This window comes from Homo sapiens, chromosome 1 (genome assembly GCF_000001405.40).
Source record: "Homo sapiens chromosome 1, GRCh38.p14 Primary Assembly".
NCBI lineage: Eukaryota > Metazoa > Chordata > Mammalia > Primates > Hominidae > Homo > Homo sapiens.
The window spans coordinates 114,306,433-114,555,493 of NC_000001.11; the positions used below are offsets into that span (position 1 = coordinate 114,306,433).

Sequence of the window (249,061 nt, forward strand, 5' to 3'; positions counted from 1 at the left end):
TATATATGCACCCAATATAGGAGTACCCAGATTCATAAAGCAAGTCCTGAGTGACCTACGAAGAGACTTAGACTCCCACACAATAATAATGGGAGACTTTGACAGATCAACGAGACAGAAAGTTAACAAGGATATCCAGGAATTGAACTCAGCTCTGCACCAAGCAGACCTAATAGACATCTACAGAACTCTCCACCCCAAATCAACAGAATATACATTCTTCTCAGCACCACACTGCACCTATTCCAGAAATGACGACATAGTTGGAAGTAAAGCACTCCTCAGCAAATGTAAAAGAAGAGAAATTATAACAAACTGTCTCTCAGACCACAGTGCAATCAAACTAGAACTCAGGATTAAGAAACTCACTCAAAACCACACAACTACATGGAAACTGAACAACCTGCTCCTGAATGACTACTGGGTGCATAACAAAATGAAGGCAGAAATAAAGATGTTCTTTGAAACCAACGAGAACAAAGACACAACACACCAGAATCTCTGGGACACATTCAAAGCAGTGTGTAGAGGGAAATTTATAGCACTAAATGCCTGCAAGAGAAAGCAGGAAAGTTCTAAAATTGACATCCTAACATCACAATCAAAAGAACTAGAGAAGCAAGAGCAAACACATTCAAAAGCTAGCAGAAGGCAAGAAATAACTAAGATCAGAGCAGAACTGAAGGAGATAGAGACACAAAAAATCCTTCAAAAAATCAATGAACCCAGGAGCTGGTTTTTGGAAAAGATCAACAAAATTGATAGACTGCTAGCAAGACTAATAAAGAAGAAAAGAGAGAAGAATCAAATAGATGCAATAAAAAATGATAAAGGGGATGTCACCACCGATTCCACAGAAATACAAACTACCATCAGAGAATACTATAAACACCTCTATGCAAATAAACTAGAAAATCTAGAAGAAATGGATAAATTCCTCGACACATACACCCGCCCAAGACTAAACCAGGAAGAAGTTGAATCTCTGAATAGACCAATAACAGGATCTGAAATTGAGGCAATAATTAATAGCTTACCAACCAAAAAAAGTCCAGGACCAGATGGATTCACAGCCGAATTCTACCAGAGGTACAAGGAGGAGCTGGTACCATTCCTTCTGAAACTATTCTAATCAACAGAAAAAGAGGGAATCCTCCCTAACTCATTTTATGAGGCCAGCATCATCCTGATAACAAAGCCTGGCAGAGACACAACAAAAAAAAGAGAATTTTAGACCAATATCCCTGATGAACATCAATGCAAAACTCCTCAATAAAATATTGGCAAACCAAATCCAGCAGGACATCAAAAAGCTTATCCACCATGATCAAGCGGGCTTCATCCCTGGGATGCAAGGCTGGTTCAACATAAGCAAATCAATAAATGTAATCCAGCATATAAACAGAACCAACAGCAAAAACCACATGATTATCTCAATAGATGCAGAAATGGCCTTTGACAAAATTTAACAACGCTTCATGCTAAAAACTCTCAATAAATTAGGTATTGATGGGACGTATCTCAAAATAATAAGAGCTATCTATGACAAGCCCACAGCCAATATCATACTGAATGGGCAAAAACTGGAAGCATTCCCTTTGAAAACTGGCACAAGACAGGGATGCCCTCTCTCACCACTCCTATTCAACATAGTGTTGGAAGTTCTGGCCAGGGCGATCAGGCAGGAAAAAAGAAGTAAAGGGTATTCAATTAGGAAAAGAGGAAGTCAAATTGTCCCTGTTTGCAGATGACATGATTGTATATTTAGAAAACCCCATCATCTCAGCCCAAAATCTCCTTAAGCTGATAGGCAACTTCAGCAAAGTCTCAGGATACAAAATCAATGTACAAAAATCACAAGCATTCCTGTACACCAATAACAGAGAAACAGAGAGCCAAATCATGAGTGAACTCCCATTCACAACTGCTTCAAAGAGAATAAAATACCTAGGAATCCAACTTACCAGGGATGTGAAGGAGCTCTTCAAGGAGAACTACAAACCACTGCTCAATGAAATAAAAGAGGATACAAACAAATGGAAGAACATTCCATGCTCATGGGTAGGAAGAATCAATATCGTGAAAATCGCCATACTGCCCAAGGTAATTTGTATATTCAATGCCATCCCCATCAAGCTACCAATGACTTTCTTCACAGAATTGGAAAAAACTACTTTGAAGTTCATACGGAACCAAAAAAGAGCCCGCATTGCCAAGTCAATCCTAAGCCAAAAGAACAAAGCCGGAGACGTCACGCTACCTGACTTCAAACTATACTACAAGGCTACAGTAACCAAAACAGTATGGTACTGGTACCAAAACAGAGATATAGACCAATGGAACAGAACAGAGCCCTCAGAAATAATACTGCATATCTACAACTAACTGATATTTGACAAACCTGACAAAAACAAGAAATGGGGAAAGGATTCCCTGTTTAATAAACGGTGCTGGGAAAACTGGCTAGCCATATGTAAAAAGCTGAAACTGGATCCCTTCCTTACACCTTATACAAAAATTAATCCAAGATGGATTAAAGACTTAAATGTTAGACCTAAAACCATAAAAACCCTAGAAGAAAACCTAGGCAATACCATTCAGGGCATAGGCATGGGCAAGGACTTCATGTCTAAAACACCAAAAGCAATGACAACAAAAGCCAAAATTGACAAATGGGATCTAATTAAACTAAAGAGCTTCTGCACAGCAAAAGAAACTACCATCAGAGTGAACAGGCAACCTACAGAATGGGAGAAAATTTTCGCAACCTACTCATCTGACACAGGGCTAATATCCAGAATCTACAATGAACTCAAACAAATTTATGAGAAAAAAACAAACAACCCCATCAAAAAGTGGCCAAAGGGTATGAACAGACCCTTCTCAAAAGAAGACATTTATGCAGCCAAAAACACATGAAAAAATGCTCATCATCACTGGCCATCAGAGAAATGCAAATCAAAACCACAATGAGATACCATCTCACACCAGTTAGAATGGCAATCATTAAAAAGTCGGGAAACTACAGGTGCTGGAGAGGATGTGGAGAAATAGGAACACTTTTACACTGTTGGTGGGACTGTAAACTAGTTCAACCATTGTGGAAGTCAGTGTGGTGATTCCTTGGGGATCTAGAACTAGAAATACCATTTGACCCAGCCATCCCATTACTGGGTATATAACCAAAGGATTATAAATCATGCTGCTATAAAGACACATGCACAGGTATGTTTATTGCGGCACTATTCACAGTAGCAAAGAATTGGAACCAACCCAAATGTCCAACAATGATGACTGGATTAAGAAAATGTGGCATGTATACAACCATGGAATACTATGCAGCCATAAAAAATGATGAGTTCATGTCCTTTGTAGGGACATGGATGAAATTGGAAATCATCATTCTCAGTAAACTATAGCAAGGACAAAAAACCAAACACCGCATGTTCTCACTCATAGGTGGGAATTGAACAATGAGAACACATGGACACAGGAAGGGGAACATCACACTCTGGGGACTGTTGTGGGGTGCGGGGAGGGGAGAGGGATAGCATTAGGAGATATACCTAATGCTAAATGATGAGTTAATGGGTGCAGCACACCAGCATGGCACATGTATACATATGTAACTAACCTGCACATTGTGCACATGTACCCTAAAACTTAAAGTATAATAATAATAAAAGAAAAAAAAAGAAAAAAAAAAAAGAAAATGTGGCACATATACACCATGGAATACTATGCAGCCATAAAAAATGATGACTTCATGTCGTTTGTAGAGACATGGATGAAGCTGGAAACCATCATTCTCAGCAAACTATTGCAAGGACAAAAAACCAAACACCACATGTTCTCACTCATAGGTGAGAATTGAACAATGAGGACACATGGACACAGGTAGGGGAACATCACACACCGGGGCCTGTTGTGGGGTGCGGGGAGGGGAGAGGGATAGCATTAGGAGATATACCTAATGCTAAATGACGAGTTAATGGGTGCAGCACACCAACATGGCACATGTATTCATATGTAACAAGCCTGCATGTTGTGCACATGTACCCTAAAACTTAAAGTATAATTTAAAAAAAGAAAATGTTACATATATCATAGAACAAGTAACATTTAAATATGTCAAAAATTAAGTTTGTGATACATGAATCCATGGCCTTTAGGAAAAACTGTTCTTTATCTTGTTAAAGCATCTGGACTCTGGCCTCCTTTTTTGAGATTTTGTTTAAAATCTCTACCACACCTGCAGTCCACCCAGCTGGTGGATCTTATCACTGGTTGGGGGAATCCTAGAGCCTATACTTCCATGTCAACCCCAAATTACTCACTTCCCCAGTTCACTCTCTTATCTTCCCAAACATCTCTTTCCACCCCCTGCCAAGTGAGAAGACAAGAGGGGAAGGAGGTAAGGGTGTCTGTGTGGTCACCCTGTTGTTAATAGTTGACACATTAGGGAGAGGAATTTGGCCTTAGTTTCCCAGTGCCTCTTCTGTCTGGCTTCCTGATCCCCTGGGCATCTTGTCTTATTTATTTTATCTTTTGCCCTGAGTAATGTTAAGTTCCTGTTCCTTGCTGGGGAGAACTAGCTGTCCGTGGTTATGATTGTCCTGACTTCTCTCTCCATTTTTCTCTCAGGCTGCAAAGATCACATGGCTAAACTTGGCAGTCGCTCTGCCTCCACTGAGTTCTGTTCTTCACTCCCTAAGTCGACTTTTGTCCAGAGGGAATTGTCTAATGAGAAAACTGAGTCAAAACATGTGAGAGATATCTAAAGCCTTTGATTTGGTGCCATTCCAAGTCAGGAGTGACTGATCCTGCTGCAGCTAGTCAGCTTCAGTGAATTCCTATGATTTTATGTTGCCAAGGAATCCATTTTGAATGTGAGTTGGACTTTCTCACACCAGAAACAGGGCTTAGTTATCCTTGACAGTTTCCAGTTCTCCACCTATTCCCAGTTCCTCAATGTAGTTGACGATTTATCTGCTTTATAGAACCTCCTCCTGGTGATCAACCCCTTTTGGCACAGTTAGTTACAACCTGCTTGATGCACCCCACTGATCCCCACACCCCACAAGGATTGCACAGATGTGCCACAGTGGCCACTCTCAGTCAGAGCATGGTGCAGGGAACTCATGCCTCCTTGCTCTAAACCCATCAATTAGAACTTCTCACGGGAAACCTGCTTGGGTAGTGTTGTGGACTCCAATAAAGTCTTTGGCCTTCGGGTCCTTTGTGTCCTTTCTCTTGCTTCCTGCCCACTGGTTGAGTGTGTGTGTCCTGGTCAGCTCCCTTCCTGTTGGCCCTGTGAAGGGTGCTCCCCTCTTCTCTCTGGGACCTGTAAGTAATAAACTGCTTGTGATATTTTATGTGTTTTGTTGTGTCACCTCTTCTGTTTCTCACCAGATTGACACACCTGAACCTAATTTCTTTCCTGGTCAGGGCTTGCCTAGAGAGTGGCTATCTTGGTTACGAGCAAAGTAGACACAAGTCAGACAAGAACCACAAGGGTATCTGCCAGTATAGACAAGTTTCCTGTGTGGGGGACACCTGGTCAAAAATTGGACCGTGCACCAAGATAAAGGAGTGTCCTGTGAAAGGTCAGTTGTAAGCATCCATGACCAAGTCCTGTGGAGCCCTATCAGGACAGGGGTAGAGTTTATAGGAAATCTCCTGAGACAGACCTCAAGACCAAATAAGAAAAAAAAAAAAAGCTCTTTATTTTTAAGTTCTCTAAGAAAAACACACACATATTCTTACACATATAAGCCCTCACACACATACACTCAAACATACACATAAACGTTCACACTCACTTTCACAAGTGTGCAGACACACAAGCATATCTACACACATTCTCCCAAACATACACACATTTGCACATGTACACATATATTCACATACATACTCATCAGAGGCACATCCTTCTACCTGTACATTGTGGAGATAAAAATGACTCCATCTTGGATGCCAATCCAGCATGTTACCTTCTGATTACCACAGTCCCATGGATGCCTCCTGATTCCTGCTTTATTTACTGTCCCTAGTGTAAGAACAAGTCAACCTTGTTGTTATTACACAAATCATAGGCTATGACGCATGGGGCCTTCTTGCCTGTTCTGGAGGGTTGCCTTTGATTGTCTTGCTGGAGCAGCAACACCTTTCCCTGTGGTACGTAAGTCTTGGGTCTGGGGAGTAACAGTGCAGAGATCTACCTGTCTTACTGCTCCCCAGGACCACACTTCCATCCTATTCTCACAAACTGGATTTATCTGCCTTGCTCTTTGGTTTCTTGGCTCCTTCTGTGTTTGGGGGTTGTTTTGCATATACAGCCCTTTCATGTAACATACATGCATGCACCCACACACATGCATACTCTCACTAACTCATACACACAATCCTGTTAAACTCTTCTCTTTATTAAAAGAAAAAAATTATTCCCATTCTTTGGCATCAAGAAATGATATCTCCAAGGCTGGGCATGGTGGCTTACACCTGTAATCCCAGCACTTTGGGAGGCCAAGGAGGGCAAATCACTTGAGGTCAGGAGTTCAAGACCAGCCTGGCCAACATGGTGAAACCCTGTCTCTACTTAAAAATACAAAAATTAGCCTGGCATGGCTAATTTTACAGGTGGTGGGCGCCTGTAATCTCAGATACTCAGGAGGCTGAGACAGGAGAATCGCTTGAACCCAGGAGGCAGAGGTTGCAGTGAGCCAAGATCATGCCACTGCACTCCAGCCTGGGAGACAGAGTGAGACACTGTCTAAAAAAAAAAAAAAGAAAGAAAGAAAGAAAGAAAGAAAGAAAGAAAGAAAGAAAGAAAGGAATGGTATGTCCAGAGCCATAAAAATACTCTGCAATGTCATCTTATTTGTTATAACAGTGGCCTGCAAAGTAGCCAATCAAATTTAAATGCAGGGACAGCCAACTCCAGAGGTCAAAAGAAACCAGTCTGGGTGAGAAGACGAGAGTAACCGCATTCATCCTTTCTTACCAAAGTAACTAAAACTACAGTCTACTGAAAATATTTGAATAAGTACAAAGCCAAATCCCAAATTTTTTATTTCAGCTTTGCAAATCTCAAAAATTATCTTTTTCTCAGCTAGTGGAAGCTAAGTTCACTAAAAATGCTTGTTAACCTAATTAGGTGACTGAGCTAAGTACACATTCTAAGTTGGAGTACTGTGAGTGAGCACACAGGTGGGGTAGGTGGCTTATTTCCCTGAGATCTGCCGCTGGTGGTGATTTATTTTAGAAAGCTGCATCTTTAATTAAGTATGAGTAGCATATGATTTATTATGTGTGCATAACATGTTGTAACCAAGTATCACCATGTTCAAAGAGCCCTTAAATTCTGTGAACTACATGAACAATGAGTCCATGTCACTTGGCAGACACAGTATGTGTCGCCTTCTTACTCCATGTATTAGTCCATTTTCATGCTGCTGATAAAGACATACCTGAGACTGGGTCATTTATAAAGAAAAAGAGGTTTAATGGCCTCACAGTTCCATGTGGCTGGGGAGGCCTTACAATCATGGTGGAAGGCAAAAGGCACGTCTTACATGGCAGCTGGCAAGAGAGAATGAAAGCCTGTGCAAGGACACTCCCGTTTATAAAAACATTAGATCTCATGAGACTTATTCACTTCACAAGAACAGCAAGGGAAAGACCCACCCCCATGATTCAATTACCTCCCACTGCATCCCTCACACAATACATGGGAATTGTAATTCAAGATGAGATTTGGGTGGGGACACAGCCAAACCATATCACTCCATAATGTCTTCCACTTCATTTAGTTGCTTTTTAGAGTGGTGCCTGTGCTGTGTGACCACATGCTCTTGGAATTTCAGGAGGGATGCTGCTTAAGCTAGTAGATATGTAGCAATCCTGGCTGAGCCCAGTTGGGTTGCTATTGCAGACTTGTGGGCTGATGGCCCTGTGGGTGTCTTTCGCACAAGCTGATATGCATGGTGGGGTGGGGGTTCCTGGGGGCCAGAGGTACTAATAGAGCAGAGAAAAGGAAGGTAAGGGGCAGTTTCTGTCCCTGCCACAGTCACCTCTCCTTGGCTGGCTCTGCCCACTGTGCAGGCTAATTGATTACATTTGACCTCCTATGGATAGGGGATTGGAAAGAAAGCCAAAGGAGCAGCTTTCATGAAAGTCCAAGGGAGATTCTGGGTACCACTGTGACTGAGGCAACCAAGCAAAGCCAAGTTGGAGGAGAGGGGTCATTGCTCTTATTTTGGTGCCACAACATAGCAGCAGGGTCCGACAGGGTCTGAAAAACCACAAAGAGCAGCTGAAGTATGACTGGTATGATTTTCGTGGAATAGTGACAGAGGACCTTGTCTCATGAAGGTCACCAGCAGCAGCAGCAGAGGTCAGTGGCCTCCCTCAAGGGCTTGTGTGCCGTGGATTTCCACAAGAATATCAAGCAAAAGAACTTGAGGAGGCTCATTCCTGAGTACCTAGGGGTCCCTGGAGACTCACAGAAATACTGCAAGGAGACTTTGAATAGCTGGTGGTTGAAATCCTACCTTCTCCATGAGAGGGTTCAATGTCAGTGTCAATGGTATCTCTTTTGTTCCATCAGACTAGTGAAATGGAGACATTCAGATACACACACTCCATAATCAGTATGTAAATTATCACTATGCACACACACACACACACACAAACACCTCTATGCTGAGATAGGCTCGCTGGCTCCTGGGAACACTACATGTCCCTGGGATTACATGCCCCAGCCTCCCTTGCAGCCAGGTGTGTCTGTGTGACCGAGCCCTGGCAAATGGAATGTAAAAGCAGGAAGAATATATGCCTCTTTCAAGGCAGGTTCATAATAATCTCCCACTTGTTACCACCTATCCCTGTTTTCATCCCTCAGCTGAATAGAGAGGACTCCAAGGAACTTAAGGAGGTCAGAGCCAAAAGACTCTGGAAGTAGCCTAGCACCTGAATTTTCTATTATTATTATTATTATTATTAAACCCTATCCTCCCACCTCTGCCTCCCTTAGTGCTGGGATTATAGGCATGAGCCACCACACCCGGCCTAGCACCTGAATTTTCTACGTGGAAAATGACCAGACCAAAAATACCCACATTGGTGGAATGAAAGCAAACAAATTTCACTCAGATTGTGGAATTGTTTATTATAAAAGTTAGTGTTGCTACTCTTCCCTATTATATCATTAATCCCTAGAAAAGCATTATTATCCCCAAATTACAAATGTGGAAATTAAAGTTCACAGGGGTTTAGTCAGTGATTCTCACCAGGATAAATTTTACTCCCCAGGGGACATTTGGCAATGTTTGGAGACATTTTTAGTTTTCACAACCAGAGGGGAAGGATTGCTGCTGGCATCTGGTATGTAGAGGCCAGAAATGCTGCTAAATCCTCCAGTGTACAGGACCAGATCCTACAACAAAGAATTTTCCAACCTAAAACATTAACATTACTGAAGTTGAGAAACACAGTGGGGTTGAGGGTTAAGAGATTTGTCTAAAGCCACTGAACTAGAACTGGTAAGTGGCTCATAACTTTAGTCCTTTCTTTCTATCAGGTTCTCTTTATCTGGAAACTTGTGAATAAGCTGCCATGTGATAGTGCTCATACCCCCATGTCACTTCCGGTGGGGGAAGCCCCCTTCTGGGGCCAAAAGAATCAAGCTGAGAAATAATAAATGCACATATGTACTAATTATAATAAGTTTCAGAGAAGAATGACTGATATGGTTAGGCTTTGTGCCCCCATCCAAATCTCATCTTCAATTGTAATCCCCGTAATTCCCATAATCCCCATGTGTCAAAGGAGAGACCAAGTGGAGGTAACTGGATCATGGGTTGGCTTCCCCAATGCTGTTCTTGTGATCATGAGAGAGTTGTCACAAGATCTAATGGTTTTATAAGCTTCTGACATTTTCCCTGCTTGCACTTCTCTCTCCTGCCACCACATGAAGAATGCGCCTTGCTTCCCCTCTACCTTCCACCATGATTGTAAGTTTCCTGAGGCCTCCCCAGCCGTGTGGAACTGAGAGTCAATTAAACCTCTTTTCTTTATAAATTATCCAGTCTTGAGCTAGTTATTTACAGCAATGTGAAAACTGACCCTGATTTTTCCTACCTATTTGACAGACAGAGACAAGAATATTGTTTGAAAATCAGTAAACATGTTTGCAGTTCCAACAAGACGTCAGGCCTTAGAAACCTCATTTAGGGAGAAAGTATTTTCATCTCACTGCTAAGGTCCTTGTAGCCTTTTACATGAGCAAAACAAAAAGCTAGCAATATTTTCTGCTTCCAAAAGTAATATATTTGTTATTTTTTAAGACATTAATAAAAAATAGAAAATAGGCTGGGTGCGGTGGCTTACGCCTGTAATCCCAACACTTTGGGAGGCCGAGACAAGCGGATCACTTGAGGTCAGGCATTCAAGACCAGCCCAGCCAACATGGTGAAACCCTGTCTCCACTAAAAATACAAAAATTAGCCAGGCATAGTGGCATGCGCCTCTAGTTCCAGCTACTCGGGAGGCTGAGGCACGAGAATCGCTTGAGCCCAGGAGGTGGTGGTTGCAGTGAGCCGAGATCACGCCATTATACTCCAGCCTGGGTGACAGAGCGAGACTTAGTTTAAAAAAAAAAAAAGAAAAGGAAAGAAAGTGTTTTCTATATTCCATCTTCCTGAGAAAGTCATGATAAGTAATTTTGTTTATATTCTTCCACATTTGTTTCTATGCATATGCTAGCATTTCAATTTCTAATTGACATATATACACACCAATATGTGTGTGTATATATATTAGAGACTGCTAGAGTAAAATTTGTGTCCTCTTCCTCCTGAGAACACATCCAGAATATATTTCCCAGCCTGCCTTGCTGTTTAGTTGTGGTCATGTGGCTAAGTCTAGCCCATGGAGCATGAATAGAAGTGATATACATTTCTTCTAGACCTGGCTATGAAAACTTCCTATACATGCTACTCTAAGCTCTTTTCTCTTTCTAGCTCATCGGGATGAAGACAGCCACATGTCAAAGATGACAGAGCTTCCTTCAGCTTGAGCTCTGCAGGATCACTTGGAGGAAAGTAGCCCCAAGAACCTGTTTACTGTCTCTAGATTGTTATATGAACAACAAATGTACTTCTACTGTGTACATTTGTGTACAAGCTAGCAATATTGCTCTGCAACTTGTTTCTTTCACTTAAAAATATATCTGGAATGGACCGGGTGTGGTGGCTCACGCCTGTAATCCCAGCACTTTGGGAGGCTGAGGCAGGTGGATCATAAGGTCAAGAGTTCGAGACCAGACTGACCAACATGGTGAAACCCCGTCTCTACTAAAAATATAAAAATTAGCCTGGCGTGGTGATGCGCGCCTGTAATCCCAGCTACTCAGGAGACCGAAGCAGGAGAATCGCTTGAACCCGGGAGGCAGAGGTTGCAATGAGCCAAGATCGTGCCATCGCACTCCAGCCTGGGTGACAAAGCATGTATGTGTGTATATATGTGTGTGTGTGTGTGTGTATATATATATATATATATATATATATATATGTATGGAACTTTTTCTATGTCAGTAGCTATCCTGTATTTCTCATAAGATATAGTTTTCCCCCACAATTTAACTTTTCTGAAATTAGGAGATATATTTGAGAAGTATGGTTGCCAAAAAGTTTCCATTAAATGATTGAGGTAGCTTAGAATCAAGAAAATACCACAAATATTATTTTTAGGGCCTTAAAAAATAATATGAATTTATCATTGCTGTTAAAAATCAAAATAGTACCACCAGATTTTAAAGGAAAAGGAAAGCTCTGCAGTATGGCATAAATGTTCTAAAGACAGAACAGCGCTTCACTTGAAATACAAGCCGAAATAATTTTGCTAATAAAGGAGCAGAATACTCACAATTCAAAGTGCTGAGGCTAAAGAAGTCTCTGAGATCCTTAAACTAAATAAGCATTGGTAAATAAGGAAAGCATTGGTACAGACATGGGCTGATTGCATCCAGGTTTAATCTTGTAAACTATTTAGAATATATTCAACAATTATAATAAATACTGAAAAATATTATTATATCAAGAGTACTATCAAAACAAAATTAACTTGAAAAATATCAGAAAGCTGTTCTAAGAAGCAGTTAAGTGCTAGGCATGAGACAGAGATGAGAAATCAACCAACTGGGTGTACCATCTCCAAAAAGATTGAGAATGCCTATTTTTAATGCCATATTTCATTCATGTTTAAGAAGAGCTATCATATTCTTACCTTCTTATCTGCTGTCAAACTTTCCACGTTCAATAAACTTTTTAAAATTATGAGCACATGTAGTATCATTTGAGAAATGGAATGTTGGACCTAGATTCGTGAGTTAGAAACGACTTACCTCTCTCCTTGAAGGTTTTAGAAATATTATGCACTTAAGAAAAGCTTTTTTTTTTTTTTTTTTGCAGAATGAGCTCCAAAAAACATTAAACATGAAAAAATAAGCAAGATGTGCTGAGGGAAAACTTGACATCTTAAAATTAATTTTCCTTATAAAATGCATTTACTGTTTTCTCTCTAAAGCAATGAGGAATTTTGTGGCCACTATACAACTCTGTTTTGCCTCTTTTGATGGTTTCTGAGGTCCCTGGACTCCCTAAATTATTCTTTCTGAAATATGTTCTCTTTGGCAGAGTGGAATTTTTTTCTCACGGAAAGAGTTGGTGGTTTAAAAATACCTTTTTTGGGCACAGAATAAAATATTCATCAAACCCCGCCTCCTGATTTCCCAGCATCTATTTATGAAAACCTGCCACTAAACATCTTATGGTGACCAAAAATGTTCCCAGGTGACAGCAAAAATAACTGATTTATATTATGATTTTATATTCCCAGTCCAGCTTTTAGACATTCCACAAATCTTTATGTTTGTATAGAAAATGACCTCTGGAGTTTTCTTCCTTCTCAATTACTATTTATGCCATAAGCACACAATTATTCGAGAACTGATGAGTCTTGGACTAGAATTCACTGCAGAGAGTAGTTTAGGATATAGCTTGCAAGATTTCATAGAGTAAATCCCAGAAGCTCTCCACCCAATGTCATTCCTGACAAATGAAGAAAATATAGGTTCTTTGGAAGAAAAAGATGTGATTTGTAAAGCTAGCTGAGCCAACATCTTCAAAGTAAGAGAGACAGCCAGCAACTCACTATTCATAGACATATTTTATACCCTCGAATCGTGTGGTTTCTCTGCTGGTGAGTAATGAAAGCCATTTGGTTTTTCTGTCCAAGTAATAACAAGTCTTGTTCAAGGAAACTAGTTTTATTTAAAGCTTTGAGATTGTTTTTCTTGTTTTCTTGGCTTAAAAAGAGTCAGCATTGAAAGACTCTTACTTCTTTCTTTACTATAAAAAGGAGAAAACTGCTTATTCTTTCTGAGTCCTCTGTGGAATTTGTATTCACGTAGGAAGAAATTTGTATCCCTACACCAATGTCTAGCTAGTTTTTAAATTTTTATTTAGCAGACATTTATATATACTGTCTGCACCAAGCATTTTACACTTATGAACTCCATTAATCCTTAGAATACTCAGATAAGATTTTCTTGATAATTTCTTCTTTTCCTTAAAATTCAAGGTAGCAGTATTTTTTGCTGTGGATAGGACTGCGATTCATTTTAAGCTTTTTTGTCTTTTAGAATCATCCCAAGCAGATAGAAATGGAGAAAGGAAGAGTAAACCTCTAAAATATTATTTGGGGATCAATGTCAGTAGAGAAATAACAGACCAAAGCATCCAAAAAGGAAATATTTAACTTTGATAGAGCTTGTAGTTTGAGAAATTTATATAAAAACAGACTAACTCCCAACCATATAAGCTAACCAGCTGGTATTTATTTTATCAAAACTTCAGAAACTTTTGCCACAAATATACCATGAAAGGCAATGCTACAGATTATATACTAGAGTTAATAGAGTGGTGTTAATACTGTTTTCACAATGCTCATTAAAGCATTTAGAGAAAATATCACCATGTCATACAACACTGCCCTACATGATAGAAGACCAAGATCTTAATTTGGTCTTTCAGTTCTTATATGTGTCTTTTTAATACATATCTAAAAACGTGTCTTTTAAATACATGTGTCTTTTAAATACATATTTTTAAGATGTGTCATTTAACTACAGAAATGGAGATAATAACACCTCCCTTAATGAAAATTTGGGGCAGGGCAGAAGAATCCCTGAAGTCTCTACAGTATGATCTAACATCTTATCACTCATCCCATGCATCAGTGTAACCTCATCTACCACAGCATTCCCCAAAGTGTGATTCATGGAATGCTAGATTTACATGAAAATAAAGCATTCCAAGATACACATGTTTCAGAAATGCTTCATATTATGTGGTCCTCTTGGAGATGCACAATGCAGTTAGGCTATGAGAAGCCCTGCAATAAATGACCTTGCATGATTTATTTAACCTAACCTAGCCTTAGTGTTCTGAGAATGTGGCTGGACCACTGGTTTATCTAATGAACTCTGGACAATCTGCTTCAAGATATGAGGACAAGACATTGCAGAGAATAGATTAGAGCCTGCATTCAGGAGCAGGCAGGGATGGTTTCTGTAGTGAAGTTGTTCTAGTTTGGTTCTTAGGTGCAGAGATTGGGTTTCTCGTCCTTCTCAGTTCATGACCGATTTTCACAATGGTCAAAGCAACACTCCTCTCTGCTTTTTTTTTTAATTCAGCCCTGTTCTAAATGTACCTAAATTTGTCTTAATCAGATATGGTAAGACATACAGACACAGAAATGACCATTATAAGGAGGGAGGTCTTACTCTCACAAATCCAGGGCCACATGGGGAGGCACAGGGCTAGTGGGGAGGCAGAGAGAGTAGGGGTGGGGGAATGTGGGCGAAAGGCTTTATTGTGGTTCTTGCAGGAAGGAAAGGCAAGACAAGGTAAGTGGGCTTAAGATTGGCCAGTTTGAGTAATTTCAATTGGCTCCGGGGCTTAGAGGCTATAGATGGCCCTGGGGTGATTAGGGCAGGTGGATAGTGGCCCAAGGAGTAAGTTCCCTATGAGTGCCCAAGAAAGGAGGTGGTTTGGACTATGGGCTTCGAATTACTTGGCTTACATATGAAAGGTGCACTCTCTGGCAAGTTATTTGCTATGTCTGGGAGTTAGCCAGCCCTGGCAGAGGCAATCTCTCTGGGGTCAGCAAGGCCTCAGATGTCAAAATCTACAAGAATCAAAAGATATGCTTAATACAATCCCTAATTTCCACTCTCATGCTCCTCACCACAATACAAACCCATTCTAAGGTATTTGATATATATCCAAGGGAGATATATATACATATGAAAATGTAAATATATATCCTTGGAAATAGAAACATATTTGCAAAATATGAAGTGAGTTTTATGAATGTATGTGATTTCAATTTGCATAAGTAGTATTATGCTATATATATCATTCTATTTCTTACTTTTTTCATTCAACACTTTTGAAGATCCAGCCACCTTGCAGTATAACAACTACCTAGTTTTGGCATGTAGCATCTAGGTGCAGTATAATTTTTTTAGGCTGTATTTGATCTATCCATCCCTTAATAGAAGACTCTTGGTTGCTTCCAACTCCTTACCAGGAGCAATGCTTTAATGTTCCCTTACATGATAACTTATCTGGATTGTAACTACTGTGTCAAAGGGCAGATGCACACTTAATATGCACACATACTGCAACTTTGCTCTCCAGAATGGCCAAGCCAATTTATACCCAAACCAGTCATCCCTAAGGGTCCTCATTTCCCCATGTGCCCTGACATGGCTGATCTCATGTTATCATGAGATTCTAGCTTTAAATCGTTGTACCAGGCATAGGCAACACAAGATCGGCCATCCTGCATTGGGTTCCCCTCTTAGATTGTCTCAAGTTGCCCTCAGTGCCACGAGACTGAATTGTGAAAGCAGCAAACTTAACTTCTTGTGGCTTCACCACAGGCTCAAAAGGCTCAATGTGATCTCAAGTTTGGTCTGCTTTCTTGATGACATTAAACTCCAACTATGGCTTGGGATTTCAGAGAACAAAACTATGGTTTCACCCTTAGAAGCATGATAGAATTTATTAAGGAAGGAACTAAGAGGAATGGGAAGCCATATTTTAAAGATAATAAAGCATCTTCTTCGGTTAGGTTAAAAAAATTAGTGAAATTATTACAAACCCCCCAAATAGAAAGGTAATTTAAGGCCTACGCATGGAATAGTCTGACTTTAGGAATCGTATTCACTCAGGAAATCAAGAAAAACTGGAGTAGTTTGAAAAATATGACTCATTCTTACACTTAGGATGTGAGCAGTTAAAGAATATAAAGAAAAGTGAAAATCAATTAATCTGTAGAAGGAGACAGATTTCCTTCCAAGGAAAATTGAGGTCTCAGATGACAAGATGGGCTGATTTAGAAAGATGATGATGGAACGGAGGGAATATTTTGCACATTACTACATCACAAAGAATGAATTGGGCCTAGTGAAATATAACAGAAAAAGCAAGGCAAGATTGGAGAGAAATGGCTGGAAAGACTTCCCAGAAATTGCTGCAATCCAGGAAGTGCTTGAGAAGTCCCTTCTTAACCCTGTAGATAAAACGTCTGTAGTAAAGACAGTAGGGGGAACTACCCTTGCAGACTGGAACCACTGGACCAAGGAGCCAGACAAATCTGGATCGATATAAGAGTGGAAGACTATGAATTCGTGTAAAGTACTGAGTTTCAGGATGATGCAGTCATTATGGGGTGAGATGCGATAGGGCCCGTGTCCTGAGAGAGAGCATATATCAATTTATGGAATTGCTATTTATGGGACTCTATGGGAAGATGCTGCAAAGATGAGACCAACAACAGGAGCGTGACAGAGGTCAATAATAGATTGAGACCAGCCCTGCATTGGATGCTGGTCTGATGGGAGACATCTTCCAGTTGGGATGATCTGACACAGGAAACTGGGGATGGTGATGATTGGTGTACAATGGGTGCTTTGGGGACACTCAGACCTCGTTGATTTCCTCTAAGAGACAAAATCAAGAGGAATAAGTACTTTTAAATGTCTGTGACAGAAATCAAAGAAAAAGGAAAAAGGAAGAAAACATTTAACTGCAGCAGTAAGTGTAAGCCCTACATGGTTAGAGAAGGAAATAGATGCTTAAGGTTAAACTGTTAGAAACTCACTGAGCCTTCCTGAGAGGAGTAGGTGAAGAGGAAAGCAAATGAGACACCAACAGCAGATTGCACCTCTATTTAAAAATGTGGAGCAGAAAGAAATGCTATAACACACAAACTCTGGGGAAAGATGGAGCTGAAGACGAGGCACTTTCGTGGCCAAGGCAGCCGAGGCCCTTTGTGGCCCAGAGCACTGAGATGTCCAGGTGTGGACTCACTGGGCCAGACTTACGTGGTCATGGGCCCTCAGTGGGCCCTGGGACACTGACTTAAGAAAATCAACCATAGCTTCAGTTGATCAATCGGTTAAAGGCTGAAACAAATGTGGATATGAAGAGAAAATCTTCCCTAGCAATGTGCTCTGGCACTCAAATGTTTACCAACTCCAACACCCACGAGAGGGCCCGAGAGCGCCCAAGAGCACTCCTCAACACCCACAGCCTCATCGTCACGGTGCCCAGCAGGACACAGCCCACCAAGCCCCAACCCCGCTTCAGCCACCACACAAGGTCAAAACCCCAGGTCACCCTAAGCACCCAGCTCTCATCCCCGCGTGGTGCATGAAACACTCTTTGATTCCCTTCCCTCACTCGCCATCTCAGTCTCCCTTCAGCAAACGACCCTAGCTCCTTACCCTCTTCCCTGAACAGCCTCCTCACCTTCCCACTGTGGTGGGTACCTGGCTTTCCCTTAAGGACCTGGCCTCCCCAGCAGTCCTCCCACTGGGCATAGGGGAGGGACAGGAGTCTCACTCCTCGCCAAAATTTCCAGATCATTGTTCCCCAACCCCTCCCTAAAACTCCCAGTTCCTGTGACTCTCCTGCGGGATAAATCATCCAGTGACTCCTCCCACTCGGACCTCCCAGTGGCTCCGTTCTTTGAAGAGCTCAGCACTGGGCTTGTTGCCTTTCTCTGCACCCACTCCTCCCATCATTATTCTTAGAGATTCCCTTCTAAACCCCAGCCTCTCAGCTCCTTGGCCTCCTCTCCTGCACTGACCATCTCCTCTGCAAACTTCAGCCGCCCATGCCCATGGCTGAAGTCCTTGTCGTCACCGATGATTGCACCCCTCCGTGCTCATGATTGCAAGCATTCTCATCCTTTGCCTTAGGATTTTCCATGAACATAAACATGTCATCTGTGAATAAAAATAATTTATTTCTTCCTTTCCAATCTGTATGTCTCCTAGTTATTTTTCTTTCTTTATTGCCCTGATTTGGAACTCCAGTACAATGTTGAACACTTTATGTCGAACAGTACACTTTATGCTTCCTGTGTTCCCAGATCATCCACTCTAATAATGCAGGCAGAGGGAGAGAGAGGGAGAAGGAGGATGACCATTATCAGGAATGAAAGAGGTGACATCACTATAGATCTGAAAGGCCTTAAAAGAGAATAAGGAAATATTATGAACAACTTTTGCCAATAAATTTGATTACTTAGATAAAATGGAAAAAATTCTTGAGAGATAAGAATTATCAAAATGGCACAAGGAAAATTAGAAAATGTGAAAATATCTATATCAACTAAATGTAATTCATAATTTAAAATCTTCCTGCAATAAAGGTCCAGATGGTGAATTATTTCAAATATTTGAGGAAGAAATAATGCCTCTACACACAAGAAAAGGGGATAGCAGCAGTTCTTATTTTTTGAAGCCAATATTACCTTGATATATCAGAAACAGAAAAGACAATAAATAAAACTATACTCCAATATCCATCATGAACATAAAGGTAAAAATTCTTAATAAAATCCAATCTAATCCAACAGTAAAAAAGGATAATACACCATGACCAAATGGAGCTTATCCCAGGAATCCAAAATTGGTTTAACATTCAAAAATCAAATTACGTAATTTACCACATTGACAAAGTTAGAGAAAACCCATATGATCATCTTAATAGATGCAGAAAAAGCATTTGGCAAAATTCAATACCCACACATAAAATTTTTAAAAAAGTTCTCAGCAAACTAGGAATAGAAGAAAATTTCTACCTGATAAAGGACACCTATGAAAAACTTACGCTAACATCATACTCAGTAGTGAAGGACTAAATGCTTTCTCAAATACCTGAAATAAGACAAAGAAATCCACTCTTGTCCAACATTGTACTGGAATTCCAAATCAGAACAATAAAGAAAGAAAAATAATTAACAGGCTTATAGATTGGAAAAAAGGAAATAAATTATTTTTATTCACAGATGACATGTTCATGTACATGGAAAATCCTAAGAAATCTACCAAAACGTTTCCCAGAGCTAATAAGTGAGTTTAGCAATGTCCCAGCATATGAGATAAATATTCAAAAATTAACTGTACAGTATTCCTATAAATAGCAATGAACAACTAGAAATTGGAATTTTAAATTTACCATTTGCAGTAGCATCAAAAGTATAAAATATTAAGAGATAAATTTCACAAAATATGTGTAAGACCTGTATACTGAAAACTACAAAACACAACTGGGAGAAATTTTAAAAGATCTAAATAAATGGAGAGAAATACCATGTCCATGGATGAGAAGACTCAATATTAAGATGTCACATCTCCACAAATTGAGCTATAGATTCAATGCAATCAGAATTTTTTAAAGCAGGATTTTTTTATAAAAAAGGACAAGTTGATTCTAAAATTTATATGGAAATGCAAAGATCTGTAATAGCCAAAGAAATTCTGAAAAAAAGGAACAAAGTTGGAGGACATGCACTATTTGATTTCAAGACTCACAGTAATCAAGACAATGTGCTATTGGCACAGGATAGAATGATAAAACATGATAGAATCTAGAAATAGAATTTCAACGAAGTTAGTAAGGTCATTTAATGGGGAAAGGACAGTGTTTTCAACAAAGGGTGCTAGAACTAACGGATATCCATATGAGATTTATATAATCTTGTACTCTCAGCACTTAGAGCAGAACAAGGCACAGTGCAGGCTGCTTGCTGAGTAAATGAATAAAAGAACAAATAGCTATATGAAGACTAGTTTAGGCTGTGTGTGTGCAATGCAGCCCTCTCTCCAGGCAGAGGGGCAATGGGCACCCAGTACCATGCAGTGCAGGAAAGTCATGTGGCATATGCTACGCAACTAACATGCAGAAGAGTACATTGGTGAGTGGTATTTCTTTATATACCTGGCAGCAGAGAGGGCCCCTCTACACTTAAAGCTACTTCTACCTTAGGGGAACTTCCATGAGGCCTAGGAACAGGGGACCACCGGGAGCATCAGTAGTGATATGCGCTACAGAAAAAATATTCACTGGCTGCAAATTCCTCTAAGAACTTCAAAATATACCCACTTTTCTCTTGGCTCACAATTATACAAGTACCCCCAGATACCTTGGGGCCTAAATTAGCTGATCTCTCTACCTCACACAGTTGAGTGAACTTGAACATTTAAAGTGACTTACTCTAAGGCAGGGGTCCCCAACCCTCGAGCCACCATGGCCTGTTAGGAACTGGGCCACACAGCAGGAGGTGAGCTGTGGGCAAGCAAGCAAAGCTTCATCTGTATTTACAGCTGCTCCCCATCACTCACATTACTGCCTGAGCTCTGCCTCCTGTCACATCAGTGGTGGCATTAGATTCTCATAGGAGAATGAACAGTATTGTAACTACACATGTGCAGGATCTAAGTTGCATGCTCCTTATGAAAATCTAATGCCTAATGATCTGTCACTGTAACCCCCAGACGGGACTGTCTAGTTGCAGGAAAACAAATTCAGGGCTCTCACTTATTCTATATTATTGTGAGTTGTTTAATTCTTTCATTATGTATTATAATGTAATAATAATAGAAATAAAGTTCACAATAAATGTAATGTGCTTGAATCATCCCAAAAGTATCCTCCCTACCCAGGTCCATGGAAAAATTGTCTTCCAAGAAACCAGTCCCTGGTGCCAAAAAGGTTGGGGGACCGATGCTCTAAGATACTATGACTCTGACTCCCAAAGTCACACTCAATATCATTTGGAAAATTCCTGCAAAAGTTGTTTGGTAACCAATGTGGAAATGAGAGGAGAAATGGTCATTTCAGCTGAAGAGAACAGGAGTTGGAGACACTCTAATCATCCCAGATAATTTCTATTGTATGTTTATAAATTTGTCTTTTCTATAATTAGATTTGTTCAGTAACAGCAATGAAGTCCCCGGTTCTTCAATTAGTTAGTACTTTTAACCCCCATGGATATTAAGATATCAAAAAGCTAAATTTGAAATGCAGATCTGAGCTGTAATGTATTCATCCCAGCATGCTGTGCAATTTTGCATTTATGTCTTTGTTGTGTGGATGATGTTGTGTGGGTAACAATGAAGATGAAATCTTAGTGCCAACTACCTTGTATATATAACAATCTTTCCCTCTCTCTTTAAATTAATCATGGAAGTGCTAAAGCCAACTTTTTCTGCATTTCTCAAAAGAGACTGATGATCCTCAACACAGGCACACAGAAGATACAAACACACACATAAATACATCCACATTTAGAGACAATTTGCAAAAACAAACTGAGGGTCATTTTTTTTTTTTTTTTTTTTTTTGCTTTGGCAAAAGGAATGCTTTCTGGAGAATTCCTTAAAATAACATTAAAAATTGCACTGATTTTGTATTAAAGTAACAAAAGTTCAATTTATATGTAATGTCTTAAGGATACATCGACTTGTAAAGACAGATACGCTAGTAAAGATTTGACAATTACTCCTATATATGGCATCATAATTTTTGCCATAATAACAGTATAATTTCTAGGAAGAGTCCGTTCAGAGGGCCACCTGAGCCCAGTCTCCTTTCCAATTCTGCAATGAGCCCGTACGTTTGCTGATTACCCCGCAGGTCTTGGATCCAATTTAACATTTGGTTGGTGGCAGTTGTAGAGGAAAACGTGGGACAGCAGATTGGAAATTTGCAAACCTCCTGGAAAAGCTATTTGCTAAGCTTGTGTCAAATATGCCTGAGTAGGCTGTGGCAGCTGCAAAATCTAGGCGCCCAGGGTGCAGATGGTGTTCCTGTCACGTGGCCAAGGGTTGGCTGGATCCTTCACATCACAGATCCCCTCAGCCAGTGGGGCTGGGTCCTTCCTGTAGGGCACCTGCATCCCACTCCAACCACTGCCACTGACACTGCCACCCAAGGCTGTGGTGTTGACACAGGCATGGTGGCAGAGAAGGGTACAAAAGGTCAGGCTTCTTGTGCCCCAGCATTTACTGCAACAAGCTATGACATGGGCTGGGAAGGAGCATGCTCTCCCAGCAGCATCTAGAATACTTAGAAAACTCTTAGTTACTACCCAAAATAGACATTTCCCTCCAGCAGTGCAAATCCTTCCCCATCCCACTCAAAAGGTATCAACTGTCTAATCTGGCACCTCTGACTCCTGCAAATCTGGATTTTCTGCCTTCCTAATCCTGCACAGAACTTCAGCTTCTAGCTAGCCTTTCTGGCTTCTCCACGCAGCTCATAATATTCTTCTACATTGTGGCTTGTCAGTACTCACAGACTCTTTGATTTATTCAATCAGCCATTGATTCACATATTCATTCCATAAATATTTACTGAGCATCTACTATATGCCAGGTGCTGGGGAGGCAATTGTGAGAAAGCCCTACAATGGTAAATAAGATAAACAAGGTCCTGCATTTAAAACTTTCCATCTAATGAGGAAGATCAGTAAACAGGCACATAAAGGGAAAGATAAAGAAACGAAGATGTTACAGGGATGCACAGTAAAATTCTTTAGCAGACTTGTAAGTCAGAGAGGCTTCATGGAAGAGCTAATGTCTAAACTGAAGCCTAAGAGGTGAGTGGGCCTTAGGCAGGTCCAGAGTAGCATGGTGAGGATGGGTTTGAGGAGGGAGTGACCCTCAGGGAGGCCAGGGGCTCCAGAGACCGTATCCTAGCAAACTAGAATAAGCACCAGAGAGGAGGTGGGGCTCTACTCGTGTGGGTCTCTTTTCATATTGTTTTGTGTGTGCTTTTGAATTTACGTCTGCATTCTATCTCATATATTGTTTTATCCTCCCTATAAGAGCCAATTCTTAACACAGAGCTTAGTAAGCACAGGTGATGCTCCATGACATGTTGGTGAATAGATTATAGCTATTTGCTAATTTGTTGAGGCAGAACGATCTTCCTATAGCTCACCATGTGCAGTCTGTCAGGCTGCCTGGAAGCAAAGGACTCAGCCTGGGCCCCTGGTTGCAGAAGGGACTGCCTTGTGCTTAGAGAATGATGTCCAAATGGTGGCCTCATCCTTTGTTCTGGAATAACTCTGTCTTGAATAAAGGATATTCCCATCTCCCCTGACTTTTTGGGAAGTAACAATAATTCACACTCCAGTGCAATAGAGAAGAAATGGGAAGGAGTTGATTGGTGGGCATTTGATAATTCATTAATGGACATTTCTCAGATCTCAGCTTTCTGGGTCTCTGGGCAGGATTCAACACCGAAAATACTCCTTCCTCCTCAAAGCACCCTTCCCTCTTGGCTTCTGAAATACAACACCCTTCTGCACCTCCTCTTGCTGCTCCTTCTCAGTCATCTTTGAAGGTTCATCTTCTTCCACTCAGCCTTTAAATGCTAGGAGGTCTCAAGGCTCATTCCCAGATCACCTTATTGTCTCACTCAATGTTTTCTTCCTTGGAATTTTCTTAAACCCCGTTTTTCCAGTGATCAGCTCATGGGTGATTACTACCAAATGTGTAGCTCCAGCTGAAGAAGGCTCAGGCAGTTGTCATGTTTTGGCTGCTTAGCATCCAAACCTCTTTCCTTCTCACGGAGAATTCCTCTTCTTGCAAGTCTTCATAGGGAGCAGGGTTTCATTCCACGATAGGAGCTGGAGGTGTTGTATAATAATAGCTTCCCCAGCATACAGCACAGCTAGGACATAAGTAAGAAACCCAGGCTCAGCCAATCAAAGGTTCACTTAGAGACTCAGTCTAAATCTGTCCAGGAGACAAAGTGAGGATGACAGCTGGGACAACAGCCTCCACAGACCAGCGCTGGGGTGTCTGTGATGTAAGATGCCACATCCTGTGTTCAACAGCAGCTGCAGAGGAAAATAGCAGTACATTCCTGTCACCTGACTGCTTCCAAGGTGGGATATTGGCCCAGGTTCTGGACATATAGCCTCCTTTTGGTTCTTCCTGCCCATTTTATAAGCGTGGCTCTTTAGGACCCCTGGTGATTCAGTGGGCTACCCAGTATCTGTTCAGTAAATCCCTATTCTGCTTAAATAAGCCAAAATCCGCATCCATTCTGGTGATGGTGGCCCAACTCAGAGAAAAGTTTCCAACTGGCTCTGTTCTGTTCCATCTTCACACCCAGTTACCCTACATCAGCTGTTTTCAAGATGTAGTCCTGTCTTAGTCCATTTTTTACTGCTTAAACAGAGTACCACAGACTGGGTATAAAGAAAAAGAAAAAAATCTCTGGGTATAAAGAGATTTCTTTTATATAGAAGAGAGATTTTCTTGACTCAAGGTTCTGGAGGCTGGCAAGTCCAAGATCAAGGGGCCACATCTGGTGAGGACCTTCATGTTTCATCACAACATGGAAGAAGACAACCCGTGATGAGAAAAAGCAAGGGACGGCAAAAACGCATGACACACTCTGTGAGAGGGAGAAATAGGAGCAGACCTCATCCTTTTATTAGGGGCCCACTCCTGCAATAACTAACCCGCTCCCATGGTAATGGCATTAATTTATGCGTGAGGGCAGAGCCCTCATGACCCAATCACCTCTTAAAGTCCCCACCTTCTAATATTATTACATTGGCAATTAAATTTCTACACAAGTTTTGCAAGGAACATTTAAATAGCAGGTCCCTAGGCACCTGGGGGTTGCTGAGGCACTTTCAGGAGGTCTGCAAAGTCAAAATGATTTTCATTAATTCATAAAATTACTAAGACATTGTTTGTCTTTGTCACAGTGTTGACATTTCCAGCAAGGATACAAACAGTAGTGTGAGGCTGTGGCATGGAGCTGTAACCGTGGCATCATGTTCTTCACCATTGTGCCCTTGGAGAAAAAAAAAAAAAAGCCAGTTTTGTTTAGGAATATCCTTTTTGAAACAGTAAGGAATATTAATTTTATGAAATCTTGACTCTTCATACACAAAAAGTGTAAGTGCTGCTGCCTCACATTCTGACCAAAAGACCCCCACCATCTGTTCATAGAGCTTACGAGTCCCCATTACTATGGGCTGTGGGTAGTGCCCTAGCTCAGTGAGGGCCCACACCGTAGACAGTTCTGTGTTTTCAGTCCCTGGTCCTTGCAAGCCAAGAGAAGAGCCTTTTCCCTCTTACAAAGACCCTAAGTCCTTCCACTCTTTCCTCTCCTAACCAAGTTGCCTTTCACCTTTTGCTCACCCTTCCTAACACTGGTCCTAACTAGTTCTTGAAAGCAGAAAACCTCACTCTGCAGGCACTCAACAGACATCCTTATCTGGCCTTGAGTTTTGCTGCATCTTTGAGTTATTGTTTCTATTTGGGGTGGCCTAGAGGAAGAGAAACCACTACATGGGACCCAAAAGCAGAGGGGTCAGAAAATGCACAGAAAGTACATGAATATTTCACATAACACTTAGCTGCACTTGCAATTCAGAACCCTGACTGTTCAGATGGTCTGTGGATGCTCCTCTCAGCCCCTGACCCACATCCAGCCTACCCTGGATCCACCTCCTTCTACCTGGAACATCCCCCTCACTTGTTGCTCAGCTATCTCCTGCTTTCAACTCAAATCCCACTGAGCTTAAAAGCCACTTTCTCAAAGAGGTTTTCTTCCAGGTTTCACTCTAAATTAGGTCACCTCCTCTGCTACAGTACCCTGTCCTTTCCCTTCATAGATAGCATTCATCACAATTTTAATTTTATATTTATCTGTGTGTGTTTCTTTATTATTTGTCTCTCTCAGTAGATCATGGCCACCAGGAGGGCAGGACCTTGTCTGTTCTGCTCAGTACTATATACCCAACAAGGAAGTGCTCAATATTAATTTATTTTAAAAATTAAGGAGAATAGGGCTATAACTAGTACTCTTTTTAGACCTTTCTTTTTTCTAATGTATGCATTTAAAGCCACAAGTTTCCCTCTAAGCCCTGCTTTAGCTGCATTCTATAAACATTGACAGGTTCATAAATTGTATTTGCATTATCATTTCAGCTTAAATACTTTCTAACTTCACTCTTGATTTCTTCAGTGATACATAGATTATTTAGAAGTATATGGTTTAATTTCAATATCTTGAGTTCCTAAATTGTATAGCATTGTTATTGATTTCTAATATAATTACATGGTGGTCAGAGAACATACTCTATATAATTTCAATTATTTGACATTTATTGAGACTTGTTTTATGTTTTGTGGCCCAGCATATGGGCTATATGGGTGAACACAGCTTACACACCTGAAAAGAATATAGATTCTGCAGTTGTAAGATGTAATATTCTATATCAATTAGGTCAAGGTGGTTGATTGTGTTGTTCAGATCATTTACAACTTTATTGCTTTTCTGTCTAATTGTTCTATCAATTGCTGAGAGAGGGGTTTATACTTATATTTTGAAGCTCTGTTATTAGGCACATACACATTTACATTTGCTGTGTCTTCCTGGTGAATCCATCCGATCATTATGAAATGTCTCTTTTATATCTCTGGTAATACCTTTTGTCTTAAAGTCTGTTTTGTCTGCATGTTCCTCTCTCTTAAGCTGATGTAAAATAGCACCATTTAAACTCCCACTTTTCTACATTCTCCCTCAATTTTTATCTCTGTCTTGTTCTCTAATCTCAGTGCAGGGCTGAAACAAATTAGAAAAGTGATATGAACCAAAAAGATTATTTTCTCTAATGCTGAAAGGAGAGGTATAACCAAGAGGCTGGTCCAGCTCCCATTTTCATCTCTGATGCAGCCATCACTCACCAAAGAGATAAGCTGCACAGCCTCCCTGTTCCCCAGGCTTTCCTCTGAAAGTTTTTCCCCCGATCATGAAAAGCAACTCTACCCATTTCTAACATCTTTATGTGTTTGACTTTATTAAACTTGGGGCTTTCAATAATGCATGAAAAGGAAATCATTTCATGGCTAATAAAGCAGTTGGAAGACAAACTTTGACTAGAGCATCTAACTGTGAACACAATCGATGCAACTTTAACAAGCATTTCAGTCTGCTATAGATTCAGGGGAGACTTTCATAGCACTCTGAGGAAATCAGGTGCAAGGTTAACCATGATTTTTCTTCTGTTTGAACTTTTCAGAACATCTATTCCTGTTACGGGAAACAGCTGGCAATATAGATTTTTAGACGATAACACAGAAGACCCACAGAAGTTCCTCTAAACATTCTAGTTAATGAAAATTTGGGATTTTTATTTTTTTCACTAAATTGCTGTAGTTTGATTGCTGAAGGAACCTATTGCTAGTCTTAGATTGTTTTCAGTCTTCTTGAAAATCTCCAATGCCAATACTGGATGCCTAATGTCATTAAAAATAAATCCAAACCAATTTCCACATGGGATGGACTTTAAATATCATATCTTATTATCATAGGCACCTTCATGAATGTTTGTGACAGGCAGCTACCTAGATGATGGGATTTGAGAGGGTCACAAAAGCCCTAACAGTATCAAACTGTCCCTCATCAGTTACTCTCTTGAATGAGACATTTTCTTCAGAAGGCTCCTGTTAGAGCTCACCTGCCACCTCTGCACAAGTAATATTAAAATGTACCAACATATTGAATGTTTGTTTATCTGATCAGTTAGTGGTTCACTATGCATGGGTCCCCATCACACTGCAAAGAATTTTTGCTGTAAACCCCTCTGTTTAGTGCTTTGCTCTTCTCTCTAGGTAGCTCTGTGGTTTCCACTCTCACCACAAAACAGAAAATGTGAAAATGCATAATATACATCTCCAGCTCTGGCCTCTTTTTCTAAATAATGCATTCTCATCTCTGGCTTCCAAATGGTCATTCTCACTAGGCTACAATTAGCTGAAACCTAACTGCAATGGCTAATTTTGTGTCAACTTGACTGGGCTAAAAGATGCCCAGATATCTGGTGAAACATTATTTCTGGGTGTGTTTCTAGGGGTGTTTCTAGAGAATATTTGCATTTGAATTGGCAGACTGAGTAAAGAAGGTGGCCCTCACCAATGTGGGTGGACACCACCCAATTCATGGAGGGCCTTAATGGTACAAAAACAGGAAGGAAGGGTGAATTCTCTCTCTCTCTCTCTCTCTTTAGTTAGGACATCCATCTCCTTCTACTGCCAGATATCAGAGCTCCTGGTTCTCAGGCCTTCAGATTTTGGGATTTACACTAATGGTCCCCCTGGGTTCTCAGGTCTTCAGCTTTGGACTGAATTACACTACCGGCTTTCCTGGTTCTGCAGCTTGCAGATTACATATCTTGGAACCTCTTGGCTGCCGTAATCACATAAACCATAATAAATCTCCTCTCTATCTATCTATCATCTATCTATCTATCTATCTATCTATCTATCTATCTATCTACCTATCATCTCTCGCTCTATCCATCCATCCATCTATCCCATTGGTTGTGTTTATCTAGATAACTCTGATTAACTAACTTTCCAAAACAAAATTCATTATCACTTCCACACTAATAAGCCCTAATTTATTCAGTGAATTATCATTTTTTCAGCCACAATAGGACTCCCCTCCTCCTCTCTCATTGAGGAAGCCACAAAGCTCCATTTCTTCCTTTCCAGGTCTAGTATCCCCCAACAATAAGAAAGCAGGAGTTCTGAGGGACAGGTGGTGAGTGGACAAGAAGTCAGTAAGTGTGAGAAATGCCCTCTATGGGCCAGACATCATATCAGGTATGAAGACCCAAAAGGCTTATGGCCTTAGAGAATGACCAGTAAATCCACAAAAATATCTGGGGTGCCACTGTGGGGCCCAGCAACTGGATTACAGAGAAAGCATCCTGAAGGAAGTGATGTTTCCATTAAGGGCTGAAGGCAGAATAGGAATTAGCCTGCTGAATGGAGGCATAAAGGCACCTTAGACAAAGGAATAGCATGAGCAAAGGCATGAAGGTAAAATCATGATAGCAGCATATTTCTGAATCTTTTTTTTTTTTTTTTTTTTAGACAGTCTCTGTCTGTCACCATGCTGGAGTACAGTGGTGCAATCTTGGCTCACTGCAACCTCCATCTCCCAGGTTCAAGCCATTCTCCTGCCTCAGCCTCCTGAGTAGCTGGGACTACAGGCATGCACCACTATGACCAGCTAATTTTGGAATTTTTAGTAGAGATGGGGTTTCACCATGTTGGCCAGAATTGTCTCGATCTCTTGACCTCGTGATCCACCCACCTCGGCCTCCCAAAGTGCTGGGATTACAGGCCTGAGCCACCACACCAGGCCATTTCTGAATCTTAAAGATCAAGTTGCAGAGTGGACGACGTGGGGATGTGGAGGTGGCAGGAATTGAGACTGAGGAAGCAGCCAGTGGTCAAATTATGAAGGACCTATTGACACACCTTCGCAATTTTCTTATAAAAACCAAAGTTTTAAGCAATAAGATTATAAATTCATATTGGCATTTTGGATAGATACCACTGGAAGCAGTGTGAAGCAGAGAGAGGGGAACAAGACTGGAGGCAGGGAAACCATGTGTGATAGATTGAATTATTAGTCCTAATTCTTCACTTCACTATAGTAACATTACACATCCACACCTCTTCCATGTCCTCATGGTGGGTGCCATTCATTTCCCACATGTTGTCTTTGGACTCAGTTTGGCCAGTAGGATATTAACAGGCATGGCACAAGTAGAGATTTGAAATGTGCCTGCATGTTTGAGTTAATGCACTTGTGCTCCTGCCTTCCACGATGAGAAGAACATGTCGCTGCATGCCTCTGGTGTCAATAATCCCAGAAGGATGACAGACAAATGGGGCAAACTTAAACCCAACATGCAGTTGGGACTTGAGGCAGGTCCAGCCAAGCCCAATCCAAGGTTATTGAACCACAGCCAACTTGTAGGCACTCAGATGAGGAAGAAATGCTTGTCATTGTAAATCCCTGGGTTTGGGGGTGGTTAGTTTCAAGAATTATTGCTTCAGTAACTAATTTACATACCAGTTAAGAAGGTATTGAAAGAGGAACAAAAAGAAAAAAGAAAAAAAAAATAAGAGGATGATAAGGACTTAAAATAGGGTAATGGCAATAAAGATAAGAAAGAAGTAAATCGATGAAACACCTAAAAGGTAGAATCTAAAAGACAGGGTAAGTGGGGCACGGGGCTCATGCCTATAATCCCAACACTTTGGGAGGCCGAGGAGGGCAGATCATAATGTCAGGAGTTCGAGACCAGCCTGGCCAATATGGTAAAACCCTGTCTCCACTAAAAATACAAAAATTAGCCAGGCAAGGTGGCACGCACCTGTCATCCAGCTTCTTGAGAGACTGAAGCAGAATTGCTTGAACCCGGGAGGCGGAGGTTGCAGTGAGCCGAGATTGTGCCACTGCATTCCAGCCTGCATGACACAGCGAGACTCTATCTTGGGAAAAATAAATAAATAAATAATAAAAGACACGGTAACTGATTGGATATGGAAAGTAAGTCAAGGAAGCCTCTTGGGATCCTAGCTGAGACAACTGAATGAATGGAGACAAATGTCACCAACTGAGTTGAGGGATGTAAGAGGGATGAAGAAGAAGCATATTCGGTTAGATGACGACTCTAGTTTTGATATGGGGAGCTTGAGCAGCCTGTCGGGTATCCAAGTGGAAATGACTGGAAATCTATTAGAAAAGAGGGAGAGGGATGTAATGAACTTGGTTTGGTTTTGTTCGGTTTCTGCTCTGCATCTTATGAACCTACTTTATATGCCAGAGGCTCTCCCATTGTATGGATTTGGTCGGAGACATCACACCCACTAATTCTCCAAAAGTCCAAAAGGCCAGATACTTACTCTCCATGACATCTGAGGTCATGAGTCACATGACCCAAGTATTGCCAATCAGCTAATTCTGCTCAATGCTTTGTTCATTAGTGAAACAAAAAAGCAGGGGATAGCTGAAATTTCATTCAAATGACGCCAGTGGTAACATCCAGCGTCCTGTGTTGGTCCAAGCAGGAGTATCTGCATCCTGTGGGGGTGGCCATAGTATACCCCACCCCATCCTACCCTGGCTCCTGCTCATTTTCTAAACCTGGTTCTCCAGCCCCACTGCAGTCTCTGTGAGCTATCCAATATCCTCCCTAAATCATTTCCTTTTCTGATTAAGTCATCCAAAGTGGGTTACTGTTGTTTGCACTGAAGAACCCCAACTAGTAAAGAAATTTACAACAAGACAGAGCCACAAGGAAATGGAGAGTTTGCCGGAAGATTGGTTATAAGTCTAGTCAGAATACTAAAATCCAGTTGATATTCAGGGAATCTGGCAGTCAGTGGCTCACAGTGGTAAATTGCTCAAATTAAATGCTCACTTATAGTCACCTGGAATGAAGAATTCATTAAGGCAAAACTTTGAAGACCATATCGCTACTTGCATAGAATGAAATGAAGAGCTTGAGTCATACAGACTGTTGTAAATGTAGCTTTTCCCAAGAGAACAAGAGAGTTAAAAAAAAAAAAAAAAGAAGACAAGCTTAAATCTCTAAATGTCCAACTCAAAGACTTTCCAGTAATGTGCTAAAATGATATCTTATTTACAGTCTTTTAAGGCTAGCATAGCTGAAAGCCAAGCACAGAAGTGCATTGCCAAATTTCAACATCTGCTGAGGTGACATACTGAAGCAGCTACATGGTCCAGGGTATATACCCTGGGGTTCGTCATCTCGCGCCGGGAAAATTTAGGACAGGGAGACACACGAGGAGTTTAGGAGCAGAGATTTAATAGAGAGAAGAGAAGAGAAATAGAAACAGCTCTCTCTCTAGAGAGGGGTCTCCCAACAGAAAATGACCAGCTGGTGGAGGAGGCACTGGGTTTTATAGTCCAGCTTGAGGAGATGTCGCCTGATTTACGTAGGGCTCACAGATTGGTTGGATCAGGTATGATGTTTACACAGCCCCGGGGAAGGCTGGCTACCCTGCCCTAATCTTATTATGTAAATGAACTCTCCTGCTGACCCGTGCCACCTTGTCTCCTTTTTACTGTACACGTGGCTGATAAAGAGAAGGGAAGATGGGGCCACCATTTTGAACATGATTGGCACAACTGCCGGTATCTATCAGCTCAATTTTACAGGCTGCTCTTTGTTAGAAGGGAAAATGATTTGGGGCTGCTTTTCATTAAAAGGAAAATCTTACTGAGGACTTCCCTACCCTCACTATCTGCCTAAGTAATTTCTTAACTTCTATATCAAAACTCCCTAGGTATGTTATATAAAGGATAGGGCATTGTTCAGAAAGGACTGTGGCCCCTACATGGGGCACGATGGCTCACGCCTATAATCCTACACTTTGGGAAGTCAAGGCAGGAGGATCACTTGAGCTCAGGAGTTTAAGACTAGCCTGGACAATATACTGAGACCTCATCTCTACAAAAAAAATTAACTGAGCATGGTGTTGCATACCTGTAGTCTCAGCTATTCAGAAAGCTGAAGTGGGAAGATCACTTAGCCTGGGAGGTTGAGGCTGCAGTGAGCCAAGACTGCACCACTGCACTCCATCCTGGACGACAGAGAAAAACCATGTCCCCGCCCCAAAAAAAGACAGCGACCCCCAAAATTGTAATAAGGACATTTGGGAAGATCTCGGAGACTCATAGAACACCAAACATGGAACCCTCCGGGTCTCTCTTGCCAGCTAAAAGGCATGTCCCTCCCTTGTCTGATGAGGCTGCTCCTGCGTAGTTTGAAGATGCTCTAACTCTGTGCACAGACTTCCTCACAGAAAGAAGCCAGCTCTGCTCATGCCTCTTTCCTCCACGCCGTCACTCATGGCTCATAAGTCTGTAAATAGAGTCAGACTCTCGCATGACCTGGAAGCAGGAAGTGGAGCTTTTGATTACTTAAAAAGTTAAATCCCCACCAAAAGACTCAGATAAGCAGATTCTAAGGTGGAGATTAGCAAGCAAGACCTTTATCAGGAAGTGAGCTTGAGACCACCCCTGTGGAGCAGAAGGGACAGAAGCAGCCTTGGGCAAGGAAGCAGTTGTGCTGTGCGCACAATTAGCATAGCTCTGGAGCTAGATGGTCATTTAGAGCTCTTCTGAGTTGGAACCAAGGAGCCAGCCTTTGTTAACCCAACTTTGACCAGTCGTTGGATGTGGCTGCTTCATGATGGGGACATGACCTTGGGCTAGGGACATTTCTTCACTCAAGGCATCCCCAGAGTGAGCTGCTGGCTGAGGGCCCACTCCCAGCAGCTGGGAGAGTAAGTCCTTCATTTCTGAGAGGGGATACAGTGGTGCACCACAGTGTCCAGCACCGTGCATTATTTTAAATCAGCCTGAAATTAATCAGGAGTATGCTCACCAGAAATCAGGAGACAGTGTGCTATCTCCAGCCATTGCAAGTGGCCCTAATTGCTGCCTGTCAGTTGTTTTGAAATGTGGGCTCAACAGTGGCTCATGTGAAATGAAATTCCATGAAACAATGGAAGAAATAATCCAAAAATTTCGGAATATAGAAGTGCTGGAGAGGATTTATCATGTGTCACCTACCCATTCATCTGCTAATTCTCTCTCAAGAGGGCCCAGAAGAGGGCCCAGATTGGTGAGGGAGCACCTCTATCTCTGAGAAGCAGTCTTGTGACTGATTTCCGTAAACTAAAGATGCAATTGTAAGCAGTTGAAATGGGATCCCTGATTTTAATGGAAAAGGAAAGATACCAGAATAGCAGAAGCTGATTTCAGGCACTTAACTACAAAAGACAAGATAATCATGGTAGTTATAATAGACAAGAGGGCTGGAATGGTAATAAAAATGATCCAACCTGACTTGATGGGGGCTAACTGATGAAGTCTGGGGTAGAAATTGAAGTTCTCCATCAATATCCACTCTCTTGTTCTCTCTAACCCAGCCTCCTTTCAGCTGATATGGTTATATAACCAGCTCTGGCCAATGAAGTGAAAGAAGAAAGGTGGGCTATCTTCATCCATTGTGCTGCTATAACAAAATACCTGAGACCGGGTAACTTGTGAAGAACAGGAATTTATTTATCACAGTTCTGGAGGCTGGGAAGTTCAAGATCAAGGCACCAGTAGGTTTGCTGTCAGTGAGGGCTGCTCTCTGCTTCCAAGATGGTGCCTTGTTGCAGCATCCTCCAGAGGTGAAAAATGCTATGTCCTCACATGACAGAAGGGCAAAAAAGGGCCAGACTCTCTGTGAAGGCTCTTTTATGAAGGCTTTATTCCTATTCACAAGGGAGAAGCCCTCATGATCTAAGCATCTCCCAAAAGGCCCCACCTCTTAATACTGCCACTATGAGGATTAAGTTTCAATATGTAAATGTTGGAGGGGACACCATCACTCAAACCACAGCATGGGTCATCTCCAGGACATGCCCTTAAAGGAGGTGGGGAGGATACCATCTTCACTCCCTTCCTCCATCCTACTGTGTGGAAGGAACATGGGGGCAAGTTGTCTTTGGTTGGGGGGTCACCTGAGGGATGGTGGAGCAACCAGAGAGAGTCTGGGACAATTTTGGAATGCGGAGCTGCCATACCAGCCTTAGGCTGTTTATCTTCAGACCATTACATGAAAGCTGGGTCTCTTCTGTCTAAGTCATTGTTGTTTGAGGTCTTCGTTACACCCAGCAAAATCTATGTTATCTAGAAGTTGGTAGCTAAAAGTGTGGCATTGAGTTAGCAGGTGGCAGGAAACAATCATTGTGGGCTAGGAAATGGTGATGCTGGTTGGTTTCCCACGGCAAAATATTTGGTCACAGTGTCACCTATAATACATTGGGAGGTATGAACCAAGCTTATGGTTGTGCAGGAAATGATTAAGACAAAAATAAGAACATTGGTATATTTTGGGTGCTCTTTGCTCCCTTTAGAATAACCCAATGAGCTGAATGTGGTGGTGTGTACCTGTAATCCCAGCTACTTGGGAGGCCGAGGCAGGAGGATTGCTTGAGCCCAGGAGTTCAAGACCAGCCTGGGAACAGAGTGAGACCCCATTTCAATAAACGATGATAATAATTGTCATCATTATTCTTGAATAACCCCAGGGAGAGAAGATGCTGGGGAGAGCAGCCAGTCTGCAAGGGTGGGTGGAAGAGGGAACAACTCTGCTGAGACGTTCCTTTCTCTGTCTGCACCCCACAATCTAAGTTGCCTAAGAGTCAAAGATGGGGCTTTGTGGGTCAAAAAACTAAGCTAACTGCTTCTAGTCACTAAACTAAGCATTTGTAAGTTAAGAGCCACCCTTGTAGCAGGAAATAAGTATGTGGCTCTGGTGCTAAACCTTTCTCAACCGTTCCCAGCAGCCAAGAATGGATTAAGGGTGTTGACTTCCCTTCCAAGCCTGTTGTTTCAGCTGGCCTCGAGGTAACCACCGTTAAATTGGGAGTGGGGTGAGGAACGAGTTGAGCACAAAGGTCAGTGAGCAAATGGCCAGAGCCTTCAGGCTTAAAAATCTATGTTTAGACAAGATGGTTCGCTGTTGTTACTAGCACTTTGAACCAACCAGAAGCAAAAAAAAAAGGAAAAGAAAAAAAGAAAAAAAAACTTTTTAATAAACAGATGGCCAAAGATACACAGCCTGGCCTGAAAAATCTTGTAACTGGTCAACCTTCAAGTCTGTGGCCATTCAACCTTTTTACTTAAAAGGGGGTGGGACAGCACTGATGAAAGGGCCAGGCGGTAAATATCTTGGGCTTTGTGGGTCCCATGCCTCTGAACCCACTTCCTATGTTTGCAGAACCTGTCACTGTGTGAATCATGGTGAGAAGAAGGCCCCTTCCTCCACTAAGACAAATACTTCCTTCCCCTCCCCCTGGCAGCCACAGCATGGGCAGGGGACCTACATGTGGCCCAGCTCTTGGGCAAGTGATACCAAGAAGCAAGGAAGTTAGAATTCCCTCAGGCAGCTCAGTGGTGTGGCCTTTGCCCAGCGCCAGTGGTGCCAGCAGCAGTGTCTGTGCCCTCAGAGCGTACAGTAGGTCTCAGTCAGGTTGCCCTGTGGTGTGACCCTGGAGGGGGTCCTGGCCATGGTTCCCCCACACTCCTGCCCGATTTCTAAGCCTAGTCTCTTCAGCTTTCTTGTCCACTCATGAGAAACCTAGTATCTTTCCAATAATTTCTGTTTCCTGCTTAAGTTAATCAGTCTTCTGTCATTCTTCTTGCTGTTATTTGAAGCCAAGAATTGTAACTGTTACAGTTACAGATAACTATTTTGTGGCCACAGCACAAATGTAGTAGCTAAATCTATGAGGTGGTTTGAAGTTGCTCTCAATGAGAGAGAGAGAAATAAGCTGGAGGTGGAATCTCTGGAACAGAAACATTTAAGGGAAGGAGAGAAAGTGATGTATAAAAGGGGAGTGATAGAGAATGGAACAAGTACAAAGTGAAGAGACATGTACAGAGATGGAGCTCCAAGTTCAGTATTTGGAGCTGGAATTGTTCTATGTGTAAATAAGATACAAAGTGGGTTGGTGACATTCACAGATGCCACGAAGGGCTATAAGCCAGTAAAGGGTCATTGACATGAACATGGAGGTCACGTTTTTCAGAGTGAACTCCTTTAATCCAATTTAAGTAATTTATTAATTTGTTTGAGACAGAGTCTCATTCTGTTGCCCAGCTGGAGTGCAGTGGTGCAAACTTGGCTCACTGCAACCTCCACCTCCCAGGCTCAAGCGATTCTCCTGCCTGAGCCTCCTGAGTAGCTGGGATTACAGGTGCATGCCACCACACCCAGCTAATTTTTGTATTTTTCATAGAATCGGGTTTTTGCCATGTTGCCCAGGCTAGTCTCAAACTCCTGGCCTCAAGTGATTCCTCCACCTTGGCTTCCCAAAGTACTGGGATTACAGGCATGAGCCACTGCTCCTGAGCCTATTTATATGTTATTTTTTTAGAGACAGGGTCTCACTCTTCACTCAGGCTGGTGTGCAGTGGCACAATCATGGCTCACTGCAGCCTCCAACTCCCGGGCTCAAGGGATCCTCCAGCCTCAGCTCCCAAAGTGCTGGGATTATAGGCATAAGCCACTGTGCCTGGCCCAATTTCATTACTTTATTTTTAAAAAATTTTTACTTATTTTTATTTTTTAAAAATTTTATTTATCTTATTTATTTATTTATTATTTTTTATTTTTTTTGAGACGGAGTCTTACTCTGTCACCCAGGCTGGAGTGCAATGGCATGATCTCGGCTCACTGCAACCTCCGTCCCCTGGATTCAAGCAATTCTCCTGCCTCAGCCTCCCTAGTAGCTGGGATTACAGGCGTGTGCTACCACATCTGGCTAATTTTTGTATTTTTAGTAGAGACGGGATTTCACCATGTTGGCCAGGCAGGTCTCGAACTCCTGACCTCAAGTGATCTGCCTGCCTGGGCCTCCCAAAGTGCTGGGATTATAGGCATGAGCCACCACACCTGGCCCCAATTTAATTTCTTAATCCATTTTCCATTCTGTGCAGTTAAACAGTTTCCAATTTTCTCCATTTTTTCATTTTCACATTATTGAAATTATTCTCATTGGCAATAATTTTTTTCATTTAAATTCTAAGATGCTTCATCATCAGCTTTTGGCCCATGGATTCTACCAGTTACAGCATCTGCAACTGGGAATTTTCGTAACCATTTTTTCTCCAATCAAATTTTGTAAATTTGGTCAAGTAGATTTATTCTGTTTTACTCAGTGACAAATTTTATCCAGTGTAGTTTCCATCACTGACAGTTTCATTTAGTGATATTTAGAATGAATTGAATACACCCTGAGAACTTGCATCTATTTGTATTTCTCATGGGTTAACCCATGAGAAAACTGTGAATGGTTTTATGATATAGAGAGAAGCAGAGATGGGAGAGACATGGGCGGGAAGGGGAAGGGAGGAAAGGAGAAGGGAGGGGAAGTCGAGTGAGACCCAGAGGTAGGGAGGGGAAGCCACCCTCTGTCCCGTCTTTAATCACCAAGGATTTAACCACCAGCATCAGGGGGTCTCTGCTTGGACACTTAGTAGAGTTGCATCTCTGGGTTCCCATGAGGCTGAAAGGGTAGAGAATCTTGTTCAGGCAGGGAGTTGTGAGCCAAGCCCACCTGCCCCTTGGGCCAGAGCCTGCAGTTGCTGATGGGACCCGCCAGAGCTCTCTGGTCTCTGACCCAGCACCCAGCAATGTCCCACAACTGGCGGCCCCATTAGTCTGGGCCTCCAAGCAAGCACAGCACAGAGCAGAGTGAGGCACATGGAATGTTTATAGGAAATAAACCACGACTGGTTTAACATGAGCCACTGGAATATGGGGGCTATTTATTAAGGCAGCATAACCTACCTATTTCAACTGACATCGAGAGCTGTGTAGTTTTGCACAAGTCTTTAACCTCTCTGATTACCAGTTTTCTCATGTAGAAAACAGAGAAAACAGTACTTAACTTGCTTGTTGTGAGAATTTATTAAATTTAGGCTGGGCGTGGTGGCTCACACCGTAATCCCAGCACTTTGGGAGGCCAAGGGGGGTGGATCACTTGAGGTCAGGAGTTAGAGACCAGCCTGGGCAACATGGCGAAACCCCATCTCTACAAAAAATACAAAAAAAAAAAAAATAGCCATGGGGCATGGGGGCACGTGCTTATAATCTCAGTTACTCAGGAGGCTGAGGCAAGAAAATCGCTTGAACCCAGGAGGTGGAGGCTGAGTGAGCCGAGATCGCGCCACTGCACTCCAGCCTGGGCAACAGAGTGAGACTCCGACTCAAAAACAAAAACAAAAACAAAAACAAAAAAGAGAGAGAGATAATTTATTGAATTTAAAGTGCCCAGTGTCTAGTAGACCGTAAATAAGAGCTTTTTAAATTAATAGTACAGCTTAGTATGAATTTTAATCCGGCTTAATTCAGAAATCAGCTGTCTTGTTTTCTTTTCTTTAATGTCTTAGGATTCCGCCTACTCTAAGGCAGGAAGGCACACGTGTATGCCCCTCACCTCCAGGGTGTTTAAAGACCCAGCTCTCCCCTGCCTGTAGTAATGGGGAACACATTTTTGGATGCCATAGAGTTGCGCTCGGGTTTTCTGGGCCATCAAGACCTATTGTGAAAGCAATAGGAGACCAGCGTTCTTGGTGGGAGGTTCTGGGGAAAGGACAGGGAGAGGGAATGGAGACAGATGTTGAGCTACTGGATGAGGCCTGTACAGGATGAGCCTGGGCCTCAGAGCAAGCACAACACAAAGCAGAGTGATGGACTGAGACGCTTGTGGGGAGTAAACCAGGGCTGGCGTACTGTGATTCTGACCCCTGGAAAGTTGCCTGCGAAGGGCACCGCATTGCCAGAAGAGCCAAGTGAGCCGATCAAGGGAAAGGCCTCTGCCAGGAGCCTTCCCCCGAGAGACCGCTTTTCCTCCCACCGCAGGGTCGGCTTGCATGACAGGCCTGCGCTCCGCTGGCTCCAGCGCCTCCGAAGTCACCTGCCCTGCAGTGGGGGCGCGCACCCAGACCCTCCCCTGGGATCCCATCCTCCCCTCCATCCCCCTTCCCTCCTGGCCCAGGGCCCCCGGGAGTGACGGCGAGAGGGGGAAAAGCTCTGGGAAAGGAGGGCCGGGCCAGCCCAGGGGAACACAGGGCCGTCTTCACCCTCCACGCCCTTCCTTCCTTCTCCACCTCCTTCTTCCAGATTCCTCTCCAGGCACTGATAGAATAGACCGAAAGAACGACGGGTTTGACTTGTTTAGCAAATGCTTTTGATACCCCTGAAACACAGAGAAACGTGTGCCTTGGCAGTAAGGGATTATTGCACGTTTTAACTTAGCAGGACTGAATCAGGCAGAAAGAAACCTAATCACCGGTCTCCAAAATCGGCCCAAACCTCTGGCGGCCGCGTCACTCGGCTCCACCAGTCTGTGCCGCCTGCAAGCGCCCCTAGCGGCCTCGCAGCCATCGCGCCTCAGCAGCGCCGTGGCGTCCTGTTCGGCAGTGTCCATTAGAGGGCGCCAGCGCGCCTCAGAAGAGGGACCGTGACGCTAGCCCTCGCGGGTGCAGCCCGGAATTGCAAGAAGGCTGCGGAAGGCTGTGCCAGCAACTTGCACGACAGCACCTTGCTTCTAGAGCATGAGTTTACCTGAACATGCAGCTCAGGGATTGTTTTCAGATTGAAACCATCGCACATTCCCTGTGGCAGGCAGCCCCTCTCCGAGGATAACAATCATGACGGTAATCATGGTCATGATCGTCTTTGCAATGGCCCCTTGCCCTGAGGGTCTTCTGGCCCAGGACCCTCCGGTCCTGGCTGCTCAGGACAGGTGATTACCTTTTGAGGGCCTGAGCTAGTATTCTCCCTCAGGTATTTGCAAAACTTTAATTCCAGTGTCTTGTAATTGTCTAGCTTTTGAAGATTCTCAGAACCATCTCATTAAGATCTCACAGAAATTGAGCTCTCCAACTCCAATCCCACAGCTTTTTGCCTCCCGAAATTTGCTGTGTGTGTGTGTGTGTGTGTGTGTGTGTGTGTGTGTGTGTCAGAGAGAGAGAGAGCACGCACCTCCCAAGTTCTTTGCTTACTGGCTCGCTGATACCTCGCAGACCAATATTCACACTGCCTTTCTTTGACACTTTCCTTACTAAACTGTACCAGCCACACAACATTTACACGCGGATGGGTATGGACAGCACCAGATCTCTTCCGGACAGCACCAGATCCCTTCCCCACAGCACCAGATCCCTTCCCCACAGCACCAGATCCCTTCCCCACAGCACTGGGGTCCCAGCAGATGTAGGACTAGGCTTGATGGCAAGCACTTCAGACCAGCGTCTGGAGATGTATGTTCTGGGCCTGGGCCTGCCACCACCTATGAAACCCTAGGCAGGGCACTAGCCCTGGGTGCCTCCCCTGAGGAGGCGACTGACCATATCTCTGAGGTTTCGTGAAGCTCTAATGCTTCTGGACTGTGATTGTACAGAAAGCAGAAGGGCCATTGCCAAGAAGAAGGCATCATGTGCTGTGTTGGGTGTGAGCATTGCCGTGGACGGGCAACCCCTGGGCACTGAGCTTCCACCCAAACCAGCCCTGAGCTCCATCCCACTCCTCTCCCCATCATGACCTGCAGACCCCATCTCAGGAGCTGCATTCTCCAAGCCCCAAACTGAGAGGTGTGGTCTGATGATTTCTTAAGGGAATGTCATCTTTGAATGACCTGCCTTAGGAACCCCAAAGCAGCGTCTGCAGGCAGCCACTCAGCCTCAGGCCCTGAATACGTTCCCGATTCTGCCCTGCTCTGCCAGTTCTATTAATATTACATTAGCCTCCTCTCTCCACAGGGCCTCATACCGTGGGGGAGCTCCCAGCTTCCTTTGTTTGACTTCTCCCCAGATGCCACACCTGATGACTTGGAAATATAATAAATGAATCCATTGTAATTATCAAATAATTACAAAATGGTGTTTTTACTAAAGAACTAGAGAAGACCCTATGGAATTTCTGGGAAGCTCTACCTAATAATAGACTCCCCACTAAAGGAAAGAGTACGTATTTCAAGATCCAATATTATTTGTATTTTACTGGTATATGTGGTGTGGTTCAAAGACTTTAGTCAGTTGGCTTTCAAATTTGCTCATTTATTATTTTTTTCTGACAACCATAACCACTCTAATGTGTTGCATTCACATAACATCTTTCATCTGCCATCTCAAATGTTTTTCCTCTCAGCTTCCTGAGTGCTCTTTGTCAAAACTGCTTTGGTTCTCTTTGTCCTTCAGGGATGGTTCCCCTGTGCCTACACCTGAGACGTGTCTCTCCTGAAAACTCAGGATGAAGGCGGACTTGAAGGAGGAGGCTCAGAGCCTGAAGGGCTGGGGGCTGGGCAGAGGCAGACACATGGCAAGGTGGGAGGATGGGTTGAGCAGACACGAGGCCTGTTGGCCAGTCTTCAGCAGGCTCCCAGGCTCCTGAGGGAAACGTTCGGGTGTCCTCAGGCCATGCCTAACTGCCCTGAGTGGGAGGCCCATCTTGTGGGCTGGGCACCGAGTGTCCCCACCAGGCTGAACAAAGACAGCCTGAGCACAGGAATCCTGGCCAAACAGGGATCTTCGTGGCCACCATTCCACAGGTGTTGCCAACTGTAGGAACAGTGCCTGCTCTCTGCCCCTGGGTCCAACCATTCTGAAGCTGCCCGGTCCTGACTTGCAACAACCTAAGATTTTTGGTGGCACAGGAGAGGTGATAGGTTTCAGTTAAGCTACTTGGGTTGCAAGGAGCATAGAGAGTTACAGACTAACCCAGGACCATAACGTTCCAAGCCCTGGAGCTGGGATGGGAGGAGTGGCTCTTGGGACCAGCCAAGCACTCCACCGTGCTCAGCGGCCGGCCTCAGCCCTGAATGTCTACTCCGTTCCTCAAACTAAGACTCGCTGCTGCTTCTTTTACTCTCCCTTATTTACCTTTTCTCTGTCCTATAGCTTCTGCCTCTAGATAGTTTCTACCTCCTTGTAACTTTAGCCTTCCAAGACCCTCACTCAACTTCTTGGTCTTGCCCTACAGCAGGATCCTTCAGCTGAAGTCCCCATGCTGCGTGATTTTCTCCATATTCACAAATTCCAATGCCCATCTTAGACCAAACAGCCTCAGGCCCCCAGGGACAAATGTGGGGTGACCTGACAAAGCCAGGTTTATTGACTTGTTGCAGTGAAAGAGCCACACACCAGAGGAACCATGAGGCATCTCACCAAATGTAGGAGATTGATTATTATACATTGTTGGGGAAGGTGGTGTTTACGTGACATTTAAATGATCAGTGTCTTACTAGGCTCACAGCAAGGCAAAGCTGAATGTGAAGGGGCAATGTCAGGTCTGGAATGCAAAGTGAATCCAAGGACCTCTGACCTTGGAATCTAAAGTTGGGATATATGTAAAATGTTGTGTCCAGAAACCCCTTACCTGAGGCTCTGCACATGGACTGTAAATTAAGGCTACTTCCCTGTGTCAATGACTGAGATCCTCTAAGCAACAGAGAGGTGTTTTATTCTTACTGATGTAATTTCAAACAGTGAAATTTCTGATAGTCTATATTTTAGAGGACAAAGTTTCTCAGTGAGTGAGAAAACAGTAGTCACTCAAAGAAGACAGTTACGACATTTTACAGCTGCACTGTGTCCTTGAGGAAAATAATGTTTTCTGTGAACTTTGCAGCTCACTTTATCCATGTCATTATTCCGGCACGATAGTCGGCCGGCAGATTCTTTCTTTCTTATGTTCAAAAAGAGCATCTGCTTGGCCCAGCCTATCTTTGCAGGCTGCTTCCCAGCTCAGGCACAGGGTGTCCTCGGGTTCCGCTTTCCCCCAGCCCAGGTCTCATCAGTGATACTAGGAAGAAGGCTGTCCTTCAGGCCACTCTCCTGAAGGGGCTGCGGACATAGCCGGTGTCCTGCTGAATGAATTCCACATGAAAATGGGAGCTCCAGCTCCAGAGCTGGGTAAAGTCCCTCATTCAGTCTACTTGGTCAGGATGGAAGCATCCTGCAATGCCCACCCACCACTCCTTGCTCCACTCTGCCTTTCCACGTGGAAGCACGTGTCCTCCGGCAAAGGATAAACTGCTTAAACAAGAAAGAAGTTTCTCTCCAGGTGACAGTCCGGAGGTAGGCAAGTGGTCCAGGGCTGGTGTGTGGCTCTGCCATCCTCAGGCATGGCTTCCGTTTGCAGCTGCAAATGGCTAGTACAGTCCTTGCCAATGCCTAGCCAGCAGGCCAGGAAAGACATGGGAACACACACTCAGTCCTCTTAAGTGCAAGAATATAACATTCTGGGAACTAAGGTGTATGATTTCAGCTCATTTGTCATTCGCAGGACTTGCTCAGGTAAGGGAGGCTGGGAAAGAGACTTGACTTGGTGGCCACGTGCAGGAGCTGTCAACCCTCTCCTAACCCACCACTTAGAGACAGTGCCCTTCTTGTTGGCTAGCCTCTTCCATCCACAGGCAAATGCGTCCTTTCCTCTTTTGTCCTGTCCTAGTCTCTAAAAGAACCAGAGATGTTAACATCTGAGCCTCCCCTGAGTGCAGACCAATGGGGACAGGGCTGCAGATCCTGGGCAGGGATCTCCGTGCTGATGGTGAGGAGACATTGTCAGTGGCCCTTGCTCCACCAGAGTCCTCCCTGCAGCGCCCTTCACCGCCCAGCCCCCTTGCCCACCCCTGTCATTTGGTGCTCAATTTCAGATGCCTGCCCATCCCCTGCCTTGCTCCAAAGAACTTTGGTAGGTAGAGGAGGCACTGCTCCAGGGCCCCAGGAGCATGGGAGTATCCTGAGGCCAGTCGGTGCCTCCAGGGCTCTTCCCGGCCTCCTCCAAACAGCATGTTCTCTTCTCCCTTCCTTGGGGCTAAAAGGAGTCGGACCATGTGAGAGTGGAGGGTACTGAGGTTGTGCTGGCCTTTGTGCTCAGCACCCTCCATCCACTGCCACCCACCTATGCCACTCTCTTGGCTTGTTGACTGGCCAGGCTGGGGACGCAGTTTTCTTACATGTCCAGAGCAAAGCAGTAGAAGACAGGCCAGCACTGCAAGCTTGAGCCTACGTGCTCCAGCATCTCCGAGCTCCCAGGCATCCACCCACCCCACACCTCAGCCACTGGCTCCTGGGCCCTGGCAAGTGCCACATTCCTGATGTGGTGGACGCTGTCCCAACTCATGTCAGGCCAGGCCCAGAGGCAATGGGAACTGATGGACAAGATGGATCACCACCTCCCCACCTACACAATTATTGTAGACATCCCACCCGAAAGCTTGTTCTATAGTTGCCATGGAGGAATGCCCCAGAGGAATGAATTGGTACCAAGGTCATAGTGACTTCATGCACCAAACGCAGGGAGGTATAGCAGTGAAGTGCATAGACTTGAAGTCAGGTTAGCTGCGTTTAAATCTGAGGTCTACCACTTCCCAGCAACTGGGATCTTGAGCAATTATTTAACTCCTCTAAACCTCAGTTTCTTCATTTCTAAAATGAGACTAATAATGGTAGCACACTTCATAATCATCAAGGAAGACTAAAACAATTGTTACACCAAAAGTGCTTAAAACAGGGCCTAGAACAAAATGAGCATTTCATAAATGTTGGCTATTGTTACTTTTCTAGAGGTCTTTGGATTCAATGAATCAATATGACAATACATGACCTTGTGGAAAGACACTAATGGTGGTCTCCCACACATCAAGTCACAGAAGTGGGGGACATAGTTTTAGGGCATTGGGAAAGCTGGTGTTGCTCACAGGGAACTGTCTGATGTAGAAAAGGGCTTCCCGGGAACTGTGAAGTCAGAAAAATTGGTCAAAATCATACTGATTGCTGTTAACATGTCGGAGGCAGGCAGGCTGCAGAGACAAAGCCTCTGGGGTCTCCTGATCACCACTGCGTAAAACCCAGGTTATTCTCCAGCACCCCTAGGACAATCTCACCCCACAAGCAAAAAGGATGGTTGTGTGAACCCTGCTGTTGTAAACCTGGGGCTGGGAAAAGTGAGACCAATTTGTTGGATAAAGATGTGAGGACATTTAAGCCCTTGCCATGCATGAAGTTAGGAAGATGGCAATCATTTTTGCTTATAGCAATGCCTTAAAACTTATCCTATATCAGCAGCTGTGACTGGGAAGAGCCCTGTGCTGGGAGTGCAAACGAGACCATGAGCTTCTTGAGGTAGGTGTGGATCTAATCAATTGCCTGGCACACAGATGATGCTCAGTAAATATTGGCTGGATGAAGTCAGGAAACCTGTGTTCCAGTCTCTGCTCTGTAGGGAGCCAACAGTGTCACCCCGGTCAATATGCCTCTCCTCCAGGGTTGCTGTTCCCCATCTGCCTCTAGACTTGATATCTGAGATTCCATTGAGCAGTAAGATTCTGTCCGTTCCCAGCCTAGGAGCTTGCTGCCCACCTAAGGAGACCTGTCTTGCTGTAAGACCCTCAGGCCTTGCCCTCCTCAACCTCAGCAGGGAGACTGCCTGCCTGAGTTGGAGGTGGTGTGTGTGGTGGAAAGGCAAGGCTCCATGTTTTTTTCCTTTTGACTGCTCGATAGTGGAGCCTCAGACCCCTTGCAGGAGGAATGAGTCGGTGTGGGGAGGGTAATTGAGCCGAAACTGGCAGGAGGAGGAGAATAGGTGCAAAGGAAGTCAGGGCAACCAGCTCCCTGGGGAGAAGCTGAGAGGCAGCAAGTAGAGGCCGAGCCAGAGATGATAGGAGAGGGCCCAGCAGCAGCAGCGAACAGCAGTGTGGCTGGGGAAGAGCAGATGGGGCTGGCAGATGGGAGCTGACAGGCTGCACGGGCTGGCAGGCAGCTCAGCATTTCTCAAGAGGCAGCTCCGCTGAGCAGCCAAGGGGAGATGGGGAAGGCTGAGCTATCAAACCCTTTCTGCTTCCCAATCATGTCTTTCTCTAGGAGACCTACAGGAGAGGATTGGGCCTAAGAAGTCAGGGTTGCCTCCCACAATTAATGATAAAATTTCAATTCGAAATCAATAACTTAATGGAATGAGATTTCTTTTCATCTGAATTGGGAAGCATTCATTAAATACCTACTCCGTGGCAGGCCCTCAGTAGGATGCTAGGTGAGAAGGACCTCTCTGCCGTGCAGGGGAAGCTCAGTCAGGAAGTAGAGCAGGCAAGACCTCAGACTCCAGGCAGACAGTACCACAGTACAGGTGGGCAGTGGGCCAGCTGTGGGGGAGGAGGGAGGGCCACTGGAACTGGGAGGGGACGTAAGACAGGAAGGCTTGGCAAAGGCAGCAGCATGCAAATTAACTCTCCGTTTTCACATGGAGGAGGTAGGGCCTTCTGACTGTGTGAGTCAGCTTGCAGGAAAGTGCAAAAGCCAGTCTGAAACATAAAGAAATATTAAGACATGCAAGGCCATCCTTGGTTTCCCTTTAGTCTGGTTTGCTTAAGGGAAGCTTTCTTCATCCAAAATAGAACGTGGTTAGGGGGTGGGGGAAGTAAGAAGCAAATCCTACCATCGTGCTCTGGATCCCATCTCCCACACATCTCCTTGCTGATCCCACCCTGGGACACTTACTCAATTGATTATCCCAGCTCTCTTCAGTCTCGAACTTCTCCTCTGTTGGTCCCTCATACCATCTTTGAACTTGATCCACTATCTCATTAATAAACAAACTATCCCCTTTCATGCTTACTTCTTCTCTGTCTCTTTCTCACTGTAGCTAAATATCTTTAAAACATGGTCTATATTGTCTTAGAGTTAGTCCTGCTGCTGCCTTAGTCTTGCTGAAGAATGGGAACAGAAGATGGAGATTCTGAATGGCCAGAAAGAAGGGCCTGGCCACAGACAGCTTTGCCTTTCTCTGCACCGACCAGGTAGGGATCACAGGCCTCAGTAGTGCCGATCCCTTCCAGGTTTTGTGCCAGAAAAATTCCAAGTCAAGCCCCTCAAAGGATCACAAACTGCACCATTGGCAATGGCTTGTTTAACCGAACTTGAGAACTGTTCTTGACCCCGCAACCTGGTATTGTCTCTAAAGGTTTTACCCAATCACCTGGGGATGCTGTCTTTCAACTCTCAGATTTGGAAGAGGATGAAGAGGAGGTACCACTCTATACTTCAGCAGCCACTTCAGTGGAACAGAAACATTCAATATCCAAGCAACAGTAGGCATCCTCCCACTACCCAGACTTCAGGATAGGGACTGGCTACTATTGCTGTCTCAAACCCAGGAAAGCGTCTGTCATAGACAAACCGAGCATTTTCCCTCCTCACCACCTATGAGATATTGCATGTCTCTGAAATCACTCAGGTTGCCCCAAGCTCAGTCTCCCTTTATAATTCCAGGAGAAGCAGTGATAGCAGTTCGCTTATCACAATTATAAATTCTCCTGCCAGCTACTACAATTCAGCATTGATGAATCCACAAAATGTATGGTTTAAGACTTTCATTAAATCCTCCTAATGTGGGCCAGTTGAAGAGGAGTTTAGTAGACAGCTGAAGAGATTAGAGATAGCTAGAGTGATAGAGTCCTGATGCCCAGGAGAATGGAAGCTGCCAAGATGTGGTGGCTTACATCTGTAATCCCAGCACTTTGGGAGGTCAAGTTGGATAATCACTTAAGCCCAGGAGTTTGATACTAGCCTAGGCAACATAGTGACACCCCATCTCTACAAAAAACTAAAAAATTACCCAGGAGTGGTGATGTATGCTTGTGGTCCCAGCTACTAGGGAGTCTGAGGTGGGAGGATGCATTGAGCCCATGAGGTTGAGGCTGCAGTGAGCCATGATCACGCCACTGCACTCCAGCCTGGGCAACAGAGTGAGAACTTGTCTCAATATAAAAAAATAAATAAATAAATGCAGTTTGTTGGTGAATTGAAAAGGAATCAGCCTTTCAGTCATGATGGGTAGCCTCTGACCTCCACTATGTACATCCCCACTAAAATTGGGTAGGTGTCCTGTAGGACTGAGACTCAGCAGTTAGCTGACCTCTTGTACAAATTTGGATGCGAATAGTTATGCGCTGACTGAAACATCTGGTCTGGTTTGATTTGAGAGAAAAGAAACATGGCAAAAAGGTTATGAATATGGAAGTGGAAGAATGGGAACAGAATGTGATGAGGCAATAAAGGATGAGGTCTGATGAATGGAGAGATTGTGTATGAAAAGTCCATGAGTCTATGGAACCAGCAAAGCATGAAAGGTTTAAGACACTTCATCAGTTGGGTTTTCTTGCCTTGAAAAAGGGGGAATAGAAAATGATTTGGTAAGTACTCCCTCTTTCACTTCCTTTGGAAGGGATTGGGCAAAATAAGTATTATTTCCTCCTCATATACGTAGAATTAGTTTTTTTGGTTTTTTGTTTGTTTGTTTTTGAGACAGAGTTTTTGAGACTCTGTCACCCAGGTGGGAGTGCAAGGGCGCGATCTCTGCTCACTGCAAACTCTGCCTCCCAGGTTCAAGCGATTCTCCTGTCTCAGCCTCCTGAGTAGCTAGGATGATAGGTGCCTGCCACCACGCCTGGCTAATTTTTGCATTTTTAGTAGAGATGGGGTTTCACCATGTTGGCCAGGCCAGTCTCAAACCCCCGATCTCAGGTGATCTGCCCACCTCGGCCTCCCAAAGTGCTGGGATTGCAGGCGTAAGCCACCATGTCTGGCCTAGAATTAGTTTAGAAAGCCATTTATCTGTGGAGTTTTCTTTAATGAAAGGTTAACTATAGATGCATTTCTCAAACGTTATAAAAATTTGCATCAGTTTTAATTTTTCTAGAAATTTGTTGATTTCGTCTAAATTTTCCAATTTACTGGCATAAAGTTGTCCATAAAATCTTGTTTTAGGCCCGGTGCAGTGGCTCACGCCTGTAATCGCAGCACTTAGGAGGCTGAGACGGGTGGATCACTTGAGGCCAGGAGTTTGAGACCAGCCTGGCCAACATGGTGAAACCCTGTCTCTACTAAAAATACAAATATTAGCTGGGCGTGGTAGCTGCGTGTACTCCCAGCTACTTGGGAGGCTGAGGCAGGAGAATCACTTGAACCCGGGAGGCAGAGGTTGCAGTGAGCCTAGATCGTGCCACTGCACTCCAGCCTGGGTGACAGAGTGAGACCGTCTCAACAAATTAAAAAAAAAAAAAAAGAGAGAAAGAAAGAAAGAAAGAAAAGAAGAGAAAAATCTTTTTTAAAAAATTCATTTTAGGGCCAGGTGCGGTGGCTCATGCCTGTAATCCCAGCACTTTGGGAGGCCGAGGCAGGTAGATCACGAGGTCAGGAGATCGAGACCATCCTGGCTAACATGGTGAAACCCCGTCTCTACTAAAAATACAAAAAATTAGCCAGGCGTGGTGGTGTGCACCTGTAGTCACAGCTACTTGGGAGGCTGAGGCAGGAAAATGGTGTGAATCTGGGAGGCGGAGATTGCAGTGAGCTGAGATCGTGCCACTGCACTCCAGCCTGGGCGACAGAGCGAGACTCCATCTCAAAAAAAAAAAAAAATTCATTTTAGGCCAGGCACGTGGCTCACGCCTGCAATCCCAGCACTTTGGGAGACTGAAGTGGGCAGATCACCTGGGTCAGGAGTTCAAGACCACCATGGCCAACATGGCAAAAATCCATCTCTATCAAAATATGTAAAAATTAGCTGGGCATGGTGGTGTGCACCTGTAATCTCAGCTACTGGGGAGGCTGAGGTTTGAGGATCACTTGAACCTGGGAGGTGGAGGTTGCAGTGAGCTGAGATCATGCCACTGCACTCCAGTCTGGATGACAGAGTAAGACTCTGTCTCAAAATAAAAATAAAAACAAAAATTCATTTTAAACTTTTAATTGTAAAATAAAGTGCAGATACAGAAAAATCATACAAATGTAGTTGTGTGAATTTTGATTGGGTTGACACCCACATAACTATTAATTGGACCAAGAAATAAAACTCTGCTGGCCACCCCAGAAGTCCCACCTTCTGACATGTTCCTATCACAGCCCACTCCCTTCCTCCAAAAGTAACCACCATTGTGACTTAATCGGTTCTTTGTGTTTCTTTAAGATTTTATAACCTGAATGCATTCTATTCAGGTATTCTGAACAGAATTTATAACCTGAATGCATTCTATTCAGTATTTTTTTAAGGCATGCCTTTTTTTTTTTTTTTTTTTTTTTGAGACGAAGTCTCCCTCTGTCATCCAGGCTGGAGTGCAGTGGTGCGATCTCAGCTCACTGCAACCTCTGTCTCCCAGGTTCAAGCAATTCTTCTGCCTCAGCCTCCCAAGTAGCTGGGATTACAGGCACACAATACCAGGCCCGGCTAATTTTTGTATTTTTAGTAGAGACGGGGGTCTCACCATGTAGGCCAGGCTGGTCTCGAACTCCTGACCTCAAGTGATCCGCCCACTTCAGCCTCCCAAAGTGCTGGGATTACAGGTGTGAGCCACCACGCCCAGCCTAACAGCATGTCTTTTAAGCCTCTTTTAATGCACAGGTTTCCCTCCTCCATCCCTTTTATTGCCTTGCAATTTTTCTGCTGATTATGAAGAATACAGGGCATTTTACCTGTAGAGTTTTGCACAACCTGAGTTCTGAAATTTGTTGACTGCATAATTATGGTGCATTTCAATATGTTTCTCTGTGTTCTGTCATTTCTACAGATTGGTAGTGGGATGTAAAGGCTTTAGACTCAAAGTAATGCTTTGCCAAGACTGTAGATAGGTTGGGTTGCATTCTTTAATCAGGAAGTGACTTCTGAACAGCCAGCAAAATTTGGAAGTGGATGAGTAAGTGCAACCAATCACCCTCTGCCACTTTTGGGGTGTGACTGGGGTCCTGCCCTACTTGGCTAATAGTGCCACCATTTGACATTTTATGCGTTTGTATTTGTTTGTATTTGTGGCACCATGAGAGTTTGCTTAGATTGGACTCACTGGCCCATGGAGCCATTTGGAATGGGGGAGAAGAATTCAGGACCTCACCCAGCCCCCTTCACGGGGGACTCATTTGGAAGCACACTGTTTGCATATATGAATGTATGACTTTGTGTATGAGCCCTGATTCCTTTGCTATGGAAGATAAGCGAGAATGGTGGGGGGTACTCCCTGCACTGTGTAATGGCTGGAAGGCTCTGGAATTTCCTTTCAATCATGTTACCTTTTTTTCTTCCCCTCCTTTCTTCCTCACACCCTGCTTGTAAGACTTGGCTCCTACACAAAGGCTGGCCAGGCTCTATCTTCCTCTGTTTTCTCTTCTGCCTGCTTTATATGAGTATGTAAGTGTGTGTTTATAGGTACATTTATATATTTTGTTATGTGTTGTGGCCACAAGGTACCAAATTGGCTTAAAGGAGTACTCATAAATTAATAAGCCCAAATGCTTTCCAAGTTCATGTGACTTAAGTAAAATCTTTAATAAATAAGATGGCTCTAAAATTAGTAGTAAAATAATATTAGAAATGCCTTTAGAATTGTCAATATATATTTTTGCTTGGATTTACTGATCAAGCGGTTTCATATTTATCTCTGCCAGATGTTATTAGGTGTCAACATTTGACATAAGAACTATAAAACTATAAACCCAGGCCAAACCAGAATGATTTTGTTTGTGTAATTTTTTATAAACAAGACATTTAATATTGTTTAAAGAAAACAACTAAATCTTCTGAGTTATTGAAAAAATGCCCATATGTTTAAGTTTCTTATCTCGATAGACATCTGATGTTCACAAAGCTTTAAAAATGCTTAGCAGGGAAATAACTTTAAATGATGACCACCTTTGTACGGTATCTCAGTTTTCATAAATAGTCTAAATAAACAGTGAAAAATGGAAAGAATGGGTACATATAAATGAGATAAATGTTTGTAAGTAAGCTTTTTTATAAAATTTAAAATCTTAAAATCATTTTGGATGCTTATGGGATGTCTGGGTCATTTGCAATTTTATAAAAAGGGTTATGGCCAGGCACAGTGGCTCATGCCTGTAATCTCAGCACTTTTGGAGGCCAAGGCTGGTGGATCGCTTGAGCTCAGGAGTTTGAGACCAGCCTGGAAAACATGGTGAAATCCTGTCTCTATATTATATTATATTATATTATATTATATTATATTATATTATATTATATTATATTATATATTTTATATCAAAATTACACTATAAAAATATATTATATCTTTATATTTTATATCAAAAATATAACAATTAGCCAGGCACCCAAGAGGCTGAGGTGGGAGGACTACTGGAGCCCAGGAAGTTGAGGCTGCAGTGAGTTGTGATCATGCCAATGTACTCCAGCCTGGGTGACAGAGTGAGACATGGTCTCAAAAAAAATCAATTAATTTAAAAAGCATTATTAGATGGAAAATATGTTCCAAAAATTGTGGAATGGTTCTCATCTATAAAATGCTAACATCTGACAGGCAGTTGAACATTTCTTACTTCCTAGGTTCATATAAAATATGCCAAAGGAGATGTGTTCTTACTGAGAAACAGAATAGTTTTGTCTAATTCAAAGGTTATCAAAAAGTTAATTCAAATTACGGACTTGAAAAGGTTATTCCATCCATGTAACTTTCTGTATTGCTTTTAAAGTCCTTGTGATGTTAAATTTACAGGGCTTTGACTCTTCAGTCTAAAAAGGGCACATGATAATGTCATGTCTAGACTTAATTCTCTTGAATACTTAAAATCTTTTGCAAGCTCAAAAATAACTGCTCTAGACTCGTTCTGGGAAAAGCAATAGCAGTCACTGTGTGCTATAGTTCAGTAGCTAAGGTTTTGCACTTTCACACTGGTGGCCTAGGTTTAGTTCCTGGCTTTGGGAATAAGCCCTTTCTGTGTTGATAGTTGTGGGACTTTTGCCATTTATTGATTCTTTCTCCCTTCATGGACAGCTTCTGATTTTCTGTCTGGAATTGCTTACATACTGGATCTTTTACCAAAAATAAGAGTTGCTAAGAGTTAACATTGTAACATGTACTTGAGATTACTGGAGAAAGTTTTACATGCAAGATGTATAAGGAAAGTAGAATGTGCTTTTGGCAAAAGGCTATAAGAAAGCATGAAAATATGGTTTTTGTTGTAGGAATGTAATTTTTTCTAGTTCAGAGGTTTTAAAGGATTGTCCTAACCTAAAAGGGTAATAGGACAAAACTAAAGGTTTAAACAAGTTGTAAAAGATTTGTGAAAGATTGATCTTATAAAGAAAATTCTGTGGGTATGAGTAAGTTGGCTAAGATTTGAAGGAGATTACTTAGTTTTTCCATAATTTAAACATAAAAGCACACTGATGTAGGGCCAGAACCTGGGCCCATGTGTTTAAATAATAATGTGTATTTGAGAATTGGCCTATTGTTTAACAGAAAATCGAAAAGGATTATAGAAGGTTATGAAAATCTTACCTTATGGTCAAACTAATTAAGATTAAATAGATTTATTTATAAAGTTTTATTAAGAATTGGGTTTAACATTAACAGGATACTAATGCAAAGGTGAAATTTGGCTTTCTCTCTCTCTCTCTCTCTCTAAGACAGGGTCTCACAAGCCCAGGCTAGAGTGCAGGCTGGTGTGATCTCAGTTCACTGCAACCTCCACCTCCTGGATTCAAGTGGTTCTCATGCCTCAGTCACCCAAGTAGTTGGGATTACAGGCATGCGCCACCACACCTGGCTAATTTTTGTATTTTTAGTAAAGATGGGTGTCAAAGGAAAATAAATCTTGGGGCCCCCAAATCGCTAAGCTAAAGGGAAAAGTCAAGCTGGGATCTGCTTAAGGGAAACCTTCCTCCCATTTTATTTAGTATTCAAAGTCCTCCCTCTGCTCATTGAGATAAATGCATATCTGATTGCCTCCTTCGGAAAGGCTAATCAGAAACTCAGAATAATGCAACCGTTTGTCTCTTACCTACCTGTGACCTGGAAGCCCCTTCCCTGCTTGAGTTGTCCCATCTTTCTGGATGGAACCAATGTACATCTTACATATATTGATTGATGTCTCATATCTCACTAAAATGTATAAAACCAAGCTGTGCCCCGACCACCTTGGGCAAACGTAGTCAGGACCTCCTGAGGCTGTCATGGATGCATGTCCTCAACCTTGGCAAAATAAACTTTCTAAATTAACTGAAACGTGTCTCAGGTATTCGGGGTTCAGATTTTGGCAACCATAAAGGGATTCTAAGTGGAGGTGCTCCTGACCTTTGACAAGTCTCCTATCAGTATTTGGTAGCAGCTTGAGCTATCTTTTTCTTTGTTTGTTTTTTGGTTTTGAGACAGAGTCTCACCCCGTCACCCAAGTTGGAGTGCAATGGCGCGATCTCAGCTCACTGCAACCTTCGCCTCCCGGGTTCAAATGATTCTCCTGCCTCAGCCTCCAGAGTAGCTGGGATTACAGGTGCCCGCTACCAGGCCCAGCTAATTTTTGTATTTTTAGTAGAGACGGGGTTTCACCATGTTGGCCAGGCTGGTCTCGAACTCCTGACCTCGTGATCTGCCAGCCTTGGCCTCCCAAAGTGCTGGGATTACAGGCATGAGGCGCTGTGCCTAGCCACCTTGAGCTATCTTTATGGACAAACCAATAGGACAATTTGCTGAGGCCCAGAAGCATCCCTTCCAGAGAATCCCAGATGTCCCCAAATCTAAACTTTATTTTGCTGTACAATTCCTTTTTTTTTTTTTTTTTGGAGTTTTACTTGATTCCAACAAAAGGAAGGCAAATTTTTCCTGTTTCCATGACAATGGAAGGCAAGTAACTCCTTCCTGGAGTTTGAACTCATTTCCAGCAGGGAAGACTAATTTGAGTTTTTTTTCCTGCTTCTCAGAAACTCAAAAGAATGCCTCTTTGGAGGCAGTCTTCAGCCTGAGACCCATCTCTAGTTAAGTAACTGAACTGGAGTTTGTCTTGGCTAAAGTTAAGATTAACAAGCAGCTGGTCTTAATTTCTCCCTACCATTAGAGCACTCAGTGATCATGTAAGTTGTGCCATCATGGGCCAGTCACAGTGGCTCACGACTGTAATCCTAGCACTTTGGGATGCTGAGACAGGCAGATCACAAGGTCAGGAGTTCGAGACCAGCCTGGCCAGCATGGTGAAACCCTGTCTCTGCTAAAAATACAAAAATTAACTGGGCATGGTGGCAGGTGCCTGTAATCTCAGCTACTTAGGAGGCTGAGGCAGGAGAATCGTTTGAACCCAGGAGGTGGAGGTTGCAGTGAGCCAAGGTGGCACCATTGCACTCCAGCCTGGGTGACAGGGTGAGACTCCATCTCAAAAACTATATAAAAAATAAAACAACAACAATAATAATAAATTGTGCCATCATTTGTTTTGCTTAACTTTTTTGTTGTTGCTGTTGTTTGTTTGTTTCTGTTTTTGTTGTTGTTTCCATCTTTTTCCCATTGGGTTTGATCAACTCTATTTGACTTGATCAAATCCAAAGGAAAGTTCCAAATTACAAGGAACAAGGCCTCTGAAGTGGCTAAACTCCCCCCCAACCCCAACACACACACACACAAAAAGGTGGTGTGGTGGGGGAGAAAAACAGCCAGCAAAAGGAAAAAAAAAAGAAATATTTTTGCTTTTGACTACTTAACGGGCTTTATTTACATAATGAGGCCACCCTTTTGTTAGCCAGGCTGAACAGAAAGAGCAATGGCTGTTGCACCATGCTGAAGTTCCATAGCTAAGCGTTCTGCCTTCTTTTTTCCCGCCATGACAACCTGGGTTTGGATCCTAAATCAAGCCCTTTCTAGTTTGATACTTGGTATATCATAAATATTAATAGTGTAGCAGGACGAACCGCAGACAAAACCCCTCAGACACCAAGTTGAGGAAGGAAAGGGCTTTATTTGGCCAGAAGTGTCAGCAGACTTATGTCTCAAAAAACCAAGCTCCCTGACTGAGCAATTCCTGTCCCTTTTAAGGGCTTACAACTCTAAGGGGGTCTGCATGAGAGGGTCATGATCGATTGAGCAAGCAGGGGGTACATGACTGGGGGCTACATGCACTGGTAATCAGAATGGAACAGAACAGGACAGGGATTTTCATGATGCTTTTCCATACAATGTCTGGAATCTATAGATAACACAAGCAGTTAAGTCAGGGGTTGCTTTTAACTACCAGGCCCAGGGCGCAGTGCTGGGCTGTCTGCCTGTGGATTTCATTTGTGTCTTTTAGTTTTTACTTCTTTTTTCTTTGGAAGCAGAAATTGGGCATAAGACTATATGAGGGGTGGTCTCCTTCCTTATTCCCCCCTTTGAGAACTTTACTCATTAGTAGGAGTTCTCATTTTCATCCTCACTACCCATGTCTTCTTGCAAGACAGATTGATAGTGATTCATATAGTACACTTGTGCTGAAGCATTTTAGTGAACTAAGGTAGTGATGAAGCTTTTTAATCATTTGAAGGCGTACAGGTAGCAAACAAGGGAGTAGTAAGCAGGTTCCTATTACTATTATAATTCCTATTATAAGGGTTTTAAATCCTCCTAGCGCTGGGAACCATTTTCCAAACATGGCCCCAAGATCAAATCCATGCCACACTTGCACAGGCACATGTGCTAGTTTTGTCATATCTCTATGTCTTCAGCTACTTGCCTTTGATCATCTATGTGTAGACAGCAATTGGTAAGGTTAAATTTCCCACAAACTCCTCTTTCAGCTGCTAGCAAGTAGTCTAGGGCTAATCTATTCTGATAAATAGCATTTCTCATCAGGGTTTCTTGCCGGGCTAAAACAGTCAAAGCTCTGCCAGTCTCATTAGTGATTATTCTAAGACAGCTTGTTAACCGTATAATCTAGTTGAGCATGTAGATGGGGGTTCAGTATCCCTACGAGCTGTCTTGTGCCCATGTGGCAGGCCCATAGTACTGTATGATTCTTTCAGGGGGCCACTCATCATTTTTCCAATCACCTATGGCTATGCTTCTCTTTTCTCGGGAAGCATAGACAGGGAAGCCTAGGAGCTCACCTGTTTTTACAAGCAGTAGGAAAAAGGATGGCTTAATGGTGCTAATGACACAACGACCTGCCCATTGGTCAGGTAGCTTGGTGTAGGCTCTATGCCTGCATATCCAGTATAGTCCAGCTGGAGCTGGCCAGTCCCAGTGAGACTCTGGATGGGCCCAAACAGTTTGCAACTTAGGAAACTTACTAAATGGATGCTTCTTAGTATGGTTTAGACCCCACCAGGTGACCGTTCTTAATCTTATTTCAAAAACTGTTACCATAGAGGGCTCAGATGGGTTACAACACACATCAGGCTGGTCACTTTTTGGGCTACATACCTTGTACTGGGTGACATTATACAAACAAGTCCCTTTTAGAGTTCCAGCACATTTATAATAACTATAGAACAAAAAGACAGTTTTAACTTTTTGCCATACCTCAGTGAGCTGATGTATACACTGGGAACAGTCCCCAGTTTGAGGAAGGTCAGTTGAAGTCCTTACTGTACAAGTCCAAAATTTAAGGAAAATAAGTCCCACTGTGAGTTTCCTCATACTTCAGCTGTGCGTGGACCAGTCAGCTTCCAGGTGTGACTGGAGCAGGGCTTGTTGTCTTCTTCAGAGTCACTTTGCAAGGATTGTCTGGGCTTGGTCTCGCCTCCCAGGTCTCAGGTGCTGCGGGTTTCACATGGCTGTGGTGGATCCAGGCTGGGATTCCTTCTACTTTCACAGCTGTGGGAGTGGTCAATACAACGGTCTGGGGTCCTTTCCACCATGGCTGCAAGGGGGGCTACATTCCAATCCTTGATCCACACCCAATCACCTTTGCTGTCTTCTGTACCAGGTCAGCCACAAATGCTGACCTGTTGTCCAAGCCGATTTGTAAGGGCAGTCCAAACCTAGGGATGAGATCTCCACAGTTGGGCATCTCAGTGAAGTCTACTTGGGGATCTTCAAAGGGGGCTGCTCCATAAGCCTATATGCCAGGTGGGACGGTTGGACCTTGCCTAGCATTGTGCTGCTGGCAGGTGACACACTGCTGCACCACTGTTTTGGCAAGGGCTGACAGATGTGAGATGTAGAAGTACCGGCCTAACAACTTTTTAAGAGACTCTTGGCCTAGATGGGTGGTCTCATGCACAGCTAGTACGACTGCGGCTCCTAGCAGTTGTGGCATTGCTATTCTTCCATCCGATAACCAGATCCACCCTTTTTCTATCACCTGCCCTCCCTCTGGTTGATGAAATGCCAGGGTGAAAGGGATAGCCAATTGGACTAAAGCACAAGTGCCACTCCAGTTATTCGGCAGAGTGTCCAGTAAATGTCCACCACAATACCACCACACATCCGCTCGGGGATGAACAAGGGCTGACTTATTGGTGAGCTCTTGAAAGTTCTTAAGTTCACTGCATCCTTTCAGGTCTCCAAGGAATGCTAAGTTTCCTCCCTGTCATGAGAGACATGAAGTGAACTTAGTGTTGGGAGACGGAAGCTGGATGGCCCTTGGGGGCTGACCCGCAGGGTGCTGAACTTCAGGATATAGCAGAGAGAGAGCTTGGCATGACTTATTACTCCAGGCTATAGAATCCTGGAAAAGAGCTACCATGCAGCCCATGTCTGGTCAACTGGAGGACCACATTAGTGGAAAGCAGACAATCTGGGCCTCTGGCCTGCCACGTGCACAAGCATAACAATTGCTTTTGTTTAATGTGCAGACGGAATATTTGATCCATTCCAACCAGGCATTTGCATCTTGGTATCCTGTCTTAATTGCCAAAGTTTGTTTTAAGTCTTTAACTTCTATGATCCTCTAGTAAAATGAATGTATGGTTTTAGGAAATTACAAAAACCGGTTGGGGCAGTCCATCCTTGCTTTTTAGTGGTCCACAGAACGTTGGACCAACTACGGCATAAAAGCTCTACATCAGGGGGCAAGACTCCTGGTTGACACTGGGGTCTTTATCAAAATCTCCTCAGATTAAATGGTCCCAATTTACTAATGCCCAGTCTGAGGAGAGTCAGGAGGGACAGAGGTACTTTTCTGAAGTAGAGAGCTGTCTTTGACTTGGCAAGTCCCCACAGGGTATAACAAGGCAAGCATTAAATGCAATAGTTTGAGGCAAAATTGACTTGGTTGTGTTAATAACTAGATGGTCAGCAATAGAGCGAGGAAAGAAGAAAGTATAATATAATAGATGAAAGAGTTAAATTTTTCTTAGCTTTAGTTTGGTTGGGTTTTCTCCTGGGACTATGGCCCACGACTCTGGAGGGGGTGGCACTTTCTTGACTCAGGTGTGATGAGTCCATCCCCTTTCTGCTGTATGAACAGCAGTCTCAGTGGTTAGCAGCACAAGGTAGGGTCCTTCCCAGGCTGGCTTGAGTTTTTCTTCTTTCTACCCTTTGATGAGAATGTAATCTTCAGGCTGGTGCTGGTTTACCGGAAATTCTAGGGGTGGTACATGTGCTAAAAGACTTTTAGTTTTGAGGGAAAGGAAAGTGGAAGATAAACCAAGTATATAATTTCTAAGAAATTGACCTTTTGTTTTAAATGTGGGGACATCAGCAGCAGACTTTATAGTTCTTGGTGCCTTCTTACTGGGAAATTTCCTTTAGCACCTATTTTTATTAGTTTTTAGACCAAAGAAAGCCAAACAACATTTTATATTTGACAATGCTTTCTGTATGATTTTCAAACCAGATAAGCTAAATTTCACCTTTATATTAGTGTGTTATTAATGTTAAACTTAGTTTTAATAAAACTTTGTAGACATATTTATTCAATTTTTAATGTCTGACCATAAGGTAAGATTTTTATAGACTCTTTTTAACCTTTTATAATTTTTGTTAAAGAGCAGGTTAGTGCTTTAAGAAAAACACATTTTGTTTTTACTTTAATGTCCAGTTCACAGAAAAACTGGATGATGCCCCTTTAACTTTAGCCAATATGTTTACACACAGAATTTCCTTTACAATTAACATTTTAAAACTTGCTTAAACCTTCAAAACAAAAAAATTTTTTTAACCTTTTAATGTAGGTAAAAATCCACATTTTTATGCCTCCTTATAATCCTTTTACTAAAAGTATATTTTACTTTTCTTATACACCTTGCACATAAAGTGTTTCTTCAATAGTTTTACATTCAGGAGGCCTAATTACTTTTCAATTATACAACACTTCTTGCAAAAATTCCTTTTTTATAACACACTTTTTTTTTCTTCTTTCACTACTTTCACAGACAATTCTTCAACATGTCTCAACTTTCTGACTTATTGCAAACATCCCTTTCTTTAAACAACCAGTTAATTTATTTTAGGACAAGAGTTTACTATATAACATTCTTTTTACATAAATTCTCCCCCACCTTTTTCTCTCTCTCTTTTTTTTTTTTTTTTTTTAACTTAGGATAGTTCTGAACTGGTTAGGTGTGCTTACAGTGAGGTTTCCTTTAAAAGTTATTTTTCTACTTTTTTCTATTAGCAAATCCATTGCCGCTACAGATTGAATGTGTTTGGGCCATCTGCAGGTTACCGGGTTAAGGAATTTTGATAGGAAGGCTACAGGTTGTCAGTGGCCTCAGTGCTTCCACGCTACGCCCTTGTTTACACTGACAACAAAGTGGTATTGGAGTGTTATATGGTCACAGAGAAGACCTTTAGTTATCAATTATAGGTTCTAAATTTACCTTGGCTTTTAAAGGAATCAGGTACACTGTTTTTTTCTTAACTACTTGTATATCTCTCTCTCTCTTTCTTTCTTTCTCTCTTTGACTTTCTGTCTCTCTCTCTTTTTCTTTTTGTCTCTGTCTCTTCCTCTCTCTCTGCCTCTCTCTTTCTCTCTGACTCCCTCTTTGCCTGTCTCTTTCTCTCTCTCTTCTTTTCTCTCTTTGCATCTTTTCCTCTCTCTTTCCTCTCTCTCTCTTTTCGCTCTCTCTCTCTTCCCCTCTCTTTCTCTCCTCTCTGTCTGTCTGTCTCTCTCTCTCTCTTTTTCTCTCTGCTGGTCTTTCCTTGCCTTTGCCAGCTGCTTATGCTGCTGTTCTCCTCTCTCCTTCCTCTTCCTCTAGGGGAGGGACCAGCGGGAGTGGAGGTACTCTTTCTTCTTGGCTGTCTGTCCCTTTGCCACTAGCACTGCTGCTGCCTGTCCTCTTAAGCACTGTGGGGGGTCTAAAACCAGCTGCAACCAAGTATCTATGTGTGGAAACTGATCTGGTCCTGATTTACCAGTTACTTTGGGCCATACCTTTGAAACTAGGGACCTGTCTAGGCTTCCTTCTGATGGTGATCCCACCTCTAATGCCAGCCAGTCTATCTCACACAAAGCCTTAAGCTTTCCAGGTGTCATAGCAATTCCATAGTCCCCATTGAATCCTTTCTTGAAATTCTTTAACATCGTTTCTAATGGGGTAGGCTTACTTTGTGTTTTACACATTTTCCTCTCTCAGGAGACAGAATAACGCTCTTACCACAAAGAGGGAAGGGAAAAAGGGGCAAAAAGTCACTCACTCCACTCACTCACCAAGCAATTCACACTAAAACCAAAGCATGGATAAGGAGTTACTCATTCATCAAGCAATTTGAGCCAAGTCAGAACTGAAATCAAAGCCAAAACAGTTCAAATCCAAAAGCCAGTACCAAAATCTAAACCAAAGCAGTGTGAATCTAGTCAAAATCAAAACCAAAACCAAGTCGCTGATAAAGGCACGCCATGGGTGATCAGGCCATGTTTCCAAGTGGGCAAGTTCCAAGACCAGTCTTACCGTGTTCCAGATGTCTGGAGTCCAAGCGCCAATTCCTTCTGGGTGTTCAGCCACTGCGTTGATCCTCCATGGGGGCCTACCGTGCACTGCTCTGGCAAGGCATTCCACCAGGGCAATTGCCTACCCGGGAGTGCTCTCAGGATTTGTGTCGCTAAAGCTGGCCAGAGTGCCCCACAGGGATGCTCCACAGGGCAGGCCTAAGCCACCTAAGGGGTTGCCTCAACCGTCCGCTAATCACCTCACTTCCTGGTCGGGGCACCAAGAAATGTAGCAGGACGAGCCGCAGACAAAACCCTCAGACACCAAGTTGAGGAAGGAAAGTGCTTTATTTGGCCGGAAGCATCAGCAGACTTATGTCTCAAAAAACTGAGCTCCTCCAGTGAGCAATTCCTGTCCATTTTAAGGGCTTACAACTCTAAGGGGGTCCATATGAGAGGGTCGTGATCAATTGAGCAAGCAGGGGGTACATGACTGGGGGCTGCATGCACTGGTAATCAGAATGGAGCAGAACAGGACAGGGATTTTCACGATGCTTTTCCATACAATGTCTGGAATCTATAGATAACACAAGCAGTTAAGTCAGGGGTTGATTTTTAACTACCAGGCCCAGGGCGCAGCGCTGGGCTGTCTGCCTTTTAGTTTTTACTTCTTTTTTATTTGGAGGCAGAAATTGGGCATAAGACAATATGAGGGGTGGTCTCCTCCCTTAATAGCAGCAATTTGTCCTAGCTGAAATATGGTAATGAGATTTAAAAAGGTTCTTTTAAAGGAGCTCAATGGTAAAAAGTCAGCTGAATTAAAAGCTAACATCCAAGATGTGTGTGTATATGTGTGCATGTGTGTGTGTTTGTATTTAAAAGGTCTTCATGTTTTTGCTTTGTTTTTTTCTCCTAGGGCCTTGTCTTTTTTTCTTCTAGGACCTTGTCTTTTCTTCTTTTTTGAAAAAAAGTTTTTCTTAGTTGACTGAATTCCGTTTTCTTCATTTACTTCTGCTGTCTCTCCTTTCTCTTGCACCCTCTGCTGCATGAGGGATGTAAAATAGTTTATAATAGCCTGGGGTTCCCTAAAGAAAATGGAGAAGGCACCAGGCTCCCTTTGAGGGAGAAACATGTTTTTCCTTTTTCCTTGTGGAACCCCAAGAGTGTAAACAGACAAGTTTGTCTCAGCTCTTAAACTGCTTGCTTTTGTATTGTGTCACCTGACTTACTGACTAAAATAGTTATTGCAACAGAGACTACTCTTGGACTTTTAAGGAAGAGTGTAGTTTAGACACTTAGAAATGTCTATGTTTAAAAAAAATTTTAAGTGCACTGTAAAAACATCACGTGGTCTAGCCTCATAATAATTCTCCCTTTTTGGAGACAAAGAATTCAGTGTGGACTCTGCCTAGAGCTCAGAGATCCATTTAAAAGATAGGTAATCCCTATCTAAATAAAATTGGGCTTCTCATACAATCTTATGATAGATTTCTATAATTTTATGTTTGATTTGACATCCATCTTTAATCTCCCTCTAGCACCACCAGACTTTATCTCTCTGTACCTTGAGATGTAAATTTTGCTATCTGATTTTTCATCTAAGAGTTGTTTCCTTCAATATGCAGATTTACAGCTATTTAGCTGACAACTGCCAGGATAATGAAACAGGTTATCAAGAGTTTGCAAGTCTAAGATAGGAAAAAAAAAAAAAAAGGAGATCTTAGGAATCTTTAAGATGTACTTCCATCAGTATGCCTAATACAGCTATGTATTTATGTATTGTGTACACAATGTTTCACTTCTAAAAATATAGAAAAGAAGTCTAATTAATTGGCTTAAAGAAAAATAAAAGCACTTAAATCAAATACTTTCTCAGAAAAAAGGAAAGACTAGTCAAATACTCTTTCAAGTTTATGTAACTTAAGTAAAATCTTTAATAAATAAGCTAGCTTTAAAAGTATTGGTAAAGTAATATTAGAACTGTCTTAAGAATTGCCAGCAAACATTTTTGTTTGCATTTATTGATCAAGCAATATCATACTTTTCCCTGGCAAATACCATAAGGTGTCAAAATTTAACACAGGGGTTATGAAACTATAAATCCAGCCCAAAACAGAATGATCTTTGCTTGTGTAATTTTTTTTTTTTTTTGAGACAGAGTTTCACTCTTGTTGCCCAGGCTGGAGTGCAATGGTGTGATCTTGGCTCACCACAAACTCCGCCTCCCAGGTTCAAGCAATTCTCCTGCCTCAGACTCCTGAGTAGCTGGGATTACAGGCATGCGCCACCATGCATGGCTAATTTTGTATTTTTAGTAGAGACAGGGTTTCTCCATGTTGGTCAGGCTGGTCTCAAGTTCCCAACCTCAGGTGATCCATCCGCTTCGGCCTCCCAAAGTGCTGGGATTACAGGCATGAGCCACTGCACCTAGCCACTTGTGTAATTTTTAATAAATAAGATATTGATACTGGTTTAATGAAAACAGCTACATCTTGAATTATTTAGTAAAATTATCATAACTTCTAATCTTATGGTTTTAGGCAATGTAGTCCACAGGCAGTAAGGTGGTTTGTTTGGGAAAAGACTTTTATCATCTTTGTTTCAAAGCTTAACTATAAACTCTCTTTCTCTCAAAGTGAATTTGACTTATGTCCAGGAATGAACAAGGACAGGTTGGAGGTTAGAAGCAAGATGGACTCAGGTCATGTCTTTTTTCACTATCTCAGTTATAATTTTGCAATGGCAAATTTCATAAGTTTAAATGATGACTATCACAGTTTTCATAAATAATCTAGATAAACAATTAAAATAAAATAATTAGGTAAACATAATGGGATAAATACTTGTAGACAAACTTCTCATAATTTAGAATCTAAAGGTATATTAAATTAAATAATAGATATCTCAATAAAAATATATATTGTAGGAAAACATCCTTTCTTAAAAAAAAAAGTGTCCTTTTGGCTGGGCACAGTGGCTCACGCCTGTAATCCCAGCACTTTGAGAGACTGAGACAGGTGGATCATGAGATCAGGAGTTTGAGACCAGCCTGGCCAACATAGTGAAACCCCGTCTCTACTAAAAATACAAAAATTAGCCAGGTGTGGTGGCATGTGCCTGTAGTCCCAGCTACTCAAGAGGCTGAGGCGGGAGAATGGATTGAACTCGGGAGCGGAGGTTGCAGTGAGCAGAGACCACGTCATTGCACTCCAGCCTGGGTGACAGACTGAGACTCCATCTCAAAAAAAACAAAAGTGTCCTTTTTAAAAAGGTGAACAATTCGTGTCTAATTCAAAGCTTATTTAAAGGTTATGTATAAAACAATGTAAAGGGAACAAGGAAATAACAGAGATGTAAAGAAAGTTATAGAAATAAAGAGGTATTTTTTGGTAAGAAAGCTTAGTTTTCTCTCCCCTTTTAAAAGGCATGAAATAGAAATGCTCTCCTTCAACTTATTTTCAGCTCACATAAATTTTTTTTCCCTCGAGTTATGTTTGTTGTGGCCTGATACTAACAATGTTTTCTTAAAGGTCTAAAGGAAATGTTTTCTTTCAACATAATATTCTGTACACTGCAGAAGGTCTTTTCTTTTGCTTTTTGGTAACTGGCCTAACACATTTTACATTCTATCAAAATATTTTCTATGCCATTATTATGAAGTTTTGGCTTGCTTAGAAAAAAACTGTGATAAACATTTTTAAAATTAAGATTATTGCATCTGTGTATCTTTCTGTATGTACTTTTAAAGTCATTGTGACATTCAGTTACAGGGCTTTGACTCCTGGGTCTAAAAAGGACACCAAGTCCTGCTAAATTTTAAACCCTGACAGTAATTAAAGTCTCATCTTCAGGCCTGGTAGAAGACGCCAATCAAAATAAACTGCATTCCTGAGACACAGGGCCAGAAATTAAAGCTATTCAACTCCTCAGGGCCCAGAGACTATTGCAGAAGAGATGGGTGTGTGAGATTGTCAGGGCCAATTTGACAGATAAAATAAGTTCAGTTTTTCTATAAATTAATGATTAATGTCAAAGGCACACTGATGCAAGACACTGATGCAAGCATATGGGCCCCTGTGTCAGATTGACAAAGTTTTCTTGAAGCATTAACCAACTCCTTAATAAATGTTATAAAGTTTATAAAAGGCTTATGGAAGTTATATCTTGTAGTCAATATAAAAATTTTAGAGATTGTTTATAAAATTTTGGAAAGCAAATTTAATTGGCTTCATTCTGTTTTCATTAGGGCTTATTGTTTGGAAAATTAAGTCTCCTCTCTCAAAGAATGAAGGTTTTTGTCTTTTGTTGAAATCCTTATCACTTTTATTAAATGAATGACTTATTTTACAATGATCTGTGATCCTATTTTGTGATATCAAGTGTTTTAAACCTTTGATATTTGACAAACTTTCCAAAATCAAATTATAAATTATGTGTTTTTCTGATCTAATTAATATTTTAAGATATTAGGTTCCCTAAAGCCCAAAAATGATATATTTGGCTTATTTGGTATAAAAATTTTACAGAAAGCATTGTCAAATATAAAATGGTATTTGGTTTTCTTTGGGCTGTATTTGTATAAATATGTTATTGGTATGTGTTCCAAAATTGTGGAGAAACTCCTATAATTCTGATATGACTTACTGTACATTAACAGTAATAATTATAATTGTTATGTTAAATTATTGTGTGCCACAGAAGCAACAAATTTCCTTGTGAATTGTGTCTTTGACTATGGCTGCCCTAAAACTCTTTGTCATCCACAAACAATTATTGTCTTGTTTGGGTCCTCTTTAGAAAGTGGTTTGATAATCAGCTATAAAACTCAAACAGGTACTTTTGAATGCAGGTTTCTGATAACTTTGAAGATTGTGACATCAGAATAGAGGAAAAACTTTCAGGACTCATGGAGAGCTGAAATGCTCATGAATATCAAGCAGAATAGGAATTAACTGCATGGACTGAAGTAAAAGAAGACTGAAGTAATCTTTTTGACGTTTTGCTGAAAACGTTGCTGATCCTTTTGTTTTTCAGAGTCAAGGAAATTTTGTTTTGAGCTACTGACAGATTTTTTTTTTTTTGACACAATTTTGCTCCTTTTTCCCAGGCTGCAGTGCAATGGCACAATCTTGGCTCACCACAACCTCTGCCCCCTCAGTTCAAGCGATTCTCCTGCCTCAGTCTCCCAAATAGCTGGGATTATGGCATGCACTACCATGCCTAACTTTGTATTTTTAGTAGAGACAGGGTTTCTCCATGTTGGTCAGGCTGGTCTCAAACTCCTAACCTTAAGTGATCCGCCTGCCTCATCCTCCCAAAGTGCTGGGATTACAGGTGTGAGCCACCATGCTCAGCCTACTGACAGCTTTTAACAATTAAATATACTCCTATGAAAAAAATTTGGAGCATATTTGTTTCTCTCTACCTGATTTCTCCAGAATTTAGAAACTATTTGTGAACATTCTTAACTTATGACAATATTGTTATTTGCATAAGTGCAATAAGAATCTGTTTTCATTTGTAAATGAAATAGGACACCATTGGGGAAACTGGTTATTTCACCAAGGCTTTGACTGGAATGGTGTGCATTCCTGTAAGGAATCAAACTTGACTTACAGAGCCAATAAAAGTGCCTTGGGAAAGCTGGCCTCATACTTTGTACATAGTCCCTGTAGAGAGTTCCTGACCTGTGGTAAGTAAGGAATGTCACTTTCTGACAGGCCCAGGAGCCCCAAGTTATCTTGGGACATCAAGAGGAGAAAAATTCACCCAACTTACAGGTATTTGATGGTACAAATCCATGGCTGGGCTTGGTTTTAAAAAGTCTTATCTGAGATTCCTTCTATGGAACAAAGTTCCATCAAAGCCAATTTTAAAAGCCTATGTAAAAAATAATTATTCTTAGATGGGCATGGTGGCTTACACCTGTAATCTCAGCAATTTGGGAGGCCAAGGTGGGCAGATCACAAGGTTAGGAATTCGAGACCAGCCTGGCCAACATAGTGAAACCCCACCTCTACTAAAAATACAAAAAAAATTAGCCAGGCATGGTGGCATGTGCCTTTAGTCCCAGCTAATCGGGAGGCTGAGGCAGAAGAATCACTTGAACCTGGGAAGTGGAGGTTGCAGTGAGCTGAGACCATGCCATTGCACTCCAGCCTAGGTGACAAAGCGAGATTCCATCTCAAAAAAAAAATTATTTTTGCTGCATTTTTTTTGAGACAGTCTCATTCTGTTACCCAGGCTGGAGTGCAGTGGTGCAATCTCAGCTCACTGCAACCTCTGCATCCCGGGTTCAAGCAATTCTCCTACCTCAGCCTCCCAAGTAGCTGGGACTATAGGCACGTGTCCCCACGCCTGGCTAATTTTTTGTATTTTCAGTAGAGATGGGGTTTCACTGTGTTAGCCAGGCTGGTCTCGATCTCATGACCTTGTGATCTGCCCGCCTCGGCCCCCCAAAGTGTGGGGATTACAGCTCTGAGCCACCGCACCTGGCCTTTCTTGCTGCATTTTATACAAATAATCTGGCCAAGTATAATAAAGCAAATTGGTCCTACCATGATTTCTCTTTAGTAAAAATGGGAAACTAGAGAGAGAAAAATTATGTTTCAAAAAGTATAGTATACCTGTTGTTAGATTCTAGTCTTGCCTAATGTTTTTCAATTTTTATTATTTTCTACAGTATGGTCTGAATTCTAATTTTTCCTGGATGCAAGTCTCCAAAACAATGTTTACAATTTTTTTCTCCTTTCTTTTGCTTCACCCCCCATTTTTCCCAATTTTAAATCTCTGAAAACTAGGCTATGTTTTCTTAAATCCCTGTGAACTGAATCTAGACAACTTAAACTTAGGTAGAAAATAACAGCCATCTATTTGCATACATAAGCCACTTTCATAACTGCCTAATGATGTATGGACTTCAGAGTAATGTGGCCTATATTGATTTTCCAGGATTGTTCTTTTGTTTGTTGTTGTCTTTCTCCCTTCCTCCCCTTATTTTCTCTTCATAGGACATGAGACTTCTCAACCTGCTAAAAATGAGCTTTCCTAATAACTCTAAGAATAAACCATCCTAGCCATGAGAGATCAGAAAAAACCTGAGACCAGAGGCTCATTTTCTTATAAAATGCTTTCTCCAAAAGATTTTTTTAAAGGGGGGAGATGTGAAAGGAAAATAAATTTTGGGGCCCCCAAATCACTAAGCTAAAGGGAAAAGTCAAGCTGGGAACTGCTTAGTGCAAACCTGCCTTCCATTTTGTTTAATATTCAAAGCCATCCATCTGCTCATTGAGATGAATGCATATCTGATTGCCTCCTTCGGAAAGGCTAATCAGAAACTCAAAAGAATGCAACCATTTGTCTCTTACCTACCTGTGACCTGGAAGACTCCTCCCTGCTTGAGTTGTCCCACCTTTCTGGATGGAACCAATGTACATCCTACATATATTGATTGATGTCTCATGTATTCCTAAAATGTATAAAACCAGCCTGTTCCCTGACCACCTTGGGCACCTGTCATCAGGACCCTCAGGCTGTGTCACGGGTGTGCATCCCCAACCTTGGCAAAATAAACTTTCTAAATTAACTAAGACCTGTCTCAGGTATTTGGAGTTCACACGAGGTTTTGCCATATTGGCCAGGCTGGTCTTGAACTCCTGGCCTCAAGTGATCTTCCCTCTTCCACCACCCAAAGTGCTGGGATTACAGGTGTGAGCCACTGCACCTGGCCAGCTTTCTGTTTTGAACAGAATTTTCATGTAATATTAAAAGATAACAAAAGCTTTTTGTTTGCCTTTTGAACAAGTGACAGAAGAAAAAAAGGGAAGAGAATAGAGACAGATTTAGTTGGCCTCATGCTGTCTTTATTGGGTTTTTTGGAAAGCTGAGTCTACCCTCTATCAATGAGCAGAGATTTTTCCCTTTTTCTTATAATGACCTGGAATTCTATTTTGTAATCTCAAGTGTTTAAACATTTGATATTTAACAAACTTTCCAAAGTTAATTTCTAAATTAAGCCTTTTTTTTGCTCTGATTATTCCTTTTAGATATTCAGTACCCTAAAGTCCAAAAGAGGCATATTTGATTTGGCATATTAAAATCATACAGAAAGCACTGTGAAATATGAAATGGTGTTTAACCTTCTTTAGATTACATTTATATAAATGTTTTATCAGTATGTGTTCCAAACTTGCATGAGATTCTTATGATCCTGATATATCTTAATATGTTATCAGTAGTGATTATTATGTAAAATTGTTGTATGCCATAAAAGTAGCCAAAATTTCTAGTCACTTATGTCTTTAACCATGGCCATTCTAAGACTTTTGTCTTCCACGATGGTTGTTTTACTTTGATCCTTTCATAGGGCAGTTTATAATCAGCTATAGAACTCTGAGGAGTACTCTTAAATATAGGTTTCTGATAACTTTAGAGATTGTGCCATTGGACTGAATAGAGAGAAAAGCTTCCAGGACTCTCATGGAAAGCTGATATATTCATGAGGATTGCTGATTCCATATTGAGCAGCACAGGAGTTAATTGCATGGAATGAAATAACAAAAGATTGAAGTAATCTTTTACTACTTTTTGTTTAAAGCATTTGATTATTCTTTTTGTTTTTCAGAGTTGAGAAAACCCTTCTTTGAAGCTATGTGCAGCTTTTAACAGTTGGATAAAGTAAACTCTTAGAAATTGGAGTGTATTTCTTTCTCTCTACCTGATTTCCCCAGAATTTGAAAACTATTTGTAAGTATACTTAATTTATGGGAGTACACTTATTTGCATAAGTTCAATAAGAATCTGTTTTCTTTTGTGACAGGACACCATTGGAGAAACTGGTTATTTTACCAAGGCTCTGACTGGAATGGCATACTTTCAGATGGAAACAGACTAAGGAATCAAAGTTGACTTATACAGCCAATAAAAAGCCCCTTGGGAAAACTGGCTTCACACCTTGTCTACATAGTCTCTATACAGGGTTTCCTGATCTGTGTAACAAATGTCATTTTCCGACAGGCCCAGGGACTCAAAGCTATTTTGGCACCTCAAGAGGATAGGAATTCACTCAAATCCATATAAGTATTTCCGGGCACAGATAAATATGTGGCTGAGCTTAAGGCTTAAAAAAAAAATCTAATCTAAAATTCCTTATGGATCAAAGTTCCAGCAAAGTAAATTTTAATTTTAAAAACAGCCTATATGGCAAATAATTGTTCTTGCTGCACTTTATGCAAATACTCAGACCAAGTATAACAAGACTAAAACTTAATTTTGCACATACATTTGTCCTACTACGACTTATCTTTAGTAAACATGGACACTGGAGAAAAATTGTGTCAGAAAAAGATCATAGTACCCCTCCTGTTAGATTCCAGTCTTGTCCATTGTTTTTGAGTTTTTATTATCTTTTTGAAATTTGGACTAAATCCTGAATTCTTTCCAGGCTACAAGTCCCAAGTTAATGCTTTCAATTTTTTCTTCCGTTTTTCTAATATGGACTCAATGAAATTACTACTACATTATTCATTATTCCTTGTAGTACAGTAAGACATGTCAGACTGCCACTGTCTCCTCTATAACTTAAAGATGCTTTTAGTCTAACATCTGGATAGATTGTTTCCAACGTTAAGATTTGTTTTTCTTCTGTTTCCATAGGAATGCCTCTTACTAAAAATCTGTTTGCCTTCATTACATGCAGAGGCCTAGCCTATCTGCAATGCCACCTCCTGGATGAGGCACAGCTATTCACCTAAACTGGTCCATTCTCAAGAACTAGACATGGCTTGGGACTACCTTCATGGGTACTCATACTTTCTGTAGCCTGCTAAATATATATTTAGCTAACCTGTCATCATATCTGGTTACAATTGGCAGTGGGGACCCTGCATGATAATTAAGACCAACTGCTATATATACATCCCACATAATTTGGGAAATGTCTCAGATAGCCCTGCAAGATGTGCACCAACAAATCAAAGCTATATCTGACCCCACATTGTCCCTAGACCAGTGGTTACTATCCAAATCTGGGTCAGGACCATCCTGGTGGCAAAAGCTGCTTGTAACACTGGCCTTAATTGCAGGGATAGGCATATCCCTCTCTTGCGGTGTTTACTGCTATTGCACCCTCTGTGTGGGAATGCAAGACACGCTTTCCCAGGGACTCTGGAGACCTTGCACCATATTGCTCCAACATAATCTGTAAGTCTGGGTACTCGTGAATATTTCCAACTCCAAGTAGACCTCTTCCGTTCTGATTCCCAATGACTATGCCCCATTTTAGCAGGAAGTAGCCAGAATGAATATGGTGTCCAAATCCCATAAAAATGGAATTGAACTTGGCAGTGGAGATTCGTAACTGAGTAGTCCCATTTTTCTAAGATATACTTTAATTATTTTTTTTATGTGTTCTTATCTTTTCTTATCCTTTTTTAATCTGGTTCTCCACTTCCTACTTAGCCCTTTAGAAATGCAAATATAGAGCTGGGCACAGTGGCTCACAGCTGTAATCACAACACTTTGGGAGGCCAAGGCAGAAGGAGCAACTTTTTATTTTTCGTAGGGAAAGGGTCTTATTATGTTGCCCAGGATGGTCTCCTGGGCAACATAATGAGACCCTTTCCCTATAAAAAATTAAAAAAAAAATAGCAACACAAGGTTGCGCAAGCCTGTGGTCCCAGCTACTCAAGAGGCTGAGGTGGGAGTATTATTGAGTCTGGGAAGTCAAGGTCACAGTGAGCTGTGATCATACCACCATGCTCCAGAATGGGTGATAGAGAGACCCTGTGTCAAAAAAAAAAAAAAAAAAAGGCTTGGCATGGTGGCTTACATCTATAATGCCAGCACTTTGGGAGGCCAAGGCAGGTGGATCACCTGAGGTCAGGAGTTCAAAACCAGCCTGGCCAATGTAGTGAAACCCCATCTTTACTAAAAATATAAAAATTAAAATTAGCCAGGCTTGGTGGTGGGTGCCTGTAATCCCAGCTACTTGGGAGGCTGAGGCAGGAGAATCACTTGAACCTGGGTGGCGGAGGTTGCAGTGAGCTGAGATCATGCCATTGCACTCCAGCCTGGGCGACAAGAGTGAAACTCCATCTCCAAAAAATAAAAATAAAAAAAGAAATACAAATAAAGCCTTTTACCATTTACCTCCCCATTCACCAGATACTCTCTACATGGCAAGTTCAACTATGTGCTCCAAGACAGAACTCTCAAGAGTTAACAGTCAATTTACAAACCAAAGCATGCCCTCTGTGGAACTCCCACTCACCAGGAGGTTATCTGGAGAGGTAACAGTCAAAAGCATACACCCACTACTCTCTCACTACCTAGTTACAACTTATCTCTGCCCACAGATGTCAACCCAACTGCTCAGAAGATAAGACACCAAGCTAGCTAACAGACACCCACCTTGCTCACTTCCTCCTCTGCCTTTTACAAGTGTCTGCTTTCTGCTCCAAAAGTAAAGATAGCTTTGGAATAAATCACTTTCATTATACTAGAACTTACTCTTGTTAATTGAACTTTGTGCAGCTAGCAACTGACCGGTGTTTCAGTCACAAGACCATATTATAACCTAAGAATTGGTAATAGCTTGCTTGTAGTTTCTAGCCCTCTGTAATGGACCAAGTTAGGGAGATAAAATAAATATTATTTTAAAATCAACTTTATAAGATATAATTTATAAAAAATAAAATGTATCCATTTAAAGTGGATAGTTAGGCTGGGTGAGGTAATCCCAGCACTTTGGGAGGCCGAGGTGGGAGGACTGTTTGAGCTCAGGAGTTTGAGACTAGCCTGGACAACACAGGGGGACCTCATTTCTATAAAAAAAAAATTTTTTTTTAATTTAGCCAGGTGTGGTGGTGCATGCCTGTAGTTCCAACTACAGCAGTTCAGGGCTGCAGTGAGCCATGTTCACAGCACTGCACTCCAGCCTAGGTGACAGTGTGGGACCCTACAAACTGACTTCTACAAAGTCAGTTGGGATTTGGATAGGGATTATACTGAATCTGTATATCAGTTTGAGTATTGATCCATGAACACCAGATATTTTTCCAAATATTCAGATTTTCTTTTTTCAGTAATGCTCTGTAGTTTTCAGAGTACAAATTTTATACCTGTTTTGTTAAACTATTTCTATCCTAATCTTTCTGATGGTATTGTAAATGAAATTATTTTCCTAATTCCATTTTCAGTTGGTTTATTGCAAGTGTGTAGAAATACAATTGATTTTTGTATATTGATCTTGTATCCTGCAATCTCAAACTCATTTATTAGTTCTAATAGTTTTTAGTGGATTCTTTGGGATTTTCTAGATATAAGACCATGTCTGCCAAAACATAGTTTGACATCTTCTTCTTTTTTTGAGACAGAGTCTTGCTCTGTCACTCAAGCTGGAGTGCAGTGGTGCAATCTTGGCTCACTGCAACCTCTGCCTCCCAGGTTCAAGCGATTCTCACACCTCAGCCACTCAGCAGCTGGGATTATGGGAACGTGCCACCACACCTGGCTTTTTGTATTTTTAGTAGAGATGGGGGTCTCACCATGTTGCCCAGGCTGGTCTTGAACTCTTGTCCTCAAGTGATCTGCCTGCCTCTACCTCTCAAAGTGCTGGGATTACAGGCATGAGCCATTGCGCCCAGCCTGTTTTATCTTCTTTACTTGTTTTAAGTCAATTCAGATTGTCTGTTTCCTCAAGTCACTTTCAGTAGTTCATGTGTTTCTAAGAATTTATACATGTCATCTAGGTTATCTAATACAGTGTCATACAATTGTTCATTTTATTCTCATACTTTCATTTCTGTAATGTCTTAATCATTTCTGATTATAGTAATTTGAGTCTTCTTTTTCTTGGTCAGTCTAGCTAAATGTTTGTCACATTTGTTGATCTTTTCAAAGAACCAGCTTTGGTTTTCTTGGTTTTCTCTATTTTCTATTTCATTAACTTCAGCTCTGATTTAGATTTCCTTCCTTCTGCTTGCTTTAGGTTTAATTTGCTCTTCTTTTTCCATTATCTTCAGATGGAATGTTAAGTTATTTTAACTCTTTCCTAACATAAGTATTTACGGCTATAAATTTCTCCGTAAGCTGGGCTTTAGCTGAAGTTCTGTTACGTTGTGTCTTCATTTTCATTCCTCTCAAAGTATTTTCTGATTTTCCTTCATTTATTCTCTGACCCACTACTTAACTTAGGAGTATTTTGTTTAATAATCCACGTATTTCCAAGTTTCCCAAACTTCTTCCTGCTATTGATTTCTCATTTCATTCCATTGTGCTGGAGTACATACTTTGTATCATTTCTTTTTTTTTTTTTTGAGTCGGAGTCTCCTTCTGTCGCCCAGGCTGGATGTGCAGTGGCGCAATCTTGGCTCACTGCAAGCTCCTCCTCCCAGGTTCACGCCATTCTCCTGCCTCAGCCTCCGGAGTAGCTGGGACTACAGGCGCCCGCCACCACGCCCGGCTAATTTTTTTGTATTTTTAGTAGAGACGGGGTTTCACTGTGTTAGCCAGGATGGTCTCGATCTCCTGACCTCGTGATCTGCCCACCTCGGCCTCCCAAAGTGCTGGGATTACAGGCGTGAGCCACCGTGCCCAGCCGTATCGTTTCTATCTTTTTAAACTTATTGAGGTTTCACAGATTAACATATAAGCCTATCCTAGAGAATGTTTCATTAGCACTTGAAAAGAATGTATATCCTCTTGTTTGTTGACAGTATTCCACAGATGTCTGTTAGGTAGTTGGTTTATTGTGTGGTTTAAGTCTTCTGTTTCCTTACTGATCTTCTGTCCGGTGGTTCTATCCATTATTGAAAGTGGGGTACTGAAGTCTCCAGCAATTATTATTGAAGTGTCAATTTCTCTGTTTCTGTCAGTGTTTGTGTCATGTATTTTGGTGCTCCATTATTAGGTGCATATATTTATAATTATTATATCTCTCTGAGGGATTAATCTTATAAAATGTCCCTTCATATAATTTTTTGTTCTAAAATCCATTTTCTCTTAAAGTATATCCACTCTAATTTTCTATAGGTGCTATTTGCATATTTTATTCTATCCTTTTACTTTCATCAATCTGTTTCTATTTTGAATCTAAACTGTGTCTCTTGTACATAGTATACAGTTGGATCAGGTTTTCAACATCACTAATGATCAGGGAAATGCAAATCAAAACCACAATGCGATACCACCTTACTCCTGCAAGAATGGCTACAATCAAAACAAAAAATAATAGATGTTGGCATGGATGCAGTGAAAAGGGAACATTTCTACACTGCTGGTGGGAATGTAAACTAATACAATCATTATGGAAAACAGTGTGGAGATTCCTTAAAGAACTAAAAGTAGAACTACCATTTGATCCAGCAATCCCACTACTGGGTATCTACCCAAAGGAAAAGAAGTCATTATATGTAAAGATAGTTGCACATGCATGTTTACAGCAGCACAATTCTCAACAGCAAAATACAGAACCAGCCCAAATTCCCATCAATCAACAAGTGGTTAAAGAAATTGTGATATACATATAATGGAATACTACTCAGCCATAAAAAGGTATGAATTAATGGCATTTGCAGCAGCAACCTGAATGGAACTGGAAACTATTATTCTAAGTGAAATAATTCAGAATGGAAAACCAAACATCGTATATTCTCACTCATAAGTGGGAGCTAAGCTATGAGGATGCAAAGGCATAAGAACAATACAATGAACTTTGGGGGCTTGGGGAAAGGGTGGGAGGGCGGTGAGAGATAAAAGACTACAAACTGGGTTCAGTGTATACTGCTTGGTGATGGGTGCACCAAAATCTCACAAATCACCACTAAAGGACTTACTCATGTTACCAAATACCACCTGTTCCCTGATAATCTATGGAAATAAAAAATTTTAAAAAAAAGTTTTCAGAAAATTCAGTCAGTCTTTTGATTGGATTGTTCAACCTATTCATATTTAACATTACTGATTTGTTGGATTTATGTCCTTTTTTGTTTTCCATGTCTTACCAAGTTTTTTTGGTGACTATTTTCTAATGTAGTATTTTCATTTATTTTTTTTTATTTTTTGAGACAGAGTCTCACTCTGCCGCCCAGGCTGGAGTGCAATGGCGCGATCTCGGCTGACAACCTCTGCCTCCTGGGTTCAAGTGATTCTTCTGCCTCAGCCTCTCAAGTAGCTGGGACTACAGGTGCGCGCCACCACACCTGGCTAATTTTTGTAATTTTAGTACAGAGGGGGTGTCACTATATTGGCCAGGCTGGTCTCGAACTCCTGACCTAGTGATCTGCCCATCCATCTTGGCCTCCCAAAGTGCTGGGATTACAGACGTGAGCCATCGCACCTGGTCGTATTTTCATTTCTTTAATAGTTTCTCATTACAAGAGAAACTTTGTTGATTTTTTTTTTTTTTTTTTTTTGAGAGAGAGGGTCTTACTCTCTTGCCCAGGCTAGAGTGCAGTGGCATAATTATAGCTCACTGTAACCTCTAACTCACAGGCTCAGGTGATCCTCCTGCCTCAGCCTCTCAAGTAGTTGGGACTACAAGCACTCACCACCACATCTGGCTAATTTTTACATTTTTGTAGAGACAAGTTCTCACTATGTTGCCCAGGCTGGTTGTGAACTCCTGGCCTCAAGTGATCCTCTCATCTCAGCCTCCCAAAGTGCTGAGGTTACAGGCATATAATCTCAGCCACTGCACAGTCCTGAATTTTTAGGTCAGTCTAGGCTTTACCATATGCATCTTTCAGAACTAGGCTAATTACATGCAAACATTGCTCTTATATATCTCTATTTTCATTTTCTCCTTTTTGTGATAGTTATACATATTAATATTACAAACTCAACAACACATTGCTATTATTACTTTACCAACTGCAGTTTCTCTAGCTCCGTACACCTTTGCTCTTTCCTGCTCATTTCCTTTGTACCATTATCAGAAAATTTCATAAACATTACATTTTCATATTTATAGGGCCACTATTATATATAGTGTTTATATAATTTGTTTCTTCTTAAAATCAAGAGGAGATATTCATTTGTACTGTCCTATATAATTACACAATTACCTTTACTGGTATGTATTCAAATTACTATCTGGAGTCCCTTGCTTTCAACCTGGAGTCCTCTTTTAGTATTTCTTGCAAGGCAAGTCTCCCAGCAACAAATTCTCTTTTTATCTGAGAAAGTCTGTGTTTCACCTTCAGTTTTGAAAGTAGTTTGCTGGATATAGAATTATTGGTTGACATTTTTTTTTTATTTTGAGCATTTTGAAAGTGATCTGCTACTTTCTGGCTTTGTTGTTTCTCCTAAAATGGTCAGCTGTTGATATTTCCTTGCGAGTAACAAGTTGCTTTTCTCTTGCTACTTTCAAGCTTTTCTCCTGTCTTTTAGCTTTTTTGTTTTTGTTAGGACATGTCTGTTTTTTAAACTCTTTGTGTTTATGCTACTTGGAATTCATATAGGTTCCTGAATATGTAAGTTATTGTTTTACAAAAAATTTGGGAAAATTTTTAGCTGTCATTTCTTTGAATGTATTTTCAGCTCCCTTCTCTCTCCTCTTCTACTGAAACTCCTATGATGTGTATGTTGGTGTCCTTAAAGGTCACACATATTTCTCTGAGGCCATGTTCACTTTTAAAAAATTCTTTTTCCTCTAATCTCTATCAATCTTTCTTCAAGTTCATTTACTATTTCTTCTGCCAATTCTACTACTGAGCTTCTGTAATGAATTTTTTATTGCAGTTACTGTTCAACTCCAGAATTTCTACTTAGTTCGGTATCTCTTTGATATTTGATATAATGTCATTGCACCTTCCTTTTCTTCTTCAATTATTGTTTCCTTTAATTCTGGGAATGTTTTTAATGGCAACTTTCAAGTTTTTTCTCATAACTTGACATCCTGTCACTCTCAATTTTTTTTTTTTTTTTTTGAGAGTCTCGCTCTGTTGCCCAGGTTGGAGTGCAGTTGTGTGAACTTGGCTCGTTGCAACCCCTACCTCCTGGATTCAAGTGATTCTCTGCCTCAGCCTCTCAAGTAGCTGAGACTACAGGTGTGCACCACCACGCTAATTTTTGTATTTTTAGTAGAAATGGGGTTTCCCCATGTTGGCCAGGCTGGTCTCAAACTCCTATCCTCAAGGGATCCACCCACCTTGGCTTCCCAAAGTGCTGGGATTACAGGCATGGGCCCCACACCTGGCCTCATAGTCACTGTTTTGTTCCTTGCTTTATTTCTAGTGTATAAGTTGTACTTTCCTGTCTCTGCATGCTTTTGTATTTGTTACAGACTGGATATTTTAAATATGTTGTAGCAACTCTGGATACCAGTCGTTCCCTTCTCATATCCCTGGGGTTTGTCACTGCTTAGTGACTGGCTATTTTAGTGTAGCCCCTCCCATCCACCAGTATTAAGCCTCTGTTGTTGCTCCTCAGGTTGTCATGACTGGGTATGCCCAGTCTCCTTGGGATGACAGTGTTTTTTTCTAGGCCCAGCTTACTCTATTCACGACCATGTCTAGCTGTTGATCTCCAGTAATTGCCAGCTCTACTGTTTTCAACAATGTTCTGAGTCATAAATTGCTCTACAAGCTAATTCTATCATATTGTGACTCCTTTGAAGAAAAGGTTTCACATTTGTTCTAATCCCAGGAGAGGTCCTGTGAGCTGTCTTATTCCCTGGTTCTCCTGCAAACTAGCTGGTCTACAGTTTATACAGATGTTGAATCTCTTCAGTTGCTTTTTACCACAACCTCTAGTGGTATGTCCTGAGATTTGAAATTATCTGTGCTGTGTTACAAATGAAGTCCCTTTGTTTTGGAAGACATTAGGGGTTATTTCATCTGGTTCAGTTCCCAGGTAAAATCTCTAAACCAGGGCATTGGAACTGTAACAATGGCAAGCTTCTGTGTGACACACCACCACCTCTATCTCCACCCTAGAAACTGAGTGCTTAGTGGAGGGGGTTGGGCAGCAGCCTGAAGCCTTCTCAGCTTAACTCTTCTGGCACAGAACTATCACCTCATGAGCCAGGGGAAAGATCATCTGTGTCCCAGTATTCTAAACATGCCACACCCAACGTAAAGCCTCTGGTGGCAAAGTGGGAGCTGAGTGGAAGATGTGAACCCATAATGTTCAACTGCACTCCCCTGGGTTTTAACCTCAGCAAAAGCAGCTGGGGGCAGACCAAGAATTGTTAACATCCTGCTTTTCCCAAGAAGAGGGTTCTCCAACTGGGAGGTGAGGAAAAGGGAGCCCTGTGTTCTTGGCTGCAGCAGTCTGGAGTCTCCACATTAATAAGCATAGAGGAAGCAAGGAAGCAATCTAGGTTTAAATATCACAAACTCCCATTTCCTACACAATTTTCGCATTTCCTTGAATAGCTGTTTTTCTCATCTGCTGTTTGCTCACAGGATCATTTACAGAGGCTTTACATAAATAAATAGCTTTATTTTACATGGTTATATTTTATTTTACATATATTTTGTTTTACATAAATAACTGGTGAAAATAATTATCACCAGTTTCCCTGAGGAGGGGGTAAGCACAGCTCTTCACACTATCACGCCAGTCATTCAGTTTTCTTTTTTTTTTGACACAGTCTGGCTCTGTTGCCCAGGCTGGAGTGCAGTGGCGCCATCTCAGCTCACTGCAACCTCTGCCTCCTGAGTTTTCAAGCAATTCTCCTGCCTCAACCTCCCGAGTAGCTGGGACTACAGGCACCCACCACTACACCCGGTTAATTTTTGTATTTTTAGTAGACACAGGGATTCACCATGTTGACTAGGCTGGTGTTGAACTCCTGACCTCAAGTGATCCGCCCGCCTCAGCCTCTCAAAGTGCTGGGATTACAGGCATGAGCCACTGTGCCCGGCCCAGTTTTCTTTTAACTCATAAAAATCAGTATCGTCATTTTTACATTTTTGTTTTTTAGAGATGGGATCTCACTATGTTGCCCAGACTGGTCTTGAACTCCTAGCCTCAAGCGATCCTCCCACCTTGACACTACCAAAGTGATGGGATTACAGGCATGAGTTGCCACACCCAGCCTCATTATTAATTTACCCTCATTTACCATATATATATATATATATATATATATATATTTTTTTTTTTTTTTTTTTTTTTTTGAGACGGAGTTTTGCTCTTGTTGCCCAGGCTCTGGAGTGCAGTGGCGCAATTTCAGCTCACTGCAACTTCTGCCTCCTGGGTTCAAGCGATTCTACTGCTTTAGCCTCCCAAGTAGCCAGGATTACAAGCAAGCACCACTACGCCTGGCTAAATTTTGTACTTTTAGTAGAGATGAGGTTTCGCCATCTTGGCCAGGCTGGCCTCGAACTCCTGACCTCAGTTGATCCGCCCGCCTTGGCCTCCCAAAGTGCTGGAATTACAGGTGTGAGCCACTGTGCCTGGCCTCATTTACCACTTTCTTTGCTCACCATCTCTTCTTACGTCTTACATGTTCTTTCTGATCTTAATTCTGATTCCTGGAATAAACTTTCCTAAGTTCATTTAATGAGGACATGTTGGTAGTAAACTCTTTTTATCCAAAATGTCTTTGGCCCATTTTCCTGATAGTTTTGTTTGCTACAGAATTCTAGATTGACACTTCTCAGCACATAAAATATACCACTCTCCTCTGTTTTTCATTGTTATCAAGTAGCTGTCACACTAACTGCTGTTACTTTGTAGATAATGCTTTCTTTCTCTTGCTCTTTTAGAGACTATTTTTAGTGGTTTGCTTATCAAGAGTTTCACCACTCTGGTTTCCCACGTTGTCTGTCATCTACAAATTAGCTCAATGGGTCTACAGATTATTTTCTTGATTCCTCAAATGCAAGGATGACTTTCATCAAATTGGAAAATTTCTCAGCTAAAATACCCTCAAATATCATCCCAAACCATTCTATCATCTCTTTCTGGTAGTCTATTAGATGTTCATTGACCTTTCAAAATGTCCCTGGTGTTGAGTTTTCATACATTCTACATAATTTCTTCATCTTGGTCTTCTGGCTCATTTTATCTGTTTTGCTTTTCATGTCTAGATGTTTCACTGTTTCCAAATCTTATTTTTCTTGTCATATGCTCTTGCTTATCCTCCACCCCCACCATTTTTTGTCTTGTTCCTTCTCAATCTTTGGATATTCTTTCATTCCTTACACATACTGTATTTCAATAAATCTAAGCCATCAAGTACTGAAAAACACATCATTTTGTGTCAATTTAATGCTGCACTGTCATCCGAATTTTAGAGTTGTTAAAAAAAATTTTGTGTGTCTTTGAATACTCTAATCCAGTAATTCCAAAATCTGCAGTCTTTGCAGGTCAGATTCTGTTATTTCTCTTAATGTATTCACAATGACTTTTCAAAACTTTGTGAATTTGAGTATGAGTCCAAAATTATCAGAATACTACCTATGGAAGTTTTTTGAGATTGTTTAAAATGTTTCAAGAGTGTACTAACATTTGTTTTTGTTAAGTGCCCAGAATACTTCAAACCTGACCACTTTAACTTCTTAGCATTTTTTTTTTTTTTTGAGACAGGGTCTTGCTCTGTTGCCCAGGCTGGAGTGCAATGGTGTGATCATTGCTCACTGCAGCATTGACTTGCCAGGCTCAAGCAATCCTCCCACCTCAGCATCTCAAGTAGCTGGGGCTACAGGTATGCACCTAATATTTTTGTTAAAAATGGCATGCCTGGCTTAATTTTTAAAATTTTTTTGTACAGACATGGTCTATGTTGCCCAGGCTAGTACCCAACTCCTAGGCTCAAGCAATCCTCTCATGTTGGCCTCCTAAAGTTCTTAGCTTAATTTTTCTAACCACATTGGTAGTATGAGTTTGGCTCTAAATTGATTTGTCAGCTTGTGGATACAAATTATCAGGTGTTTTTTTCCTTCTCTCAATCCAGTTTTCTTACTTTCCACTCTGAGGTAGCATATTCTGGTGCATTCTTTCACTGAGTGTATCATCTTTTGAGGTTCCAGGTTTTGGAAGACTGTCTCACTCTGAGTTCATATTACTGTTGGCCACTAGGCTTTGTTTCTCTTCTAGAGCTTAGCCCATTCCAAAGTCGTCACAAACAAAAAGACTGGGATAACTGTCAGGGAAAATGTCCCCTTTAATATTGTTATTTCTCTGGATTCATGCTTTTTTGTTCAATTCCACACTAAGCCTTTTATTTTTAAATTTCTCATCTACCAAGATGTTGAAACAACATCAAAATACAGTTATCTACTTTACATTAAGATTCACTGGCTGTTATTCTGCTGCATTTGCACTATCTCACATATGCTTTATACACCCACAACAGTTTTGCCTACTGGAAAACAGCAAAAAGAATGACACTTCAGCTCTCATTATTCCAGCATACATCTCTGAAGAAAAGGGACATTCTTCTATTCAGGCACAAAACCACTGTCACACCTAAGAAAACTATTCCATGTAAGAATTCATATATGAATTTTCTGAAATGTTCCTAAAATATGTTTAATGGCTGGGTTTAATTCAAAATGAAATCAAAGTTCATGTAGTACATTTGATTATACTGTATTTCATTGCATATTGATTATATTGCATTTTTATATAGAACAGCCTCCCCACTTGTTTTGTACTTTTTAAGAATCCAAACCAGTGGTCCTGTAAATGTCCTACATTCCGATTTTGTTCAATTATTCCACGTGATTAGATTCAGGTCAAATGTTCTTGGCAAAAACACTACACAGGTGGTGAAGTGGAGCTTTAGAGTATCTTCTTTGTTAGCTCTACGATGAGTTTAAAGATTTTCGCTTTTTAAAGAAATCTCACCCAGCATTTCAGGTATTTTGTACCATCAGGAGGGTTCTTCAGGGCATGCAGTCTGTCATACTGCCAGAAATGCATGCCCCTATGTAGTATTGCCTTTCCAGATCACTAACGGTAACATGTTCACAAATGAAAGACTGCTGATACATTTACCACCAACTGAGGTAAGGTAATAAGAAAAGGGGATGCTTGAGACAAAATCTTCCATAAGATGTTCTATCCTACTAATTCATGTTTACATTTATTGTTCCCTAAAAGTCCGGAGCCTAATATGGGTGGTTGTTGAGTTTTGCAGTCTAAGGATCAATTAATATAGGATTACATTAATATTTAGGGCTGAGGATAGACCTGAAAGACTTGAGTTCCAGTATGAAAGCCTTTTCTTAGGTAGAAATTACATTTTGAACCTACCCTTTCATGACACAGAAGATATGAAAAAAGAAACAATATCTGTTGAGAATTTATTGTGTGTCAACCTTGTGCTATAAATGATCTCAATTCATCTCCATATTAATTTCATGAGCTGGATATGACTATCCTCATTTCACAAATAAGCCAAGTAAAACTGAGAAAAGTCATATTGGTAACACAAGGGTTCAACCCCAAATCTGGACAATGGCAGAACTTGTATTTTTTTCCACTATATAAAATCCTTCTAGAAGGGTAACAATTATGAATTCCCATTCTGATGTTTTACTTGGTTATTCAAGGCCTTAAGCTCTGTATAATTTTTTTAAAAACCATTTCTTGAAAAAATAGTCTATATTCAATCATTCCTTCTATGTCTCATTCACCTAACCCACTGTACACTTGTTGCTGCTCAAACTGGAACAGCTTTTATCAAGATCATCTATAACTTCTATATTGTTAAATTCAATGGCCACTTCATCTTTACTTCAACACTTGACATCAGCAACACCCCCAACACCCCAACTTGAAATCTCTTTTTCATCTTCTATCATCACTCTCCTGGCTTTCCTAATCCACAGGAATCCTTTGTGTTTTCTTTTCCTAGTTCTTAAATATTGTTTCCTCTGCTGTTGTAACTATTCTGCTCTTCCCATTCTATAAATTTCCTAGACAGTATCATATTCTTATACTGCTTTAGTTACCACTTATACTAGTAGCTAAACTTAGATGTTTATGGCCACCATGCACTAGACATATTCAGTGATGAATAAAAACAAATATGATACCTAACTGATGGATCTCACAGGCTCTATCTCCAGCCCAAGGGTTTCTCATGAGCACCAGAACCATAGAAACCTGCACCTTAATTTTCCATTAGTAGGTCACACTCAATACATCCCAAACTGAACTCACTCCCCTGCTTCCCTCATAACCTATTCCCTTCTCCTCCTCTTCCTAATTTTAATAGGTGCTAGCAACTCCATGGCTTCAATTACTGGTCCATTTTACTAAGTCTCTCAAGTTTGACTGCTATTCTCCCATTCTACTGCCAGATAGCTAATTAAGGGCTCACCTGAATTACTTAGAGCATACAATTGGGTCTCTACCTCTAATATTCTGCAGAACTCATTCTTCACTGCAACAATGATCTTTCAAAAAGGCAAATCTGATTATTTCACCCCTCCAGTCCCCACCTTGCTTAAAATTCTTCAAGGACTCCTTGTTGGCCTCAGCGTAATTCCCAAACCCTTTAATATAACTTACAAGACTCTCTGCTTGAAGAGGACTCTGCTCAATTTTTGAGTGTAGTATTTTACCACTCCAACTTACACTGTTTCAGATTAACTTTCAGTTAATTAACTTTTCAGTTCCTGGAATACATACATGTTCTCTCTCACTCAGTCTTCTACATGTTGTATTCTCTTTTCACTCTCTCTTTTCCTTGTCCACTGTCCTTTTATGAGTGAAAGAAATTGCTTTCCTGGCAACAAAGTTTGGGTTAGATCCTTTCCTACGCATTACAATTATATTCTGTTAATCCCTATCATAACATTGATTACTCTAACACAGAGTCTAAAGTCTGTGAAGGCAACGACTATATCTTCTTGTTCACTACTGTATCTTTGGTGCCTGGCACACAGTGTAAATTTTTAAAATGATTTAAAACTATGATTAAGTTTCAACTCACAGAAGAAGAAAAAAAGAAATTCATTTGAAAACTTTTTCAATTTTCTAATTTAATAGAAATAACCAAAACAATGTGGCTTTCAAACAAGGGTTTAAAACTAATCTAATACAACTTCTACAACACATTCCAGAGCATTATAACAAGAATTATTTACAGGCAGCTAATGTATTAAATAACCATGAAAAGAAAAAACTTGCTTTTATTACACACCAGCAAAAACACAGGAACGAAACAATTAGAAACTGCAACCTTGTTTTAAAAAATTAAATATGATTATTTAGAGAATACGATACCACAGAAACAGCACTTTTTAAGAATCATATTGAAGGGCAGTTAACTATGTGCAAAAATAATAGTACTAGTAGTAATAATAATAATGAGGGGAGGAGACCAATTGAAATACTGGAAGCAAGGAACTAGTAAGGCTGTGAATTTAACCCTTTCGTGTGTAGGTATGTCTACATAAAAAATTAACAGGCTTTCAAATTGCACAAATCTTTTTTTATAGGCTTATGTATATGTTTCACTGTGTTTTAAAATGTAGTAGATGCCTACATTTTTCAGAACAAGGAGCAGACATGCATTCCATCCTTAAGATTGAAATTTAGGCCACACTTGAAAGGGAATATTGCAGTGGCACTTACAAAATCATTTTGGTGCCTTCCCACACATAAATTTGGTGAATTTAAAAGAGGAGCATTTTTAATTTTAAAGATCACTTTCTAGAAAAGGGCTAAACTTAACTTTGTACACTTTGTAGTTTGATATGACAAATATATCCAAATTAACTTATTTTTGAAGATAGTTTTGTTTCTTCGATACAATAAAAAATATATAAAGGACCACATAGGCAAACACAAGGAACTAAGATGAAAGAAATGCTATACATGCATTTTGACCAAGTAAAAGAAACCATTATATTCAAGAGTACGTGTTGAATCTGAAATGTCTATGTAAACTGTGGCATATAAATTTTTTTCCTTAAAAAAGTACCTTCAATTTTTTTACTCAAACACTTACTTTTAAAAAAATATGCAACTTTCCCCAATTTTTAAAATAAAATGCCACAATATAGTGTCATTACTTCCAGCATACATTTAAATTTCTTAATTTTTAAAAGATAGACTGGGTGATATGCATACAAACTTTCCTATAAAATCACCATCCAGGAGAGGATTCTGACATGCTATTAGGCAACAGACTCAAAGCAGTGTTATTGCTTTATCAAGGAGGAGATTAACTGTGAGGGAAAAAAAATTAAATATCCAGGTCCGGTACATGATCAAACTGTATTACACCTTGAAAATCTTGAGTCACCTTCAGCAGATCATTAACATAGATGGTACAGAAATTAAGAATTCATGGTATGAATTAAGAATCTGTTTTAACTAAGGGAGTTGGGTGCGTGGATTTTTTATAAAACTACTCACTGATCCGATGCTGAGTATGCAAATAAGCAGTGCTGATTTTGACAAGAAATGAGATTTTTATATTTCACATGTTGTACATGAATGGGGGTGGATATGGGACGTAAAAGCCAAGGGAGACGGGGCCACAGCATCTACTCCCATTTTGGATAGTAAGAGACCATTTAATAACATACAGTAGGCCACAATCCAAGGGCATAGTTGGAAGACCTGAATCTATTATCTTATTAACACTAATCACTAATAATTACATGGCAGGATACCTGCTGAGGTAATTGATAAATCTACAATTTGCACACTTATAAACCTTTTACTTCTATTTAAAAGCATTATTTATTTCAATTAACTAAAAATTCCAAAACTTATCACAAAAAATGAGACAACTGACTTAGCATTACCTAAAATTCCCTTATGTTAAGATACAGAAGTCAGAAAGTACCAACTTGTTGATCCAAAAATAATAATTTCAATAGTGGATCCAATGCCTTATCATTTCTCTGTAGTAATGGTTTGATGTTTCCATATAGAGCACGACCTACAATCTAACCATACTTTAGAACTTTCACATGCTTTGCCTCATAAAGCAATTCCTTCACTCAGTGAATTGGCTGAGCCAAGTGCTGAAAACACAAATTTAGGTCAGCGGAACAGACTGAGCAACACTTTGTTCTTAGTTTTCTGATGGAAGAAGTAAATTGAAGTACAGCAAAAACTTTAAAAGCTTTTAAGAAAACATTATTATGTGGACTTTTCTCCAAATCTTCTAAAATACTGCCATTTAAAAAACAAATACAAATGTGAGAGAGTATAAAAACAAACTGCCTTCAGGGACTGACAGATACAATTTTGTCTTTTTAAAACATAAACTAATAGGAAAACATATATCTAAATATCAATTTAAGTTTTTATACTTTTTAACCATAGGTATATTAGAGCTGAAAAAATCAGCTTAGAAACACAACGATCAGTGTGCAAGAAAAAAGCTTTAATAAAAAATCTAAAGTGAATACCTTAATTTAATGGTGGTATGTTGATAGCTATTAATAGTAATTCCTCAGCAGTATACATTATCTTAACAGAAGTGGAGGCTATTAAATGTTGACAAAAAAGTGGCTTTTAAATTGCTTTAACCAATCTTAAAACCAAAAAAACCTAAAAACTCTATCTAACATGTAATTTTAAGGAAACACAATTATTTTTTAAGGCCCCAAATACTGAAAAATATTTACTTAAAATGTTTCTCCCCTCAGTTGGCAGAATCTATTTATGACTCATTATCTACAATTTTTTTAAAAGGATCCATTTGAAGAGCAATACAAAATATTAGAACTCAAAGGCCTGACAAAATGAAGTTATACTGCTGCTATTCCTCACTTTCCAAAAATGTGCCCTTAGATATATGTCTACTTACAAACTGAAATCATGGATTTTGTGAAAAAAGAGGGAAATTGGCATAGGCATAAGTATTTTTAAATAATTTTCTCCCTCTTATTAAAAAACATTTTTAGGAATTTAAAATTTGAGTAAAATGTTTCAACAGTTTGGTATATTTTCAACGGCTTAAATTATTTTTTAAAAATTGAAAGAAAAGTGAAAAGGAAGCCAGGAATAAAGTAAATCAATAGTAATAATAAAATCAATACTCTTTAAATACACAACCAGAAAGCCTGAATCATATTCCTGTTTACCCCCACCCCTTGTTAAGAAAAGAAAAACAACCCAAAGGAATTTGTATAATAATTTCTTTAGAGCACTTTATTTGATTCAATATGCATTAAAAAATATTGACCTCTTAGACAATTACGTGAAATAATTTTCTGAGTAGTCTACTCTCTGAACTGCTTAAATGAATTTTTAAAAAGGCAAATAAATGATTTGCCACAAATCTGCTGACTTCTGAAAAATATCTAACAGCAAATTCTTCTATTTTGGTCTCTGAATATTCTAATGTGTCCATACAAAAGTAGGACTAAAATCTTTAATCAAACAAAAGAGAAGCCTGTAACAGTGTAGAACACACATTTTGAATCTGAGCATCACAAATGAAGAAAAGAAAAATGAACCAGAGCCAAGTTGGTTTATCGGCCTCGGGTGCTGTAATTGGGGTGGTAAAGGTGGGTTTACTCCAGTAACCATTCAAGTGGGGATTGGCTCATTTTCAGGATTTACTTACAGGTCTCTTCTAAGTCCTTTAAGCCCCCAGTCCATGCAAATGTCCCACTTGGTGGACAGATGAGTAATCTAACCCCACCGGGTTTATTTCAATATTTCGATATTTCAATAATAAGCTGCTTCTGAAGATTTTTTGAGAAGTCTGTTCTCTATTAAAATAAGATAGAACCTCAAAATATGAATGTGAACATTAGAAATAGACAGCATATATTACAAATCCATTCTTGATAGGAACATTAGTAAGAATACACATTAGCTTAAAAAACAGGCTCAGCAAATGTTGCTGATCTGCCAAAAGTTTTAGTTCACTATTTACAAATAAGACAAAGTGAAATACAGAAAATTTTACACATTTGGTAGTTGACAGATACTGTTTGCCAATAGTGGTCTATCAGAAAACTGACATGAAGGAAGACTGGAAAAGAGCCAGTTGTCACCTTCTCAAATTTAAATGTACAGAAAACTAGATTAATTTTGAAACAAACATTCTGCCTTTCATGGGAATAACTGTATGATCACATGATTTGATTGGGAAGTACAATTGTGAGGAAGTGTTTTCTGGAAACAACTACTATAACTCTAAATAATCCACTAATGAAAAGTTACCATTTTTGTTTCAGTAGACCATTGAAGTTGATTAAATGATAACTAGTGGTAGTGTTTCCTAAACCCTAAGTATGAGTAGAAAATAAAACCATTGCTGAGTTCTTTATATCAATTTAAAAACTAAGACCCAACAGCATAAAAATGAGAAAAAACATAATGGCATGATTCAATGCAAATCTGCACTGACATTAAAGTAGAATCTGAGCTACTTGGGTTTTTAACTAGAAAACAACCTGATATGTATGTGTGTGAAGGGGGAGGGTTAAAAGTTGTTTTAATAACTGTGCGACCTAGTCCAAAAAGAAAATTTATCAAGTGACACGAGTCTCAAGTATTTACTCGTATACCAAGTATCCTGCACCAATCAATAGCACACAATCATCAATATTTGCCATTTCTAACAATCAGAGAATCATCTCCATTAGAACAGAAATCCTCAAATCATTTCACTTTTGCTTTTTGCTTTGAAACTTGCAAACAGACTTCTCTCCCCCTTTCTTGACAAGAATGTGTTTCTGTCCATTATTTCAATCTAATACTGTGTAAAAGCTATCAGCTTCTTCAAGGAGGTGCCCACTGTAGGCAGGATATTCCAGCAACACTTAAAAGTTTTCTGGGTTTTTTGTGTTTTTTTTTTTTTTTTCGTTTTTTTTTTTTTAAACAATTGATTTAAATCCATGTCATTTTACTTTATATGTACTGGTCTCTCATCTGACTTTAGGCGTTTTCTGCGGGGCTGTATAAAGTCTTCATCAGAGTCCTCAGTTACCTCACCATCATCCTCTTCCTGCTCAAACTCTGGCAAAGGTGCGAAGGTCCTGTCTGAGTAGATCTCTGTGAGTTTATCTTCAAAGTACAATGCAACTGCTTTCCCTGCCTGAGCTACTTCTGAATCAGCCTGCAAGCAAAAGATAGGAATATTCACCTATTGGTAATGCATATTCCTTCACCAAGTTTGCATGGTCTGAAAAGCTTACCTTCAAATTAATCTCTTGTGTGTCTGCATAAACTTGAACAACTTTCATCATCTAAAAAGGATACCAGAGTCAAAAAAAAAAAAGGGAAATTATAATCCTTTCTAAAGTTATGAGACTGCATAGGATTGGCGACGAAAAGTCAGCCATACTAGGGAGAACAAATTGCTATAACCAGATAAAGTGCTTTTCTAAAATTCTACAGAACATGGAACCATTTTCTTTACAAAGCCCTGTTACTAAAGCTACTGTGAAACCTCAGTAATTGTCTTATTTTGAATTATCAAGGTCAATCTGAATAGGAATTGGTCTGAACACATCAATCTATCCAAGAGAAAAATATTTGTGAAGCATATTATACAAGAAACGTTGCTTTAAAAAACTGACAAACTTTCAACAAACCACTTAATAAAAATTCTATCTGTATAGCAATATGTTAATCATAAACTATTTATTACTGAGGCAGGAAACATGGGTCTTCTTATCAACTATAGTTCATGAAAGCATATTTATTTGAAAATAATTTAACTGCACTGAAAAATAAGACAGAATTTGGGACTAAATATAACTTCAAACTAGTGAGATTTTACTAATATACTCTGTGCCATACTGCTATAAAGGTGACTTAGAATTTTCACCTTATGAGGATTTTGTTTTGTTTTTGATTTTAAAATGCCATCTGGATGCTTCCAGAGGCAGCTATAGGAATACGTTACAGGATCCAATGTGATTTATTTTAGTAATAATCATATGGCACCCAAATTACACCAGCAATAAAGAGACTTTAGTATTAATCTTTTAAAAGATTTTGTGGATTCTCATTAAATTCCATTTTCTTCTCCTACAATGAAACTCTTCCATAACAATAATAGAATCGATTTTATCCCTAATAAAAACAATTTCCCTGAAACAGGTATATAATACATTTCTTCTCAAGGCATGGCTAACTCAAACTTACCCTCAAAAAAAAAAAAAAAAACAAAACAAAACAAAACAAAAAACAAAAAACTCCCCAAACCAAAAAACATAACCAAAATTAATCAAAGTCACACTGCTGAAATAAGAAAACTTAGTATTATATACTCTGGGCTACTATTCAAGATGGGTCACCAGAGATTAGTTTGTTATTTTAAGGTTCTACATTCATGTTGTCAATAATAAAATGCAAGGACATGGGTACAGATAACTTTCCTAATAGTACCCAAAACGTAAGCTGTTTATAATCATATTCCACAAAATATACGTAACTACTGACAGTACTTTCCATACTTATGCCAATCCTCAACTCATTTAGAAAAGGATATTTGATAATATTCTTAATTTATTATATTTAAGTATATACTCCAAATTATACACAATAAATTTTCTTCACTGGAGCTGTTAATACAATCAGATGTTACTTTTGACAGGACTTTAGCAGAAAAAAAAATTTTAATAAAATTAAAGTCAGCAGAAAAATAAAACAAGGAAACAAACAAAAACTAACAAATCAAGACTCTATAGGTTGGAAGTTAACATACTTCATTAAACCTTTCACAGTTCTTGAAGATCAAACGGACATCGGCCACAAAGTCATCCGGGATTTGGTAGTGTTGGGAATGTTTTTTCTGAAGCTTCTTTTTCACGGTGGATAAATCCATTGGTTTCTTTATAATTTTATAGTAGTTTGGTATCTAAAATAAGCACATAATGGCAAATAAGAATTCTCCAAAAATGCCAAACTGTTTAATTTGAAAATGCATAGCATATTAATTTTAGGGAAAAAAATTATTATAGAGCCAGCTGCTTGCAAATTTTGAGTATAGACGTATGTACTTTACATCTTCATGAAAACCAAATCTTATGTGGCATATGTGCCAATCTTCATGGTTAGTCCAAGTCCCCAAAGTCCTACTTTTAATAATAAGATTTGGAAAGAAAGCAATTAGCAAGGGTAACCAACCAGTAGCCTTGAGGCAACATTTGACTTACCAGAATTTTATGACTCCTTAGGAGTTTTTCTTTTTTTTTTAAAGAAAAAAATTTACAAAATATATTAATGTTACAATTAGAATATGATGTCTTTTGGAAAACATAACAGGGAATATCATTTACATCACGAAGTCTTGACTTAGTAACAGAGGAAGTAAGACTAAGAACATAAGAAAAATTTACTAACTTTATTAACCATTTAGTGTTCACGCTAGGGAATTCTGACCCCAACTCTGGCGAAAAATTTCTACCCTTGGGATAAAAGTAAAGTTAGAGAAGCTATTTTATTGACTGATTGACTAATTGATTTTTGAGATGGAGTCTTGCTCTGTCGCCCAGGCTGGAGTGCAGTGGTGCAGTGGCGCCAACTGTGGCTCATTGCCACCTCCATCCCCTGGCAATTATCCTGCCTCAGCCTCCCTAGCAGTTGGGATTACAGGCATGCACTACCACGCCCGGCTAATTTTTATATTTTCAGTAGAGAGGGGGTTTCACCATGTTGGCCAGGCTGGTCTTGAACTCCTGAACTCAAGTGATCTGCCTGCCAGGCCTCCCAAAATGATGGGATTACAGGCATGAGCCACCATGCCCGGCCAAGAAGCTACTTTAATAGTCCATAAAAAGAAAACATTTGAAAGTCATTTTCTACTTTAAAATCCCTGCACTTAAAGATGAGACAAATTTTCCAGAAACAGATGATTACTGCTTGTACAAAACATCTTCCTTCTGTCTATACCTTTTGTGATTTAAAATTCATTTCTCAGGCTACCCAGTAAACAAGTCAACTACCATTTAATATTCTCTAACAGGCCTGGTATGTAATAATGTACTATTCAACAACTGATGGCTAGCAATAAAATGTGTGTAGAATATTCTTACCCCACTTATTAGGCACCAAACACCTCTAATCTTCCTTTTATTGCAGCATTTTAGAGCCTTTATTCCTTACAAAACTCAATGACTATAGACTATGCTAAATATTTTACATAGGTTATTTTATATAATCCTCAGAACAACCCAATGAGGTAAAAAATCGTGTCAGAAAACTTGAGTCTTAGAGAGGTTGAAGAGCTTATTCCAGAAGGCTGAGGTGTAATACAACTTAGTCTAAGGCCATACTCTTTTTTTTTTTTTTCTTTTTTTTTTTGAGACGGAGTCTCGCTCTGTCGCCCAGGCTGGAGTGCAGTGGCGCGATCTCGGCTCACTGCAAGCTCCGCCTCCCGGGTTCATGCCATTCTCCTGCCTCAGCCTCCGGAGTAGCTGGGACTACAGGTGCCCGCCACCGTGCCCGGCTAGTTTTTTGTATTTTTAGTAGACACGGGGTTTCACCGTGGTCTCTATTTCCTGACCTCGTGATCCGCCTGCCTCGGCCTCCCAAAGTGCTGGGATTACAGGCGTGAGCCACCGCGCCCGGCCGCCAGAGCCCATACTCTTAAGTATTATGAGACTTCCCCACCGAGCTACTAAGGTAGGCAACTCACCGAAGCAGGAACAGGCTCCTGGAATTCAATACTTAATTCATGGCAATAGAGGTAAAGCAGAAGACGTTCACATTTCTGGCCCAAACAAGGAAAGGAAAGCACATGAAATATTTTTCTCCTAATAAAACATTCTCGAGAATGAGAACTATATCACAACAAAGTTTGATTACAACAAACTGAACACAAGCCCCCTGTTTACTAGATACTCAACTAAACATAAACACCCAAAGAAAATTCCCTTGCTTCTCATTTTGTTTTCAGACTATCTTTTGTTCTACTTTAAGTAAGAATGGAAGATAACTAAGGTAATTTATGGAAGGGAGTCACAAAAGCAACATCTAACACTTTGTGCAAAAATTTATAAATTACTTGGTAATAAATAAATAAGTAAATAAATTATCACTGTTGCTCCTCATGGTAATTCCTTAGACAGGCAAGACAAATGTTGAAAGTTATCATCCCCTTTCTTCAAATGATTCCAGTCAGGTTCAAAATGAAAATGGCCTTCTCAGTCTAACTCCAAAAATATTTTTTTACCCAATCATGAGTAAACTGAAATGCATTTTACATTCACAGTCTTCTATTTATCTAAACTTCTTTTAATACAAGTTTGTATACCCTAAACACGTATCTTGTCTTCACAGATAGTGGATGAGGGTTTTTACCAGTATATACACCAGAGTAGAGCCAAACTTAACTCTAATGACCACACGACAATGCAAAAGAGTCTGTCTTTGGCAATCAGACTACAGGCCAGATTGGTAAAAATCTGAGTAAAGTAAGGAGAGAGTTTCCATTTTTAATATGATGAGAAGCTATTAGAGGATTTTAAGCAAGGAAATGATAGACTTGTTTACTTTTTTAAAAAGAACACTGTTTAATACAGAAAACAAACTATAAAGGTCAAGAGCAGAAGCGGGGAGAGCAGTTAAGAGATCACTACAATAGTCCAGATGAGAAATTATGATGTAAGGTAAGAAAATCATATTATAGTTATTATTATTTCATTTCTAATAGGTTTCTAACCTGAGCAACAGAAATGAATGGTGGTATCATTCAATTAAGGGGAATACTGGGGGAGGAATACAGTTTTTTATGTCGTTATTTGCTTGGTTTTGTGCTTGGAGGGAGAGGATTAGAAATTAAGATTTTAGTTGGGACATGTTAAGTTTGAGGAATCTGGATAGAAGGGTCTGTAGTTCAGGGTTAGAGGAAAAAAAGACTTCAGAAATCATCAATATACCATCAGATGACAGGATTAAAAATTAAATGTTATCAGGTTTTGTGTATGCTACACAGGAAAAAAAAAGGTGTATATATAGGCAGACAACTACTGAATCCCAGTGACAAATCAACTTATTTGACACTTACCCTTTGGTCCACGGGGCTTAACCCCTGCGCAGTTTTCCCCTTCTTACTATGTTGCAAATTATCACAATCATATTCAACTTCTGGCTTTCCAATATCTCTACAAAATGTGCATATCCAGTCCCCACTAGACAGGGAAATAGGCAATTAGTCCACGTAATTATAAGAAAGCCTGCTCTAGAGAAGCTACTTCCCTGGACTGGGGCCTGGTTTATTTTCTTAATAATTTTTTGAAAAAAGGGAGGTTTTATAGTTGTGAAATCTCGTCAGGTGAAGTCATGTGATTAAAAACTCCTCTAAATTTTCCTAGTCACGCATCAATTGATTACTTTCTGGAATGCATTATAAAAATGGCACCTCCGCATTAAAAGGGGGTCTCTTAGTAGTGATGAGCAGTACTTGCAGCATAAGGCCTAAGACCAATTCTCTCAGATCCCAGTATCACCATTATGTGGACTCAGTTATTTATGAAGAAGAAGAGCACAGGTTGCAGAGTTTCTCAGGTATCTTGTACTGTTTTGGCATGTATTAAAATGCCACAAGTAAATCAGTTCTTTTTTCGTGGTCAAAACCTAGAACACACAAACACATACCTGCAGGCACAAGCACATGTATATATACCTCCTTTTTTTTGGAGACAGAATCTCCCCCTTGCCCAGGCTGGAGGGCAGTGGCATAATCTTGGTTCACTGCAACCTCCGCCTCTCGGGTTCAAGCGATTCTTGTACCTCAGCCTCCCTAGGAGCTGGGATTACAGGCGTGCACCATCATGACCGGCAGATTTTTCTATTTTTTTTGAGACACAGTTTCACTGGGTCCTCCAGGCTGGAGTACACAGTGGCACGATCCTGGCTCACTCCAACCTCTGCCTCCCGGGTTCAAGCAATTCTCATGCCTCAGCCTCCTACGTAGCTGGGATCACAGGGGCCTGCTACCATGCCCAGCTAATTTTTGTAATATTTGTATGGGGTTTCACCATGTTGACCAGGCAACTCCTGACCTCAGGTGATCTGCCTACCTTGGCCTCCCAAAGTGCTGAGATCACAGGCACCCGCCACCATGCCTGGCCAATTTTTGTATTTTTAGTAGAGATTGGGTTTTTTCACCATGGTGGCCAGGCTGGTCTCAAACTCCTAGCCTCAAGTGATCCACCTGCCTTGGCCTCCCAAAGTGCTGGGATTACAGGTGTAAGCCACTATGCCCGGCTACCTCCTATCTTTTAACCCTGCCAAGTATATACTTTGTTTTTATCAGGATTTCTTATCAAACTATGAATTCTAAAATGATTCACTCCCTCTCTCTATATAAACAGATACATGGAGATATATAGAGAGATATATACATAGATCCTAAATCTAGGGATTGTACTAACCAATCTATTTGTTTTTCTTTTTTAGAGACGGAGTCCTGCTCTGTCACCCAGGCTAGAGTGCAGTGGTACAATCTCGGCTCATGGCAACCTCTGCTTCCCAGGTTCAAGCAATTCTCCTGGCTCAGCTCTCCGAGTAACTGGGACTACAAGGTGTGTGCCACCATGCCTGGCTAAGTTCTTTTTTTTTTTGTATTTTTAGTAGAGATGGGGTTTTGCCATGTTGGCCAGGCTGGTCTCAAACTCCTGACCTCAAGTGCTCCGCCTGCCTCAGCCTCCCAAAGTGCTGGGATTACAGGTGTGAGCTACCACACCTGGCTAATTTACGCCAACATTTTACAACCCTTTCAAAGCATTTGCTATTGAAAGAAGGCATTCAGTGGCAAAATTCTGACATTCCAGTAAATATTACTACCCAAAGAAAAGAAAATTCTTAATTTCAAGATCAAAGTGCCAATGCTTTTCTTTTCTAAATAAGAGTAAAGAAAAAGAAGGCCCTTATTACATCTCTAGCAAATAACTCTATCTCCAAAGACTTAGGTAAGAAATTACAATTCTTCAGAAAAATATTCTGGCACTGTTTAAATATCTACTAGTTTTCTAATCCAAAAGGTTAACACTTTCAAAGAGGGCACTATTATTCAATTAAAGTTACTGCTTCTCAGGAATTTGAGAAGATATATCTTTTTTTTTTTTTTTTTTCAATTTATAGCAAGAAAAAAGCTGGGTTTACCCCAAGAATACTGACTTACTTTCACCAAAAAGAAATTGGGGGACAAGAGAGGAAGGAGAAGACTGAAAAAAACAAGTATGACTCTACTATTTTATGGTCTCTGAAATCAAGAGACAAGAGGTTGCATGAACATAAAATAATAAATGGAAGGGAAGAACTACAGCTCTGCTAAACCAAAACCTACCACTTGTAGATGCAAAAACTGATCCCTGATAATTAGTGAATTGCTCAAGCTTACTACAGAATTAGAACCAGACTGCAGGTTTTGTAACCTTAGCCCCCTATTAATTTAGAGTTTTATCTATTTTCCTTATACTGAATATAAACTAAAGGCCAGGAGATGAAATCTACTCTTTAACATTAATGTACTACTTAGATCTTAGATATTTTATTGTTAGTTTCTCTGGAAGCTAATACCAAAAGAATAACAGGCTCCCTGTTTTATAGAAATACTATGCACTGGTTAGAAGGCCATCTGCCCTGAACATTCTTCTGTTATTTATTTTTAGCTTATGAAAATCAACACCAAAAATCAATTATTTCACTGGTACCTTGGAAAGCTAAGTAGTGTTGGAACATGACAAGTTAGATGAAAGACCTTTGGACATTTTTCGCAGCACAAGAGATCTCCTCCGTTTTGGCAGACAGCACACCAGTCTTCATTTGGGTCATCATCTTTATTGTTGCCATCTCCTCCAATCCTTGCCGACCTGTGCATGAGGCTTCGAATTGGGGACTTTCCATTAACAAGGCTGCTGAGCCCTGACTGTTTGCAGCTTTCATTCATATCTGCAGGTTCAATTTTCACATGGTTTTCCAGGCTTGCCAATGCATCCAATTCACTTTCTAGATGCAGGTTGGTTGAGAGAGGTGGTGTCAAGCTACTCTCAGGACTGCTCAACTAAAACAAAACGATGACAAATTCTTGAAGAATCATTTAATCTTTATTGTATGCCATATGTGTATTTAACAGTTATGTGAATATGCATATAGATATACTGACGTAACAAATTTATTTTATAGATCACAATAGTGCCATAAAGAAATGACAATAACCCCAAAATTATTCAGGCACGCTAACATATGATTTTAAGGGGTCTGCTCCTCTGATAATGTCTCACTCAAATAATAAGTAAATTAATTAAACTGTTAAGCTATTGATTGGGAAGTGAGCATAGGGTTATACTTTTCCTTGAGAGAGCTAATTATGGCACACCCCTTTTCACACCCAGAATCTTTTGCATAGCATTTTAGAAGCATTCTATAATATTCTTCTGCTCACCTATCATTCTACTATATTGTAGGAAGGCTGCAACAACATAAAAGAAATTGTTCACCAACCTTGGCACCCATTTTTTTTATGGGGGTACTTTCTAAACCAAGTTCTGGATGAAGACGTAACAATACTCCAAAACCAAGGCTGAATCTCTTGCTCTCTGAATCTATATATACTGTGTTAAATATACCAATACCTTGAGATGAATTCCCATGTGCCAACCATATAAAAAAGGAAAAAGAAGCCCGGTCAGAAAGAGAAAACAAAAATCAAAATATTTAAACCAAGAGGGGCTTGGCCTTCCTTCATTCTGTATTAGAAATTTTATAAATGTTCCACTCAAGGAACTCCAGAATGATTAGTAATACGTAAGCCAAAAGACAAACTTCCTATCACAAAACTCTGATCAATAAATTTCTTTCATGTCAGCAATCTTAATGCTGAGCTCACAGGTCCAGGAGAATCCCAAAGATCTTTTGTGGCCTGAGATTCAATGTGACTACTGAAATAATAATTTCAGGACAAGATACAATCTGATTTAGCATCATGGGAAGAATATTGACTAAATACAAATTCAAAGATAATTTCAAATGAGTACTTAATACAATTAAGTCTTTTCTGATTAATTACAGCTGACTCTTAGACAAAAAAGTTGAGTTAGAAAAAGAGATATCTGGCTTGTGCCAGGCATGAAATTTCAAAAATAAATGTTTCTAGACCCACTACTTAGTCTTAATATACTCAGAGCTGAAAGAATCAATGAAGTGATGTCCTTAAGTCCCTGTCAGACTCCAGTGGGAGCTTACCATGCAAGCACTCCTCCTGCCATCCTCTGTTTTTTCTTGTTTTACACCTCCTGAAAAGCTACATATTTCATCTTCAGTCCCAGGTTCTTGCTTGACCTTCACCTGATCAGATTTGAAACTAAGACTTGTCTTCTCAGCAGTTCTTCCTGATGACCCACAGCTAATAAGAAACAACAAATAAAGATCACATACGTTTGACTATATGGTATAAATAAAAACAATTATATGAAAAGTAATGTTCACTAAAGTGAAGACAATAGACAATTAACTTTACAGAAGATAAGGATACCTCATAATGTAGTTAAGGGGAATGTGGTATAAAGCCTAGCTTAAAACTCTTTAAAATTATGCAGCAACTTTCAGAAGACCCTAAAAACACATTTTATGGTTTGAAGCACTTTCTTCACACACACACACGCACACACACACACTCCTATTTCTTAGCTCTGTCCACTGAAAAGGCCTAAGAAACAATGAACAATTCAGTAGCAATGAGTGCTATTAGTACTAGAATATTATCCTCAAACACTATTTTCCTGCTTTCCTGCTAACACTACCAGAACTTCCTGGGAAAGTGGCTGATTCCAGGTCTGAAGCATGAAATGTACAAAATGAACCCGAAATGCTGTTTCACAGGAAACATGGAAGCTTAAAAAAGACTGCTGTGATTATAGCAAAAGGACTAAGGAGCAAGCCTGAGAAAGCTTTGACAGGACAAAGATGGAATAATGTTCAGTGTTCAATATACATACATACAGACGTAACATATATAATGGATTAAAATATATAAAGTATGTTTAAATATCTCAGTCCATAAAGGTAATAACAATAAAACTGTCACTGTTGGAGGGTGTTGGAAATCAATTCATTACCACAAAAGCAGGGAAATAAACAGAAAGAATTTATCCTATCTTTCCTATAACCCAATAGTTGATGACAGAAAGCTTCTCTTTACAGAAATATTCTAAAGAAATAAAGAATGATACAATAATTAAAATGTAATATTTCAACCAGCAGAAAAATAATAGAGCTAAACAATGATTATTAACGGTTGCCATCACAAAAACCCCCAACCAGGCATAATTCGCCCCAAAGGAAGTATATGCCACCACTACACTACCAAGTCTTCTTGCTCTCCCTTCCCCCAAATCAAACCTAAATCTGATCAACCCTCTTGACCTAAATACCAAAATAGACAGAAAAACAGGAGGCAATGTACTTAAATGACAAGATGGAGAAATCGGGAAAACACTGTAGGAGAAACTACATTTTTACAACAAATTAACTGATAGTGATGTAAACAAATAAACTGATGGCAATGTATAGAGCTTATTTGCATCTGATTCAAAGAAATCATCTGGTTTTTTTTTCAAAGGCATTTGTTGCAAAAATTGGGAACACTAAACATTAACTGGATCTCTACTGATATTAAAGAATGAGTTGTTAAATTTTTTTAGGTGTGATCATGGTTCTGTGGTTATAAATTTTTAAAGTTCCTTTCATTAAGTGATATATACTGAAACAGTCACGAGTGAAATGACTGAGATTTGTTTCAAAATAATTCAGACCAGAAAGGAATTGGCAGAAGTATAGAAGAAACAAGATTGGCCATTATTTGATCACTGTTAAAGCTGAGTGTTAAGTATAAAGGGGTTCACTGTAATATTCTACTTTTATTATACATATTTGCTATTTTTCTTAACAAAAAGGAAAAAAATAATTATCAATATACTCACCTGCCTCGACTGCCAGTACTAGAAGTACTTGGGGGTCTCACAGGTGTGTGAGAATTGGATAAACCTAAAAAGTAGTAAGTCAAAATGAATATCAATGCATATAAGAATATTTGGAATTCTACCTACCGGTCACAGAACTCAAGATTATTATAACCCAGCTAAAAAATTATTGGAAATCAGACCTAGTCACAAAGTCAGGGACGCATGTGTAACCATTAGCAGACATCAACCAGTTTCTCTCAGCTGTGTCCAGACATCACCTCAGAATCCTCCTCAGGGCACCACTATCCAGTCAACAAAACAGACCAAGAAAACGTTATCTGCCATCCCTCAACAAGTTATTTGATAAAATATTCTACTTAGGTTCCCATTAATTATTTTCAGAAGTCCTGAAATAATTCTTATTAAACCTTAAAAATTATGTGATTTAAAAATATGTTAATGTTGCATCTCATGGAAAATCCATATTTACATGTGAATTGTTCTTCCTCTAGAAAGAAGTAGGTGGTGTGTTTCAGTAAGAAAAAAATAACATTTAATTTACGTTAGAAAAATACATTCAATAACACTTCTAGACTGTTAACCTGTTTGGAGTTGCTTCAATCATGTATTCAAGAGTCCCAATTGAATCACTGAGTAATAGGGTTAATAAAACCGCTGGGATTTTGGAAGAGAGCTACATATCATGGCTATTTTAATAGTTTTCAGCAAAATGTTTATTTTAAAATTACAGTTTGAAAATTAACCTGCCCTTCTTTAGCTCTTACTTTTTAAATAATTTTTCAATGTTTCATTATTTTACTAAGTGTTTTAAAGTTGACTTGGAACCAAAGAACTCTTCAACTGACTCTGTATTGTAAAATATAAGATTAAACCCATGAAAGACTGTGAATATACTAAGGGTTGAGTAATTTGGAGTTCCAAATAGTGTAGACTACAGATATATATTAATATGGCTTCAGTTACTGAAAGAGTACCAATAGTATTTGAACAAAAATAATTACAAAGAACAATCAAGAAAAAAATATGTTATTGTGTCAACTTGGCTAGGATATGACACCCAGCAGTTTGGCCAAACATCAGTATAGATGGTACTGTGAAGGTATTTTTTTAGATGGGATTAATTAACATTTCAACAAGTTGACTTTGAGAAAAGTAGATTATATTCCATAATGCAAGTGGGCCTCATATAATCAGGTAAAGCCCTTTTAAGAGAGAAGAGAAGACGGAGCCCTGTTCTCTCCCCTACCTCCTCATGCCCCAAAGAAGAAATTTTGTCTCAAGACTGTAACAATACTCTTACCTGGGTCTCCAGCCTGCCTCACCTCCCTGCCAACACCCACAATCACATGAGCCAATTCCTTAAAATAAATCTCTCTCAATCTCCCTTTCTCTCTTCAAGTAGACCTCCTACTTATTCTGTTTTTCTGGAGAATTCTGACTAAGACAGATACTGACACTGTTTTTTTAAGGTGTTAAAAAATAAGGTAATACCCGTTTGCTTTACCTGATGATCCCGGAGAAAGGGCAGAGGGACCTGGAGAAGGATTCATGGTGCTTGTAGGCTGTGGGGGTAGGTGACTGCCTGAGATGTATCTACTTAGTAGATTATCTAAACTACTTGAGCCAGCATCTTCCAACTGAAGAGAAAGAAGATAAAGACAAATTTGCTTTGATTAAAGCAGAGAAGTTATTAATTTTATGTCACTGCTTATACTCAGTTTATTAATAAACTAACAGATTATCCAATATCAAGCTGAGCCTTATTATTGCTTCCTTAGGGTCCACTGAGGGCCCACACAGTATAAAGTTTATTTAGATAAAACTGTATTATTCAGCAAACAACTAGGTGCTCAGAGCAAAACAAATCCTATATGTTCTATTATGAAAATAGCTGACATGCTCTGACACTTCTGCTGTTTCTCAAAATTGCTGCAGGACCTATTTATCAGTATTCTTGTCCCCAGTATCCCTCCATTTCAGTGTCCACAATCATTCACTTAAATAGAAATGTAATTATGTTAGTACCCAGCTCTGAAACTCTGAAAAATTCTTATAGCCCACAGAAAGCCCTTAGCTTGACACACAAGGCCCCTTACTACAAAAAAAAAAGGGCACAGTTAACAGTACATATGAGCCCTTCCCTTACTTAGAGGCAGTACGATAAAGCCAGAAGACCCATAACTATGATTCTGGGCTGGTTCTCAACCTGAACGTCAGTTTCCTATCCTTAAAACATGCCACCTATATTGCAGAACTCCGATGATTAAATGACAAAATGTGTAAGAAAGAGTAAAAAAAATTATTTAAGTATGAATATTACCTTAAATCTTATACTATTTCATAAAAGAAATGGTCATATTCTTCTTTTATTTATTTTTGAGACAGGGTCTGGCTCTGCTGTCCAGACTGAAGAGCAGTGGCATCATCTTGACTCACTGCAACCTCCACCTCCCAGGCTCAAGCCATGCCCTCCATTTCAGCCTCCTGAATAGCTAGGACTACAGGCATGCGCCACAACGCCTGGCTAATTTTTGTGTTTTTTTTTTATAGAGATGGGATTTTGCTACATTGCCCAGATTGGTCTCCAACTCCTGAGCTCAAGCAATCTGCACACCTTAGTCTCCCAAAGTACTGGGATTACAAACAAAACAAAACCCATGCCAGAGACATGAAGGGCTGAAGGTAGGAGTAGGCAGTAGGTTAGTTGGAGGGATAATCAAAGGACAATAGCAGTTGTGTTACCCTGTGGTCATAGCTGTTGGCCAAGGATGCACTTGCAAAGCTGTGACTACAGGTGAATCCCTAGCTGCAACTCAAGTCAACAGGAAGATTTGTTATGAGGGGGGAGTACCTAATATGGGCCAGAGATGAAAATGGGGATGCATCCCACCTAAAAACAGAAGGGGGAAGATGATTCAAAACTGACATGAAAATCCCATGTTACCTATTTCCACTCCTTTTTATACTCCTCACCTGCAATTTGTATCTTTTGCTAGAAAGATAACTCTAAGGGTAGAGGATGGACAGGTCAGGAAGAGGCAAACAGGAAATACATTAAAGGACATCCCTGATGTCATTATAACCTCCAACAGATAGGTGCTAACTGAAGCATTCACCTGTGGGTTTCACTAGACATGGATAGTCACCATAAATAAAGTTAGAAGTCTAACTGGAAAGACATTAATTCATTTATTCATTAAAGCAATGTTTTTTGAGCATCCCTGAATAAGTACATGGAAATATAATTATTATATAAATAATTTTCATGATTTAAAAGTAAAAACACAGTCCAATAGGAAAATGAGCAAAGATATTTCACAAAAGACAAAGATAATTTACAGAAGAAATAAAAATAATCAACGAACATAAGAAAACCAATTTCACCAATCAAAGAAATGAAAATAAAGTTAACAATAATGTCATTTTAATCCATCACTGGAAAAGATGGAAGAATGATTAATTTACCTAGTATTGGGAAGACAATGCAAAAATGGGCATTTTCAAATATATAAGCTGGCACAATATTTTTTGTAGAGCAATTTGCCAATACCTATGTGAAATTTAAATGTGTAATTACTTTTGGCCCAGTAATTACACTTCTACCAACTTCGCTTACAGAAATATGTGTTTAAAACTATACAGTCATTGTGCCTCAATGCAGCTTTTTACAAATGACATTAAGGTATAAATGATGTACAATAAACTAAATATATTCAAAGTGTAGTACCTGATGTGAAAGTTTAACACATTTTCACATAGTCTACAACTGGGAAACCCAAATCAAGAATAGTGAACAGATCATATCTATCACCCCCAAGATTCCTCATGCCCCATGGTAATCAATCCCTCTCTCAAACAACCTGTCCTCAACCAACCACTCATCTGCTTCCTTCAGCTTTAGTTTTTTTTTCCAGAGTTTTATATAATTTGAATTATATACTGTACGCTTTTTTCATCTATTTTTTTCACTTGGTAAAACTGAGATTTATCCTTGCTGTTGGATCCAGTTCATTCCTTTTCACTGTTAGTTACTATTCTATTATATGAACACACAATTTGTTTATCCATTTATTTGCAGGTGGATATTTGGGTTGTTTCCAGTTTTTGTCTTATTACAAACAAAGCTGCTATAAACATTTGAGTACGAATCTTTGTATAGAAATATTTCCTGTTTTCTTTTGGCAAATAAAAGCAGAATGGCTGAATCATTATGACAGATACACGTTTAACTTTTAAAGAAACCGCTGAACTTTTTTCAAAGTGATTGTACCATTTTACAATCCCAACAGTGTTTGAAGGTTCTAGTTCCTCCACATTCTCACCAATACTTGCTATGGTTAATGTTAAGTCTATTTAATTTTAGCCATCCTAATAAGTATGTCGTGGTACATCTCACTGTGGTTTTAACTTGCATTTTCCTAATAACTAATGATCTTAACATCTTTTCACAAATGCAGCTTTGTTTTTAATAGTAACATGTGAGAGATAAACCAAAAGTTCACCAACAGAGGGCTAAAAAAACATCCAATGAAATGGAATACCATATGGATTAAAACACAAGAAAGCTCTAAGAACTGACATGAAAAAGTCCAAAAGTAGCTGGGCGCAGTGGCTCACGCCTGTAATCCCAGCACTTTAGGAGGCCGAGGTGAGCAGATCACCTGAGGTTGGGAGTTGGAGACCAGCCTGACCAACATGAAGAAACCCCGTCTCTATTAAAAATACAAAATTAGCTGTGCATGGTGGTGCATGCCTGTAATCCCAGCTACTCGAGAGGTTGAGACAGGAGAATCATTTGAACCTGGGAGGCAGAGGTTAAGGTGAGTCAAGATCGTGCTATTGCACATCAGCCTGGGCAACAAGAATGAAACTCCATCTCAAAAAAAAAAAAAAAGAAAAGAAAAGAAAAAGACTTTTTCTGAAAAGAAAAAGTCCAAAAGCAAAACTGTAAAAAAAAAAAAAAAAAAAAAAAAGGTAAAACTTGCAACACAGTATTTATAGCACTAGGTGTGTACATGTGGTATAATCTCATTTTCTGTTACTTAAAAAAATTACAGGATGGCCAGGTTGGCTCATATCTGTAATCACAACACTTTCGGATACCAAGGTAAGAGGATCACTTGAGACTAGGAGTTCAAAACCAGTCTAGTCAACTATTAGTAGCAAGACCCCATCTCTACAAAAGAAAAATTTAAAAATTAGCCAGGCATGGTAGCATGTGCCCGTAGTCCCAGTTACTGGGGATACTGGGACAGAAGGATCCCTTGAGCACCACTGCACTCCAGCCTCGGCAAAAGAGTGAGACCCTGTCTCAAAACAAAACAAAATAAACCAAAATAAATCACAGGCACACACACACACACACACACACACACACACACACACACACACGTTTTTAAATTCGTGTTTGCATATTCCTAGGGAAAAATCTGAAAGGATGTACACCAATTGGTTATAGTGCTGGGATTTAGTCAGGTGAAAGAATGGGGTAGACAACTATTTTTGTTTTTTTCCTTTTTCTTTTTTAAAAGCTACAATGGTTTTATATGGCTCATAAAAGCCTTTAAAAAGTAGGCAAATCTGATAGGTCATGTACACTGATCCTACCCCACCAAAACCCTTCAAAAATGCTTTCTCACTGAGTTTAGGATAAAATCCAAAATCCTTTATGCAGCTTACAAAGGCCCTACCTGATCTAGTTTCCATTTTCCTCTACAGAACTAGGCCCTTCTCTCTTTCCTGTTCTTCACTGGCCTTTTTTCTGTTCTTCAAAAGTGCCCAGTTCCTTCAGACCTTGTGGGATTTGAAATTCTGCCCTTTTTCCTAATAAAATTTACTGATGACATCTCCCTACTAACTCTTACCCCGCTTCCAGGTTTCAAAGAGGCTTTAACAATCCACTAAGTTTTATTGGGTTCTCCTGGTATATACTCACCTTAGGTTGATGCCTTACAATTTCCCCTTTGAGTAATGCTATACAATTTATTATAGGTAGGGTTTTAAAAAATCTATAAATGTCTGCATTCTCCTGGCCTGTAAACTCTATGACAGCAGGTCTCTCTTATCCCTACTGTTCCTCAAGACAAGTACAAAGTACTCAACACACTTGGATGAATGCTTATAATTTTCCTATTAAGCATAATACAAAAGCGTAATAGTGGTCCTTCCTCCCAAAGCTTACTTTTTAATAATGAGGGCTGGTGAAAAAGAAAAGGAAGAGAAAAATAATCATAACAACTAACATTTATTAAATACTTATATGTCAGGCACCAAACTTAATCTTACCAACATATCCATGAGGTAGATTCTATTTTTTTTTTTTTTTTTTTTTTTGAGACAGGGTCTCACTCTGTTGCCCAGGCTGGAGTGCAGTGGCACGATCACGGCTCACTGCAACCTTGATCCCCTGGGCTAAAGGGATCCTCCTGCCTCAGCTTCCCAAGCAGCCAGGAATACAGGTCCATGCCAAGATGCCCGGCTCATTTTTAATTGTTTTTGTAGAGACTGGGTCTTGCTATGTTGCCCAAGCTAGTCTCGAACTCCTGGCCTCAAGTGCTCTTCCTATCTTGGCCTCCTCAAAGTGCTGGGACTACAGGCAGAGCCACTGCACCCAGGTTTAAGAGAGCTTAAAATAAAACAGTGACAAAGTCAGCATAAAAAAGAAAAATCACAAAATCTGACCTCCGATTTGAAATTATCATCTACAGTATACCTAACTGCTTTGAATCTCACACTCCTTTCATGCCCTTTGTTGCTTCAGCATACATAATTCCTATCTGGAATATCTGCCTTCTAACTAACCTTGACTAGCTAACACTTGCCTACTTATCTTTCAAGTCCAAATTTAAGATTATCTCATATAAAGTTTATTCTCTGACTTCCACAGGCAGATGTAGGATCTTCTGCCTCTATTCTTTCACTGTCATCTATACACATCCATTTGTACCAATAAGCTCACTGTTTTGACCCTGTTTAGAAAACTGTCACCCGGCCAGGTGCAGTGGCTCACGCCTGTAATCCCAGCACTTTGGGAGGCTGAGGTGGGCAGGTCACCTGTGGTCAGGAGTTCGAGACCAGCCTGGCCAACATGGTGAAACCCTGTCTCTACTAAAAATCCAAAAAATTAGCCGGGCGGGGTGGTGCACGCCCATAGTCCCAGCTACTCTGGAGGCTGAGGCATAAGAATTGCTTGAGCCCAGGAGGCAGAGGCTGCAATGAGCCAAGACTGCACCACTACACTCCAGCCTGAGCAACAAAGACTCCATCTAAAAAAAAAAAAAAAAAAAGCACAACAGCAATAAAAAAGAACAAAAGAAAACTGTCTCCCTATTATATAAGAAACTCCTTGAGGTCAAGGACCATTTCCGTTTGATCCTTCTATAATCAGTACTTAGGGTCTTAATACATGGTAAGTTCTCAGATATTTGTTAAAGAAAATATACAAGTGCATTAATAGTGATCCAAGTTTCCAGAAATGTTCTAGTGTTATGCAGTATTGAAGACTTGGCCTTGAACCTAATAAAAGGATTCCATATTTAGGTGCTGTTCTACTGATTATCAGGAAAATATTACATTTTACCAACAAACAGAAATGTTCTAAAACTGATTAATGAGATACATGTACTGTACCATAAGTGAAACACTAAATATACTACAAAACATTCCCTGTTTTCCATTTACTATCTCCTATTACCTTCTTGCATAAATAAAATGTAAATGCTAAAATTCTTCATTTTAATATATTTCTTCTAGTTACCTAACTATATCACCATTAATACATCTGACTTAGTATAATCAAAAGCTATACAAATAATTCCTCATCTATTCTATTTTGTATAACAACTCACTTCTGTATTACTCCAGTTGTGCCTTCTCACTCCCTCAAGCCATTGCATATACCATACTCTATCTTGACCAACAAATATATCTCATATCTACACACTAAAGTATAATTCAGTCCTTGAGGAAGTTTTTCTTGATTAGGCAAAAGAAAATTGAGACTTCACCTCTACATTTGAGTCTTAAACTTAGCTGTCTTGGCTATTTCACCAGCTTAAACTAATGCTAATGCTAGGTTTTCTCCATGTGAATTCTTAATCTAGCCAAATTCAGTAGAAAAAGAGTTAAAAATAATCCATAAATGTGCCTGAATATGCTTCCTGTAAACCTGCAGAACAGTTACACAATTAAACCTCTTTTCTTTATAAACAGCAATGCAACAACAGCCTGGTACACTACGTTCATACTTGTATGAACTTGTAAATGAAAGCTCACAGCAGCATTATTCCTGACAGCCAGAGAAGAAAAGCAAATGTTCAATGATGAACAAATGATATATGTATACAATGAAATATTATTCAGCCATAAAAAATGAAATCCTAATACATGCTAAAACATGGATAGACCTGGAAAACATTATGCTAAGTAAAAGAAGCCAGACATCAAAGGCCAAATATAATTCCATTCACATGTGGAATGTCCACAGAGACAAAGTAGATTAGTGGTTTCCAGGGGCTGGAAGAGAAGGATATGAGTGACTGCTAATGAGTACCATTTCTTTTGAGGTGATGAAAATATTCTTGAATTAGTGGTAATGGTTGTACAATCTTGTGAATGCATTAAAAGCCACTGAACTGTACATTTTTAGAGTGGATCTCATGGTATATGAATTGTATTTCAATAAAAAAGTAGATGATACTTGCCTCTCCCTTTCTAAGTTTCTTAAGAACTAGAACCAAGTCTTGTTTATCTTATCCTCAATGCTTGAGGACTTTAGCATACAGTAAGTGCTTAGTAAAAACTGAATGACATTGTTATACTGTACATACCTCTGGCTGCCCAAAGCTGTCAATACCATGTGTTTCCAGGCCTACAATCCCACACTGCCTCCCTGGTATTGTTACAGGTAGTGTGGAGAAAGAACTGGATTTATAATTAGTAGTCTGGACTTAAAACTCCAACTTTTCTTATTATTTATTTATTTATTTATTTTTCTTGAGATAGAGTTTCACTCTTGTTACCCAGGCTGGAGTGCAATGGCGCGATCTCGGCTCACTGGAACCTCCACCTCCCAGGTTCAAGCAATTCTCCTGCCTCAGCCTCCCAAATAGCTGGGATTACAGGCATGCACCACCATGCCCGGCTAATTTTGTATTTTTAGTAGATGGGGTTTCTCCATGTTGGTCAGGCTGGTCTCAAACTCCTGACCTCAGGTGATCTGCCTGCCTCAGCCTCCCAAAGTGCTGGGATTACAGGCGTGAGCCACTGCACCCAGCCTAAAATTCCAACTTTTCTATCTATCATGTGACTCTAGGAAAGTCACCAATGAAACTGCATCAGTTCGTTTTCACACTGCTATAAAGATACTACCTGAGACTGGGTAATTTATAAACAAAAGCGGTTTAAATTGACTCACAGTTCTGCATGGCTGGGGAGGCCCCAGGAAACCTACAATCATGGCAGAAGGCAAAGGGGAAGCAGGCACCTTCACAAGGCAGTAGGAGAGAGAGTGAGTGCAGAGGAAACTGCCACTTTAAAAACCATCAGATCTTGTGAGAACAGCATGAGGGAAACCACCGCCATGATCCAATCACTTCCTAACAGGTCCTTCCCTCGACCAGTAGGGATTACAATTCGAGGTGAGATTTGGGTGAGGACACAGAGCCAAACTGTATCACTGCCTTTGCAAAAATTCTATCAGTGAAAGAGTCGGGGAGGATCTGATCTAGTCAACCTCCCTCTTCTTTGCCTTTAACCTTCATGCTGATATTAATTATTCCTGGGCTTGAGACAAGCTGACTTTGGGAGACATTTAGTTTATGGTTTACATAATAGCCCTTCCCCAAAACTCAACTGCCTTTGTAAAGTTAAAAAGAGACCACCAGGCTAGGAGGAGGAAAGGAGCCTGAATTCTGCTAAGGTGTTGACATAAAGGACTGCCAGCCATTACTCTGGAGGTCATAATATAGACAACTTCCTTAATTACTCCTGCAGATAACATCACTATTGCTGAACTTAAGATTGGCCTTTTTAGATATCTTTTGAGGTTTCTCGCATGTCTGACACTGACAATGGCTCCACCTGGACCCAACAAGCCCTCCAACAAGCCCTCCTGTGGCCCCACCCAGAAGCGATTCAGCAATTAAGGGGGATTTTCCCACACCCCTATGACTGCATTCCCCAACCAATCAGCAGCAAGCACCCATTGCCTTACTGCCCCCACCCCTTCCTCCAAACTACCTTTGAAAAACCCCTAAGCTGCCAGGCGCAGTGGCTCACACCTGTAATCCTAGTACCTTGGGAGGCCAAGGCAGAGGTCAGGAGTTCAAGACCAGCCTGGTCAACATGATGAAACTCCATCTCTACTAAAACACAAAAATTAGCCAGGCCTGGGGGCGTGTGCTTCCAGCTACTTGGGAGGCTGAGGAAGGAGAACAGCTTGAGCCTCAGAGGCAGAGGCTGCAGTGAGTCGAGATTGCGCCACTGTACTCCAGCCTGGGCAACAGAGCTAGACACCATCTCAAAAAAAAAAAAAAAAAAAAAGAAAGAAAGAATGAAAAAGAAAAAGAAAAAGAAAAACTCCTAAACTACAAGCCTGCAAAGAGACTGATTTGAGTAATAACTCCACCTCCTGCGTGGCGTGAGTGGCCTCGCGTCATTAAACTCTTTACTGCAGTGCCATGGTCTCCGTGAATTGATTTTGTTTGTGTGGTGGGCAGATAACCCGTCAGGCGGTTATACGAACCTCTCTTACTCTTATCCATAAAACAGGGATATTACATATCAGGTGATTTTAAGCATTAAACTTATATATTGCCTGTGAAAGCGCTTCACAAACTATAAGCTGTTAACTTAGAAATGTTACTTTTTAATTTATATTTAAAAAGTTTCCATTCTGTATGGTCCAGTCCTCTCATCACCAATAAAACTACCATTCCCTCAGCCAAAAAAGACTTCTCCTAGTATTAGGGAAGCAATCAGGTTAAGAGAATTCACAATATGTTAGTGATTTCTGAACAATTTTGTTAACAGTGCATTGTATTCAAAGTTTTCGTTAAATGAGTAAATTACAGCTGCTCTTACAGGAGCAGGGGGATGGGTAATTATGTGAGATGAGGGATATGTTAATTTGTTTCACCATAGTAACCAGTTTACTATGTATATGTTTAACATCATGTTGTTACCTTAAATATACACACTTACTTTAAATAAAATTTTAAAAAGTTTGAAGCTATAGAAATATCTTTTAAAACTTTTACATAAGCCCATTAAAACCCACTAAAACAAAATATTAAACTGCAGCCACAGAAAGAATCAAGGGTGCTACTGTTACAACAGTTTCATTGCTCCTTGTTCCTATGGTGACCCCGGACTCCAAGATATGAAAGTAACGCATACAATGCATAAAACTAAATTCAGTATAACGCTGGCAGATTATATTTACGTTTTAAAAGAAAATGCTTTTAACTGAAACAAATTGGTGAAATTTCAGAAGGATCCAAAGGATACTTTTCTTCGGTTGAAAGGGGCAAAAGGCCTCACTCAAAGGTCCTTCACATTCCATCTACTCCTGTTCTCCATCATTTCCCCCTCTCAGTATAAGCCTCAAAGTGTCTACTATCTTGGCCTTCTAACCCCATCCTTTTCTCAGCCCAACTGACTACCCCTTTGGATCTAACAGAAGAACAACAAAGATCTAACCACATTTTGGTCCTGGGTCTTCTCTCTGGCTCCAAACTCATACCAGGAGTGCATCATCGGAACAACGTTTGCCTGTGGCAGGTGTAGAAAGGGAGTAACTAGCCTTTTAGCAAAAGTGATATTAATCCACCATTATTGTACTTCTGTTTAGATATTCCCATAATTTGCTATTCATACGACCTTCAATTCCCCAGAACTTTAAAATATTGAGGAATGCTGGTTTTAGCTAAATAACTTTTCAAGACTCAAATATTTATACTTAACTCTTTTTTGTTTAACTGGCAAATAACAATTGTGTGTACTTGTGGTATACAATGTAATGCTCTGATCTATGTTATAGAAAGACTGAATCAAGCTAATGAACATATCTAACTCCACTAACTCATCATTTTTTTGTGGTGAGAACATTAAAAATCCATTTTTGGAATTCTGAAATATATAATACACTATCAATCAACTGTTGTCACCATGCAATGCAAGAGATCACTAAAATTTATATCCAAAAGAACTGAAATTGTTACATCAGAGAAATTATCTGCACTCCCATGTTCATTTCAGCATTATCCACAATAGCCAAGATATGTAAGCAATCTAAATGTCCATCAATGGATGAATGGATTTTTTTTAATGTGGTAGACATATACAATGGAATATACTATACAGCCTCTAAAAAGAAGGAAATTCTGTCATCTTGCAACAACATGAATGGAACCAAAGGACATTATGCTATGTATAATCAGCCAGGCACCGAAAGACAAATGCTGACTAATCTCACTTACATGTGGAATCTAAAAATGTCCATCTCATAGAAACAGAGGATAGAAAGATGGTTAACTGGAGGCTAGAGGAGAGGGTAGGCGGGGAATGCGGAAAGAGAGGATGTTGATGAAAGTTTCACTTAGACTGGAAGGAGACTTTTAGTGATTTAGACTTTACTCTTCAGAAATTTCAAGGAAATGTTGATCCTGAATTAAAAAAAAAAAACTCTGAAATAAATACTCTAACTCTGTAATTAACATTAAGTTTAATGAAGCCTCATTCAACTCAAATACAAACCTGTATGGGTGGAATATCTGGCAGCGATGGAAGGTTTTCTGGATTGGTAACTGAGGGGATTAGCTCTATTGCTGTAACAGATGGGCTGGTGGGACCTCGGTTTGCATTTGCCATAGTTGCTGTAGTAGGGCTCGTTGGGTTGATTGTGGTGTTGTGTACCGATACTACGGGAAAGGGTCCAGCATGCCCTGGGTTTGAGTGCTAATAAGAAAGAAGACATTATCATTACTTGATCTGCCAGAATCGCTGAATATAAACTATACCTTTATAATTTTTAGTTTAGGAAGGAAACAGAAGAAACAAAGAAGTGGGCCCTTTCAAACTTATTCAGGAGAAGAACAGTTCAAACTCAGCCTTTTCATTTTTCTATTCATTTTTGTATAGTATCTAGGGAAAGGCAGACTTGCCAATAATTTCCCAACACATCAGCCTGGTGATATGATCTTATTTCAGAAGAAGGAAGTATGTAATAGAGGATCTGTAAACCTCCAAATTTTCAAACACCGGGGTAAGAGAACTACCATTCGGTCATTATTCCTCTTCGACCTTTAGTCATTTTTCCAATAAAAATGATATATAATGCAGCTTGAAGTGGCAGAAAGAACAATGAATTTACAGAAAAGAAAAATGGCAGCAAGTCCTGACTCTAATACTGTGTGACCTTAGACAAATCACATAATCTCAGTCATTTAGAAATGTGGATAACAATACCTCACTTGTTTCATTGTGAGGGCTGTTATGAGGATCATTTAAGACAATATAGAAGAAAATCTTAAGAAAACGAATTCTACACATATAAATAAATCATTTGAAATATTTAAAAACTAAAAAGGCTTAATAACATCCAGTGATTTCTGTAGAGGTATACCCAAAGTCTAAGGAAAATGTTCTGAGATGATTCATTAGTCTGACTGTGTAGCTTCTGCGCTCTGACAAGGTGTACTTGGCCCCTAGAAATACTTGAAGGCCTTCCATGAACTAAGGGGTACATGATTATGTGAAAAGTGTGAAGGAAATAAATGTTCAGACCATCAATCTTTTGTATGTGCTCTTTAAAAAGAAAAAAAAAATCTGATTTGCCTGAGAATGTGCCATGCTCTGCTGGATCTCCTTTTCCACCACTTTCGCAACTGCCCTTCCTCCATCCTTGACAAAAGAACACTACACCTTTGACCATTCCTAAATCTTATTCTAGGCACACTGCACCAGGAAGGAAAAAAAAAAAAACCTGTAGAAATAATCAAAGGTACAATTGGAAATAACGATGTTGGGTGTCTGACTCCAAAACCTGGGTAACAAACCTTCAAATGGGTTCGAATATTTGATGATTAACAAAAATGAAGTTGTCACTGACAAAAAGTTTTTAAATAGTTTTGATAGATCGTTTTCTCAGCCTATAACCTAGAAAAAATTCAAAGAATTGAGGGATATTACTATAATAAAATTCTTTTAATTCCCAAATACATAATTTTGTAAATTATGTATTTTTGTAATTTGTAAATTTTGTAAACGTTTCCTAAGCATTACATAAAAACAAATCCCAAAAAACTAGTAATAAAAACCAATGTTGAATTCTGACTTATTTTAAAAATAAGTAACAGCATACAAACATACATAACCAGAAGCAGGAGGTAAAAAGTCTCCATCTAGCTCAAAGAAATGTATATCCAAAAGAGTTTTGTATCTTCTAATAGTCTTAAACCATGTAAACACACCCATTTTGTTTCAACAATTGTGGAGATATAACGATAATTTGGTCCACAGAAAAAGTTTCAAATCTTAATAATAACCCTATTGTCACTGGAAATTTAACAATTTATTATAAAAAAATTTTTTTCCTGCAGAAATTTACAATAGGCTAATCTATATCTATCAAATAAAGCTATCTTACAGTAAGATAAAACTCTGTTGAAGAAGTAGAAGTGTAATTCAAGTCCAAGGAGAGCTTGCTAGGGTATCTGGAATTCCAGCGGATTCATTTAAAATAATGCAAAGGTTTTTTTAACTTTATAGCATCAATATTTACAATATGCTATAAAGTACAGCTTTTGAAACTATTTAAACTTAAACCTATAATGGAAATTTTAAATGAAAGCCTTCAAATGTGAGCGAGTATATATTTTTTCTTTCTTTTTTTTTTGTTAAATAGAAACGGGGTCTTGCTATGTTGCCCAGGCTGGTCACAAACTCCTGGGCTCAAGCAATCCTCCTGCCTCGGCCTCCCAAAATGCTGGGATTACAGGCGTGAGCCACCACTCCCAGCCAAGAAGCGCATTATTTTAAAAAGCTCTTTCTGGGCGTACATGGACCAAAAAGTTGAAGGACCACTGTTCTAGGACAGTGTTTCTCCAACTTTAGTACGCAGATTGACCTGAGAGACTTAATACAAATTTAAATATTACTGAGTACTCCCCACCTAGAAATTCTGATTCAGTGGTTATGGCTAGGAATCCATTCTGACAAGGTTGCCCACTCCACCAAAGCTGACTGGTGATTCTGATGGTCTTTAAAACATGTTTTGAGAAACATCATTCTAAGAGTTAAAAAATAAACTCTATTATAACTAGAAATCCTATGAAAAAGTGGCCTCACTGTATACTCATATCTCCCATATAAACATAACCAGGCAAAGATTATAAAACATGTCTCTAAACACACTTATTAAAGCGTATCTACATCCTAAAAGGAAGAATATTTGAGTAGAGAAAAGGTAAAAAAAAATAATAATAATAATACATATAGTTAGCTCTGTTACTCTCAAAGCCCTTTTTATATATTAGGATCAAAAAGCCACATTAAAAGAGCAGAGCAGCATTTTCAGGAAACTAATGTTCTTGCTATTTTATCATTGCTTTTTGTGATTGTGGGTAAAATCACCAGCTCATTAGATTTTTTTCACTTCTGCAAATTGAATGGGTTAACTACATCAGGGTTTCTTAACCCACAGTATATGATGCACTTAAAGCATTTTTTAAAAGCTCTTAAAATTAAATACAAAATCTCATGTGTATGTTTATTTTTCTGGGACAAGAGGATATACAGCATTAATCAAATTCTCAAACACATCAATGACCTGCTCCCAAAAAGTGATTAAGAAAATGACGTCTTTTAATTTTAAAATTGTAGGATTCTTACAAATGTAACTCTAGGCATACTTGTCTTTGGAGGTGTGGCTGCATCATGGAATATTGAGGGCCGCTGTGCCTGGGTATCCCTGGTATTCTGGCAGCATTCTGAGCCAGTCTCATCTGATGGGCTTGAAAAGCTCCACAGTTCATGTTGCCTCTTTGCATTGTTTGCACACTGATCAATCGAGGAGGCTACAAAAAGTAGAAATTGCAATTTATGTAATAATTTTAAAATAAATTTATCTCAATTATAAAATGTAATCATAAAAATAATTCAGTCAAGATAAAAGGGTATAAAGTAAAAAGTATAAATAATTCTTATCGCTAGCCCCAATCCCCAGAGGACTGGTAATGACTAGTTTGTATATCACTCCCTAATTTCCCTTGTCTCTCTCTCTCTCTCTTACCTGTTCCCCCTCTTTTTCTCTATATGTGTGTTTAAAGCGTATCAACATTAACGTATCCCATCCTGGAGTAATAGTTTTGATTGGGATGGCAGTGGAGAGAGCAAAAGACACACAGGTATAGGAAAGATCTGAACAAATGCCTAAGGAACATATCAGATCCTAGGCAGAAACAGTCTGGTCCTTTGGTCCACAAAATTATACGTGGAAAACAAAAAAGATTTGATGTGAAAGGATGAGAACTTACATCCTTTCAGAGTATTAGTGAATTAATTTTGTTTCCCAAGACAATTTACTTACTGCCTTTCTTCACAGCTCCCTTACATCACCATCATAACCATAGCAAATATTTAAACTCTGACTTTTGAACTCTGCTCAGTCTTGCTAGTAACTTTGAAATGTGTAACTTAATTATATAGGAAAAAGTGTAGTGTTGAGGGCTTCATAATTTCTATCAATAATGTAGTAACACGATACTTACCTGTTGTTGTAACATCTGAGGGGCTGCTTGTCTAGGATGCTGTTGTGTTGTTGTTGTTGTAGTTGGTACAGGTGCTGGTGGTTGCTGCATCCTCATCTGTTGCAACTGCTGATGTTTCTGTGCATATACTTGTTGTTGCATGTGCTGGAGTCGAAGCTGTGCTAAGTTAATCTGTCCAGGGGTTTTACTAATGTGGTTTGTCCCTGGAGGAACTTGCCCAACTACAACATTAGGAGTATAACCAGGAGCTGGTTTACTCTCTATTACTAGATTACCTGAAAAATTTAAAAAATGAGAATTTGCATATAATCAACTAAATCATCTACTTTGTTGAGTAATCACCATGTTTTCCTCTTTCCTCTGACAACTATCAGCACCTCAAAGCTCCAACAGTACAGCAGGGAATGGAGTCAGTTTAAAGATGATGATGATGATCAGAAACTTAATACATTCCAAAGCTGAATAAATGACGTTTGGTTATTCAGAAAAATATACTCTCTGTCCTTATTCTTTTTTACTTAGACATACAGAAAATTAAGACAGTAAAAGAGATTATCTATTAGAAGAGGCCTATCTAATCAATCTAAATCAATTCTCCCATGACAAGACTTACTCAAGGATACTCAAGATTGCCAATACTGATTCCATCTGCCTTTGAATTGCCAAAATATGCAAGGCAGAGCATTACAATGTCACAAAATCGTCTTCTGTGGAAATACTGAATGCTTTAAACAACTTATATCCTTAGACGTGATGGTTTTCCTTGCTTTTTATGGAGCCATTGCCTTCTAGGGATAGAAGCCAAATTTTAGGAAGATGTGATTTAAGGCACAGGTTGACAGGCTTTCCCTGTAATGGGCTATAGAGTAAATATTTCATGCTTGGCAGGCCACATAAGATCTGTCTCACAGTCCTTGGTTTTTGTTTGCTTTTACAACCAGTTGAAAATGTAAAAACCATTCTTAGCTACTACGTCACACAAAAACAGCTGGCTGATGTCAGAACTAAGGCTATAGCTAAATTTGAATATAATTTTTTTTTATTATATGCAAAGATTACTTTTTTTTTTTTTTTAAAAAAAAAGGGCAACCAGCCTCTGCTTTTACAATTCCCACTGTTTAGGACTTAACTGTTCTGAAAGTGAGTTTACTCAATCTGTAAATAGCTCTCTAATTGCTAGGAAGTTTGTGTGCATGTGTTTTAACTGAGCTCTCTGTAACTTTCATCTATGGTCTTTAGGTCCATACTACGCTGTAACAAAAGGAAAATCCATTTCTCTTCCATGTGAAAAGAGCTACTCTTATCTTTCAAACATTCCTCAGGACCTAACTACTGGACACATTAGCATCCTAAAAGTCTGTTGCTAATGCACAATTTGGCTTAATTAAACAACTAAAAATCTATGAAATTATTCCAGACAATGAATCATTTGCTAAGATTTCTATATGAAACAGTCAATATAAATTTAAAAGATGGAGGGTCGGGGGACTAGAAACAGCACACATTAAAAAACAATATACAGAGTAGACGCTCAACTTTCTTAAGATGTAATAACAGCCACACAAAACCACAGCTAAAGTGAGTTTCCAATGAATAACAACATATTTTTACATAAAATGTAAAACATTAGTTTTATAAAGTTAAAAATTTTATCTAAATTTGCTTTAAGTATTTTCTCCTTCTAATTCAGTGTTCCAAGTTATATTCATAAAACTCATTATTTCTCACCTAAATTGACTACATTCTTTGCCCAGAAGGTGGGATCACAATGGAAACGTATTGCTCCATTAGCAGCAGGGACAGGATCACACCGTGCTTTCAAAATATGACGCAACTGGAAAGTAATCTTAAAGGGAAAAAAATCCACATTAGTCTCAAAATTAAATATCAATTGGGAAATCATAAGATAAAGACATTAAGAAAAAAAAGCACATATATTCCCACAGTGTCAGCCTCAGATTAGGCAGCATCAACATTTAAATTAGCAATCAAATCAAATATACATACTTGAATTTCTGCCATTTTGGGTAATAAAGTGCATTAAGATACTAGGTATCTTCAAAAGAGTACATACTATATAATTCCACTTATATGAAATTCTAAAAAATGACAGAAATCAGATTAGTGGCTGCCTAGTGGAATGAGGAAACTTTGGGGGGTGGTGGAAGTTTTCTGTATCTTGATGTGGTGGTGGTTACATTTGCCAAAATTAAAATGTATACTTTAAACAGGTGCAATTCACTGAATATATATCTTAATAAAGTCCATTAAAGAAAAATAAAAACAGTATGTGTCTCACCAGTCGCTTGCTGTATAGTAGTGCTGTGCTGCTGCCACTTGCAATTGCCCAATTTGTGAAGTTCATAACATGCTTCACCTGCCGGGAAAGGCCTGTGATGTCATTCTGCTGCTGTAGTAACTTCATCTGTCTTTCCTTTGTAACATTCTGAAACAGAACAAGAGCTTCGCTGTAGAATTCCATATGAAAAAAAATCAACCCCACATTTCTAATGCAAATGGGCACAATACCTATACTTCCTTTAAAAATGGGCTAAGTGAATAAGCTCCATGATTATTTAGCAAGCCTATCATCAGAGGAAAAGCCACTAACAAAAGTGGGACTAAAAGTCAGTTCTCTAAGCTAAAAAGGATATTCCACATATAGAAATGAATGTTAGTTAATGTCACTTTTCTATCAACATGTCTGTTAAAAATAGTGTCTTCCTATTAGATTAATCTAATATATGGTATTTATAGCATAAGGAGCTAACTTTAGAAATAAATTTATGTAATCTTAATATACTTTAAAGGCCAAAAAAATTTTGTGTCACCAGTGCCACCTCCTGGTATGGCATGAGAATGAAGTTAAAATCTCTCTTAAATATATAAGACAAAATGAAAAAGATAACTTCCAGAGTTCTAAGAGTAGAATTAGGGAAACTTTTGATATCACAGAAGTTCACAGAGAACAAAGAAGTAAGGACTGACCAAACTGCAAAAACCAATTTCAGAGAAACACTGCAAAGGAAAAATAAACTGCTTTATGGGAACTAAAATCACCCCAGGAGGGATGGGTAATGTCCTACATACTTTTGACATTCAGCATGCTGAACAACTCATCTACTACTTTCTTAAGAACTTTCTCCCAAAAATGACTCAAGTTGGTTTTTCTGGACAATATTTTTCCTAAGGAAAGAAGCTGTTCATTTTATAATGTAAATCAATGGATAAGAGTATTCAACTGAGAGAAGTATGGTTTACTACATTTCTTTTATAAAGCTTAGAAAAACGTTTCTTCTACAAAGTATAAGAACATATTACACTAGAAAACATCTATTTTAAATTTATCATCATGTTAGTAGTATGTGGCGTATTTACCATTAGGTATTTGTATACACTTTAGCCTTAAGAGGCTTTTTTTTTTTTAACAGAGTCTCACTCTGTCCCCCAGGCTGGAGTGCAGTGGTGCAATCCTGGTTCACTGCAAACTCCACTTCCCAGGCTCAAGGGATCTTAAGAAGCATCTTTTAATTCAGAAACTCTTGAAATGGTTTTACAAATACTATTTTAGACGTACAGCTCAAATGTATTACAGTAAGTTTAAGTGTATCAAAAATAGTTACTAAGTGCTCTCTATTCACATGGGTCCTTTTGGGGGGAAAAACCTATTAGGGTTAAATGCAACAGACTGGTGTACAGTAGGAAAAGGGACCCACAACTTTAACAATCTGCACAAGAGTACTTTTTTTTTTTTTTTGAGACGGAGTCTCGCTCTGTCGCCCAGGCTGGAGTGCGGAGGCGCAATCTTGCCTCACCGCAACCTCCACCTCCCGGGTTCAAGCAATTCTCCTGCCTCAGCCTCCTGAGTAGCTGGGATTACAGGCATACACCACCACGCCTGGCTAATTTTTGTTTTTTTTTTTTAGTAGAGATGGGGTTTCACCATGTTGGCCAAGCTGGTCTCGAACTCCTGACCTTGTGATCCACCCACCTCAGCCTCCCAAAGTGCTGGGATTACAGGCGTGAGCCACCGCACCCGGCCAAGAGTACTTTTAATCTCACAAATTGTGTTTCACTGGAAAGATGTATTCCATTCAGAGATAACATTCTACTGACATCATTTCATTTTTATGTAATTATTCACCTAATATTTTTAAAGGATTCTATGAAGAGATGGGACAGAAAAAAAAAAAAACTATTGACAATTTGAGGTTAATGGAAATAATCAAATAAATCATTTCATTATTACTATTCAATGGTGCAGAAAAAATAATCCCCATATCATCTGAACCTAGTTAAGAGCATGAAATCTTCAATCAGAAAATATTTCTCTTTCCAAAATTTCAACTTTCCAGAGCATGAAATTTTCAATCAGGAAACATTTCTCTTTCTGAAACTTCAATTTCCCAGAAAACTCCTATTTGAAATTTGCTAAAAATAAATCAAATCGGCAGTGGAGACTTTGATTAAAAATTTAGATTTCATGAACTGACTAGATTTTCATCTAGAAACTTACACCTACAAATAAACTTCAAAATATGCAATATAAATACCTAATATCACAAAATTTTCACTAAGTTTAAGGTTTATAAATTTCAAAAAGAGCAGCATTTTCTGCAAAACTATGGAAATATTTTTAAAATAAGGTAAAATACACAAATGACTCAAGCAGAAGCCCAACATGAATCTATATGGTAAAATTAAATTGAGGCCCCATCTTAAGGGGGTGGGGAAGAAATGTGGTGGGACTACTTTGCCTTTACGTACATCACATTTTAGTAACATTTCTTTTTTCTTTTTCTGTTTTTCATTTTGGAGACAGGGTCTCACTCTGTTGCCCAGGCTGGAGTGCAGGACACAATCACAGCTCATTGCAGCCTTGACCTCCCGGGCTCAGTCGATCCTCCCACCTCAGTTTCCTGAGTAGCTGTGACTACTGGTGCATGCCACCACCCTGGCTAATTTTTGTATTTTTTGTAGAGGCAGGTTTCGCCATGTTGCCTGGGCTGGGCTGGATCCCGGGGCTCAAGCGATCTGTCTGCCTTGGGCTCCCAAAGTGTTGGGATTACAGGTGTGAGTCACCATACCCAGTCTTAGTAACAATTATTTGATTTCTAAGAGGACATCACTATTTCCTAAGGTATACAGCTAAAGTCAGTGTTATTAAATTGGGCCGCAAAGTAACTAACTAGAAAAGGTCTCTTCCAAAAGTAAATTTTAAAAACCTTATTTTACGTTTTCCTTTATTTCCATACCCCCCAATCCATCTAAAATAGTTTTCAATAAACATTAAAAACAGCTAAAGAGCAAGAGAAGCAGTTTTTGTTTTATTTTGGCTTTGAACCATACCTCTAGCTGTTGTAAGAGAGATTTTCCTTTCTTATTAATTTCATTGATAAGGGTGAAAATGGCCACTTTAATTTCCTGTTCTACTCGTTTGTTAGTCTCATTTACTTCTTTTATCCTGAATAAGAGAAATGCATCATTAGGTTATCAACTTATCCTAGGTCTCTGAATCATCAACTGTTACAGAAATTCATCCAACTGGGCACTTAACCGAGTAATTAAAATGAAAACTTTGTCAAAATGTACAACTCATGTTTCAGCAGACCTGACCAATTTGGTCCAAACAAGTTATGTACATAGACAAATAATGAAACTAATATTTAGTAATTTTAAATTATGCTCATAAAGGACAGTTTATTAAGCTGGATGGCAATCTACTTAAGTAACTATGACATGAATGTGATGCACAAACACCAGTGACTTCTGGATAGTGTCAAATGTGGCACATTGGTTCTGTTTAACCTTGACGTTTTCCAAGAACAATGTGCAAAAGGACAATGTCACAAGCAATAATTATCTTTTGAAAGGATAATAGTTAAACATAGAAGCATTTATTTTCATTTATAACTTAGCCACTTCAAACATGGGTTCTGATACACTCCCTTCAAAATTACTCTTAATATGGTTTCCCTTTGTATACAGTAAAGGGCATAAAACATTTTCAATCCATTTTTAAGAATAGCTTTAGATGTTTTATAAGTAGGTGTAAGCACTCAAAGCAGTTATGGAAGTTTTAGGTGCAAATATGAAGTGGCTGATACTTTGGTATTTACAAAACAGGAAGTGGATAATCCCACCACTATAAATATATAAAATGTCAACGACCAACCATAAGACATAGCTTCAATTTTTATACATTCTACTTCTGTAAAAACTATAACCCATGCTTTCAGCTCCTAAACTGCCTTTCATTTGCCAAGTTCGAATTTAGTTAACTTTAATACACTCCAAGAAATAATGTAGTTTTTTTCCTTCTCTGTACATCGTTTGGCACTTACTTGAAAATTTTGAGTTTTGTCCTTATCTTACTAAGGTGAGTGGAAGATATTTTTAATATATAAAGGTACTAATAACTAGTGATAAGAAATATAGGTTTCAAATATAAAATGATTGGGCTGAAGATAGAAATCACTAAGCATGCTGAAAACAGAGAGTAGTTAGAGAGTAGTTAGTCTCAGTCAGACTCCTATTGGATTTAATTAAGTCTACTGTATGTTCAGTTTTGAAGAAAGAAAAAAATGTACATTAAAAAATAATGGAGATAGGTCAGTGAAAAATGTGTCTAAAAGGGGAAGTTATCAGAGATTTTAATACTGTTTTTTTAAAAACTTTCTACAGATGAAATCAATCTCCTCAACCCCGTGCAATCTTGTAACAGGTAAACCTCTTGCCCTACTTTTGTATACAGATTCTGGAACACGTGTACAAAATATATTTAAAAAATACTTATACAATGTACACACAAAACATCTGTATAAAAATATGGGACTGCCATATGAATCAACTCACTACATTTCCTTTGAAAGAGACATCCATCTATCATTTCTGAGAAACAGTCTTCTCCAAATCAACTGTATCACCAGTTTAACCTAAAACAACTGAACATTTCCAAAAACAAAAACCCACCAATGGAGTGTGTGTGTGTGTACAATCTACAAGCTCTAAGGAGCCTTTTATTTTCTTTTGGTGTTACTTAAGATAAAAAGTTCTGGCCGGGCACAGTGGCTCAGGCCTATAATCCCAGCACTTTGGGAGGCTGAGGCAGGCGGATCACGAGGTCAGGAGATCAAGACCATCCTGGCTAACACGGTGAAACCCCGTCTCTACTAAAAATACAAAAAATTAGCCGAGCATGGTGGTGGGCGCCTGTAGCCCCAGCTACTCGGGAGGCTGAGGCAGGAGAATGGCGTGAACCCAGAAGGTGGAGCTTGCAGTGAGCAGAGATTGTGCCACTGCACTCCAGCCTGGGCGACAGACCGAGACTCCGTCTCAAAAAAAAAAAGTTCTACCATGTGTAAAGTACTATTTTCATTCATTCATTCATTCAATTATTTAATACTTTTGAGCATCTACTATGTGTCATTTTAATCATAAATTAATGAACTTTAATATTCATTAGAAGTCCTAATATTTTTGAGTCTATAAACACATATTAACCTTATTCATACCCCGAAGAATTTTAGTTTTAATTATGCCAGCTCAAAGTGTTTGTCTTTCTGGTGTAAGAGTCATAACTTTGTTAATCTGCTCTCTTATGGAACCTACTCTCACTTATCAATAAATTTACTTAGAAATATACCAAAGTAGAATACTTTTTAAATAATAAATGGTGATGATAATTATAAATACAATAGCAACAGCTAAAATCTAACTGCTTACTATGTACCAGAAACTATATCATGTATTCATCTTATAATGCTACTCATTAAGATAAGCACTGTTTTCAATGCTTGTTTTACAAATGGGGAAATAATTGGTCCACCCGTGATACTCTCTTCTCTATACTGTATCTTCCACACAATCTCCACTTTAAATTTTATAAGTCAACTCTCTCCATATTAATTTATTTGTTTCCACATTTAAGGTTTAACACAGACCACAGTCTTATTAAAATAGACAAAGATGTGTCCTAAAAGGGTATACAAGAGTTTGGTCAATTAAATTTTGTTTAATTGACAAATATTATAATCCCAAATTCATACCATTTCCCCCTCAAAAAAATGTTTTCTTTATATGCTTAATATAGCAGAAAAACAGATTTAAACTGGACCCACTTCTTTTTAGTAATTCTTAAAATTATGGTTTTAAGGCAACAAACTTACCTATTCTGCACCTGAGTAGCTGCAAAATGAACATAATTCTTCTTCTCAAGAAGTTTCGCCAGTAGATTCTCAATTGCACCCTTCTGATTTTGAAAAGCTTCTTCCAAAAACTGATACCTTAAAACCAAAACAAAACTACATTTAAAACAAAACATTTATGATTAAGATTTTGGAAATAAAGAACAGCTAAATGAGTCAATCTTGAAACCTTAATTAAGTGATCAACTCTATGCTGGCCACTCATACCTTATCTCAACAGCAACTTTTAACTGGCAATCACCCATCTCCCTCCAACTCTGACCCTGAAAGGCCATTATGAAAGAAAAAAATTACTCAGATAATGGTTGAGTGCTCTTATATTAGAGTGTTGATTCAGGATTACATCTTTTTAAAAATTCAAATATTGGCATAAGTTGTATACATTTTAAATCATAAAGCGTAACCACATTATAGAAAATACTATAAAAGGAAGGGAAATCACCCATAGTTCCAACATCACAAAATTACTGCTACCACTGTAATATATAGTTCCTTAATCTTTTAATTATACATGTACTTATTTACTTATTTTTTAATAAAGACAAGGTCTATGTTACCCAGGCTGGTCTCAAACTCTTGGTCTCAAGCAATCCTCCTGCCTTGGCCTCTCAAAGTGCTAGGATTACAGGAGTGGGCCACTGCATGTGGCCTAACTATGCATTTTTAAATGCAATTATAATAATAATGAACATGCAAATTTACATCTGACTTTTATTCTTTATCTTGTCTTTATAATTACACTTAAAATAATTTTTCAGTTCTGGATGCCATGTACTGTCAAACTTTCCACAAGGGTTAAATCAATAAAAAACATCACATCAACACCAGTTTTACTTTGTCAGCATGAATGCTATATGTTAAAATTTTCTAATCATAATAGTGCAAATATAGACTCTAATAACATTTCTTTGGCTACTAGGAAGCTAGAATAATAGTTTTCTTTGCTACTTTTATTTCCTTTTTGTAAATTATTTATTAGGTTTTTAAGTTATTAAGTCAACAAATATTATTTAGTTTTTTTCTATGTCCTTTTTACATGGACTAAAGAATCCATTATTGTTTGTACTACTAACAAATAGTCACAAATACAAAATGATACCATACTGTGACAAGAGATATAATTCACGTATATATAATTTACAAGAAACCACTGCCTAAATCGGCCTCAATACCAAGAAAAGCACAGCAGAGAAGAACAGCATCTTATGCTAGGTACAGAGGCATGTTTGAGACATGTAAATACTTCAATATGGCCAAATAAAAATATACAAAAGTCAGAATATGAGACAACAACTGATAAAATCCACACATAAATACTTCAATATGGCCAAAGAAAAATATACAAAAGTCAGAATATGAGACAATAACTGATAAAATCCAGAGGCAAACTGTGAAGGGCCAAGTATAGCACACTATTTGTGCATTTAATTCTCTAAGTAATGGAAAACCTCTGAAGAATTCTAACCAGAATGTAATAATCACATTTACATTCTAGGAAAATCATCAAACAGAAATATAAAAGACCCAAAGAAGGGAATAGAAGGGAAAGACCAGCTAAAACTCTAAGACAGTAACTCATATCAGAGATCAGGGTACAGTACTGGTTGGTACAGCCAAACAAACAAGCTGGAACTGACTTTATCAGTGAGATCAGCAGATTTGAGAGGTTATGTGTCAGTTATGGCAAGGTCCATGGTACAACCTGAAAACTAAATGCCTAGCTAAGGCACAGTCAAGAAACAAATCATTGGAAATGAGTTCACAATTACTGTGTAATTGTCTATATGGGCACTAAAATCACAAAAGTAATAATACTATGAGCATCTAAATGTCCATTGTTTCTTCAATGAAAGTCTCAGCTAAGGCAGACAAGAGGAAAGACTATGAAATTGTTAACATAAAGGAAAGTTTGTTAAGATAAAGGGAAGTTTACTTAGTAGTGGGATACAAGAGGTACAAGAAGAATGGAGGACAGTAGGAGAGAAAATGTAGATCAATATGGGAATTTCTGTTATAGAAAACTGCTGGTGCACTGACTTTATTGTGGTAAAATATACGTAGTAAAATTTATCCGTCTGAACTTTTTTTTGAGTCAGGGTCTCACTCTATCACCCAAGCTGGAATGCACTGGAACCATCACGGCTCACTGCAGCCTCAAACTCATAAGCCCAAGCAATCCTCCTGCATCATTCTCCCGAGTAGCTGGGACTATAGACACCCGCTTTTTTTTTTTTTTTTTTTTTTTTTTTTACTTTTTTGTAGAGATGAAGTCTTGCCATGTTGCCCAAGCTGGTCTTGAACTCCTGGTCTCAAGTGATTCTCCTGCCTCGGCCAAAATGCTAGGATTACAGACACGAGCCACCACATCCAGCCCAATTTAACCATTTTTAAGGAGAACATTTTTAAAGCTCAACTGTCTACAATGTTGAGCAACATTATAACTTGTATAAGATATTAATAGCACAGGCCAGGCGTGGTGGCTCACACCTGTAATCCCAGCACTTTGGAAGGCCGAGGCAGGTGGATAACGAGGTCAGGAGATCGAGACCATCCTGGACAACATGGTGAAACCCTGTCTCTACTAAAATACAAAAAAATTAGCCCGGCATGGTGGTGTGCACCTGTAGTCCCAGCTAGTTGAGATGCGGAGGCAGGGGAATTGCTTGAACTGGGGAGGCGAAGATTGCAGTGAGCCAAGATCACACTACTGCACTCCAGCCTGGTGACAGAGTGAGACTCTGTCTCAAAAAAAAAAAAAAAAAAAAAAAAGATACTAATAGCACAAAAAAGCACGTGAATATTTTCAGAGAGTTTTTTTGTTTGTTTTTGAGACGGAGTCTCGCTCTGTCGTCCAGGCTGGAGTGCAGTGGCGCAATCTCAGCTCACTGCAACCTCCACCTCCCAGGTTCAAGCAGTTCTCCTCCTCAGCCTCCCGAGTAGCTGGGACTACAGACATACACCACCATGCCTGGCTAATTTTTGTATGTTTAGTAGAGATGGGGTTTTGCCATGTTGGCCGGGCTGATCTCAAACTCCTGACCTCAGATGATCCGCCCACCTCGACCTCCCAAAGTGCTGGGATTACAGGCGTGAGCCACCACTCCTGGCAAGAGGCTTTTAAAGAGGCTTTACTGTTAGATAGGGGACCCGAAGTTTGTTCCTTCGTGAAAGAGCAACATTTGATTTATCCCACATACTATGATTTCTCTACATCCAATAAAAACTATTACTATGTTAAATCTGAACAAATAAAGCAGAAATATGAGGATTCCATGTTAACCCTTTTGACTTAGCTTTATTTACATTGTGATGAAAAACAATCTTTTTGAAGAATTTGATGATGTCAACATATACGCATTTGATAGAAAGGTTAACTAGTATCAAAATTCACAAAATTCTAATTCATAAAATTTAACCATGTACAAATTCCCCTTATCCCAAAATAAATATTTTTCAAAGTCCTGTTTCTAAATATATCTTGTTACATTCATGTGAACAAGAAACAAGCAAACACACACTATTTTCCTAAATATGATATACCTAGGTAAACTGAATTTTCTTTAATCAAAATTACAGCTGAAATGTGGGGAAAGAATAACCAACAAATGAACTAAATGTAGTTTTGATTAATACATAAATACTTCAAAGTAATTTCTTAGATTTTAATCTTGCATTTTAAAGTAGTATTTATTTATTTATTTAGAGACGGAGTCTCGCTCTGTTGCCAGGCTGGAGTACAGTGGCACGATTTCGGCTCACTGCAACTTGTACCTCCTGGGTGCAAGCGATTCTCCTGCCTCAGCCTCCCGAGTACATAGGACTACAGGCATGAGTCACGACACCCAGCTAATTTTTGTATTTTTAGTAGAGATGGGGCGTCACCATGTTGGCCAGGATGGTCTCAGTCTCTTGACCTCATGATCCACCCACCTCGGCCTCCCAAAGTGCTGGGATTATAGGCGTGAGCCACCGCACCCAGTCTAAAGTAGTAATTCTTGTGGGCTTTCTTAGTCACAATGAACTATTCTCCATATTTCAAAATAGGTAAAATAAAGTAAAAATGATGTATGCCCAGGATTTAGTTAGGACAGACTAAGTAAAACTTTTTGTGCTTCTGGCTAGAATTATATAAACCTGGTAAAATTATCTGGTTTTGATCAGAATTAATCAGCATGCTTAGCTTTTTTAAATTATTGAGATATAAATTATATTTAATACAGTTTTGTAAGAAGTTTATGAAAATATGGTGCTCATGAGTAAAGGGTAGGAGATAAATAATAAAAGGGTGTTTTTTGCTGGGCACAGTGGCCCACACCTGTAAGTCCCAGGTATTCGGGAGGCTGAAGAGGCTGATGTAACAGGACCACTTGAGCCCAGGTCAAGGCCAGTCTGGGCAACATGCATACAAATATACATGGATGGGTGTTTTTTAAAAGGCTGAGAATCACTTAGCTAATAACTTCAAACTTCTGAATGTACATTATGGTCTTACTAAGTCCTGTGCCCTACTACTCTACTTGCCAAGTGATACAGTACTATTCTTAGTAATTGTCACTGTATATATTAAGTTTTGATTTTGGCACATCTAGGGAAAAATGCATCATAGTGCTTTATATCCAAACTGAATAAGAGAACCTTTTTAATAAAACCCAGTTTCATTTTTCTTCAGTTATTCCATTTTTTTAAATTACATTAAATTTCAAACATGTATTAGAAGTCTAATTCCACTGAATCGATCACCCATTTTCAAGAAGTATCCATTCATAGCTGATTTTATCTATACACCCACTCACTCCATCCCTTAGACTACTGTGAAGAAAACTCCAAACATCATACTTTATCTAAACATTTCTCAATCTATAGATGGCAATAGCCTATTCTGATAACTTACTACATTTTCAGGCACTGGGCTAAGTATCTTAACATGCATTCTCTCATTTAACCTTTAGAAAAACTTAATGACTTAGATACTACTACTATTTTCATAGTTAAAAGCTAGATGACTTTGACAACCCTCTGTGTCTCACTTCTTCTCCAGTAAAATACAGAACAATCATCATATATACATGCACAGGACTGTCCTAAGAATTAAACTGGTCAAAACACACAAAGCAAAGCACTTAAGGCATACTAAGGATTTAATGCTTGCTATCACTGTTATTCTTAGCAGTAATTTTAAAGGATTTATACTGTTAGAATTTATCTTGTTGCAAATGTATATTGTTCCTTATTTAAAGCTCTATATGAAGGGGAGATGATAACAACCATAAGAGTTCAGGAAAGGGACAGAGAGTAGGAAATGTGAGCAACTGTGAGGAAAATCTGAAAGGGTAGAAATTTCTATAAAGTATGAGAAAGACATTAAAATCCTCACATAAATAGAACAGGGAGCAAAAGCTAACTCTAATTAAATCTCAAAAATCACAGTGACATCACCTGATATTTCAATTACCTAAGACTTCATTAGAACAGGATGTCACTTTCTATTGCTGTCTTCAAAATCATTTATCTTTTCTCCTGTAATATCTAATCTTCTGGCTGGGCACAGTGGCTCACGCCTGTAATCCCAGCATTTTGGGAGGCCGAGGTGGGCAGATCACGAGGTCATGAGTTTGAGACCAGCCTGACCAACATGGTGAAACCCCGTCTCTACTAAAAATACAAAAATTAGCTGGGTGTGGTGGTGCATGCCTGTAATCCCAGCTACTCAGGAGGCTGAGGCAGGAGAACTTGAACTTGGGAGGTGGAGATTGCAGTGAGCCAAGATTGCGCCACGGCACTCCAGCCTGGGCGACAGAGAGAGACTCTGTATCAAAAAAAAAAAAAAAAAAAAAAAAAAAATCTAATCTCTGTTAATCCTACCCAAAATGAAGCCCTCCATCAAAAAAAAAACAGTGAGCAGTGAAAAGTCATTAGTACATTAATACATGTATAATTGGCATCCCCAAAGGAGAAAAACAGAGGAAGAGAAAAAATATTAGAAATAGTAGTTACGGATAAAAGTTTTTCAAATTTGATGATCTATAGCTCTAAGAAGCTCAACATCCCCCAAGCACAAGAAACATTCAGAAGACTACACTAAGGTATATAATTTCCAAACTGTTTAAAACCAGTGATAAAGAGAAAATATTAAAAGCAACCAGAAGAGAAAAAAGATACACTGTATACAAATGAACAAAAATAAAACAGATTTCTTGATGGAAACAATGAGAGTGGAGCAACATCTTTAAACTACTTAAAGAAAACTTTCAGCCTTGAATTATTTATCCAGAAAAGTTAACATGAAGGTGAAACTACTAGGAGTGATAAAGATGTTCACTATTTTGACTGTGATGATGGATTCACAGTCCGTCACCACAAAGCAGAGATCTAAAACCTATACCACTACAAAGCAGAGATCCAAAAGTGTTATGACCTTAACATAAGGGTATACTAAGAGTAACCTGCCCCTCTATCACCTCAAAAAGACTGAATGACAATAACAATGATTCTGTGGAAGAGGAGGGGGGAGACCCTCAGAAGTTGTATCCACAAAACACTTCACATGTGAATTTTCAGACCAAGTGCACATCATCTTGGTGGTTCAAAACTTCATTCCGGAAATTTAACTGTCGGAAACTGGTAGTGCTTCTAGGCAATAGCAACAGGAAATTCAATCCTTTATTGTGGAAAGAAAGTATCTTAATTTTAGACCAAAAAAAAAAAAATTGCATAATTTTTCAAGGAAAGAGGAAAGTTCATAGTTTTAAAAGACTACATATATAAGGAAAAACAGCACCCTAAGCAAGAATCAACAGAAATAACAGGAAGAACTGACTCACTAACAGAGGCAAAATAAATACATGTACTCTATTTAAAGAATAAAACACAGCTAAAATGTTCAGGCAACTATTTAAAATTTTAGATGAAGTATACAAAAGACCTCTTTGAACTTTTTTTGCTATCTAAAAATAAAGTTTTTAAAAGGGGGAGGAGCTGGCTGATTTAAAATATTTAAATTATAATGGATGGGTTTTAATGGCAGTTTAGACATAAAGAGAGTATTTGTGAACTGAGATTGTTCAGAGAAAAGTGTCTCCCTGTTTTGCATTTTCAATGTAAAAAAAGGGGGGGAATACAAACATTAAGAGAAATGGAGAATGGATTGAGGGGAGTCTAACATACATCTAACTGGAATTCCAGAAGAAGGACCAACAAAGAATGCAACACATGGAATATGTGAGGAGATTACTGATTGAAAGACACAATCACAACGCACATTTTTAAAGACATCTTTGTTATTCTTTACACAGTTTCTTTAGGTATACTTCTGTGTATAAATTACGTATCTTGTGACTCTTAAAAGACTTTTAAGACTCTTAAAATACAAAGGCCAGGCATGGTGGCTCACCCCGTAATCCGCAACAATTTCGGAGGCTGAAGTGGGAGGATCGCTTGCGGCCTGAAGTGCAACACCAGCCAGGGTAATAAAGCGAGACCCTGTCTGGACAAAACATTTTAAAAAATGACTGGGGGTGGTGGCACATGCCTGTGCTTCCAGCTACTTGAGAGGATCACCTTAGTCCAAGAGTTTGAGGCTGCAGTGAGCTATGACCACACCACTGCTCTCCAGCCTTGGTGACAGAGTGAGACCTCATCCCCTTAAAAATAAAAAAGTATGTAGTCATTATTTATATGAACTAAATTTGCCTATTTGCCAAGAAATATTCAAAGGGTAGGGATACCACAGTAAATAAGGTAAAATAAGGTCCTGTTCTTCCTTTCCTTACATTTTAATTAAGGAGAAAACAAAAATTTGAATAGGGTGATGTGATAGAGAGGACGTTAAGTGGCTAAACATTCTACATTGGATACATGCACAGAAGGGAACTCTTGAAGACGTGATGACAACGTACAATTATTTCAAAGATAGGAACTAGGCATGCACAGAGAGATAACAGATGAGCTGTAAATAATCAGAGGTAAAGCTGCATTTTTGCAAAGGAAAATGACCAATTGGTTTTATTCTTTGCAATAATTTTGCCATTTAATAAAATTTTCACATGGGATACTTCTCAACCCATCTGCCCTCTTTGCCAAATGGGTAACTTTTATCTGTGAAACTAACGACTCTGAATGTGTTTCTTCCTCAAGTCTTCTCTCCTGATATTCTTCTCTTTCAAGTTAACTCTTAGCCATATGGAATTATTCTCCTTCTAGCCATAAGCAATGATTCTGCTGGGTAACTGACTCATTGAACCTATGGGCTCTTCAGATAGTTTGATATCCTAATAGGATCAGAAACTATAATATGAAAATTAATGAGGCTATGTTTCAGCAATACCCAAATGAATTAATTCAAATTTTAAAGAATACTCAAGGGATGAACTATTACGGAACCAAATACTCAGTATCAGTCTCATACAGACTACACAACTCCAAGATAGCAAGGACAGAGCACATTTTTTCATTATTGTATAGCTATCACCTAGCAAGGTACCTGGTATACGATGAGTACTTGAATATCTACCGAACAAATGAGATCAATGAATACTCATTTGTTGAGTGAAGTTCAATAAACAAACCATTTTGTCTGACAATAAGTGTACCCCATGAAAAAATTATGCTTGGATAGGAAATCTTTATTTGTTGCCATAGCTCTGAATCTAGCTCCCTAAGAGGACTGACAGTAGATATGTATTTACTTATCACTTCTACAAAAAATGTATTCAGATTCTTCAACTACTTGGATTGCATCTGAAAGAATTTTTAGGGTCGGGCATGGTGGCTCACTCCTATAACCCCAGCACTTTGGGAGGCCGAGGTGGGTGGATCACCTGAGGTCAGGAGTTTGAGACCAGCCTGGCCAATATGGTGAAACTGTCTCTACTAAAAATACAAAAATTAGCCGAACGTGGTGGTGGGCGCCTGTGATCCCAGCTACTTGGGAGGCTGAGGCAGGAGAATAGCTTGAACCCAGGAAGTGGAGGTTGCAGTAAGCCAAGATCGCACCACTGCACTCCAGCCTGGGCGACAAAGCAAGACTCTGTCTCAAAAAAAAAAAAAAAAAGAAAAAAAAAGAAAAAAAAAACTCTTAGAAGAATTTACGGAAGAACTAAAAAAGTGAGTTTCAGCAAAGGTTCTTTTAAAGCTATGAATAATGCAAACTACCTGGGATGATTTACCAGTATTCTTAAAAGATTGTAAAAACAATTTTTTATATCCAGGCCATAATATAAGATTCTTATCTAACTAGCCTGGAATAGGAATGAGGCATCAATATATTTTTTTAAATCTCCCTACTTTTAATATAAATTTAGAATTGTGAATATCTGCTCTCAAGTTTATCCACACAAAATCTTAATTCAAAAGTCCAATTCTAAGAAAAGCTATTCCTTCCCTTCCTTTTCTTCTTTCCCTTCTCTCTTCCTCTCTCCCTTTTTTTTTTTTTAAATAATGGAGATGGGGGCCAGGTGCGGTGGCTCACACCTGTAATCCCAGCACTTTGGGAGGCTGAGGCAGGTAGATCACAAGGTCAGGAGTTCAAGACCAGCCTGGCCAACATAGTGAAACCCCATCACTACTAAAAATACAAAAAAATTAGCCAGGTGTGGTGGCATGCACCTGTAATCCCAGCTACTCAGGAGGCTGAGGTGGGAGAATCGCTTGAACTCAAGAGGCAGAAGTTGCAGTGAGCCGAGACCATGCCATTGCACTTCAGCCTGGGTGACAGAGTAAGACTCCATCTCAAAATGAATGAATGAATGAATGAATGAATGAATGAATGAGATGGTGTTTCACCATGTTGCCCAGGCTTGTCTCCAACTCCTGGACTCAAGCGATCCACCAGCCTCAGCCTTCCAAAGTGCTCAGATTACAGGCGTGGGCCACTGCACCCTGATGAAAAGCTATTTCTTTAAGAAAATATTTTAGAGAAACCTCACTTATATCATTCAAGTAACTACCATCATAAACTATCTTACTCTTTAATAAAAATATCTGATACTAGGTTTTAAGTAGCCACTCTCTCTTAAACAGTATCTTCAAAAACAATCTAAAATTACTCTACTCTAACTATACACAAAACTGCAATAGGGTATAAAAAATATTAAGGTGGAGCCAGGTGTGGTAGCTTATGCCTGTAATCTAAACACTTTGGGGGCCAAGGCAGGAGGATCACTTGAGGCCAGGAGTTCGAGACCAGCCTGGGCAACACAGTGAGACCCTGTTTCTTAAAAAAAAAAAAAATTAATGTATGAAGGTGGAACAAAGGTGACTTTCACTTTCAGCCAGGACACAGTGACTGGTACCAGACTAGCCCTTGTCACCAAAAACTATAAAAGAAGACAGAAATACATGAGGCAACTATATTCAGTCACTGAACCACATGCAGACAAAAATTTACATTCCTTTAAAGAGCATCATAATCATCCTACCTCTCTGTCTGTAGACAATTTTATGATAACTGGAACAGGGGGCTAGAGGCGAAGTAGAGCAGAGGCAAAAATCACGGTGTGGGCTCATGAGTGGCTGAAATCCACGGGGCAGGGCACTGGAATGGAGGGAATGATGTAGGATGAGAATGGGGAACAGAGGGTAGATAGAGGGAAGAGAAGATATTGAATATGTGTGAATTCCTCACAAGTTCTTGGTCAAAGTCTGGGCTATATATGACAGGGTGAGATTACACAAAGTTTAGCAGACTGCCGTTGCTATAAAGTTGACACTGGAAGAGAAGAACTAGAGGTCATGGATTTCTAGAAGAACTCAGCTTGAATTCTATCTTCAGAGGAGACAGACTTTGTTAATCTCCCTGGGATCTACCTGAGAAACCAGAAAGGTCACCCTTAAAGGACTATACCCTGGAGTAAGCTGTACCTTAGGCCTGTCCTAACAAAACCTAAATAAAACCAAGCCTTGACAAGATCGTCTAAGAAACAAGGTTCAGAAATTGGGTACCACCAACTTAGAAAGGCTTGGGAAATGACTTGGGCTTTCTACAGATCTTCCCTAACAAAGCATAAAACCAAGCATACACAAGCTTACAGTAATTTAAATGCCTACAAGAACAATCAAGTCTTCAGAGGAAGATAAAATTTCTAGAATTTCTACAGTGTATTGTCCACAATGTCCAAATCACAATAAAAAATTATCAGGCATTCAAAGAAATAGGAAAGCCTAACTCACAGCAAAGAAAAAAGTACTCAATACAAATTGACACCAAGATGATCTAGATGCTGTAATGAGCTAAAAGTTTAAATGGGCTATTGTATATTTATTCAAACCTTTAAATGAACATAGGTTCTTAGTGAACAAACTGACAGGAAATCTCAACAGATAGATGGAAACTACTAAAAGAAAAAAAGGAAATTCTAGAAAAGTACAATAACTGAAATGAAAAACGTCACTGGATGGACTTAGCAGCAAATGGGAGATGTCTGAAGAAAGGGTATGTGACCATCAACACACATCAATAAAAAGTATCCAGTGTGAAGAAGAGAGGGAGAGAATAAATTCAAGAAAAATGAACAATCATCAGGGACCCTTGTGACAAAATCAAATAGTCTAACATACGTGTAACTGAAGTCCTAGGAGACTTGGGGTGTTTTTTGTTTTTGGAGATAGGTCTCACTCTCTCACCCAAGCTGGAGTGAGCACAGTGGCATGATCACAGCTCACTGCAGCCTCAACCTCCTGGCCTCAAGCGATCCTCCCACCTCAGCCTCCCAAGTAGCTGGGACTACAAGCAAGCACTGCCATGCCTGGCTAATTTTAAAAAATTTTCTGGTAGAGATGGGGTCTTACTATGTTGCCCAGGCTGGTCTTGAACCCCTGGGGTAAAGTGATCCTCTCACCTCAGCATCCCAAATTCCTGGGATTACAGGCGTGAGCTACCACAACTGGCTGGAAAATCTGTTTTGAGGAATAATGGCCAATTTCCCAAATTTGATGAAAATCAGCTCAGCGAACGCCACAGAGGATAAACAGAAAGACAAACATATCTAAAAACTCCATGGTCAAAAGGGAAAGGCCAAAGAAAAAGAGGAAATCTTGAAAGCAGCCAGAGAAAAGCCATAAAACATTCAGGAAGGAACAATACGAGTGACATCCAAAACAATGGAAGCCAGAATACAAAGTAGTAATATCAATATCTTTTCAATGTTGAAAGAAAAAACTGCCCACCCAGAATTCTAGAGCAAATTATCCTTCTAAATTGAAGATTTTTTTTGTTTTTGTTTTTGAGACAGAGTCTCGCTTGATCACCCAGGCTGGAGTGCAGTGGGGTGATCTCAGCTCACTGCAACCTCCGCCTCCTGGGTTCAAGCAATTCTCCTGCCTCAGCCTCCCAGGTAGCTGGGACTACAGGCACATGTTCCCACGCCCAGCTAATTTTTTGTATTTTAGTAGACAGGGTTTCACCATGTTGCCCAGACTGGTCTCGAACTCCTGAGCTCAGGCAATCCACCTGCCTCAGCTTCCCAAAGTGCTGGGATTACAGGAGTGAGCCACTGTGCCCAGCTTAAATTGAGGATTTTCATATGACAAGAAGATGAGAGTATTCATTGTCAGCAAACCTGCAAAACAAGAAATGCTGGAGAATATTCATTAGACCAAAGGAATATAAGAGACAGAAACTCATATATACTGGAAGGAATAAAGTGAAACAGAAATGGTAATAAATTGGTAAATATGAAACACCAGCTTTTACTTTCTCTTCTCATAACTTCCTTAAAAGACAGCTTTTTTTTTTAAGTATTGTATGTTAAGGTATATAATGCATGAATAAATGATGTGGCAATAGTACAAAGGATAGTAATTGAGTAAAATGAATAATCCTTTTGTAAAGTTACTAAAACCATACAATATTTTAAGTAGACATTAAGTTAAAATTGCATATCACTATCCCCACAGCAATCGCTAAAAATAATAAAGTACAGCTTAAAAAGCCAACAGTAGATGTAAAATGGAACACCAAAAACTATTTATAAACTTAAAATAATGCAGCAAAGAGACAACAAAAGAACAAAACACAAAAAAAGAGAAATAAAAAACAAATACTAAATGGTAGATTTAACCATATCACAAGTTATATTAAATATAACAAGATTATACATTCCAATTAAAAAACAGAGAAAGGAGCCTGGCATGGTGGCTCATGCCTGTCATCCCAACACTTCGGGAGGCAGAGGCGAGAGGATCACACTTGAGCCCAGGAGTTCGAGACCAGCCCAGGCAACATGGCAAGACCCCATCTCTATAAAAATTACAAAAATTAGCTGTATGTGGTCTCAGCTACTTGGGAGGCTGAGGCAGAAGGATTGCTTAAACCCAGAAGGTTGAAATGTTTGAGAAGTAGCAAGAAAGCCAGTGTAGCTGTAGCAGAGATGGAGGGATAGGCAGAGTAGTAGCAGATAAAATGCGTGTATAAGGTCTTTAAAGCCACTATAAAGATTGACTGAAGAGTCACTGCAGGTTTTGAGCAGGGGAGTGATACAGCCCAACTTAGGATTCACTCTAGCAGTTGTATTAAGAATAAATGGAAGAGAGGTAGTATTAGAAGCATAGAGACTACTGCAGTAATCTAGGCAAGAAATGATGGTGGCAGAGACCAGGGTAGAGGCAACAGAGGTAGTACGTGGTAGGAGTTGGTGATATATTTTGAAGGTGAAGCCAAAAGGATTTCCTGATAAGTTTGGATTTGGGTATGAGAAACAAGTAGAGTCGAGGATGGTGCCAAGATTTTTGGCCTATGCAACTGAAAAAAAAAATGCAACTGCCAAACTGAGATGAGGAAAGGCTACCAGTGAAAAAAGGTTTGGAGAAAGTGATCAGTAGTTGAGTTTTGGAAGCGTTATGTTTGAAAAAGTAGACATTCAAGTGGGAGATGTCAGAGTCTGTAGGGCAGACAAATCTGAAAGTTCAGGAATAAACAATGAGCTAGAAATATAAATTTGGAAATCAATAACATATAGATGGTATTTTAAGCCCTAAGACTATACGTATAGATAATGGTGTAAACCCTCGTACATCCAACCTAGAAGAACAAACAAAATAAGCAAATGAGATTGAGAAAAAGTAATCAGTAATTAGTAGGAAGAAAATGAAAACAATGTGTTCTTCTGGTAGCCAAGTACATAAATGTGTTAAAAGGAACATTAAACATGTGAAATACTGCTGATACAATAAGGTATCAAGATGAAAACTGAGAAAACACTTCTAAATTTAGTCATGTAGTGGTTATTCATGACCTTGAAAAGAGCAATGTTGGTACAATGCTGACAGTCAAAAGCATGTAAATTTACACAGAATGGGACAGGAGGAATTAGAGACCATAATTACAAGCAATTCTTTCAAGAAGTTTTTCAGGGACAGCTCTGATGGCAAGGAAAGGAAGTTAAAGAGAAGGATTCGTGTTTCATTTTTAAAAATGGAAGAAAAACAGCAGCATACTGAAATATAGGAATAATTGTTAGAGACTGAAAAACTGACAGGTTAGCAGAAAGAAGGGCAAATTTCTGAAACAATGTCATTGGCTACATGAGAGGGGATGGAACTCAGTGTATAAGTAGAGAAATTAGCTTTCTAAAGGAAGAGAGTTCATCTAAGATAACAGAAATGTAGAAATATGGGTACAGGTGCTTGTTGGAAAAGTAGATGTGGTAGAGGGAGTCTGTAGTTCTCTTTTGATAGCTTCAATTTTCTCAGTGAAGTTGGAAGCAAATGCCAGTATTTCAGAGTGAGGATGAAGTATTTGACATTTAAAAGAGGGAAAGGTATGAATATACAATATGACTTCCAGACAACATTAACGGTCTACTTGAGGGAAGTGGTCAGGAATTGAGAATGTGACCTATTGGTATCATTATGCTAGAATGTGTTTTTCTCCTGTGATATTCAGCTGGATAAACAAAATATGATAGGAAGGAAGTCGGGTTTAATCAGGACTGTAGTTATGCCAAGTGAATTCAAAAAGTGGGATATGGGAGTCAAGGCTAAATGCAAGGGAGTGATTAAACTGATTAGCTATGACATTAAATAAGGAAGGAGTTAAATGAGATCACAAAGGGATGAGGTAAAGTGAAAGGGTAGTAGGATCAATGGATTAAAATAAAAGTCACTGTGTGGTTGAATAATTGTAGAAGTTTCGTACTAAGCAGAATGAGCTGGAGTAACAGATGTGGCCACAGAGAGGAATGCTTAAAATTGAATAGAATTATTACAAATGATAAGATCTAGTATATGACTATGCATATGAGTGGCTACAGCAGTGTAAATGACAAGAACACTGGAAAGGAGGTCAAAGAACACAAAGACTAGAGTGTCTGAAGGATCAAATCCACATATATTAAAATTGCTAGGACTTAATAGTAGCATTCTACAGTTTACCACTGAGTTAGGGAAAAAAACCTTTGAGAGATGAAGGGGAATGACCCAAGGGTTTTTAGATGACAGCAGCAATGAGAGGTTATGGGTGATGACATGAAATTAAAATCCGGATATTTCAGGGAGTAAAGAGAAAGAATGGTCTAAAAAAAACAGTAAAAAGACGTATCTCATACCTCCAGGCCCAGTCATACACGAGATGTGAAAGAAAAAAAAAGTCACCAGTCACGACAGTTGCAAGAGAAGCAGTGTCCATTATGCCAAATAAAGCAAAGAAAAGGATCAAAAAAGAGGCTGGGGATATGCAGATTCTGATGACATGCCAACAATTCCAAAGGACAAAGTGGCAGAATCAGGCACATGTAGAGCCTATGGAATTAAAGTGTGACAGATGAGGGGACGTCTGGGAGTGTGGCACTTGTGGCACTCTCTTGGGTAACAGAAAAATACAGATAAAAAATGTAACAATATTAGTCTAGTAGATACAAGGCTGATAATGATGGAGAGGCTGCAAATGGTGGTGGTAATGAAGGATGCAGTTTGGGTCTTCCTCTTGTAAAACTGTCAATGGAAAAGAAATTCTAGTTTCAGCGAGTCAACCCTATCTCCACCTCAAACGAGGATTGAAGAGTAAGAGAGTGTGGTCTTAAAAGTGACTATTCATTTCAGGAGAAATAAATACATTTCTCCAAAATATATTCTCTCCAAATTTATTCCATCTTGCCCCATGCTGCAATCGCTAATGTTTCTCATGAACTACCACATGCCAAACTTGTCAGCATTATTTTTCAAATGACCCAATATAACAAATTTAATAGACATGGTTCCATTTTTTTCCTGGAGACCTTCTTCACAGGATCCTCAGTTTTCATTCCTCATTCTAAATTATCTTACCCCATGGCTGTCATTTTAGGCATTCCCTTACCTTTTACTTTCTTGGTTTACTAACTTATTTTGGTGAATCACATTCTCTAATGGCTTTCCAAAAAGAGGTACATAAGAGGCAAAGCTTCTCAATACTTGCATGATGAAACATGTCTACATTTTATTCTCACATTGATTTATACTTTAGCTACAGAATTCTAGATCAAGGCTGGGCATGGTGGCTCACGCCTGTAACCCCAGCTACTTGGGAGGCTGAGGCAGGAGAATCGCTTGCACCCGGCAGGGGCAGAGGTTGCAGTGAGCCAAGACCGCACCATCGCACTCCAGCCTGGGCAACAAGAGCAAAATTCCGTCTCAAAAAAAGAGAATACTAGATTGAAAACCTTTGCCCTTCATCTCCCGACTTTCTTTTAACAATCCTGTTGTTTTGTTTTGTTTTGTTTTTGGAGACAAAGTCTCAATCTGTCACCCAGGCTGGAGTGCAGTGGCATGATCTCAGCTTACTGCAACGTCTACCTCCTGGGTTCAAGTGATTCTCGTGCGTCAGCCTCCCGAGTAGCTGGGACTACAAGCATGCACCACCACACCCGGACTAACGTTCCTATTTTGATTCCTATTTCATTGCTGGCTTTGGAAACTAAAAATTTACTAGAATTTTTTTGTATTTTTAGTAGAGATGGGGTTTCACCATGTTGCCCAGGCTGGTCTTGAACTCCTGAGCTCAAGTGATCTGCCTGCCTTGGCCTCCCAAAGTGCTAGGACTACAGGTATGAGCCACCATGTCTGGCCTAACGTTCCTATTTTGATTCCTATTTCATTGCTGGTTTTGGAAACTTCACTGATCTTAACCTTAATCCATAGCATACTATCATTTTATGATGTTATACACCTTGATATGGGTCTTTTTAAAAATCATTGTTCTGGGCATTAAATGGGACATTTTATCCTGGTGACTCTACATTCTTAGATGAATTTCTTGCAATAGTTATCTAATAATTTCCCAACATTTGTTTTCTTTTTTCTATAATTTATACTGGTCTGCTGGAACTCGTAATTTTTTTCTTTTAAATATTCTTCCGAGGGTGAAAAGGTCTCTAAATCCTAAAAGAGAGGTAGGAAGGGACAGTGAAATGAAAAAGCGCCATTACTAGCAATATGGAAGCAAGTCAGGGAGACTGAAGGTCCCCAGAGCTTAATGGACAGATTTATACTTAATCTCCCTGATTTCAGCCTGGTACTTCCTCCCCATGTGGACCTAATATCCCCAAGTCCAGTGCCTCTCTGATTTTATTTCTCCAGAGAATAGGTCCATTTTTTGTGACACCTATCATCTCTAGGTACTAGGTATTACAGGTTCCTGAGAAATATATTGATTGGCTTCCTTCATATCTCCTTTGCATGGCCTTAGATCATTCAATCCCATTAGGTCAAATATCAGATCCACCAAATCTTCCATTCATTACCCTGCTTTAAAAAAAAAAAAAAAAAAGGACTGAAATCCCCATTGATGTCTCTTCTCCCATTCTTAGTCTTTGTAAGTCTACAGATTTTTTAATTCCTTTAATGTGAATAGAATTTTTGGAGGGAGATGGAAAAACCCCATGGTTTATCTAGAAACCTAGTAATGTTCTCAGGTACAAAATTTCATGCAGTTCTATAGCTGCTTTCCTTTTTCAAAACAACTTCTAAAGCCATAAAGTAAATCGAAGACTTCAATTAAAAAAAAAATTTAAATAAAGAGAAAAAAATAAAACATGTGGGCTGCAACTGTAATAACAGCCAATAATAGCTAAACTGTTATTGAGTGCTTACTATGCTAAGCACTTTATAGGTACAATTCTCAGTGCTTGTAATCCTCACAACAACCTTATAAAGTTGGCAGTATATTTCACTTAAAAGATATACACACAAAACATAGCTCATCTTTTTCACTATGCAGCAATTATTTTAATTTAAACAAAAATTTTAAAAAGCAGGGAGAGGCAAGAAAAAACAAAACACAGTTTTAGACTGTATAAATGGATGATTATGGAATGAAGCTAAATTCAGAGGAAAATTTACATCTTTTTGATTAACTGAGGTTTCACATAAGATTCTAAAAAGAATACAGCAAAATCAAACTAAGCAAAAAATTAATAAAGATAAAAGAAAACTGTGAGGATCAGAACACTTCTAAAGAATAAATGAATTAAAAAACTGGGTCACTAAAATGACCAATAAAGACCACAAACTTATGGCCAATCTAATAAAGAACAGGAAATAAACTCAGCTAGAAAACATCATAAACAGGCTGGGCATGGTGGCTCATGCCTGTAATCCCAGCACTGGTGGGCGGATCACGAGGTCGAGAGATTGAGACCATCCTGGCCAACATGGTGAAACCCCGTCTCTACTAAAAATACAAAAAGTAGCTGGGCGTGGTGGTGTGCGCCTGTAGTCCAAGCTACTCAGGAGGCTGAGGCAGGAGAATCGCTTGAAACCGGGAGGCGGAGGTTGCAGTGAGCCCAGATCACGCCACTACACTCCAGCCTGGCAACAGAGTGAGACTCTGTCTCAAAAAAGTAATAATAATAATAAACAATCATAAGATATAACTACAGATCTTCATAAAATCTTAATGTTTAATTCAACATTTTTTAACCTCTACTAAATAATTTTCTAACAAAATATAAATTATCACAATTGCAAAGTTGACTCAAGAAGAGATGGGAGCTGGGTGCAGTGGCTTATAAGTGTAATCCCAACAATTTGGGAGGCCAAGGCAGGAGGACTGCTTGAGGCCAGGAGTTCAAGACCCGGGCAACATGGCAAGACCCCATCTCTTAAAAAAAAAAAAAAAAAAAAAAAAATTAGCCAGGGATGGTAGTATACACCTGTAGTCATAACAATTTGGAAGGCTGAGGCAGGAGGATCACTTGAGCCCAGGAGGTTCAAGGTTACAATGAGCTATGATCATGCCACTACACTCCAGCCTGGGTGACAGAGCAAGACACCCTGTCTCCTAAAAACAAACAACCCAGAAGAGACAGAAGACCTGACTGACTCAATAAGCGTATAAGAAATTGAGATTCTTAAAGAACTCGCCCTAAAAGTCCTTAAGTCCAGAGCGAGGAAGAGGGGGTGTTGGTAGGGAGGGAAAAGAATGGAGCAGAAAGCGTTAGTTAAGACACACAGAAGTGGATAGGCACAGTGGCTCATGCCTGTAATCGCAGCACTTTGGGAAGCCGAGGTGGGCAGATCACTTAAGGCCAGGAGTTTGAGACCAGCCTGACCAACATGGCAAAACTGCATCTCTACTAAAAATACAAAAATTAGCCAGGCGTGGTGATGTCCACCTGTAATCCCAGCTACTCGGGAAGCTGAGGCATGAGAATCACTTGAATCCAGGAGGCAGAGGTTGCAGTGAGCCGAGATCATGCCACTGCACTCCAGCCTGGGCAACAGAGAGAGTCTGTCTCAGGAAAAAAAAAAAAAAAGATACAAAGAGGTGAACTCGTTTTAAGGTTAAATGGCTCTCCTAATAAATACAGGTCTAAGAAACCGCATGTACAAAGTTGGAGGGTTAGGTAGAGGGTTCTTGCTACTAAAGTGTAAGTGGAAGATAAGAGATTGTTTAGTAAAAAAGTTAACTTTGCCCAAAGAGAGATCTAGCCTTTGCCTTCAGTCCCTGGCAGGTAATCTCTAACCCCCTGAAATGTCCTGCCTGATGAAATTATCTTTGTTTGCCTGGGGACTTGAGCCAAGCTAGATAGTCTGTGTCAACAATCTGATTTACAGTGGGAGCTCTGGGTCACACAGTCTCATATCAACCTCAGGAGGAGCTGTCCTGGAGACTGAGGTCTACCATGTGGCTGGTGAACCACATCTATGTGACAGAGACTGACCCAATAAAAATTCTGGACACCAAGGTTTAGGTGAGATTCCATGGCTGGCAATATTTTGTGCACACTGTCACACATCACTATCAGGAGGTGTTTATGATGTCCATGGCTCCACTGGGAGAAGACAACTGGAAACTTCACATTTGGAACTCTCCTGGACTCTGCCCTGTGCATCTTTCCCTTGGATGATTTTAATCTGTATCCTTTCACTGTAATAAACATAACTGTGAGTATAACAGCTTGCAGTGAGTTCTGTAAATTCTAGCAAATTATCAAACCTGAGTGTAGTTTTAGGGAATCTTGATCTTACAAGTGGTGTCAGAAGTGAAAGGAGTCTCGTGGATTACTCTCTAATTTTATAGTTAGCATCAGAAGTGGGATCAATTGAATGACCCTGGCTTACTAAAACAGGTGGTTTGCGAAGAGGGAGGATGAGAAGGTGGGAATTGATAAACCTTTAATTCTTGGATGGGTACCCAGTCATGGTATGGTTGTATAACTGCAGCTGCAGTTACTAGAGGTAAAAATTACCAATGGAATTTAGAAATGGTAGACCCAATTCCAGAGGAGTTGAACCACCAGATAAACAAGGAAATGCAAACTAATAAGAAAAAAAGTAGGCCAGGCATGGTGGCTCATGCCTATATACCAAGTACTTTGAGAGGTCCTGGAGGAAGGACTGCTTGAGCCCAGGAGTTCAAGACCAGCCTGGGCAACATAGGAAGTCTTCATCTCTACAAAAAAATAAAAAATTAGCCAGATGTGGTGGCACATGCTTGTAGTCCCAACTACTCAGGTGTCTGAAGTGAGAGAACTGCTTGAGCCCAGGAATTCAAGCCTTCAGTGAGCCACTGCACTCGAAGCCTGGGCAATAGCACAAGACTCCTCTAAAAAAAAAAAAAAAAAGTTAATGAAACAATTCCTTTGTTACTGCTACCTGTACTAGCTAAAATGAAAATACAAGAGAATGTTAGGACAGATCTTGACACTGGGCCAAGCTCAGACTTCAGCCAGTCTGGGCTGCAGTCACTAGTCTCAGGGTCACTCCAAAAGGAAAAATTATGCTGGAACATTAGATAGCATGTCTGTGACTTCCAGTTACAAGGAGGTAGTCTAGGTATGAGAAAGACAAAACCAAGAAACTACTGAAACCAGGGATTATAGTACAAATTGTCTCATTTTGTTGATCAACACTATCAGCTTCTGGAATAAAAACCTTTACTAAAATGGACTGTGACAGTGATTGACTTAGAGGCACAGGATCTTTGGTTTTTAATGCTGTAGAATGGAAGAGTGTGTCTAGGTTGAAGCGAGACCCACAGCTCACTACTGTACAACCAGAGAAGGCTATACATGATCCAGACACACCAGCAGGTTATTCCCAAGGGGACAGCTAGCCCAGTGGACTAGATATAAAAGCCACTGTAAAGTGTGTTTACCTTGAAAAGGGCAACTATCCTCCTCCTCCTATAAATGCCAAATTGAACTCCCCAGAATAAGCAGCTGATAAGCTTCTTATGCAAGCTACACTGGACTGACATGATGATGGGATAGTCAGGAGATGACTATGAGTGACATGACTATGACTCAGTATGCCTTATGGTATATGGTAAATACTGTGATTGAGGGGGCCCCTTTTGCATGGATACCCCCATGTAACCTTACTGCTGTAAAATCTAGCAATAATCTGAGAAGCCTTATCAGAAGTATTGTCTAAGCTTCCCTTTACAGGTCTTAACAGATGCTAAGAAAATCAGAGTTAAGTCATAAGAAAACAGGGAAATAGTAGAGTAGAGGTCAAGGAATTTATCCCAGGAAGATGGAAATCTACAGATGGTTGTTTTAAAATGGGATGAATAAATTGAACACAGATGGAATTGAAACAAAGGTCTTAATGCAGCATTACCATGGGACTGGATAAACCAATGAGAGCCCCAGCTAGTTCCCAACATTAAAGGGCCTTAAACTAACTATGCTGTATTTTACCCCAGTTTGGGAAGATTTAAAAAGCCAGGGAACAAAGATGACAATAAGCAACCTGACCTCAAATTGCCTGGGACAATAGTCTGGCAGATTACTCAAGATGAAGACAGAGAGGTCAACCAGCAACTGGGGAACTAAGGCAATATACACGTGTGGGTAAAAATGCCAGGGGTAGATAAGAGACCTTACTAAAACTCCTTGACAGGGAGGCCCAAGGCACCATAATTCTAAATCTTGTTGAAGTCCTAACAGGTGTTAAGGTTAAATTGAAAGGTGACAGCTAATGGGATTAAGGTAAACATTTAGATTAAAACTAGAATGTCTCAGCTGCCTTTATGTGAGGTGGTTACGTCTTCATTACCTGAATGTACTATTGGGATAGACAGTATGTTTGACTGAAAAGTACACCTGTCTAATATTGAAAACAGAAAGCACGTAAGTTCACCTTGAGGTCAATGTTGATGAGAAATGCTAATTAGGAACCACCAGAACCACCCAGGCCCTCAGAAGTTGTTAATTTTGGACAGTGTAAGGTACTGCCTGATGAAATTACCTGTTGGACAAAAAGAAATTACCATTTTAATGAAGAATTAGACAACGGAGTGCTGGTGCCAATGAATTCTTTGTACAATAATCCTGTGTGGCCTATGAAAAAAGCAGATGGCTCATGGAGACTAACAGTGAACTATGAAAGCCTGAAGTAGTTCCGCCATAGCATCAGCAGTTCCTAATATGGTCTCAACAGTACAAAAAACATATAAAATATATAGCAGGCCAAAGGAAAACAGTACTCAGGGACTAATCTTGTGAATTTCTTTTTTTATTTTACCTCCATCCTCAAAAAGAGCCAACCACAATTTGCCTTTGAGTGGGAGAGATCCCAATTTGCACTTACTCTATCACCACAGGGTTATTTCCACTCACCAGCTTACTGTCATAATTTGATTAGGAGAAATTTAGAGTTGATTCGGGTCCCCACATGTAATAATATAGTATACTGATGATGTCATGATACTATCAGAAACTGAAGACCAAGGCAGGACTAATTTAAACGCAATGGTGATAAAAAGTTTGGGGAATTAGGGGAAAAAAGCAGTGATGACATGTGACCAACAGGAGCTGTATGATAAATCCAGCAAAGGTCTAACGGCATGCCTAAATGGTGAAAAAATCCTTAGAAATAACCAGAGTAGAAGCATCCTGTGATACTCAACAGAGAAAGAAAAATATACTGCTGTAGCCACCTACCCCAGCACTAAATAAGAAGCCCAGTGTTTGGTTGGGTATATCCGTGTTTTGAAGGACACATATTCCATATCTGGGAATACTGCTTGCTCCTATCAATAAAACTCCCAAAAAGAGGCCTACATTTCAATGAGGCCTGATCAAAGACAGGCTGTATCTGAACTGCAGAAAGTAGTCTCTCTAAATACTTTCCAGCCCTATGATCCGCCATGATTTTGTCCATGTCCGGCCCTATGGACATTCCGCCATGATTTTGGGAAGTGTCAGCCACACATACTAATGCAGACTACAGCTTATGGGCAAAACCCTATGAGTGCCACCCAGCAGCAACCACTAGGATTTTTGGACCAGAAGATGTCCAGATGCCATAGTACAATGTACAACACTGTAGAAAAAAATAGCTACTACAGGCATTAACTGAGACTGAATCTATGACTGAAGGACATAAAATAATCCTGAAATTCAAAACAGCCATAATATCTTAGGTGATGTCGGAGAAACACTAATAAGGAAGGCAGTGTCCAGAAGAGTTCCCTATAAAATAGAAATAGTTTGCACAGGATTTACAACCAGGAGAATGCAAAGAGGTACTCATTATATTTATAAGCAGGTAGCTTCTTTTTCCCTAAGGCTGACTTTGAAACTACCTGAGGAGCTGCTGATCCTGTGATCGGATGGGTGCTACACTATAAACTACTTTCTATTAATCAGTAAAGAGCAGTTTGGTTTATGGACAATTCCAAGGTGAATGGACAGCATCTTGTTTGGAGGGCCACCACTGTGATTACAGAAGGTAAAAAATCAACTCAGCGGGCATGTGATTTTCCCCTATGTTTGGGTTTTCACGGAACTCTGCAGTTGGTGTCAGAAGTAATGGTGATCTTGTGGACTGTTTCGTAACTTTGAACAGACAATGAAGAAAGACACTGGTAAAATTCAATAATGTATGTTATACTTGCAACTGCCTTTGCAAAATTATAACAGTGAGAGAAATCTAACACAACTGACTCCACCTTGCTTCTAACCTCACAAGCTGTCTTTGCTCATTCCCATATGTGGGCCAACCTAACTATGGGAGGAATTTATTTTATAGTTTAAAGCAAGCATAATAGTTTCTTCCTGAAACTAATACCCTCCTTGTTCAGGGACTGAAACCACCTTTGTAAAGCTAATGAAAGGCTATAAGGTTAGAATTACAGTAGGAGCCTAAATTCTGCTAAGATTTAGGCATAAACAGCAACCATTGTTCCCTGTCTTGTTTTTTATAATTGCTTATTGCTCAGGAGTCACTAGCAAGTGGTCACAAGATTTCTAACTTCCCCTATAGATAAGATCACTATTGTGAAATCTAAGACTAGTGTTTGAGATATTTTTCAGACTCTGCATTCTGCTGGACTAACTGCTACCACCCAGGCTGGTGATCCATACCAAGAGACTAATTCAACTGGTCCTGTGACCCCTACTCAGGAAGTGACTCAGCATAACTCACTGCACAAAGACAGTTTTGACACCTCTATGATTTCATCCCTGACCCAAGCAATCAGCAGCACCCATTCCCTAGCCCCTGCCCACCAAACTATCCTTTAAAAACCCTCATCTCCAAATTCTCAAGGAGTTGGAATTTGAGAAATATTTCTCAAATATCTCCCATCCTCCTTGCTCAGCCACTCTGCAATTATTAAACTCTTTCTCTGCTACACCTCCTGCTGTCTCAGTGTATTGACTTTTTCTGGACAGGGAGAAAAGGAGAATCTGTCTGGGTGATAACATACTGAACACTTAAACTTTGGTTACTGTTAAGTATTTTTTTAATGGGGGCTCAACTATACGTTAGCAAAATAACCCTGGCAGCAATATAGACAGGATGAATTTAACAGAGTTAAACTCAAAGTAGGGAGAATAGTTGTAAATGTGTTGTAGTAATGGGAAGCTGGCTTTTAAGTCCAATGACATGGTTTCTGCAACAGTCCATCCAGAGAAAATAAAATGAAAGCATGAACAAAAGAGAAGAAATGTGTGATATTTTAGTATATATTTGTTCTGGTCTTTGTCCCTATTCCTGGCATACAATTCCTAAAACCCTCAGAATCTCTGAAATAAGTATATTTTTGTATGTTAACAAAATGACCAATGGCTGGGGACTCCCAGACCCATCAGGATGGGTGCTGGCTGCCAGGGGAACCAACCAGATAATTAAACAGTTGGAACTTTCAGCCCTACTTCCTAACCTAGGAAGGGAAGGGCTGAAGGCTGAGATGATCACAAACGATCAACAATTTAATCACGCATCCCTAAATAATGAATCTCCATAAAAACCTGAAAGAGCAAGGGTTGGAGAGCTTCCAGGTTACTGAACACGTGGAGGATAAGGCATCCACCACAGAGTGTTGTGGAAACTCTGTACCCCTTCCCACATACTTCACCCTATGCATCTCTTCATCCAGTTGTTCATTTGTATTCTTTAAAATATTGTTGAGCTGGGCATGGTGATATGCACCCGTAATCTCAGCTACTGGTGAGGCTGTGGCAGGAGGATCATTTGAGCCTAAGAGTTTAAATCCAGCCTGGGCGACATAGCAAGATCTAACCTCTTTTAAAAAATTAAATAAAATGTTGTCTAGTGGTACACATCTCTAGTCCCAGGTATGTGGGACACTGAAGTGGAAGAACCACTTGAGCCCAAGAGCTTGAGTCCAGCCTGAGCAACAGAGTGAGATCCCGTCTCTTCAAAAAATAAGAAAAATTCTCTCTCTCCATATATATATACAGTTAAACAAAAATTACAGGAGGACATTGTTCTGGACTAAGCTCCTGCACTAGGCCCCAACAGATCAGACTAAAAATCAAAATACAGATAGAACCAGAAGTAGCATATAGTTCTCTTCCCTTTTGTGGCCACTGCTGAAGCAAGAGTGGCCAAAATAAAGTTTAATCCCTTTGTAACTTCTGACTGAAGCAAGAACCACAAAAGGTGTTTCAATGCACCTTCCCACATTCATAGGAAGATTATGTCCTCCCCTCTTTCCTAAGAGCTAAGACAGAAGTACAACGTTCATTCCATGCCCATGCAAAAGGATGATAAATTTCAGATTGTGCGAGGACACTATAAAGGTCAGCAAACTGGCAATTTAGTCGAAGTTTGAAATATATCATCAACACTGAACAGGTGCCATGGGAAAAGGCTAATGGCACAACTGTCCACGTAGGCATTCACGCCAGCATAGTGGTTATCACTAGGTTAAAACTGGACAAAGACCGCAAAAAGATCCTTGAACAAAAAGTCAAATCTCACCAAGTAAGAAAGGAAAAGGCCAAAATACAAGGAAGAAACAATTGAGAAGATGCAGGAATAAAGTAATCTTATATACAAACTTTCATTGAAACTGTTGAAATAGAAAAAAAAAATCAAAATGGAGTCCTTCATGCTGAGTTCATCAAGCTGAAAATGAGTTATCAGACCATCCAAGAAATGAGGAGAGAGATAACACCCTAATTTCCCAAATAAGCCTGTTTCAATTGGCATGATAATGAGGCTCCCTGTGTTTAACACCCCCCGCCACCTTTTTTTTTTTTTTTTTTTTTTTTTTGGTAAACCTCTCCTACGGTGCTGATGTCTTTAATCCTTACAACAAAGGGTAACCTGAGGTAACCTGATGTTAGCCAATAAATTATTTCTCTATTGTTCTGCCCTTCTCCAGCCTTACTAGGAAAGTAACTTTGAAATGACCAATCCACTTTTTATTATTTGTTTTTGCTTTCCTCAGTCCCTCTCTCTCTATAAAACCAAGCTCCTCTGCTCAGTTCACTGAAACACTTGTTTTATTTTATGGAATGAAGTATTGCTCAAATCTAAAATCACAAATAAAACCAATTAAGATCTTTAAATTGTCGTAATTGCTGTAATTTGTAATAAATTGGCAGTAGTAAGTTAAATGCTTCCCTGAGTTCTGTGACCCATTCCAGCAAATGACCAAACTCAAGGAAGGGGTCGTGGGAACCGCCCCGCCCCACCCCCAATTTATAGTAAGTCAGTCAGAATACCAGAGGCCGGGGCCAAGCTCAGTGGCTCACATCTGTAATCCCAGCACTTTGGGAGGCTGAGGAGGGAGGACAGCCTCAGGCCAGGAGTTTGAGGCTGCAGTGAGCTATGATCATGCCACTGCATTCCAGCCTGGGTGACAGAGCAAGAACCTGTCTTTAAAAATATATATATATATATATATACATATATTTATATTTTATATTTTATATATATTATATATTTATTATTATTATATATTTATATATTATATTTTATATTTTATATATATATATTTTAAGTACCAGAAGGTGGGACTTAACGACTGGTATTTGAAGTGGAATGGCAGTTTGCAGGACTGAGCCCTTAACTTGTGGGACCTGACTCTAACTCCAGGTAGACGGCGACAGAACTGAACTGAATTTCTGGACACCAAGCTGGCGAGAATCAGTCAATATGAGGGGAAACTGGTCACACACATGGTCACAGAAGTGCTCTGTGTTGTGTGAGTATAGGAGGAGAAAAAAAACATTTTTTTTAAATTATACAAGAGATAATAAGGACTTAGATATAAGTGGTAAAGGAAAATGGTAAAAGAAAGGGAAGGATAATGGTTAAACTTTGAGGTGGCAATGCCGCTGAAGCTATTCTTTAATGAGGAAAAGTATGACATCTTCCTTTTCTTTTTGCCTCTCACCATCAACTTAAAAAGCTATAAGAAATCTAACACTCAAAAAAAGATCTGACTGCAGCTGTGAAAAAGGTAATCTAATGTCTTACTGAGACTGTTAGCAGACAATCTAAAATTTCAGCCAAGTTATAGGTTAAGACATTTCTGAACAAATTAAGAGCACAAAAATTTAATAAATATACTGTAAAGCTGTGAGAGATACCTTGAAAAAGAACAAAAAGCACTACACCTTTATATAGTCAAATTTGAGACATTCTGCATTCTATATTCTCTATACCCTATGGAAGAAAATGAGCATATGGGTTAAGAAGAGATCTGGAGTCTGACTACCTGTATTCAAATCCTGGTACTACCAATTACTATGAGACTTTGTACAGATTACTACAGCCTTTTGTGAGTAGGCTCTCTTACACTTAAAACCGTCATAATACTAGTACCTAAACCTCATGGATAGTTGGTGTGAATTAAATACATATTCAGCACTCAGAAAAGTACCTGGCACAAAGTAAGGCTGCAATAATGGTTGGCAATTGGGATTACTGTATCCCCTCTTTAAGAAGGCTCTAATAAACTTCAATGAATTCTAATGAATTAAAAACCCTAAGAAATCATATCGTTAAGAAACACATTTAAGTGTGGTTAACCCAAGTTCTCTTATACATTTTTGGCAATAGATTAATAAAATCTATTCCCATCCAGCCATAAAAACTGTTGTTTGAAAAACACTTTGGAAAATTCTGGACTATGGGTGACACCATCTTTTTACTTGTAATAAACAGATGCCATGGAAGCTGGAGAAATTTACTGAAGGATATTGTTACACAACTGACTAGAAATTTTTGTACAGTTTCCAAACCGTTCATATGAAACACACTCCTAGTAAATGAATACTACTGAATTCTGAGGGTACAAGGCTAAAATACAAAGGTATGTATTAGAGGGTCAGTAACTCTGCTTAGTTGTTCATAAATCCCTAGCTTTTCTACAAATTTTATATGTAACATGAAATCAGTGTATTTGTGATTTGATGTTTAAAAGAATACTGCTTTTGTAGATTACAGCCAAAAATACTATAGGACACCAAGAAAAAGCTTATTTGAATCACAGGAGTAGCAAACAAATGCATAATATAACTCCATTCTTGTAAACCCAAACCTACAAAATGATACATTTTAACAAACATTCATAAGACAATTAGATTTAAATGTGGAAATCTTTAAATAATTTACCAAAACATATATTGCTCAAGAAATTAAAATATGTAAAATACAGATTTAAAAGATTAAGACACAAACATATAATCAATATTTGCTTTAAGAAGAAGAATGACTTTACAAGCACTTTTTATAGTATTTCCTGGTAAGCAATTATGATTTCTGTACCTATGTTCTTTGTGTTCCAATAGCTGACAGTCTCTACATGTCAATCTATCACATGTTTCACAGAAAAGTTTCAACTGTTCTTGTTTGTGTACAGGGCAGAAAACAGGGCGTTGACCAGATGCTCCAACAGACTCTGTAGCAAAATAAAACAAATATTTTTTAACCAAACATAAAATTTTTGTCTAGTTTTCTAAATTCCTATTGATGTTGCTATCCAAAGTTTATAAAGAATAAGTAGAAAATTCTATAGGGGCAAAAGAAGGAGGTTAACTGTAATCATTGTAATGATTACAATGCATCTATCTTACCTGAGACATCTTCTTTCTTCCTGATCAAGTGATCTTTAGTAAATTTTACTCTTTGATGTGCTTCGATACATGTCTTACATAGCCACTCTCCACATTCTACACAAAAGCCAACTGCACTTGCATTGTCTTCACAACTAGTACATACCTAAAAGAAGAAATAAGCACTAATCTAAATTAAATACATAAAATCTAGATCTAAAAAAAAAAAAAAACTTGTTCTTCAATATACTATTTCACTGTACACAGAATAAAATTATTTTGTTATCCATTTATCTTCAACAAAATCCTTTTCCTTACAGATCATTCATGTAGGTAAAAATCTAAGGCTGAGAACACGAAGTCTGTGCAGATTTGACTTTTTTTTTTTTTTTTTTTGAGACAGGCTCTCGCTCTGTCACCCAGGCTGGACAGCAGTAGTGCAATCACGGCTCACTACAGCCTCAACTTCCTGGGCTCAAGCAATCCTCCAACCTCAGCCTCCCAAGTAGCTGGGACTAAAGGCGCATGCCACCACGCCCGGCTAGTACTTTTATTTTTTGTAGAGATGGAGTCTCACTATGTTGCCCAAGCTGGTCTCGAACTCCGGGGCTCAAGCAATCCTCACACCTCAGCCTCCCTAAGTGCTGCGACAACAGGCGTGAGCCACCATGCCTGGCCCAAATTTGACATTTTAAGTAATAGCTTTAGTCTCATTTAACTAAGTTTGAGAGTATATAAGAAAGCTATCTTTAACTTTCTATTTGAAACAGGAATCCATAGCAGAACCACCCTAAATGACTTAACTATCCAAACATGTTTTTCTTATAACTTACAGTTTGATATCAAGATAGGAATATAAAGAAAAATTGAGAAGCATACCTGTTCTGATTTTTCATCAGAACTGCTAGGAGCTTCAGATGTGTCTTTCACAAAATAATTATCCACAAGGTCTATCTGTCTGCATTCTTGGCGGCATACTGGGCACCGTATTACACCAACTACAACATAAAATAACAACATTTTAAAATATTCTTCAGGAATAAAGAAATTGTGCATGATGTCCATATAGAAACATTAATTCATCACAGAGAAGACCAAAGAAATGAGCATCAAGAGCTCAGTAAAATAACCCAGCGAGTTATTCCATTTGGGTAAAAGTGATACTCTATTTAGGAAAAGAAAAAACAAGCATTATGATGCCTCCCAAGAAGTGCTTCCTCATTATAATATGTGGTTAGCTGAATAATTGCCCCAAAAGAAATCCAGATCCTGATCTTCGGAAACTATGAATATTAATTTACATGGTAAAAGGGACTTTACAGATGCGATTAAGGCTCTGGAGATGGTTTGTCCAGCGGGTCCTAAACGTGATCAAGTGACCTTATCAGGGGGAGGAAGAGGAAGGTAAGACTACAGAAGAGTGGAAGGCAATTATAATAACAATGGACGCAGGGAGTAGAGTGATGCACTTTATAGATGAAGGAAGAAGCCGGAGAAAAGAAAGACAGGCAACCACTAGAAGCTGAAAGAGACAAGGAAATGGATTTTCTCCCAGAGCCACCAGAAGGACCAGTCCTGCCACCACTTTTGACTTTAGCCCAGTGAAAGGGATTTCAAACTGCTGGCCTCCATAATGGTAAAACAGTAAGACAGGTGCTGTTTTAAGACACTAAGTTTGTGGTAATTTTGTTACAGCAGCAACAGAAAACTAATATACAATCTATCATCTTATAAATTCTGACTTGGTTAGAGATACTTGAATACATGCTAATATGAGAAGAAAGATCATCTGTCCCTTCACCTGCTAGTGTTCCAGGACTTATCAGAATGGATAAACTGTTGAGGTAACACATAGAGGCTAAATAACTGAAAATAGCACCAGAGTCAACACAACAAACTGACTACATGTCAGCCATGAAATAGAGGATACAGCATAAATGACACAATCCACACCTTCAAGAAGGATTCTAGATTAGTATGTAATTTTTATAGTTTATAATGTACACAATTACAGAAAGCACCAAAGACTGGGATATAAACCAAGTCCCCATGAGTTGTGTAGTACACAAACTGTAGTACCATATATAGTCATTCTGATGGAAAATGAAAACATAAATAAAACTTATCACTCTAAAAGAAGGGTGAGGTGGCTCATGCCTGTAATCCCAACACTTTGGGAGTGGAATGATCACTTGAGCCCAGGAGTTTGAGGCCAGCCTGGACAACATAGTGAGACGCCATCTCTAATTTTAAAATAAAATAATTAAAATTAAAAAATAACTACTGTTATATATTTAAAACAAAATACTGTTCTTATTAATATTTCCTCTTTATTTTACCAAAAACATGGTATAAAAATAAATAAAAAGAGCCGGGCGCGGTGGCTCACGCCTGTAATCCCAGCACTTTGGGAGGCCGAGGCGGGCGGATCACGAGGTCAGGAGATGGAGACTATCCTGGCTAACATGGTGAAACCCCGTCTCTACTAAAAATTAAAAAAAAGTCAGCCGGGTGTGGTGGCACGCGCCTGTATTCCCAGCTACTCAGGAGGGCGAGATAGGAGAATCGCTTGAACCCGGGAGGTGGGGGTTGCAGTGAGCTGAGATCGCGCCACTGCACTCCAGCTTGGGCGACAGAGAGACTCGGTCTCAAAAAAAAAAATAAATAAATAAAAAGATCTTGGTAAAAGGAAACACACAAAAACAATTTTTCAAACCAAAGGGAGAAATAGTAAAGTGAAGAGAAAGGGGAAAAGGAAAAATATTTTCACATTTGGGAAAGCATGACTTAAAAACCTCTTGAGAAAGTGTATTATATAAAACTACAAAGAAGATAAGTATAAGTAACTGTAGAGACAAAGATATGAGAGCAACTAACTCTTCTTAGAGTAAATCAGTTAAATTTTCACCAAAAAGATAACACTTCTAATAGGGTCTTGAAGAATGAACGTGACTATACTAGTGTGCAAGAAAGGGTTTATTTGGCAGGCCTGGGTTGCTCAAATGCTGCACATTCCTTCTTAAGAAAGGCCTATCTTCAGGACTGGCCCTTTACACGTTCCTGGGAGATGACCTCTGAGCCCGTGGAAAATTCTGCCTGGTAAGAGTACTTTTGTATACCTGAGGCTTTAAGCCATACCGTGTTTGACCTCTGGGTGCACTGGTGTCCAAGTAGCTGATTACCAGTCCTGTGGGGGCTGCGTGGCAATGAGACTGATCTCCAAAACTTAGACACCAAGGCTCAGGTGAGATTCCCTACTTGGCAATACTCCCAGTGTATTGTCCCACATTGTTGCTGGGGACATCTGAAAGCATGGGTCTGCTTTCTCTTGGGCTTTGCACCATGCACCTTTTCTCTTTGCTGATTTTAATCTGTATCTTTCAACTAAATTAGGGTTTCTCCATGTTAGTCAGGCTGGCGTCGAACTCCTGACCTCAGGTGACCGATCTGCTCGCCTTGGCCTCCCAAACTGCTCGGATTACAGGCGTGAGCCACCGCACCCCGCCAGATCAGTTAACTCTTCAAGAAGTTTATATGTATAAGTGTATTTAGTCCTCATAGCAGCCCTGTAAAGTAGGTTCTATTACTATCCCCACATTAAAGGTGAAAAAATTGAGGTTCGGAGAGATTAAGAAACATTCTGAAGGTCATGTGGTGACGTAAATGCCAAGATCTGAATTCAACTAACATGTCTGTGTCTACAGCTCATGCTCTTAAGAACTATGCTAAACTATTTCTCTAATTAAAACGCTGGTCTATCAGTAACAAAAGAGACTAAACTAAGGCAGTATTAAAGGAAATGTAGAGGATAAATCAGAGTATCAATTGGACTTAATAAATGACTGTATGATGAAGGAGTACTAAGAGTTACAATGAGGAAACAAATTAGAAATTCTAGATGATTCCCAAGTTCCTGGTGTGGGTAATGCATAGATAATTACATAACTACTCAAAATGAGGAAAAAGTGTTTTAGCCAGAAATGTAATGAGTAAGTTTTGGATAGATGGTGTTTAACTAGCATATTTCTGGAGCTGAAGGGTGTGGAGGGAGCTACCAGCATGTAAATAACTCAAATGTGAAATGTAGTTATGACTGCTGAGGAAGAATATTATCAAGGACAATAACCCTTGTTACACCAATATTTACAAGTCAAGCAGAAGAAACAGAGCTCTCAAATTTAGGAGACAGCTTTCAAACATTTTCAACTGCAAACCACAGGAAGTACACTTTACATCAAAGGCCAGGACACAAATACATACCTGTCTGTGTAACTGAAACAAACACAAGTCAAACAAGGATCAACTACTTTTCCATTAACCATTTATGATTAACTTGTTACCACTGTACCAATTTACTTTTAAAATTACATAATGCGCTTAAAGTCAGCTGACTCTTAGCATGACCTAACAATCTTTTCATTTAGCCCTAGCTTCTCTTTCCAATATTCTCAAGCAGTCACACCAAAGCTTTGGTCATCAACACCACTCTCCTTTCCCTTAGAAAATAATGAAAAATTACAGATATATTTTCAGATAGAGAGGGGAGTTGAGAGAATTTATACCTACAGCCTCTAATTACTTAAGTCAGAGCCCAGTCCAAATGATAAGAGAGTCCTGTGAGTTAAGTGTTGAAAGACTGGAATGAATTATCCAAAGAATAGGAAAAAGAAGCTGGATGGAAAAAGATTGTCAAGTCGTGCCAGAAACCTCAAACTGGAGAAGTATAACCATGCCTAAGTCTAGTTCCTCTCTCCACCATGCACCTATCTCTTATTCATCTCTATTCCCACCCTATGTGCACACATTAATAAGGGGCTAGAGAGTGCAGTGGTGTGAGAGGTAACAGCAGGAGCAGCGCTGCTGCTGGGGGCTAGGGCTGATTTGTCTGACTTCCTGTCTGTGCCTAGCCCATTCGAGCTGCAGCCATGTCTGGGGATGAGATGATTTTTGATCCTACTATGACCAAGAAGTAAAATCAGCAGCAGCAGTCCTTTAGTTAGAGGAGGAAGGGGATACCCAAACAGAGGAGACCCAGCCCTTAGAAACAAAACAAGTGGCGCCAGAGCCAACTGGGGACAAAGAATTGGAAGCTGATGAAGAGAACAGTAGGGAAAAAGGTGCTTCTGATGATCTAGATGACTTGAACTTCTTTAATCAAAAGAAAAGAAAAGAAAAAAACAAAAAAGATGTTTGATACTGATGAAGCTGAAGAAGGTGTAAAGGATCTTAAGATTGAAAAAATATTCAAGAACCAGCTGAACCAGAGTATGACCTTAATATTATGCTTGGCAATAAAAAGAAGAAAAAGAAGAATGTCAAGTTCCCAGATGAGGATGAAATACTAGAGAAAGACAAAGTTCTAGAAGATGAAGACAGCAAAAAAGATGACAGTATCTCATTCAATAATCATACAGGCCCTGCTAGGGCAGTCTCAAATACACATAAGGAGCTACTGAAGCGAGTGTGCAACATCACGAGGGAAAAGAATCCAGATGTGGTTGCTGAAAAGGAAATCTGTCATCAAACCTCTACAGGTCATTTGAGTAGGAACCAAGAAAACTTATTTTGTCAACTTTACAGATATTTGTAAACTATTACATCATCAGCCCAAACATCTTGCATTTTTGTTGGCTGAACTGGGTACAAGTGGTTCTATAGATGGTAATAACCAATTTGTAATCAAAGAAGATTCCAACAGAAACAGAAAAAGTCTTCAGAAGATATATTAAGGAATACTTTTCACACATGCTGATCACTGGACACACACCTGCAGAAGAGACTCAACTCTACTTCTTACAGTGAGCAACTTATTGTTGATAATCTGTTGCAAGTACAAAACCAGTTTCCAGACTGTCATGGGCAAGCAAGCACAGCTCCGTGCCAAAGCTGACTAATTTGCTAATCACTGATTTTACAACGTGTGTTGTGGAGATTTGGCGGGACAGGTTTGTCATCAGAATGGATATACTGTTGTATTAAAAAAACAAGATTAAAAAGCTGCCAAGTTCTTTGATGAGTGGTCAGTTGGTCTGAAATTCTTGCAAGATGCCGCTGTTCAAACTGTTGACATAATCATGGCCTCTTCTCTCTCTGTCAGAGAGATGTGATATGGGGTAAGGAAGTGTTTTTCAAAATTGTTCACTGGCATCTGTAAGATAATTTAGTTCTTATAACAGAGCAAGAAAATCAAATTTAAAAAATAGAGACCTAGAAAGCAATATGTATTTGCCAAAAAGGAATGATGGCAAAAAAACAATAATTATGTTCTGGAGCAACAGGTCACTGATCTTTACTAAAGAAATTTTATAGCAATGGAGGTAGCGGCAGACAGACATTAGCATGAGCGTGGGGAACTGAAGATGTGAAATGCTGAATATGTTGCCCACTCTTACAAAAAACTTGGCAATGAAGAAAAGAGACAAAATGACCTGTCAATAGAGGGAGAATAAAGAAGAATGCTGCTTTATACAGGGAAAACTTGGAGATATGATACAGAAAGTAACTGAAATAATTTATAATAAAAATGGCTTAAATCCTATAAAATAATATCATAGAGTAACATATATTTAGATAATGTCAGTAAGTATTTCCAAAGTTAATTTTATCACTTAAGAATGAAGCTGGCTTAAGGTGAAGTCATAGTCATATATGGCCACATATGTGCACATACAATCATATACGAAGAACACTAATATCTTATAATAAACTAAGTATAACTAATATCTATTATCATAAAGCTTGTTGGTATTCTTAGGGCTTCTTATATTCTTGAAGTTATACAGGAATATCTTGTTTTACTGCATTTAGCTTTATACTGCTTCACAGATGCTGAGCTTTTATAAATTGAAGGTTTGTGGCAACCCTGCATTAACCAAATTAGTAGACGCCATTTTTCCCACAATGTGTGCTCACTGTGCGTCTTTCTGTTACATTTTGTTAATTTTTGCAATATTCCTAACTTATAAATTATTATTTATCTATTATGGTGACCTGTGAGTTCTGATCTTTCATGTTACTACTGTAATTGTTTTGAGGCCCCACAAACTGCGCCCAATGAAAACAGCAAACTTAATCAATAAATGTATTCTGACTGCTTCACTGACTGGCCACTCCCTGTCTCTCTCCCTTTCTCAGGCCACCCTAATGCCTGAGACCAAACAATATTGAAATTAGGCCAATAAATAACCCTGCAATGGCCTCAAAGTGTCCAACTGAAAAGAAGAATCGATTCAGCATGACTTGGTCAATAACAACAACAACAACAACAACAACAAGTCAAACATCTCCTACATTAAATTTTAAAAAGCTAGAAATTGTTAAGCTTAGTGAGAAGGCATATCAAAAGCCAAGACAGGCCAATGCTAGGCCTCTTGCGCCAGTTAGCCTAGTTGTGAATGCAAAGGAAAAGTTTTGTGTTTTGTTTTGTTTGAGATAGGGTCTTGCTCTATGGCCCAGGCTGGAGTGCAATGGCATGAACACTGCTCGCTGAAGCTTCGACTTCCTGGGCTCAAGTGATTCCTACCTCAGCCTCCCATGCAGTGGGGACCACAGGCTCATGCCACCATGCCCAACTAATTTTTTGATTTTTTGTAAAGACAGGGTCTCATATTGTTGTCCAGGCTGGTCTCGAACTCCTGGGCCCAAGCAATCCTCCCGCATAGGCCTCTCAAAGTGTTGGGACTACAGACATGAGCCACTGCGCCTGGCCTGCAAAGTTCTTGAAGGAAATTAAAAGTGACAGTCCAGTGAGCATATGAATGATAAGAAAGCAAATCAGACTGGGCATGGTGGCTCCCACCTGTAATTCCAGCGATTTGGAAGGCCGAGGTGGGCGGATGGCGAAGTCAAGAGATCAAGACCATCCTGGCCAATATGGTCAAACTCTACTAAAAATACAAAAGTTAGCTGGGTGTGGTGGCGTGCACCTCTAGTCCCAGCTACTCGGGAGGCTGAGGCAGGAGAACTGCTTGAACCCAGGAGGCGGAGACTGCAGTGAGCCAAGATCATGCCACTGCACTCCAGCCTGGCGACAGAGCAAGCAAGATTCTGTCTCAAAAAAAAAAAAAAAGAAGTGCCCTGCTAAATTTAAATAAACACAATTTCCATATTAAAAAATTAGAAGACCTGAAAAATGGCAATCCTGAGAAGCAAATTAGTAGTCTGCTACTAATGAAACTTCAAGACATACCTATTGAAAAAGAAAAGGATAAACAAACATACAGCAGCAACTGCAAAAAACAAAACAAAACAAAAAGGTAAAACAAAAACAAACAGGAAGAATATTAGCATTAGATAAACCTAAGTAAAAGTTAAAAAAGCATTAAATAGGAATAGTGGGAATACTGTACAACAATGAAGGACACAGTCCACAAATTGTCAAAACAAATTATGCAATTTATGCAGGATAGTAGCCACAAACAAAAGGTAAAACAAAAATGGAAAACATGTTATTTTATAAAAAATTGAATGGTTGTCAAGCTCACATTTCCTTATCCAGTTTTTGAAATACAGAAAATTATTGTATGTTTAGCTACAAAACACATTTAGTGAAAAAAACCTGACCTGAACTGTCATAAAGCTATATATATCTTTAGTTACGCTATTTAGTGTAAATACTGCTGCAGAAATATTAAGGCATTTGATTATAGGGTACGACCACAGACCATGCTGGAAATTTAAGTACCATCTTGCCTTCCTAAAATGTGAACACTTATGCATCCCAAACACTGAATATATGAATAAAATTTTTAAACTTAGAAACATAAATATTTTGTTTTCCTATGTCCACATTAATCATGTAACCTGGCTGCAATTTTCTTAAATTCCAAAATTAAATATTTTAATGACAACATATATGAGCATAATCCAAATAACTCTAAGAAATAAAATTTTAAAAATGACCAGTTCCCCAAAGTGAAATAATTGCTAATTAAGGAACAATACTGTGATTCAAGCAGAAAATTTTTCAAGTGGAATTTTTAAGAATTATCAAAATAGAAAATACTTTATAACAGTGTATCTCATTTCATAATAAAGTGATTGAAAACAAAATACAGAAGTGGCCAGATGCTGTGGCTCACGCCTGTAATCCCAACATTTTGGGAGCCAGAGGCGGGCAGATCGCTTCAGTCTAGGAGTTTGAGATCAGCCTGGGCAACATGGCAAGACCCTGTCTCTACAAAAATAAAAATTAGCCAGGCATGGTGGTACCTGCCTGTAATCCCAGCTACTCAGGAGGCTGAGGTGGGAGGATCACCTGAGGGTGTGAGGTCAAGCTGCAGTGAGCAGTGATTGGGCCACTGGGGGACAGTGAGAGCCTGTCTCAAAAATGAAAACAAAAACAAAAACAAAAACAAAACACAGAGGAAGGCCTTTGTGGCTCTTATAAAAATTCACAAGCATGAATTTAACTTTAAAGATATACACTGTTACAATTAAACTGTTAAAAGTCAAAGACAAGAAAATTTTGAAAAGACTAGGAGAAAAATAACTCATGACATACATGGGAACAATATGATTAACAATGAGCTGAGCAGAAACAAAAAAAAAAATTCAGAAGGCAGTGTGTTATAAAGTTTTGGTGCCGCAAAAGAAATAGCACTCAAATATAAAATGTTCTTTTTTTGGAGGCCGAGGCGGGCAAATCATGAGGTCAAGAGATAGAGACCATCCTGGCTAACATGGTGAAACCCCGTCTCTACTAAAAATACAAAAAAATTGGCTGGGTGTGGTTTCAGGCGCCTGTAGTCCCAGCTACTCAGGAGGCTGAGGCAGGAGAATGGTGTGAACTCGGGAGGCGGAGCTTGCAGTGAGCCGAGATCATGCCACTATACTCCAGCCTGGGTGCCAGAGCGAGACTCTGTCTCAAAAAAAAAAAAAAAAATTCATTTTTTTTCCTCAGCAAGGCAATTTATTTTTATAGAAGGATGCGCCCTCACAGATGGAGCAATGGTGAACGCACACCTGGACAAGGGAGGGGAAGGGGTTCTTATTCCTGACGCACATGGCCCCTGCTGCTGTGTTGTTCCCCTATTGGTGAGGGTTAGACCACACAGGCTAAACTAATTCCGATTGGCTACTTTAAAGAGAGTGACGGGGTGAGTGGTTTGGCAGGAAAAATGGTTATGGCAGAGCAGGAAATCGGAATGAATCAGGGTGGAGAATGAGTCAGGGCAGAGCAGGTAATCGGAATGAGTCAGTGTGGAGCAGGTAATTGGAATGAGTCAGGGTGGAGCATGTGATCGAAAAAGATTGCTTTATGAGGAAGTTTAGAAGTAGAAGGCAAAGAATTGAACACACTGACATTGATTCTTTGAAGAGAAATTTAGAACTCATATCTAACATAAGGAGGAACCAATGAACAACAATAAATACATGAGCTATACAGAAAACAAAGAGCAAAGCAATCAACGTAGATCTAACCATAACAATAATGATAGTAAATGAGAATGAATTAAATACCCCAATGAAAATAAAGAGCAGATAAAATTAACTATATACTGCTATATACTGTTTACCAGAGACACACTTTAATTTTTCCAGATATAGTCTCTGTAGCCCAGACTGGAGTGCAGTGGCGCTCACTGCAGCCTCAACCTCCTGGGCTTAAGCAGTCCTCCTGCATCAGCCTCCCAAGTAGTTAGGACTACGGGCATACACCATCACACTCGGTTAGTTTGCTTAAATTTTTTGTAGAGATAGGGTCTCACTATATCACCCAGGCGGGTCTCAATCTCCCAGCCTCAAGCAATCCTCCCGCTTCAACCTCCCAAAGTGCTGGGATTACAGGCATAAGTCACTGCCCCCAGCCCAGAAACACACCGTAAATCAAAGACAAATACAGGATGAAAGAAAAAAGTAAGTCAAATCATGGAAACAGTAATTACATAAGAGCTGGAGTCTTGGTGCGGTGGCTCACACCTGTAATCCCAGCACTTTGGGCTGAGGTGGGAGGATCACTTGAGGCCAGGAGTTCAAAGCCAGCCTGGGTGACACAGCAAGGCCCCATTTCTACAAATTAAAAAAAAAAAAAATTAAGCCAGGTGTGGTGGTATTTGCCTGCAGGCCCAGTTACTTAAGAGGCTGAAGCAGGAGGACTGCTTGAGCCCAGGAGTTCAAGGCTGCAGTGAGCTAGGATCATGCCACTCTACCGTAGCCTGGGTGACTGAGCAAGACCTTGTCTCTATTTAAAAAAAAAAAAAAAAAAAAAAAGGCCAGGGGCAGTGGCTCATGCCTGTAATCCCAGCACTTTGGGAGGCCAAGAGGCCAAGGCAGGCAGATCACCTGAGGTAGGGAGTTCAAGACAAGCCTGACCAACATGGAGAAACCCTGTCTCTACTAAAAATATAAGAATTAGCTGGGTGTGGTGGCGCATGCCTGTAATCCCAGCTACTCAGGAGGCTGAGGCAGGAGAATTGCTCGAACCCAGGAGGTGGAGGTTGTGGTGAGCCGAGATCCCACCACTGTACTCCAGCCTGGGCAACAGAAGCGAAAACTCTATCTCAAAAAAAAAAAAACAAGCAGGAGTGGCTATTCTAATATCAGATAAAATAGACCCTTACACAAAAATAATCATTAGAGACAAGAGCAAAATTTGTATAATAATAAAGATATCCATTCTCAGGAAGATATAGTTATATGCATATGTGTACATAACAAGACAGCTTCAAAACACATGAAGAAAAATCTGGCAAAACTGAAGGGAGACAAACAGAAATGAACATGAAGATGAACAAAATATGACCCCCCACAAAACAAAAGAGAGGCTCACTACCTGTGGGACAATTATCAAGTGGTCTAATATATGTGTAACTGAATTCCCAGAAGAAGAAATAAAAACAATGAGAAATATACTTTAAGAACTAATGATCAAGTTTTCCAACTTTAATAAAAACTATAAGCCAAAGATGAAGAACCACAATAATCTCTGAAGATAGCACTTCTAAATAAAACCATGCAAAGCACATCATAATCAAACTGCTAAAAAACAGTAATAAAGGATAAGTCTTAGGCTAGGCGCGGTGGCCCATGCCTGTAATCCCAGCACTTTGGGAGGCCAAGGCAAGAGGATCATGAGGTCAGGAGATCGAGACCATCCTGGCAAACACGGTGAAACGCTGTCTGTACTAAAAATACAAAAAAAATTAGCCAGGCGTGGTGACGGGCACCTGTAGTCCCAGCTACTCGGGAGGCTGAGGCAGGATAATGGCGTGAACCTGGAGGCAGGACTTGCAGTGAGCCGAGATGGCGCCACTGCACTCCAGCCTGGGCAACAGAGTAAGACTCCATCTCAAAATAAAAATAAATGTTTAACAAAGCAAAAGAGAATGCCACTTAGTATGACCAAGAAAAAACAGCATGAAAATTTCAAAAGAAATCTATCAACAAAAACAACAACTAAATAAATAAAAGGATCCAGCCTAGGCAACAAAGCAAGACCCCATCTCTAGAAAAACTTTAAAAACTAGCTCAGCGTGTAGGTGTGCATCTGTGGTCCCAGCTACATGCAAGGCTGAGGCAGGATTGCTTGAGCCCGGGAGGTGGAGGCTGCAGTTAGCCATGTTCACACCACTGCACTCCAGCCAGGGTGACAGAGAAAGGCTCTGTCTCAAAATAATAATACGGAAAAATTATTAAAATAAAGGAGATCATGAAAACATAGAAGTACAGTTTTCAAGTGAGATATAAAAAACCAAAACATAAAAGAATGGATGAAATAATTTCAGAGCTATTTATTATATATTCCTAGAATAGAATATATACATTTTTGGGTATGTCTGTGTAATATTTAAAAAATTTGATCTTGTATTCAGCTACCAAAAACAAATAAGAAAAAAAAAAACCTTTCAATTAAAAAGATACTGAATTTTACAGTCCACATCCTATAAAAGTTTAAAACTTTACAAAGTGAAAGTAAATAAAAACATCACTACACACAACCCAAAATAAAAATGGACTCCATCTGGAAATCAAACCTAAATTACAAGCTATCTAGAAAAAAATGCAGCAGAAACAGTTCATACTCAACTCTATTATTTCCATCTGTAGACTTAAATGTTTAAAAACAAAACTAATAAAACTTAGTTCTTTCCTTGACAAATTTTTTAAAAAAACAGAAGTATGAGAACAGAATTAAATATAAAAGCTGAAATATATACATTACTGAAAACAAAATTGATAACCTAAAAATTTTTTGAGAAAAAAGTAAAATCTTTAGGAATCTAATGAAGAGAAAAAAACATAGAGAAGTCAGAATGGAAACAGACAAAGCAAAACAATTTTAAAAGATTACTAAGCCTATATCAGAAAATACTCCATGTAACTCTAAAGCAAGCAATATTAAAATCTAGCATAAATGGCCAATTTTCTAGTAAAATATGATTCATCAAAAGCAAAACAAGAATTAAACTTGAAGAGACATGTAAGCATACAAAGATTAGAAGACGTTGCCATTTTAAAAAAAATACAAAATCCAGATAGTTATACAGGAGAGTAATGCTTAAAGAATAAACCAGCATTCCATTATTATTTGAACCAATCTAGAACAAAAGAGTGAAAATCCGAATTCATTTTATAGAGCCCGACATTGTTTTACTATTAAAACCTACCAAAGGCAATGCAAAAGAAGAAAACTGCAGACCACTCCAGCGTATTGACTCTACATTTCTAAATGAAATATTAGCAAACATTCTGTCAATCTGTCAAAAGAATATTATGATCAGTAAGGTTTACCAAGAATTCAAGGATTATTCAACGGAAAGAAATTTAACAAAATAATCATATCAAAACAACTGAAGAAGAAAACTATATGGTTATATAAACAGATGTTAAAGTGGCATATGATAAAATTCAGACATTTTTAGTAAGAACACTAAAAAAGAGAAGCAAACAACCTAAATATGAAAGAATCATTTACCAAAATATTAAATAGCATTTAAAGCTAGCAAAACCTTAAAGGAAAAAAAAAAAACAAAAACACTTCTCTATTCAAGTCAGAAACCAGGCATGTCATTTACCAAAGAGGCAATATACAAAATTATTAATGGAACAGATTCTGGAGCCAGACTACACAGATTTAAATCTCAACCCCTTCAGAGCTGTTAATTCCTTAATCTTTGAGTCTTAGTTTCCCCTTTGCAAAACAGGGATAACAGTACCTACCTCAAAGGTTGTTGGGAAGACTACATGTTTATACATATAAAATGTGACACACACTAAGTGCTCACAAAATGTAAGCTATTATTACAAGTTACTATTCATCTCAAAGATTTTAGAGCATCACTGTGTAACAGAATTTTCTGCAATAATGGATACGTGCTGTATGTGCACTGTTCAATGCAGTACTCAATACAACACTGGCCACTGAGCACTTGCAAAATGGCTAGTGGAACCAACAAACTAAATTTTAAAATTTCATTTTAGATAACTAAAAATTAAATCACCACCAGTGACTAGTTGCTATGGTACAGGACACTGCAGTTCTAGAAAACACAGGATACCTGAGATGTCACTTATTTTTTAAGACTACTAAAATTTAAAAGATAAGTTTACAACAAAATGAAGGTACAAAAAAAATTAACAGCTGGACCACTTTCAATAATGGCACAAGGGAAAGCAAATCCTCTCTTCAAAGACAAAGTATAAAACTGTACAAAACTGTCACAAAGAAAAAAAGCAAACAACGAATTCAGACCACAGGGAATCAACTACTGTCATGCAAAATGAGACACACTTATTCTACAAAGACTGCTAAAGTTTCAGGTAAAAGCAATGAAAGGCACTGGCCCTCTTGCTTGAGGATGCTCCCATGGTCCCCATTTAGTCCTAAAGTCTGGTCTGAAAAATCAGTAGTTTTACTAGAATGGGGCTGACCATAAAAACAGCAGCTTTGCTGTCACACACGGTAGAATCAATTGGGGAGAGAGGTGAATGCGAAAACATGAGATTTGCCAGGTATAAATTAGTATCTGTCTGGAAAGAACAGGTTTTGCTATACCTGGGTTGGGGGTCACACAGCAAGCAGCAGATCAACCACATTAATACAAAGAAACTTGAAATGAGAGAGTCACGGAAGGGCTAAGATCAACTCTCTATACAGACATGGCTAATTGGGACACTGCACATACCAAAGGGAGACACAAGAAAGCCCTGAAAAAACTAAAGGCCAAGTGAGAATAAAAACAAAGATTTCAAAGCAACTATTATAAATATTTTAAAAGAATAAAAAGGAACCAGTGTTCAAATAATAAAATAATATGGCAAAGCCTCAACAAATAAGAAGTCTTAAGAGCGAACTATAAAAAGAAGCCACACAGATTAAAAGTACATGCAAAATAAAAAATTCACTACATATCTGGGCTTCAATAATACACTTCAGGCCAGGCGTGGTGGCTCACTCCTGTAATCCCAGCACTTTGGGAGGCCAAGGTAGGTGGATCGCCTGAGGTCAGGAGTTCGAGACCAGCCTGGCCAACATGTGAAACTCTGCCTCTACTAAAAACACAAAAAATTAGCCAGGCGTGGTTGTGGGCACCTGTAATTCCAGCTACTCCAGAGGCTGAGGCAGGAGAATTGCTGAAACCCAGGAGGCAGAGGTTTGCAGTGAGCCAAGGTTGCACCATTGCACTCCAGCCTGGGCAACAAGAGTGAAACTCTATCTCAAAAAACAAAAAAAGATCTGAGTGAACTTGTAGATGGATAAATTAAAATTTAATTTCAATCCAATCAAAAAAATCAGAGAGGAAAAAAGACTGACGAGAAAAGAACAGATCCTCAGAAACCAGTAGAACAATGTCAAGCTCCCAACATAAATGTAATAAAAGTCACAGGACATAAGAGCAAAGAAATAGAAAAAATGTTTGAAGAAATAATGGTGGAAAATGTCAAAACCTGATGAAACACATTAATCTGCAGATTCAAAAAGGGGAGAGAACCACAAACAAAATAAACACGAAATGAATCAAACCAAACACATCACAGTCAAACTGCTGAAAACCAGGAGAAAAATAATTCATCAAGGAAACCAATCCATCAACATCTGACTTTTCATTAAAAATATGGAGGCCAGGAAGCAATAAAATGACATATTCAAACTACAAATTATAAACCAAGAATTGTATATGCAACAAAAATATCCTTCAAAAATGAAGGCAAAATAAAAACAGCCACAGGTAAACAAAATTTGAGAGAAAGTCACACTTAGCATATTTGTACCACAAAAAATCTAAAGGAAGTCTGTCAGGATGACAGGAAATAAAACCAGACTATATAAATGTAACAATCATGACTATAACAATACAAAAGATAGAAATGGAGCTACAGTGGAACAAAGTTGCTATATTTTAACAAAATGAAGGTAGTATTGTCCTGAAGTGAATTGTGGTGTTAAAGATATATCATAATTAGCCGCCCCATCCAGCAGGGAGGTGGGGGGCAGCCCCCGCCCGGCCAGCTGCCCCGTCCGGGAGGGAGGAAGGGGGCGCCTCCACCCGGCCGCCGCCCCATCCGGAAGGTGGGGGCGCCTCTGCCCGGCCGCCCCTGCTGGGAAGTGAGGAGCCCCTCTGCCCGGCCGCCACCCCGTCTGGGAGGTGTACCCAACAGCTCATTGAGAACAGGCCATGATGATGATGGCGGTTTTGTGGAATAGAAAAGGGGGAAATGTGGGGAAAGATAGAGAAATCAGATCGTTGCTGTGTCTGTGTAGAAAGAAGTAGACATAGGAGACTCCATTTTTGTTCTGTACTAAGAAAGATTCTTCTGCCTTGGGATGCTGTTGATCTATGACCTTGCCCCCAACCCTGTGCTCTCTGAAACATGTGCTGTGTCCACTCAGGGTTAAATGGATTAAGGGCGGTGCAAGATGTGCTTTGTTAAACAGATGCTTGAAGGCAGTATGCTCCTTAAGAGTCATCACCACTCCCTGATCTCAAGTACCCAGGGACACAAACACTTCGGAAGGCCGCAGGGTCCTCTGCCTAGGAAAACCAGAGACCTTTGTTCACTTGTTTATCTGCTGACCTTCCTCCACTATTGTCCTATGACCCTGCCAAATCCCCCTCTGCGAGAAACACCCAAGAATGATCAATTTAAAAAAAAAAAAAAAAAAAGAAGTGAAAAGGCCCTGCCCCGCCTTAAAAAAAAAAAAAAAGAGAGATATCATAATTGCAAGAGTTAAAACTAAAACAAAAACTAAAAGAAAATTTTAAGGTACACTAAAAATATTGGTAAACATAGAAGTCTCAGTAAAGAAGGAAAAGAACAAAAATGACACACGGAAAACAACTAGCAAAATGGCATACCTAAATCCAACTATATCACTGAGTAAACACTCCAATGAAAAGAAGAGATTGTCAAACTGGATAAAAAGTAAAATCCAACTATATATCCTCTGAAAGAAACATTTTTAGATTCAAATACATAAATAGGGATAAAGTAAAAGGAGAGGAGAAGATAAAATCATGAATAAATAGGGATAAAGTAAAAGGAGAGGAGAAGATAAAATCATGAAAGCTGTTGCCATAAGACAGCTGGAGTAGTCACACTAACATCAGAAAAAAAAAGATTCTTGGAGTCCGGAGTTTGAGACCAGTCTGGCCAACATGGTGAAACCCTGTCTCTACTAAAAATACAAAAATTAGCCAGGTGTGGTGGCGCATGCCTGTAATCCCAGCTACTCGGGAGGCTGAGACAGGAGAATAGCTTGAACCCCAGGAGACGGAGGTTGCAATGAGCCAAGATCACGCCACTGCACTGCAGCCTGGGCAACAGAGTAAGACTCTGTCTCCAAAAAAGAAAGAAGAAAAAAAGATTCTCAAAGCATATTACTAAGTAAAATGAAGCATTTTATATGTTAAAGAATCAATACATCAGATACATGTAACAATTATAAATGTAAATGAACCAAACACAAAATTAAAACCATAGGCCAGATGTGGTGGCTCACGCCTGTAATCCTAGCACTTTGGGAAGCCAAGGTGGTGGATCACGAGGTCAGGGGTTCAAGACCAGCCTGGCCAAGATGGTGAAACCCCATCTCTACTAAAACTATAAAAATTAGTTGGGTGCGGTGGCACACGCCTATAATCCCAGCTACTCAGGAGGCTGAGCCAGGAGAATCGCCTGAATCTGGGTGGCAGAGGTTGCAGTGAGCTGAGATTGCGCCACTGCACTCCAGCCTGGGCAACAGAGTGAGACACTGTCCGAAAAAAAACCCAAGAAAAACAAAAAAAAAGAAAAAAAACTATATATATATGTGTGTGTGTGTGTGTGTGTGTATATATATGTGTGTATATATATATATATGTGTGTATATATATATTTTTTTATATTGGTTTTTTCCTCCCCATGGGATACAGCTGAAAGAGTGCTTAAACATTTATTTTTTCTTTTGAGATGGAGTCTCACTCTATCGCCCAGGCTGGAGGGCAGTGGCGTGATCGCACCTCACTGCAACCTCCGCCTACCCAGTTCAAGTGATTCTCCTGCCTCAGCCCCCTAGTAGCTGAGGTTACAGATGTGCGCCACCATGCCCAGCTAATATTTTTGTATTTTTAGTAGAGATGGGGTTTCACCATGTTGGCGCGGCTGGTCTTGAACTCCTGACTTCAGGTGATCTGCCCACCTCGGCCTCCCAAAGAGCTGGGATTACAGGCCATTAGTCCAACAAAACTTTCTGCCATGACAAAATGTTCTATATCTGCACTGTCTAATATGGCAGCCATCAGCCACACATGATTACTGAATACCTGAAATGTGACAACAGTGACTAAGGAAGTAAATCATCAATTTCATTTACGCTTAATTTTGTCACATATGGCCATTAGGTACCACATTTAACACCATGAACTTAGAGAGAAATGTATAGCTTCAAAGACATATATTAGAAAGGAAAAAAACATCTAAAAGCAATCATCTCAACATGCCCCTCATTAAGCTCGAAAAAGAAGACCAAATGAAAACATTACATAGGACGAAATAAAGATCAGAGTAGCTATGAATAGGGAAGAAAGGGGAACGAAACTCAAAGCTGGTTCTTTGAAAACAACTGATAAACAATTACCTAGATGGGAAAATGAGTGCAGGGAGGGAGATGGGGGGAGATAGAGAAGACAGATTGGTATTGATCTAAAAAGAAAAGAGAGCACATTGTGCCAAAACCAAAAATGAAATATAAGACTTAACAAGAGATCCTGCCAAAATGTTACTGATATGGTTTGGATTTGTGTCCCCACCCAAATCTCATGTTGAATTGTAATCTCCAATGTTGGAGGAGGGCCCCGGTGGGAGGTGATTGGATCACGGGGGCAGATTTCCCCTTTGCTGTTCTCATTATAGTAACTGAGTTCTCATGAGATCTGGTTGTTTGAAAGTCTGCAGCACTTCCCCCTTCACTCTCTCTTCCTCCTGTCAGCCGTATGAAGATGTGCTTAACTTCCCTTTCACTTTCTGCCATGATTGTTTCTTAAGGCCTCCCCAGAAGCAGAAGCCTGCACAGCAGGAAGAACCAGAGAAACCTCTTTTGTTTGTAAATTACCTAGTCTCAGGTATGTCTTTATAGCAGTGTCAGAATGGACTAATAGAACTATGAACCTCTTATGCCAAGTTAGACCACTAAAACAAAATGGGTCAAATTCTTTAAAAATACAAATTACCAGCTAGGTAATCCCAGCACTTTGGGAGGCTGAGATGGGAGGATCACTTGAGACCAGGTGTTCGAGACCAGCCTGGGTAACACAGTGGGACCCTGTCTCTACAAAAATAATTTTTTAATTAGCTAGGTGCGATGGTGCACACTTGTAGTCCCAGCTACTCAGGAAGCTGAGGCAAGAGGACTGCTTGAGCCTATGAGATGAAGGCTGCAGAGAGCTGCGATCACACCACTGCACCCCAGCCTGGGCTACAAAGCAAGACCCTGTCTTGAAAAAAAAAATTTTTACCAAACTGACTCAAGAAGACATAGAAAAACTCAATCTGAATACTAGATCAGTAATTTAAAATCTACAAAAAGGAAAGTCCAGACCCAGTTGGGTTTTTTTTTTTTCTTTTTGAGATGGAGTCTCTGTCTGTGGCCCAGGCTGGAGTGCAGTGGCATGATCTCACTGCAACCTCTGCCTCCTGGGTTCAAGTGATTCTCCTGCCTCAGCCTCCCGAGTAGCTGCAACTACAGGCACCCACCACCACGCTCAGCTAATTTTTTGTATTTTTAGTAGAGACGGGGTTTCGCCATGTTGCCCAGGCTGGTTTCAAACTCCTGAGCTCAGGCAATCCACCCGCCTCAGCCTCCCAAAGTGCTGGGATTACAGTGTGAGCCACCGTGCCCGGCCCCAGTTGGTTTTAATGGTGAATTCTCTCAAGGAAGAAATAATACAAACCTCAAACAAACTCTTTAGAAAATAGAGAAGAAAAAACATATTTCAAGAGGCCAATATCACCCTGTTACCAAAGACATAAGACAAAGACATCACAGATAAAATATTACTAGAAAACTACAGACTGAGGAGTAGAGGAGTATTAGAAGAGGAGATGAAAACGATGCCCAAATTTCTGGTTTAGGAAACCGGAACAATGAGATGACTGTTACAGTTTGTAAGTGGAGGTTTGGAAACTACAATTAGTTCAAGTTTAGAGACAGTAAATTTGAGACACATCTGGGTCACTCAAGAAAAGATGTTAAGCAGGCAGTTGTGCTAAATAAAAATGTACATAACTGAGTTTGCAAAAAGATGTTTTATTTTGAAATAATGGTCTGCCAGACAAAATTCAAGGAGCTCTTAAGAGCTTGTTAGTGTGTTGTTTCAAATTTTATAATAAAGATGAGATAGTCAGCATTTCATACTTTGGAAACTTACAGACTTAAATGAGTTATTTTATATTCTTTTATACTGTTTGAAACTCTAACCATGCCCACGTTTTACTTTTTCTAAATAATTTTTTAATTGAACTGGTAAAAAAATAAAAAAAACTTGGCTAACTAACCATCAAGACTCTGACCTGCAAATTGTTTCATTTGCAAGAATTATACTGGTCATCCTTTTCATCTTTAAAAATGTGTGTTTAGGCTGGGCATGGTGGCTCACACCTGTAATCCCAGTACTTTGGGAGGCTGAGGCGGGTGGATCACCTGAGGTCAGGAGTTCGAGACCAGCCTGGTCAACATGGTGAAACCCCATCTCTATTAAAAATACAAAAATTAGGCTGGGCATGGTAGCTCACTCCTGTAATCCTAGCACTTTGGGAGGCCGAGGCAGACAGATTGCCTGAGCTCAGGAGTTCGAAACCAGCCTGGGCAACACAGTGAAACCCTGTCTCTACTAAAAATAAAGAAAAATTAGCCAGGCATGGCAGTGTGCACCAGTAGTCCCAGTTACTCAGGAGGCTGAGGCAGGACAATTGCTTGATCCCAGGAGGTGGAGGTTGCAGTGAGCCCACATCGCACCACTGCACTCCAGCCTGGATGACAGAGTGAGACTACACCTCCAAAAATAAAAATAAGAAATACAAAAATGCACAAAAAAATAGCCAGGCGTGGTGGCACATGCCTGTAATCCCACCTACTCGGGAGGCTGAGACACGAAAATCACTTGAACCTGGGAGGCGGAGGTTGCAGTGAGCCGAGATCACACCACTGCACTCCCGCCTGGGAGACAGAGTGAGACTCTGTCTTTTAAAAAAAAAAAAAGTACGTGTTTATTAAAGTCTCCAAAACTCCAAACTCCCAAGAGCAGAGATAATCTAACACTGCCTTGCAGAGAATAGGAATTAAAAGCATGAATTTAGTGAGTCATGATTCCATAATCTCACGACTATAATCTGTAAAATGTTAGGACCAAAAGAACTCAGTATTTCCACTGCTGGGATCTTAAATAAAGGCGACTTTAATTGAAGCCCCCATTTTTTTTTTAAAACTAAAAATACTGAAAAAAAAAATCTCCTACTCCTCAATATCAGTAGGGAATAGCAGGAAGCTGAACTTCTACTCCCACCTGGCAATAATAAGGAATAAGGGGGTAAGAGACCAGGCAAATCATCACTTCTTATCCCTTTGCCTGGTATGATAAAATCCAAGTGGAAAGCTGAGACTCCACCCCTATTATGTAGCAATCCAGTGGAATGAGTTAGCCCTACATTTCCTCCCTCCCTGGTATCACAAGGGCTCAGTGGAACTGAACTTAAACCCTAAATCAGAGGTGACAAGGTGGTATGAGTTGGTACCCCACTTCATCAGGAAGGACCAAGGGAGAAATTGAACTTTCATCTCACCTATCTGCAACATGGCAGAGAAAGTCAGCACTCCACTTTTGCCAGGGTGGTGTCAGGAGGCCCAAGGGGAAGGTGAACATACACCCTACCTGGCCTTTATGTTATACCTCAGTAGAAAGACTGCTGGAAAAAAATGAAGATTAAATAGAATCGCAAGTCTCAGAATGTGATATCCAAAATATTTGCAATATACTCAAAAAATTATTTGTCAAACACCAGGAAAATCATAACTGACAAAAGACAATCAGTACATGCCCAAACCAAGATGATCAGATATCACATATTAGAAACATCTGACAAAGTCTTTAAGGGAACCATTATGAAAATGCTTCAAAAAGCAATATAAGCCAGGCACAGTGGCTCACACCTGTAATCCCAGCACTTTAGGAAGCTGAGGCAGGCAGATCACTTGAGGTCAGAAGTTCGAGACCAGCCTGGCCAACACGGTGAAACCCCCATCTCTACTAAAAATACAAAAACTAGCCAGGCATGGTGGCACACACCTGTAGTCCCAGCTATTTGGTAGGCTGAGGCAGGAGAATTGCTTGAACCCGGGAGGAAGAGGTTGCAATGAGCTGAGATCGCAACACTGAACCCCAGCCTGGGCGACAGAGTAAGACCTCATCTTAAAACGGCAATACGAATGTCCTTAAAACAAATGGAAAATAGAAAAGAAATGAAAGTTATAGAAAAAAAAGACCAATGGAAATTATAGGATTAAAAAATACACTTTGGAAATGGAGACGGGCAGATAACTTGAGGTCAGGAGGTCAAGACCAGCCTGACCAACATGGAGAAACTCCGTTTCTAACAAAAAATATACAAAAATTAGCCGGTGTCGTGGCACCAAGATCACACCACTGCACTCCAGCCTGGGCAACACAGTGGGACCCTATCTCAAAAAAAAAAAAAAAAAAAACCCAAAAACCAAAAATTTAAAACTCAATAAATGGGCTCAATAGACAAGAGAAGATAACAGGCAACAGAATAACTGACCTTCAGGCAAAATCAAGAGACCAAAAGAAAAGAAAAGAAAAACAGAACACAGTCTCAAGAACCTGTGGAACAATAAAAAACTAGCTAGCTAGCATTGCTGTCACCAGAGCTGCAGAGTTCCAGAAGGAGAGGAGTACATAAAATTTAAAAATTACTTGAACAGGCCGGGTGCAGTGGCTCACACCTGTAACCCAGCACTTTGGGAGGCCAAGGCAGGTGGATCACTTGAGGTCAGGAGTTTAAGACCAGCCTGGCCAAAATAGTGAAACCCTATCTCTACTAAAAATACAAAAATTAGCCAGGTATGGTGGCGTACGCTTGTAGTACCAGTTACTTGGGAGGCTGAAGCAGGCGAATCACTTGAACCCAGGAAATGGAGACTGCAGTGAGCCAAGATCACGCCATTGCACACCAGCCTGGGCAACAGAGCAAGACTCTGTCTCAAAAAAAAAAAAAAAATTACTTGAACAAATAATGACTGAAAATGTCCCAAATTTGACAAAATACATAAACCTACATATAAAAAAACTGAGTTAATGCCAAATAAGAAAAACCCAAATAAATCCACACCAAGATACATCATAAAAGTTCTGAAAGATAAAGAAAAAAATCTTGAAAGCAGACAATGACCACTTTACTTGCAGAGGAACATCTATTCAAATGACAGTGGATCTCTCATGTAAAACCATGCAGGCCAAAAAAAAAAAAAAAAAACAACCTGGCTCAACATCATTCAAAGGCTGAAAGAAAGTAACTCAGAAATGCAAATTCTATATTCAACAAATACCCTTCAGGAATGAAGGACAACTAAAGATATTCTCAGATGAAAAAATATATAAAAATTTGTCACTAATACCCCTAAAAGCATGTATGGTTAAAGAAAACTTGCCGTAACAGAAAAAAAAAATGTTAACAGAAGGAACCTTGAATCTTTGGAAAAGAACACTGGAATGATAAAAATGAGAGTAAATAGGCCGGGCGCGGTGGCTCACGCCTGTAATCCCAGCACTTTGGGAGGCCGAGGCGGGTGGATCATGAGGTCAGGAGATCGAGACCATCCTGGCTAACAAGGTGAAACCCCGTCTCTACTAAAAATACAAAAAATTAGCCGGGCGCGGTGGCGGGCGCCTGTAGTCCCAGCTACTCGGGAGGCTGAGGCAGGAGAATGGCGTGAACCCGGGAAGCGGAGCTTGCAATGAGCCGAGATTGCGCCACTGCAGTCCGCAGTCCGGCCTGGGCGACAGAGCGAGACTCCGTCTCAAAAAAAAAAAAAAAAAAAAAAAAAAATGAGAGTAAATATAATAGATTTCTTCTCATGGATTTCTTAAATCATGTGAGAGCTTATAAAAAAGATCATATATTATCTGGTCATCTATATAGACAGAAAATTAAAGATAATCATTTTAAAACTAGGAAGAGTAAAGGGACCTAACTAGAAGTAAAACGTCTATACTTCACTCCAAATGGTAAAATGTCAATACAAAGACTTTAAGTTACAAATAAACGTTGCGATATCTAAGACGCTATTCAAAGCACTCCAAAAACTATAAACTACACAAAACCACCATAAATAAAGACGGAATCTTAAAAAGAACTTTAGGTAACTCAAACGAAGTCAAGAGAAACAAAGGAAACAAACAGAAAACAATAACATATTTAAGCCATAACACATCAATAATTACCTTAAATATACCTACATACCTTAAATACTCCTAAACACATGAACTAAATAAAGACCAGAAGAGTGAATAAACTTAAACCATAATCTAACAGTAATGCTATCTATTAATACAAGAAGCTTCAAACACAATAATGTAAGTACATTAAAAGAAGATGGAGGCCAGGCACAGTGGCTCACACCTGTAATCCTAGCACTTTGAGAGGCTGAGGCGGGAGGACCGCTTCAGCCCAGAAGTTCAAGACCAGCCTGGGCAACAATACAAGACCCCATCTCTACAAAAAATTAAAAAATTAGCCAGGCGTGGTGGCATGCGGCTGCAGTCCCAGCTACTAGGAGTCTGAGGTGAAAGAACTGCTTCAGCCCAGGAGGTCAAGACTGCAGTGAGCTATGATCGCATCACTGCACTCCAACCTGGGCAACAGAGCAAGATCTGTCCTTTAAAAAACAAAAACCAAAAAAAATTCAAGGGATCCAGAAGAACCAAAACGATCTTGAAAAAGAACAACCCACCCCAGCAACATAGCAAGAACCCATCTCTACAAAAAATAAAAAAATTGCTGGGTGTGGTGTAGCCACACATCTGTAGTGGTGTGAGACACGCATCTGTAGTCTCAGCTGGGGAAGGTGAGGTGGGAGGATCACCTGAGCCCAGGAGGTGGAAGCTGCAGTAAGCCCTGAGTGCACCACTGCACTACAGCCTGGGTGACAGAGTGAGACCCTGTTTTTGTTGTTGTTTAATTTTGTTATTGGCATAAAGACAGACATACAGATCAATGGAATGAAATTAAGTCCAGGAAAACACCCTCACATTTACCCAGTCAACTAATTTTAGACAGGTTGCTAAGACAATTAAATGGAGGACAGAGTAGTCTTTTCACTAAATGATACAGGGACAATGGATATCCTTGTGCAAAAGAATGAAACTAGATCTTTACCTCACAAACAAATTTCACATACAAAAATTAACTCAACTTTATCAGAGAATCTGAATCTAAAACCTAAAACTGTAAAGCTCTTAAAAGAAAACATAAGAATACATCTTCATGACCTTGGATTACGAAATGATTTTTCAGATATGGTGCGAAAAACAAAAGCACAAAATATAAATTGGACCTCATCAAACTTAAAAACTTTTGTGGCCAAGTGCAGTGGCTCACACCTCTAATCCAAGCACTTTACGGGGCTGAAGCAAGAGGATCGCTTGGACCCAGGAGTTTGAGACCAGCCTGGGCAACACAGCAAAATCCTGTCTCTACAAAAAAAAATAAAAACATTAGCTGGGTGCAGTGGTGCACCTGTAGTCCCAGCTACTTGGGAGGCTGGGGTGGGAGGATTACCTGAGCCCACAAGGTTGAGGCTGCAGTGAGCTGTGATTGCACCACTGCACTCCAGCCTGGGGAACAGAGCAAGACCCTGTCTCAAAAAATAAATAAATAAATAAAAAAAACATGTGCTGCCAACACTGTGAATATAACTAAAGCCAATGAACACACTTAACAGTGGGTAAAATGGTTAAATTTTGTTACATGTTATTTTTCCACACACAAAAAACTTTTGTGCTGCAAATAATCCCAGACAGAAAGTAAAAGACAACCCACAAATAGAAGATAGCGCTAAATCAGATATAAGGGTGCAGCACGTCAGGGCTGGCCATGGTGGCTCACACCTGTAATCCCAGCACTTTAGGAGGCCGAGGCAGGAAGATTGTTAGGGCCCAGAAGTTCAAGACCAGCCTGGGCAACAGAGCGAGACTCCGTCTCAAAAAAAAAAAAAAAAAAAAGAAAAGGAAAGGAAAGAAAAAAGAAAGACAAGAAAAAAAAAATTAAGAAAAAGGGTAGAACATCCAGACTATCATAAAGAACTGACAACTTTAAAATGTCAAATAACCTAATTAAATAATGGACAAAAGTCTGAACAGACATTTCATCAGAGAAGATATACTAATGGTCAATAAGTGCAAAAGAAAATGCTCAACGTCATTAGCCACAAAAGAAATGCAAATCAAAACCACAATGAAATACTATGTCACACCCACCAGGATAGCTACAATAAAAAAGATAACAATTGTTGGCAACATTATAGAGAAACTGGAACCCTCATACATATTGCTGATGGTAAAGAAAAATGCTAAAGCCACTTCAGATAACAGTTGGCAGATCCTCAAAAGATTAAATATAAGTTACCACACAACCCAGCAATTGCACTCTCAAGTATACACCCAAGAGAAATGAAAACATATGTTCACATAAAAACTTATCCACAAATGTTCATAGCAGCACTGTTCATAATAGCCAAAAAAGAGAAACAATTCAAGTGTCCATTTACTAATGAATGGTTAAACAAAATGTGGTATAGCCATAAAAGAGTATATTATTCAGGCCTAAAAATAGTGAAGTACTGGCTGACTTGAAGGTAGTGAGTTATCTCAACAGATTGTTCAGTCAGTTACAGATCTAAGTCTTTGCTCTACTCTCTCCTCATATCACTACTGCACTTGACTAGTTTTTTTAAAAAGTATTTAAAAAAAGAATGAAGCACTGATACATGCTACAGCACAGATGAAGGCGAAGGTCAGCCACATAAGACCACACATCGTATATTTCGATTTGTAAGAAATGTCCAGAATAGGCAAATCTATAGAGACAATAAAGTAGATTAATGGCTGCCTAAGTCTGGGGGGAATGGTTTGGGGGTAAGTGAGTAATAACTGCTAATTGGTAGAGGGTTTCTTTTGGGAGTAATAAAAATGCTCTAAAATTGATTATGGTGATGGTTACACAACTCAGAATATACTAAAAACTACTGAACCATACACTTCAAATGTGTGATTAACATATCGTTTGTGAATTAAGTTTTAATGAGTGGCTATATTAATATAAGATCAAATAGACTTCAGAACAAAAATCAAAGGAAACTATGTACTTTTCAGAGAAAGATCTTGAGGTGTTGCCATTTATATAAAAGAAATAATTTTATTTGCATTGACCTAGGGTCGATTCTCATCATTTATAGTAGTTATATTCTATACAGTTGCTGCAAACAATAAATTAACAAATTAACTAAACTATTGCTCCTAGAGGAAATGCAGGATTAGGTTCCTGCAAGCCTCCGGTCACAAAATTTTCATCAACCAGTCAATACATAACATTTTTATATGCATTTATATTTAAAGTCACTTTAAAACATATTGCTGAGGGCTGGATGCAGTGGCTCAAGTCTATAATCCCAGCACTTTGGGAGGCTAAAGTAGGTAGATAAAGCTTGAGTCCAGAGTTCAAGACCAGCCTGGGCAACATGGTGAAACCCAGTCTTTACAAAAAATGTAAAAAATTAGCTGGGTGTGGTAGCATGGGCCTGTAGTCTCAGCTACTCAGGAGGCTGAGGTGAAAGGATCACTTGAGACCAGGAGGCAAAGGTTGCAGTAAGCCGTAACTGGGCCACTGCATTCCAGCCTGGGTGATAGAGCAAGACCCTGTCTCAAAATAAATAAATAAATAAAATATATCGCTGGTTCATTAACACTGAATTCAAAGCCAAAACACTGTAACTCATACATGAATGAAGCTTACCTTACACGTGTTTTCTCCATAAAGCACAAACATCCTTCATGCACTTAGCAACACTACGGGGCACTTCAGCTTTATTACATTTAGGGCCATTTGAAGCAGTGAAGTCAACAAAAAGCACAATGAGAACATGGCCACAACAAGGACACATATTTATGCTATGAGTGCTGAAAGAAGGCAAAGCATCTCCCAGTTTCACCTCAGCTGGGAATATGTGAATTGGGCGAGTCAAATTTTTTGCTGCTCTGCCCATGTGTAGGGATGACTGTGAAGGCACTGCTATTATTAATACTGGGGTTACAAATAAATTTTAGCATGTAGGTGAATTCTAAAACACAGAATCCATGAATGAGAATCAATTTTTAACATACAATAAAACGTACTTTAAAACACATGATTTTAAAATTTCTAGAAGGAAAAACATTTTTAACATATTTTAACATTTTTATTGTGGTATATACATATAACATAAAATTTGCCATTTGAACTATTATGTATGTATATTATGTATACAAGTATACAACTATCAGGTATGTTATATGGCATTAACTACATTCAACATGTTGTGCAACCATCCAACCATCACCATAATTTTCAAAACCTTTTATCATCCCAAACAGAAACTATATCCATTAAGCAACAATCGCCCATTCCTCCCCCACTCCCATCCTAAACAACTCTCTATTCCCTCCCTATTCTCCCTGCAAGCCCTTGGTAACCTCTAGTCTACTTTCTGTCTCTATGAATGTGCCTATTCTGGACATTTCATGTAAGTATAATCTTATATTTGCCCTCTTATGTCTGTCTTATTTCACTTATGTTTGCAAGGTTTACTCATATTGCAGCATGTATCGGAAATTCATTCCTTTTCAGGACCAAATAATATCCCATTACATGTATATACATTTTATCAATTCATCTGTTGAACACTTAACATTATTTCCACCTTTTGGCTACTGTGAATAATGCTGCAATTAATACTGGCAAGTATCTGTTTGAGTCCCAGTGTTCAATTCTTTTGGGTCACAGATATGTAAGAATGGATTTGCTAGGTCACATGCTAATTTTATGTTTAACTTTCTGAGGAACCACCAAACTGTTTCCCACAGTGGCAGCACCATTTTACATTCCACCAGCAATATAGGACTCTAATTTCTCCACATCCTTGCCAACACTTTGTTGTTTTTTAACTAGAGCCACCCTAGCAGGTGTGAAGTGGTATCTCCTTGTGGTTTTGTTTACATTTCTCTTAATAACAAACGATCTAGTGTATCATTTCATTTGCTTATTGGCCATATATACATATCTTCTTTGGGGAACTGTCTATTCAGATCTTTTGCCCATTTTTAATTGGGTTGTCTTTATTATCAGGCTGTGAGAGTTCTTTATATATTTCACTATCATCCAATACATGACTTACAAATACTTTCTCCCATTCTGCAGGTTTTCTTTTCACTTTCTGAATAATGGCCTTCAATGTACAAAAGTTTTACATTTTGATCAAGTCCGACTTACTATTTTTTCTTTAGTTGCTCATGCTTTATTTAGGTTGTTACTTGTCTTTGTTTTGTTTTTGTAGAGACAGGATCTCACTATGTTGCCCAAGCTGATCTCAAAATCCTGGCCCCAAGCAATGCTCCCACCTCAGCCTACCAAAGTGCTATGATTACATGCGTAAGCCACCATGCCCAGCCTGTTGATATATTTTGAGTTAACTTTTGCATATGGTGTGAAGTAGGGGTATGACTTCATTCCTTTGCATGTGAAAATCCAGTTGTACCAACATCCTTTTTTTGTTTTGAGACACGGTCTTGCTCTGTCAGTGCACTGCAGTGCAGTGACACAATCACAGGTCAATGCAGCCTCAACCTCCCCAGGTTCAAACAATCCTGCCTCAACCTCCCAAGTACCTACCAGGGACCACAGACGTGAACCACATCTGGCTTTTCTTTTTTGAGATGGAGTCTCGCTCTGTTGCCAGGCTGGAGTGCAGTGGCACGATCTCGGCTCACTGCAACCTCCGCCTCCTGATTCAAGCGATTCTCCTGCCTCAGCCTCCCAAGTAGCGGGATTACAAGCATGCACCACCACGCCCAGCTCATTTTTCTATTTTTAGTAGAGATGGGGTTTCACCAGGTTGGCCAGGATGGTCTCGATCTCCTGACCTCGTGATCTGCCCACCTTGGCCTCCCAAAGTGTTGGGATTATAAGTGTGAGCCACTGCACCCCGCCATTTTTTTTTTTAATTTTATTTAGAGACAGGGCCTCACTATGTTGCCCAAGCGAGTCTTGAACTTCAGGCTCAAGTGATCCTCCTGCCTCAGGCTCCCAAAGTGCTGGGATTACAGGTATGAACCACCATGCCTGGCCCAATGTCATTTTTTGAAGATACCAATATTTCTGCCACTGAATGGATCTGGCACCATTGTCCAGTATCACTTGGATATACTGGAAGGACAGATAAAGTATTAACACAGGTTATGTGTTGGGGGAGACAGGAACTGGATGAGGATAAGGAGTGGGAGGGAGGCTTCTCAATATCCAGCTTCGTATACTTATTTAACTTTTCAACCAGTGGGAAAGTACTGTTTACTCAAAAGCTAAAATAAATTTAACATTTTAAAACACAACTGCTAGGCAAGCCATAAAATAGGATATATACCTGACAAAAGAGTCATGATTGGAATATATAAAGAATCCTACAAAAGCACTGGGAAAAAAGGTAGACAAACCACAGGGGAAAAGGTAAGCACAACCCGAACAGGCAACTACAAAAAATGATATTCAAAGGCCAACAGCCGTACTAAAAGATGTTGGACTTTACCGGTTCTCACAGATCTGCAAATTAAACTATAATGCTAGTTTACTTAAGTACTTAAATAAACTTTTAAAAATTATGAAATCAAACTAACTATAAATTAATTACATCCACCTTAAAAATGACTAATCAGATTCTACCAAGTCAGGACAAAAACAGAAAATTGGCAGCCTAACTGGTATTATTTGGCCAGAATAGAGTAGTTGTTGTTGTTGTTGTTATTGTTAGGCAGTCTCACTCTCTTGCCCAGGCTGGAGTGCAATGGCACCATCTCGGCTCACTGCAACCTCCACCTCCCAGGTTCAAGCGATTATCGTGACTCAGCCTCCCGGGTAGCTGGGATTACAGGCATGTGCCACCACACCTGGCTAATTTTTGTATTTTTAGGTAGAGATGGGATTTCACCATGTTGGCCAGGCTGGTCTTGAACTCCTGACCTCAAGTGGTTCGCTCATCTCGGCCGCCCAAAGTGCTGGGATTACAGGTGTGAGCCCCCATGCCTGCCAAAATAGAGTATTTTTTAAATGCAAGAAGGCTAGGCAAGTTTCACTACTCTCAATGTCTTATACTAGTTACTTTCCTAGTTCCTGAAGGCATCTGAGTTTGTGCTATCAGCTTAACATGGAAAGGCCACATTTAGGTATAATTTTACCACATTACCTCGGTGGCCTCATTTGTTTAAAAAAGAAACAAGGATAATATTATCACCCTGAAATAATTCTTTTTAATTGGGCAAAACTTCATTCCGCAAAATAGAATGAGTCTTCCCTCTGAGAGGATTTTTATAGGCAAATAAGATAACACGAAAAAGTTTTATCTTTAACGTAAGATAAAACATAACAAAATATGTTATTTTACAGACAAGGAACAGAAGTCTAGACAGATTCAAATAAACTTATCCACAGCTAGTTCTTTCCTGCCATTATTAATTCAGATAATCTACTTTGAAAGCATTCAACATAAATTGAGGAAGGAAAACAGAGAAGAGAAAATTGGATGGATGTCAAGAGCAGCCTAGATTACAGCCAAAAGCATAAGGACTAAAATCATATAATACACAAATGAAAAAGAGGGAATCACCTCCAAACCAACATTAAGAGCAGAAATAGTAAATTTCAGCTATGACTAATTCTTTTGAACCATATTTCAACAAATATCTGGTTTACTGAAATCAAATTTATTACTAATTTATTATAAAATGTATTATACTGTTCTTTAATATAATCTCTTACCTCTCCAGCGAGATTCAGTGGGTCCAAGGTTCATTACATACATCCCTTTTATATGCCTCACAACAAATGAAGGTAATGTTCAACACAAAGCAGAAAATGTAATATACGAAGGACAGCTGAAATGCAGTGCTCTTATTACTTTCAATACTTCAGATTCATAAGCACAGTAATACAGTGAAATGATTCTCAATACCTTACCCTCATATCTGCCCTACGGCAGACAAAAAACTGATGGGGATCTTTTGACTGACATTAGCTTTTTGCTTAAGTATTTACTTTGTGAGGGATAGTATTTAAGCCAACCCTCAGTGATGGGAAAAGAAATGAGTTGTGTAATTTGAATTTTAGCATTCTATTAATAAACCACACATGGATGACAGGCCAGACTGGTCCAAAATTCATTTGTGGAATTCATTCTGGCAGTCATTTGTGATGTTAGAAGTAGAACCCTGTAAATTCTCATTCTTCCAAATCTATTGTGGACAACAGGTCAGGCTGTACACACAACACTGCCTGAAATCTGATTCATAACCAACACCTAACATGTCCCATCAAATGAAAACATGGGATGTGGCATCACAAGGCATAGTAAATAACTTAGGTTGTTTAGGAAAAAAGTATCAAGGATAGTATGTAGGTATTTACATAATGAAAGAAAAATTTCCACAATTTTTATCTACAAATTCAAAATATAATAATTGAGTAATTTTTTTTGTAATACAGGTCTACCAATGAGAAGAATAAAATTCTCATTTAATTGGGAAAATTTTAATTAACTCACCACAGGTGAAGAGCTATCCCTGTTTGGCTAATGAATGAGCCACTCAAAAACTTCCCATGTTTGAAGAGCCTCATTTTCATTTTTTATTTTTAAGAAATTCTGCTGTGATCAGATATTCCATTTTAAACTTTCTTATTTCTGATTTTTACTTTCCTGTGAGTTGGGAATAATGTAATCAGTGCTTACTCTGGAGTTGTCAACAAAACACTGTACTCTTTCAGCACAGCTATAGTGTAAGTACATAATAAACACCATGCTTTGCCATCTAACTCAAAACAAAATGTACTCTGCTGTAAAAGCATGACATTTAAAATCCACTCACTCTTCTTTGAAATGATAGGTATGCAATATTTTGGACAATTTTTTAAATTTTAAATGTTGTGCTACAGCCATACACATCCCTATCAAGTTATAGCTGCATCACTGCAATTTGTAATGTACCAAAAAGCAGTACACAGTATTTGTCACAACTACTCAATTTTCCCATTATAGCATGAAAGTAGTCAAAGACAATACATAAATGAATGTGCGTGGCTGTGTTCAAATAAAAATTTCTAAACACAAATTTACACTTAAAATTTTTTTTTCTTTGAGATGGAGTTTTCGCTCTTATTGCCCAGGCTGGAGTGCAACAGCGCAATCTCGGCTCACTGTAACCTCTGCCTCCCGGGTTCAAGAGATTTTCCTGCCTCAGCCTCCCAAGTAGCTGAGATTACAGGCACCTGTCACCACACCCAGCGAATTTTTTTTTGTATTTTTAGTAGAGATGAGGTTTCACCACATTGGCGAGGCTTGTCTCCAACTCCTGACCTCAGGTGATCTGTCCACTTTGGCCTTCCAAAGTGCTGGGATTACAGGCGTAAGCCACCCTGCCTGGCCTCTAATAATTTTCATGTGTCACAAAATATTCTTTTTTCCCAACTATTTAAAATATAAAAATCATTCTTGGCTCACAGGTCATACAAAACCATACAGTTGACTGTATTTAGTTCATGGGCCAGTTTGCCAATCCCTGATCTAAAGCAATGCCCAACAATTAACAGGCCCCACACAGAAGCACAGAATCTTCCATCAGAACTGTATTGCCTCATTCAAGTGGGGAGACAACCAAGGATCATCTATTGCTCGAGGAAGCCTATGAAACACAAAGATCAAAAGAAAAAAAAAAAAGTAAAACAGATAATAAAGGGAATAGAAGATAAACAAGAGTAGGCAGAAGCAAACAGTAAAATAAGATGTCAAAAATGTTATATAATGATAGCTGGGCACAGTGGTACACGTCTATAATTCCAGCTACTCCAGAGGCTGAGGCAGGAGAATCACTTGAATCCAAGAGCGGAGGTTGCAATGAGCTGAGATCGCACCACTGCACTCCAGCCTGGGCGACAGACTGAGACTCTGTCTCAAAAAAAAAAAAAAAAAAAAGTTATATAATGGAATTACCAAATATAAATAAGGAATCAGTATACCTGAAATGTTTCAAAAGTAAAAAGTCAAATGAAAAATAAAGTAAAATACATATTTTGCCTGGGGAAGAAAAACATTTGTATCCTCAGAGAAAGAAGATATTAAGTCCACAGAAAAAGAACAGAATCTTATAAAAATACAACCTAAGCAAGGAAGCTCTTAGAAATGTACCATGTAGGCCAGGTGCGGTGGCTCACGCCTGTAATCCCAGCACTTTGGGAGGCCAAGGCAGGTGGATCACCTGAGGTCAGGAGTTCAAGACCAGCCTGGCCAACATGGTGAAACTCGTCTCTACTAAAAATACAAAAAAATTAGCCAGGTGTGGTGGCATGCGCCTGTAGTTCCAGCTCCTCAGCAGGCTGAGGTAGAAGAATCGCTTGACCCAGGGAGGCAGAGGTTGTAGTGAGCCATCCAGTCTGGGTGACAGAATGAGACTCCATCTCAAAAAAAAAAGAAATGTACAATGTAATTAATAAATTGGATAAAAGGGTTAGAGACAAGGACAAGAAGATCTTTCAGAATGTCAGTGGAGCAAGAAAACAAAGGGAAGGAAACTAGAAAAAGACAGCGGAGAATATGAACCTAGGAGAGCCAACATCCAAATAGTAATAGTTCAATAAGAGTGGGAGGTGGGGAAGGACCTTCTGAAAAAAATGTAAAGTTCTCTTACTATAAATGAAGATTACAAGACTAAATGAAAAAGCATAATGAACTTTTAGAAACTTTTAGAAAAAAAAATAGAAGCATATCACTATATTTCAAAACAACTGATAAATAGATGAAGAGATCCAAGACATAAAAAGATAAAAAGATCTCAAGAAGAGGTAAATAAACAAATGAAACCCAACTGGGGTTGTACAAAGGAGTAAAATCAGAGTAGCATCAGCAACACTGATTTAAGACACTGGAAGAGATGCCTTAAAAGTTCTGAGGAAAAAAGTTTTAACCCAGAATTTCATATCCAGCCAAGCTATCATTTAAGAAGGGAGTAGAATAAAGAAAACTTCAAAAATTCAAAGGCTCAGAAATTATACTCTTAGTGACTCTTCTTTAGGATGTACAAACAAGGGCGTAAACAAAGAATGGGGAAGACATGGGAGCCTAGGGCCTGTGTAAAGTATTAATTAGATCAAGACTCATCTTCCTAAAACTGACTTGAACGATTACAACCTCAGTTATTAGGGTGCATAAGCAAAGAACAGTGAAATTAAAAAAAAAAAAATCTGACCAACAGCATGGAAATGAAGAAATCTGTCACTGTCTGGGTTCGGGGTAAGGAAAAAAGTTTTCTCCTGAGAATTCCCTTTTTTTTTTCCCCACACCCACATTGTGTATAATTCTGAGAATTTCTAAATACAAGCCAGCCTATAAGGTAAACACTAAATCAACATCTGACAATACTAAGATATAGTAAACTAAAAGTCTGCTTCAGTAATTTCTGTGTTGGTGGCACCTGACAGAAGCAAATGCAAAATACCCTCTGGAGGCTTGTTCCCTAAAACCAGTCTGGCAGATTTCATAAAGCCCTAGTGAACAGGCTCACTGTCTAAAACTATAAAACACAGGAGGACACCACCCACAACAAATGAGCAGGCAGAAGCAAGCAGTAAAATAAGACATCAAGAACATCAGATAATGGAATTATCAAATATAAATATGAAATCAGTATACCTGAGACATTTAAAAAATAGGTCGGGCACAGTGGCTCACACCTGTAATCCCAGCACTTTGGGAGGCCCAGGCAGGCAGATCACTTGAGCTCAGAATCAGAAGTTCAAGACCAGCCTGGCCAACATGGTGAAATCCTGTCTCTACTAAAAATTCAAAAATGAGCCAGACATGGTGGCGGGCGCCTCTAATCCCAGCTACTTGGGAGGCTGAGGCAGGAGAATTGCTTGAACCTGGGAGTCGGACGTTGCAGTGAGCAGAGATCGTGCCATTGCACTCCAGCCTGGGCAACAAAGTGAGACTCTGTCTCAAAATATACACTCAAAAACATTTTTGGACTTAAGAAAATGTGGAGGCATACCATGTGTATAAATAGGCAGACACAATAAAGACATTTTCTCCCAAACTGATTTACATATTCAAAGCAATTCCAACAAAAACACTGACAGGTTTTTTGTTGTCGTTGTTTTTCTGTTCTTTTTTAAAGAGATGGCGGCGTCTCTCTGTGTTGCCCAGGCTGGAGTACAGTTGCTATTCCCAAGTGCAATCATAGCACATTACAGCTTCAAACTCCTAAGCTCAAGCCATCCTCCTGCCTCAGCCTCCTGAGTAGCTGGGACTACAGGTATGTACCACCACACACAGCTTAATAAGTTTTTAAAATGAACTTTCACAAGATAATACATTTTAGTATAAGAGTGAGCAAAAGGTGAATGGCCAAGGTTTGTCTTGGAAAAAGAAATTTTTTAATTAAAAAAAAAAAAAGGAGCAAAAGGTCAAGATCAGTCGAGATAATCTTGAAGATGACCAAGGTATACGTAGAGAGGGCAGTGAAATTACCTTAATGAACAAAACTTACTGCTTATTATTATAAAGCTACTAAGAACAGCAAAAAAAAAAGGAGGAAAAACTATTTTAATATAAAAACATGAAAAGACAGCTCTCTAAAAAGTGTATCAGTTATCTATTGCTATGTAACAAATTACCTCAAAAATTAATGACTTAAAACAACAATAATTATTTCTCACAGCTTTCTTGAAACAAGAATTTGGGGCCGGGCGCGGTGGCTCACGCCTGTAATCCCAGCACTTTGGGAGGCCGAGGCGGGCGGATCACGAGGTCAGGAGATCGAGACCATCCCGGCTAACACGGTAAAACCCCGTCTCTACTAAAAATACAAAAAATTAGCCGGGCGTAGTGGCGGGCGCCTGTAGTCCCAGCTACTTGGGAGGCTGAGGCAGGAGAATGGCGTGAACCCGGGAGGCGGAGCTTGCAGTGAGCCGAGATCCCGCCACTGCACTCCAGCCTGGGCGACAGAGCGAGACTCCGTCTCAAAAAAAAAAAAAAAAAAAAAAAGAATTTGGGAGGGACTTGGCAGGCAGTTCTGGCTTAGTGCCTCTAAGAAGGCTGCAGTCAAGATGTCAGCCAGGAAGGACTGCAGTCATCTGAAAGCTTGATTAGGATAGAGAATCTACCTCAAAAGCGGCTCTTTCACATAGCTGGCAAGTTGGTGCTGGGTCTTTGCAGAAGACCTCAATTTTTCTCCATATGGCCTCTTTAAAGGACTACTAGAGTATCTTTCACAGAATGACAGCTGTTTTTCACCCAGAACAAGGGATTCAAAGAGCAAGGAAAAAACTGTATATATGGCTTTAATGACTTTTTAATAAAGTCACTATTAATTCTATTATATTCTCTTGGTCACGGAGACCAGCCTTGAGCAACTGGACAGCAACCATACAACGGTGTGAATAACAGGAGAAAAGGAACAAGGGGCCATCTTAGAGGCTGGCTACCACACCAAGCCATAGGCTCAGAATAAATCTTCAACCTACATCATCAACAAAGGATCAGTATACAGAATTTGTCAAGAATTCTTGTAAATCAAAACAAAAAATGTAAGCAATCTAAAGAAAAACATAAAACACATGGACAAATAATTCACAAAAGGAACATAAATAGCATATAAGCATTCAAATGTACTCATTAGTACCATATAGTGCATGCTATTTACTCATCACTGGGGCATAGGCTTTAAATATTTTTCTAAAAATGGTATATTTATGTTTATCCATCCTTGTTCTTTTTCCCACTTCCCCTTGAGTCAAATGGCTAGGGATAGATGTGCAATTTGTGGCCAAAGAAGAGACAGAGGTTAATTTATCTACCATCCTGAGCCCAATCTCTGAAGTTGGCTTAGATAGACTGTCATAAACATGAAAAAAATCAGTAGATCTATAGTGACCTATTTTTAGAAGTTTAACTTCAGTTAATAAGTACTTTCTTCATTTTTACATTTTACTAAAGGGAGGCTTTTTCTGAACTGTTATGGGTACTCCAAAATGAAGAACTATAAATGTATAAATCTGCCACCTACTATCTTATGATCTGACATTCTTCCTACTGGCCCAAAGACTCTGAGACATTATCATGTTCTTAATGTCCTTTAACAGAGCAGGGCTCAAACTTCCTGGTCTCAGGACCTCTCTTACAGTCTTAGTTACTGAGGAACACAAAGAGCTTTTGTTTAGATGGGGTATGACCATCAAATGTATAATAAAAATGGATGTTTTAAATATATTTTAATTCATTACAAGATGAATTAAAAATGAATCTTAAATTTTAAAATGTTAAAATGACGTTTACTTTATTACTAGTTTTGTTTGTTTTCTCAGACAGTCTCACTGTCACTCAGACTGGAGTGCAACGGCATGATCGCAGTTCACTGTAGCCTCAACCTCCCAGCCTCAAGTGATCCTCCCACCTCAGCATCCTGAGTAGCTGGAACTACAGGCGCACACCACCACACTCGGATAATTTTTTTATTTTTTCTGGAGTCGGAGTCTCACTATATTCCCCAGGCTGGTCTTGAACTCCTGGGCTCAAGTGATCCTCCCACCTCAGCCTTCGAAAGTGCTGGGATTATAGGCATGAGCCACCATGTCCGGCACGACAGGTTTAAACAACACTTTTAAAAATCAGAAATAACTGTATTTCCTAAAACAAAAAAAAATTAATAAAGAGTGTCATTGTGATACATTTTAAAGATCTCTTTAACATGTGGTTTAATAGAATATGGCTGGATATATGCTTCTGCATTTAATGTTTCAATATGTTGTTTCTTTGAAGAATATAAAGAAAATCTGGCTTCATACAGCTAAGTATCTAAGAAAAGGGAAAAGCAGATTTTAATACCCTTTTCAGATCATTGTGTGGATATTTTTCTTTGATATAACACAAAAACTTAAGAAGAATATTTATTTTTTAAACATCAGTTGCAATGTGGCATCTCAAACCTTAAAAATAAACTTGACTACTCTCTCGCGTTAAAATCTATTTATTGGCTGGGAGTGGTGGTTCATGCCTGTAATACCAACACTTTGGGAGGCTGAGGTGGGCAGATCAACTGAGGTCAGGAGTTCAAGACCAGCCTGGCCAACATGGCAAAACCCCATCTCTACTAAAAATACAAAAATTAGCCAGGCATGGTAGCGTGTGCCTGTAATCCCAGCTACTTGGGAGGCTGAGGCAGAACTGCTTAAACCCAGGAGGCGGAGGTCGCGGTGAGCCAAGATTGCGCCACTGCACTCCAGTGTGGGTGACAAAGCAAGACTCCATCTCAAAAAATAAAAATAATAAAATAAAATACAATCTATTTATTATTGCTCTGTTTTGCACTTAACATCATGCATTTCTCATTTAGAATATATTGCAATAAGCTACGCAGATCTTTGAAATGTTGACATTACACAATATCAAAAAAATTCACGTTCATTAATATCACCACCAATCTCTTCAGGAAAGTCTTTAAATACTGAGAAACTGACCAGCTCATGGCAGCAAATACCAATTTTCCAAAATTCTAATTTTCATTTAAAATCTCAATTTTTATCACTGGCAACATATGTCAGTTGTTTTCCTGGAAATGACAGGCTCAATTCATTCACTTCTGAGAAAATGGCTGCCAAATACCCATGCCTAAAAACCATAGTTTTTAAGTAAAACCATAGTTTCAAGTAAAATAGTTTTCTATGAAAAAAAGCAAATTCAGCTTGGAACTCAAAAAACTGCACAAGTACTCTTCTTCCACTTTCTTCCGCAGCAGAAGCATTTTAGGCACATTTCCCACTTCATCACACAGAGCTTTAAAGATCAAAATGTAATATAGTAATTGTTACTGTTTCATAAAGGATATTAAGTGACAATGACATAGGTTTATTTTTGTTCTTTCTCTAAGTGTGTGAAAGTAAATATGCAATGACTTTTATAGTATGGCTTGGAGCCATTATCCTTTTTTTTTATTTTTTTATTTTTTTTATTTTTTTAAAGACAGGGTCTCACGCCATTGCCAAGGCTGGAGTACAATGGCACAATCATGGCTCACTGCAGCCTCGACACTCCGTGCCTCAGGCAATTCTCCCACTTCAGTCTCCTGAGTAGCTGCGACTACAGACACGCACTACCATGCCTATTTAATTTTTTTGTATTTTTTGTAGACACAGGGTTTCATCATGTTACCTAGACTAGTCCCCTACTCCTGGACTCAAGCAATCCACCCACCTCGGCCTCCCAAATGGAGTCACTCACCATCTTAATTCACGCAGAGGTGATGGCAGTTTTATCCATCATTGCTTTTGCACCATTAATATAAATGTCAGCGCAGTGAATAAGGAGAATATCAAATTAGTGTAATTATGAAAATAGTTTTAAACTTGTGCACCTCTAAAAGGGTCTCAGTGACACGGTCACTACCATCACCCCCACCCCAGCATTCTGTGGCCCACACTTTGAGAATCACTGCTTTAAGGTATTCTCATTTAGGACCCACTGACAGCAGAATCCATGAGAAAAGTAAAAGTAATTAAAGTCCCCTAACTAGGGCTTTTGATGTACAAATACTAGACATTATAAAGACTTAGGATTTAGGACATTAGTTTATAAGTTTTTACAAGATCTAGGTAACTAGAAGATTTGGAACTCAAATGATTTATCATGCATGCTGTACATATCAGTAGACATCAGAAAAGCCTTTAAAACCACAATTTACCCCCCTGCCTCTTCTTTCTGTTTGCTGTGAGATACAGTCACAAAGACAACGGGGGGACAAATGAAAAATTACCGAAATAACACTACTACAATTTATTGGGGGCTTCCCATGTAAGCTCCCAATAAATGTACCTTGCAACACATTAACTCTCTTAATTCTCACAAAAACTCTATGATGTAGGTGTAATTATTACTCCCAATTTACAGATGTTAAGTAACTTATCCATGGTCATTCCAGTAGTAAATGGTAGAGCTCAAAAATGAATTCAGGTAGTTTGACCACAATGCTAGACAGAAGTTGTGAGAAGTATTTCAGCAATCTTGGACACATCGTTAATGACTGGTTGTTGGTGGAGTACCACATGATCATTCAAACACTCAAGCTTGTTTCTGTTGAAGAGGAGAGTCAGAAAAAGTAGAGCCTAAAAAGTCCCCAAACCAGTTAAGTCACACTGAGGCCAGAACTGTCATATAGTATACACACTCCAGGGACAAGAAATTCCGAGGGCTCAAACAGAAGACTCCTCAGAGTGGCTCAGCATGGTCTGTGATAAACAGACAGAAACACTATGAGGAAGTGCTCTTCACACTACACTCAGAGGTTTTCCCTCCCACTTACACATGATTGTTGCCATCTCAGACTTTTCATAGTAAGTTTTTTTGTTTCGTTTTGTTTTGTTTTTGAGACGGATTCTCACTCTGTCCCCCAGGCTGGAGTGCAGTGGCGTGATCTCAGCTCACTGCAACCTCCGCCTCCAAGACTCAAGTGATTCTCCTACCTCGGCCTCCCGAGTAGCTGGGATTACAGGTGCCTGCCACCACGCCTGGCAAATTTTTGTATTTTTTGTAGAGACAGGGTTTCGCCATGTTGGCCAGGCTGATCTCGAACTCCTGACCTCAAGCGATCTGCCCGCCTCGGCCTCCCAAAGTGCTGGGATCACAGGCATGAGCCACTGTGCCCAGTCCACAGTAAGTTGAAGAATTCAGTAACAGAATGATTTTTCCATGGTGATTCCACTATTCCTCCCCACAAACTATAAGGACATTAAACGTATGTACATACAGAATGTTAGCATAAAAGACAATAGAATCATATAACCTAACGGGATAGGAACTCAGCCTCTTCGTATTGCAAGACCTGGAGAGACTTCCTAGGTTCCTTGCCCAAGGGTTACGTAGCTAACTAACAGCAGAACCGAGGCCAGGTGGTGCCTCACGCCTATAATCCCAGCACTTTGGGAGGCCAAGGCAGGTGGATCACATGAGGTCAGGAGTTCGAGACCAGCCTAGCCTACATGACAAGACCCTGTCTCTACTAAAAATACAAAAAATTAGGTGGGCATGGTGGCGGGTGCCTATAATATCAGCTACTGGGGAGGCTGAGGCAGGAGAATCACTTGAACCCAGGAGGTGGAGGTTGCAGTGAGCCGAGATCGCACCATTGCACTCCAGCCTGGGTGACAAGAGTAAAAAACTGTCTCAAAAAAAAAAAAAAAAAAATAGCAGAACCCAATGCAACTTAATACCAATTCATTTCTTCAGCCACATCATTGTGCCATCTCAGAGGTAGCCTCATCTCCTTCAAGAGTTCATCTGAGAGTTTGTTCAGATGCATCAATATGATTCCTATTTAAAAAAAGATTTTTTGAGAGACAGGGTCTTGCTATGTTACTCAGGCTGATCTTGAACTCTTGGCCTCAAGTTATCCTCCCGCCTCAGCCTCCTGAGTAGCAAATCTGTATTTTTATTGATAAAGTATAAATGTATATATACCCACTACTGATAGCTGTTCTGCCTCAACCTGAAAAAGCACCCCCCAAAAAATCACAAAAACACTTTAAAAAGCTCACTATTGAGATTCAATATTAACTAATTTATCTATTTTGATTTTGCAAATACTCCAACGGTAAACAGATTGTACTTTCTCCTCAAAATATTTAAATCTGTGTTCCTCAAAGTGTGGTGGTACCACCAGCATCAAAATCACAGGGCACCTGTTAAAAATGCAGGCACATGGAGTCATCACCAAATCAACTAAACCAGTCTCTGAAGAAACTCCCAAGTTAGCATTTTAATAAGCTCTCTAGTGATTCTTATTTACACAAAACTTATTTATTGAACAGTCTACAATATCCTAGTGCAAAGTGAGACGGGCAAGTAAACAAAAATAAACATTTTGGATTTTAGCTGTGCTACAAAGAAAATAAGATGATCTATCAGAGAGCGACCTGGAGGACTACTTTAAAATGAGAAGTCAAAGTCTGAGGAGACATTTGAAGTGAGAGCCCTTCATTCAAGACAGTGGTTCTCAAACTTAAGCGTGAATCAGAATCACCTGGAGAGCTTGTTAAACGAGACTACTGGACAGGAGGTCCGGAATGCGGCCCAAGAATCTGTATTCCTAACAATGTCACAGATGATGCTGATGCTGTTGATCCAGGAACCACACTCTGAGAACTGTTGATCTAGAAAGAACAGCCAGAGGGTGTGAATAAATGTATTAAGAGAAACAGGAAAAGGCCAGTTAGGCAGGAGGGCATTATACTCATCATTGTTTCAAAATCACTTGAAAAAGATGGTGAGTTAAAACCACTAGCTATGATCTCCAGACCAGAGATGATATCTGAGGTTGATCAATAATATCCTGTATTGTTGAAGCATTTCTCAGTTACAAAGCATTTTCACATTTATTATTTGCCTTGGTGAGATATAAGTAAACGACTATCAGCTACATTTTAAAGGGAAACTGAAGGACAAAAACAGTATGAACTTCCTTTAGCGTAAAATAGCTAAAGAGCTGAACTATGTCCCCTAACACCCAATCTAGTGCTCTTTCCAGCACAGCTTGATCTTTTTAAAGAGCAAAGCAGAATGGTATATAGGAGTTAATACTGACAAATTATTTTCTAGACTATCTAAAAACACGGTGGATGGCTAGACACAGTGGCTCATGCCTGTAATCCCAGGACTTTGGGAGGCTGAGGCAGGCAGATCATTTGAAGCCAGGAGTTCAAGACCAGTCTGACCAGTATGGCAAAACCCCGTCTCTACTAAAAACAGAAAAATTAGCCAGGCGTGGTGATATGCGCCTGCAATCTCAGCTACTTGGGTGGCTGAGGCACAAGAATCGCTTGAACCTGGGAGGCAGAGGCTGCAGTAAGCCGAGATCGAGCCACTGCACTCCAGCCTGAGCAACAGAGCGAGACTGTCTCAAAAAAAAATTTTTTTTAATCAAAAACATGGTGGATTCCAGACTCAATTTGTTTTAGATATTGGTTAGAGAGAAATATTACTTAAGATTGACAGCATTTGGTTAGTCCCTTCCACTTACTCCCCCTCCTTCAAAAAGAAAGGATAAAGAAATGAAGAGGGGATTTACATATTATTCTCTCTCCTTCATAAATTTCAGAGAGCCAATTTCATAACCTCAGTCCCTCAGCCACATCAGTCAAACACAATCTGTATTTCTGGGTTCCCTCTAAATCTCTTACCTAACCCAGGTTCCCACAAGAACACTGAATCCTATGTGTCTTACTATGGTCATGGGTGCACAGACCACCAGCAGTTATTCTCTGAACACCTACTAACAATTAGTAGCTTCTCCAACAACCAAAGCCTTACTCTTAACATTCTTACCTACATGTACCAATAATGCTAGAAACCCAAAACATCCCAATCTGAAAACATTTTATCCTCCCTACACCCCAGCCCTCACCCTCACCCCAGCCCTGCTTCAGTGTCTGAATATGTATTAATAGCATTGCCATCCACCAAACAAAAAATGTGGAATTCTACGTTTGTCTCCCTCACACCAATCTCAATACACTCCCCCCATCCCTCCATTCCCATAGCCACTATTAGTTACTACTATTAATATACTAGCTACCATTTCATTAGTAACTACCACGTACTAATCACTTTACACATTTTATCTTACTTCATTCTCTCAATAACCCTATGAGGTTATATACTTTTTTCCCATTTCACAAATGAGAAAACTGAAGCTAAGAAAAGGTCATCTGCCCAAGTCGTAAGTAGGAGATGGCAAAGTAGATTTCCAAACCCTACCGTTCCCCCAAACCAAAATGCTTCATTCTGTAATACCTGATATATCATTCCTTTACTACCCATTCCAAATGTTGATTTCTTTCCTAGATAACCGCCAGGATTCTCCTAACTGGTCTCCTTGTCTCCAGCCTTGCCTTCCCTCATCCCTCAAGTGCCCTAAGTGATCTTTCTGGATCAGAAATCTGATCCTTTTATCCTCTTGATATGAAAGCCCTCCAGGAACATCCTTCAGTCCACAATGTCGAGGATACACTCTACAGGATGAATTCCAAGCCCTTTAGTGCAGCTCCACAATCGCTTACCTACAGTCCCGAAATTCAAAAGCTTTGAAATTTTAATTTTTTTCATTGGTTTGCAACAGAACCCACTGTGAATGCTGGGAGGTTATTTATCGTCTATCCCATTAGCGTGACATTCACGTGTTTCAATGTAGAAACATTAACGTGTTTGATAGAGTTAACTCAGACCCTGATAAAAGTCTCACATAACAGACCTTGCCAGAAAAAAGAAAAATCCCAAAATATTCTGAAGTCCTTACACCTGGATCCCAAGAGTTTAAGAGACTGTGAAACCTTTATCTTTTCAGCCCATCAATCCAATCTAATTTCCACCAATCACCCTACACAGTCTTTAGTTCCAGGGATGTAGAAGGGTGTCCTGTGCCCTGAATACCCTCCAACCCAGTGAGGTACTCATTCTTCAAGAAACCTGTTCATGGATTTCCTTTCCTGTGAAATTTCCCTGACCTTTCCTCTATTGTGCCACAACCATTGTACTGAGGACTCACCTCCACTGCTGCAAGTTATATGTTTCTCCTGTTAGACTGTGAATGAAGTCTTCATTGAGTACTTTATTCAATCCTAGCACAGTGCCCCAACACTAGGGGCTCATTAACGGCCAATTAGCTAAAACAAATTCATGCCCAGCTTTCCCTAACTCTCAATTTCCTTCAAAGTTCATTTCTCCTTCATCCCCAAACCTTAGGATTTTCCCTAACCATGCAGTCCACTTTCCGAGTTTCTCTTTCCCCATGTCATCTTACAATTTTCTTCCAGGCGCCTTCTCTGGACCCCTTGCTCTCCAACATATTCTCTCCACCTCCATTTAATCCATAGTCCTCCTCTCTCCTATCTGTGAACACGCCAAGTCCCCTCCCTCCAAAGCAATCCATCTTCACTGCCCTTACCTCTTACCTACTCCCTCAACACCTCGCTGGCCCGGGCCCTTTCAGCCAAAACGCTTCCTCACAACGTGTTTCCCAAATCCCCCTTCTCTCACTGTACGGGTCTGCCAGCTCCAGAACCAGCGCTCGGCCGGGTTCCGCACATCACAAACCCTCCCTCGGAGCCAGTGTCCCCTCCCCCAGCCTCTCGCAGCCGGCACCCCTCCCTTCATGCTCCCCTTATCTCTTGCGGTCCAGCTTCTCTGGAAAGTGTCCCAGGGGCGAGTCTTTCACCTTAGAGACCCCTCGGGATGGCGCCCGTCCGAGCAGCCCCAGGCCCCAGCACCTCCGTCCCCAGCTCCTCTAGGGTTGCGCAAATCCCTTGCGGCCCAGATGCCAGGCAGGGCCTCCGGCTCACCTTGCTGGATGTCGCCGTTGCTGCCCCCCGGGATGGGCACGCTGAGCTGGCGCTCCGGCTCGGGCAGGCAGCGCAGGCAGAAGGAGTGAAGACAGGGCAGCAGCTTGGGCTCCGCCTCACGCCGGCTCTGCAAGCTCTGCTGACACACGGCGCAGGTGTCCAGGAGCGAGGCTGGCGGTCCAGGAGGCGGCCCTGCCGAGGGACCCGGAGCGGGAGCCGAGGCTGGAGCTGGAGCCGGCGTCGATACTGCGCCCCCGGCAACTCCAGTGCCCACTGAGGCCGCAGGAGATGAAGCAGCCTGGGCCGAGCCCGAGGAGGCCGCGGCCACCCCCCCGTCGTCGGGCCCGGCCGCGCCGCCCTCAGCGCCGGCCCTGCCGCCTTCCTCCTCCTCCTCCTCCACCAGCACCGCGGTGAGAGGCGGCTCCGCCTCCTGCGCGGCGGGCCCGGCGGCCCCGGCAGTTACCGGCGCGCTGCCGCTGCCCCCGCCGCCGCTCTCAGCCTCGCCGCCGCCTTTGTTTTCCGCCATGTTTTCCTCTTTGAACCCGCCGGACCGCCCCGCGCCGCCCGCCGCCCGCGTCGCCGCCGCCGCCGCCCCCAGCCCCAGCCGCAGCCGCAGCAAGAGCGGCAGCCGAGAGCTAGCGAGAGAGCGAACCAACGAGAGCGCGCGCGCACGCGGCGCCCCCGCCCTCGCGTCGCGCGTTTGAAGGAGGGCGGTTGCGGCACGCGCACGTACGCACGGACGTCCTCCCGAGGGAGGCGGGAACTCGGTTCGCGGGCGCGGAGCGGTCCCGGACCCTCGAAGCCAGTTCCTTGCGTCAGTGCCGCGGCTCTTTAACCCGAAGGGAGATTTTTTTTTTAAAGCCAGAGGCCGTTGACGCTGGGTAGCCTTTGGCTGGGGTTGGTTATGAACTCCGACACAGCGGTGGTGCATACGGAAGGGTGGTAGCCGGGACGGTTCCGGTCCCTGCGAGCGTGTCCCGGGCGTCTCCGCGGAAGTTTCACCTGCCGCGCCGCTCGATCGCCGGGACCTCCTGGGTCTCTGCTGTGCGTAGACCAGCCGCGTTCCTTTGGGTGGCCGTGGAGCACTAAAGCGGGGCTTATTGTTTGTTTGGTTTTGGTTTTTTTTTTTGTTTTTTTTTTGCTTTTTGTTTTTGAACTGAGGATCTATCAGAAATAGGCTGAAAAGACCGAGTGAGGAAGAAACTCTTTAACAGCTATTTTTGGCATCTTAAGGTGATTCTCAGGAGTTGCTACGTATCAGAATCAACGGAGGAGTTTTTCAAAGCAGAGATGCCAGGGCCAGTCCCCAGACCTGAATCAGGAAGTGAGGGAGAGAGCCGACGGAGGGGGAAAAGTCCCTTCAGCTGATTCTTATGTATGTCAGTTTGGAGAGCCACGGATATAACCAATACTGCGTCCTTCTGAGGTCCCACTTTAAGTGTCCTGGGTTGAGCTGGGTGACAAATGCCCTTACAACAATGGTAGTAGAAGCTTTCAGGCCAAGCGCAGTGGCTCACGCCTGTAATCCCAGCACTTTGGGAGGCCGAGGCGGGCAGATCACTTGAGGTCAGGTCAGGAGTTCGTGGGCAGCCTGGCCAATATGGTGAAACCCCGTCTCTACTAAAAATATAAAAATTAGCCGGGTGTAATGGCGTGCGCCTGTAATCCGAGCTACTCAGGAGGCTGAGGCAGGAGAATGGCTTGAACCCGGCAGGAGGCGGAGGCTGCAGTGAGCCGAGATAGCGCCACTACACTCCAGCCTGGGCGACAGAGCGAAACTCCGTCTCAAAAAAAAAAGAAAAGCTTTCAGAAAGTTGCCTTTTTATTTGAAAAAAAAAAAAAGGTATTTGGAGGATTTTATGTAGTGCAACAACTGTTTTAGTGTTAAGATCATGAAATGCTTTGGTCTCCTGTTAGTGTTCCCAAGAAAGGTGCTGTAAGTCCTTAAACCACGTGAAAACTTTTTTTTTTTTTGAGACCTCCTCGTTCTGTCGCCCTGGCTGGAGTGCAGTGGCGTCATCACATTTCATTGCAGCCTCGACTTCCCAGGCTCAAGCCGTGCTCCTCGCAATTACCTGGGACCGTAGATGCACGCCACCATGACTTAGCTGATCTTTTTTTTCCCTTTGCCTCGAAGAGGCTGGGGTCTCACCATGTTGCCCAGGCTGAAACTCCTGGGCCCGAGCGATTGGCCCGCCTCAGCCGCTGGAAATGCTAGCATTACAGGCATGAGCCACTGCGCCCAGCCTCCTGAAAACTTTTTAAAATTTATTCAAAAATGTTTCCTGACCTCTTTATTGTCATAGTGTTTTAGAGATACACTGGGATTACAAAACAGAGGAGCTCCCTGCATTCAAGGGGTTTACAATCTAATAGAGAAAAAGATTGAGAATAGATACATGCCAGGGAGTGGTAAGTGCTGTGAAGAAAAGAATAAGTGGGGTAAAAGGGGTTAGAGGTGATTGAAGAAGGCCCCTGTTGATCAGATGAAGGAACCTGTCTTGGAGAAGAGCAGGAGAGGAACACATAACAAGTGCAAAGGGCCTGAGGGAAACGGATTCTTGGCTTGTTAGAGGAGGAGTCAGTGTGGCTGGAGTGGCTTGAACAAGGGAGAGAATAGTAGGACATGAGATAAGAGAGTTATTAAGGGAGCCAGGTCATGTACAGAAATGGTCTTCAATTTTTTTTTTAACTTTTGTGCCCTTTGAAAGAATTTTGGAAGGCTGTTTTCTTTCCTCAAACATTGTAAGTTGACTAAATTTTTTCAGAAGTTTAAATAGTTGCAGAGTTTAATTTGTGACATTCTGTAATACTGACATTTAAAAATTATTTTTAATCTAATAGGGAAGTAAACACTAAAGTGGCTTAATACTATCCATTTTTTAAAGTATATTAAAATGTTATATTTTTTAAACATGGAAAAGTATTGGGAATGTTTTAATGATATGGCTGGGAGTCTTCCCCCTTCCCCTAATTATTTCGAGTAGGCATGAATGCATATAACATTGCTAGAATGAGATAAGGTCCTGTATCAACTCCATTTTTCATTGCCACAGTCTTTACTGCATTAAAAACTATATATGTATACATGTATGTATCTACACACTCACATATATGATGGAGTAATTCCCTTAAAACTACCCTTACTTTTTTATGTACCCCTTGGAAAATTTTCCTTCACTGAAGTACCCCAGGAGTACTCATACCCTAGCCTTAGGACCACTGAGTCAGATAGGAAGGCTTGGATGGGTTTTGAGCAAAGACTCAAAGCAGAATTGTGAAAAGAGTCACTGTGGCTGCTTCCTAGAGGAATCACCTGTAAATGGTCAGTGGAATAAGGAAGACCAGTTAAGGGGCTAATAGGGTAATAACTCGGTTGGTTGGATCAGGTTAGAATCTGTAAAGGTGGTGAAAAATATGGAGTATAAATCATAAACACTTCTTCTCAAATTCACTTCAAAAAAATAAGCTAATGAACTGAATTTCTCAACCAAAAGTTTTGCTTCCATGAGTTTTCTTAACCTTTTGATGCCTGCTACATTTGCCTTTATTAAAATCTAGAATAAAAGTGTTGTTTTTGAAAACTATATAATTTGTATAGGATGGAAACAGCCCCCATGAAGTTCACTGTGTGCTCTGAGAAGGCAGTGCCTGGAGTATAACTCATGAAATATTTAGGATCATTGAAACAGACCCAGTTACATCCTTGATTTTCTGTGGGAGCCCAGAAATCTTGCAGGAGAAACTATGAAATAAGTCCACAGATGAGGCTGAGATACGATAATGCACAAACCTGTCTAATAGACTGCATAGCATGGGGTTCATTATGCCCTGGGACAAAATGCTTGGTTTGAATCTGGTTCCATCACCTACTAGCTATGTGATTTAGGGAAACTTACTTAGGTTGCCTCAGTTCCCTCAGTCATGAAAGGGTGTTTGCTACGGGTAGGACCTACCTCAAGGTTGCCTCACAAACAATATTTGTAAAACGTTAATAACAGCACCCAGCACATGGTGAACATGGATGTTAAAGTAGACCCAAAGTTCCCTGAAGGAAACAGAACTGGCAGGAGAAACACATGCCACTGAGAGAAAATTTCAAGAAGAGGAATCATGCTGTGGCCCAAACTGAGCAGCAGGTAGAGGTAGAGGCTGTGTCCAGCCATTTTCCTGACCTAGGCTACTATCCCTTGTTCCTCTGGTTTGAGCATTATCAGAAAAAACCAGTTCTGAAATAAAGGAAAGAGCTCTTAGGAGGTTCATAGCAGTTCTGCTATGAAGAAAACTCCTCTAAGTTGCTGGTAAACAATAGTGGAAGGAGTTTTCCAGTTGTCTAGGAAAGAGAAAGGGCATTGGAGGTGAGTGACCCAGGTAGGTAAGCAATGGTGAGAACACGATGTGTCCATCATCTGGGCACAGGAGGTTGGCAAAAGCAAGGCAGTAGCCCAAGGGTAGCGTGAAGATTTGCAAAGGCTGGTCTGCACCTTCTGGACAGAGCAGCCATGCTGAACAGCAGGAACAGAAGAGTACATGAGAACCGGCAGAAGGATGCTGAGCTGCAGCTGAAATCTGGGATATTTCTGTAAATGTACAATACTTGCACTCACCAATGGGTGAGGCCAGAGGATCTAAAGGTGACATTTTATCTTTTAAAGTTCACTTCTCAACTGGGTGTGGTGCCTTACACCTGTAATACCAGCACTTTGGAGGAAAACAGGAGGATCACTGGAGGCCAGTAGTTCAAGACCAGCCTGGGCGACATAGCAAGACCCCCATCTCTACAAAAAAAATTTATTAATACAAATTTTAAAAATAATGTAAAGTTTAGTTCTCATCATTCCATGGTGTACCAAGTACACTTTGACTTCTAGGTACTCTGTTGTCTGAGTGAGAACTATTAGTACCAAGAAAAGCAGGACAGATAGCAGAGTTCTGAGTCTAATTACTATCTATTGGCTTTTCTGTGTCTCTAAGGCCTTTCAGGGGCACGTTGTAATTCTAGTAATAAACACCACATTTGAACAGCAGTTTACAGTTGACAAAGTGCTTTCACACACATCTCTTAATTTTTGCAACCAGTAAAATATAGCTCAACAATAAATAGACTTCCTTATGTGAATGTACTGTAATGTATTATCTATTCATAGACAATAAGGTTTTCAATTTTTTACTATTATAAACAATACTGTGAAAAGCATTGTGATGCATAATTATTTGCATATCTATAATTATTTCTTCTGAATATTCCTAAAAGAATTGCTGATTCAAAGAATATGCCCATTGTAAAAGTTTTTAATATGTAAATTTAAAGTATTCCATATGGATTATTAAATTGTTTTGATGTATTTTGCTACTATAAATAAAAAAGTGAAATTAACATGCAATTTTTTTCCTTTTTTTTTTTTTTTTCCTAAAGATCCCTATTTCCATGACCAGGCGCTGTGGCTCATGCCTGTAATCCCGGTGCTTTGGGAGGCCAAGGCTAAAGGGTTACTTGAGACCAGGAGGTTGCAACCAGCCTGGGCAATATAACAAGACCCCCATCTCTACAAAAAAAAGTTTTAAAAATTAGACAGGTGTGATGTCTTATCTGTAGTCCTAGCTACTTGGGAGGTTGAGGTAGGAGGATCTCTTGAGCCCAAGAGTTTGAGCCTGCAGTGAGCTGTGATTGTGCCAATGTACTCCAACCTGGGTGACAGACTGAGACCCTGTCTCTAAAAGTAATAATAAAATAAAAATCTCTATTTCCTCACATCCCATTCATCCCTCAGTCCACTCTGGCCTGGCTTCCACTCCCATCACTTTACCAAAACAGCTTTTGCTAAGGCCACTAATTACTTCCATAATTTTATATCCAGTGAACATTATTTTTTTTTAATAGTCGAATCTCGCCCTGTCCCCCAGGCTGGAGTGCGGTAGCACGATCTTGGCTAACTGCAACCTCTGGCTCCTGGGTTCAGGTGATTCTCCTGCCTCAGCCTCCTGAGTATCTGGGATTACAGGCGCCCGCCACCTCACCTGGCTAATTTTTGTATTTTTAGTAGAGATGGGGTTTCGCCATTTTGGCCAGGCTGGTCTTGAACTCCTGACCTCAGGTGATCCACCTGCCTAGGCCTCCCAAAGTGGTGGGATTACAAGTGTGAGCCACCGCTCCTGGCCTCCAGTGAACATATTTTATCCCTAACCTTACTTGTTTTCTTGGGAGATTTAACACTGTTGGCCACTCCCCCTTCTGGAATCACTTCCTTGGTTCTCATGACACCACTGTCTCCTGGTTTTCCTCCTGTCCCTTGGACTGCTATTTCTCTTTTACGCACTGTCAGTGTTGCCAAGACCACACTTGGGTTCAATGGTTTTCTAGAAGAACTCCCAGGACTCAGAAAATCTGCTGTGCTTATGTTTATTAAAGTATGAGGATACAGATTAAAATCAACAAAGGGAAAAAGCCCATGAAGCAAAATCCAGGAGAAAACAAACTCAAATGTCCCTTCCCATTAGAGCTCTATGAGCATTAATTCTCATTAATTAGAAGTGTGACGGCCGGGCGTGGTGGCTCACACCTGTAATCCCAGCACTTTGGGAGGTCGAGGCAGGCGGATCACAAGGTCAGGAGATCAAGACCCCGATCTACTACTAACGCAGTGAAACCCCGTCTCTACTAAAAATACAAAAAATTAGCCAAGCGTGGTGGAGGGTGCCTGTAGTCCCAGCTACTTGGGAGGCTGAGGCCGGAGAATGGCGTGAACCTGGGAGGCAGAGCTTGCAGTGAGCCAAGATCATGCCACTGCACTCCAACCTGGGCGACAGAGCAAGACTCTGTCTCCAAAAAAAAAAAAAAAAGACATGTGACTACATGCATGAAGTGTTGTCAGCCAGGGAAACTTACCTAAGCCCTAGTGTCCAGAGTTTTTGTATTAGGGGTCAGTCACATATGCTTGCCACACCCACATGATTCATTCACCTCAGCTACTCAGACTCCATGCCTCAGAGGTCAAACTGATACGGTGTGACCCAAGGCCTCAGGCATACAAAAATACTCATTAGACTGAGTATTCCAAGGACTTGGAAGTTATTTCCCAGGAGTTAGTCAAAGGCAGTTCTAAAGACAAACCTTTCTTTGGAATGTGCAAGGTTTGAGCAATCCAGTTAACCCTTTCCTGAGCATAAACTTATTACATGTTGGGCTTTCTCAACTCTAGATTCGCTTCTCTTAATCAATTTTCTTTCGCTGGCAAACTTATCCATGCCACAGGTTCATTTACCATCTATGCAATGAAAACTCCCAAGTGTATATCTTCAGCCCAGGGCTGTTCTTTGAGGTCCAGGCCCATCTTGACAACTGCCTATTTAATGTTTCCATGTGGATGTCTTAAAGGCATCTCAAACTCAGCATGTCCAAGACTCAATAATCTTCCCCCAAACCTCCTGATCTTTTTCCACATTCCCTATCTCAGTGGATGGTATTACATTCTCTTAGCAGCACTAGAAATAAAGATATTTAGAAAACATATCAACTGGGCTGGGCATGGTGGCTTATGCCACTTTGGGAGGCTGAGGCGGGTGGATCACCTGAGGTCAGGAGTTTGAGACCAGCCTGGCCAACATGGCAAAACCCCATCTCTACTAAAATACAAAAATTAGCCAGGCATGGTGGTGCATGCCTGTAATCCCAGCTACGTGGGAAGCTGAGCCAGGAGAATGACTTGAACCTAGGAGGCAGAGGTTGCAGTGAGCCAAGATCATGCCACTGCACTCCAGCCTGGGCAACAGAGTGAGACTGTCTCAAAAAAAAAAAAAAATCAACTGGATTTTTGGATATAGGTTGGCAGATTGGATATAGGATGGGTCATCTTTGAAACCTACAACTTCTGACCCCTTGTATCTAATCTATTACCCAGTCCTGTCAATTTGACTTCCTAAATATTTGTCCAAATCTCTCCATTTGTCTCCATGTCCACTATCACCACCCTATGTCAACTTAACACCCTCAAAATACCACCCCTTTATCTTTGAGTGCACTGTGACTCCCTGATCCCTCCTCCCCCAACCGCCATTCCCATGTCTTCCCATTGCTCTTAGGACGAAGAACAAAATCCTTAAGGCTTTATGACTTTATTATCTTACCTGGACTGCCTCTTCAACCACACCATGCCCTACTGTCCACTTGCTTTCTACATTCTGGATACACTGGCCTTCAGTTTCTTCACTGTGCTATGTTCCCTCTTCCCTTGGGCCTTTTGCACATACTGTCCTCTAGCTGGAATGATCATTTCTCCACCCCTTCCCCCTCCTCATCACCCACGTTACAGAATTAATGCCTGCTCAAACTTTGAGTCTCAGTTCAAGTAGTACTCCTTCAGAAAAGCTCCTGTCTAAATCAGTTTTCTTTGTTAGATGTTTTCATAGATCCCCATTTGTCTCCTTCAGAGCTATTTGTGAGAAGCAGTAGAGTTTAGTGGTTAAGAGCAGGAGCCAGACTGTCTAAGTTTAAATTCCAGCTCTGTTACCTACTGGCTTCATGACCTTGGAAAACGTAAACTCTTTCTGCCTCAGTTTCATCATCTATAAAGTGTATATAATAGTTACCAACTATATTCATAGTATATATAATAAGCTGTTTAATGATTAAATTAGTACATGGAAAGTATTTAGAACAAGGCCTTACACATAGAAGCACATAATATTTTCTTTTATCATTAATGTCTAGATTTGTAATAATGCATTCATAAGTGTTATTATCTGATTTATAGTTGTCTCTCTCACCATGAAAGCAGAGATGATATCTACTTCTACTGCGAATAAAATTCACAGTGCTGGGCACATAGGTGCTTATTAAATATTCAAAAAATTAATAAATGATTCTTTTTTTTGAGATGGGGTCTTACTCTGTTGCCAAGGCTGGAGTGTAGTGGTGAGATCACAGCTCACTACAGCCTTGACCTCCCCAGGCTCAGGTGATCCTCCCACCTCAGCCTCCCGAGTAGCTGGGACTACAGGTACACTCCACTATGTCCAGCTAGTTTTTTGTATTTTTTGTAGAGGCGAGGTCTTCCTATGTTGCCCAGGCTGGTCTTGAGCTCCTGGGCTCAAGCAATCTGCCTGCCTCAGCCTCCCAAAGTGCTAGGATTACAGGCATGAGCCACTATGCCAAGCCACAATAAAGACTCTTTAAAGTGGATAAAAGAGTTTGCACATATTAAATGTTTTCTGTACTCATTGTGCAAGTCCTCTGAAGAGAGTTTATTTTGTTTAAAAGACAGGAAAGATTTGACCATGTTTCTGCTTAAGAAAAAGAACCAACAATGATACAGAGTTTGAAAATAAAGAAAGGAAACTTTTAACAAAGCAGACTCCCTAGGAATCTGGGAGAAAATGGGTTGTAGAACACAGATGAGTAGATTAGCCTTGGTTAAGGGGAAGAATATCACTGCCTCCAGGGTGTTGGAACCAGAACAGGATAAGGAAGATGCCCAGTGGAACAGCCTTTCATGGGAAAGGTTTACCCAGCACGGATAGCCCAAGAAGGTCAAGTAGGTCATCAGTGCGGAGGTGTGACCTTTCATTACACATCAGAATCCCAGTACAATGAGAAGGACATCCACAAAGGGAGAGATGTGGCAGCAACAAGGGGGGATTGTTTACACACAGGCAGATTGATCAAATAAACAAATGATTTAAAAAAAATATTCTCCTGGCCGGGCATGGTGGCTCACGCCTGTAATCCCAGCACTTTGGGAGGCTGAGGCGGGTGGATCACCTGAGGTCAGGAGTTCGAGACCAGCCTTGCCAACATGGTGAAAACCCATCTGTACTAAAAATACAAAAAATTAGCCAGGCGTGGTGGCAGGTGCCTGTAATCATAGCTACTTGGGAGACTGAGGCAGGAGAATCACTTGAACCTGGGAGGCAGAGGTTGCAGTGAGCTGAGATCGAGCCATTGTACTCCAGCCTGGGTGACAAGAGCAAGACTCTGTCTCAAAAACAAAACAAAACAAACAAACAAAAATTCTTCTTAAGTACAAATGTAGAAAGAGAAAATTAGAGTGAACCTTAAGGCCGGGCGCAGTGGCTCATGCCTGTAATCCCAGCACTTTGGGAGGCCGAAGCGGGCGGATCAACTGAGGTCAGGAGTTCTAGACTAGCCTGGCCAACATGGCAAAAACCCATCTCTACTAAAAATACAAAAATTAGCTGGGCATGGTGGTGGGTGCCTGTAATCCCAGCTACTCAGGAGTCTGAGACAGGAGAATCGCTTGAACCCAGGAGGCGGAGGTTGCAGTGAGCCGAGATTGTGCCACTGCACTCCAGTCTGGGAGACAGAGTGAAACTCTGCCTCAGAAATAAAAAAAAAAAGAATGAACCTTGCAGTGCTGGATTGGAATTGTGGTAACTCTGTGTCCTCATGGCTGTCAATATATAGATAGATAGTTATAGAAATAATATAGATGTAAACATATGTATGTGTATGTTTGTATGTATGTAAATACATATATTCCTTAGGCTTGTCCACTGAGAGGCTTAGGGGCAACAATATCCCAATAGCAACAAATACACCAGTACCCAGATCTTGGCTTTTAAATATTATCCTCCTTTAAAAAGAACCCTTTGCTTAAATAACTGATCCCAAGTCTGGAGCAAGGAAAATGCAAGATGAGCCTGGGATATCTTGTTGTGACAGAAGGTAAGGTAGTCCTTATAGAATGATAACAACAAGTTAAAAGGTCAGAGAAGTCAGCTTGAATGGATTCCCATTAGCCAAACCTGGAACAATTTGAGTATCAAAATAAATAGTGATTCTAATGGATTATAACCCAGTGAATAAAACAGGAAACAAAGAGTCCAAGCTGATAAAAATAAATGAATAATTTGAAAGTAATGGGATTCCGGCCATGATACCCCCCAAATACAGCACCTTAGCATTTGAGAAAACAGCAAAAGCAGGTAGGTCACTCTTGCTTCTTCATTCTCCCCTGAAGCAGCTCATAAGAACCTCATTTAAGAGGTGCTCTCCCTATTCCTGGAAAAAAGGAACATCCTTATCTCTGAAAACACAGGGACACAGAAAAGAATCTGAGCAAAACAGACCTCAGTAACTTCTCTCCAGTTTATTATTAGGTCATACTTTTTCAATCCAATCATACTTCTCCATGACTATCCACTTCACCAAACCTAGCAAGAAGATTCTATAATAATAAAACCTTTTGCGGAATGTGTGTGTTTCTCTTTCTTTTTTAGAGTTGGGGTGTCGCTCTGTTGCCCAGGCTGGAGTGCAGTGGCATGATCATAGCTCACTGCAGCCTCAAACTCCTGGACTCAAGTGATTCTCCCGCCTTATCCTCCCAGGTGGTAGCTGGGACTACAGGCATGCGCTGCCACAGTTGGCTAATTTTTTTTTTTTTTTTTTTAAGAATTGGTGGCAGGAGGGCAGTCTTGCTTTGTTGTCCAGCCTGGTCTCGAACTCCTGCCCTTAAGCAATCCTCCCACCTCAACCGATCTCCCAAAGTGCTGGGATTATAGGCATGAACCACCATACCCAACCGAGTGTTTCTCTCTTGATTAGCAAAAACTGCCTCATCCTTTGGTCTAGTTAGTCACCAGAGAGGAGGTGGATCATTTGCCTCAGGAGGCTCAATCTTATAGGATAAAGGGGACCAAGACCCCAGTTTCTGCTCACCCAGTTCTGAAGTTAAGAAGGAGACTTTACCTTATCTTTAAGGCCCAGTGGCAAAGGAGGACTGAGGAGACACCAGTTTTAGTTCTCTCTGCATTTAGAAGAGAAGTCTGTGGCTGAGTAAGCCCCAGCCCCACCCCCTACAACTAGGATTCTTGGACATTCAGAGGAGAGGCGGGCGAAACACAAGTGGGAAAAATGACTTCTGATTAGGGTATGTGGGAGGCTTAAACTATAATAGAGAAAGTTAACAGCTGTAACTGACCACATTTGTTCCTTAAGTTTGTGGAGCAGATCATACTGGTTACACTAGTATAGAAAGAACTCCTTAAAAAGCCAAGGAGAAAAACAGCATTCAATATAAAACGGACAAAGAGTGTGACTAACCAAATGCAGAAGAAGAAAAATAAATGACCATTAAATATATTTAGAATGTTTAAAATGCACTAGTAACAAAAAAAACTATGCAAATAAAAAGGGCTGTCATGTGTCACAGATCAGATGATCAAAGAAGATAACATTATTTATTGTTGTAGAAGATGTGAGAAAACATGTAGTTCCATATTCTATAAGAGGGACAACAAATTGGCATTATGCATACAAAATTAATGGTGTATTTGTTTAATTTAAGAAAATAAATAGGCCGGGCGCAGTAGCTCATGCCTGTAATCTCAGCACTTTGGGAGGCTGAGGAGGGCAGATTACTTGAGGTCAGAAGTTCGAGACCAGTCTGGCAAACATGGTGAAACCCTGTCTTTACCAAAAAATACAAAAATAAGGAAATAATTGGGCAAATTCCCAAAGATGAAAACTTTTGTTGAGTATTGTTAAATAATGTATATGATTCAAGTATACAGTGGATTAATTATGCCTTCCACATTTATGGGGGTTCTAAGATTGCCTGTTTAATGCCTATATTGTTAGAAGGTCATCCACTGCCCTCAACACCCACTTCCACCCCCAACTATGCCTCAGCTGCAGGAAATTTGGTTAGCTATTCTTTTTTTTTTTTTTGAGACAGAGTCTCACTCTGTTGCCCAGGCTGGAGAACAGTGGTGCAATCTCGGCTCACTGCAACCTCCGCCCCCTAGGTTCAAGCAATTCTCTTGCTTCAGCCTCCCTAGTAGCTGGGATTAGAGGGGTGTGCTACCATGCCCAGCTAATTTTTGTATTTTTAGTAGAGACAGGATTTCGCCATGTTAGTCAGGCTGGTCTCGAACTCCTGACCTCAAGTGATCCGCCTGCCTCGGCCTCCCAAAGTGCTGGGATTACAGGCATGAGCCACCGTGCCTGGCCTCAGTTAACTATTCTTAACAAGTACAAAAGAAAGTAGTATCAAAGTTGAATGGGAAGAAGGAAAGCAAAGAGAGGAATTGAGATTTCTCAGTCCCCAGAAATTTTGACTTTTTTTTGTGGCTATAAGGATTGCCCAAGCAGAAGAATTCCTCCTGATCTTCTGTAATGCACAAGAGGCATCCTTGTGGGCTCCAGATGAAATGCAAGTATGATTTATTCATTTTGGGAGAATAGACTATTAAACCATTTCAAGTCATAATTTAAAAAAAATTTTTTTTTTTTAGAGATGAGGGTGTCACTATGTTGACCAGGCTGTTCTTGAACTCCTGGCCTCAAGTGATTCTCCCCCTTGGCCTCCCAAAGTGCTGGGATTATAGGTGTGAGCCACTACACCTAGCCTTTCAGACCATAAATAACAGCTCTACCTGGACCAGTTCATCTGCCCTTGTTCTTTATATGGAGGAAAACCATATAATGTATTATCTAAACCAAAACAGTTCAGAAGGAAAGGGGATACTATTAATAATTACACTGGGATTGTCCTAGGAAAACCAGGGCATGCAGTCATTTATGTATACCATGTTTTTAACATGCTCAAGGGAGAAAAACAGCTCTAATTGACATCAATATTAGTAGTTATAAATTGAAGCATGAAGCAGATAGATAACTATATAGCTAGAGAGATGTTGATCAATTTTTATAAGATTAGAGACACGTCACACAATAATTTTAATAGATATCCATTGTCTAGTAAATATAGTATATCAAATTTTCTTCTTATCTGACTTCTACTTCCTAAATAGGCTGATTTTATTACAACTACTTTAACAACTTGGAAAAATGTTATTGCTAGCTCTTTAAATTCTTGTCTGTTTGCATAAATAATGGCAGATACAGTAGATTGGCTCACTCAGCCTTCATTCCAAACCCTTTTTTGCTTGCTTTACTCTAACATAGAGAAGTATGTTCCCAGACTCTCCTGTAGCTAAGTGTGACCATGTGACTCAATTCTGTCTTAATGAGACTTAATTGGAAGTCAGCTGCTGTTGCCTCTTCCTTTTCCTCCTGATGGCTTGGAATGTATAAAATATTTGATGTGTGGCATCCATTAGCAAGAAAGCAAGGCAGGAAAGTAGAAGGAACCTGGGTCTTTGAGGACAAAATTTAAACTCCCAATACCAGCTGTGAACTATTTACAGCTGGACATACCAAACAAATCAACCTCTTTCTCATTTAAAAAATTTTCTGGTAACTTTCAGTTAAATGAAGTTTTGACTAATATAGAAATTATAAATCAATGTTACATGTGTATGGTATATTTTTTAAAGAATTTAAAATAATACTAGAATATAGATTAGCATGGTTGAATATAGATTATAACCAACTGTTGTAAAAAACAATCCCCAAATCTCAATAGCCCAACTCAAAAAATATGCATCTCTCCTCTTTCATATCTCAGTACAGTGCAGGACAGGAAGGCAGGAAGTAGGAGTACATTCACCTGGTTTCATATTGCAGCCATCAACATTTGTCCTCCAAGACCCCAGAGAAGGGGGAGACAGATTAATAGGCTTGTGTGTGAAGGATTATTTAGCACTTCTACCTGAATTCCATAGGGCAAAACTAGTCACATGACCCCACCTAGCTGAAAGAGTCACTGGGAAATGTAGTCTTTCTACCTGTGCAGGAGGAAAATGAACTGGTTTAGTAAATAAATTGAATTGTCTTTGCTATGGGACATTTTGTGGAGAAGGATAGAAAATCAAGAACATCAAAACATGGAATCCAAAAATCACAACATAATGAAATAAAAATTAAGGAAGTAATTTTTAAAAATTACTATACTTGCTGTCTTAAAATATAGTTAAGCAGAAACTTTGTTCATTAGAGGGCTTGTGAAGTATATTTTGGTAACTGAGTTTTCTTAGTAACATAGGAATAACTCCCAAATTTTTGCTGTTTTGATTTATTTTTATTTATTTATTTATTTTGAGACAGGGTTTTGCTCTGTTGCCCAGGCTAGAGTGCAGTAGCACGATCATGACTCATTGCAACCTCTGCCTCCCGGGCTGAAGTGATTTTCCCACCTCAGCCTCTGAGGAGCTGGGACTACAGGCACACACCAACATGCCTGGCTAATTTTTGTATTTTTAGTAAAGACGGGGTTTCGCCATGTTGCCCAGGCTGATCTCAAACTCCTGAGCTCAAGCTATTCTCCCGTCTTGGCCTCCAAAAGTGCTGGGATTACAGGCATGAGCCACCGCATCTGGCTTGATTTTTCTTAAAAATCTTCTAAAATCTTAGTGTGTATCTCAAATAACATGATATTATACATCTATTTACTGCTTCCAGTATATGTCTCTATCAGTTTCCTATTACTGTTGTAACAAATGACCACAAACAGGGTCTCAAAACAATAAAAATGTGTTATCTTATAGTTCTAGAGGTCAAAAGTCTGAAATGGGTCTCACTTGGCTAAAATCAAGATGTCAGCAGAGCTGTATTCTTTTTGTAGGCTCTAGGGGAGAATCCATTTTCTTAGCTTTTCCAGCTTCTAGAAGCCACCTGCATTCCTTGGATGCTAGCCCCTACCTCCATTTTCAAAGCCTGTAATAGAGCATCTTCCAATCTCTCTCTGACTCTGATCTTTTGCCTCCTTCTTCCATACTTAAAGGATTATTGTGAATACATTGGGTCCATCAGATAATCCAAGAGAATTTCCCTATTTTAAGTCCAGCTGATCAGTTCCTTAATTCCATCTGCAACCTTAATTCCTCATTGCCAGGTAATAGAACACGTTTCAGGGATTTATTAACGGACATTTTTGGGAGAATCATATTATTCTGTGTTACACAATGTCATAAAAAATTGTGATTATAAGTGTAATATGTAGGCCGGACAAGGTGGCTCACACCTGTAATCCCAGCATTTTGGGAGGCCAAGGCAGGCAGATCACCTGAGGTCTGGAGTTTGAGAACAGCCTGGCCAACATGGTGAAACCTCATCTCTATTAAAAAATATCAAATTGGCCAGGCACGGTGGCTCACACCTGTAATCCCAGCACTTTTGGACGCTGAGGCAGGTGGATCACCTGAGGTCAGGAGTTTGAGACCGGCCTGGCCAACATGGCGAAATCCCATCTCTACTAAAAATACAAAAATTAGCCTGGCATGGTGGCATGTGTCTGTAATCTCAGCTACTCAGGAGGCTGAGTCAGGAGATTCGCTTGAACCCAGGAGGCGGAGGTTGCAATGAGCCGAGATCGTGCCACTGCACTCCAGCCTGGGCAACACAGTGAGACTCCATCTCAAAAATAAATAAAAATAAAAATACCAAATTACCCGGGTGTGGTGGTGCATGCCGGTAATCCCAGCTTCTCAGGAGGCTGAGGCAGGAAGAATTGCCTGCACCTGGGAGGCAAAGACTGAAGTGAGGCAAGATTGTGCCTCTGCACTCCAGCTTGGGCAACAGAGCAAGACTCTGTCTCGGGAAAGAAAAATAAATAAGTGTAATATGTTTGTTATAGAGAAACTGGTTACACATAAACTATGTTTTTCATAGAACTGATTACATACAGAAAAATAAAAAGAATAAAAATTAAAATAGGGTGATTCTGTCAGCCAAAGATTACCACTATTAACATTTTGGTATGTACTTGCCAAATATACATATATGTAATATACCTTAAATATATATATTTTAAATTGGATCATAATGTTCATTCTGTTTTCATTTAATATAAATATCTTCCCAAGTCAGTAGATATGTCTCAATACCATTTTTATTATTTGTAATTTTTTTTTTTTTGAGACAGAGTCTCACTCAGTCACCCAGGCTGGAGTGCAGTGGTGCAATCACAGCTTACTGCAGCCTCGACCTCCTAGGCTCAAGCAATCTCCTCATCTCAGCTTCCCAAGTGGCTAGGACTACAGGCATGAGCCACCAAACCTGGCTAATTTTTTAATGTTTTCTAGAGATAGGGTTTTTCTATATTACCCAAGGTGGTCTCAAACTCCTGGGCTCAAGCAATCCTCCTGCACTGGCCTTCCAAATTGCTGAGATTACAGGCATGAGCCACCAAGCCCAGTCTATGATTTTTTTTTTTTAATATATAAAACATTTATGGCCAGGCACTGTGGCTCACGCCTGTAATTTCAGCACTTTGGGAGGCTGAGGCTGGCAGATCACCTGAGGTCAGGAGTTCGAAACCAGCCTGGCCAACATGGGGAAACCCTGTCTCTACTAAAAATACAAAAATTAGCCAGGCATGGTGTCATGTGCCTGTAATCCCAGCTACTAGGGAGGCTAAGGCAAGAGAATCTCTTGAACCTCGGAGGCGGAGGTTGCAGTGAGCCAAGATTGTGCCACTGCACTCCAGCCTGGGCAACAGAGCAAGACCCGTCTCAAAAAAAAACACAAAAAACACTAAAAGAACAAAAAAAAAACATTTACATGATCCAGAAATCAAAACAATATACAAAGGTATATTTGGAGATGTTTTGCTCCTATCTTTATCTGCTAAACTTTATTCCCACCAATCCCTATGATAACCTTTTTCATTAGTTTCTGGTTTATCCTTGCTGTGTGCATGTATTGAGGGTTTTTAGGGGAAATAAAAAAGTGTGCATATTTATATTTCTCCTTTCTTACACAAAAGGAAGCATGCTATGTATACCATTTTGCAACTTGGATTTTTCACTCCTCATCAGTACTTAGAAATCTTCCTTGTTGTTTTTTATGGCCACATAATACTTCATTGTGTGAATTTTTAAAAAGCGTACCCCAAATTTGAATTAAAAAAAAAAAAAGGCTGAGTACGGTGGCTCATGCCTGTAATACCAACACTTTGGGAGGCCGAGGGGGGCAGATCACCTGAGGTCAGGGGTTCAAGACCAGCCTGGCCAACATGGTGAAACCCCATCTCTACAAAAATACAAAAATTAGCCAGGCATGATGGCGGGTGCCTGTAGTCCCAGCTACTCAAGACGCTGAGACAGGAGAATCGCTTGAACCTGGGAGGCAGAGGCTGCAGTGAGCCAAGATCGCGCCATTGCACTCTAGCCTGGGTGACAGAGTGAGACTCCGTCTTGAAAAAATAAATAAACTTAGCTGTATATTAGATAATATAACCTCAGAGAGAAAAAGAATTAATTCAATAACTTCGAGCACAGGTTTTCACTGTACACATTTAGGGAAATAGGATTTGAAGACAAAAATAACTACAGTGAAATGTTAAAATGTTACTTAGATTGGTTGCTGGTAATGATTTCGGTGTTGCAACTCTGAAATTCTTTTGCATGTGTGATACATCAAAGAACAAATGATTGATACCGAGAGCTAGGATTTTGTGGGAGACAGAAAATACAAATATCGAATGGGGGAAGTCAGGAAAGGCCTTGTGATGTTGGATTTGAATTGGAGGCGTCAGTGTTAATTCATGCTTTTTGTTTCGTTTTGTTTTTTAAGTGTGTTAACCAGTTTTGCCCACTAAAAAGGCCTACAAGCAAGGACAATCCAGAATAATTTCTACAATAAATACCATTCTTCACTCTAAAGAACCAGAACTGTCTTTAAAAAAAAAAATAGTACATCTTGCATTTTATTTAATTCCATATGACAAAAATAATAGTCTAGATTAAGATATCCATTTTAATCAGTAGATGTGTCAAGCCACAAGATTTAATAATAAAATATATTCGATCTGGGTGACAATTCCCCGCTGGGGGTCAGGAAGGCGTTAGCCCTACATGGCATTACAGTATAAAAATGTCTCTCTGGCCAGGCGTGGTGGCTCATGCCTGTAATCCCAGCACTTTGGGAGGCCGAGGTGGGCGGATCACGAGGTCAGAAGATCGAAACCAGCCTGGTCAACATGATAAAACCCTGTCTCTACTAAAAATACAAAAAAAAAAATTAGCTGGGCATGCTGGAGCATGCCTGTAATCCCAGCTACTTGGGAAGCTGAGGCAGGAGAATCACTTGAACCCGGGAAGCAGAGGTTGCAGTAAGCTAAGATTGCGCCACTGTGCACCCCAGCCTGGACGAAAGAGTGAGACTGCATCTCTAAATAAATAAATAAATAAATAAATAAATAAATGTATGTCTCTTCACCATGCAGAAAGGGATGGCCTAGCCCTGCATATAGGATGGGGTCAGTCTCACTGTACCTTCATGAGCCATCTTATTTACAACACTTTACATTTTTCTTTTCTTAAGTTATATACACATCCTTGGCCAGGCATGGTGGCTCATGCCTGTAATCCCAGCACTTTGGGAGGCCGAGGCTGGTGGATCACCTGAGGTCAGGAGTTTGAGACCAGCCTGGCCAACGCGGGGAAATCTCATCTCTACTAAAAATACAAAAATTAGCCGGGCATTGCAGCAGGGAACTGTAATCCCAGCCACTCAGGAGGCTGAGGCAGGAGAATCACTTGAACCTGGGAGGCAGAGGTTGCAGTGAGCCGAGATCACACCACTATATTGCAGCCTGGTCAACAGAGTAAGACTTCATCTAAAAAGAAAAAAAGTTACATACACATCCTTTTGGGAGAAGAGAGAACACTACATGGTACCAAATACCTACCTCCCACCCCCTGAAAAAATCACACCAAAAAGGACACAGCTAAATAATAAAAACATTCAGCTGCTGAAACACAGCAACATTAAGCCACCTCATTTTCTTTGCCCAATGCTGGCAGCATACCCAATCCCTCATCCTGTAAGAAGGGATCGTACAATATGGGGAGGTGACATCTCATCACCATGGAAAACAGAGCTGTAGAATCAGAACTCTTTAGAGGAATAGGTGAGTCCAGATCAGGGGTAGAAAAAGTACAAGGTGAGCCTGGAATGTTTGGTTGTGCCAGAAAACAAGGAAGTGTTAAAGACTCTTGGGAACATAGCGAAAGGACAAAGGAGCCAGGGTCAAAGGTCAATATGAGGATCAAAATGCATAATGATGGTAAAGGATTATGACACACTTGCTTTTTAAAACTTTTAATTCCATGATTTCATAGTAATATCAAAAGGAGAGAGAAGCAGATGTTGTGAGGCCCTACTCCACATCCCCTCAGCCTACCTGAATTCTCTTGCAGTTGTCAACAGTTACTAACACCCAGACCTGAAGGCCTATGTTTCTCTCCTCTGTCTGGGGTCTTTCTCAAGAACCACCTACAGTGCATGGCTGCTGGGTGACATAGTTTGAAAGCTGGAGGATAGGTATCCCTGGGAGAAGCAGTCAACCAAGGGATGATGGAATCGGGAAGATTCGGAACCATTTCATGTGGTTTCTCAGCGCGGCTTCATTGAGAATGAGTCCCAGTTGCCAACAGCAAAATGTTCAATATACAATATATCCCTTATTGGCTTTTCTCCCTGCCCTGTGTCACTCGCCCTGCTAACTCTGTGTTTTCTGGTATCATCTCCCACATAACCTACCCACGCCCAGGTTTCTTGTGCAGAGTTTGCTTTGGAGGGGACATCAAAACTGAAAAAGTTAAAGAGCATAGAGAAAAGAAGAAAGGCTAAACACCTCTTATAGAAAAATGCTAACTAATATGTAAAAAGAAATGAGAGAATTAGGAAGATTGCCATTTTACAACCCCAATGTGAAAGTTGATTTTAGCAAGGGCCATTAATTTACGCTAAAATCATTGAGTGAAAGGTTAATGGGGAACAAGATATTCACATGGTCTCAAAGTATTAACCCACAGATTACTTAATGATTACAAGGAGATATACCTGCTCAGTGGAAAGATCTAGTCACCACCTTGTCAGATCACTAGGCTGGGGTGGTTTTGTGGTGGCTTAGCCTCAGAGATGATGGGGAGAAGTGGCTGCTTACCCCTGAAGCAAGAAACACTCCAGCAGTAGTTCTAATTCCATTATCATGTAGGACCTTGGCTGAAACTGTACCTCATGTGGGCAACAGTGAGTGGGGCACAGTATTGGATCCTTCTCTGGGGGGAGCACAGCTATGTGGATTCCAGGCAGCTCCCTCAGCTGGGTTTAGTGCCTATGAGGACTGCAGGGGCCCCAGTGGTGAGGCCTGTACCTGTCCAAGGTGTTGATGGGGGTTGCTGGAATCCCCTTACTTACCACCTCACCATAAGGGGAAGTTCTCCTTCCTATTTGATGCCGGCTGGGGGATACAGTGGTGGAGGCCTGGCATTTCCTCTCATTCTCTGTTCTCTAAGTGGCATCCCGAGTTTCTGTGCTCACCAGGGTTTCTATTAGTCCTCTGATACACTCTAGAACTCTCCCTGTTATTTTTGTGAAAATATAGTTGCTTATTAGTTGTTCTGGCTGTCTTTGTGAGGAAGATGAGTGCTAGGGACTTCTAATAGACCATGTTGCTAACATTACTCTCCTCAAAGCTCGTTCTAAGCCTTAAACATTCCCTCTAAAAGACATTAGGTTATTTCTAATATTTCAATATTATGAATATACTTTGTGTTTTAATTTCATACACATCCTTATTTACTTAGAATATTTGTAATTCATTCTTTTTTTCAGGGGGAGGGGATGGAGTCTCTCTCTGTCGCCCATGCTGGAGTGCAGTGGCGCGATCTCAGCTCACTGCAACCTCCACCTTCTGGGCTCAAGCAATTCTCCCTGGTTCAGCCTTCCAAGTAGCTGGGGATTACAGGCACCCGCCACCAAACCTGGCTAGTTTTTGTATTTTTAGTAGAGACAGGGCTTCACCATGTTGGCCAGGCTGGTCTCGAACTCCTGACCTTAGGCGATCCACCCACCTCGGCCTCCCAAAGTGCTGGGATTACAGGCGTGAGCCACTGCGCCCTGCTATTTGTAATTAATTCTAAGAATTCTTTGTGTAGAATTCTTACCTAAATAATAGTTTCTTCTTCATAAGTCAATCATTCCTGTCGTTTCATGGTTCCTCCTCAGACCCACTTCAGGGCAGATTCATTTTGTCCAACTTCAACTTCACTTTCTCTGCTATTCAGGAGTAATCTAGTCATCTTCTTTTAACTTGTTAGAAAGCAGTATGTCTTCTTAAGGCATCAGTTCCTTAAGTCCTCATGACATGGCCATGCATTCTTTTTCCTAAAACTGTATTTATTGACATCTGCACAGTCCAAGTGATGTAGGAAAATATATGTATTTATTTATTACATGATTACCTGATGATGTTATCCTCATAAAATGTTGAGACATTGTAAGTTGAAGGTACCCCATCTGGACAGTAGAAATTTCTGTTGTAAAAGCCGGTGATGAGGAGTTCGAGACGAGCCTGGCCAACATGGTAAAACCACATCTCCACTAAAGATACAAAAAGTAGCCGGGCATGGTGGCACATGCCTGTAACCCCTGCTACTCGGGAGGCTGAGGCATGAAAATTGCTTGAACCCTGGAAGACAGAGGTTGCATTGAGCCAAGATCACGCCACTGCACTCCAGCCTGGGCAACAAAGCAAGACTCTGTCTCAAAAAACAAAAAAACAAACTGGTGATGATTGTTCCCAAGCCAGGGAGCTGCACAGGTGAGAGGAAAGAAAGCTTTTTGTCCAAGTTGCCCTCTCATAGCCTAGACAATGCTCTCTGTCCTAGGATGCAACCACTACCACCTCAATTCCCCCAGTATGCACGTACACACTAGTTCAAAACAATCCTTTATCTATCCAGGAGCTTCTTACAGTTTGCTTGTTATTTCCTGGATTCCTGTAGTTTCTTTAAGTTTGAACTTAGGGGAAGGAGTCAGCAGTCAATCTCTTTCACCATATTCATCAAAAAATGCCGTTAAGACTGGGCTTAGTGGCTCAGGCCTGCAATCCCAACACAATTTGGGAGGCGGAGACAGGAGAATTGCGTGAGGCCAGGAGTTCAAAACTAGCCTGAGCAATATAGCAAGATCTGGTCTCTACAAAAAGTTAAAAAAAAATTTTTTTTTAAATACCGTTAAACACATTACAACAGTGCTATAACAAAGGACTGGGGCATGGGTTAAAAGAGAATAAATGAATAAATGAATTAAACAGGAGTGCCCTTGCACAGGGCAAAAAGTCAAATAGTGTTCAGGGCTTATTATAAGAAAGAGCAATTCTGGCCAGATGCAGTGGCTCACGCCTGTAATCCCAGCACTTTGGGAGGCCGAGGTGGGCGGATCACGAGGTCAGGAGATCAAGACCATCCTGGCTAACACAGTGAAATCCCGTCTCTATTAAAAATACAAAAAATTATCTGGGTGTGGTGGCGGGTGCCTGTAGTCCCAGCTACTTGGGAGGCTGAGGTAGGAGAATGGTGTGAACCTGGGAGGCAGAGCTTGCAGTGAGCCAAGATTGCACCACTGCACTCCAGCCTGGGCAACAGAGCAAGACTCCATCTCAAATTTAAAAAAAAAAAAAAAAAGAAAAAGAAAAAGAAAGAGCAATTCTTTGGCCTATCACATTCTACCACAATTCCCAGAACCCCTAACATTCAACTCATTCAGATTTTTCTTTTGGAACTTGCTTTGTATTTCTAAACAAAGTTTTGAAACTCTTATTTCCTGATTTTTCAATTTTAGATGTTTTCTGTTGGCTAGAGAGGGAGATTTATTGTGAAGCTAATAAAGGTTAAGTTTCAGAGTCCCTCATTTTCATGGGCCCTCTCCAAGGCCCTATTCTTAGCCATTGAATTTGGAATTTTATTTTCTTACGGAGCATTCAGCTGGTGCTGTGGCTCATGCCTGCAATCCCAGCACTTTGAGAGGCCAAGGCAGGAGGATCCCTTTAGCCCAGGAATTCAAGACCAGCTTGGGGAATATATTGAGAGCCCTGTCTCTACTAAAAATAAAAATAAAAAAATATTAGCCAGGCATGGTGGTGTGTGTCTGTGGTCCCAGCTCAGGAGGCTGAGGCAGGAGAATTATGCCATTGCACTCCAACCTGGGTGACAGAGTGAGACTCTGTCTTAAAAAATAATTTTTTTAAAAAATTTGGCCGGGCACAGTGGCTCACACCTGTAATCCCAACACTCTGGGAGGCTGAGGCAGGTGGATCATGAGATCAGGAGATCAAGACCATCCTGGCTAACATGGTAAAACCCAGTCTTTACTAAAAATACAAAAAATTAGCCAAGCGTGGTGGCACGCGCTTGTAGTCCCAGCTACTCAGGAAGCTGAGGCAGGAGAATTGCTTGAACCCAGGAGGCAGAGGTTGCAGTGAGCCAAGATCAGGCCACTGCACTCCAGCTTGGGAGACAGAGCGAGACTCCGTCTCAAAAAAAAAAAAATTATCTTAAAAGCATCCTCCAAATCATGTATGCCCCCGGCCCCATAAGCCCTGAATCCACCCTTGATTTACTAACTACTTTGGATGATGAGGGTTTAGCTAACTTAGATCGTAGCCCTTGCAACACACATCAATACACAAACATTTCCCCTTCCCGGTTTCCCAAAATGTAGTCAAGCTATTAATTTTTAGTTCATTTATCATGTTTTAGCCTCTAAGGGCCCTTTCTTGTTATCTTTTCTACATTAGCCTGTTCTTTGTCTTATGGATCCAATATTCGATCTCTCCAGCAATATTGTAGGGGTTGTCTTATTTTGTTTGTTGGTTGGTTAGTTTTTTAGTTTAGTTTTATTTTCTCAATTGTCTGTTTCCTTTTAAGTTCCTTTTCCCTCATGGTTTGTTTTGGCCTCTCTCTTATATTGGAGACTTTCCTAAAATGGGTGGTCATCCAACCATATTTAAGAATGAGGCACCAAAGCTGGACATAGTGGTGCATGCCTGTAGTTCTAGCTACTTGAGAGACTGAGGTGGGAGGATCGCTTGAGCTCAGGAGTTGGAGGCTGCAGCAAGCTATGATTGCACCACTGCATTCCAGCGACAGAGCGAGATCCTGTCTCTAAAAAAAAGTAATAAAATAAAATAATTTAAAAATAAGAATGAGGCACTTAAAAGCTAATCAGAAGCTCAGGTTGGGGAGTTTTCTAAATGGTGAGTGTGGTAGGAAACCTGAAAGGTAGCACCCAGTGATCCTCACCTCCTGGTATTCATGCCTGTGCAACAAAAGGATTAACCTTGCCCCAAGAAGTATCTGGCCTTTACTCTCACTTTCTGGGAGGTAATCTCTAAACTCTTGGAATGTTCTTTGTTTACCTGGGGGCCTTGGGCCATGCCAGATGGTCTATGCTAACTATGTGATATATGGTAGGGGCTCTGAACCATGCATTGTCAGCTCAACCTCAGGAGGGGGTTGGACATGAAGGCCAGCCACACAGGCAGTCAGCCACGTCTACATGACCAATAAAAATTCTGGACACCAAGGCTTGGAGGTGCTTCCCTGGCTGGGAATATTGCATGTGTATTATCACACATTGTTACTGTGAGAAGAATAGCTCCACTGGGAGAGGACAACTAGATGCTCTGCATTTAAAACTCTCCTGGGGCACAGCAGCTGCACATCCTGGGGCTCCTGACCTCTTTGCGTTTGCAGTGTAGCCCAAATCGGTCAGCACTGGAGGACCTCAGCAGCCATGTTGAAGCCCCATAGTGAAGCCGGGACTGCCTTCATTCAGACCCAGCAGCTACATGCAGCCACGGCTGACACATTCCTGGAGCACATGTGCCACCTGGACATTCACACACCACCCATCCCAGCCTGGAACACTGGCATCATCTGTACCATTAGCCCAGCTTCCCAATCGGTGGAGATGTTGAAGGAGATGATTAAGTCTGGAACGAATGTGGCTTGTCTGAACTTCTCTCATGGAACTCATGAGTACCACGTGGAGACCATCAAGAACATGTGCACAGCCACGGAAAGCTTTGCTGCTGACCCCATCCTCTACCGGCCTGTTGCTTTGGCTCTGGATACTAAAGGACCTGAGATCCGAACTGGGCTCATCAAGGGCAGCAGCACCATGGAGGTGGGGCTGAAGATGGGAGCCACTCTCAAAATCATGCTGGATAACACCTACATGAAAAAGTGTGACGAGAACATCCTGTGGCTGGACTACAAGAACATCTGCAAGGTGATGGAAGTGGGCAGCAAGATCTACGTGGATGATGGGCTTATTTCTCTCCAGGTAAAGCAGAAAGGTGCTGACTTCCTGGTGACGGAGGTGGAAACTGGTGGTTCCTCGGGCAGCAAGAAGGGTGTGAACCTTCCTGGGGCTGCTGTGGACTTGCCTGCTGTGTCAGAGGACATCCAGGACCTGAATTTTGGGGTCGAGCAGGATGTCGATATGGTGTTTGCGTCGTTCATCCGCAAGGCATCTGATGTCCATGAAGTTAGGGAGGCCCTGGGAGAGAAGGGAAAGAACATCAAGACAATCAACACAATCGAGAATCATGTGGGGGTTCAGAGGTTTGATGAAATCCTAGAGGCCAGTGATGGGATCATGGTGGCTCGTGGTAATCCAGGCATTGAGATTCCTGCAGAGAAGGTCTTCCTTGCTCAGAGGATGATGATTGGGCGTTGCAGCTGAGCTGGGAAGCCTATCTGTGACAGTGATGTGGCCAGTGCAGTACTGAATGGAGCCGACTGCATCATGCTGTCTGGAGAAACAGCCAAAGCGGACTATCTGGAGGCTGGGCGCATGCAGCACCTGATTGCCCATGAGGCAGAGGCCACCATCTACCACTTGCAATTATTTGAGGAACTCCCACCCACTGGCGCCCATTACTAGCGACCCCACGAAAGCCACCGCCGTGGGTGCCAACGAGGCCTCCTTCAAGTGCTGCAGTGGGGCCATAATCGTCCTCACCAAGTCTGGCAGGTCTGCTCACCAGGTGGCTAGATACCGCCCACGTGCCCCCATCATTGCTGTGACACGGAATCCCCAGACAGCTAGTCAGGCCCACCTGTACCGTGGCATCTTCCCTGTGCTGTGCAAGGACCCAGTCCAGGAGGCCAGGGCTGAGGATGTGGACCGCTGGGTGAACTTGGCCCTGAATGTTGGCAAGGCCCGAGGCTTCTTTAAGAAGGGAGACGTGGGCCGGGCTCGGTGGCTCACGCCTGTAATCCCAGCACTTTGGGAGGTCGAGGCGTGCAGATCACGAGGTCAGGAGATCGAGACCATCCTGGCTAACACGGTGAAATCCTGTCTCTACTAAAAATACAAAAAAATTAGCCGGGCGTGGCAGCGCGTGCCTGTAGTCCCAGCTACTCGGGAGGCTGAGGCAGGAGAATGGTGTGAACCCAGGAGGCGGAGCTTGCAATGAGCTGAGATCGCACCGCTGCACTCCAGCCTGGGCGACAGAGCGAGTCTCCGTCTCAAAAAAATAAAAATAAAAATAAAAAGAAGGGAGATGTGGTCATTGTGCTGACCGGGTGGCGCCCTGGCTCTGGCTTCACCAACACCATGCGTGTTGTTCCTGTGCGGTGATGGACCCCAAAGCCCCTGCTCCAGCGCCTGTCCCACCTCCTTTCCCCGAACCATCCATTAGGCCAACAACGCTTGTAGAGCTCAGTCTGGGCTGTAATGTGGCACTGGTGGGCTGGGACACCAGGGAATAAGATAAATGCCTTGCTGAAACATGGCTGTGTTTACAGCCTGCTCTGGCAGGACAGCCCAGAGCCTGGCTGCCCATCATGTGGTCCCACCCAATCAAGGGAAGAAGGAGGAATGCTGGACTGGAGGCCCCAAAAGCCAGATGGCAAGAGGATGACAGCTTCTTTTCCTGTGTGTACTCTGTTCAGTTCCTTTAGAAAACAGATGCCCAGAGGACTCCCAACCCCTGGTCTGGGGTCAGGAAACAGCCAGCGAGAGTTAGGGGCCTTAGGGCACAGGACAGTTCTTCCATTTAAGTACTCTGGCCTGACCCTTACTTGCTTCCCCAAACCCCTGGGCCTCCCCAATTTGCGCCTGTCCCCACCCTCCACTCAGCTGTCCTGCGGCAAACACTCCACCCTCCACCTTCCATTTTCCCCCACTACTGCAGCACCTCCGGGCCTGTTGCTATAGAGCCTACCTGTATATCAATAAACAACAGCTGAAGTTAAAAAAAAAAAAACAAAAACTCTCCTGGACACTGTCCTATGTGCCTCTTCAGTGAGTCCTGTGAGTCCTTCTAACAAATTGTCAAACATGACAGTGTCTCAGGGACCCCAAGCTTGCAGTTGGGGTCAGAAATCATGGTGCTCTTGGGGATTCCCTACATTTGTAATATCTTTATGTAGTCATGTCTCCTTTAGTATGGGCTGGACTTAGGGACTTGCTTCTATCAAATAAAATATGACAGAAGTGACAGGATGTCCATTTTAAGATTAGTTTATAAATAAGATTAGTCTTCCATTGTGGGTGCTCTCTTTTGTGTTGCTTGCCCTGGGAGATGACAGCATTCATGTCCTGAGGTGGCCCTGTGGAGACGCCCACTCATCCTGTGATCAATAACCACACATAATTGAGGTTGGAAGCGGATCCTTACCCCAGTTGAATCTTCACATGAGACTGCAGCCCTGGCTGATAACTTGACTGTAATCTCATGAGAGACCTTGAGCCAGAAGTGCCCAGCTAAACCATGCCCTGATTCTCGACCTGGACAAACTGTAAGATAATAAATGTTTGTTGTTTTAAGCCACTATATTTGGGGTAATTTGTCATGCACTGGGCTACAATATAAGGTGATCTGGTAGACCTATGTATTGGATATCCACAAATGTTTTTATCTGGAGGTCTTTATTTTCTAGAGAGGTTCAATTTCTTCAGAAAAGAACTTTCCAATCTCCCAGGCAGCATACGCCTGGCTGCATGAGTTCAGGGTCCAGAGCTGGAGAAAAGAACCAAATTTTCACGCGTTCTCTTCTTTTTAGCCCCTGTACAAACCCCTGTTATCTGATGCACCTGATGTACCTAAGTCTGGAGCCCTTCCCGGATCCTTTATCTGGAGAGGTTGTTGCCCAGTTATGCCCAGCTGGAAAAGGGACCTGATGAGTCTAACTGCTTTGTAAATACACTTTCAACAATTTTCCTTGTTTAAAACCTAGATCCTTGTTCTCACCTTTTAAAGTAACCGGTGCTACTCACAAGAATAACTCCAGAGGATATGAATCTACCATGCAAGAGAAAGCTACAAAACTTTTAGGAGATAATAAAAAACAAAACCTTTATGACCTCAGGATGGAGAAAGATTTCTTAATCTAGTTTCAAAAAGCATTAGTTATAAAGAAAAAAAGATAAATTAGTTTACATTAAATATAAGAACTTTTGTTTATCTGAAAACATCATTAAAAGAGTACAGGCCAGGCGTGGTGGCTCATGCCTGTAATCCCAGCACTTTGGCGTGGTGGCTCATGCCTGTAATCCCAGCACTTTGGGAGGCCAAGTCAGGTGGATCACTTGAGGTCAGGAGTTTGAGACCAGCCTGGCCAACGTGGCGAAACCCTGTCTCTACCAAAAATACAAAAATTAGCCAGGCTTGGTGGTGTGTGCCTGTAGTCCTAGCTATTCAGGAGGCTGAGGCGCGAGAATCACTTGAACCTGGGAGGCGGAGGCTTCAGGGAGCTGAGATCACACTAGTGCACTCCAGCCTGGGCGACACAGTGAGACTCTGCCTCAAAATAAAATAAAATAAAGTAAAATAAAATAAAATAAAATAAAAAGAAATGATCCCTGAAAGTATAGTCTTACAAATTGTTGTTATATCCAAACAACAGAATACTATGCTTCCAAGAAAAGGAACTAAAGATACATGCAATATAGTGAATGAATCTCGAAACACATTTTTAAATAAAACAAAGGACATACAAAAGAATAAATACAGTATGATTATATTATATAAAGTCCAAAAGTAGGCAAAACTAGAAATGCATACATAGATTGTAAAACTGTAAACCAAAAAAAGCATGTAATTACTATAAAAGTCAGGATAGTGGCTATCTGTATAGGGGAAGAGATTATGATCAGGAAGGAATGCTAGTAATGTTGTATTTCCTGACTTGGGTAGTGCTTAATACGTATGTGCTTTATCATTATTGATTATTCTGTAATTCGTATTTTATGTGTTTTTCTGTATGTCTGTTGCAGTTAATAATTAAGAAGTTTAATTCTGCTTTTCGTTGCTGTTGTTTCTGTCATTCTTCTGCTATTTAAATGCTGTTTTATTTTTCTGATAGTTATTTTTATAATGACACCTTTATATATTACCTTTCCTCTTAAGCAATATTTATTGCTTCCCTGCCATGCACAACATGAGCTGTAACCTCTTCCTCCTGCCTAACCTCCTTCTCTTTCTCCATTCAATTTTAGTAAATAACATTACCTGACTCAGGGCTTACCTTTATACATTTATCCTTCTACTTGACTTGCCACCCTTAAAGATACCTTTAGATTCTGAGCAATTACAGAGGAAGCTTTCAAGACTTATGCTACTTCCAAATTATCTCTCCTTTCTCTCATGTATTTTTGGCAGTTCAAGTTTTCCTACATTGTCATAGTATGTAACATTCTGTCATCCTCATTCGCACCTTTATTTTTCCTATTCCTAGCCTTATTTTTGTTTGTTTTAGATCTGGAGTTAAAAACATTTGATTCTTACTCTCAGTCCTGTAGCTAAAGTTTGCTCATTTTCTCTTGGCTGGCTGTAGTTTGCTGGTAGTTTCCTCAAGAGTATTGTTTATATAGTCAATATTCTGTGGGTTCTTGCTAGCTTAAAAGTGTTTGTCAGCCAGGCGCAGTGCCTCACGCCTGTAATCCCAGCACTTTGGGAGTCCGAGGCAGGTGGATCACGAGGTCAGGAGTTCAAGACCAGCCTGGCCGACATGGTGAAACCCCATTTCTACTAAAACTACAAAAAATTAGCCGGACGTGGGTGGCAGGCACCTGTAATCCCAACTAGTCGGGAAACTGAGGCAGGGAATTGCTTGAACCTGGGACGTGGAGGTTGCGGTGAGCCGAGATCATGCCACTGCACTCCAGCCTGGGTGACAGACTGAGACTCTGTCTCAAAAAAATAAATAAATAAATAAATAAAAATAAATTAAAAAAAGGTGTTTGTCTCTAACCTTTATGTTTGAAGGACAGTTTGTCTGAATAAAAAGTCTTTCCATCAGTTTCTTTCCTTGAGTACAGTGAAGGTATTACTCTTCTGTGTTCTGGTATTCAGTTTCACTGTTGGGAAACCTATGCCAATCTGAATTTCTTTCCGTTTTAAAGGACTCATCTTAGGCCAGGTGTGGTGGCTCACGCCTGTAATCTCAGCACTTTGGCAGGCCAAGGCGGGCAGATCACTTGAGGTCAGGAGTTCGAGAACAGCCTGGCCAACATGGTGAAACACCATCTCTACCAAAAATATAAAAAATTAGCCACGTGTGGTGGTGCACACCTGTAATCCCAGGGAGGCTGAGGGGCACACCTATAATACTTGGGAGGCTGAGGCAGGAGAATCACCCTGATTCAAAATAATCCTGCCCCTGTTAACTCTATTTTAAAGACCTTTGTTAGGCAGCAACATGAATTGAAAAAAAAAAAAAAAAAAACAGGCCAGCTGTGATGGCTCATGCCTGTAATCCCAGCACTTTGGGAGGTCGAGGCAGGCAGATCACCTGAAGTCAGGAGTTCAAGACCAGCCTGGCCAACATTGAGAAACCTGTCTCTACTGAAAATACAAAAATTGGCTGGGCATGGTGGCATGTGCCTGTAATCCCAGCTACTTGGGAAACTGAGGTAGGAGGATCCCTTGACCCTGGGAGGCAGGGGTGGCAGTGAGCAGGACTGCATCACTGCACTCCAGCCTGGGCAACAGAGTGAGACTCTATCTCCAAAAGAAAAAAAAAACTGTGTTTAAAGTCTTTGTTTTTCTTGGCACTAGTGTCTCTACTTATATTTTATCCCAAACACCTTTCTTTTGCAATCCAATTTCTTTATTATAAGTGTTTGGATTAACAGCATCTTACTAATACATATATTATTTATTATTATATAATTATATAGTTCAATGTTTGAAATCTCTTTGTGAATTTAGAAAATACAATCTACCACCATGATAAAAGAATCATCATAGTCCTTTAAAACTGTATGTAGATTTAAATATATATATATATATATATATATATATATATATAAATAAATTTTTTTTCTTGAGATGGAGTCTCATTCTGTGGCCCAGACTGGAGTGCAGTGGTGCAATCTCCACTCACTGCAACCACACCCAGCCTAGATTTATATTTTTATAATGTTGTCTAGGTTCTGAAAAATCAGCTTGTAAAAGCCACAGCATTTATAGATTACAGTATATTTAAGTTACAATTTCATTTCACATTAGATGTAGATATTCTTTATAAGTAGTCTCAATATATTTATAAGTAGTTTCCAGACTTTTTTTTTGAAGTAACTTCCAGAGGTTTTTATCCCTTCATAAAACATTCATCCTTGCACGGATTAAATACATGCTCTTTTATTATTTGGGGCAACTACACTGCCAGTGACAGTGTAATTGTCACTAGAATAGAAAAAAAGAAAAACAATTACATTTTCTTCTGAATAACTTGATGGAAAGGGTCCAAGAAGATTCCCCTGGGTGCAATATTGTTTTTCCAAAATGTAAGTAGGGCACCAAATAATGGGTATCCTCCAGAACCTTTGTTTAGCCAAGACTAGTAACACCTTTTTATTTGTAGTAACACATTTTTAGCTGCCCAAGTTTGTTAGTGAATTGCTCTTGCCAAAGTAATCAGCAGGAATTTTCTGCTTAGAGCAGCACTGTCCGATAGAATATGATGTGCACTACATCTATAGTTTAAAATTTTCTAGTTGCCACATATAAAAAGTTTTTAAAGAGGTGAGATCACGCTGGGTGCGGTGGCTCACGCCTGTAATCCTAGCAGTTTGGGAGGCTGAGGCAGGCAGATCACTTGAGGTCAGGAGTTCGAGACCAGCCTGGCCAAAATGGCGAAACCCCATCTCTACTAAAATACAAAAATTAGCCAGGTGTGGTGGTGGGCACCTGTAATCCCAGCTACTTGGAAGGCTGAGGCACAAGAATCGCTTGAACCTGGGAGGCAGATGCTGCAGTGAGCTGAGATCATGCCATTGGACTCCAGCCTGGGTGAGAGAGTGAGACTCCATCTTGATTAAAAAAAAAAAAAGGTGAGATCAATTAATTAATTGTAATTATGTATTTTGTTCAATTGGGTATATTCAATTCAATATACCCAAAATATCATTCTGCTATGTAATTAATATAAAAATGTATTAATGAGGTATTTTACATTCCTTTTTTGTACTAAGCCTTCAAAATCCAATGTGTATTACAGTTGCACCACATCTCAATTCATACTAGCCATATTTCAAATATTCAGTAGCCACATAGGATTAGTGGCCACCAGGATGGACAGTAGAGACTTAATTAGCTTCTGCATTACCTTAGCCCACAACGAAGACACCACTCCTAAAAGGTCTGGATTGTCTCCCAGAGTGAGAAGCTGAAAATACCTTGACTTCTCAAATTCAATTTGCCTTGGAATAGAGTACAGAGAGTACAGTATGCTTTCCCATTAAAGGGTTCAGCATTCAAAAAATTCTTTTTTTTTTTTTTTTTTTTTTTTGAGACAGAGTCTCACTCTGTCGCCCAGGCTGGAGTGCAGTGGTGCGATCTCAGCTCACCACAGTCTCCATCTCCCGGGTTCAAGCGATTCTCCTGCCTCAGCCTCCTGAGTAGCTGGGATTACAGGTGACCGCCACCACACATGGCTAATTTTTTTGTATTTTTAGTAGAGATGAGGTTTCACCATGGTGGCCAGGCTGGTTTCAAACTCCTGACCTCAAGTGATCCGCCTACCTCGGCCTCCCAAAGTGCTAGGATTACAGACATGAGCCACCATACCCGACCCAGAAAATTTATTTCCTTCTTCCCTTCTTTCTCTCTTTCTCTCTCTCTGCCTCTCTCTCTCTCCCTCTCTCTTTCTCTCTTTCTTTCTTGAGACAGGGTCTCCTTATGTTGTCCAGGCTGGTCTTGAACTCCTGGGATCAAGTGATTCTTCCAACTCGGCCTCTCAAAGTGCTGGGATTACAGGCACGAGCCACCATGCCTGACCCCAAAATTTTTTCTTAGACTTTATTTTTTAGAGCAGTTTTAGGTTTACCGAGGAATTGAGTGGAAAGTACAGAGAGTTTCCATATGCCCCTTACCCCTAAATATGAACAGCATCCCCCTCTATCGCCATGCCACACCAGAGTGGTATATTTGTGAAAATCAGTGAACCTACACTGACTCCTTATTATCACCTAAAGTCAAAAGTTTACATTAGAGTTCACTTTGGTGTACATTTCATGGGTTTTTACAAATGTATAAGGACATGTGTCCACCATGATAGTATTGTACAGAATGGTTTCACTGCTCTAAAAATCCTCTGTTCTGTACCTATTCATCTCTTCCTCCTCTCAAACCCTGGAAATTGCTAATTTTTTACTGTCTTCATAGTTCTTCCTTTTCCAGAATGTCATATAGTTGGAATCATATGGTACAATATGTATAGAGCCTTTACAGGTTGTTTTTTTCACTTAGTAATAGATATTTAAGTTTCCTCCATGTCTTTTTAGAACATGGTAACTCATTTCTCTTTAGCATGGAATAATGTTCCATTTTTTGGATATATCAGAGTTAATTTATCCATTCACCTGTTGAAGTACAGCTTGGTTGCTTTAAAGTTCTGTCAATCATAATTAAAGCTGCTATAAACATCTGTATGCAGGTTTCTGTAAGGATGTAAGTTTTCAACTTATTTAGGTAAATACCAAGGAGTACAATTGCTGGATGCTATTATAAGAGTAGGTTTAGTTTTGTAAGAAACTGTCTTCCACAGTGGCTGTACCATTTTGCATTCCTTCCATCAATGAATGAGAATTTCTTTTGCTCCATATCCTCATCAGCATTTGAGCTTCTAGATCCTAAATAGAAAAAGATGAGAGTTTATAAAAGTTTTGAGTGAAAAAATACCCTATAAAACCTATTATTTGATTAAAATTCTCCAGGCAAAGATCACATTAAGGAGGTGGTTTCATACCTATTATTAAAACTCCTTAGTGCTTTAACGTGCCTCAGGGCAAATTCAGATCAAAGGTATAATGCCAGTAAAACCTGTCATTTGAATAAAGCCTTCAGAGCAGAGATCAGATTAAAGGTGAGACCTTTCTATCTCTTATTCTGATAAAGGTACCCTCCATTAAACTGAAAAGCCTACTAAAATCCCTCCCCAATATTCATTTGAAAAAATAAAAAACCTACAGAAAAGTTGTAATGGTACAATAAATATCCATATACCCTTGACCTAAATCCTTGAATTGTTCACAGTTTGACACGTTTTCTTTCTCTCTCTGTCAACCCATGTGCATGCATAAACACACACTCACACATTTTTGCTCAAGCATTTAGAAGTTAGCTGTAGACAATATGGTGCTTCACCTGAAAAACTTTAGCACACTTCCAATAATAAGGATGTTACCTTATATAAACACTATGTAGTAAAGAATTTGGCTTTGCCCAAGTAGAAGTTCTGGCCTTTGCCCTAGGCTTCATGGATGTAATCTCTGGGTACTTGGAATGTTATGCCTGACGGGACAGTCTTTGTCAGGGCACCTTGTGTCAGACTGGATATTCTAACAATGTGATTTAGGGCTGGGGCTGGCCAAACCAGAAAGACTCACATGTTATTTAGGGTGAAGGCGCTTTGGTTTTTAGGGTTTTTTTTCTTTTTTTCCTTATATTTTTATTTTTTCTCTAGGCCATGTTCTCATCGGAAGGGTGGGGGCTCTGGTTGATGTAGTATCAGTTGACCTGGAGTTTGAGATCAACCACATGGACAATTAGTCAATCATGCCTATGTAATGAAGTCCCAGTAAAACTCTCAACACTTAGGCCTGGGTGAGCTTCCCTGGTTAGGAATACTTGGGCATATTGTACACATCAACATTGGAAGACAGTTTCAGCAAGAAAAAAAAAAGACATGCATAGATAGGAAGATAGATAAATAATAGGTAGGTGATAGGTAATATATATAAATATATATATATATAGAGAAAGAGACATTGCAAACGTAGCACAATACTAGCAATTGGATGAATCTCGGTGAAAAGTACGTGGGTGTTCATTCTCTTATTCATTCGCGGAGTAATGTGTTCTGACTCTATGAAGAGAGGACGAGGGAAGCTCCACATTTGGTACGTCCCTGACTTGGCCCTATGCGCTTCTTCCCTTAGCTAAATTTAATCTGTATGTTTTTCCTGTATAAACTATTACCATGAATATAGTAGTTTTCAGTGAGTTCTGTGAGTCCTTGTAGAGGATTATCAACCTGAGGATGGTTTGGGGAACTCCCAGACTTGCAGTTGGTGTCAGAAGTAAGAGTGGTCTTTTATAGCTACTATTCCCCCTGACTTCCTAGTTGGCTAGGAATTGATGCAAACACAATATAATTTCACATTCTGATAATTTAACATTGATACAATACTATATATAATACATATTATTATTTATTTATTTTGAGAGACAAGGTCTTGCTATTTTGCCTAGGCTGGTCTCAAACTCCTGGCCTCCCACCTAGGCCTCCCAAAGTGCTGGGATTACAGGAATGAGACACTGTTCCTGGCCATCTAATACATATTCTTTATTCAACTTTTACAGAGGGAGCACAAAAAATTTTCTAGAAAACCCTGTGCATGTAGATGGGGCCTGTCAACTCTGCCCTTCACTGTAGAGTAATCTAGCTGGTTCATTTCAATGATGTCTTTAGATCTTTAGATCTTTTCTCTCGGCCAGACCAGATTTTGCCAGCAAAGACCCTTATAATCTCCTTCCAGAAGGAGGCTGCTAGCAGAGTGGGGAAAGAGGGCTGAGGGATTCTTCCTAAGTATATAAGCTCTCACTTAATCTTTCTTCTTTCAAGATTGAATCCTTGCCCTTGACAGTACTAGGTGTTCCCAGTCAAGCAATTCTCTATTTTCCCCCTTTTTGGAAAACATGCTTTCTGCCTTCTGTCTGCCCAGCCAGCTTGTATTGAAGATGGGGATTTGAGCCTTTCACTGCTTCTTTAAAGTTAAGGTAGAACAGGGTCTAACTCCTTCTTAAAGTTAAATTCGAAGAGCCATAAAGACATCTGGGGGACATTGAGACTGTACATTTAAATAATATTATTATATCTGTGTTTATTTTATTTATTTATTTATTTATTTATTTATTTATTTATTTATTTATTTTGAGACAGAGTCTCACTCTGTCACTCAGGCTGGAATGCAGTGGCACGATCTCGGCTCACTGCAGCCTCCGCCTTTGCTACTTGGGAGTTGAGGCAGGAGAATTGCTTGAATTCTCCTGCCTCAACCTCCAGAGTAGCTGGGACTACAGAAGCACGCTAATTTTTGTATTTTTAGTAGAGACAGGGCTTTGCCATGTTGGCCAGGTTGGTCTCGAACTCCTGACCTCAAATGATCAGCCTATGTTGGCCTCCCAAAGTGCTAGGATTACAGGCGTGAGCCACCGCACCTGGCCCAATTTCACTTTTTACCTCACAGTCACCCCCACTCCCAGAGGTCACTGGTGCTACCAAATCCTGGGTCCAGAAGGTTGTGTGGATAAACAAAACTGCTTTTTAACTTTCATATTTTGCTTTCTCACTGTTGGTTTAAGGTTTAGCTTCTTTGCATCTGTTGAATCAGTTACCCCTCTTCCATTTGCATTCCATCTTCTCCAATTTCTTGCTGTTGTCTCATCTCTCATTTTCTTTGTCTTTGTGGATTTATGCCTTGAAACAAAACAAAGAACAAAAAACTTTTACTAAATGTTGTAGTGTGATTTTGGGAGGTAGTAGAAATAAATGTAAACATTCACTTCACTTTCTTTAGCTTGAAGTTTTCCACCATTTTTTTATTTTTTATTTTTGGAGACAGAGTCTCGCTTTGTCGGCCAGGCTGGCGCAATCTCAGCTCACTGCAACTTGTGCGATGGCGATTGTGCAAATTGTGCGATGCAAATTGTGCGATGGCGCAATCTCAGCTCACTGCAACTTCCACTTCCTAGGTTCAAGTGATTCTCCTGCCTCAGCCTCCTGAGTAGCTGGGACTACAGGTGAGCACCAGCAGGCCTGGCTAATTTTTGTATTTTTAGTAGAGATGGGGTTTCACCATGTTAGTCAGGCTGTTCTTGAACTCCTGAGCTCAAGTGATTGTGCTGCCTTGGCCTCCCAAAGTGCTGGGATTATAGGCATGAGCCACTGCATCCAGCCTCTACTATATATATATATATATATATATATATTTTTTTTTTTTTTTTAATTTCAGTTAGTTTTCACAAACGACAGAGCTCCAAGGTCATAATGTATTTCAGCCTTGTCTCTGAGAGTAGCAAAAGTAGTTCACACATATTGAAACAAAGCTATTCACAGCAGTTTAAATTATTTTAAAAAAACTTTAATTTTGAACAATTTTAAACCTACAGAAAAGATGAAAGGATAGTATAATAAACACCCACATACTTTTCACTTGGATTTATCCAGTTGCTAGTATTGTGCTATATTTGTGTTATATATATATATATGCTTATCATCTATTATCTATCTTCCTATTTATGCATGTCTTTTTTTCTTGCTGAAACCATTGAAAGTAAGTCCTAAACATCATAACGCTTCATCCTTAAAACACTCCAGCACGTATCTTTGAAGACCACAATACCTTTATCTTACCCATGAAATAAAAAATTGATGCAATATTATGTAAATCTGTAATACCCAAGTGTGTCCCCAAAATGTCCTATTGCTGTTCTAACTTAATATTTTCCCCTTAGCTATGACTTGCTCACCTCCCTTCCTCCTTGGTTTTCTCGGTACTGCCAGGAAAGGTGGGGCCAGTGAGAGTCAGCGTACTTTGGCACCACTCTCATCCCCTCTCAATTCCACAGCCTCAGCGGTTACCCAGTTTCTGCTTGAGAAGTTGCTCAATCTAGTGTTAGTTGTGGCTTGAATGAGTCCTCAGTCTTTCTTCAAATCACTAGTTTTTTAACTCAGGTATTTTTATCCCAGATATCAGTGTCTACTGGTTTAAATTTCGTTCTTTTTTTTTTTTTGAGATGGAGTCTTGCTCTGTTGCCCAGGCTTGCTCTGTTGCCCAGGAGTGCAATGGCGTGATCTTGGCTCACTGCAACCTCCACCTCCTGGACTCAAGCAATTCTCCTGCCTCAGTCTCCCAAGTAACTGGGATTACAGGCAGGTGCCACCACTCCCAGCTAATAATTTCCTTCTCTTATAAGCTTAGTTAACTTGTTTAGAAAACCTTGGGAACCTGAAGAAAACCCCAGGAACCTGGGCTACTCTAGCAAAAACTGATAGAAGCACCCATAGATTATGTTTTTGGCCTCATCAAATGTTTATATGTTTTCAATTTACTGTGCCAAACCACTTGAAGTCAAGATGTGAGTGGACAGTGAATTGATACCTCTCTACTATAAAAAGTCACAACATTTTGGGGTTCCTGCTCTAAGGATGATCTGAGAACCATCCTAGAAATCTTGCAGCATTTATCTCTGCTTGCATTTCATAAAAATTCCCCCAAATTACTTTAGGAGCTAGGACTTTGAGCCAATTTCACTTCTGATACCAGTCTGTATAGATGTAAAAAAGTAATGATGGCCTGGGCATGGTGGCTCACCTGTAATCCTAGCACTTTGAAAGGCCAAGGCTGGCCAATCACTTTGAGCTCAGGAGTTGGAGAACAGCCTGGGCAACATGGCAAAACCCGGTCTCTACAAAAACTGAAAAAATGAGCCGGATGTGGTGGCTTGCACCTGTAGTCTCAGCTACTTGGGAGGCTGAGGCTGGAGGATCGCTTGAGCTGGGAAGTAGAAGTTGCAATGAGCCAAGATTGTCCCACTGCACTCCAGCCTGGGCGACAGAGCGAGACCATTTCTTAAAAAAAAAAAAAAAAAAGCAATGATGGTATGATTAACTAAAAGACACCAACAGAGCCAAGCCAACAATACAAGTTTCTTTAATGTAGGTAAACACACAAGAATTTTAACAGCTTGAAAACATAGAGGACACAGCCGCATACTCAGATAGAGAGGTCAGCTTCCCTGCTCTGCAGGTTCCCCCCTGAGGTCAGATGACTTTTGCTGAATTTACCTGATGAGGGTTGAGATACCATCAGATCTTTCAAGAAGCTCTCTTGCCATTCTCTTAGAGTTTTTTTTAAAGCCTTGGTTCCCCTCTAGCACTGGAAATGGTAGCTATGTGTCTGCCTGCTCACTAAGTGCAAGTAATTGGTGATAACTCCAGCCCATTGCTGAATGTGAACTTGAGAAAAGAAGGCTGATTTTTCAGGCGTACCATCCCTCTTAAAACCCTAAGTTTTAAGTTGGTCAGAGGATAACCTTTGCAATGTAGACACTAGAATTTGTTCAAAAAGGGTGAATAGGATCTTTTTTAAAAAATGTAATATATAAAAACCTTTTAAATTATTAGATTGTCTCATTTTAAATGTTTTCCCCATTTTGTGGTTTTTAAAAATTATGGTAAAATATACGTAACGTAAAATTTACCATTTTCTACATTTTTAGGTGTACAGTTCACTGGCATTAAATACATTCATATTGTTGTGCAACCATCAGCACCATCCATCCAAAGAACTTTCATCGTCTCTAATTAAAACTCTTCTCTACCTGTTAAACAACTCCTCATTTCCCATTTCCCCAGCCCCTGGCAACTCTCATTCCATTTTCTATCTCTATGAGTTTGTCTACCCTATGTACCTTACATAAATGCAAATAACCTCTTAGTTAACGTGAAAATTAGTAAAAAGAGATGTGACTATATAGAAAAAACATGTAATTGTGTTTTTATGTGCAAATGCGACGACAGTGTGTGTGTGTGTGTATATATATATATATGCTATTTTGCAACTTCCTTCACTTAGCAATATAGTATTGTTATTTGTTATCTAATGCTGCATAACAAATTGCTCCAAACCTTGGTGGCTTAAAACAACATTTATTATCTCACAGTTTCTATGGATCAGGAATCTGGATGTGGCTTTGTTGGGGCTCCTGTTTCAGGATCTCTCAAAAGGCTGCAAGTCAAAATGTTGCCCAGCAGGAGGATTGCTTGAGCCCAGGAATTTAAGGCTGCAGTGAACTATGATCACACCACTGCATTCCAGCTTGGGTGATAGAGTGAAAGCCCAGCTCAAAAAAAAAAAAAACAGGCCGGTGGCTCACGCCTGTAATTCCAACACTTTGGGGAGGCTGAGGTGGGCAGATCACTTGAGGCCAGGATTTCGAGACCACCCTGGCCAACATGGAGAAACCCTGTCTCTACTAAAAATACAAAAATTAGGCCAGGCACGGTAGCTTATGCCTGTAATCTCAGCACTTTGGGAGGCTGAGGTGGGTGGATCACTTGAGGTCAGGAGTTTGAGATCAGCCTGGCCAACATGGTGAAACCCCGTCTCTACTAAAAATACAAATATTAGCAGGACGTGGTGGCATACACCTGGAATCCCAGCTACTCGGGAGGCTGAGGCATGAGAATCACTTGAACCTGGGAGGTGGAGGTTGCAGTGAGCTGAGATCGCACCACTGCACTCCAGCCTGGGCGACAGAGCGGGACTCAGTCTCAAAAAAAATAAATAAATAAAATAAAAATAAAAATTAGCCAGGCATGGTGGCAGGTGCCTGTAATCCCAGCTATTCAGGAGGCTGAGGCAGGAGAATCGCTTGAAACCCAGGAGGCGTACATTGCAGTGAGCAGAGATTGTGCCACTTTACTCCAGCCTGGGTGACAGAGTGAAACTGTCTCAAAAAAAAAAAAAAAAAAAAGAAAAGAAAAGAAAAGGAAAGGAAAAGAAAAAGTGTCGCCTGGGACTGCAGTAGACTCAGGCTTGCTCATGTTGTTGGCAGAATTCACCTTCTCCCAGGCCATTGGACCACGGAGTGCAGTTTTGCTCTGGCTGTCTGCTGGAGGCCACCCTCAGTTCCTTGCCACATGGACTTCTCCATAGGGCAGTTCACAACATGGCAGCTTGCTTCATCAGAAGGAACACAAGAGTCAGAGAGTGAGAGTAGAGTGAAAGTCAGTCTCTTATCATCTAATCTCAGAAGTGACTCTCTATCACTTTTGCCATATTCTACTTGTTAGACGCAAGTCACTAGGTCCAGCCCACACACACAAAAGATGATACAACGGTGTTAATATCGGAGGCAGGAATTGGGAGCCACTGTAGAAACTGCCTACCACAAATATCTTTCTGTTACCAGCATATATCTCAACTTCATCCTTTTTTTTTTTTTTTTGGTAATAGTTACTCTTTTTTTTTTTTTTTTTTTTTTTTTGAGAGAGGGTCTCTGCAGTACAGCGGCACACTCACAGCTCACTGCAGCCCCAACCTGCCAGGCTTAAGTGATCCTCCTAGCTCAGCTTCCCAAGTAAGTGAGACTACCGGCACATGCCACCAGGCCTGGCTAATATTTCTATTTTTTGTAGAGACAGGATCTCGCCATGTTGCCCAGGCTGTTCTTGAACTCCTGGACTCAAGCAATCCACCTGCCTTGGCCTCCCATAGTATTGTGATTACAGGTGTGAGCAACTATGCCCAGCCTACTCTATTTTGAGATAAATGTCTGCAACTTAAAAAATTTGTATAAAGATGAATATACCTCTGCATCATGGAGAAGACTGCAGAGAGCCTACTATCCTTAACCTCTTCCTTGAAGGATAAACATAAATTCATCAAGAAACAAAGTGGGGAAGGTATTCCAAGGAAAGAAAAAAGCACATGAAAATGGGTAAAAAATGGAAGGATGCATCATGGTGGGTGTAGAGAAACAGGAAATTTTTTCTTTTCTTTTTCTTTTTTTAGATGTGGATTCTTGCTCTGTTGCCCATGCTGGAGTGCAGTGGCATGATCATAGCTCGCTGCAGCCTTGATCTCCTGGGCTGAAGCTGGCCTCCTGCCTCAGCCTCCTGAGTAGCTGGGACTACAGGCACGTGCCCACATCCAGATAACTTTATTTTTTTGTAGAGACGGGATCTTGCTACGTTGCCCAGGCTAGCTTTAAACTCCTGACCTCAAGTGATCTGCCTGCCTTGGCCTCCCAAAGTGTTGAGATTACAGGTGTGTAAATCTCTAATGCCTGAGATTACAGGCATGAGCACGTCTGGCTGAAAATTTAAATATGGTTTGAGGAAGGGGTTCAGGCAGACGAGATTTACAAGATTTGGAAATAATAGCAGCATCTAACATGTGCCAGGCACTGTTCTATGCATTTAATGTGTAATAATTTATGTAATTCTTACAACAACCCTATCAGATACAGTAGAATTATTGTGCTAATTTTCCACCTGGAAAACAGACACAGAGAAGTAAATAAACTTGTCTGATATCACATAGCTATTAAATGACAGTTTGACTCCTGGCAGTTTGACTTCACTGCTAGGTTCACTATCTGCCTTTCTTTTATTTATTTAATTTTTTTTAAATAGAGACAGGGTCTCACTATATTGCCCAGGCTGGTCTCAAACTTCTGGGCATAAGTGATCCTCCTGCCTTGGCCTCTCAAAGTGTTGGGATTACAGGTGTGAGCCACCATGTCTGGCCACTATCTGCCTTTCTCTTAAAAACTTTGTATGCCATGGTAAGAAGTTTAGATTTTAATTTTAGGTAACAGGCTGGGCGCAGTGGCTCACACATGTAATCCCAGCACTTTGGGTGGCTGAGGCAGGCAGATCACTTGAGGTCAGGAGTTCGAGACCAGCTTGGCCCACATGGCAAAACCCTGTCTAGGCTAAAAATACAAAAATTAGCCAGGCTTGGTGGCAGGTGCCTCTAATCTCAGCTACTCAGGAGGCTGGGGCAGGAGAATCACTTGAACCCAGGAGGCAGAGGTTGCAGTGAGCTGACATTATGCCACTGCACTCCATCCTGGGAAACAGAACGATACTCTGTCTCAAAAAAAAAAAAAAAAAAAAAATTGGAACAAAGAGCCAATGATTTTTAAGCAAAGGAATGGCTTTATTAGATTAATTTTGGGGGAAGATTACTTTGGTACCAGCTTTGAGGGTTAACTAGTAGAACAAGAAAGTTTATAAGGAGAACAAGGAAGAGACTATTCCTATGATTCAGAGATGAGGAGGACCTGAATTCATGACAGGTGGCAGTGAATACACAGATCAGGATTAGTGTGCCATTTCCAAAGTAAATGAATAGGATTTGGTGCCCAGTTGGATATAAGGATTAGGGAGGAGTCAAGGACAACAAGTCAAGTTCGAGAATCTTGCAGAGCATCCAGGTGGAGCTGTCAGTCGCAATACTGCTGGGGAGAGAGATATGGCTAAAGATACAGATTAGTGAGTCATCCACTTCACTGGTGGTAATTAAAGTCTATGGGAATGGATTGCTCAGGTTAGCTGATCCAAAACAGAGCCTTAGGGAACACCAGCATTCAAGCAATGGGCAGAAGAAGAGAAATAGCCCATGAAAATACAGAGAAAGATGGGTAAAACAGGTAGGAAGATAATTAAAATACTAAACAGAAAGCAATAAATACCATAAAAGAGGTACAAACAAAGTAATGTGGGAGTTCAAAGTAGGATTACAACTTAATCTGAGTCTCTGTTAACTCACCTGTAAAATCAGGTTGGACTAAGTGATCTCTGAAATCACTTTTGTCTCTAAACCTTTGAATCTATTCAGTGTCTACCATGTGCCCATTAACATGATAGATGCTATGGAAAGAAAGGCACAACCCCTACTCTAGAAGAGCTTTCTTAATTTAGTTTTTTGTTTGTTTTTAGAGATGGAGTCTTGCTCTGTCACCTAGGCTGGAGTGCAGTAGCGCAATCCTAGCTCACTGCAGCCTTGAACTCCTGAGCTCAAGCGATCCTCCCACTTCAGCCTCCCAAGTAGCTGGGGTTACACACACGCACAACCATGCCTGGTTAGAAGAATTTTCGGTTTACTGGGGAGCTTAGTCTCTGCACAGCTACTGAAACAAAACAAAACAAAAAAACTGGACAAACAAAACCCACTGGAGATGGAGATCATTTATAATTAAG

General features: G+C 40.2%; 1 protein-coding gene, 1 long non-coding RNA gene and 4 pseudogenes across 8 annotated transcripts, besides 15 other annotated features; 5 read left to right on the forward strand and 1 right to left on the reverse strand.

Moving 5' to 3' along the window:
• Window positions 39,214-39,714: an enhancer, noted in NCBI's record as "H3K4me1 hESC enhancer chr1:114888268-114888768 (GRCh37/hg19 assembly coordinates)". NCBI's record gives its function as "activates a minimal SCP1, AML or CMV promoter by ChIP-STARR-seq in primed H9 embryonic stem cells {active_cell/tissue: H9 hESC(primed)}" and the evidence as "EXISTENCE:reporter gene assay evidence [ECO:0000049][PMID:30033119]".
• Window positions 42,279-42,779: an enhancer, noted in NCBI's record as "H3K4me1 hESC enhancer chr1:114891333-114891833 (GRCh37/hg19 assembly coordinates)". NCBI's record gives its function as "activates a minimal SCP1, AML or CMV promoter by ChIP-STARR-seq in naive H9 embryonic stem cells {active_cell/tissue: H9 hESC(naive)}" and the evidence as "EXISTENCE:reporter gene assay evidence [ECO:0000049][PMID:30033119]".
• Window positions 46,068-46,568: an enhancer, noted in NCBI's record as "H3K4me1 hESC enhancer chr1:114895122-114895622 (GRCh37/hg19 assembly coordinates)". NCBI's record gives its function as "activates a minimal SCP1, AML or CMV promoter by ChIP-STARR-seq in naive H9 embryonic stem cells {active_cell/tissue: H9 hESC(naive)}" and the evidence as "EXISTENCE:reporter gene assay evidence [ECO:0000049][PMID:30033119]".
• Window positions 46,068-47,069: a biological region, named in NCBI's record as "H3K4me1 hESC enhancers GRCh37_chr1:114895122-114895622 and GRCh37_chr1:114895623-114896123".
• Window positions 46,435-46,729: a silencer, noted in NCBI's record as "tiled region #970; HepG2 Repressive non-DNase unmatched - State 20:ReprD, and K562 Repressive non-DNase unmatched - State 8:EnhW". NCBI's record gives its function as "represses a minimal TATA promoter and a strong SV40 promoter by Sharpr-MPRA in HepG2 and K562 cells {active_cell/tissue: HepG2 | K562}" and the evidence as "EXISTENCE:reporter gene assay evidence [ECO:0000049][PMID:27701403]".
• Window positions 46,569-47,069: an enhancer, noted in NCBI's record as "H3K4me1 hESC enhancer chr1:114895623-114896123 (GRCh37/hg19 assembly coordinates)". NCBI's record gives its function as "activates a minimal SCP1, AML or CMV promoter by ChIP-STARR-seq in naive H9 embryonic stem cells {active_cell/tissue: H9 hESC(naive)}" and the evidence as "EXISTENCE:reporter gene assay evidence [ECO:0000049][PMID:30033119]".
• Window positions 47,554-48,727, forward strand: LOC100421116 (trafficking kinesin protein 2 pseudogene; annotated as a pseudogene).
• Window positions 67,641-67,841: a silencer, noted in NCBI's record as "peak378 fragment used in MPRA reporter construct". NCBI's record gives its function as "represses an SCP1 promoter by STARR-seq MPRAs in K562 erythroleukemia cells {active_cell/tissue: K562}" and the evidence as "EXISTENCE:reporter gene assay evidence [ECO:0000049][PMID:32103011]".
• TRIM33 (tripartite motif containing 33) lies at window positions 86,358-204,771 on the reverse strand. Of its 7 annotated transcripts, none has more exons than XM_011541568.4 (21): window positions 204,119-204,771; window positions 157,838-157,956; window positions 156,980-157,124; window positions 156,672-156,804; window positions 127,185-127,301; window positions 124,366-124,480; window positions 121,316-121,462; window positions 120,745-120,862; window positions 119,017-119,291; window positions 118,159-118,323; window positions 115,004-115,204; window positions 113,951-114,019; window positions 103,752-103,884; window positions 102,245-102,308; window positions 100,509-100,668; window positions 98,978-99,327; window positions 96,328-96,451; window positions 94,957-95,031; window positions 93,025-93,177; window positions 91,508-91,558; window positions 86,358-91,428 (listed from the first exon to the last, which is right to left on the reverse strand). In XM_011541568.4, exons 1-21 carry the CDS (start codon window positions 204,642-204,644, stop codon window positions 91,216-91,218), a joined length of 3,453 nt encoding a protein of 1,150 aa, XP_011539870.1. In that variant the 5' UTR covers window positions 204,645-204,771; the 3' UTR covers window positions 86,358-91,215. The 7 variants fall into 7 exon arrangements, with proteins under 7 accessions (XP_011539870.1, XP_005270993.1, NP_056990.3 ...); XM_005270936.5 differs by having other exon boundaries at window positions 113,948-114,019; NM_015906.4 differs by lacking the exon at window positions 113,951-114,019.
• Window positions 147,075-147,369: a silencer, noted in NCBI's record as "tiled region #2420; K562 Repressive DNase unmatched - State 25:Art". NCBI's record gives its function as "represses a minimal TATA promoter and a strong SV40 promoter by Sharpr-MPRA in K562 cells {active_cell/tissue: K562}" and the evidence as "EXISTENCE:reporter gene assay evidence [ECO:0000049][PMID:27701403]".
• Window positions 151,875-152,169: an enhancer, noted in NCBI's record as "tiled region #2597; HepG2 Activating DNase matched - State 5:Enh, and K562 Activating DNase unmatched - State 14:Gen5'". NCBI's record gives its function as "activates a minimal TATA promoter and a strong SV40 promoter by Sharpr-MPRA in HepG2 and K562 cells {active_cell/tissue: HepG2 | K562}" and the evidence as "EXISTENCE:reporter gene assay evidence [ECO:0000049][PMID:27701403]".
• On the forward strand, window positions 153,460-153,972 carry RPL26P10 (ribosomal protein L26 pseudogene 10; annotated as a pseudogene).
• EIF2S2P5 (eukaryotic translation initiation factor 2 subunit 2 beta pseudogene 5) lies at window positions 161,773-163,134 on the forward strand (annotated as a pseudogene).
• Window positions 171,296-171,796: an enhancer, noted in NCBI's record as "NANOG-H3K27ac hESC enhancer chr1:115020350-115020850 (GRCh37/hg19 assembly coordinates)". NCBI's record gives its function as "activates a minimal SCP1, AML or CMV promoter by ChIP-STARR-seq in primed H9 embryonic stem cells {active_cell/tissue: H9 hESC(primed)}" and the evidence as "EXISTENCE:reporter gene assay evidence [ECO:0000049][PMID:30033119]".
• Window positions 176,402-176,471: an enhancer, noted in NCBI's record as "active region_1545". NCBI's record gives its function as "activates an Ori minimal core promoter by ATAC-STARR-seq in GM12878 lymphoblastoid cells {active_cell/tissue: GM12878}" and the evidence as "EXISTENCE:reporter gene assay evidence [ECO:0000049][PMID:35858748]".
• Window positions 204,308-204,607: a silencer, noted in NCBI's record as "silent region_1219". NCBI's record gives its function as "represses an Ori minimal core promoter by ATAC-STARR-seq in GM12878 lymphoblastoid cells {active_cell/tissue: GM12878}" and the evidence as "EXISTENCE:reporter gene assay evidence [ECO:0000049][PMID:35858748]".
• Window positions 204,638-204,747: a silencer, noted in NCBI's record as "silent region_1220". NCBI's record gives its function as "represses an Ori minimal core promoter by ATAC-STARR-seq in GM12878 lymphoblastoid cells {active_cell/tissue: GM12878}" and the evidence as "EXISTENCE:reporter gene assay evidence [ECO:0000049][PMID:35858748]".
• Window positions 204,906-209,502, forward strand: LOC124904348 (uncharacterized). The gene is made up of 2 exons (XR_007066452.1): window positions 204,906-205,493; window positions 208,774-209,502. It is a non-coding gene; the product is annotated as an uncharacterized LOC124904348 (long non-coding RNA).
• Window positions 204,938-205,107: an enhancer, noted in NCBI's record as "active region_1546". NCBI's record gives its function as "activates an Ori minimal core promoter by ATAC-STARR-seq in GM12878 lymphoblastoid cells {active_cell/tissue: GM12878}" and the evidence as "EXISTENCE:reporter gene assay evidence [ECO:0000049][PMID:35858748]".
• Window positions 205,968-206,730: an enhancer, noted in NCBI's record as "H3K4me1 hESC enhancer chr1:115055021-115055783 (GRCh37/hg19 assembly coordinates)". NCBI's record gives its function as "activates a minimal SCP1, AML or CMV promoter by ChIP-STARR-seq in naive H9 embryonic stem cells {active_cell/tissue: H9 hESC(naive)}" and the evidence as "EXISTENCE:reporter gene assay evidence [ECO:0000049][PMID:30033119]".
• PKMP1 (pyruvate kinase M1/2 pseudogene 1) lies at window positions 229,475-231,027 on the forward strand (annotated as a pseudogene).

What these genes read in the sequence shown, in the direction of transcription:
- TRIM33 (XM_005270936.5), bottom strand. Translation starts at nt 204,644, where the DNA reads ATGGCGGAAAACAAAGGCGGCGGCGAGGCTGAGAGCGGCGGCGGGGGC. An exon ending in GAAGAAAGAAGATGTCTCAG is followed by an intron (nt 156,805 to 156,979) that starts GTAAGATAGATG and finishes ATTTTGCTACAG; the next exon opens with AGTCTGTTGGAGCATCTGGT. An exon ending in AGTACTGGCAGTCGAGGCAG is followed by an intron (nt 100,669 to 102,244) that starts GTGAGTATATTG and finishes GTTTCTTATTAG; the next exon opens with CTGTGGGTCATCAGGAAGAA.